Raw genomic sequence first — 288358 nt, forward strand, 5'->3', positions numbered from 1 at the left:
GTAGTTTCTTCAGTATTCAGTAGTGAGTGGGACATACGTAGGTACTTGCGTCAGTGATTCACCGGAGCTAGCCTTTCGTGTTAAACCTTCTTTGAAATGTACGTAATTGGGTAAATCGATATGTTTGGATTTTTTACTAATTCTAAATTCGAGCAATGTTTAAAATGGGTTTTGTAGGTTTTATAATTTGTATTGTTCAGTCTTTGATATTTATATAAAAGGGTACACAAGAGTAGCTATCATATAAAGCTTTTTAATGCTTTAAAATTGTGATCATAATGAATTTTCTCCAGACGCCTACTTGATAACCCTGTCACCAAAGAAGTATTAGTACAAGTAGAAACGTCTGAAGATCTGTCTATAGCTTACTTGTCGAGCGACCTGATTTAAAACTCGGTTGATTTTTTTCCAACCGTTTTTTTTCTTATAGCGATCGTTCTCAGGCAATGCGTCGCAGAAATCAATACAATATTCTATTCTGTTTTATCTTTTTGTTTAAAGTACGCCTGTAGGATGTCTAGATTGATATCTGTTATGGGTTTAAATCGAAACGATAGACGTCGTCAAGATTAGTATTAGGGACGTTCATTCGCACCTACGCACTATACTAGATAATAGCATTAAGTTTTTTGTTCAAATTGAAATCACAGGGGTTCTTGAAAATGCTTTATCATAAAAAACCTTTGTGGTCAATAGCTCCCATTGTTGCAGATTTATTTAGTGACTTATGTTATTTATGATTTATTTCTGTACAGGGGGGTACATGCATCTACTTCCACCCCCCCCCCCCCCCTCCTGGCGCCGATGATCGAAACACATAGGTTTTTATAGTAGACTAGGAAACCAATTCGTGAAAATTATCACCATGATAAATTTACTTGACAAGCCGCGAATACCATAGGAATTGGAATTATGAACCTTAATGTAAAGGTATAAGGATTATAGGGAGAAAGAGGGGTTATACGTTAGATTTATAAAACATTATTATCTATTAATCTTCCGTAAAGGGACTGGAGGGTGTAAGGCCCGTCGTAAAAACTAAGCAAGATCGTCTCTTCAACTTGCTTGATAAAATGTTGTGCCGTCCCCACGTCGGAGAGGGGTTAAGCCATGTGCAAAAAGAATTGTCCGTTCATTTAAGAATATGCAGTTGTCCGATATCTGATACAGTATTTGGTTATTGAAGTGGTACTGTAGACTGTTTACGGCTTAAACAGCCCGGCTTGACTGAGGAAGTGCCACTGTCTTGCAAAAAGACATAAAGTGACTTCATTGTATCATTTCATATGGTTAGAAACCCAAATAACCTCCTACAATTTGCTGATCTCTTTTCCGTTCCTATAATACCTGAATCGTTATCATTTTACGTGGTAGGTATCCTTAATTTGTTTTAGCAAAACACCTTCAGACATTATTCTATTAATAACTTGAATTAGATCAATACTTCTCTACGTTCAAGTGTCTTTAAGCTGATTTCTCTCAATTCAAACGACCTGACATAAACAGAGGCCAAGAGTACTCAGACTACGGTCGGTGACTCAAAATTATTCGCTAAACACCAAACTTTTCGTAACAATGTGTTTTACTCTAACAAGGCGGTACAACCTGCGGAAAATTCATCTTCATATCGACTACCGTTTACATTGGGTGAAACAACCCGCATTTAAAACTGATAGTTACTAATTTAATACAAATTTGAACTTGAAATGTTCGCTCGTGATATCTAACTATCTTACTTCGTACTTATATTACAAATACGAAAGTTTGTGAATATGTTTTGACTTTTGGATGTTTTGATGTTTGTTACAACAAAAACACAGAAATAGCCCAACGGACTTGGATGAAATTTGGCATACGGATAGACCATGTCCTGGATTACATAGGCTACTTAATACCTTGCTCCCATAGAAAATTATGGGAGTTTTTAAAATAGATGGCGCTGGTGTCTTACAAATAACGCTATAAATTGCTACAATCTTTAGAAACGTTTGTAGCCGTAAAGGCTTTTCGCGAAAGTGAATCCGCGAGCAACACCAAGTTTTTAATGAGTTCAAGGTGCTTTTATGCCGGTCTCAACTGAATAACTATGCCATATAGCAAGTGATATTTGTTTTTTTTTTGCTCAGTATCAGCCCCGGAATCTGGAATTTGTGCTTGATATGGCGATAGGCTCGAACTCTATCATATAATGGGACGGAACACACTTGGCGAAAAGTGGGTGCCCTGGTTGCACCTCTGCATACCCCTTCGCGGATAAATGCGTGATGTTGTGTGTGTATAGCGACATACGGCCTGAATATACAATATCGCTATAATAATAATCTAATCTCTTTCCACGTACGTCTGCACAGTTTCGTCGAAAACGGGGCAAAGCGAAAATTTTAATTGGCAAGCCGGCTTAACATCTATTTTAATGATCTCGTTAATTGATATTAAAGCACATACATTCGACTTCAATATTACATTTCGTCTGTATTACGTTTCAGAAAATATTAATTATATGTTTTAATGTTATGTCAGTGTATCAAAACGTAAAAATTATTGATTATTATGTAGCTATGGCCGCTCACTAAATATTATATCGCGACATGTGATGGACTATTTTGACATTATTTTCTTTACAATACAGTTTGCCATCCTTTCAGCCCATGTCAATGCCTGTATCTTCTTCATATTTTCGTATCTATCCCGAGGAACTGTCAAAACGGCTGCTCTCGACATATTTACCAAGGCATTTGCTACTTTTTATTGTCCACTAGTGACGTCATCTCTTCTAAGATTACTTTATGTCTCTTGGTTTGTTCATGTTTTAGATAACTAGACCTATATTTTTATAATAAAGGTTTATAAAGCATCAAGCAGGACTTAAAATTTTGTAATATTATGCTTACGCTACTAATAATTGAATTTGTTAGTTATTGAAAAGATATCCTGCAATCAATTAAATAGGTTAGAAAGATAACAAATCAAATATATATATATTTTTTAATTTCTCGCTTTAGTCTAAAAAGTTCCATTTCTATTTGCATTTATATATCCGGACGGCTGAAGGGCCAAATTTTAGTATCGGAACGATTTAAAAAAAACAAAAAAATTTTGAGTGACCTTCATATTCATTTGGAAAAAATAATAGAAGATTGTCAGATTTAAACCCAATAATACATTTTTCCCACACAGAATTCCAAACAAAATAAATGATACTTTTGGAAGAATTATGAGCTTATATAATATTACAATAATAGTTATCAACACTAATTTATTTCAATTTATTTGTCACTGCTGCGGAGCTATTTCTCATGTCCGAGGTCGATACAGTTTTGGCGTCAAACAAACGTCCTTGGCATGATTTAACAATGGATGGACTATAAAGGTAATGTGGATGCGAAATAAAATAGATTATTTAGATAATAGAGTGATGATTCATTTTGCAACTAACCTTTACCCGCAGACCCGCCCATGTTTGCCGTAATCATCGATATATATGTACTACATACTAGATTTGGCGATCCGAACATTCACTGTGTTCAACTGAATTGAACTGCAACCCATTCAAACTGACTTGGTTAATATTGACAGCTTGTGGTTGAGTACGGAGCGGCGCTCATAATGTAATAATTACTTAGTCTAGTCTAACCCCCTTATTCATAAACGTTTTTTATCTAAGGACGGAGTGAAGCTGTGATAACAAGCCTGTTTCTCAGTGCCCAACGGCACTGAGAAATAGACATAGGGCCGTTGTGATTGGTTATTATTGTTGTATTTCAATATTAGCCAATCACCACGGCCCTACGTCTACGCACTGCGAAGACTGCCATGCCGTCAGCACTGAGAAACAGACTTGTTATCACAGCCTTACTCGGTCGTTAGATAAAAAACGTCTATGAATAAGGGGGTAAGTGTAAACCTGGACTATAATAAAAAATATTAGTCAAATAAGTTAAATTATTTGTTATAACAGTGACGTTTTAGTTGCTATTTTAGTTCAGATTTTGAACAAATAGTGTATATGGATGTTCGTGTCTGTAGAATATACTTCAATGGCCGTAATACATCTATAGGTCATATTCATATAATCGTTTCTCATCAAATACGTACTTAGTATAAAACACCTAAAAATATGTAAGTTTAATAGTTATTGAGTATACTTATTCAGTAATAGTTCATTGTGAGGTAAAAACGATTTCTATACAGTCTTAGTAGTTTTATCTGATTATCTGATTTAAGTCACTGGGAAGGTTATAGGCTTTCTAGCCTGGGAAAATATGTTGGTACTTTTATCCCTTAAAACTCCTTCAAGAGGGCGAAGAAGCGAGCAAAAGCTATTATAATTAAACATATGACAACATCAATACACTTTAGCACACAGTAATCAGTTAATAACATATCAAAATATCCCCCAGCGGCACCTGAAATCCGTGTACACCAATTAATATTTCAAATTTAATGTATATTTGCACCTCTAACATGCCAAAATGTCCTCAGGGGCCTGTCATAACAATTTCCGTAATTAATTTGTGCCCGAAATCTACACCGCTTGGGATGCCCACCCGAGAGTCCATGGAGGGCAAAGGACGTCAAATCAATGGACATAATCTCAAATATTTCCGTCTATTGTTGTGGAACATTCTGGATTTTTATAAATAATTTTTAATGCTAGCTAAATTAACTAGTCTGGTGATATTTAATTAGAATTACCAACTTCTTATGAAATTATTGGTTTGGTCTATACGTGTGTTACAGTTTAGAGAGACGTAAAAAAACATTAAAACATTTTAGTTTTTTTGTGTTATGAATAAATAAACTAACAAAATCTGCCGCTTTGTTACACATATGTTAAAAGTAGGTTAGGAAAATTCTATCAAAATCTGGTAATAATAGAGAGGTCAGCATATTTTTCTCTCCGTCTGCTTTTATTTAAATTTTTGTCTATTTTATACAGAACAAAAAGCACAGAGCAAAGACCTAAAGCACTGAACATTACACAAAATAACAATTAACTGCTTTCATCCGCAAAATTTTGCGTGTTTTTCACATTTTATAACAAAAAATTAGTAGGAACTTAGACTTTACTCCATTCAAATAACTAAACTGTCTTTATGCTATTATATAAACTTAATAAAACGAGGACAATCCGACAAAGACGTAATATACGAACTAAACCAAAACATTCAACATTAACCAACCACAAGGCAAAACTACTAAATCCACATAATTAATTTAGTCTAAACACATGTACTAAGAGTGCTTTGAGAGCTGCTGGATAATAGAGTGTTCTCACAACGGTCTTCGGGTTCGTTATCTAGGCATTAAGCCGAACAGCTTGCCTACCATTGCACGCGAGAATTCACTTCAGTGTGATCGAGTGTTTAATAGCCTGATATACCTCCGTAGATTGAAATACCTCGTGTTACTGTTCGAGTGCTAACGATTATTTGTAGTTTCAGTTAGTTTTGTTTATTGAAGTTGTAAATTGGGTACGTTGTTTGCTTTTGTAGGTTATGGTTTGGCAATCAGATTTATTATACCTGAATCCAATAATCATAGTGGTAAACCTATCTCACGCAAAACTGACGATAAATTTGCCATTGTATACTTAATTTTTCTTTGAACTTCCATAGTAATTGAGTCGAAAATCCTCTTGAATTTCGGAACGAAATTTTCGTACTTAGAGTGGAATCATAATTACATTATGTTAGTCCTTTTTAAATATTTTATTACTTATTTACTCGTAGCTCTGTCCGCATCCTTCCCCGAAATAAAACGACTAATGTACACTATAGCCTTCAAAAACTAAAACTTTCTACTAAAGAATCGTTTCAATTAATTATCGAACAATCATTTAAACAAAAAACTACATTAACTTGACTATACTAGATCATATATCACAATATACCATTGACAGGAATCTATGGCTAGAAAGAAAGGCAATAACTTGAAATAACAAAAAATAAAGTCCTCTGGCGTGAAATGTCAGAATTGCCTTATTTATTCATTCGCTCTGCGACAGGTTGATTAATTACACTCAAAATATACGCGAGAGAGCAAGTATTTACGGTGTAAGGGTAATGTATGCTTTGGTTACAAGAATAGAGTATATTTATGCTTTAAAAAAAACTCATATTGCTTTACAGACCTAACGTATTCTATAGCTAAGATACTACATTTTAAATTTTATTTATATTATGTAAGAAGTTATATGTTGATGTCTGGTTAAATCTTCATTCTTAGAGTATCATTTATTTACTATTGACTTTAAAAAGCTAAGTAAAAAATACTCTGCGAAATTGTTTGACAGAAAACGCCTTAGACCGACCCTTCCTAAGTATTATATTTATAGATGTTATTAGAATATCGGGAAGATTATATTTAATTAACTAGTTCATTGCAAACATGCTTATGCGCTGCAGTATAACTTAGGTAGTATTGCAGTATATAACCGAATGGGAGGCTCATTGTTAGTGCAGTTTTTTGTTTCAACAATAAACGTCCTTTTTTCCTTATAAAATACTCATATATATCCGGCCTCAAAAACAAATAGAGATGCAATACAATCAACATTCATAAACTGCACAAGTAGGCATAAAAGCAAACATTTTGGCAGACACAAGAGGCGCCGGATCCCACTATGATTGCCTTAATATTGGTCACGCAGTCGCCCAACTCTGATGTAATACGTCGGGGTGCATTCTACGTCAAACTATAAAAAGTTTCATACATATAAGCCAGTTTAGAAATGTAAAGCCGAACTTCAAATGAAACTGCACTTGAAGAATTGAGGTTTGTAAAAAACTACCTCTCTTCTATGACACGTCATTTATTACAGTCGATATAACATTCGTAGAGACGCATTGTAGTTGTCATACGAACATAGTTTGAGATAGAACATTTATCTCATAGAAAACTGAAATGGTAACGTTGCTATTAGGTAAGAATGCCGTCTTAAATTAATCCTTATTCTTGCCTTTAAAGTTAGTAATGAACCCACGGATTGTCAGCCATTTTGAATGATCAATGCGTTAGTGATCATTCAAGTGTTTCGTGATACAGTTTCTAATGTTTGCCTTTTACTAGAAAAAGTCGTGATATATCGCTTTAATTTTGAAGCTATACCGTACTCACTAAAATCTTACAAAACCAATCATAAAATAGGTTCAGTTAAGAAAGTAATAAACATTAATGATGCTACATTTTTCGTGCTTACTTCTACAATATTATAAATTTAATTATTTAGACAAATTGAATTATATATATCACATGATACTATGTCTTATTTATTTAAAATTTCCAATAATCCCGAAAGATAAAAAGGGGAACATTGAATTATTGTTTTTACAAATTATTTTTAGTCCTCATTTTTCCAACAAATAAGAACTAACATCGAACTTTATACGAGCTAGCGATTTGTAAATGCACAGGAATCCATTTTGGGAGCTGTCGCTATATCCCGGTTATGATTGGCCGAATATTGATCACGCTGCCCTGCCGTGTGATGTAATGCATTTCATAACATTTTTATCTCATTTGCCCTGCGGTTTCAACTGAAATGCGTATTAGTTTTGTGGATTTAAATATAAGACCTGTTTACAGAGTTGTTTTATTGTTTAATTAATTGTGATTTATATTTTAATTAGTAATGTCTTCAATGGTTTTTCCTTTGCGTTTAAAATGTAAGCCCTTGAGATCATGAATTTCAAGAACCTCTTCTCAGTTCTCATCTGCAGTATATAAAGAACTCGTGTGTAAATTTTCATTTTCGGCCAGCAAGTTAGTGCACCAGTGATAAAATTTAACAAGGAAGAAGATAGTTTTTTTTATATAATAAAAGAGCTCGAACAAATGCTTAATACTGTTCAGTTCAAAAACCATATAAAAGATATGTCATAGTTAACAGTAACGTTAAGGAACAACAGTTCAACAACAATAGTTAACAGAACGTAAGTTAACGCAATGAATATTATGACATTCATTGCATTAACTTCAAACTTCAATAATATTGAGAAAATCGTTACCAGTTTCTGAATCCCAATTTCGTTGACAATGTACGCCATTACTTATGCAATCAAGGCTTCATAATCCAGCGCTTCTAAGTCGACGTTCAATTTACATTGAAGGCACCCTAGATCTCAAAATAGTGTTTATAGCTCGACCTTCCGAACCCTCTTGTAAGTCACGCGATGGAAGTTATCGACCAGGTTACAACTTTCCCACTACAAATTGTATTTCAGGACAATGTTTTTTACCATGGCTTATACAAAATAAAAATATACCTGTTATATTCTTTAAAAATTATTGCGTTTCAAAAACTTAATAAGAATTTCTGTATAAATATTTTATTTTATTTTATTGTTAATTCGTTTAATTAGAAAATTATAAATTAAGGTTACGGGTCTTTAATACACATTTATTTTCATTTCAATAGTTCTAGGTATTAGTAATGAACCTCAAGTAATACACTCAGTAAACACACTCAAGAAAATGTCCATGAGAATATGTCCATGTCCATACAATGAGAACAGAACTTGTCTTGGCAACTTCGCTCTGTAATTCGTAACTACCATTGACGTATATTCTACCATTTCGATGGTGACTACTAGTTTCTGATAATTTTCCCTACGATTCAGCCTTACCTAGTGTGGGGACCGTTGTCAATACATTGATTAATTTCGTACATTACTGTAAAATTCATACTTTGTATATTCGTTACGTATAGATCCTTTGTGTCAAATAAAATAAAAATAAATAAAATGCAAAATGTTTAAAGCATTATTTTATTTACCATAAATTATAAGTACATTAAATCTTTCATCTTAATTCTAGTTCACCCTATTTCTAGATGTTGAGGGAAAATCCTGAACGAGCTCTCCCATTTAATTGAATTACTGAGTTGAGAAATTCTTTGAAGAGTTTCTTTGAAAGCGAGATACTTCGCTCCATTACCGTGAAAATATATACCATCGGTGATAATAAGAACTTTTAATGACGCATTTGATGTTAACAAAATAAATATCATATAATATGTGTACTCATATTGAAATATACGACATTTGCCATATCTCTTACTAGGCTACGAATTGAGAACGTGGTATTTCAACAACTATTAATTTTAAATAAGGCTACTAGAGGCGTACAGAACACGTGCGACTACCGAAAAACTACAAATTAATAACATTGTAACTTATCAGTCTACCAGTCGCCTATCATTTAACATCACAAAAATTGAGATAAAAAGATGATCTTTACTCACACAGGACAATAGAATAGACGATAGAAAGAAGGCAAGGTGCTCTTGCCCAACTAATTATATCAATTAACCAGAAGATTTGTGGTAGGAGCTGTGCATTTCCCACAGACGAATTTGAGCAGATTTGAGGTAATCTCAGGCTGTTCGCATCTTTAAACGCAGCTGTTTGTCGGCTAAATAAGATGCAAACGTCCCGGCGTAATTACACGACCCATCTCAAGCTTTATTTCCTTAATTTTTTAGTTTCTTTATATTTTATCTCTTTATTGTGAGGTTTTGAAAAGAGCAGCGATGGAATTTTTGAACGAACCCCTGGGGTTGGAACTTCCAAACTTGCTGAAACATTTTAATTAATATTTTAGAGGTTGAATAAAGCATTTCCGTTTCCAAATCTTCTTAAACAATTGTTAAACTTAAAAAAACCTTACAAGTTAGCAACATATACTTCGACTAATGCAATAGACTTTGATTAAAAAATGTTCTTATCTCTTGGAAACGACACAAACTATAATTTATCATTAGTCGTCTTCTATTACATCATCTCCGAAGCGAACATAATGAGGATGTTGCCAGAGAATTATCCAATCGTTCCCCAAACGACAATATATGAATAATTACATTAATATCCAGCCACGAATAAATTTCACCTAACCATAAAATATTATTACAAGCCAGGGCTGTAGGGCTGCCAATGTTCTGTGTCTAACTTCAAGTTAAATTGACATTGCATTGATAGTTGTTCAATATATTATTATCTGATATAAGAAAGTCCTTGTTTTGTTGTATCGCCTTCTCTATCTTGGACTGAAGTTACAAGTATTATAGGCACATTAATGATGTATCATTAAATACAAATGATTAATATAATTTAATCATTATTCTGCTTTAAATATCTATATAATGTATCTGTATATTTATCAATTAATATAACCTCTACCTACATCATATTGCTTAATATCCTTTTCAACTCTCGCCGCGTTGCCCACAAAGGAAGAAATTTATAATTCCAAAAATTATATAAAAAAAAACAATAGCACACCAGCATCCCTATTCAACCAAATATTATTAAGCACGAAACGCGGGTAAACAAGCTTGTACTTAGTATACCTAGTTAGGAATTTCATAGTAAACGTAAAAGATACCAAATCGCATTTTGAAGTGAGCCAAGCCGAGCCATTAAGGCATCTGCAGATAGAACGCTCGACGCAGCGCTGAGAATATTCTAGATATTTGCATGTAGAGCCATCGGGAATGGAAAAGAACGAAACGAACCGGGTCTTTGAATAGATTTGACTCAATAGTACTAGGACAACTTATGTATACATTTTAGATAGATATTTAGGTATTATATAAACATCATGTAACAATAGTTCATAGTAATAAATAAAACAGGTAAAATACAACACCACTGACTCATATATTTGGTTGATTTTTCTAAATGAAAATTTTGTTCTTTTTATCGAAACAGCTTCACTTATTACTTATTTAAAATGGTGGCCAATTTTGATCTACACTAGGCTCTAATATCAGTCCAAAGCAGTACATGGCAGCAGCCCAATAAGGCATTATATAATATGAGGTCATTCATGCAATAATATTTCCTTTGGCAAAACATCAAACTTTATAAACTTACATGAATCCAGTGAACTGTAAATAAATGAGGTTTTGTTGAAAGGACCGGTTTAAAACCTTCATTCATTCTATGTTCATAATATTTTCCAGCGTGCTATAATACTTATTTATTTACTGTATGTTGTATGAATAAAGCACTCTTTACTCTAAGTTCAATACATTACCTCTTTAATGCTTGTTTTATCCATATTTCCAAAAATTCTAAAAACATCGATTAACTAACTGAATCATTCAATTCATTCATTCCTTTTCTGATTCGATTCAGTATCGAGCGAGACATGTCTATTTGCATGTGCCAGATGACGTCACGCGGCGTCGCGACGCACAGACGGTCCGGTATTCATGAGAGCCTTACACTAAACCCATGAATGCACCGGAAGACAAATGTCCCGGATATTATTGCATTTTATGTGAGAATAGTTGTTCAATGTTGTGAAAAGGGTCATAAATGTATGCTTACAATGTATGTGAATTGATGGAATTAATTTCCAGGCTATGATTATGACTAGGGTTCCGTAGGTACCTTTCAGGTGGATGGGACCATTATAATTTTTTTGTTACAGATATTTATAACTAAATTTTCGCCCGTTATTAGAGCTTATTGACGTTGAGACATATGTGAGGTTGTGGAGCCACTAGTTTAGGCCGTGCGCTTAGACGTTTTGACTTTACAAAATAAATAATATGCATATAGGGGCACCTTAAAGTATGCGTTGTCTATCAGTCATTTAATGTCCAAGATTTTATTGGGCATAAGGTAAATAAGCCTTCACGAGTGTCTACAAGCGTACATATTAAGCTTCTTATAGCCATTCAGAGTAATGAGGATTTGTAAAAAGATGTCAAACTTATCATACCTCTCTAACTTTATACAGGGTCATTTCTATATTATGTTTATTAATGAAGCCATATATTCATTTTGACTTCTGCTAACATTGTAGCAAAGTTCTTGCATGAATAACGAATATTTTCACTAAAAATCTCACTTACATTTTTGATTTTTTGATCTTTCTGTAGTTTAGTACGAATATAGCGTATAGATGAGTTGTTGAGTATATTTGTGACTGAAACTGTGATGTTGCCGCTGCGACGAATTCTCTTAGAGTGGTATTAGTGGCACTAAGGCGAGTAAGATTTAAATAACTCTTTAATCACATTTGTTTTGTTTGAAGCTAAAAATTGATATTTTTAAGATCATAAGAATGTGGTTTTATTTTTTATCGCAATTTCATAATTACCCTATATAATGGTACAGCTACACCACCACGACTGCAGGCTTACTTTTAAATATATATATTTGGCAATGGGCAGGCCACATAGCTCGCAGAACTGATGGCCGATTGGGCACGAAGGTTCTAGATTGGAGGCTACGAACTGGCAAGCGTAGCGTCAGACGTCTATCCACGAGGTGTACAGATCACCTAATAAAAATCGCAGGAGGTCGCTTAATGCGGGTCACTTCCGATAGGTCGATCTGGCCATTGGGGGAGGCTCTTATTGAGCAATGGACATCCGATGATGATGATACCTTCTTCTCTTATGAACCCGAGCTGACTTTTTGTTACATGATGCTTTGCTTTTTTTAATATTCCTTCTAGCACTAAACGTCCGTAAGTAATTATAAAATTACTCTAATTATAATTATCATTATCGTATATCTTGACCTGTCATAAGTACAACTATCTTCGCCTACGATTAACAGGTCATTTTGTTTATTTATTTTAAGACTATGGTGCTACCTATAAAGCCATTTTGGCTAGACAAAACTATTTACCACGTGACTTTTGCCTTTCAATAGCTATTACCTTTGAATAGAGGGTGAAATTTCAATTATTGAAAAGTTACCTTTATGGCTTCTTTGATATAAGTAATTGAAGAAATATTTTGTAAATATATTAATACTCAGTAAGTTCTCAACCTTACCAAATACGTTGAATAAAATCGGATATAGTGTATACCTCGGTGCCACCTATTGATATCTTGTAGTATACTAATGGAACTAGAGTCTATGCCACTCTTTAAAAAATAATAGTAATAAGCTGTTATTTATTACTCAAATCATTACCTTATTACTTAAAAAGAAACTGAGATAATGTTTATACGGTTAATGTAGGTCCTCTGGTTCAATTTTTTTTTATAAATCTCCGTAAGATTATTTAGTCTCGTATCGATTATTCGAAAGATAATCGCGTTCACACAAACTCATTATATTTATGTAATAGTGAATATATATTGCATTATACTTACATATTATTAAACAAAGTCCCCCACCGCATCTGCCTGTCCGAACGCGATAAACTCAAACTACCGAACGGATTTCGGTGAATATTGGAAATAGTTTGGAACCCTGAGAAGGAAATATGGTACTTTCTTATTCCAGAGAAATTTCTTGATATTTCTAACGAGTCTTTTATCCCGAAAAATCTCACCCACGTGGCCGAAGCCGTGAGAATAAGCTAGTGAAGTTTAAATAACTAAATATGTCTACTTATGGAAATAGTTTACTTTTTATAATAATACCAGAGGCATAAAAAATGTACTACGATGGTCAGTGGTTATTCCTGATTATATTCTAGTCATTTGCGAACCTATTATAACAACGTTATGTTATATTTTTTTTAATAAAACTATTTTTCGTATCCGAAAAATAGTTTTATACTGATGTCTAATATATTGAAAAGATTCCAATAATCCGAAAAGATAAGTAACGGGGAAATACGTACTTATTTATTGTCGTTCCTAATTTTTAAAAAGTAACATAGGACTTTATAATAACCATCTAACGATGGAGCTAACAAATTTTGTTACGCAAGAGAAAGTTACAAATTGTATTGCTATAAAACTAAAACTGTTTTTAAAAATATATACATTTTTTTTTATTATCTTGTTTACTATTTGTGCCAGCGCTCATGTGGAATTTACTTAAGAGATACATTACTTACACCATTCTAATCACATTGCGCATCGTAATATATAAGTGGATCACTTTACATTTCAAGTTGAATATGCAAATATTGTAGTTTGTGAAAATCCTTTTACTTCTATATAAGGGTAGCGACATTATCTCAGAAAGGATACTAACACAAGCGGAGACACGAGTAAACTTGGTATAGGGTAGTGTGACCGAAAAAAACCCGCTTCTTAATAACCTACAATCAATTTTCTTGATATTTTTGTGTTGTAAAAATATATTACAACTTTTCGTTAGTTCCTTCATTTATTACATTTTATAATATATGTTGCAATTTAATCATAAGATTGTATATTTTCAGTACTATTTTTTTTTATTTCTTTGAATGATGAGACGAGCTTGCTGTTCGCCTGGTGGTAAGCGATACTACGGCCCGTAAACAGTAGAAACACTATCCAACACCTTGAATTACAAAGTACTACATTGCGCTCGTCATAGTGAGATATGAGATGTTAAGTCTTATTATATCCAGTAGTTACATTGGCTACAATGTCCTTCAAACAGGAACACAACAGTGACTACACACTGCTGCTTGACGGCAGAAATACACATTGCAGTGGTACCTACCCAGGCGCATTCTCACATATGAGAGACCTACCACCAGTAAGATGTGAATAAAACGTGTCCAGCTTAGTTCAATACAAACGGACTACGCAGGGGCGAAACACCTACTTTGTATTCCGTTTGTCGGTACGTGCGTCATATTCTCACATATTGAGATCTGCATACATATGCAGGCGGAGTCGCGTGCTAATGATGCTATAACTGCATTGTGAAAGTATAATATATTTTCGTTTATAAGAAGAAGTTATTAGAAATTTATTCTTGGTTGTATAGTTATGTTTTTGGGCGTGTAGAGCCATTTTGTAAACATATTAGTCACTACAAACGAGTATGGTAATTTTTTTTTCAAATGATTCGAATTGGTTACATAAGTACCTATATTACGTAATAATTTTGTTACAGTGTCACAACTGTTTGTGTGTGCAAGTAAAATCGAGGGCGAGTTTTCACTATTTGATACATCCCCTTCTGGTGTTGTTACAAATTATGAGTCTAATTATTTATTACAACAAATATGTGTTTTTATCAATATAACATAGTAATTTTGCAAGTAGGATAATAGAGGTGCGTTTGTATCCGCTATCAGATACGTAGCTCCGATAATGTAACGATGCAGGTACAGAGAAAGTAAGAAGAGAAGTATAGTGCTGACTACGAACGAGTGGGTTTGACTGAAGCACATGCCGGCCTATATTATAAAATATACGGCACCATTCCAGTTTGTTTATTATCATCATATTCAATGGTTAAAACTTTAAAATCCCTCTGCATGTACACGAAACGAACAACTTGAGAATTGCACTTCAACTTAAAGGCAGAAACATTCGTGCAAACTTATACGCTGCTAACTTCGATGCGCTGAGAATCCAAGCCCGCATAGAATATTACATAATACTACAGTTATCTGTCAGGGAATAACTTGAAATGAACGAATCCCTCCTAGCCTAACATCAACGGAGATCAACCAGGTACGCAGACGATATTATAGGGCACAACTGTGTGCGCAATACACAGGTGCACTCTCCGTTCTTTCACTCTCATAGTCAGGTGAGACGACAGTCCGACATGACCGAAAAGAGCTGGGTAAAGTTCAACTTTCTAGCTCCGAGCTGCAACTGAGTATTTTTTAAGATGGAAAAACCCAGTTAGAATTATTTTTGCCCGACCTCAGCGCGATAGTCGTACTCCTACCGCGTACGCATTACTTTGCCACAGAGGCAGTTAACTTGGTAACTTGAAATATAATAAATAAATAAATTAACAATAGATACATCCTTTTCAGTCATAGGAAGGAAATATCTTAAGTAGGGAAGAGCTTCCTGTGGCCAATTATAATCGACAAACGTAGGTATAAGTCCAATGTGTCCCTCGATATTGCGATTTTATATTAAGAGCAGCGTTAAACAGATGTTTCTTTGACAAAAGAATAAGTAAACAACCGTTATGTCTTTAAAACATATTTTATAGGCAATAGCATTTCATTTTATTTAACTAAAATAAATGTAACTTTTATTTCCACTCCAACATATCTGAAATACAAAAAATAAAATAATGGCGCAATTATACGACTCTAAACATAAACTACAACCATTATCATTCTGAACGCGAGTTAGAAATAATTGCAGCCACAAATGAAAGTTTCATGCATGCGAATATATTACTAAAAATGGTGTACTATGTAACAATTGACCCCGACATTTGGGTCAAAGAAAAGCGGTCACGTGATGCACCTAGAAACTTACAAGATTACTGCAGATTCAAGGAGTTGCAATTTTATGTTGTAGATATCGCATTATATTTGGCATCGGATCAAATAATGCTATATTTATACTTTGACAAAAATGTACACTGAAATAATGATAATTTTGTGTTTATCCTCAATACCTCATGAATAGGTATAATAATGTTAGTTTCAACGAATTATAAGATGTAATTTTATAAAAACTAATTAATAAATGATAATGAATGACTAATTAATAAATGTAAACACTTAAGTAAGTACTTGTCTTTACTTTTGCTAACATTATGCCGAACATCATCCATTAATAACGAATATATTCACTAAAAATGACCACTTTGTAGTTGAGGACGAATTCGCGGGTGCTTGGGGGTACTTATTTCTGATAGAAAGTATGATGTTGCCGCTGCGACAAATGCTGTCAGAGTAATGGTAGTGGCATTTAATTGCGTAAAAATAAAATAACTTATCATTTATATATATTTCGTTTACACTTTAAGATAAAATTTACCAAAGGTTCACTTCATTATTTACAATAACTGATATTGATAACGCGGGGTGTAGTGGGTTTTCAGCGTCCAATCCACCCAGTCGGCCTGTTGGCGGGGGATTACCTGGTTAAAATCGTTGATGCCCACAACTCTCACCAGTGGCTCCTAGCAGCTGTGTGCACGCAGCGGCCACACCCCGGGCAACCACGTCGACTCGTGGGCCAAACCTGGTAGAGGGGGGCTTGTATGTCTCAGTATACAAGCCTGCGGCTACTCCCCCGCATAGTGTGCAATGTCTACCTCGGCTGTAATAGCAATCCATCGTCGGTGGCGAGGTAACTAGGTAATGTTTGATGGCCTTAAGGGTAGCGATAGGAGTCTTGTTATCGTGTCCCAGACACTGCAGCCCTGCCCATTCCTGATCGTAGCGGCCATCCGTTCCATTAGGCTAAAGGGGTAGGGAGGAGAGGGTGCGTCTGTGAATGCGCGAACACTTACGCACCATAATATATCCTGCGCAACGGACTGTTTCTGGATATCGGTATTCTTGAGACTTAAGGATCTGTGGCGATGGACTGAGATAGAGAGGCTAGGCTTTGCAAGCCTGGCTTTGTTTGAGGTCTACACACAGGCGGCATGGAGAGATGGGTCGTTTTTTGTGCTGCAATGGAACAACAGCGTAAATTGGGCAGCACTCCATGTGACAAAGCAGCCCTATTTAGGGAGACACTGCTTTCCTCGCTCAGCCGAGGAGGGAGCTAGAAAAGGTGCTCCAAAAATTGTTTGTTCTACCTTTACTGGGAGACAGTAACCACGGCTGCCCATGCATCCCGTTAACGTGGTCGAAATACAAAGTATATAAAACAATCCAAACTAATTTTTGCTACATGGAACGTTCGCACGCTACTAGACCGTGATGGTAGCTCCTGCCCTGAGCGTAAGACAGCAGTTGTAGCTAGAGAATTACGTCGCTATGATATAGACATAGCTGCTCTCAGCGAAACACACCTTGCTGAAGAAGGAGAACTCACGGAACATGGCGGCGGTTACACTTTCTTTTGGAAGGGTACTGCTGCACATGAACCTAGACGATCGGGAGTTGGGATCGTAGTTAAAACAGAAATTGTAAAACGATTCGAAGAATACCCAATCTATTCATCGGATCGTATTATAACACTGAGGTTACATCTTGCCAATAACAACTTTTTAAATATATTAAGCGTATATGCACCTACTTTAGATAAAGCAGATGAAGTCAAAGACCAATTTTATGATGAGCTAACCCAGGCTATAACCAGAATTCGTCCACAGGAACGAATCTTATTGCTTGGCGATTTAAATGCGAGAGTGGGACGCGATTTCGAAGCGTGGCCCAACGTTCTCGGCAGGCACGGGATAGGTAACATGAATAGCAACGGACAGCAATTACTAAGCTTCTGCGCTCAGTTCGATCTATGTATTACTAACACCTTCTTCCGACTTCCAGCTAAACACAAAGCTACTTGGATGCATCCACGGTCTAAGCATTGGCATCTTATAGATTATGCAATTGTGCGACGCAGAGACTTAGCTCAAGTAATGGTGACACGTGTTATGCGTGGTGCTAATTGCTGGACCGATCATCAGCTTGTTATTACTAAGTTGAAACTGCGTCTCAGCCATCCACGCCGGAGGAATATAGTTAAGCCCATGCGTACAAATGTGGATGATCTCCAACATAGGTCTAAGAGGGAAGCGTATGCACGAGCTCTCGATGGTGTTCTTAGCTCATTAGATATGAAGGATGGTGACCTTGAAACTACATGGCATACACTGTCTTCTGGGCTCATTGAAGCTGGTTCCCAAGTTTTGGGAAGTAAGACCCACAGATACGAGGACTGGTTCGACGAAAACGACGAACTATTTGTTGATGCCTTTAGGAAACACCGAGAATTATTAATGAGAAGATCGACCGACAACACCCTTGCAGATCAAATCAAGAACAGCAATGCTCACCTAAGAAAACTGACTAGAGACGCCAAGGACGGGTGGTGGCAAGATAAGTTACGTTATCTTCAGTGGCTTTCTGATACTCACCAACTGGGTGCTTTCTATGATGAAGTTCGGAAGATAACACGCACAGCAAGTCACAGCTCAGTGCCTATTAAATCAGCAAATGGCATCCCACTTACTGAGAAGGATGAAGTCCTAAACCGATGGGCAGAACATTATAACCATTTACTCAACGTAGATCGCTCAGCAGATCTGCAGTATATAAGTTCACTTCCTGCATTGCCATTAAAAACCGAGTTTGCAGATCCACTTATGTTGGATGAGGTTAAAAGAGCTGTTGAACAACAGCGGAACAAAAAAGCAGTTGGGGTTGACCGTGTTTGCGGGGAGGTTTTAAAGTATGGAGGAGATAATTTGCATAGTTCCTTATGGAAGCTATTCGCGCGCATGTGGGATGAAGAGCGGGTTCCTAAATGCTTTAAGATTTCGCGTATATGTTCATTATATAAGAACAAGGGTGAGCGATCTGACTGCAACTCCTATAGGGGCATATCGCTTCTCTCAGTACCCGGCAAAGTATTCGCAAGAATACTGCTAAATCGTCTCACGCCTATCTCTGAGAGCATATTACCTGAAACTCAGTTCGGATTTCGGCCCGGAAGAGGGACATGTGAAGCCATCTTCTCAGTGCGTCAACTTGTAGAGAAGAGCAGAGAACAATATCGGCCAATGTACTTGTGCTTTGTGGATCTTGAAAAGGCTTTCGATAGCGTTCCTCGTGAAGCATTGTGGATCATTATGACCAAGTTGGGCTGTCCCGATAAGTTTGTGAGACTGTTACGGCTACTGCATGATGATATGGCTTGCTGCGTGACAGTTAATGATGAGCAGTCGGAGTTTTTCTCTGTCACCTGCGGTGTAAAACAGGGCTGCGTTTTGGCGCCTACCTTGTTTTCACTATACTTCGCCGTTGTGGTTCGTGAAGCCATTCAGCAGCTGTCTGAAGGAATCCGCATTCGCTTCCGTATGGATGGTGGCCTTTTTAACTTGTCCAGACTTAGATCTAGGACCAAAGTCTCTGTTGCCACTATAGCAGAAATTATGTACGCTGATGACCTGTGTTTCGTGACTGAAACGCCCATGGGCCTTCAAAGACTTATGGATAGCCTGGATAGTGCATGTACTAGGTTCGGTCTTAAAATAAGCATTAAGAAAACCGAAGTCATGGTCGTTAATGCCTCAGGTAACCCGCAACCTGGTATATGTATCGGTGGAAATAGTTTGGATTGTGTTGAAAAATTCAAATACCTTGGTAGCACTATAACATCCAAATGCGACCTAGATGCTGAAATAAACAGTAGGATAGGAGCTGCTGCTGCGGCTTACGGTAGATTACGCGCAAAAGTTTTTCGTTCGCACGATCTGAAACTTTCTACCAAAATTAATGTCTATAGGCTGATAGTGCTGCCTAATCTCCTGTACTCTTCAGAGACATGGATCCTCTATCGCAAACACATTCGCACACTTGACAGATTTCACCTTAAATGTCTCCGAGATATTATGAACATCCGGTGGTCTGACCGTGTCAGGAATACAAGTATCCTAAGACGTGCGAACATCGGGGCATTGAGGAGTATCTAATGAAGCGGCAGCTGCGCTGGTGTGGGCATGTGTCGCGGATGTCTGAGGGGAGAGTGGCGAAGCGCATCTTCTTTCAGAACTCCAGAAAGGAAAGCGTAAAAGCGGTGGTCAGTATTTGAGATATAAGGATGTTCTGAAAAGACATATGAAGAGATGCAATATAGAGCCCTCTGAATGGGAGGCGCTAGCAGGGCGACGTACCGAATGGAGACGCCTCATACAACTACAGGTGGACGCCTTCGAAACTGAGCGTCGTAAGGAAATTGATAAGAAGCGTGACCAGCTAAAGATCCGTCCATCGGTGTCCATTAATTATAATTACGTCGGCGGGTTTTGACGTGCCCAAATTGCGCTCGTACTTTCGTTAATAAAATTGGCTATACAAGTCACGTAAGAGCACATCGAAGGGCCGAAGCGCGACTAGAAGATGCCCAGTCTTAGCTCAAGTTAAATATACCTGTCCAGTTTCTACAGTCGCCGTGGCCGAAACCGGCTAGGAAGACATCATCATTGATAACGCGATGCGAATCATTTCGTACAGATAAAAAAACTATAACCATAAAGCATGCCTAGAATCATGTAGGCACGTTAACATATTTTCACAGGCAAAACATGAATTCAAATTCACTCTATATGAAAATGAGCAGTGCACGTAACAATTCTTAATGCCATGCACATGCTTTTCCACTACAGGAAAACTTTAGTCAGATAAAACAGAACAAACTGCGCGCTCTCAAACTTGCTGTTTGCTACCCGCGTGTAATGGCAGCTCGAAAACATGTTATAGCTATAAAGTGATGCGTAACGTGTTATGTTAGACAAACAAAGGAATATACTAGGTACAGAGGCAAACTGACGTTCAAGTTCAATAAGCTATCCTAACCTAATCATGAAACAATGGTGAAAATAAAACAATCAATATAATTAGTTTGTAATCACTTCGTTCTGGTTGGTATATTTTTGCTATTGGTCTAATTGGAGCGATAAGGATCGTTTATCAAAATCATTTGCTAAGAGTTTAATATCAAGCAGTGGAGCCTATGGCTGCTAACCTAATCTCTTTTAATTTTTTTTTTCTTTCCCCATACAACTATTTTACAGGTAATACCCAATACAATAGTGACTATAATATTTTATTATTATTTATAATTTCATAAGCGGCCGTTGTGTATTCCGTCAGAGCATGAATATATATCAATCTCGTTGACCAAGAATGGAGCACACGCAGCGCACGCTGTCTGATGACACCCCGATACTACATACCTAATTAAAAATTGTGTATCTTTCACAATTTTAAATTATTCCTTTTGACCAGTTGTGTCCTCCAGTTTACACGACTAACAGAATAACAGCAATAAACATTTCATAAGTGGACACATTTTACATTTTAGTGCAAAACCAATAAAATATCTTTACGCACACCAAGTATTTCCGTCCAAGACCATCGTATAGTTCAGAGCACCAAATATTCTCAAGGGTACGAATCCGGTCATTACCATCCCCCGTGTCGACATTCTGTTAATGCCAGGCCGGCGCCCCACGAGGGGTCCGTCCGCGGGTTATAATGCCACGATAAGTTATGGTGCCGTGTGCCGGCAATCAATATTTAGTAAAAGTAATCCGGGCCACGTGGTCTCCCCTGGCGTGAATTAGAAATGTGTTTTGTATGCTCGGTAAATTAATTGCTATTTAATGGTAATCTAATTGGGTCTCTACCTATCCCTGGAAGAGTAAATGAACTTATATGTATACGTTCAGAGGTATATATCGAATTATGCACATTTTTTTATGACAATTTCGCATTCGGTATTTCTAGGCCATCACAATTTAGAGAATCCCAAATGTTCTTAAATGCCCCTCGAACTCTTCTTCAAGATGGATGTCAAGACTTAGGAAACTCTCAAGATTAGTCTACGTCTGGCTATTTTGAAGCCAGAAAAAGTGCCAACTCCTACATTATTGTGAAACTTGAATGGCTGGCACATATTTATTAGTAATCGATATTATTCTATGAAAAATATACTAACAGTAACTGAATCGTGACTAATCGGTTGCAATGGTCATGTCCCCTCGCATTCGTCCTTTAAGGTTATATGAATCATAACATTACGCGCATGCCACTAGGGGTAGGTTGGGTGCAATGACGCATGGATCGCCGAGCTTCAGACACTATATTATAGGGGAGACTCTACCGCCATTTCAAACAGGCCGGCATAACTATGTCGACTGGCAAGGGGCAACGCTCTTTTGTGAATTGACTCTATTTGGACCCAAACCCGCTTACCATCACGTGCAGTTGGCTTTGCTGTGCTTCTGTAACGAAAATATATTTGACACAAATTCCATTTCCGACTTCCAGTACTTATTTTTAAAACAATTACAATGAAACATGCTTTATTTCTACTCTTTAATATGCTAGTTACTAGAAATTAATTCGATAAATTCCATAAATGACAATAGACCTCAATCAATAAGCACCCAAATTCACAGTAAAAATTACAACAACAAAACAATTTATGCTACTTTACAAGTTGCCAATAAATACCATTAGGTTTATTCTATATCTTCAGTCTTTTTAAATCCACTGCTAAACAGGTCTCCCCCACCCTTTTACTATTGTGAAACCTTTTTCTAGAAATTCGTATTTGTTTTGTATCTATTATGTTGAAATTTGCGAAACCACCGATAAAAATACCATGGAAGCCATAAGACGAATAAATGCCAGTAGGATTTTTATCACACTTAGATTTCGACACTTTACCAAGTCAAACAGATGACCAATCGAATCACCCTATTTACGAACCCCAGTCCCTTGGGAAAGGGGGAACACATTGCTATTCTTAGATCGTCACTGGTCAAAGCATTCGACAGCAAAGAACATTTTTCAAACGCCGCGACAGGAAAAAAACTATAAAAATTAAATTAAAAAAAATTATAATTCAACAAATTGTATTTTAATATCCAATTATATACAAAAATATTATTTTATTTTGGTAATTTTTTACATCACAGACATACAATAAGTAATTATTAAAATGGTAACAATATTGATTTTAATTAAAAATACTGCACCTGTTTGCCTTAGGTATTCTTACTTAAACAATTTTGTGCACAGAAATGATAATTACAAAGTTATTTCTCTTTTACTAATTGGTTTTAACATCCATTGCAAAACATTTAGTAGCAATAATATCTTAATAAAAATGTGTAGATACGCCACCTGTACTGCACTGGGTTTTAAATCGACGCATTGTCGCACACGTAGATTAATTATTATTATAACTAAAATATGACATGTGAAGGTAGAGCATCATAACATTTTCATTAGTATCATATAGGACATTTTACGGAACATTTGTTAGATGACAAACTTTAATACAATTCTAAGGCTAATTGTACTAATTAGCTCATTTTTAGTTTGCTTCTAAAGCATCAACAGCGTTTTGATTAAAAAATCTTTTATTATTAGACTCTGGTTACCTCTCTGTATAATAATTACAGCATATTTTTACAAAATTATTTATTTATTTAGAGTTTAACTCTTCTTTTAGTTTATTGATTATAAATAATAAATGTCATTAAGAATTGGCTTTTGACTAGTCAAGATATAATTTTCACAAATTTAATTACATTAAAATACATAATTGTCAAATCTTATATAATAATAAATTAATTAAATTCCACATTTACAACATTTATAAGCTATATAATATATATAAATTGTTACTTACTTTAAAAAAAACTTCTACCATCTTTGCTTATAAAGAAAGTAAGAGTTACAAAAATGATACAAAAATATAAAATCTGTTAATACATAATATTGAAAAATGTCTCTATGAGAATTGTTCATAAGCCAAAAATTAATATGTTCCATAATAACTTCAAGTAAGTTTTATTATCGAAATGTAGTCTTAACCAATAATGTCTTACAAACATAATTATCCAATTCTAATTTGTTGTAATTGGCCGTATTGTGTTTACGAAATATAATCATTCCAGTTTATTTTTACTTATAAGTCATCACTAATAATGTCATCTTAGTAAATACCGCATACTTTGTTAGCGGGGACGGCTTGGTCTGAAACAAAAATGAAATATTTAATAAATGCGTTTAGCGCCATCTATTGACAACCATGGCATATGTGGGTACAAAAATGTATCCCACTGTCGGAGTTTACTAAAAACTGAGTCAAATATATTTAATCTACTAGATTTCGCATGTGGTAGATTGGATGTCCCATGTTCCGCTTTAGAATGTTCCAAACATCGATATATATGCACTATGTACTAGATTTGGCGTTACGAACATTCACTGTGTTCAATTGAATTGAACTGCAATCCATTCAAACTGACTTTATGGTCAATATTGACAGTTTATGGTTGTGTACGAAGCGGCGCTCATAATGTAATGTGTAAACCTGGACTATAAATACTATAATAAAGAATATTAGTCAAATAAGTAAAATTATTTGTTGTTCAAGTGAATAAATAGGTTATAACAGTGACGTTTTGGTCGCTCAGTTCAGATTTTAAACAAATAGTTTATATGGATGTTCGTGTCTATAGAATATACGCCATGGTTCCAATATAAGACGACTCCTATGTCGATGTCGTTCTTGATAATTGTGATTGAGAGATCACTGAGTGAGTCACGTGTTAGTCTCTCAACCAATCCCAACAAAACGACAAGGAGTCGAGTCGTGTTTTTTTTGCCACAATTAGTTGATTCATGAGCAAATCTTAAATATAAATATAACTCAAGAAACGAAGCTACAGAAGAAAATGTAGCACTCAATTCATCCAAATTATTGTAAAGCTGGTGTAGTGGCAAATATGCTGAAACTAAGCCCCATCTTTAGGGGTTCTTGACCCATATCTACATTAAACTAAACGGGCAGCCAATAGCTCGTACTGCCCTGAAGGCCCCCTACAAATTTTGATATAGGTCCCATGATAAGTTACACCACTCATTGGAACAAACTTATAATTTTACGTAGCTTTTAAACCCATCTGTAAAATTTTCAGACTTAATTCCTAATCCCAATTCCTTTTTATCGTGGGTTACACTCAAATTAATGGCGATTATTTACCATTTAAAAGTGACTTGATAATTGATTTATAATAAAATTAACTCACTTATCATCTTAGGATACGGCAGGTTCAAATTCTCCATAATATTTATAAACTCCTCCAAAGACTTAGTCAATCTTGGATTATATTTCTTCTCCTCTCCAACTGTTGTAGCCGTCAATCCTTTGTAATCGTGCGCAGGGTAGAGTACAAAGTGGTCCGGCAGCGTGAATATCCTCTCGTGGACCGACTTGTATAGACTTTCTGAACTACCCTCCTGGAAGTCCGTACGACCACATCCACGTATCAGTACAGTGTCGCCTGTGAAGGCTAGAGCCTGTAATGGGAAATAGAGTTGATAGTTTTGCAGTGACGTAGCTTGTTACGGGGGGGGGGGGGCTTACTTATGTTGGGTATACCAGTGGATAGAGGAAGCGCGTGTCTCTTATTTGTTGAAATTACTTTTTGTTCTTACCCAGTGCCTTAGGCGAATTTTGGGCAATTTTGACGGCATGAAACCACGCTACCCCACTAATCTCTCTCGTTTCACTAATCATCGTCTCTGGGTCTCAGTTAATTGACTGGGGTTACAAGTTACAACTGACTGAAATACGGTGCTAAAGCCATGTTGTATTTTTCTGTAGCATGAATGGGTTACAAGTTATGTCCTCTAAAGAGGCGGCCGAGGAAGGGAGCAGTCTATAGGACTTCCATTTCGCAGCAGACGTCAGAGAGACGACCTCCGACCTCCCTAAATGGGCCTTTAGGTGGCGGGCGGGCAAATAATGCCTAAGAAACTGCCATACAGCATTACGTACACGCCTGTTATTTTTTACCAAGATCTTTCGGGTGAACGCTTTAAGCGCGCAACCCTTGGAAATAAGCGAACATGCTGAGGGCCTTGGGCCTTATGTTACTATACATTCTACTGACCTGCTCTCGACACACGTAAGTAAGACATCCGTTGGTGTGTCCTGGCGTAGCGCTGGCCAGCAGCTGATGTTCCCCGAACTTCACTATATCACCGTCCAGCAGATACACGTCAGCCTGCGCGCCTGATGCCTTGCCAATTACGCTCTTAGTGCCCGGGATTAAAGACTTCAATTTACCAGTTCCCGTTATGTGGTCTGCGTGCATGTGTGTGTTCACTGTGAATAAAATAATCTATTTTAACCGACTTCAAAAAAAGGAGGAGTTTCTCAATTCGATTGTAAGTTTTTTTTTACCTTTACTGCATTCGGTTCTCAAGTCGGGTAATATTTTGTGTGCTATCTCTGAGATTTGTTAGATATTGGATTCCACGTGGGGGAGGGATTGACGTCAAACAGTCGACTGGTGATATATACTAAGCCAAATCGTGACATGCTTGTAATGTTCCGTATCCAATTTGGCCATTGGCGCATAATTCATAATGTATATGGTCTCAATTTAGTTGAGAAGAAATATCCAGGGCTCCGATATCCACTCATACCCACGACACATCTAGATGCCTGTGGAGGCACCAGGAGGATCCTGCCCTTTTCGCCCGAGTTCAACTGGCCAAACGTATAACCAGTAATCACGGTACGCATAAAGCCTTGATATTATATGGGCAAGTGCAGAAAAGTGAAGCCCGCAACCATAACCAACAAATCTATCAACAAGTGTTTTCTTTTTATCACCATTCTAAACACAATATGCATTATTTAGTTGTACTCACTAGCATAAATCAAATTGAACCCTAGCTCCTTGACTAGGTTGGCGTCTCGTTCGGCATGTTCCAGCACGGGGTCGATCAGCACCGCCTCGCGGGACTTGTTGTCTCCCAAGAGATACGTGTACGTGCAGCTCACGGAGTCGAAGAGCTGGAATACAAAAATATTTATGAAAATGTGTGGGCTAGGAATTACTATCTGCCGATTTCAATAAACGATCCCGATCGATTGTTTCGATTGATCACGAAATTGGATCAATCAGAACAAAGTTTTTTTTGACATGCTTACAAATTACTTTTTGATTTAGTTTTGGGATCGGATGGAAGATTAAAGTTGGAATATTGAAATCAGTCGTATATGATATAAGTGGTAATTAATGAATATCGGATGTTAATACCAGATATCCAACGCAGTATCAAGTGGCGTAGTTGTATTACGGCACGACTGCAGTGCTAAGGTCTTGGATTCGATCCTCGGGTCTGGCAAAGTGATATTGGATTTTCATACTCAGTGTCAGCCAGAGATCTGGAATTTGTGCCAAATATGGCGATAGGCTCGTCCCCACATCATGGGACGAAATAAGATAGTCGTTCGGAGATCAAAAAATACGTGTGTATGCTTATTTACTGAAATACCCTCCCGTTAGTAACTCTTGTTAAGGAATAACAATCCGTTCAACATTGAAATGAAATGAAATGATTTATTTGTATCTGTAAAATGTTGAACATTATTTAGATTCCGTCAATATTAACTCTACCACCAGTTCGGAAAGCCGGTCACACCAGAGAAGAACGGGCAAGGAACTCTGGTTTTGCTCTTTTCAATCAGTTTAGGGTAAAGACTACAGTACACGATAAAGAGAGAATAGGTACCTAATCCAATACCATTACAATAGGTACCAAAGAATCAATCCGAACGCATAAGTATTAGTGTTAATGATTGATGTAACGAAATGATTAATATTATCATGTTTATTACGACAAATGCACAAAATGTTTTCGTTGTATCAGGCATTTTTTGTTGTAACAAAAAATAATCGCGGAAAAATATTACTTTTATTTCTTTAGTATGTTTAAAAAAAAAATTAGCAATATGTTATATAGAGGGCTAATACTTATTTCTTACCTGCGGTGAACATAAATAGTAATAACTTGAATCACGCAAAGTCAATGAACTTAGTTTGTCCTAAAAAAGTTCCTATTTTTTTATGTTAATCTAGATCATATTATATTGAGTCAGATTTCGACTGCCTCGTTGCTCTAATAGTTACTAACGTCAGCTCTAAACCAAGCGGTTCCGGTTCGAATCCTCGGTGCAACAAAAAAATAATTCGGTTTGTCTTTCATAAAATTACTTGATCACAGCTCAACATTAAAACCCTATAGGACAAATAAACAGATAAGGTATTGTATTGGATACCATTACTTTAGAAAAGGCCTGTGTTCAGCCTGGGACTTCCAAAGCCTGATGATGATATTATTATTACAGTTAAGTAATATATTTTATAATACTTAAATAATTTCGTCTTAATACGACATTGAAAACTTAACAATGGTGTGAAAATGACAACATAATGTTAAAATAAATTAATTCATGCAAGGCCAGTTGTGAATATCAAAAGTAATTATAATCAGACAAAATTACACCTTCACAATTTAAAATAATTTCATTATAAATTGCCATTTAATTACATAAAAATCGTTGTCAAGCAAAATACGACCACTTCCTTGTTCCGTGAAGCCAACTAAAGTTCCTTACAGCCTCCAAAAAATATAGAATAAGTATTCCTTAACTAACGATCTTTAATTCAAGTTATTAATAAACACCCACAAAAAGACAACTAACCTGTCGGAAGAAGAAGTTGGATCCACTAGCCTGGGACGACATCATGCGCACGCGCACTCCGAGTTTCGACACAGTGAGCACTGCGCCAGCTGCTCGCGCACCGCTAAACGTCAACTTCCGAATCATTCTGTAAACACAGGTTTCACAATCGTCATTGTATGTTGCGTTTGGTCTTGACGGGGGCAATTATATTTTTTTGCTTTGACGTATTATGTAGAAAATTTATTAAACAAAAAAAAATCGATTTCAACAAGTCGGTATCTATGGAAATCTTTGGGGGAGACCTTTATTCAGCAGTTGATGTAACCTGTGGCTGATGATCATGATGATGGAAAAATCAAACTTAAGGAAAAATAATAGTGCCTCTTTCCACAAAATGTCCCTGGGTCAATCGGTGTGCATCTAGGAGGTCCAAAATTTTGGCGACAGAGGATGCTATTTTATTAAAAAGTGCTTTGAAAAAACACTATGTAAACATAATTTTTACTTGACTGACTTAGAAGCAAAGTTTTCAGTGACCATAGGGAAACCCTTTCAAACATTTTATTCCAAATACGACTCCATGCATCCTTAAAGTATATTATTATGTTCCATCTTATGTACGTGATATCGCGTACAAAATAAAACTGCATTTTCACCAGTAACCAGCCCATCAAGCTATTATCGTATTGATATGATAAAGATACTTTTAGACATGAAATATCATCGACTCATGATTGCAAATCATCGAATCATGATTGCAAAATAACCTTTACTTGTTATAATCAGTAAACGACTGCAAGAAGCACTTGGTAAAACAGAACACTGTACCTCAATTCTGATCGAAGTTTACAACTAGCTGATCTGAAGAGATTCTCCCATTAAATATAATCGTCACAGACACGAACGTCGAGACATAACTATCTAATAGAGAAGTTGGCGTCCTAAGCTAGTTCTACACAAGTGTTTCTCGCACGACGTATTACAAAAAATTACATTTTCGCATTATGAACACTTGTCTTGCTTTCGTTTACAGCTCAAAGTCAAAGCAGATGGTTCTTTTGATGGAAAATGATTTTTGATCGGCTATACACATCGCTTGTCATCTAGAGACATTAGATCAAAATTATCATAATGTCCTGTATTGTATACAATGTCGTTCAAACAGAGACTCAAAAACGAATGCATCTGTCGCTAACGATAGAACTAATCAGATTATTGCTGGTATTTGGATATATTTTATATCCGCCCGGATAGCGAGCACCGTACACAAGTTGTTAAAACCCGCCATAGTGGTCCACGTAAGCGTGTTGCGTTCCGGGACCACCTTGTGTATATCCAATTCCAACAAGCCGGTATAATTGTGTCAACTGCCGAGAGGCAATCATCTCTCCTCAGTCCACATTCTATTGGACCCCACTCCACTTACCACACGTGCAGTAGGGTCACGTTGCCGAAGACATATAAAAAAAAACACATTCAGTCAAACGTTTCTAAAAGAACTTTGAGACCTGTTGAATGAAATATGACTTTACCTATTATATTTGTGCCTTCGCAAACAAAAATTTCCTATAGCATCCATGCCTCTATTATGCAACATTTTTTTTTTACTCAGCATACTCTTCTGTACTCCTTGTTAAATTTACTGCAATATGTATTGTATTAATGCAGTTCGGTATGCATGTGTATACCAAGCCTTATGTAACAAAACATTTCAAGATCACTGCTAGACCTAACATAAACCAACCGTATTGTTCTTAAATAGCAACAGTGGTGGAGACTAGGGACATAATATCAGAAACAATGATAATACTTTGAAAACTAACACTATTTATTTTTAATCATAGTCAAACTTAAGACCTGTTGAATTGAAAGTAGTTGAAAAACTGACCTTGGTACTAGGTTATAAAGTATTGTTTCTATTGCAGTTGATTGACGGAAGAATATGCCGCAAGCCTGTTGGGAATCTAAGTGATAATCCAGGATATGGCCTACCCGTGTGCAAATTTTATATAAATCCGCTGTTATTTCATTTTATTTATACATGCCCGGCAAAGTTACCCCGATGGTAAGTGGACTGGGGTCCAATAGAATGTCGACTGACAAGAGATGATTAATTCGACTGTCGACACAATTATGCCGGCCATGTTTTAACACCATGTTTTTGCGTTTACTTTTAAGGTCTAAAAAACATATAAAAAATCATACATTTTCACAAAATTTAAAAAAGCGTATAATATAGTAGGATCACATAATCTAAAAATATACGGTCCTATCCCAATAGTTAGTAGCTGTCACAGTAACTATATCGACATAACAATAAAGGTAATATTTGCGTAACAAGAAACATCTTGGAGCTTATCAGGAATGATATCACTATATATATTGTTCACTTCACCATGACGAGCAGATGGAAATATACTACTTTAATGATGCAACTTAAAGAGTTAATTTCAAACGCCATTTTGTGATTTCGTTTCAGATGAATAAGTGTCGCAACAAATAAAAAAAAGTGCGCGAAAACATTATTTGCGAAGTTAGATGCGAATATAATGACGTATTCTTTCGGTAACATAATATGCAGTATAGAACAAATTACCAGAATAAACATTTACAAACAGACGCCACGCCTTTATCCCCGAAGGGGTGGGCACAATTGTAACCAGGACTCCCACTTTTCGCCATATATTCCGTCCCATGATGTGATAGGGGCGAGCCTATCGGCATTCCGGACACATATTCCAGACTGATGATACAGAGTAGAACCCAACATCACTTTTGCCCGACCCGAGACTCGAACCCAGGACCTCAAAGACGTGTCGTAATGCGCAATATAACGACGCCACTGAGACCTTCGCATTTTTTGTAGTAACATTACTGTTTACTTATATATTGTTAATGCTTACTAATATACCTATACTATTGTATAAACCTTTTTTAAAGTTATATTATGACCCATTCATTGTCTGATACCTAACCAAATATATTTGTACTTCAATGCCTGGATATTTTAAAAAGTACAATCATTGTGTCAATACTTAATCACTATCCAAGATAATGACATCATTTTGGAGATAAACAGAACTTATTACATAAAATTGACTAAATTAAAGTGTTATTTATGACATTTATGATAATAACACTTTATCAGATAACAATCAAGGATTTATTAATGCATTTTAAACATATATTGTGATACATTTAGAAACATTAAAGTAAGGCTAAAATATAAAATTCTTAATACAATCAGATTTAAAGGAAATTGAAAATAACTATATTATATAAATCATCTCATTTTTTATATCTAGCACTCACTCAAATATGTAGATCTATAGAATCCATAAATAAAATATATGTACACTTACATAACAGTCAAAATCTATCCAAAACTCAACAAAAAGTTAAAAATCACAAAACAAGGTATGACTTGTAGTAATTCTACACATGGACTAACAAAACATCAATACATCCTTGGTTATTTACTCTGAGCATATGTGCAATAACCATTGATTTACACTTCAAGTGTTTATTTTTAGTTTATAGTACTTTGCTACTAATAGTGTATTGTATGTAAGAATTCAATGTGCCTTTCAATTGTGGAAATCTGTTGTGTTAACTTTGACTTATGATTAAGATAATTCCCTAACATCTTTTATATTGCCAGAAGAGTGATTATTTCGGAATTGTGATTTTTATTCTGTATTTAAAGAAATTTGGATTCTTCAAGGATTCAAAAGAAGCAATGACTATAACTGTGTTTCTACTGCTTTTGAGTGGTCATATCGCTTACCATCAGGCGAACAGAAAGCTAGTCTTGTAGCAATAAAAATAAAAAATACTTCAGGCACCTATTCTACCATACATACTACTGATTGGATTTCCCGCTGTGTAAAAAAATTATGTTATATATATGATTCTTACTATATTTTCCTCAAATAAGAAGCATACAGCAATACCACAAATACCTTTTTTAATTCAATAATCAATACTCTCCCAACCCCTTGCTGTTTACGATCAGGTGTAGTGAAGTCTCTTAGCCACAGCTTTAAAAATGTAGGTGGTGTATCAACAGTTTATGAACCATTAAGGTACAACCCTCATACCTAGTTTCTTCTACTTATTGTTTTAAAAATGGCTTCACAATTTTATCAGGGATTTTGCCAATATTGAGTAGTTGGTGGTGAAAAATTATTATGATTTATTAATTATTTTGGAAAAATAAATTAACATACTGTTCTCTTATATGCAAAGGTCTAGCTGGATAAATGGCATGAAATGCCTATTTGCGCTGTTAAATACAATTGTGTGATCACCGTTGAGGTTCAATTTGAGGCACATTGTAGCTAGAGTAATTATTGCGTTGCAACTCTGTATGGATGTTCATGTTGCTTTTCATCAAATGGGGAACTGGCCCATTTTGACATTCTTATATTATTATAAAACCTGAATTGTTTGCGATTTTAGTACATTTTTAGTGACTATCCCATATTATAGTAGAATAAATAGCAATCTATAAAAAAAAATTAATAGCAAGTTTAAGAAGAACTACTTGTATATTTTAATATATATTCTAATCTTTGTTGCTAGTAAGGCATCTTTTACAAAAAATATAAATAAAGTCAATAATACGCTTAATGTCTGCAAATAAAAAAATATTACTAAGAAATGCATGTATTTGTTATTATGCATTTCATTTTAAACGGGTTCATAGTGCAATCTATTCTTGATTCATAATGAGGAAAAATAAAAATACACTTACTTGTACAGTTTTTAAGCACTAAAAACAAATTAAATTCTTCAGCAAATATTTGCTTCTACGAACACTTAAAACAAATTCTTATAAACCCTCAAGCACATAAATTTTGTGCTTTATCTTATCGTGTATTATTTATATAACCTGCTGATTAAATTGTATCCAACTCGATTTTTGTTTGGTTAAATTTAGTAAATAATAAAAAAAATATTTTAAACCATTGTCTAAAAGCAAACTGAATTGGCAATATGCCTTCTTTGTGAGCTAAAGCAGGTAAAAACAATTCATGCATGCTAAAAATACTAGCTTCCTCTGCCTGCATCAATAGATGTCAATTTGACAGATGTGACAGTTATAGGGATGTTATAGAAAAAACCATATCATCGCCTAAATCGGGAAAAAATATTTAAGTAAAAAGTATCTACTTACAAATTATGTGTACTGTTTCAACTTACTAGTAGATCGGGCTTGTTCTGGGATAGAGACGAGTCATGTAGGCTAGCACTTTTAAATACTAAGTGTTGGCCGAAAACAAATAATCTTTTTTGTTACTTACCATGTTTTGTTGGCGGCTGCACCGGCGTTAATTAGCTCTTCCGGAAAAGAAACCTTTTATTGTTCTGAACCTAGTCCATGGATAGTTGTAACAATAATACATTATTCAAATTTCAAACCTATTCAACAGCTTTTGTATTTTTAACAAACATCGACACTTGTACAATTTTTTGTATTTAGAATATCTTTTGTCAGTGGAAATTACTATACTCTTTGGATCTAGTACAGCGTGAATAAAAGCACCTAAATAGGTCATAGTATTTTGTATGTCAAAATTGACACAAAATTTATCAGTAAAATATAAAAATGCCTAAATAATAGGAAAATTTCGATTAAAATTTGAAGTGTATTTCTAAGGTAAAAATTTAAACGTAATCTGTAAAAGACACGCATGTAATTCCATTCTTCAGCACAAAGATAGATAGTTAGATAACTCAAAATGTAAAGAAATCGTTGCTTCTCCTAGAAATTCATTGTTGCGTACTGATTTAGTTATAATACCCACTTCACGGCAACAATTTCCATATTAATTCAGTACGATAACGGAAAACATCGACTAAGAATTAGTTCAATTTACTAAATTCACACATAAATTCTTTGTTTATATTGCTCAGGTGTTCTTGGTTTGTTGTATTGTTATCTCACAGTTCTCCAATGACTTGTATATAACCGTCTCTCTCTCTCACGCCAGGTCGTGGTAACGTCATTGACCTGCTTCATCCCCACCACCGCAAGTCAATAATTTCCACTTGTACACATACAAATGTTTGTGTGTGTGAGTGGAAACAGTCATTGCGTCTGTGCAGCGTATTGATGTAAACATTCTAGTGTCATTTTGTTTCAGTGCGTTTGCGAGATCGTGTGAGGATCTTTGCGAGGCGCATTAAAATGTGATCAGCTGATTATATAAAAATATTGTGAACATACATGTGCAAGTGAACGTTGAGGAAGAATATTTATCCAGTTAAAGTGCTATAAAAGAACATTGTTTACTGTGCATCTCCTTCAAAGGTCAGTTTTTCGAGAAAATCTGTTTTCTTCAGTACCTAGAGCTCATGAAGGGATTCATCCTTGCAATCTAAGTTATGTTGCAGTATCAAATATTTTTAAGATCATAAAACTGGACGGAAGTAATAAATTTAAAGAAAAAACAAGTAAGAAATGAAACTAGTTTCTTTGTAGAAGTGTACTCTGAGCTAGGCAGGTACTTGACTAAGTTAGTTTTGCTTAAACTCAGACTTCCTTGTTTCACATACCTTATATTTACAAAATAATTAATGATAGAGACGTGATTTATGTGATTTTGTGCACATAGTAATTATGTAACTGGCTGTTTAGAACATAGGTAAACAAAGAAAATATTAAGTTTTATAACAATATTCATTTTATGATTACCGCGTAACTTTAATATAAAAAAAACTGTCGATAGATTCAAAACTCCTTTGTTTAGTGTCTACTGCAAACATCGCAATGTTTTGTGAAATAAAAAAGTCCATACCCTAATAGTTAATTTTGGAGATTCGTTAGTTAGGAATCATTTTTAGTCATATTTGCAAAGATTGTATAGATATTATGCTCAACAATGTATTAAACAGGAGCGTAACAGAATTTGCTATTATCGATTCTAACCGTGACCTACATAATCTATTTTACACACATGCACAATGCTTCCGCGTACTAAAAACTGGTGTTGTAATCAGAACAAATTGGAATTACGACTTTTGTTATTATGGAATACTTTTTAATGAAATCGTACTCTGAAACATCGCAATATTTTTTTTTTTCTTATTCTGACATACATTTTTAAGAATGTGGTTTCGTTTTTCAAACTAAAAAAACATATTCTTCAATATTATTCTAGTCACTCGTAGTCATAATAAAGCATACCAAACAAGTTTAAGGTGGTAGCTCAAGGTCCATTTTCATACATTTTGTTTCGGCTTTAATCTGGGTAACTAAACAAGTATTGGCAAGTAAAGAATTTAAATTCACGTCTAGTTAGTGATTAGTTCTCGCAGTTGAAAGAAAAAATGTAAAAATAATTAATAATCATGGATATTTCGGCCTTTAAAATTTAATATGACGAAATTTTAAAGGCAGAAATATCCATGATTATTAATTATTTTTACATTTTTCTTCAACTGCGAGAACTAATCACTAACTAGACGTGAATTTAAATTCTTTACTTGCCAATACTTGTTTAGTTACCCAGATTAAAGCCGAAACAAAATGTATGAAAATGGACCTTGAGCTACCACCTTAAATACTCAATGTTATTAAATTTCTTATACGTATTAATGAGGATAGCTAAAAAGGAGTTTCATAATTCAAGCAGGTCACTCTTCCACATTTAAAAAATAAAAATTATGATCTTTTAAACCCGTGGTAGTTTTACAATACGTGGTAGGTATTCCCACGTTGCAACATATGGTTCAGAAATAGAGGCCGCTGTCCTTGCCACCGCGTCGCAAAATTAACGCACGCTCTTCTAATAAACTAACATTTACGCAATGAATAACAATTAGTGCAATATCGATTGTAATTAGAAATCAAATTAAATACGTGCATAAAAGTGATCTAACAATTTACAAGCATAGAAGCACGTTTAATAAGTTTACACAACACCGCACTGGGAAACGGTAAACATAGAAGGAATACGACAGTTACTACGTAAACCTGTTGTAAATATGGTATATGTTCTTAGTATTTAAATAAAGTTAGTAAAAAGATGTTATTGACATGGGTGTTTATTTCGGACTAAAAGGGAAGTTACTATGGCAAACAAAATACAATTAGTTCTAAAAATAGAACATATAAAAAATAATAAGTCACGACGAAGGTTACAATCTCCAACAGCCGCCCTTAATCGCAGTTGTGACAAAAACAAAACAAATAAAATAATTAAGTTTCTAAACCTAAGTTAACTACACATCGTTTGTGTGCTAGAGGTCCGAGGGCCTTCGTTAGTACATCAGCAGGCATATCGTTACTTTTTATATATTCTAACTTAACAATATTATTAGATACCTTTTCCCTAATAAAGTGAAACCTAGTATCTATATGCTTCGTCCTGCTGTGGTGTACAGGATTTCGAACAAGATTAATGGCACTTTGGCTGTCAGAAGCTAAGTTAACTGAACAAAGTATACCTGTTATCTCGTGTATAAACCGACGTAAGTAACAAGCTTCCTTCGTGGCAGACGCTAATGCCATATATTCTGACTCGGCCGAACTTAACGCAACAGTAGGTTGCTTCTTGGACTCCCATGATACTGGACCTCCACTTAACTTGTAAACATAACCGGTGTATGACCTTCTGTCGATTGGACAGTTTGCCCAGTCTGCGTCACAAAAACCCTTTAAAGGTTCTCTATTCTTCCTGTAAACCAATGAATAGTTTAGGGTACCTTTTAGGTATTGCAGAATCCTTTTAGTAGCATTCCAGTGTTCTTTAGTAAAACACGTATTAAATTGACTTAAATAGCTCGTGGCGTAAGCGATGTCTGGTCGTGTGTTTACCGCTAGATACATGAGGCATCCTATTAAGTTTTGATAAGGATAAGACTCACCGACTTGACCATCCATTCTTTTTTCCATATTCTTTTTAATTAATGGAGTATCCACGGCCTTACAATCCTTCATATTAAACTTTTCTAATATAGAAAGAATATAATTCAGAGATCTTTTAATGAAAAATATCTCGACAAATCTTCTCAAAAATTCAAATTCTTGACAGTGTCAAATGTCAAATTAGATTTAAAGAAGACTATTATGTCATCAAAAAAGATTCCCAATATCATAAGTTCTTTACCATAGAGTTTGGTAGTTTAATTTTGTAAATCCATTTACATGGTATAACCTTTTGTTAGGTCTATCTACTAAATTCCATGTATGGAGTTTCCTTAAGGAACTATACTCATCAACCATAGCATGTTGCCACTTATCAGCATCATCGGCATGAGTAGCTTCGTAATATGTCGTAGGTTCATTAGAATCTACCATTGACGTATTGTAAGCTTTATAAAAATTTGTTGTTTTTCTGTCTTTGGAAGGGTATCTGCGCTCAGGGTGCGATTCCTGTTCCAAATTCGCTGTCTCTTCTTCCACACTAGGCAGTCTTAAGCCACTGAGAGACTCTCGTTCTTCCAGAGTCACTGACTCTTTTGTACTTTCTAGATTTACTGGTAAAGTTGCTTCAGCCGCCGGGCTGATACTCTCCTCACAGTCATAGAATTGACAGTCATGATCAAACTCAGACTCAATCTCTTTTTGCTCATCAAATAACAATATAGATTCTGACTGTGCGACAGATTGCTTCTGCTTTAGCGCTGTAAAGCAATTTTCAAAAAAGGTTGCATCTCTGGATATATTAACTTTTCGTGGGTTAGCAGGATCCCTAAAAATATAAGTGCCTGGATTTTCAGAATAACCGACGAAAATTGCTTCCTGTGCCTTGACATCTAATTTCTTCCTGTGACACGAAGGTATATGGACTAGAGCTCTACAACCAAACACTTTTAGATGGCTAAGATCACCTTTTCGTCCATACCATTTGTCATAAGGAATTTGTCCACCTAAGGCTCGATGAGGAGACCTATTCTTAAGGTAAATGGCAACTTGGAATGCATCTTCCCGCAATTCCGCAGCACTTAATCTGTTCTCCATTTGCGACAGTAACAGTACCTTGATTCTGTATCGAGATATTCTGAAACCAGTCCCGTCTAGAAGTCATGTGTCTAGTACAACCTGAATCTACATAAATTATGTCCTTTCTTGGGTTTCCAGAAGTATTAAGACTTGTAAATATCGTATCATTGGTATTTACCGCATTACCTTTCTCCTTCTTATTTCTCAGTGGACAGTCTGGTCTCTTATGTCCAGGTGTCTTGCACTCACAACAAACTCTTTATTCACGAACTCCTTACCTCCATCAGTCCTAATTGCTTTAATTGTTTTGTCTAACTGATTTTCAACAAAACATTGAAACAAACAAAATACAATTAGTTCTAAAAATAGAACATATAAAAAATAATAAGTCACGACGATAGACGATTCTTAGTAATTAAATAAAGTTAGTAAAAAGATGTTATTGACATGAGTGTTTATTTCGGACTAAAAGGGAAGTTACTATGGCAAACAAAATACAATTAGTTCTAAAAATAGAACATATAAAAAATAATAAGTCACGACGAAGGTTACAATCTCCAACAAAACCAAACATAATAGACGCAAAAAGGTCAGCTAACAAGTAATACCGGTCCTTCGAGCCGGATCATTAGCAACAACAAAAACGCACTTATGTTAAATAGTTTTTTCCATTGTATGTCAACATAGACTGATCGTCGCGTCATATTTATTTATATTGACTCGATACTCGTCTTTAATATACCCTTTGTCAAATGATTTCTATTTTATAAGTAGTTGTCTTTTCCGAACTATTCATGAGCATTTTAACTTATACTATTTATAGCTAAAAACTGTTTAAAATTGTCTGTTTTGTTAGAAGTTATCTATCCAGTTGATTCACGTCTATTGTTCTGTTCTACATTACATTTGCGCCTTATATGATTTTATCTTATCTCTATTGTTGTCTACCGCTACGGTGCAATGAGTGAGTAGACCAATTGCAAGAAACAGTTGGGATCGATTGTCGTCCACTTGTGATTTAATTTTTTGTTGTTGACCTTTAAAACTTATAATAGTTTTACAATAAACTTTACATGCATTGAATCCGAAGTCTTTCATTAAAAATCTCAAGTACCAGGTGTTTATTACCCCCCCCCCCCCCCCTCTAAAATTTGCTAAATGAAAAGAGTGCTAAGATTATATAGAGCAAACATTGGAAAGATTGGCATACAATTTTGCGCTCATTCGATGGTTACTCAATCTACTGTGAAATAGCAAAACTTCAATGTAAAATATTTCATACTTTTTTTCTTATCATGATTTACTTGTTTAATTCGTATATTAGTATATTTTCTGTAAATATATTATTTTTGTATTCATATTTAAGTACGCTGTAACATCTTGTTACGGACATTAATTCAAATAAGACAGCGACTTATTACCAATTAGTAATAACTTGGAGCAAAAATATGGCCATGATGTACGGTCTACAACGAATTATATAGTTTAATGTCTTTGATTAAATGTCAATTCTGTGTTAATTGTAAATTTTAGAGCCAATTTAGTTAAGGATTATTACTGTTTGGAAGTTGTTTATTTACGACGTATAATTCGCAATCAAAAGTCATGCCCAACCACGTGTATCCGTCCCACGTTTGTCATAGTTTATCTCGACCGACCTTCGAGATCCACGTTAGAATATATACAGTTAACTCACAGCCGTGTGACGAAGATAAATAAGTCGTAAATCTATTGTGTACTTGTTAATGATTTGTTTAACGGGCTAAATGTTAGACGATTAGTAGGGGTATTGTAGAGAAAGAAATGCGATATCAGAACGAATCTGGAATGTAGAAACAATTTGTTATGTTTACGCGAATGTTAGATATTGAAATAAAACTATTTTTCGGATTTTATAACGTTTATTTATATCATAATTTTTCTCGTTGTTTTTATTATATAGCAGACTTCTTCAGCACTCCCGTGACCAATAAGAACTTTACATGAGCCAATTTTGACAAGTTTATAGCAAATATAAAACAATTTCTAATAGTGCTAATTTTCATCAAATAATATAAAAATGTTTTATTGTTAAGTTAAATCGACAAATAAAACCACACAGTAAATGCAAGAAATAATAATTAGCAAGACTCTACAGAATACTAAAATATTGTACATAAAAATCAATGTAAAGTCGTATGCATACTGCACATTTATCTTACAGAATAAGTGGTTTACGCTTGCTAATGCTTGTGGTAAACAAACTTTGTTCAAACATCTTATATCTCGTGTTTACTCGTCAAAATCAATATTTTATGACATTGTCTATCAACGTGAGTTCACGGTTAAGTACTAGGCACTCTATTTTTGAGCCAACACCTAACATTTTAACTTTAGATCAATTAAGTTCCTCTTTCGATAATCTATTGACTCTTGTCGAGTTCTAGTAAATATCGGTGTTTGGTACAGTAACCTAATAATCCATAATACAACCAAATTACCTTGATTTAAATAAACATGACCTAAACAATTAATGGAGTTTAACTAACTGATTAAGAGTTTATCTATAACCCCAAATACTAATTGAATTTGCAATTTCGAAAAGGGCACATCTCATAAATACAATATCTAGATCTAAATCGAGAAATGTAAACAGAAATAACAACAAAACTTTTGTAATTTTATATTGCTAATTAAACCCAAATTTGAAACCATAATTTTTTTTTTTTCACTACTTTAGACAATTTCCATTTCCTAAACTTTTTACATTTTCGGAAATGTGCCATTTTCGAAATTGCATATTCAATTACACATTGCATTAAATTCCTGTTGTATATTGATGTTCATAAATGGTATTTTTTGTAATAATTGTGCTAAAGCTAATTGAATTTAAAGCTAATTCGATAAAATATTTAAACAGAAAATAAAGAATTGCGTATCTTTTTTAGTTAAGTAAAATAGTTTGCGTAGTTTGAATCCGAAGAACGAAGCTAAAAGCTTTGTAATATTAATTTAGTCAATAAATACCGCAGATGATTGTTCAATTATTGTCTAAGAAATTTAGACTACTGTTGAAGTATTACTGTCATCTATCGTTGGTAGGATGAGTACATTGTTGTGGTAATAGAGAGAGTAGTAATGTCAAAGGCGGCCAATTTTTTTATTACCTATTTAGAATGAATGTTAAAAGAACTTTCTTCCTAGCTAGGTTTCATACATTTGCGTAAATTAGAAATGCACTTTCTTGTATGGTAAACAACATTAAGAACGATAAGATAATCTACTTAACCATGTAATAGAACAGAACCGCCCTTTCTGACTTACTGCTATATTGATTACCAGGACAGAATGTAACAATGTTTCAAATCAGCAGATACAAATGGCGTAGGACGCTAAAACATTTTCCAGAATATAAATTACAATGTGTAGAATAATTTTTCAATAAAACGAAACACGGAATGCGCACGTACAAAACTGCGCAGTTTAGTTATATCACTGTTGGATTTGTAAACAGTTTTTTGCAGCGGCTTTGTCGGTGCTCGCGAAGGACGGACGAGCAATTTGGACGTTGTGTCACTAAATGCGACATCATTGTATAGGTTTTTGTGTTCATTGTAAACGGTATCATTAACTGAAATTATGGATGGCATTGGCCTTGATTCATTTTAGTCTAGTGCTAATACTATTTTTATTAGACTACTAGAATAGTTTGATTTGTATTAATTATTCCAACTTATTTAAATACGTGAAACATTTTCTGATAAAATATAACAGGTGTTTGATATCGTTCTTCCTAGGATCTATAATTGTTACTATCATTACTATCATAACCAGCTTAAACATTAAGTTATCGCTTATCAACTAAACCACAATACAATTACCTAAAGATCTTATCGACTTAATGATGTCACGCAAGTCAAATAATAAAATAAATGAAATGAACGGCAGTTTAAAAAATACTAATTACTACGAATGAGCCCCATTACTAAATATAAACGTACTAATCAATATTTGATAAAGAACGTTGTGAAAGGTTTAAAATGAAATTGTAAAGTAAACTGTTTGTTTTCAATTCCTTTGCAACATAAAACGGAAGAAAAGATTCTATCAAAAGAAAGTTTCGAGCCACTTTGTTCTGGAAAAATGTTTGCACATTCATCCAACTTTACTGGAATATAAATTCACATTTTTAAAGCTGAGTTTGTGACATCGCGTTCTTTAATATTATTTTTATGCATTTTGTCAATGTTAGCTTGAAAATTGTGTTATATTACGCAGCGCGGTTTCATTTCCTATTGTTTAAGTTTAAATTTTATTTCAATTGAAAGAAAAGCAAATAGTGTACATAAGTCGCCCACAACAGACCATCGAGTCCCTAGCATTGTTGTGGGAACTCAATGTGGTAAAATATAATTTTAACTTTGGAACACATAAATAAAAAAAGAATTCAACCATAAAATATCAAGTTCTAAAATGCTTTTAAAAAGGATAAAGGACGAGTTCAATGTTCTGGAATAAGATGTTTTCTGGACAGTTCTGCAAACCGCCAGATATATAGTAGACAAATTGCAGTAGAAGCAGTCTGGTTCAAGACTCAGGTTCGCCGCCCCCGTCCGTCGCGACTCAAGGCGTCTACAGACGTTTTTAATAAATATCCACTCACGCGATCGAGCTAATTTCTTTTAGTGGGTATTTTTAAGATAGATGAATTAGTAATAGAATCAAATTAGTAATACTATTAGAAAATTTCGACGATGGTCAGATTTCCTTGGATTTCAAATATTAATTTCTTCACTGTTTTACTTGTAGCCGGTTAGCCTTCTATTTATACCACAAAGATGTGTTTTTAATAATAAATACTTGTTCAATAGTCTAATATTTTGCGTAAATGCGATTTTGCCCTATTAATGGATTACATAATTCACCAATTTCCTGCTCTTTACTTTTGTATTTCGATATCTAAATTCCAAATCCCTCGGAGAAATCCTTTGTCCCGGTTAGACACTCGTTAATCTCAATATGGCCGCCCTTTGCTGTTATTTCTCAATCGGCCCTACCTTTCTTTGCCTCATAGAAATCTGTCAGACCTTTGCGTCTTGTAATGGTACTTACTTGCAGCAAATAACTGCTTCCTTTCAACATAAATTGATTATTAGGCCATCTGAATAAAGTTTATATTGATTTGTTGAGACAAAAAATGCACATGAAGTTTTATTTTTGAACTGTTTTGACTTTACACGGGGTTATGGATTTTGTATAATAATATTAAAACTTGCGAGACGTAATAAATCAGTTCTATTCGATAGTAAACATATTCATAGTGGGTCGTTTCTCTTCTCGTAGCCAGCTCGGAACAAAGGGTTCATCAAGTCATTCAATTAATGACAACAACTAACCGTAAAATTTAATGAATCCCATTGTTTTGTTAACGATGCAGACTTGATAAGCTGTACCTATGCTTCTCCGTATCGAGCAGTTGAGACAGATTTTTATTTTCTCTACGTTCTGTATCAATCAAATCGATTTAGTATCAATCTTACATTTTTATAAACTTTATTTAGATGCCGCCTTAATATTGTATTTCCGTTGAAAGGGAGTTTTTATTTGCACATGACTAAAGGATACTTTCTATAGTCATTACACGATGCTCTGATACAATTTATTGATTAGTTGTTTCACAGAAAACTAACGAAGTACACTGGGCAAGTCGCATGAAAGATATTTTTCCCCATAGGTACTTTTTTGGAAGAAAATTTCATAAAACTATTTAGTTGCTTTCTTCATGCTTTCGTTTTGATACGTCATGACTCAATAGCCACCACTTTATTTGTGTTATTTGTCAATAATTCATTTAGTATTCAGAATTTTATTATTTAAATTTTATGAACAAGAATAAAAGGTCCCTATCCCAATGTAAGATTAAAGTCACATTACTGTCGTGAGGCGATTATGCTGTATATCATATTGTATATAAATGCTGGTAGTTATAATTAAACCGGCACGTTGCTTTAAACCTTGGATCTGTCTAGCTTTAACCGGCGCGGCCTCCACTCTCAAACAATATACGAATATAATGAATTTGTTTGTACACGTTATTTTGACATGTTCTTATTTGTCCGTGCGTAATTCTTTTTATTATTTTAACTACTTTATACAATATATTGTTATTTGTTTACTACAAATAATTAATTTGCAATACTAACTCGAGTACTTTGTTTTTGTTTTCGCCTCGGGCTTCGCGTCTTTTAGGGCCGCCACTGAATATAAGTAATCACATATCGGAGTTCGTAATTGAACTAGTATTTTTTTATACATTAATCTTAGTTAGAAGCAATTCAAAGTCATTGCAAACATATAACAAAATATCGCTAGTAAAATAACTACCAATTTAAGGTTATAGCTTAAGGTCCATTTTTCATACATTTTGTTTCACCTTTAATCTGGGTAACTAAACAAGTATTGACAAGTAAAGACCTTAAGCTATAACCTAAAGGCACCCGTAAGGACTCGTGTTAAACTGTGATAAAGTTTACAAAATAAAGGTAAATTACAATTATTATATTGTCCTAATTTATCGGTGATTAAGTATTTTTATGAATCCTATTTAATGAAGTCCCCTAAGTCTAACGGCAATATTAATCGGAAATAATGGTTTTTGAGGGCGACCGCAAGTACGATAATATTGTAACAATGAATTATATTTTCCGTAAAAATTTAAATTATATAAAAGAAGTGATTTATTTTTAATTTAAGAAATGTTTTTGTACGCCGTTTTGACCTAATAATTACAAAAGTCGTGCAGTCGAATGCCGAAATATACTTTGTTGCGAAAACCGTAATATATCAGCCATAAATAACTAGAACAATTTATATATATTATGGTATACTATATCATTAATGATTTATGGAATCTAAGTATTCCATCTCATGCGATAAATTTTCCACAATCCAAGGCCCAATATTCCACTATCGTTATTCTCCAAGCAACCATTCACGCGTGAAATAATAGTATGCATGTGCACGTAATTTTAATCAGCCCATATTAAATATAATTTTCTCTAGAATTTAAGGTCGAATCGAATTTTATTTACGAAGGAAAGGTTATGGGAATAGCTTAAAGTTCTGAATGGCTATTTGTAGTTATTATTAGTAAATTATTGATAGGTTTTAATATTCGTGATTTTTAAGATTAAGATTTATCGAAGGTAATTAGCTTTTAAAGTAAACCAGTTGGTAAAACTAAACATGCTAATGAATAACCGAATTAACGTAACGAATAAACGTTATTAACGTTCGAAATAACAAATGATTTAAAATCCTATTGCCGACCTTCAAGGAAGTGATGATCATTTTGGGAGTAGTGACTTTATGGCTACAGCAGTCTCATTGATAATCAAAATCGAAACTGTTACTTTACATTCATATTCCTTGCAACGGTCAGTCCAGACCATTCACGCTTTAAAATCTGGACAAAACCAACTCCAGCGTCACTTTATCATTTAACATAACCTTCTTCGATAAATGAGCGATGTAATATATACATATAACACTAGAAGAATTTTTCAATTCGAACCAGTAGTTCCTGAGATTGGCGCGTTCAAACAAACGAACGAGCTTCAACTTTATATCATAGTATAGATGATAAATGCATATCTACAGTAATTATTTCAAAACAATAAAAATGCAAAATAAATTCCGCATATTTCTTCATTGTATGTGCGCAAAACGGCACCTCGTCCCAGCCAGCGTTGTTGAATTAAGTTCCGAACCATATTAAATAACGACAGCCTTGAGACTAACTGACAAGTATAATAGCTCGGTTATAATGTCACGTGTAGGCTTTACAAAGAGTTCTGAGATTATATAGAGCGGACATTGGGAAGATTGTTATACAAAAATTTTGCGCTTATATGATGCGTACTCAAGCTACAAATAGCAAAACAATATAATGTAATGATGTAAAATACTTTATATTTTTATATATCATGATTTGCACGTTTTTAATGCGAATATTAGCATATTTTCTGTACTTTTTTGTATTAATATCCTAGGACGGTGTGACATCTTGACCGTGGAATAAACATCACTTGTTAAGTGTTAATTACCATGGCGATAAGCACTTCGATCCTTATTGTCTTAAATAAATGCAGTTCATTTTAATAACGACCATTTAAATATCGACAGTACCTACGCAAAGTATTGAAGTAATATCTTTTGGAGCAAAAATTTGGCCCTGATGTCCGGCCTATAACTATATAGTTTAATGTATTTGAGGCTTTATGACCATCCTATAGGGAAGATTGAGTAAACTTAACGATCCGTTTCATACTGGATATCGGTTAACATAATCTGTTTGCCCCACGTTTAGATTACAGAGCTGCGAACTAGCAATAACTTTACGGGCTATTAATAACATAATTCAGTTTCATATGTCGTTGATTTGCAGTATTGCGTTTTGCAAGTATGTCTGTAAAAAAGACGACTCAAAATATTGAACGATCCGACTTGTTGGAGCAATTTTAAAAATGTTCTTAACCGGTCAGACAGTCGACAGTCGATATAATTTTGCCGGCTTGTTAGGGCCCGATATACATAAGCTGATCCCCGAACACGACACACTTTTAATTTCATCTAAACAGTAGTCATTTATAAAAAAAAACATGACAGTGAGTCGCACTAATTGTACTCTATTCTAACGTTTCTTTATTTTAAGTATGAGTGTATCTACTGCAGTATCAATGATACGAGGCCCCCAAGCTTTAGGAGTCCCTCTTAACATACCTACGTTAAACGTAAACGGGGGCACAAAAGTGCGCACTGGCCTGAAGGACCCCTAACAAATTTTATATAGGGTTCTTATATGGCACACTACCCCACTGATTTCGAACTATCATAAATCCAGTAGTAGGAATGAAAATGCATTATTTTTTATCCCACACCTAGTACCCCGTGTGCTTTAATGTAAGCTATCGTTGTTTTGATAACCGCTTTGCTGAAACATAAGATGTTCAGTGATAAAATAAACCTCCATATAATAATGCTCTATCTAGTGTCATATAAACTAAGTTAAAGTCAAACCAGAATAATAAAAACCTATTTTGATTGCGCTACTTTCGCTTTTGCGTTTTAAAGTTACCGTTGTTGTGTACCGTCGTTTTTTTTCACCACAACATTGCGAGGGTTTTTTATTTTCCTGCTCTGGCTATTAATCGTTTCTGCGAACGGCTTGAAAAAATATTGGCGACCCTACATAGACTTCGTATTTCGTATTAGGGCAGGTGGAAGTAGTAATGATTTCACCCTTATGTTCTTTTTCCAACACTTTTTTCATGTCACGGTTATTAACATTATTTATCGATATAATTTGAAGTAAAGTCACCAAAGTAAATTTAATTAGTACCTTATTATTACAAATATTATTTTATCAACTTCCCGCATTACCACATCACCGAAATTACCTTGACTTAACAATTTACATTCGATTTCACCATCACGCGTTCAAGTTCACACGATAAAGTTAATTATTATTTAATTAATTAGATAACTGACCCATTTATTCAATGTAAGGATATTTCCTCATCAGATAAAATTATGATACATCAGGAAATATTTTTTTTACTTGGATGCTGTTCTACTTATGTCTCAGGTAATCGCTCATTAATTGGCAATTATGGTCAATAAATCTTAAATCTGAGATTAGCTTGATAAATCAGTGGCTTATCTCTTTTTATCGATTAAATAACAATTATAATTTGACATAAGGATGAAAGCGTTTTAAATGTGATTAGTTAAAAAAGAGACCACAGTAATTGCATTATGCCTTATTTAAAAGATATTTTTAAACAATTATTATCGGCTTTAATATCGTAATATAATGTTCAAATTGTCATGGCCTTGCCTTTCTTCAACAAATGTACTGCGTTCAGACTTGCAGATAACAATCAGCCAGCTACTGCACATCCTGAACTGTCTCAATCATTTTTAACCTTTCAAGAATTCCAGTACTGGATTTTACGTTCAGAGTAAAGATTATGCTGGCTTTGCAGCGAATATTTCAGTTAGTGAATGTAAAGGCCGCTCTTGCTTTTGAGTAGCAATTGTTTTAATAAATACAAAGACACAGGTTCTTATATATTATACTGCTGTATACTTTTATTGTTCAACTTTTTATAAACAAATAAGAATGTAATCAAAGGCCGTTAATAAACTATTCCAAATAACAAAACATCGTTTTATCGAACACTTTCAATTAGAGCTAACAAAAATATCGTGACAGCATTTGAAATAAAACCTCAATTAAACGTATTGGTAATTTAATATTGCAGTCCAAATGAATCAATCTGTATTGTCATTCTAAATCACTTAGGCGTAGTCGATTGTGAGTAAAACAAGCGAGCAATTACAATCGAGTGCACACCCCGGCCTTGCACAGTCACGAGCGAAATGCGAAGCAATCCGATGTTGGGAAACTCCCCTTCTAATATTGTTCCTTGCGATGAACAATCCTCCGTTGCAACAGTTAATGCTGAAGTTTTCGTTAATTAACAATGATTAATCGTAATAGCACAAGGAAATGATAAAAAGCATAATCGATTAGAATCTTACAAGTTATGAATTCGTTTCTGTAGACATCTTGAAGACTTAATATGATATGTAACTATTCGATTTTATTAATCGAGCATTATCGATACAGTTATTTAAAATGTACAATCGATTTTGAATGCTGTGTAATTTAGATTGATTGTGTATAATTACTTTTCGAAATGTTAATAAGCTGCCGCAATTGTGATATTTCGACATTGCAAGGAAATCATTATTTCGCAGTTTCTGCGCCCTTGCAACTGCCACAAGGTTTTGTCGCAATTTGTTTATGGTTCGCGAAGTTCAATGGTCATTGCGGTTTCATTTTTGACTAGCCATATAAAACTTAATACTTTCCATACTTTATAATGTCTAAACCTTCCAGCCGCCTTAAATATTAATAAAAGTCATAGATTTGTTATGTTCTTTTGTTGTCAGTAAACTAAATAAGCAATTAGGTGATGTTGGAATTCACAGATGGAAATAATTTTGACTGCTGCTTATATCACCAAATAATTTACGAAAAGGCAATCGCTTATTCAAACGCTTTAGAATGGATCGCATGCAGTTTAAAAATTTGCATTTAAAGCACTTTAACAGGTTTTACAATTGCAGTTTCCATTGCTTTTTACGATTTATACTTAAAATGTACGTGGTATTTTGTAGATTAGAGAAAACAAAACTTAAACAAATACAAAAGTAGTGTCATAGACGGTGAATAACAATGCCTTTGAGATCGGAGCGTCAACGAGTAAACTGAAAGCTATTTAGATACTTTATAGCGAAGAGTTCTCCAACTCTTTGCTATTTAGTTACGTTTATTTTAACACCAGATTTTTTTTCTGGTATATTAAGTACCTAAAGTAAACATGTTGCGTAATATTTAGCCCAAACTTGACGCGTAGGTAATGCAATAATGCAGTACTCGGCTTTAAGGCGATACCTCAAGGTCCATTTTCATACATTTTGTTTCACCTTTAATCTGGATATTTCGGCCTTTAAAATTTCGTCATATTAAATTTTAAAGGCCGAAATATCTATGATTATTAATTATTTTTACGTTTTTCTTTCAACTGCGAGAACTAATCACTAACTAGACGTGAATTTAAATTCTTTACTTGCCAATACTTGTTTAGTTACCCAGATTAAAGGTGAAACAAAATGTATGAAAATGGACCTTGAGGTATCGCCTTAAGTTGTTTTTGTTTATGAGCATTCTCGTTTATACTCAGACGAGCGCCGTGCTAGTCACATTCATATGCAAATATAATAAAAACACTCCCTTGAATTTTATTAATTGCGTTTTTATTACCCATAACTGTGACCCGTCGATTTTTTCCGTGGAAACCCTTGGAAATGAAGTGCGTACGATAAATCCCGCTCGATTGAACATTTACACGCTGATTGATTATTGGTTAGACGTGTACTGTGCCGGTTGAACGCGTGCACCGCTGAGGAAGTTAATATTCACTCGCAATTAGACCTTCGATGTCTGAATTTGATTGCCCAAGTGATAAAGTCTTGTTTAAACGGTAATTGGTTCATTTGGTTATAGAAACACGTGGCCTTTCGACATTCGGGTTGTTAATTGTTAATTTATTATACTTTCATAAACTATTGCTGTAATGTAATGAATTTTATGTCTCCCAAAGGACGGTAACTGTAACTACTCTACATTATTTAGTAGAAGCGAAACATTTTCAAACTTTTGCTACTTAAAAGATGCCATAACATAAATTAAAATAAAGTTTTATGGAAGAGTATTATGTACCTACTTTGGGACGCAACAATGTCGTTGTTATTAATAATATTCTGAGAAAAGTTTTTTTTTGCGAAACTGTTTACACTTACAATGAAGATGTACCTACTTAATACTTGTTGTAAATACTCTACGATAGGTATCAGTATAATTATACAATGACTACTCTCGGTATTTTCTTATCGCGTTACAGACTCTTTCGATTAAATAATTCAAATCCAAATAATATTTTTTTAACCAGCTTTTATGTGCCCGATGTGTATCTTTTATCTTTCATTGATTGTCGAATGAGTTTTGAAGTTCCAAAGATAACCGCCACCAAACAAGTAAGTACCAATTTTACATCCATCATTCATTATCTAATTTCAACAGGTACAAATATGCCTTCGCTGCTAGAAGCCCTGGAGCGCAAGTACGGCGCCAAGGGCGAGGTGAATCCGCCGATTGACGACATGCCGGTCGCGATATTCGTGCCGAAGCGGTCGCCGCGGCTGAGCGTGCCAACGCTGCTGGTGCTGAACGATTGCGACATCGACTGCGCTGGCGACGCGTGCGCGCTCGCAGACAAATGCGCCGATGTCGTTGAGCTGGACCTGGCTAATAATAAGCTCACCGAGTGGGAGGAGGTAATTTGGGAGACAGATTATAATAGTTAATCTTGATTGTCAAATGTGATATAGAGATGGTAGAGGTGAATATCTCTTATAGGTGAATCCGTCTGAGTAGTTACAAAAGTATCGTTTATTAATGTGCAGGCATTGTTATGTTTCACGGTTAGTAATACTGTAGCCAATATTACTAATCAACAAGTTGCTATTAGTAATTCCAAAAACGTCAAGATAATCCTTAGACAATTCAACTTGCAATCTCAAAGGCAGTATAGAAAACGAACAGAGAAAGTGACGGCAATAAAGAATATTCGAATTTACGTCACACAGGCATTACTGGTTAGGAAGAACGTAAAACGTGGATGTTTTATGTGCAACCTTCTTCAAAAAGTAGGTTAATTGATCAGCTTTATATATCTCCGATTCTGACGCATTGTTTGCGAGATAACCGTAAAACTGCAATAAACCGACAAGTATTAGGAATTGTGGATCTCCTTTATAATGTCTAGTGTCTACTGGAAATATTAATTCATTTGCACAAACTTAATATAGATTAGATTCTCTTACGTAATTAAAATGCAAAAGACACACTTCTTTAAATTACGTATGCAAAACAAGAATTGTTCAATGTCATCATACTACATTAAGTGCAAAAGCGAAAGAATCAAAGTGAAAATAATAATCGTAAAAACTAAATTACCGAAGGTAGTGAAGTAGTTGAAATCCAATTACTAAAGAAAATTGCCGATGCGCCAGAGCACTTGGCGAATAATTAGTGTCAGCTGTATTGTCAACGATTGCAACAATTCTTTCGCAAGAGTCCCCGTGTTCCCATGATTATGACGAGAACCAATTATTGCTTATCAGTGTTACTTTCCGCAGCGTTACGTGGCACCTCTGTAATGACACACAATTATTCTTGCACCCGCGTTTTGTACACGCAAACGTATCGCGTGCGGTGTTTCGGAGGTAATTTATCACCAGAGTGTAGGCTACTGCAATATTGCACCCGTTAAATATATTAGGACTTTATAATTTTAACAAGTTACATACATACAAACATAACATCACGCATTTATCCCCGAGAGGTATGCAGAGGCGCAACTAGGGCACCCACTTTTCGCCAAGTGTGTTCCGTCCCGTGATGTGATAGGAGGCGAGCCTATCGCCATATCGGGCACAAATTCCAGACTCCGGGCTGATACTGAGCAGAAAAACCCAAATATCACTTTGCCCGACCCGGGATTCGAACCCAGAACCTCAGAACACTATTGTACCGGACATGCAATACAACTACGCCACCGAGGCAGTCAACAAGTTTCTGTGCCTAATCTAGGAACATTTATAAGAATCAATAAACTTCAATCACGGTTTTGAATATTTTTCCTATTTGAAATAATTAAGTTTCGTACTGTAAATACTGATCACCAGAGAATAGGATAAATCTAATATTCTCGATCTGTTATAGGTATTTGCAATACTGGAACAGACACCGCGAGTCCGCTTCCTGAATTTGAGCTTCAACCGTCTATCGGCGCAAATCCAAGCAGCCCAGTCGCTCCGGCCACGCTGGGACAGTCTCAGCTACCTGGTCCTCAACTCCACGTACGTAGGCTGGCCCAACGTCCACGCGCTACTCAAAGCTCTACCAGCTCTAGAAGAGCTGCATTTGAGCCTCAACGAGTACTCGTATGTAGATCTTAGTGGTCAGGAAGTGGATGAGAAAGATCGATGCGAGGCGTGCTCCCGGCTCAATGTCGCTGATCTGTCGGAACCAGTGCACGACCAGTTGAAGAAGTTGCATTTTTCTGGAAACCCTATTAGCAGCTGGAGAGAAATTTCCAAGCTAGGCTATGCGTTCCCCAATCTGGAGACGCTACTGGTGAACGAATGTCCCATAACGTCGCTAGAGCCGGACCCGTGCGAGAAATGCGAAGACACCAACGCCAATAAGAGGAGTCATGATGCTTTTAAGTAAGTATTATATTTAAACCCAGTATTTGCTTTATAATAATTTTACTTTTAAATATAATCAATAAAATGACCCGGACGAATTCTGTTTATGCCGATATTGTATTTCTCGAAAACTGCTACAAAAAAATCCCACCCTCATTCTTTGCTCAAATATTGACCGCAACAAGGGAATCCCCACTAATTAAACTCAATTCCTCATACGTCGAAAATAAACATCATGTTAACATCGCAATATCCTGCAGATATGATTCAATTAAGTTTATCGCCGCAGACATCTTCGCTTCCTAAACCTGAACAACACCGGGCTGGCCACGTGGGACGAAGTGGATCGGCTCGCACGGTTTCCTGCTCTCAAGAGTCTTAGAGTTCAGGTAAGTGTTTCAACAGACAGGCTGGATATTAACCAGAAAATCTCAGAGCATACTGTTATCGTGGTAGCTTTTAGTGATCCCAGTTTGAACGTTAACCAGCAAATTGCGGAGTACATTTTATCGTGCTTGCTTTTAATGATCAGTATGCTTGGCCTCGAATATTTCATGCACGTTGCCCGGAACTGAGTTGTATTAAATAGCCTGATATTATCCGATCGTCTATAGTTACGCATCTTGAAACAATTCGAAGGTTGTATGTGAATGTTGATACGTTATTCATGAGTAAATCATTATAATTATTTTAGTTTATTAGATGCGGTATTACGTAGAGTTCGCGAATGAAACTTTTTTTTATTTGGTAACTGGGTGTCCGATTACGATTTTATTTTTAGTCTATATTTAAGGAGCTTGGTCCTTGAAATTAAACTAATTTTCGGATTCTATCGCGGTAATTAGTGTTTTATTTTCTCCCGACGTTTGGTTGGTCTTTATTTGACGATTATGTCGCTCCGTACGTCCGTTTATACCGGTGCCTCACTCACTTTTCATGATCACAAAATATTTTATTAATAAAACATTGCGTTTTACTCGTTCCGATGTGGAATTTTTTACAAAGTAACTGTCTGAGTAATGGTAACCTTAGTCCTTAAGACGCAGATATATTTACGATATAGTGCTATCACCTTGACGTCAAGGCGTCAGGGCGGCGGGAGGCAAACGACGTTTACGCCAATAACGTTTTAATTTGCCCCGTCTCCTTCGGGATCTGCGTGATGCGGGTGAAGGTCTTCCCGATTTAGTGGCGTCCCACTTGACGCCGGCCGTTGTGCAATGCTCCGGGCACGCGGGATTTCGTCACGCGTCGCGACGAGAGCTGCCAACCCTGTACATTTTATACGATTAAAAGTCCGATAGTTCCGATCGATGCTATAATCATTGGCTATTTTGAATTTTTTTAGCAATAAAATCCATGTATAATTGGCACTTGATTACATTACTATTTTTTCTAAATGTAAATAATGTTTTTTTTTTTACTTGATTTGTTCAGATTACCACAGATTTTTTTAAAATAAATTATTTTTCCTAATCTACTTATTCTCAATATAATGGCTTACCAGATAAGGGCCAGGAAATGAGTTCAAGTCAATAAAATGTCTAATTTTTTTACATAAAAAAAATGATTAAATCTGAAATCAATAAAAAAGATTAAAGCATGTAAGCAACATTGGGCGGAAAAAACCAAACCCTATTTCGCAAAATATTGTTGTTTCTTTTCAACGGCTGGGGTCAAGTTCAAGGTGAGACGTGTGAGTCGAATCGTCGCCATTAATCCTTTGTCCAGCTGACTTACTGCAGTGTCCTATATTGTCATTCATAGATTATTCAGCTCGTAAACCCAAACGCAATATGAAACGTATCTTGCTAGATTTTAAACTCAATTTGGTTTGAAACATCTAAGCTGTCAAACTGACGGTCACGCAACGCAGAATGTGAAAGTGTGCGCCTGCGCTGACGTGACGGTTTGTTTTAATTTACACACAAAATGAACACATATGAACGACGGTAAGGCAATATGTGATGACGAGTGACGTAATATGAAAAAATGTTGCACTACATTCAAGGTTTACATAGAATACAGATGTGTTAAACTGTAACGACTTTGTTTTTAAGTCATCAATGTAATAGCATGTTGCATAGGATGTAAACCGTGAGATTTTACGCTGGCTGTTAAGTCTTAAGGAACTGTGGATGTAGCCATTATACTACTAACTATTGGTTTTAGTAATAGCCATCAAAATGTTGTTTTGATTTAGGTATTTTAACATCTTTTGGAAAATATGGCAATACTCAGTGAAATCTTTAAATAATCTAAAAAAAATATTTAAACTGCAGTAAATCTTTTATTTCCTGCATTTGGTACATTATCAAATGCCTGGAAGTTCTCCTTTTTAGTTCACATTAACTAGTACTTAACATTTACTTGAAACCTTAGGCTTTACGTGGCATTTACCATCACGATAGCCCATTACACACGACCTTTTGCCTTATTTCTCATGAAAGTCGATTGTTAACAACCAAAAGTGTAGTATTTGGCTGCCCTCCAGGAATATTAAATAATATGTTGTACCATTCAACGCAGTAATGAATGTAATAGCAATTTTATTATACAATAATGCAACATCCACGAGCGATAAAAACAAATGTGAATGTGGACGGTACGTCTCTTTATAAGTTAGGTATTAAAATCTCTGTTAAAGAAAAGAATATATTTCTTCATGTTTCTATGTAGAGTAGAACAAACTTAGAAATCTGTATGTTGGTTAAGTACTTATTGTCAAAATTATATAATTATTCTCTAATATTGTTATAGAAAAAAGGCTTCGAGGGAAATTACCAAAATTTTTAACTAATGTTCTTCCGTTGTATCTTTCTACTTATAACTGAGCTTAGGTATCATCTCTGAAACTCCGTCACATTCGATTAACGACATCATATAATTACAAATCATTAAAATCCTTATTTACGATCGTTAAGAAGGTGCAGTCAAAAAGGAAGGAATCGGAGCGCATGAATCATTTCGAAAATGCAGATTCGTGTCGGGTCATTCACTGCGACGTCTGAATTACTTGACGTCCTTGTTCGTGTCAACAGTCTTAGTAGCGACATCTCGATCAACATTCGATTAATGAACCTCCCGAGTATATGAATGATTTGATAATCGATTAAGCAAATCAGGTTGATTAGAAAAACAATTGGGCTATCGTATCGATATGTAGATTGTAAAGTAATTAAATTTGTATTAACTTATTGATAGTTATGTAAATCAATTATAGAGGGTATTATTGCGTGTAGACATAAACAGGATTTTGTGACGCTAAACTTCAATCTTTGTTTTTGAAGTAGGTATAAAATGAGAAATTGAAGAATAACTATTGGGTTATAATAATAACACATTTGTGCGTTGTATTAAAATATTAAACAAAACAACTAAAGGTTAGTGATAAATTAAGGTTCACGGACATAAAATATATGTATTCCACGCGAGGACAATACATTCACACAGAGTTAGTATGTAAAAGTCGAAAGCCTTTTTGTGTTGTTTTATAATGTACCATTCAACACGTTAAATGGTTTCGTTGCTTTTCGTAGTAAAATGTAAATTCTCTGTTGTCATATGATCAAGCAAATATCGAACTAACATTTTTTGTCATTCTCAAATCATTATTGGTATTGCGAACTACCTTTAATAGTTTTCAAGCGAAATAAAAAAAATTAGACAAGAATACGGTAGTTTAAATATACATATATTAGATCTTTTAAAATTCATTTCACATGTGTTCTTAAAACTTCAATTAATGTACCTAAGTGACATTAATTAAAGTTCCAATGTTGAAATTGTCAAAGTTTCTAACTTTATAATGTTATAATTATAACATGTATTACAATTGCCATAAAAAATCGTCAAAGCTATGATGATACGAATACAGGCCAAGGTTTTAGACAAATGTGCTATCTGAATCAGACTGGTTTGTCAATACCTTTTTTGCCATATCTGAAATATTGTTTATGAAAGATTAATAAAATCTTCCCAACACCTTTCAAATCAAGTACTGACTCCAATTCCTAAGGAACAAAGAGTGCAAACCTCAAACAGATTGCTAGACAAAACGAAGCTAATTTTAAAGTTTCGAAATATTTAGAAACACTAATGTGCAAATGCATCATCAGATGATATGTTGCGTTTAATGCAATTCTCTTTGGAAGCGTGCTGGTGCCGTTGCCGCTGCCCGTCCTGCGGTTGTGCAAACCGTCTGCCAGACACGCGCCGCAATCTGCGATCATTTCAAACGTCCGACCTTCGCCGGCTTTACGTTAATTGCTATAGTCCATTACTGGGGATTGGAGTGATTGTTTTAAATCGAAACATGGTATAACCCACCGCGTGCAGTTTTTGTTTCTTCTGTTTTGAAAATTTCTTTAGTATTTTTTTTATCCATAAACCCTTAGCAACCATTAAGGAGTAAAAAATTGGGATGGAGATCTTTTAGGCCTAAGTAGCCTCTTCATTATTTGATTATACACAAATCAATGTGTTTAAATTAGGAAATCCAAGTGAATCATCTAGTTTTTTAAATTTTATCAACGGATTTATAATCACATTATCACATACGATGGTATATCAACTTTCCAACGGCTAAGTCGATGTGGCGCGTGGGCTGGGATGCGTCCTCTCAAGATTGTCGGAACGTTCAACTTATATGAATCACGTGTTATGTGAACTGGTTTGGATGCAGGTATTTTTCCAATGCATGATGGATGTTATCGATCTTCAATCTTCATGTTACTTTTTACGGAAACTGCAATTTTAGTTAGTTTGATAGGTATGATATACAACTACGTTTCCGTTAGTTATTTATATAAATCATTATTTTAATATGAATCAAACACTTAAGTAGTAGATTCTCTATGCATCGACAATTACAATGAAATAAATGCGCTTTAAGCTGATAATAAACGCGAGCCTCGTCGTATCAATAATTATGACGATTAAAGATATACCAATATAATTATTAGAAGCTTAAGTGGTCTCTTTCAATTGCCCACTCCATGCTTTAAGTGTTCATATTGGTATAACAGTTAATATTCTGAGAATATCAAAATCCAGTTCTAATCGCCCACGATAACTTTTAGTAGCAAGAAGCACCAATTCCACTTATATAAAATGTTCATATTACTTTTTAGAGTGGTTCGTATACTTTAATAAGTTTCGTAAAACTTTGTTCAACTTTTACATTATGCTCTGGTTAGGAAGTGTTTATATGTTTAGCTTCGTAAATGTAGTATGTCTAGTTACTTTGTAGACTCGTTAGTGGCATGAAGTTTGCGATTGATGAGAACTACTCTTCTGGTAGTAGCCAGCTACTCCCACAGCTGGGCATGGGCCTCATTTACTACTGAGAAGTTTTAGGCCTTAGTCTACCACGCTGGCCTCATGCGGGTTGGCAGACTTCACATACCTTCGAAATTCTTATAAAGAACATCTCAGGTGTTCTCCGCTTTCCTCACGATGTTTTCCTTCACTCTAAAAGCAAGCGATAATTCACAAATAATACATAAGTACATAAATTTATAAAATTAAGTAGTGTGCCCTTGGATTTTGAACCTTCTGACATTCCGCCCTGCGCGGCGCGGCAGTCCGTTCAACTCCCAAAGAGGCTATCCTGCTTTCAACTACTCTTTATGAATCTTTATTTTGTTTGCATAACCGAAAACCTCGAGCTCATTTTTAAGATTTTATATATAATATATTCCTATTTTACAGTAGAGGTTATAAAACAGACGAAATATTCTGCTAAATAAAAAAATGTAATTCGCCTTTTTCTACTCATTACGATTACGTATCTCACTCTATTTTGAAAAAAGAATTATACGTCCCTTTTCCATTATTTATTTTTATTCTATTTATTATCATCATTTGAACAAAATGATTATGACGTTATGACGGTAGTATTGCATGAGTAAGTACTAACATTAGTGGGTACCAAAGTATGACCCTTTTGTATTTTTCCATTACGAAAAGGCTTGTTGTTTCAGAAATAAGGACGCGATTTCAGTACCATACTAAGTCGTAAATATTAATTAGTTCCTTATGACTTATTATGAGCGAAGATCCGTCTGAGAAATGAGAGGTCGCGGGTGTATGTTTGTTTGTTTTACAAATATTTGTTCCGGACAAGCAAGATGTAGGATTTACATAATCCGAAGCCCACACGGCGACATACAAATCGTAGAAGGGGATTCGACGTCTACATGTACCAAATCTGTGTAACTTTTTTGTTTTTCTGTTGCTATTATTATTTCACGTCAGTATTTCATCGCAACTACATATTGAAACGCAATTTCTGAAGTACACTTGTATTTATTGTTTTACATATTAATATAATATCGTGTTAATCATAACCTTATCGGTGCAATCTTCTATATGTTTCTAAATGAATGTGTAAAGCATTTTTAACGTTAATACAGCAATAATAAAGTGCATTTACCTATGAACATAATTTTGTTTTGTTCTTTTCGATAACAATCGCTGCTTGAATCGAAACGCACTACGTCTGTACGACGAGCCTGTGTGAATTATGACTCACCAGGATTTTGTCTAATACGCAGTAGAGTAAACAAAAATGTCGGATAACGGATAAACACGACCTGAGAAAGTTTGTTTATTTATATTCATTCATATAATGTTATCGAATATAAAAAATATTTCGCCTGGCAATACATACATACATACATAGTATCACGCCTTTATCCCATAGGGGTAGGCAGAGACTATAGATTGCCACTTTGCACGGTCCTGGCATACTTCTCGCGCTTCCTCAACCTTCATTAATCCTTTCATGCATTTCCTCCGGTTCCGGGTACTTTTGAATTTGAATACATTTTATGCCATATTCCGATTTGTGACATTTATCGTCTGTGTATTTCATTAAGTATAAACTAAACCTGCATATAAAAGTTTTACATTTCAATACTTAGAATTTCTGACTATTTGCTATTAGTAAGTTTAATAAGTTCACAATATGACTATTAAATACAATACAATTAAAAAGATTAATCAGATACACAATGCTTTATCACAATTTAGAGCCATTTAGCCTTTTGCTCTACCAAAGTTAATTCGTATAACAAGCCGTGTTCATTATATTATTGAAAACCCAATACCCGTAGTGCACGGTGCAACAGCGCCGTGGTAATAAGAAATTTATGATATTGACGCCGAAGCGCTGCGGGGCTTGCGGTGGACTCGCTGACCCAGAAATATTCATGCTCTATGGTATATGGTAATTTCGACATCGATTCATTGGTTAACTGGTACAAAATTGATAAAATAATGTAACATACACAGGGCTTTTATTCCCGGAAGGGGTAGGGAGAGACGTAACTGGTGCACCGACTTTTTGCGTGTATTCCGACCTATGATGTGATAGGGGGCGAGCTTATCGCTGTATCGGGCACAAATTCCAGACTTCGGGCTTATACTGAGTAGAAAAACTCGAACCTGAGACCTCAGCAGTGCAGTAGTACACAACACAACTACGTCACCGAGGCAGTGTTAATAATATGTTGTGTATAAATAACATTAGTGGTAATAAAAAAAAATATTTTTAAAGATACAAAATATACATGTATATAACTTTCATTTTGTGTCGCAGTTCATAGATTAACTGATATAAAATTTATTGATTAATTTATCGAATTAAAAATTTCAATTTTCCGTCTCAAATAACATAGTGTTAATGTCACATTAAGTTACCAGCTCCCTTAAAATTTACCAAAACATGCGACTCGTAAATCGATATTTAATTTTGATGTTTGTGATTGGTCGAGAGATCAATGCATCAGTCACGTGTTAGTTCCTCAACCAATCAAAATAAATCGACACGGAGTCGTCTCGAGTTTTTTTGCCACACTTTAAGCACAGCAACACGTTTATGTATAAACAAATTAAAATACTACTCACACATACAAAGGAAAAAAAGCGAGTATTTAAATAAATGAAAAGCGCTGCAAAAAGGTTTCTATTCAGCGTACAGTCGTATACAAATGTGAAGTTACCGTAGTTGACCTAATTGCGGAATACGGTTTTGTGCGCCAGTGTTCAGGCTTGCATGCAAGGATCAACTTCCATACATCATGCTCAGTACTTTGATAAGGAAAATGTATTGTGATTTAGCAAACCTATTGTATTTAGCTGTAGTCATTTTTTAAAATGTAATAACTCGTGTTTTGTCTGAATTAATTATATGTGTTGTGTAGGATGGTTTGCAAATAGGTTTGTATTTAATTCGGGATTTTTATATTATTATTGTGCTGAAAGGCTTAAAAAAGTTTGACATAAAAGTGTTATCAATATAATTTCATTTAACAAAATTTCCGCTTTCTCTCGAATATTTGAGCGTATTTTATATCTTGGTGACAAACTTTATACAAGTTGCATTTATTGTTATTTAAAATTAGAAGTACTTCGAAAAGTAAACAGGTTCCAACAGGCCGGCATAATTATGTCGACTGCCGAGGGGTAAACGTCTCTCGTCAGTCGATATTCTGTTTGGACCCCAAGCCGCTTACGATCAGCTGCAGTGGGGTCACTTTGCCGTTCTCTTAAAACAACACACAAAGCTCTACACTTTATTTTAAATAGTTGTAATAAAATAAAAAAGAGCTTCTAGCACAAAATAACATTTTGTACTAATATTCCATAATGCACTGTGATTACTCAAGTGTAATAAACAATATCAACTATCAAGAGTCTAGACTCAAGTATCTGCAACCATAGACGCGAGGGTACATACTATATTTATGTAAACACAACCGTAACATCGATTGCACGCTCTATCATAACGAATAAAATGGACGCTTACGTCATAAAAGCATTCATCACACATGGAGTCAATAAGGATTAGTGATGTTACCATACATTCGCAATACGAATAAATCTTTTTTAATACCCTAACAACCGATACAGAGTGTGCACAATGTTCAAGGATGTCGAGTTTATTTTGAAATCGATCGCATTAGGTAATGTAGGCAGTGTTTTAAACTGTTTGATTGTTTGCGTCACAATTTTCCATATTCGATCGATATTAGCAACACTCCTTGCTAAAGACTAGTTGAAAGCCGCGCGAATGTTTTTAAGCCGTTTAAGAACTTTTTTATTTATTTGCTACGTCTAAAATCAATCATATACTGTTACATACTAAAATATCCAAAAATACTAGAGAAACTAAGTCGTAATTTATAAAACTAAACTTCGTTATAAAATATGGCCCTATTTCAGTTTAAACAAAAATCATAAAGAACTAAAACAGTCATCTTATTAAAGTCCTTTGTTGGGTTGTTCGTAATCCCCCAATGGACTTATATCGCACTCATTCGCATAACTTATTCACGCCACTAGTTGATACGCAACAAGCGACCTTACATTACCTACACAGGACTCTTTTGTCTAGCCACGGAGACTAGCCGTCGTCGACTCGACCTATGAATACATTAGTTCACTCTGTTTTTGGGTCAAATGCCCCCCACTATCTAGTTGCATACTGGTATGTCGCATGGCAATGAAAGTGGACCGCTGGTGGAAACTTACTCGACAGGCAAACCTTTGTTTCAAGTTCGTGATCAGTCGACGCGGAAACATTGGTCATAAGATATGCATATAGGTATTAGGTACTAGAGGTGATATGATTTCCTGAACAAATCATGTTTTTAGATCTGATTGATTTTGTGAGTGCCGATTTGTTCCGCTCGTGGGGATTGTGCTTCCGTTTGAGGTGCAGACGCCTACTTTAATTAAAAATGCATTAAATAGGATTGAGGACAGCTGCACGCTTCGTAACCCGCAGACGTGGTAGCGTAAAAAACGCAACTATAGTTGAGGAAAATGTCAGATAATGTGTAAGACTAGTTTTTTAAATAATTATAATTGCAGATGAAAATAACTAAATGTAAATAATTCCATCATTCCAATTATTACGTTACTACGCGCGACAGTGACATGAAATATATTATTTTACACTACTTTTTTGCTTCTTTGAAAATTGTATATTTATTTCTTCCGGATTAGAGACAAAGAAACTAAACCTAACCGCAAGTAGTTTTTGACGTTTGTGTTTACTTGTGTTGGATATCATATCCTTGTTGGATAAAAAAACAAATTAGCGTATAGTTTGTTGCGTACTAAATTTCTCGAGTTTAATAAATAACAAACCACGTATTTTATGCGCACTTATATTTTTTTTATAATTAGATAAAATGTAGATAATCGATATCTTATACGCATAATGTACACATAAGTATATTTAATTCAAGATCAACGAGTCTAATGAATAGAATTAGTTTTTATAAATCAATAAATAATTATAATGGTTCTTTGTTTCAAACTTACTACGTAATATACACGCTATGTTACAATTTATGTAGGTATTTACTTGTAACCTAAATGGGTGACTAATATAAAATTATTGTGGTCGGTAATCGTTATTCTTATTTTTTTGGAAAATGGCCTCTTTGTTTTCATGTTGCGGTTATACTATTTAGATACAAAACACTATCTTACAAAATTTTGACACCGAAGTAGATTTTTTTGTGTTTTTTATTTTTCTAAATTAGTGACTTAGCCACCTCTGCAACTACGCCGACGAATGTTCTGTTATATCGACATTTCTCACGGACTATGTGTTACACATACCTTGATATGTCCGTCAGGTTCATTGATCCGTATTAGCTTGCGTGTTCCCCAATATAAACAGTGGGTGTATAATATATTGAAGAAATTAATGACTCACATCGGTGCTGTTACCGATTGGAACGGAACATGTAATTATTTTTCGTATGCATTTTGTGCATAGACCGTTGAAGGCGGCTGACGTGGTCTGACTCAGCCCTTTCTGATCACCTGATGGGGTTGGCGGCCGTTAAAAATCGAGCGGCCGTGTCGCTGGACCTGTTTTTTGTTTTTTTTTTTAGGTGTGGACTGCATTATTATAAATGAGGTCTGGGTACCTATTTCGTTTACGGCGGCATTTATTAGAACGCCAGTAATTGCAAAAAGACGGATTCGCTCACGTTGACGGATTATGGGCCACTAATCTGATACGTAAAATGACAATTGGATTAATATATTTTAAAAGTGCCTATTCAAAAGATATGTTAAATTTAATTAAATGGCATTCATAAATGGGATTATAAAGCGATTTATCCTTAAATTTTACGATTTCTTATAATCGTTAATTTTAAACCTACCCATCGCTAAGGTATGAAAACAAAACTTACAAACTTTACATGAGAGATCGCTGCAACTTGGAAGAGGACGCAATGTTGTTATGCAAAATCACGCCTCAGCATTATATCTCGCGCGAAATATTTAAACAAGATAAATGTCTTTAATAAAAGCAATCCTATCGAACACACATTGCGTACACTCACCCATTCACTTAGTCATATCAAAACGAAAACATTCAAACTACTGACAAGTAAAAATAGTTAAATCCCCGTCGCATTCCAAAAATACTCACTGAATCAGCATAATATGACGGTTACAATTAAAACAACTTTAAATATGCGGCAAAATAAACACTGCAATGCATGCAAAACGATTCCGCTTTCCATATTTAGTCAAAACGGGTCAGCCAGGTTTAACGTACGCGCAGAAGTGCCTCTCAGAACAAAGAGTTCGCGTGATAATAGATGCCGAAAACAATAGTGTGAAAGGGGAGTTATGTTCTTTGATGTGCCAGTCTGCTTCGTTGGTGGAACCTTGGAGACCTTTTTTCGAATGGAAATGGAAAGTAGTAGACTCCTTATGGCGATGTGTGAGAGAAATGGTAGTGTTTGTAATCTTGAATGCAGAAGTCATATCAAAATGGAAAACATGGTTCGAGAAAATGGACGGGGCGGATTGCTTTCGCAGTAATAAATGACATATTTTATTCAATTCGACAAAGTGACTATGCAAAGTGAAAATGTAATATAGTTTTGTTAATACGATTAATTATCTAACAATAGCCGAGATTATGCCAAACTCTACGTTTAATCCTAAATTATTTATTTATTATAATCGGACATATTATAGTCTTTATAGAGTTATGTTAATTAACAATAATTGCAAAAACCTGGCAATTGTTTAAAAACTTTACAATAAATCTACATTAAATTTTACGACCTACCCATGCACTTGCGATGATTCTGCACCAACCTAAAGTTGACTGCAAGAGAATACGTACGACATTAAATCCGCCTATACAGTATGAAGTGCTAAATTATAATAAACAAATCTCATTCTTACTCTGCCACTACTAGAGAAACTTAAACAAGTATAATTTTCGTATCGTCTCTAAGTAAATATACTCTGTAGCCAAACTTGCAACTTATGAACTTTACAATCATTTCAAGTCTCCCCGCTCGTTCAGATTGTTGGGAAGGGGTCGGGAAAGTTAAACGCACCGCACACGTCTGGTACAAGAACAAAGAGCTAGCAGAATAATAGAAACTAAACATAATAAAGATTCATCACTTTGTATTCAGCTCATTTTTGCCTAATAGCTTTGTTGGAGTACGCGTTTGCATCCAAATAAGACGAGGAAAATTGTTTCCGCGATTTCTGAGCGCTTAGTTCTACCGTTTGTCTTGTTATGTTCACTTGTAACTTCATTCTAACAGCTTATTTAGTCTTTATTTTACAGAATTATTGTTGAAGTAAGCACTTACCTAAACAAATAGAATTATTCACACTTCTTAAGTTATTTAGTATTTTTTTTATGAATAAGTAAATGAATCTCTCCTAGCCGATTTTCTGCCTAGGCGGCCAATAGATGGTGATCAGGCAGATATGCAGGAACATAGTGCACAAGTGTGTGCGCAATACACAGGCGCACTCTCTGTTTCTTCACTCTCATAGTTCGCTGAAACATGACCGGAGAGAGATGAGGCGCAGGATCAATGACTTTATATGCTTTCCAAGGCACAGGAATATCACACCGCCAACTTCCTAACACCGAGCTGAGCCTGAGTAATTTTTAAAATGGAAAAAGTCAGCCACAATTATTTTTGGCTCGCCCCGAAATTCGAACCCAGCACGTCAGGGTAGTCGTATTCGTACCACGTAGACACTACAACTACGCCACCGAGACGGTCAAAACAGTTTTTAATAAAAGAAAACAGAGCAGTTTTTCTCTGCAGTATCATTAGCAGGTTGAGCCGCTCGTTTTGATTTAAGTTTATGTTCTCACTGCGCCTCGTTAAGCGCTAACTTTCAAGAAACGGCTGTAGATCGCGCGAAAGTGACGTAAAGTTTTCCTTATTAAGTTTAATAAACCACCTCCGCTCAGTAATTCAGAAACTCAGTCGGGATTTGTCTATGACGGGCGAACCCAGCTGACCTATTTCCATATTAAATTAAAAATGCAGGCATTATAACTAGATCGCTATACATATTTTTCGCTTGTACAAATGGAATTTACCTTCCAGTTTGTAGCAACTGCATTCATTAATTTAGGGCTTGGGCAAGTAATGTCTCTAAGTTTTAAGCAATACATTGTGATGCTCGAATATTTTTTTATATTTTAGTACCATAATAGAAAAATCCACACTCGGCCGCACATCCAGCATCACTCAACGTGATTGCAAATACATTCGTGCACTCTATACAAGGAAACCTGATCCCCAGGCCTTGATACGAACAAGAACCAATTCAATTTAAATTCGCTAGTTTTTGTTTTGTTCCTACAATCATCCTTCACGCAGCGGAGTCATGACTTCGTGACATTTAATTCTATTATGTTTAATTGCGTACTTGTTTCGTCGATTCCCGTGTAATATCTTCAAGTAGATAACGTTTATATTTTGATACAATAGTGGCTTCGGCTCGCGGCATCGTTTGCGCGAAAAATTATTTCCGCAATTAAAGTCCCGCTACATTTTTTCTGGGAAAGCCCAGGAACTCAGACTATCCATACCAAATTTGATCGAAATCGGTTCAATGGCTTAGCGTAACAGACAGAGTTACTTTCTCATTAATAAGTATAAATGTGTATTATAAAGTATGTACCTAGATGTCACCATATTTATATAGTGCTATTAGCTATACAGATTTTAACATACGATTCAAATGGATGCACATATTTATACAGATTTTTCCAATTCGCTAAAAATGTATACAGATATTGCCAATATAGATGCGTACTTTGGTTTTGTACTTATAAGGTAGCCTTTGCAAACGTAAACAGTAGTGCTGGAACCTAAAACGTAAAAAGATCGCCGGAAAAAATTGATACAGATTTTCAATACAAATGTGTCATATTAGATAGACATAGACAAATAATACGTACTGGCAAACTGACAGCACTATTTACAAACAAAAATTATAGTAATGGGACATAAAAAAAGGTTGCTGGGACTATACATACAGATAATCCGTCTCGGCAACTGGAAGCACTTTATTTAATACTAGCTTTTGCTCGCGGCTCCGCCCGCGTTATAAAGCTTTCAGGCTAAAGTTTTCCATTATAAAAGTAGTAGTTTCCCGGGAGCCTATGTTCTTCCCAGGGTTTCAAACTGTCTCCATACCAAAGTTCATCTTAATACGTTGGGTAGTTTTTGAGTTTAAGAAGTTCAGGCAGACGGATGCAGCGGGGGACTTTGTTATATAATATATTTTTTTAGAACTTTTTAAGAGGAACAATCCCGTCATACATCATTGTTGCATAACTTTAACCGTTTACGCAGCGCACGCAACGGAAGCTCTCAAAACTAATAAATTGTCCCCGTATTTGCAACATGTTTCATTACTGCTCCGCTCCTATTAGTCATAGCGTGATGATATATAACTTAGGGCACTCCACAAACAAAGGGCTATTTAACACAAAAATAATTTTTCAGTTCGAATCGGTAGTTCCTGAGATTAGCCATTACTGCTCCGCTCCTATTGGGTATAGCGTGATGATATATAGCCTATAGCAATCCACGAACAAAGGGCTATCCAACGCAAAAATATTTTTTTTAGTTTGGACCGGTAGTTCCTGAGATTAGCCATTACTGCTCCGCTCCTATTGGGTATAGCGTGATGATATATAGCCTATAGCACTCCACGGACAAAAGGCTATCCAACGCAAAAAGAATTTTTCATTTTAGACAGGTAGTTCCTGAGATTAGTGCGTTCAAACAAACAAACAAACAAACTCTTCAGCTTTATATAATAGTATAGATATAAATACGCACCTACTTTTCGGGCAACCTACGCTATATTATTAGTGTCAAGCTGTCTCGAGTTTGTGTTTTGCTCTTATACACTTTTGAAACCTACAGTATAACATTTTTAACATTGTATAGATATAAGACTCAAACTTTCATGTTTATATATATCTACCTAAATAATACTATTCACACGTATGCGAAACGTGTCTGAACATGATACGAAATTTTTGTTTACGATCTTAGCAAACTGTTTACTTTTTACGGCAAATATAATTTTGAGGTAATAGAAGCTAACCGGTTTTGGCAGGTCCGTCTGAAAATCTTTAAGGGAGGCCTATGATCAGCATTCATGTGCCTTATGATGATGTTGATGAAAGTTTCGAAAAACCTTTAATAAATTCTTCCATTTTCCAGGGTTGGCCCTTATGGGATCGTTTTGAGTCGACGGAGCACGAGAGGCGGCTGCTGCTGGTGGCGAGGCTGCCGCGTGTGAGGACCCTGAATGGCGGCGGTGCCGTGCCTGTGGAGGAGAGGGACTCCGCTGAAAGGGCCTTCATCAGATACTACATGGAGAAACCGGAGTCTGACAGACCTGACAGGCAAGTGACATATTTACTGTGCAGTATGTGGAGGATGCTTAAGTTTTAAATGATAAGATATAGTGAAAAACGTGAAGTGAATAATATAAAGTTTTTTTTTAGTAAATATTTAAAACCTAATAAATGATCTTTACTGAAAAAACTAAGAAGCAATCATTTGTCTGTTAACAAATTAATAAACGATGCGATTTGTTCAATAAATTGCCGACGATTTTCTAATTAGGCTCAGAAGGATTTAACGAGCTAAATCGCAATGCATTATAGATTTGACCGCGGTTTAAGAGCGCCGTGACCTGCAAGTAAATAAGTTTTCCTCTTAAAACAATGTTTGAGATATAATATGTCGCGTGCAAGAGGTCGGCCGAAGGTCCTATCAATAAGGAGGTGCGTGGGCGTATAATTCGCATTAATATTGACTCGACCTAAATTAACACGTATGGAAATACGATAGTAGTAAATTTAGATAAAAATAATTATATTAAATGCTTAAAAAATGGGTTGTCATGCTTGATAGAAAATAGTACCGTAAAGCCCAAATACAGTACGATGCAGTGTTCTAATTTGATGTCTTGGAGAGTGGGCGGAAATGGTTCTCTTTATCTCTAGATGAAGAACTATCCGACGAGCAAACTTCTTAATTTACAGTTATACCTACATTAAAATTACTCAGAGGGTAGAATAAAAAAATATTGAAATAATGCTTCATTAGTTTGTCGATTAACAATCAATTTAGCAAATCACTGTCATCAGTTGGTTATACGCGTTTATAGAACAAACCTGAAACTATTCTTTGGGCTGAACCAAAACCGCTGATCCGCTACTGTCTGGACTGAGGACTCTTCATGATTCTCTCTCCCTAAGCTTTAACGATGGATTAATTACTAGGCATTATAAGACTTAACAACTCATGTCTCAGCGTGACTAGCACAGTAGAGTGACAGTATGTTGCTATTCAAAGTTCAGCTGTATGGTCTTGTTACTGTTTATGGGCGGTCGTATCGCTTACTGCCAGTCATTCAGGTGCAATAAAGAAAAGAATTCTAGACAGACGTGTTTGTATTGCAGGTACTGGGAGCTGGTGAACGTGCACGGCAAGCTGGACCCGCTGGTGTCGGTGGACCTGCGGCCCGAGAAGCGCGTGCAGATCACCTTCACCTGCGGCGACACCAGCGAGGTGCGCACCGTCGATGTTTACAGGTGAGATGCTTGTTTATTTATATAACACTAACTTTGTTTCACACCTCCAGAGATTTTCCGGGATAAAAGTCCAGCTGTATATTTTCCTGGAATAAAAAGTAACCTATATCCTTCCCTAGGGCCTGAAACTAAATCTGCACCAAATTTCATTGAAATCGATTCAGTGATTCATCCATAAAAACGAATCAGACAAACAGAGTTACTTTCGCATTGACCTATGTAATATAAGTATAATATATGGTGCGTTTCGATTCCTTGCGAGGATTCAAGTTAAGGAGCTAGTTTCGTTCCTTATTAGATAATACGCGCTCGGCCCAACGGTCGGCAGATGTCTCCCTAGTTATTTCTCCAGACTGCTCAACATTCGTAAGACCGGCGACCCGATAAACAACCAGTAGCGCCCGAGAGTGGGCGATAGTGATAATTGCAATTTCCCCGTGAAAACAAACAAAACTTTATGTCTCGGTGATATAACATAAGAATGCTATGTCAATAAATACACTACGATTATTTCTTTTTAAAATCCCGGACAACGAATAAAAGTGCCTTTATAATTTTTATTGTACATTCCCCATTTTACGAAATTGATGTGCAAATGATGCTGAACTCGGACGAAAAGGATTATTAATGGAAAATTCAATTTTATTAGCAAAGTAATCCCACTGCTTTGATGTCTGGAGTGAGGTTGAGATAGAGTGTTAACACACGACAAATGGATATCCTTCCCAAGTCAATTATGTTGGCCTGTTTGGAACCAGAAGAAAAACGATTAATAAAATGACTTATACGAGTTTGTTTGTTTTCAGGACTGTCTCAGACTTGAAACAACGGCTAGAGAGACTAGCGGGCTTCCCTGCAGCTAAAATGAGACTGTTCTACGTTGATCAAGAACTGAGGGATACCCAGGTAAACAAAACAAAATTACGTCACACTACAGTAATTCACACAGAAATAATGCGCAATGTGTTTAGTGGGTGTATTACCACACGATCTTAAATCAAATGCCGACATTTGAGTTAAGTAATGCTGCCAATCATCTAATAAATGTAATTCCAGAGGGGATTGCGGTCGCTCGTTGGATTGAACAAACCACGAGTATACTGTATCATGAATGCGCTTTATATCAGCTTGCGGTTTATCGATTCGGAAAGAATTTGCATATCGCTTTCCTTATCGTATATATAGGTAACTACTGTCCGTGTCTTTGTCTGCATGAAAAAGTTTTTCTCTCTCTCTGTCTTTCTCTCTTTGACAATATGTGGTTTAATAATGAACGTTAATAAATAAGAATGCTTTTCCAGGGCCCAGAAGAGATGAGGTATCCAACCAAACAGCTGTACTCGTACAACATAAGGTCCGGAGACGAGATCATCATAGAATCGAAGCTGAAGCACACCATATCTGCAAACTCCACCGCGTGAGACGCGCCGCGGTCGCGACGTCCCGGCGGGTCGCATTACTCGATACAGATTTATAGACATTCAAATATTTTTCCAAATTGAGGTAGTTGCTTATGTGTTGCCAACATAATGGTGTCATAACTTTTTGGTAATACCATATCCAATTTGAGTTGAATTTAGTAGATCTGTGTTTTTGTAACGTAGCCTGACTTTTTATTATGCTACATACCTTTATGTAGCTATCTACTGTAGAATAGATATTCAAACTAAACAAAATGGATAGTTTGGCACATGTATCATATAATGCGGCCTGTCGGAGATGCAGTTTTTTAAAAAGCCTGTACTATAATGCCATTAAAATATTTTTTTACGCTACATACGTCGTACTAACACGGGATTAGTTAATATATCTAAGAAGTAATAACATATTGTTTCTTGAGGGAGTCTTTTTGTCGTAGTTTAGATAAACAAATGTCACAAAGCATTTAGTTTTAAGAGTCGCCATGAGCTCTGAGCTTACGAGCAAAGTTTTTTATTTACTATATTTTTTTATACTACAGCGCAAATACAAATGTACTAGAATCGTGTTTAAATATTAGATATCGAAATTATAGTTTGAAAATGTATTTTCATTTAGATGTTAATTATTCCTTCTGTAGGTACCTATGCAATAGTCGGAATATTTCTTTTTATTTGCAATAAGCAACTGTGATAATAAATTGTAGATTATGAAATGCTAAATTCGAGATCGATTACTATCACAACACAGTTTATATCATGAATCTGTGTGAAAGTACATTGTATTGAATTAAGGAGAAATGACATTGTGTGACGATTTTCGACAACAAATCGCATGATTCGGCATCTTTAGATAAATCTTCATATTGTATCTAATGAAGACTTTATTGCATTGTTTTAAGGTTATATAAAGCTCTATAACATGTCGGTTTGTCATTTCGGCTTACTTCGAAAATACTTTCGCATTAGTGTCTACCCTATGCATATTATTAGGTGTTGTAAAGTGCTTATTAACAAAACGTAAAGTGATACTAACTGCCATTTTGCGAATTTTAAGTATACCCAAATGTGTCTTCAAAGTCTATGTGTAATAAAATTGTCATGTCTGTGTAAATGTAAAATTTTACAATATTCGGTAAAATACAATTGAACTGAGGCATGTGTGCCAAAATATTTGGAATTTTCAACGATTACAAAATTTACTTACTAAGCCAATAATTGATGCATCTAATATGTCCGGTATCAAGTACTCTTAACGAGTTCTAATTAATTTAGTGTACCATTAGTACCTCTAAACTGGCAGTATTACGAGGAATATGTTTTATTTTACACAATTAAAAATGTGATGTTATAAAATTCTATTTTCTTTTGTAGTCCTAGAAAATAATATTCAAAATGAAAATAAATTAATTGCATCAAAATTATGTTTTATTATTATCACAGTTTTATTAAAATAACAATTAATAATAAACATTCAATCACCTATAAACATTTTTTTACCATAAACAAAGATCATAACCTTTTGCACTTCTTGAATAACATGATTATATACTTCCGACCATTCCGAGCTACCAATTTCAGAAGTCCTTCTTCTAAGAAAATTTATTAAAATATTTACTTTCTCTATATCTTTTTTTATAACCATTTCTCGCATATATGCACTAATCAACTCTGTATCACACGAAAGTGGTACTTGTCCACTATCTAGCCATGCTCTCAATAACTCTCTGACTTTTTCCCATGGGAGCCCTAAAAAACCTTTAGGCTTTTCTTCCTTAATTTTTGTTTCTTGCTTAACATTAATTTCTTCTATCGGTTTTTTAACAGGAATCTCATTTTTTACCATTGGATCTTTATAAGGCATATCCCTAACAGAGTTATGGCCAGTAAGAAACTTATTTATAAGATTTTTAGAAGTGGACCTTAATTTAGAGCCTTTTGGGGGTCTTCCTCTTCTTTTACTTAATGGTGATTTAGTGGTAACACCCAAAATAGGTGATTTTTTTGGTGAAGATAAACTTATTTTCTCTTTTTTTGGAGTTGTTTGTTTATATTCACTTGTCCCTGTTCTTGGTTGTTTTAAAATAGTATTTTTAGAGTTTGATGTTTCATAATTTTCATTTTTTATATCTGTTTTAGTGAGTTTGTTACTTAAAAACTTACTAATGGCACCCTTTGTTGTTTTGCTGTTAAGTGGTTCTAATTTAGTAACTTGAATACCAATACCTCTCATTTCTTTTGGATCTATATTTTGTTTTTGACAAATAGATATAACTTCCCTAGTAATTACTTCAATATCATTTGTGGCTGTGTTTAAAGAAATGGATTTATTAATAACATTACAAAACCCATGCCCCATAAACTTAGCAGTTTCAACAGGTGCTTCTTCAGCTCTGACCATTAATTTTAAGGTTATACATTTTCCAAGAACTTTAAACTGTTGCAATCTTGAATGGACTTCTGCTGATAATTGTTTTAAAAATTCATAACATTGTTCATTGTTTTCAAATCTGATACCGTAATTTACCTCTGCTGAAACAGATTTTCTTACAGTATAAAAATGTAATGTATTAAGGTCTCGCCCACGACACTGATCAAATAACTGAGCTCCAGTTTTGTTCCCTAGGTGAGTTTTCAATGTATTTAGAGTTAGGCTTTGCAATGAACCACATGACTTGTGACCTAATGATTCTAATTTTTGAGCAGTCTGTCTACCCACTCCTGGCAAATCTCTCAGTTCAATGCCAAACATGAAATCTTCAACTAGGTCTTCAGTAAGGAAGAACTGACCATCTGGCTTAGCACGCTTAGTAGCTAGTCTTGCTTGGAGACGGTTACCTCCAAACCCTGTTGAGCATGGACACCCTGTTTTACTCTTAATTTCTTCTCTTAGAACCATGGCAAAATTTTGAGCACTAACATCCATGTCTTTTAGAAGTTCTGTGCAATCAACATACATTTCATCACAAGATACAGCTTCTATATCCAATGTATACTGTGCAATGGTATTGTATAATGTATATGCTACTTCTTTGTATCCTTCAAAATCATAGGGTATAGTTTGTAATTCTGGACAAAGTTTTAATGCTGCACCCATAAACATACCATTTCCTATCCCTTTAGCTCTTGCTTCATATGAACAAGAAGCTATTTCACTCATTGATCCATATTTGTCATCCTCATCTGCAATATTATCGACTCTGCTTTCAAATTCAATTTCATCTTCATGTGTGCCAGTTGCTTTACTTAACTTTTTGGCTTGCTTTTGTTTATACAAATTAAACTCTGTACTTCTGTCAACTCCTGGTCTTTTGGATCTAGGTTGGCCTCCTTTTGAATGTGTAACAGCAACAGGTTTCCCTCTAAGCTCTGGTCTATTTCTTAAACCAACTGATACAAAAAAACAATCCATATCAATGTGCATTATAACTTTTCCTTTTTCAAAAGTTAATTGTGAAAAATTACTATTTAAGGCTTGAATTCTATCTTTTAGCTCTAAGCGTGCTGGAAATTTAAAATTGCTGTTTTCCCTTAAGTCATTAATATGTTGCTTGAAAGATGCTCCAAGTTGTGAAATGTGGTGTAGCCTTGAGTTATTGTAGAACTCGGATATAAAGTTTGGGTCTACAGCAGTTTTAACAGCTGGTTTCTGGTTAGCTTTTAAAGGTTCATTTGAATCATTTTTTATATTCATGTGTGAGTTATGATCATTACTAGAAGTTGTTGCTATTGGTGATTTTTCAGTACTAAGATTTTGCTTCATATCCTCAAAGATTGCATTAGATATAGAATTATTTACATCACCATTCTTTTTAATGTCAACCTTTGTTTTAAAATTAAGCTGCTGTTGTGTTCTTGAGTTCTTGTACAATAAATATTCTCTATAGTCTAGTAATTTGTTTGCCATTATACTATCTGTAATCCATTCTGGTTTGACTATTTTAGATAGGTTCATATTTTTCACTTTGGTATCTGGTAAGTTGGAAGCGATAACGAAGTCTTCACTCCTTTGATAGGTGTGGTAAATTCCCCCATGATTCGACATCAGAACTTTCAACTCGTCTGCAGATGGCACAGTGTATCCGTTAACATAAATACTTACACCGTTAAAGATGTGAGACAATGATTCTGCTTTTCCCGCGCTTTTTGTAAACTGTTCTTCCAGTTTCGCGATTTTCGCTTGCATATAACCGCCCCAAGCTTCAAATCCATTGTCTGGAAATTTATCATCTCGTCTTCTCATTTATTATAAAATTACATTTACTGGTTAATTAATATGTAAGTATTTTACAAAAAGTGTCACCGTCTCACTGCACAGTTCATACATGACTCAAACTTTTCGATATATATTATAATTCTCTTTGCTCAAACTTCAAAGAGAATTTATCATGATTATCACTACGCTTTAATAGGGCTGTCCGCTGTTGACATTTGACAAACAATTAAACAAATTGACAAATGCGAAGATTTTTTTTATTCGTTTCACAGGGAACCGGCTAGGGTTAAAGACCATGCCGCCATGTCATACGTAAATTTGCTGTAAATTACGTCCAAATAATATCTTCAAATGCGAAAGATATGACAATATGTATCAATATTTTCTTTGATTCGTTCCATAGAGATTAGGCTAAAAGCACAAACCATGCTGCCATTTCATTAGTAAGAAGATAACAGTTGATATTTCAACATAAACCAAATCAACACTGCCATAATCGACGTTTTAAATTTTTGCTATTGAACTTGCGAAGAACTTTCATTGGCTGCTTTCCAAATCCTATTGCTTTCCAAATATATACAATAGCCGACTGCTACATGACTGAGAGTCTTTGCCTTCTCCTTTTAAAAACAATGACAAATAAAACAAAAAAGAATCAACAAATGTCAACATACGTAACAATACGTAAGACTAGGCAGTATGGTCGTAAGACTATAGCCTGTCCTCTAAGAACGAATAAAAAAAAATCAACAAATGTCAAAATTCAAATTCAAAACAAACGAACTAAAGTAAAGTGAACTTCATAATATAGTAACTTTCATAAATTTTGTAAATAAAACAAAGTAATAACTAATAATACAATTAGTACAGCATGTCTACTACTGATGAAGAGATGATTATAACACCATGGATCGGACCTCTCAGTTGCAAAAATACTTTAACAGTTATTGTTTTGTCTTTAAACGTAGAAATCATCGAAAGAATATCTGAAGCCCTCACTCAAGTGCACAAAAAGGGAAATTATGCATGGAAACTTATTGTTCTACGATCACTTCATCTAGAAGATGTAGTTATTCAGTCAGACGTAACTGGAAGAATTGCCATTGATTTTGTTATCTTGGCTATGGACACAAGCAGACTTTTTTGTATAGAGTGGGCGATGAAACAGTTGAGTCGAGTACATCCTGACTTGAGGCGTCGCCGTGTTGTTCTTGTTAATGCTAGTAGCCTACCAGCACATGCTATGGCAGTAAGTGCTGAAGCATTAATCACATTTCACACAGAAAATAATCTTGATTTGTTAAATTCAGATGTGTTCAAATCTGAAGATGCTGGGTTTTTGGCGCGTAGGTTACTTAAATACTTAGAAGTGTCAGTAGGTGTTAAGACAGGTATTCCTAATTTAAATGTATGATATAAGCATAATATTATTGTAATTTATGGACTTGGATGATATTCTTGTTTTTTTTTTTTTTAATAAAAATCATACAAATTTCTAAGTTTTATCATGCATTACACATTAATAGTTTTGATTGACACAAAACACATTGAATATTATAGTATAGGGCATTTCAGATAATATCTGGTGCTTACTAATTTTATAGTTATAAGATTTGTTTACAATAAGTGAGTTACACATTGATAAGATATTAAATTAATTATTGAAAAAAAATGTCTCAGAAAATAAATAGTAATACCACTGAACTCTCATATTTCAAGACCATAACATTGTTTTTTAAATGCATTACTTCCAATAAAGTAGAATTGCTATGTTAATGTAAAGTTATTAATTTACATAAATATTATTTATGTACAGCATAATAAAAAACTATACCAGCCCTGTATTATATACTATCCCACTGCTGTACGGGCCTTAACTGTTGAGAGGGATTAGCCTATAGTCCACCACGCTGGCCTAGTGAGTAATGGTAGACTTAACTCACCCTCAATATTCCTATAGAGAACTTTTCAGGTATGCAAAAAATACACACATTTGTTTGATAAGTCAGAGATGTGTGCCTTTGAGATTTGAACCTATGGACATTTTTATTGGGAATCTGATCCACACCCAACTAGGCAATTACTGTTTACTGTACAGCATGTTCTGTAAGAATCAATAGCTCATGCTAATAGTGTTATAAATTTACTTCTAAAATGTACACAGGACTATAAATTACATTATAAACCGGTTATGACACATTATTATAAGATGAAATGTCAAGGTTGTGGCAAATGTATAAGAAAAGTAACATTTATAATGACTATCTGTTATAGTGAACAAATTAGGTGGTCCACATATTAACAAGACAAACTATACTCAAACTGCAGCTTACTGAGCATATGCAAGTGGTCAATGACTTCAAAATTTTTACTAAAACCAAAGAGATTTTTCCCAACATGAGCTGTATGTTAACCCTATAAGAATTAAAATCATTCAATGATTTTGCATATTTTATATTAAAATAACTCTTTGTAAGTTAATGAATTATTGTGTAGCCTATGAGCCCAAGACGCCGTAACAGACGTCTTTGTGGCTTGTATGAGCAAAAGGTAATGTAATGATAAACTAAACCTTATAGGTTTTTTTTATGTGTAAATGTTCTAAAATACTTGCAATTGGGTACTTCTTTATTTCTATTATTCCATGTCACTTTACATTTTATGTTTTAACTTCAATTTGGCTTTTTTTGTTACTTACAGGGTATTTACTAGTTCTAGTTATGCTGTATTGCAGTATCCCTGATGATTGAAAGTGAAATGCTGTTTGAAAACTAATTATCTGATGTCAATTATTTTGAGTAAAAATAATATATAATCAGCCCCAAAAGTATGTATGTGCTGACAGGCAAACATTCACATTTATAATATGATCTTTCTCTGCATATACATTTCATTAAGACAAACTGTCCAAAGTTTTTAATGAAATACAGTATTTAATATTATGTTGAACCTAAGTGAATGAAGGTCTGCTCGTGTGTTTTAATTTTTATCATTATGTTCTTTCTATACAATGAATATTGTAATACTTTTAAGATAACTAATCCTTGTATACAATACTTATTGTGTAATAAAAACGAACAAACACATTTCTGAATTATTTATTATACTTTGATTGTACTACAAAATAATAGGAAGTTCTCTACAGTTACAATTATATATTACATAAATAATGAAACAATTACACTGTCATCACTTGTTGACACTGTGTAGCCACCTCACAATATCCATGTAGCGATCATTGCTAATATAAAAATAAAAAACACATAAATAAACTTTCTAAACCAATGTGCGACGTAATGAATAACATATAATCTTAAAACTAAGCGAAATACTGTTCATTTATTAAATGTAAAAAAACATTATAAATAATTATATATCTTATAAATTTGTGAAAATTGTGAATTATGTCAATAAAAAAATGTCCAACACTGATTATTAATTTATTCCAACTGTAAAACATTGCGGAAATCATTTCCACAAGTCAATTGATAGTCTAATTTATAATTACAAATTCAAACTAATCAAAATGCATTTACCACATCACACTGGTATATTGTTTACACTAAAATATAATTATAAAAAGTCTGCATCTAAGATTAAAGTCACATAAATGACTCTTTAAAAATAAACGTATACAAAAATTTAAGATTAGGCAATATCACAACTAAACCGCCTGAGCGCGCCGTAGGCTAAATAAATACTCATATAACCATTGATAGCTATAAAAAAACAAATAGTCTCCTAGCCGTGCGCCAGTGTTAGGAATAGATATATAGATATCAGTATAAGTTAAATATGCTCTCATAGCTATGTTACACATCAGATTGCCAAAATCGCACAATTATCTTAGTGACCAAATATCAATACACACAACAGTATATGACGATTATATTTGTAGATTCAAATATATCCTTATTCATTATGCAGTATTCAATTGAATGTCATGTTTTTATCTTTACTTTTATATGTAAATAATAAAAAGAGACGAGACTTATTAAAATGTCATTGCCAGTAGTCTTTAAATAATATGATGCATTAAAAATCTTTTACTGTGTGTATTTGGCCATCTTTGATAATCACATTTAGTAGCAATATGGAGCATATTTAAACTTTAATAATGTGTAATTTAAAATATTGCAGTGACCGAATGTGTGGGAATGCTACAACCAGTCAGGTTTACACATACTATACATAATTGAAATTTTTCTTCATAAAAAATATTACAATAATCAAAAACGACTAATAAATATTTAATGGCATAAAAAGTAATTACCTTCAATATTTTTCACCATAAAAATGCCAAGAATATGTTTCATCAAAAACAAGATGATATTTATATTTTATAACGTGTATTTCTATTTATCTAACTTTTCTAAGTAACAATTATACTTCCGTACATGTCCTATTGCATTTTAGTTGTGGCGTTCCAACACATCTCTTATTATTGTCCATATTCTGGCAAGACAAGAATAATTTCTATTAAATTATTAAATTAAAACAATGATTGGAAACTTCGTAATATGACAGAATTAAATTTGTTCTCTATTTATTACAAATTTACTATCATGTTAATTAATGCCACCACCAGAATAAGGATTAGCATGACTGAATGCCTCTGTACACATCCTTTCATTCATAAACAAGAACATAAATCAATAATGGTCCCCCTTACCCATCATCCTTATTCTGTCAAAGTTTTAATATTATGTATTTAATTTAGAAGCATTAAAATGGAAATCATACATTTTATATTGCACAGGCAAATTTTGATATAAAAATGAATGAGGTTTTACTACCTTTAGATTATAAAGTTAAAAAATATTGCGATCTATTTCAGAGAGACTTATGGTACATCCAGACAATCGTCCAACCTTCCTGTTTTAATTAAAATCTATGCAAAACACCCCTCCATACATCACAGGGTACACCTTCAAATACCTAAAATGTACTATAACACACTAACGTATTCCAATAGCTAACTTCAGATCAATGTCAAGAATAAACCACTCAAAATACTTCATGCGTATCTTTATTGTGTTTGATCCATTTTAGCGAGCAATCTGAAGGCTGCGACAGTTAATAAAACCTTCCTTGAAGCGTTCCACCCACTAACATGAACACAGCTAAGATAAATCGCACGATTCGCCCTATTCTATTACAGTCGGAAAGTTGGACGATTGTGTGAAGCCACCATGACAGTTGGCATTTTTTTTTCTATAAATAGCATAATATAACTATATTATGGGTGCGTATCGTGCAGAGATATACAAGTCATTCATAAATCCATACTCTCCTTGCCGACAGTACGATGTTTAGACACACAAATGTTACCTAACTACTGACATGTAACTTACATACTAATTTCCTGTACTGAGAGATATAGTAAAAATTTTGACATCCAAGCATTCCACAGGCCATTATGTGGACTCATAAGTTGTGTTACACCGATTCAGATCTATATCGGAAATGAAATGTATATTGGAATGCAGATTTGAGGCCCCTCATCTGTCTACAATGACAGCGATAGTCCAGCATCGCCTCTTCTCAAGCGAACTACTTAATTATAGGGAAATTATGATTAATTTCTTGAGAATCTGATGATTTTCTTGAGATTACGTATTTCGAGCGTCGCTCATAGGGTTTTTTGATGGATGATTAAGGCTCTATCGGACATAATTGTGAACAAACGACGAACCTTGGCATCTGTGGAATGCTTCAACTCTAGTTCGGCAGGCATATTCGAGTGTTGGGGCGCCACCTGTCGCCCGCCCGCGCGCCAGTGTCATAAGTCAGCCGCCACCAAACTAAACGCACGCGTGTAGTTTCAAATGTGACATATCGCGCGCCGTGTCGTTTGGCGTACGCCTAAGGTCCTCACGTTATTAACCCGACAAATAAAATCGGAGTTTGATATGCGGCCGCGCATTCGCCCCCGAACATTATTTGGAGATTGATCTCAAGAACACAGGACGTGGAGGAAATGAGATTCATGATATGTAGCGTCGGAGCGCAAGCCTCGAGGCGACAAGCTATGTAGTAACACTTTCATATCACTGTTTTGGCCAATTTTTGAGTAAGGCGAGCCGGGCCGTGACGTCACTCCCGCGTCCCCCACCACCCGGCCCGCCTCGCTTCCAACCCGAGGGTAGCACCTATAAACATTCACTGTACACATCTGTTCACTTCGCGTTGCGCGTACCTGGAAAAGAGAATATAATATATGTGGTGTGAGTTTTGAGTGATGGTTATATGTTAACACAGTACTTATGGCAACCTGTTGGAACCCTGGTGTATACAGGCTAATCTCCAAACTTGTATACCTTCGCGAACGAGTGGTAGGTTTTATATGTTGAATACGACGGTCGTATCCGGATGGATAGAGTTGGTACGGTTTTCATGCGAGTAAGTACCTGGCGTGCCTAGTCGGAGTCGAGGTTGACGATGTCCTGGTGCGCGGCGGGCGGCGCGCGCGGCTGCAGCGGCGGCCGGCCGCGCGGCCGCCCCGCCCCCGCGCCCGCGCCCGCCGCCGCGCCCGCGCCCGCGCCGCCCAGCATGATCTCCCGCGCGCGCTGCTGCTGCAGCGCCATGGCGACGGGGTCGCGGCTGCCCAGCCCGCCCGCGTAGTACTTCGCGCCCATGTGCTAGGGATGCAATAAGTATTTATTCGAACCATACAATGCTACTAATCAATATTATGTATATCCTCAAATTTGGATAGCAATTGGCAATCCATTCAACCATTTTTAAAATAATCAAATTTTTTTTTTATTGGCTTAGTAGACAAACAAGCAAAAGATCCGCCAAATTATAGGCTACTCCCACAGCAATGGTAGAGACAGAGCCAAACCTACGGCTATCGAATCAAACTATCCCTAGATATTAAAGATGCATGTCTCACGTTCTGTTGCTGCATGAGTTGCTGCAGTCGCATCTGCTGTTGCTGATGGTGTTGCCGCTGCCACGGCGGCTCGTACTGGAGGCCGCTCGTGCCGCCCATGCCGCTGCCCGCCGCTAAATAACAAGTACAATTTAACCGATTAGAAATTGACAGATGTCAATTTTAACAATCATGTTCTGATTCTTTTGAATGATAATAAAATATAACATTATTGATACTTATCAACATTACAAAATTGTTATTCGAAATAAAACTTTGTTGTTACAAAATGTTACAGTAAAAAAAATCTATTAGTAATTCATTACGTGTATAATTTTGAATGCCTCGGTGGCGTAGTTGTATTGCACGTCCGGTACAATAGCGCTCTGAGGTCCTGGGTTCGAATCCCGGGTCGGGCAAAGTGATATTTGGGTTTTTCTGCTCAGTATCAGCCCGGAGTCTGGAATTTGTGCCCGATATGGCGATAGGCTCGCCCCCTATCACATCATGGGACGGAACATACTTGGCGAAAAGTGGGTGCCCTAGTTGCGCCTCTGCATACCCCTTCGGGGATAAATGCGTGATGTTATGTATGTATGTATGTATAATTTTGAATTACAAAGTATTGTTCGGTATTCCACCGCGCTCGCCATCCTGAGACATGAGATGTTGAGTCTCACTGTGTCCAGCAGTTACACTGGCTACAATGTTTTTTAAACTGGAACACAGCAGTGACTACACTGTTGCTTGACGGCAGAAATAGACATTGCGGTGGTACCTACTCAGGCGGACTCTCACATATGTGAAGACCTACCGCCAGTAGAAAAACAATTATTAATCTGTCAATCTCCTTTGCCAAACTAATAAAGGTATCTACATAAAGATGCTCCATGGCCACTCACCATTCATGACTGGGTTCATCATCCCGGGATTCATCATGCTCGGCTGCGCATACTTGTATATCTCACTCATCTTCTGCATCAACTGCGTGAGAATCACAAAGTTATATCAGAAACTTGACACAATAAATGGAATAATACATGAAAAGCGATCATCTGCCAAATGAAATAACTTATTTTACCTACTTTTAATATTTCGTATTGTCTAATTATATAGGGGGTACTAATTAAATATATTAATGGTCTATCAGGACTAATGGTTCATAAAACTATCCATAAAGAGAAAAAAATCATCACCATATTTGATTTAGTGATGCTTAGCTATCAGTAATACGATCATAACTTTTTTTGGGAGTAAAACACCTTATTTCGTTTGGTGCAAGTATAAAAATTATAATTATTAAATCCTTTTTTTCGTTATATTTCATTTTTCCATATAAATAAAACGGAAATACATACACATTCACATGAAAAATGAAACCTGTGAGAAGCATGTTAAAAACTTTCTGAATAATTTTACGAACCTTGTTTGGCTATTCATTAAAATATTATACCTCATTAACAGAACACGCTGTATACGGGGGTACCATGCTATTCAATGTAAATTGAATACATTTGAACTACATTATACATATTTTTACCGCGGGTTTATTCTGAACTGTTATTTCCAAGCAAGTAAAGAAGTTTTTGCATTTTGTATAGCAAATTCTTAACATATTACAATTTTATCATAATAAAAATATACAAAAATTGCAATTGGAAATAAGAGTTTGTAATAAGGTCGAGTTTTAAGTGTTGAACTTAAAAGAAGTTTCATGCTTTTAACTAAGTTGTGCAGCGGCTTGAAGTGTAACAAAATACTACGCAGACACGTTACACGAGGAAATATCGTAAACTTACACCATAGTCATATCCACCGAACATCTAAACAAATAAATACCATATCATTATTATGGTATGGACTATTATACTTTAAATTATATGTGTGTATACATTTTAGAGTACAATTTTGGTATTGAAGACTGTCATTAATCTATTCAATAAGTCAACATTGATATTGAATCTTATTTTTTTTGGATAATATACCACTGATATAAAACCATTTTGAACTAACTGAATTTTTTGGACTTTAAAATTTTCTCAGCAACATTTTTCATTTACTATTGCGCAAATATACGACGTAAAAATCTACACAGTCTTACACACTTTGAACTTTGATTGAAAACATGCATCACTCACCCCTGGGTTAGAGTTGTATATGAGCGGCAACATGTCTCGTATTTGGTTCTCGTTGATGTTAGGTATGTCCTTGCGCAACATGGCCGCCACTGTCGCGTACGCTAGCTGATGTTGCTGCTGCGCGAGTAGACTCGGCACTGAGAGAAGGACAATTCAACGTTAGATAATTCTGATACCGCATTTGTCTTTCGACTATATATATATATTTTTTGAGCACGGAAAAGTTCCCTTGATGGTGATTGGAGTTGGATCCTGATAAAGTGTATACTGATGAAAAAAAAATCTCATTAATAATAATAATAATAAATGATAATTTTACTTGTATAGAGTTTATAACAATATGATTAATAAAGTACTTTATGCAAATATCTTATGTTGCCCGCCTAAATGTAGGTAACTTGTGAGTATGAAACCTATTTTTGTAACAGGCTCCAGTCCTGTTTTTCCTGAGAATTCCGAGAGTCCAGCCCAGATTTCTTCCAGTGACTTAATGACGATACTGAAAGTCGTAGTCTTCATGTTTAAACAACACTCACCCATGCCGTTGTGCATCGGCCACGCGGTTGGGAATGGCGCGGGAGGCGGTTTGTTCTTCTCGTTCTCGAAGTCCTCCCACGCAGCCTTGCGCTCTTCCTCTGTGAGCGTCTCCTCTTCTTTGTTCTCCAACAGCGAGTCGTGTTCGTGGTACTTGTAGATCTACAGGCATAATGAGATTAATTAAAGTTCACTGTTGGGATCATTGGTCCATATTATCACTATGAATATATTCAGAATTAGTTGCCCAATTTTAGGAATAGTCACAGCAATTTTTAACATTACGTTCACGTAACATGAACACGTAGAATGTCAGTGGAATCTAGAATTGTGGTGGCACAATTCACAAGTCATTTTGTATACATCAGGGGAATTCATTTAAACATTTCGGTCGGAGTCATCGATCGAAGCCGTCCTAACTAACGAAAACTCCGCAATGCTGCACTGTCTCCTTTGTATCTCCGGTCGAGAGTGGACAGCCGCCGAGCTTTGCGCCATTACCTGTGCCTCATGTTCGCGCAGCATCTCGGCGAACAGGCGGTCCTTGGGCAGCGCGGGCAGCTGGCGCGGCTGCGGCGCGCTGGGCTCGAACTTGTATAACTCGGCGAGGTCGTTCTCCGCGTAGTGCCGGTCGATCTGTTGCTCATCGATCACGCGCTTCGATATCGCCTGCTTCGTTACTTGCCGCTCGTAGATCTTCTCTTCCATTGTGCCCTGGACAAACAAATTACTAGCTAAATTGAGAAAATTAAATCCTTTTTTTTTCTACATCGAAATCAATTAACAAGCTTGTAAGTAGCACAATCGCCGATAACAAGCAATACGATCCAGATCTTAAGAATTGAATACTCATTTTTTTTATTGCTACCGAAGACATATGAGCTAATGGCCCACCTGATGATCAGTGGTTACTATTGCCCATGGAGGTCAGCAGTGCCAAGAACATAGCCAAGCCGCTACCTACCATGGAAAACATTTTAAAATTCATAGCCACAGTACAAAATGCCTATATTGTGGCTCTACCCCCAAATTTCAAATACAAAAACCGAAACGTACCATAGCTAGAAATCTGTAGATGTAGCAGGGTTTCTTCTGCCCGAATCGATAGACCCTGAATATACTCTGCACGTCATGCGAAGGGTTCCACGACACGTCGAATATCACTACGCGGTTCGCGGCTACGAGATTGATGCCGAGTCCGCCCGCCCGCGTCGAAATCAGGAACAATCTACAAATAACAATTAAAAATAATTTTTGGCCATAAAAATAATATCTATAGATATTGGTTGGGGTGCAAAAATATCGACAATTAAAGTATCTTTTTTATAAGTCACGGCCCTATACATATTTTCACCTAGAAAGGGAAAAATACAAAAATTTATTTATTAATTTTCGTAGACATCATATCTCAGTTAATAAATCCATGAAATTATCACCGTTTATCTATTTCAGAAAGTATTTTGGTTTCCTAGTCATTAAACCGAATCTTTTATGAATTATAAAAACGTACGTAATATATGAAAGATACCTTGCTCTGGGATTATCTTCTTTGTTAAAATTCTTACACCATGTTGACCTATTTTCACACGACGTCGATCCGTCCAATCTAAAATAATCTAAGCCCGGAGACCATGAACCTGCGGAAAAATCACACAACGTAAACTTCTCTCTTCTTGTATCTATGCTCGTCGATTATAAACCTTCTTGTGTTTGTTATAAAAATTAATTTTAAAATTATCGATATAACGTTGTACGTACCAACATGACCACCTAATTTTTCATCAATTCTTCCTTCTTGCGTGGCCTCGTCTACTTTCCCTAGAAAATGTTCTATCAGATCCAATGAATATAGAGATTGGGAAAACACCAATCTGCAAAGATACAATAATATTTAATGTGTAGTCTTGTACCCCAAGAACAATATTAACATGAAGTTATGACGGAAAAATGATATGCCTTTATTTTTTGCAATTAGTTTTACTAAACACTTTAATGGTTGAATTTAAATAAGTAACAATAACAAGAGAAGCAGCAGTTTTTTTTATAGGAATTACTGTATCCTATTTTTTTTTTCATACAAGCAACTTCACTGAACTTGATAAATATTAAAGATGTAATGACCTTCCCATCTCTAAATGAAACACTCACAGCTTATCCCCGATGGTCTCGCACTGTCGAAGTATGTCGAACAATAACACTAGTTTGTGCGAGTTTCGCATGTCCTCCAGTTCGTCGTCGGTCACGAGCTTGATCCACCACTCCGTCGGGTTCTCGTTCTTAGCTTCCACCACCTCCAGCTCGGGGATCTCCTCTTCTTGTTCCACTATAAGATAATTGTATTTGCATTTTTTGGCAGAATGGGTAGCATTTTTGAGTGTAATATTTTAGATTATATAAATTTTTGCATGAATAACGTTATTCTCTAGTGAAACGAATTGAAATCGTGCGCAGCATGTTCCTAGTAAAAAGACGTTCCTGAGTAAAAAGACGTTCAGAACTAAAGAAATAAATTATCTTCCGACTCCCTACATATTATTTACACTACAGTTACAATTGATCTTTATAATACACTCTAAAGCAAAGTAATGTATGGACGCAAGCTGCTTAAGACGGGACAGTCGACGCTTATTTGGAGAGGCCGACGATCAGCAGTGGATGGCAATAGGTTGTTTGAGATAGACTAGACACTACCTTACAGCTGAAAACCCCGTAATAGCCTTTGTCACTGCTTTATGGCCTAAATAAATACCTGGATTAGCCCTGGTCCCCCGCCGTGGCGCCACCCTGGTGTCCTTCGCCTTGCTTTTCTTGGTAGTCTTCTTTTTCTTGTTTCTTTTGCGGCTGTCGTCGCTCATATCTGACAACTCGTCTGTTGATTCCTCTGTTGATGTTGCCTACGAAATTCATTGATTTTACTACGCTATAAGATTTGTTATAAATATAGGAGTTTGTGAGTTTGTATATTTAGAAATTTAGAATATAGATCATTCTTGGCTTACGCAACACATCGAAAAGATAGGCTGTAGTTATTTTTTTTTTATTGGTGCTTTAAGTTTATACTAACCTCTGGCGTAGAATCATCATCAATAAAATCGACTAACGAACCCTCCGACTCGTCCTCTTCTCTTTCTCTCTGTAACACAAATCATTGTTTTAACAACCAATACATTTACAATAAAATAAAGTTACAATATTCGTTTGAATATTTAATTAATTAAGTTAATTTATTAATTTGAATTTTTATACATAAAATTAATAAGAACCTTTTTCTGTTGCATGATTTCGTATCTTTCGGAATTATATTTGAGTACGAGTGGATGCGTCCATATCCTCTGCAACGACTGGAAATCAGGGAACAGGAAGCCTGAAGACTTGCCGGCAAGCGGTCTGCAGGATAACAAAATATGTTTAATAACTTCTATCTTGTACTTCTTTGCTATAGAATGAAAAAATTTCGAGTCTAATGCAAAAATATAAGTTCCATTTTTTAGAAACTAAATACTATTTAATAATTTCCCTTAACTGGGAGATAAACATGGCCTTCCACTTGTATGGTTTACATTTAGGGACTAAATTGTGAACACCCTGTATATTAAAAATTATTCTCACGCAAATTTGTACAATGCGACATAGAGGTGAATATTAAATATACAATAATATCTAGTATTTTTCTAATCCATGTGAGTTAGTAATCGCCAACCAACGAAAACAATAGCATCCCACCGGACCACGATAGGATTACGATCTTCCATTTGAATTTCGAAACACAGAAATATAAAAAGAATTAGTATATGCACCTTCTTGAATAGTTATCCAAATAATACTGGTAGAGTTTAACTTGCACTTCGCTCAGTGTGATGAACAAGACATATTCGTGCTTCGGAGGGAGGAAGGGCGCCAGCACCCCGTAATCTCTTCTCTGTAAATAAAAAGAAAAGTGTTATAGCTATATATTGTTGTCTCACACATTATACAACTTTCATTCGTTCTATGCAAACATATTCTATGAAAAATTTAAATCGGCAAATAAAATTACGGTTAGCATATTGAAGTAATAGCGATGTTACAGCCATCTTACGACTTTCTTTCCATTTTACTTATATTAGTGAATTATAGCCCTGCATCAAATCCATTCCCCAGAATTTTTTTTACCTTTAAAGTCTCTCTTTGATCACCACGGGAATACCACAACACAGGAGTGCGTCTCCTCTAAATATTTCTAACTTAATACCGTCATAGCTAAAATCAATATAATAAGCTAACCTGTACAGCCCCGTCTAACATCTTGTGCAACACATGCGAGCGTCGCTTCATGACGCGAATGTCGTGCTCCGTGGAGTCCGTGTACTGCCCGTTGGTGATCGGGTTCACGAAGCGGTTGAGGTACTCGTTGTACTTGCCCAACAGGTTCGGCTTCACAAACTGCACCATGCAGTAATCTGTCAACAAATACATTTTCAAATCACTATGGGTTCAAATTATTGAGTTCTGAATGTTCATTGTAATGTTCCACTTGACTCAAAAGGTTGCAAATAAAAATTCTGGTGTGATTCATTCGTAAATTTACATTGGTCCTTAAATATCAAAACACTTAATACTATAATTTGTACGGTTTTGTCAGCAGTTACATGCGCTAATTAAGCGCGTGACGAGGCGACTAACGAACGCTGGCGCGCGCTCCTGCGCACCTAAATAATGTAAATTCAGTAAAATACAAATTCTATGAAATTCATACTGTGTGTCCCTACATTTATTTAAAAAATCTCTTGATTTATTGTCTGACCTTTTTTGCGACTAGGCCAGCCAAACCGTCCCTGTAAAATGATTTTAAGCAGTGTTTAACTTACATTAAGGCCATAATTTGCAAGCCTGTATTATGATGTACTATATTTGGGGAAAATGTGAACAAATATAATACCTTCTAGTCAAATTAATCTTTTGTTCAGTTCTATCAATTTAATTAATTGATTTTTTTTGATGTACTAACATTCTTTAAGATTATTCTGCAGCGGCGTGCCGGTGAGGACAATCCTGCGCCGCGTCTTCACCCTGTTCATCGACTGCGAGAGGCTCGTCTTCTCGTTCTTCAGCAAGTGACCCTCGTCGCACACCACTAAATCCGGACCTGCAAATACGCAATCTAATGGTAGGCAGTGATATCAAATGTCGACTGTTAAGGCTATTCATATATTGTATATTGTGTTACAAAAAAATTTTGTTTTGCACCACATTCCCCAGTAGTAATTCCAAGATAATCCATGTTTTTACTCAGTAATAAGATAAAAAATATTTTTTTTTAGATTGTCTAGTACACATAGCATGAATTTATGCCTTATAGTACGGTTAACGTAATGGTTTTGTTTGAGTAAATTTTGATACGGAAATTATAATAGAGCCCGTCAGCCCATTTGGAATTAAAATACAATATAACATTTCGCGCGTGTTAACTTCAAAATAATCGTAGACAAGCGTGACTAAATGTATGAAAAACGGCAACACGAGTCTTTTTTTTAATAATAATAATCTTAGAAATCCTGCTCCGGATACTGCTACTTGATTCTTCAAACACAACAGTACTCACAAAAATCTGAAATACACAAGCAAGTCTCCGCCCCTCACACTTCCCACCCTAAATTCGAAGCCGCAAATCGCATAATCACGTAAGATCTAGCCGCACTGACCTGGATCCACTAGACTCTCCTGGAATATCTTCAGCATCTTCTTCCTGAACTTCTTGACGTTATCGGCGGAGAGGTTGCGGAACATCTCGTACCCGAGCACGCACACGCCGCCGCACTCGAACCATTGCCCCAACTGGGACGCTCGGTCCGTGTTCTGTTTGTGTCTGTGAATATTCATTTTTTGTCAATGTTAAATTGGTACATTTATATTTGTACATTATCGTTTGTCTATGTTTGATAATTGTGTCAATCGTTTGTTTTGTGGCAACACCCTCCTTCTTCCTGTCACAGGCTGTCAATGAGCACATACAATTATGTAACTCATTATTATAATTAAATATCCAAATAAATAAGGCTGATCCGTCATAGTGGTTTTAACAGTCAATAATGGAATGTTTCAATAATTTGATCTTGTGGATGGTTAAAATAACAAAAGAGATTTGTGTTGGTGAACAATACCTTGAGTACGTAACGTATGTAATCTCCCGCTCCGACACTCTTACACAGACAAATTAAGATGATTATACTTGTTGATACCAAGCTATTTAAGTCGAACCAAGACAATGGAACATTAATTAAAAAAGTAATGTTAATAATAATAATAATAAGACCGGCTGCCAGACCTCAAGACACTGTGAGCTCATTCTGCGTAGATCGGACCGTCAACAGCTAAAATTTAAAAAAGTTGTATATTTGAAAAATGTAGGTAAATATTGTAATTTTGACTTTACGGATGAACAACGCCTCAGTCCCCCCCGTGACCATGAAGGCTGCAAAGTCTTCGAAACGTCGGGAGAAAATAATAACATAAAAAACCGCGATAAAGTCCGTAAAATAGTTTTATTTCGTGTATATAGCGTTGTAGTGTACCTGGACAGCTCGTACACGTCGACGTGGAAGTCGTTCTCGGCGTGCTTGAGCCACAAGCGGAACTCGTTGACCCAGTTGAGCACGGTGGACAGCGGGCACACCACCAGCACGCGCCGCACGCCCGTCAGCGCGCCGTGCGTCAGCAGCGTGTGCGCCAGCGAGATCACCTGCCACACAAACATGCACCTTATACCACATCCACATACGGAAGGAACAGTCACCTCGTGGCGTGTTGCAGCTGTGTCACGCTGGCGAATTGCGTGCGATTTGGCTGCATGCGACATCATTGTGTACTCTTGTGCATAATACTACCTTGTAGTTATTTTGAGCTACTCTCAGTGAAACTGGAGATTTTTAACGCATGTCTTAATATCTTAAATTTTTTTATGGTACAGCTAAAATTAAACTTTGATATTCGCAAACAATTACGATATTTCTTAACGTCAGTTTTATTCGTTTGTAAGGACATAGTAGTCGCGCTCTTTCAGTCGCTTAGGTAATAACGGATTCTCCTAAATTCATAGTTGTATATACTTTCGTAAACAAACAGCATTACAACAATGTTTATCCTAGCTGGATTCCATTTTGTCAAGAACACGATTTGCGCTCGCGTCGCTCTCCCTCACTATGAACTCGTCCGAAAATCACTAGTGTAATCTCAGCCTTATACGGATACTTGATACAAATAACTGATTGTAACACATATTTACATGTGAAATGCAGATATATTAAAAGACGTATTACTGTAATTCTTACAGTAAATCACACAAGCCTGTCAACCATATTTCAATATACTAATAAATATCATTACTACGGTAATCTTTATGGAAACAATGTAAAAACAAAAACAATATTGAAATAACTATAATTAATTTGCTTCCTGCATTAATTCAGTTCCCTCTATTTAACTACGATTAATAAACAAAATAAACTTTACCTGCAGAGTTTTGCCAAGACCCATGCAGTGCGCCAGAATGCATCCCGAGCCTTTGTCCTTCTTGATGCGTTTAACGCTTTCGAAACACGCGTCCCACATGAATTTTATACCGTTCGCCTGAAAATAAAACACCACGTCACTGATAGAACATAACATACAAAGAGTAGGCTATACAAGTCGTAAAATTGTTTTATTTATCTGTATGTTCAAAACATAAAAAGCGGCGATAGCCTAGTTGGGTGTGGAACGGACTGCCAAGACGAATGTCCGCAGGTTCAAATCCCAAGGGCACACACCTCTGACTTTTCTAAAAAAAATCATGTGTGTATTCTTTGTGAATTTATCGTTCGCTTTAACGGTGAAGGAAAACATCGTGAGGAAACCTGCACATCTGAGAAGTTCTCTATAGGAATTTCGAAGGTGTGTGAAGTCTACCAATCCGCACTAGGCCAGCGTGGTGGACTAAGGCCTAATCTCTCTCAGTAGTAGAGGAGGCCCGTGCTCAGCAGTGGGCAAAGTATATAATACAGGGCTGATATTATTATTATTATTATTATGTTCAAAACAGCAGTTCTGATAAAATTAAATAGTACTTTTATCCCAGAAAAATCGACGCGAAGCAAAATCTTGTCTATAAAATTTTGTGCTATCAGCGGAGTTTGTCAGAGGTCCATCCCTTTGAATCCTTTCTCTTTAAATTATAATCTTATATACTTAAATTAATAACCCATCCCAAATTCCTTTGACTGCGTTGATTAGGATATCAACAATAATTAAGAACAAGCTTGTTTGCTTAACAAAACGAGAACTCCATTACCTGATGAGGCTTCAGCTTCTTGACGAGCCCCCTGTCGACCTCGATCAGCGGCTCCTTGGTGTCAGGATCGAAGTCCAGCACCACCTTCTCCAAGACAACCTCGTCGGGCTTGCCGGACTCGTCGAATTCCAAGTTGTTATACTGTGTACACAATATGATAACATTGCATACAAGGTGCTAGGTGGTTGTGTTGTGAGCGCTGGGGAGATCCCCAGCCAGATGGCTGGGAAGGGTCTAACCGTGGACTCGAATCAGCATCGACAACCGTTTATATGACACAGATTCTTGTGTAACCCATTGTACAAGGAAACTTGGTTAAATAGCCCCTGGATATGTTACAAATCTACTACGGATAATTACTGTTGGTTATTGTGGGTAATTAAAAATATTATTTTTATGTTCCACCGCCGTTAGTTGCTTCGTAATAATTTGTGAACCACATTGTGTTTTAATACCAAAATCTTACTATAACAATGAGCTGAGGTCCCAGAACTTCTGTATTGAAATATCTGTTACTGGCAATTTTAAATCTTGTCAATTGAGGTTGGATTTCTTAGATTTTTTCTATGTTTAATTCTATAATGGGGAGTTGGTAGACTCAATAGCCTATATGTGCAAGACAATTTACCAGGTTTAAACAGGTTGAGACACATTTATATACATATATCTAATTTATTACGCAACTTTTAACCAGTCGAGTCGCAGATAATAATTGGAACTTTCTTCGAAGTATTTAGCAACTTTAGACTTCGTAGAGCGCGTTCTTTTGCGCGGGATCCCACATTCTTTTTTGCTTGGCTAATTTTAATTGGGCAAAGCATAAATCCTTGTCAAAAAATACCGATTCCTACCTAAAATGATTCGCGAGGCTATTGGAATTAAGAAACATCCGAATTTCAATAGAGAATATCCTCTTCTACATTTAATTGAATCAAAACCCAAAAGACCGGCTGCTGAACTTCAAGACATGTGAGCTCATGCCCTGTCCAGATCGCACCGTCAAAAGCAAAAATACTTGTATACTTGTAAAATCAAGGCAGATATTGTAACTTTGACTTTTCGGATAACCAACAATCCAGTCCCCCCGTGACCACGAAGGCTGCAAAGTCATCGAGACGTCTAGAGAAAAGTATGGGATAAAAAAACCGCGATAAAATGTGAAAAATTGTTTTAAGTCAATGTATAAAATTCGCGACAACATAAGAAATCGTTATAAATATTTTGTGATGCAATCCAATCTAAAAAATAAATAAATAATTTAATATATAAATTTGCATGCTGTGGTCTCCTATAATTGAAGAGGCACGTCACATTGTTAATTGTACCAATATTACGACATTGTATTTATTATATGCCGTGTATCCTTTGTTGGAGGTTCTTAAATAAATAAATAAAAAACCCATCCTGTATAAAGTATTTTTCAAATATTTTTATAACACAATAATATGCTGTTACTTACCAATTTCTGTCTTTCCGCAATACGTGCAATCCTTTCCTTCTCTTCTCTGGCTGCTTTCTTCGTCGCTTCTTCCAATTGATTTTTGCCCATGACCTGTCAAAGAAAAAATCAAGATGATCAAAATGTTTATATTTGGTATTATTAATGTGTTATTATAGGGAAAGACGTATTTCAAGCTATCTATTAGAAATTTATTATAAATACTATTGACATTATATTTCTATCTCCTGGAAGAAAATAGTCATCACTACTATTGTGTTAGTTATTGTTGTGTAATGAAGTGCAGATAAAGTATAATATAAATTAATATTTATTATTGTACATAATTACTCATAATTGTAAAAAAATACAAAGAGGTTTATCAAAATACACAAATATAATATATATATATATTTTTTTTGTATTGTATTGGGAAATCCGGCAACAGTTGATACTGAATCGGCTGAAGGAAATCAGACCCTGTACTGTTAGAGTTTAGATATAATTTTATTGTTTAAATTAAAATGGAGTTTGTACAAGTATTTTTAAATAACAGTCGCCATATCAGTTGTTTACATCCTCTTTAACGGCTAACCTATTGGTTGTTCCAAATATAATTTTATAATTAAGTTATGATAGGTTTAATGCCTCGAGTTTTTTATTGTATATTCTTAAAATCACTGCTAAAACACTCACCTTACGTATATTCTTTCGTCCATGTTTATTCCTGCCTTCGGTTTCGCCATCAGAGTCTGAGAGGTCGCTGTCATTCATTTGCTTTATGCGACGTCGTTTTTTCTTACTGGAATATTAATTATAATTTTAATGTAGAAAACAGTTCTCTAATCATAACAAAGTAAAACAATGTCCCCCACCGGGACTGTTTGAACGCGACATACTCCAAAATCACTGAACGGATTTTGACGAAAATTGATAGGAGATAGTTGGAGACCCTGGAAAAGACGCAAGTTTTTATTCCTGGAAACTGCTTCACGCGGGCGAAGCCGCGACCTAACGATACAAAATTATTTTAATACATTTTTGGTATCCGAATATATATCCTCGCCTACTCTTATAAACACTTTTTAGTTTTCCTCTTTCTCCACAGAAATTAAAGTGGTTTATAGCTGAGCCCAGTAAGTACACGGAGTGTACCTAATGTCTATAGCCTGCTAACGCCATGATAATCTTTATCTAGAGAAATCTTTAAAACTTTATGAACATCACACCAAATTGAATGCTTATATAGGATGTTTACATTTATAGTGCAAGGGATGTGATTACATGATTTAGGATTTAATTCATAACTACTTTCAAATGGAGGTTGTTTTGAGATTTTTAGAATGTTGCAATTAAGAATATATAGCCTGGAAACTAAAACCTGGAACAAGGAAATTAAACCTCGCCATGTTGTGGTAAAATATGGAACTAATTTATTGTAATGACGTCAGCTTTAAAACGAAAAAGGTGCGTCCACTAACAAGTTTTATATTTTCCTTATCAGGCAATTGTATTTGTCTCTCTATAATTTGTATTACAATTTGCAATAAAGTGTAACATCTTACGATCCGTCGTCGCTGGAGGCGGAAGCGTCACTCTCACTGCCTCTCTTCTTTCTCTTACTCTTCTTGCCCGGCTCCGAGTTCTCATCTTCAGAGTCCTCGAAGTCGCTCAGTCTCTCGCCGGCCTGGTTCTTTTTACGCGACGAACCCGCCTCCGAGTCGGACGATATTGCGTTCGCTTTACGGCGCTTCAGTTTTACACTGTGGATATAAACATGTTTCTTATACGGTCACAGCTAATTGCCCTTTCTACATCTAATAGCAAATGGATCGTCCAGATAATGTTGACTGGCGAAAGATGTGTATTCCTCGTCAGTCGATATAATTATGTCGGCCTATTTGAAATTGGAAATGGAATGGAACAAAAGCATTCTATTTTGGTATCCCAGAAATGCAAAACGTAAACCGGTCAGGCAGTTACGAAGATGGGAAGACGATGTTAAGATAACAGCGGGGAAAACATGGACCAGAACAGCGCTCGACAGGATAAAATGGCAAGAATTGGAGGAGGCCTTTGCCAAAGTGGGGCAAACAGACCGAGATGTCGATGTCTAGTAACTAACACCTAGACTTACAACTACTAACATGCTTTGTAAATTATGTGTCTGAATAAAGGCTATTATTATTATTATTTGAAATTGGGTTTATGTAGGCTGATCCTGTAAACCGAAACATGTGGGCCACTGTGGCGGTTTCTACACCTCGTATACGGTGGTTGCTATTCGGAAAGATACAAATATCCTACCACCCAACACTATAAATAGGTTATTTACCTATGTTCGATTTTGTGCATTCTTGCATATATGTAACATAATACGTACAACTATTCTGTGAAAACAGCACTATAATTAGTTAAGTAATGAAGCTGTTATGTATATTTCAAATATTGCTATGTACAGGAGTTGGCGCGTAGTGGGGTATTTCGTTTCATCTCTTTCTTTCGCATATATCATAATCCCTGATGACGTCACATGCCTATATCTAGACTCTTTCCTGTTTCTTGACCACTTACCCCCCCCCCCCCCCCCCCCCCATGTAGAATTTCAAAAGCAGCGCTTATGTACCTACAACGCATAAACCAATATTACTCATCAAAATAATAACCTAAAAATATGAATCACACACACTACACACTATACATTTTTTTCACGTTTTAATACCTACTACATAATACAAATTGGACTTGCACAGTTTTCCCACGGTATAGAAAGGTAATTCATACCTTATAGCCTAAATGGACTAACAAAAAAAAATTGCAATGTTATTGAGTAATAATAACTATTCTTATAGCTTGTTTTGACGTAGCGTAAGTGCAACTTTATTCGCCAATATGATAAATAAAATATGTTATTTCATTTATAAAATACTTACTTTTCTTCTTCTGATTCGAGAGAATTCTGAAACCAAACAAAAGCTATGAGATTTGAGAATTAATTGAGACCGCCCAATTGGGACGAACTTGAACTTGAATTGCTTTTACCATATGAGAAAATAAGTCATTCAGTTACTAACAAATTCATTTTGCTCTAAATATAGTAACATTAGATTGTTAGAACAGGCAATCGGGCGACAACGCTGGATGTCAAATTCGAATTTCTTTGAAACTAAGACCTCGTTCAGATGACAAAAGATAGACGCGCGATATAAAAGCGCGTTCACAACATACATGTACTAGCGTATGTTATCTAGTGTATGATACATCAAAATATATAAAAAATACGTGTTGTCTAAGCGTATGATGTACAAAAACATGGCGCATATATCTCACGTCATAACAATTAAAAACTGCATGAATCAAATGATAATAAACTGCATTAAATCAAGGACAAAAACGGGGAACTAATCTCTTTTAAGAGTTGTTATGGGGATTAAATATAAATGAAAAAAAAAGCAAATACCTCAGAGTGTTTGTTTTCATTGGAGACGGACGAGTCGCTCTCGCCAAGCAGGTCGTCTTTGGACATGTGGCCGATGCCGTTGTTCAGGTCCATGGGTATCTGCGGCGGGTACTCTGTAGAACACGACATTTTACATTGAAGTACCTACATTTAATAAAACGAGAGATAAATAAATGTTAGTTTAGATTTATTTCAATTTAATAAAAAAATATTTTGATCTAATAATAGTTTTTTAATGGAATATCAATAATATATACAATCATATGCTGACTTGTTTCGTTTATTCAACACGCAATGTATTAAAGTCTTATTATTTCATTTACAAATTTAAAATACCACAAAACGCTGCTGTGGATACGAGCAACATTCCTTATCTTGTTTCCTTGTATAAGCATATGAAATATCCACAAAGCCCAAGGCAACTACAATTAATTGTTTACTTATATCGTAAAAAGAAATAAATATAAGTATAATTGAAAATACCGCTATTCTGTTTATGTAGGGGTCTGGTTTTCTATGTAACATGTTATTTTATCAGCGCGCAACAAGCACGTAATGCAACGCGTCGCGTTTAAGACAATAGTAATGTTGAGTAGGACATAAAGGGGCGATACATTTGTTACATGACGTCAAAATGTAAGAGTGGCTACAAATTATATATTGTACTACTTTAAACTTTATGTCGCGGCAGTCGCGTTACTCATTCTCCGTGGTTAACTATAGGACGAGGGCAGAGAGGTAGAGAACCGCATGCTACAAATTACAATAGGACGTTATTTTACAATGAACATTATGGTACTGCGTTCCGAGTCGCGAGCGAGAGGGAAGTATTTTGAGTGTTAACATTACCAAATACTGTAAGGCGCGCATTGAAACGCCTCGCCTCATTTGAAGTAGGACATTGTACCGGCTCAATGTTAAAATGGGGCTATTCTTACAAACTCTTTTTCATGTCATGTCCTATCCATCTCTAGGTAATAGCAATTGGCAACCAGAATACCATTCCACGCTAATTTCACGAAGATATAACACGGCCACACATTCTGCGCAATATCAATATACCTTCCTCAGCGCCTATACTGTCGTTCTCGTCAGCGGAGGGCACCTCGGAGCTATTCTCCGCTTTCAGAATGTGTTCACCCATCGTGGTTGTGGTGGAATTCTTCCTGGTCGTATTACTCCTACTCAATCCGTCACCATTGTCCGACGCCGTGCTGTGCCGTCGACGCGGCTTGTCCAAACTGTCTAAATTCGCCAACCTGTACAAGTAATTAGATATGGCTTAATATGGCGGTACAAATTGAAAATCTTATAAGTGTAGTATATTGTAAATGTAGCTACACTTACGTATAAAAATAGATCCCACTACGCGATGGTGTGCTCAAGTTGTTTGCCCGTTAATAAGTGCACAAAGATTTTAAAATTGCAACTATAGTTTGTTCACTAGTTACATCTTCCGTAAGATAGGACCGTATTAATAACTCAACCTCATCTTTGAGACAGATCTCAAGTTGACATTTATTATATTGAACTATTTAATAAACAAAGCCTAAGTTGACATTTAAGAGCTTGTTCTCAGCTGAGTCAGCGTTGTTTAATAAACTCAACTAGCAAAATCCGTTTTATACTGTCACTTAAGATCTTGTATGAGATAAAGTTGATAAATAGGCAATAACTTAAGATACTGATTTTAATTAGACAGGGTCGCCGGTATTTCTCTTTAGAGTGAAATTGAGTAGTATCTCTTAAAACAACCCTAAGAATTCTCATGGATAAGTACTACCACAATGTACTAACAATTATTTTTTTTAACTTGCTGCGATAGAGAATTGTGCAAGGATAATTGTGTTCTGATTTGAAGGAAATTATAAGACTAGTCATAAGTATTTTGTCGACATTGGCAAAATCACCGATAGATAATCGATATAAGTATAATATAAAAGAAGAAATAATCGGTCTTTTGTCACTCAGGGTAATGAACTTAGTGTGGTCCAGTGCAATGCTTTCTAAGTCGAAGTTCTGAATGGTGTTGCTCTAGTCTCTATTCACATGGACCCCATGACCCATACCGTCAGGCAAGCGGCTTGCGCGTCATTTACTTGTACAAAACAATATATATATATAGGGAGCGACAGTCAGCAAAGTAAATAACAGATATGTTATACCTAATAAGATATTTAATAACATAATATAGGCCAGTAGGAGTTAGTTCCACACTGGCATAGTAATTTTTGATATACAACTGAATAACGAGAAGAGCCGGTAGCTCTCCCGATGGTCAGCGATACTACCCCATAAACAGCAGCCACAATACTCAAACTCACACAAAATAAAACTCTCAAAAATTTAATACGACGAAATTTTAAAGGCCGAAATATCCATGCATATTAATTATTTTTACGTTTTTCTTTCAACTGCGAGAACTAATCACTAACTAGACGTGAATTTAAATTCTTTACTTGTCAATACTTGTTTAGTTACCCAGATTAAAGGTGAAACAAAATGTATGAAAAATGGACCTTAACCTTAAATAGAAACTATCGTAAGATACCGACCCAATTTGATATGGCTCTAAGTAAAGCCATGTAAATTTGTTGGCTACAATTTTCTTCCAACTGGGGAACAGTATTTGCACATTATTGTTTGACGACAGAGGTAGAAATTAGCGGTTGGTTAGAGGTCTTACGTTGAATTTAAAATAGAAGAAAGGAGAAGCAAAATGAAAGGGGTATTTTGGGCCTCCTAGATTTTTTTAGGGAATTATGGATGGAAATTGGTATTTATTTGGGTAACCTATAAATACTAACGACTGGAACTTGTTTGATTGCAAAAATTGTTATGTCGATAAAACTTGTTAAAATGTAAACGCATCTCCAATGAATATTTTATTAGGATCCTGTATAAAACATTGTTTTGTATTTAGGTATTTAACTACACAATACGTAAATATCTAGAAAATTGGACAAAACTGTGATTTGTGAATATAATAAAGCAGTTTACATTTTATACAAGTTTTATTGTAATACATTGTAATGACTCACACATTGATCTAGATTTTCTACAAGCGGGTTACATTTTAATGTAATCTTTGTGTTAAATAAGTACATTTAATTAGATGTTTCAGTCACTTATTTAGATTTTGGTTCTATTTTGGTAAATTCATAATTTTTTATATCTAAGATTTATTTTACTTGTTAACAGAGAAAAAGAGTAAAGTAAACAGAAAAAATGTAAATTTAAGGAGTAATTATTTGTGGTAATGACATTGGGTTCAACAGGGCATAATTTGCACTACAAATATTTTTAAAATTTAAATGTTATCACTGAAAAATGTTTATTGTTACCACAAAATTTTGCTATAAACTCTCGGATAATTGTAATGGTTAAATTATGTTTATGATTTTACACATTTAAATTTATATTTGGTCCACAGACCATATGATCGAAATATCTGTGACTTTTTTAGTTATCTTTTTTATGTTAACATATGCCTATACTAATTTACTATTAGAATTTTACGTTTTCATTAACTATACCCATGCAATGTGTCCCACAAACCCTCATATGAAATATTTACCGATCAATATCTTTGTCATTTATATCCTGTGTGTCCGAGTTATGACTGATGCTGCTTCCGGGTTTCGCCTTAGAACGGACCATCTGCAATTAATGGGGTTTGTGTTTACTTTCACTTTCTCAGCATGTTTGCCCTTTCTTTTTTTTTATATAAATCATTATTTACGCATAATTTAAACTGAAGCTGTATGTTTTGTGTTCACAAAATGTAATTTAAAAAATATTTATTTTCTAAATTGTTTTTGTAGTAAAACAAACACAAATCATTCAATGATGTATTTCATGAATACCAATCATAAAATTATACATTACAACATATTACTTATATCTATACTTGTATCCTTAAGGACATAACAGATCAATTGAACAAATTATAGCTTTTGTATACCAACAGATGAAAGGCTAATTGACATAACAAGATATTTTTGACCATTGTTGGAATTAACACATTTGTCTTGAGTATTTTGGACTAATTTAATTTTTTTCAAAAAGTTAGCCCTTTCACCTATCGGTATGGTTACTTTAAAATACAAAATGCACTTTTTTATTACTTTATCTACTTTTCCTAACCTTGTCACTACTGATGGCTGATTGTCCTTTGTCTTCAGCTCTTTTTGCACAATTCTCCGCATCATTGTTATCCGCAATTTCTCTTGTAGAAACCTTTTTGGAGTTAGAATTCTGGTCACTATCATGTTTAGTGCTCTCCGATGATGATATCAGAGACTTTTTTCGCTTCCGTTTATGTGTTTTTGCATCTAAATCAGATTTTTTTTTATTTTCTTCATCATCAGAGCTAGAAGAATATGTGAGAAGCATTTTCTTGGCTTTCATACTCTGCATTACACGCTTTTTGTGTAGTTGCAGCCTATTTTTGATTTTTTGTTTGAATTTATCAATTTCTGACTTATCACTGTCCTCAGACGAGATCAATAATGCTTGTTTTATTTTAGTAGGACTGTGTTCCTTGTCTTGTTCTTTTTGACTTCCATCAGATTGATTGATTCCATTTTCCGGATTTTTTGGTAATTCACTTACTATATTGGTTTTTTTATTTTGGTCTGAATCAGAATCATTTAAAAGGGCACTTTTTATATTTTCATTTTCTTTAGATATCTTGTCTTCATTGGTTGTATTGTTGTCGAGTGCTAGAGACGACGCCTTATCCTTTCTGTTTTGTGTCTTATCAGGTTTACTTGGATTATTTACTGAATCCTCTGAATCAGAATCATTCAATAGAGCCTTTTTTACATTCTTGATGTTATCTTCTTTTGTACTGTCACTATCATTACGTAATGCAACAACAGAGCCATGCTGAGTAATTACTTTTATTTTATGTAAATTTAATAAGTCATCGGTTAATTTTGGTAGCTGGCATAAACTAATTTTTAATTCTTTTGGTTTAAAATTTCTAACTTCATTTCGTTTTCTATCCCAGTAATCGTCCTCCATACTTTTTCTATTTAAGACATTATCTTTATTATCAATAGATGGTTTTTGAACTATTAATTTTGATTTGTTATTTTTTTCTTTTAACAGAAAGTTTGAATCATGTTTGTTTGATAGTTTTTCACTAACAGGTATATCAGACAGTAAATTCACACTGGGTTTGAGTAATTTTGATATATTGACACATTTAATGTAGGGTTTTGTGGGTCCTTCATTTGATTTAGATTCACAAATATCTTTTGTGGTTGTGTCATCCAAGTCTATCATATTTGGCTTTTTTGCATCCTCTGAATTTAATTCAGGTGTTATATCTTGTCCGTCACATTTTGATTCGGAAGTGTCTTTGTTACGCTTTTCATTATCTGAATCTAGTGTCTTTGTAGGAGAGGTATCACAATCTGATTCAGACTCAAACACAAATGGTAATTTTCTTTTCTTATGTGGTGGTGATTTATCCACTATATCTATACTTTTGTCACTTGGAATCAAATCTGCTATATTATTTTCAGTTGCTTCTTGAGATTTATCATCCTGTACATTTTCAGTGTGACTGTCACCATTCTCTACAATGTCTGTACGTTTTTGATTGGATTCAGGTCTTTTTTTCTTCTTGTGTCGCAGTATGGATTGGTTTATAATTTCATCATGTATATCTTTTATATGACATTTTTGCTGGTCACTTTTGATGGCACTGTCCTTTTCAATATCCGCTGAATTAGCTTGATCATTTAAACTATCTTTTTCTGTTAAAATACTATCATCTTCCAGCAATTTATTGGGAACCCCTTCAACTTCCACAGCATCAGATATATGTAACTGATTTGTTTCATTTTTATTACCATTTTGCTCATCATAATTATCACAATTAACATTATCACTGACATTTGACTTATGTATAGTTTCTTCATCTTCTGTCTTGTCCTTATCATATTCATTGTTATGTTCGATACGTTTTTTAGATGTAATTTCATGTGGTTTTCTTTCATTTTCAGACTTTTTCTTTTCCATCTTTCGCCGCTGTCTATATAATTTGCAATCATAATAAACGGGATATTTATCTTGCATAGCTATAGACATTTTTCTGGCATGTACTTTTGGTGAGAAATAATGCTTTATTGGTATTTTAGTAGCTATTTTTAATGTTTGCGAACGGTATTGAAAACTATATTTCTTTTCATCACTGCTAACACTTTTCCCGCCATTAACCGGTGCTTGCGAATAGTCTACACGTTTTTGTATCTTTTTTACTTCTTTTTCGACATTCTCGAGAGATTTTTTTGACAATTCACAGATTAGAAGTACTTTGCTTACCGCTTTTTGAACAGCGTGAGCATTTTTCAACTTATCTTTGTTTATCTTCCGTTCTTTTAAGTTTTCCGTGCGGGTTCTAAGATTTGCTCCCAGTTTAGATAAATATTCCATTGCCTCGCTTAACACATCGCAGATGGGCGCTTCAGCCGCCATTTCACAGTATACTCGTAATTTTAATAAGGTCGATCGTACATTTAACACACAAATAATGTAATCCCAGGGTCTAAGATAAAAACTTAATCACATAACAAAATTGAACTTTATTATATATTTCGTAATTAACAACAAAAAAACTTAACACCGCAACGATAATCAAATTGCAAATAAATATAAAAAACCATAGACTAAAACGTTCCAATTTCAAGAAACTTTCTTTCATAATATAAACTCACTTGTTAAAAGAATAGCTTTTATTTATTTAAAATTCAAATAATGAGTTAGCTTAATAATGACATATAATTTAACAAACGTACATAGTTCGTTCACGTTCTACACATTTAATTTTCCAGTAAAACTAAGAAAATCAATGGGATGTTGTGAGTTCAACGTAAAAAGGAACGTAGCATATTCTCGTGAGCATGACCTATTCAACTTGGTCGGGTTATCGCTCTATATACATAAGTTTATAGAACGAAATAGCGGCAAATAAGTATATATATGAACTATAACATATACAGCGTTGTATGCATAAAATATTATTCGTCAAGTAAAACAAACTAACTAATTATGAAACACAGGTTCGTTAATAATTTGATGATTTATCATCAACATAACGGAGGAACCTAGGTTTCAGAAAAAATGTAGAGGTGCCAATTTTTTGTACTCACCTTTCATGTAAATGGCTGAACCTTGTGTTTTACGGGATTTTATTAGGTAAACAGTCCTAAATATAGTTGTAACACATTATTATACGTTGTAATATAGATTACACGTAAAAACCATACACATATTCCACTTTTAGACCGAAAAATCGGCAATATAAGCAAGGTAGGTAAACTATCCAAAACAGTCGTGAAAAAGAACCATAGACATAATAGAAGCAACATACCACGAAAGTCAAGTATGGCTGTTTAACGATCGGTGATTTTTTTTTTTTATTTTAGAATATCATCACTGGTTTCTTAATTTAAATGTAATTTAACACAAGCTTTATTTTATAAATATTTTACATTTATGTTTTTGATTTAAATACATAATTCGGTCTTTTAAATTTTTATCTGTTTTTATTATTTGACATTTTGTAAAAATAGATTAAAAAATATGACATTCCTTCATGTCAAGTCTTAAATGAGTATTGTGGTTGTGTAATAACAAAGATTATGATGAATTATTCTCGATTAGCAATAAGGAACAATACGTTCCGTCTTTTGGTAAGATATTATAGTGAAACTTCAGGAAGTAGCCAAGGGACATCTGCACCTGCACAGCCACCACCACCAGCATCGAGTGCTCCAGGAATTCCCGATGTTCCTGGGCTTAGTAGTGCCGTGGTACATCCAGCTTCCCAACCAGTCGGCCCTGGCGTGGATCCCAGTAAATCAGGAGCTTATAAAGTTCCTGAGTACTTCTGTTATGATAATACTAGCTTCTTCGAGGCTGAAATTGAGATGGCAAAGTACAGATTACCCCAACCTTCTGCACTGAAGAAGTAAATTATTGAATAATAAATACGGAATTGTTTAGTTGCCTATTAAATTATTATTGCGTAAAAACTTCTTTTATTTTCCCCGGAATAAAGATTTATTGATAATTTATTGTAGGTACATTCTTGTTTGCTTGCACAAATCTTTAGTTTGTATATTTCTGCCATCAAGCAGTAATCTACAAACACTTTAGCGTCCAGGATTTAAGTCCATTTTAGGTAAACCCATGTAATTACTGATCATTATGAAACTCACCATCTAAAGTGTCTGGAGTGCTGTGTAATGTTTCAGTGTTTATAGTCAGCTACGGTAGCTATAATTTTGCAGTCACTGAAAAATACATTAGAATGGGATCATTTATATTTGTACTGCTTTGTATTCTAATAAGAACACATTTTCTAGAATTTATTCTATATAAATAGAAATTATTGATACCTAAAATTTATTGACCAGCTATAGATACTGGAACAATAATAGGCTGAATTCAATTATCAATACATACTTAAGCTGTCAAGGCTTTTTTAGTATCTTACACACTACACAAGTTAACAATGTCTCAATTTAAATAAAATAATGTCTTCCGAGATATAGCTGGATTATTTAATAAAATTTGTCTTATCAAATATCTATTTGTCATATATAATATACTTAATTTTTCTGTGACTTCCTAAATATATTTTATATATAAATTATACTTCCATAGATACATCTCCTAATTTAGATTTCTTTTTTAAACTTAAGCTTCATATCCTTCTCTATACCTAATACATATAAGGGAATTAATTAAATACCTACACCAAACAACATTACTAGCCAGCATATACCAGATTATGTAATAACTCTGTTCCACTTAACCTAGTTATTATCAATCCTCAATAACTTAAAAAAGTATTATGGAATTTTGTCCTTTATACAATGATCAAAATGAATATGTGAAAAATGTAAAAGTTTGCAATAAAAGTCATAATATTTTTAAGGTTTTTATTTTGCCATCATCTGACCATACATACACACTAAGTTACCTACATAACTAAATAACGTAAAATGCAACATATATAAGTGGAACATCATAATTTTGTTTGTTTTGTGAAATGCTTCCTATATTAATGCAACATTCAAACTGCGACTGAAGTAGCACCACTGATTATAACAGCGGCTTCATCTGTAAGAGTGGTCGCTGGCTTCAGCCCTTCAGCGCACACACTCTCATCCTCATGTTACTTCTTCTTGGTGAGTTTCTCCGACAAGTCGTCAAAGGTGGGGTCCTGCAGGTTGATCATCAAACTGTTGCCAGGGAGGAATACTCTATTTTGAGATTGTGCAATCATTCTTGAAATGCTTTGAGCTGCACGGATTTTCCTTAATTTCAAGTATCCAGGGTTCATTCCCATAGCTTTACCCAACATCTCTGCAGCTTCAGCTTCTCCCTCGGCTTGCACAATCTTCTGTTGGCGCTCCTGCTTAGCCCTTTCAACCACGAAAGCGGCACGCTGAGCCTCCTGCTGTGCTACTTGTTTAGCTTCAACAGCAGCAGTGTACTCTTTGCCAAAACTTAGCTCGGTGAGAGATACATCATCAAGAATTATGTTGAAATCAGCTGCGCGTTCCACCAGTTCTCGCCTAATGAGCAGGGATACTTGCTGACGTTGCGTGATAAGCTGGGAAGCATTGAATTTAGCAACTACTGATTTAAGAACTTCGTTGCAAATAGAGGGTAACACTTTTTCATCATAGTCAGTACCAAGTTGTCTGTACATGGTAGGCAGCGTGCTGGAGTTAGGGCGTGAGAGAACTCTCAATGATATATTCACCATTTGCAAGTCTTTGGAGCCGGTAGGAGAGGAAATTTTGCGGGGTCTTGATCTAATGTCGTAGATGATGGGATACTGGAACCACGGAACGCGAAAGTGCATACCTTCACTCATGACATGTTGCTGCACTCCGCCTATCCTGTTAAACATGATGGCACGATGACCACCTTCAACGGTATACAATGATTGAGAGATGCCATAGGCCGCCGCACCGACGACAGCCACTACTTTTAGACCTATACCCAATCCAGGTGGGCCGCCTTTGGCAAACTTTCCTGCCATATCATTTATTTTACTTTGTGCCATATTTGAAAATAATTATTACTTCTATTTTAGATTTCAAAGCACAAAACCCCAAAATAAAATCTAACCTATTCGTACTACTCCCAAAAAGAAGAAATTGTGCAATTACCAAAGACAAAAAAGAAGGCAAACAGATAAAAAGTCATAGACAACAATTGATAACTTCTTGCAGTCTTTCCGTTTTAGTCGATTATCATCAATGAAATGCCATGAGGCATAGATGCCGTAAACAAAAACAAAAACTCCACCATGACGTTTCATTTTTCTTATCTGTAGTTTCGTAAATATCGAAGGAAAAATGTCTGTTTTCATAATTTTCTTCTAAAAATATTTATCCATACTATAGAGAGTCGTCTTTGTTCTTTTGCGATACTTTCTAGATAGAACGAATATTTGAATAAAAGTTAAACTCAGTAATAAAATAGGCTTGCATAACCATGGATTCGTGTGTTGGAGTAGAACAAGATTTAGATAAAGCAATAACAAAATTTACGAATTTGAATGACCATACGAATAAAATCCTACAGGAAATCATCGACCAGGTCGAAGGATTAAGAAAAGAAATCGCCAAACGTAAGATTTATTGTATATTTCATTGGTTTTCAATGACCTCCTTTTTCGTGAAAGACATTGTACATTCATATTTCCACCCGCATTCCCGCGACTTACAAGTCATGTTCTTCGCATTTAAAACAGAATATGTAAAAGCTTTGTTTTTTGTCTATTGATTATTGATTGTTGTAATGTTCAACAATATAAGTACCTTTCACTTCTCTACAATATGTGTAAAAATAATGCATTATCAGTCATGAATGTGACTTGTTTTTATCTTGTATTTCTGCATATTTAATGTTACTTTAAATGGTAAACAAGAATGCCGTAGCAGGGTTGTGCAGGTCACATTTTTATTATTCTTTGTTTCGAGCTTTAGGATTATGATGTGATTAGATACATAGATGGATACTTTTATCTAACAGATATTATTCATACCCTATTGGATAACATAATGAAAAAAATTGTCCGCAAACTAAAAAATAAGCTACTGAAATAGGTGTGTTCAGAAGTGAACCGCAGATTCCTAATGAATATTTTATACTTTAAACCATTTCATATATAAATATCACCTGCTGATTAAATACTATTTGTATAGCTTAATATTTGATATTGATATTAAATTTAAAAACAAATTAAAAAATATTTTGTGCTTATAAAAGTTGTTTTATTGCATTATTTTTATTGTTTAAAAAAGTGATCACAATCTGAGGCTCTAATGGTTCTCAACTGAAATAACCAGTTGTAAACTAATACTTTGGCTATTTTTGCGTGTTTCCCCTTATTTTTTATGATTTATGAAAAGAAGTGTGAAGTTTTATATTGTTTCACAACTAGATTATCTTTATAACCAAGTTGAATGATTGCCATATATTTTACATGTAAAATGTAACACAATTGACATTAAAAAAATTAAATTCATTGTTAACTGTTGCAACAACCCTAGTAAATATCACACAGAAAACTGACCATAAAAGAATATATTATTTGTTTACTGAATGAGGATATGTTTAAAAATAACTAAAACGTAAATATCTTCCTGTCTCAGATGAGTCTCATAAATGATATAAGTCAAAACAATAATGGTGAATTTGTTTTCCTTAATGTTATAGAGCCTCCCAACACACCTCTGTCCCAGACACAGACAATGCTTGTCAGCGAACTAGCTGCCAGCGTGAAGCAGAGTGCGTTCCAGCTCTCTACAGGTAAATTGTACTTTCTAATATCAATGTCATTTATATTATCACCAAAACTGGCAATGGATAAGCAAAGGAATTGATAGTGATTGGTACTGCATCGCCATTAGCATACTCATGACTAGAGAAAGTATGAGTAACTATTGTTTAGTTTTAAACAACACTAGTGACTGGTACAATATTTAATTAAATATACACTAGTTGTCTTTCTTAATGTTACAGATCATAGAGAGTTGCACGCAACAGTGTCCAGGGTGGGCAAGTCAATTGACAGACATTTCATAGCTGACTACACTTCAGTGGCACCCAAGGCAGAGTCCTTCTGCTCTGACAAAAACAGACCCATAATGGAACAAGCTATTGCACAGCATCTGTACAGACAGGTATGAATTATCTTTGTTTAAAAATGCATAAAAATTATTAGGTACATTGTGCATAGTTATAATAAATGTGGAGTCAAAAATATTATGTAAGTTTTTTATTGCTATTGATAACTGTATAATTATAATATCCAGGGACTGGAAGAAATAGGAGACACATTCGTCTCAGAGGCGAACATTACTGGCGTGGAGCGCACGTGTTCGTTCGCGACGGTACAGCGCTGCGCGTCTGCGCTGGCCGAGGGCGACCCCGCGCCCGCGCTTCACTGGGCTGAGCGACGCATGCACGAACTGCAGCACTCGCCGCTTCCGTTCGCGCTGCACCGCATGTATGCTCTCAAGCTGGCGCGTTGGCAGGTAATGACGTTAGGCTATCCTTATGATGTTGCAATTGTTGGTTGTAAGATATTTGTATTTTCCTGGATAGAGACTACTGTACACAAGGTGTAAATCCCGCTGCAGTGATCCACGTAAGTGTATCGCACTTCGTAGTCAGCCTATGTATACTTGTTTTTTTTTGGGTATCAGACCCTGCAGTGAGCACCGGGGGAAACTCGTGAATGGGATACGGGAATCCTCCGGCTTAGCGATTGCAGGGTCCTGGAGGAAAATTGGGAGGGGATAACTGGAAAAGAAGTGTGGGGGAAGGATAAGGAAACCTCTTGGGATGGAAGGAGGGGAGAAGGATAGGAACTGTTTGCGAGCTCTTATATGCCTCGATGTGAATTGGTAACCATGAGGTATACACACTTGTCTATGTGCCTAGGCCTGCAACAAATGTCCCCGTGTATGGGCGTGCATTCGATGTGGAGACCGAGCGCACAAGAGGTGGAATGCGACTGCGGCGACCACCAGGTGCGGCGTATGAGTGAGTAGTGTGCGTGGTGTGCAGGGCGTGGGCGCGGCGATCGAGTACGCGCGGCGCTGGTTCCCGATGCACGCGGCGCGGCACGAGCGCGCGCTGCAGGCGGCGGTGTGCGCGCTGGCGTGGTGCACGCCGGGCGCGCCGGCCGCGCCGCCCGCCTACCGCCACCTGCTGGAGCCGCGCGCGCTGGGCGCGGAGGCGGCCGAGCTGTTCGTGAAGGAGGCGTGCGCGCTGCTGCGCCTGGCGCCGCTGTCGCCGCTGGCGGGCGCCGTGCTGGCGGGCGGCCGCGTGCTGCCCGCGCTGCACGACATCCGCGCCAAGATGACGCACCCGCACGTCATCGCCGCCTGGTCCGACGACGAACTGCCCTTCGAGGTATACACGCAGTACCACTCACTACTCCACTACTCCTCGCTTTACATATACAGACAAGTTGTTTATATTATATAAAAAAGAGAAAATTATCGATCATAAATTGCTTAATTGCCCAGCCCTTTTGTAACAATATTTATATGTGTTATGCTCCATCCCCCAGGTGGATCTTGGCGAGGAAGGCGGCGGCTATCACAGCGTGTTCGCGTGTCCCATCCTGCGACAACAGGCGTCGGACCAGAACCCGCCGATGCGCTTGCTGTGCGGACACGTGATCTCTCGCGACGCGCTTAACAAACTCGCCATGGGCGCCAAGTCAGTACAACAAACATATTGTATTACTAACTTTTGTCTGTGAGGTTTTAAAAAACACACGTCACGCCCTTATCGCCGAAAGGGAAAGCAGAGTTGCAATTGTAGCACTCTTGCCGCGTGTTTTCTGTCCTATGCAATAAGTAAGGTGCAAGGCTATCGCTGTATCTGGCACAAGTTTCAGACTTTAATACTTTTGAGACTTCAGAGCAAAGTTGTACCACGCACGCAATACAACTACGCTACCGAAGCAATTACGTTCTCAAAGTATATAAACCGTAAGTGTGTATACAAAAATTTATCTATCAACGCAAACAAATGCCCAAACCACTGGACGGATCGGGCTGAAATTTGGCATGCAAGTAGATGTTATGACGTAGGCATCCGCTAAGAAAGGATTTTGATAAATTCTACTCCCAAGGGGGATAAAATAGGGGATGAAAGTTTGTATGAAACTTTGTCAATTTTAAACCGATCGGGCTGAGACTTTGCATGCATAAAGCTAATATGACGTAGGCATCCCCTAAAAAAGGATTTTGATAAATTCCACCCTTAAGGGGATAAAATTAGTTTGAACCTATCAGTACCGGGAAAATATGTAGCAAGACTTTTATCATACAGTGGACTTTTATCCCGGAAAACTCCTTCACGCGGGCGAAGCCGCGAGTACAATCTAGTAGTTTATATGGACGTTCGTGTCTATAGAATATACGTCAATGATTCTACCCAAATAATTTTGTAATGATTTCTATGTTTACGCTAATATAAACTATTTTTCGGATGATTGATTTTTATCAGAAAAATAGTTTTATTTTAATATTAAACAATTTTGTCCCGTCGAATTAATAGTATTTCTTTTTTCAGGTTGAAATGCCCCTACTGTCCCATGGAACAGTCGCCGGCTGAAGCAAGACAAATATATTTCTCGTGAAGTGTTTAACTTCACTACAACATAACATTACCGGCGGCGCAAAAGCCTGGCCAAAGTATTCGTCTTCGAGTTACATAATGTCTATTCACCATGTTAACTTTTGTACACAGCATTTGGATGGATAGGTAATCAGTTACGTGACTTCATAAATAATGAAAATATGTTAAACTATACAATAAATAATTATGATACGGATCTTTGATAATGTTTTGACTATATTGTTAGACTATCGCGCACAACAGTATACTGACGCGTGATATTTTTGGTTGTGTGCGTTTTAGATACACGAGAATCGATGCGAAAAATAGCCGCCATCTTTAATGTATAAAATCGTAAATTTCGCGCGTTTTATTGTTGCATTGTGCTCTTTATCTTAGTGACGTGGTCGAGTCGAGGATGTGCTTAAATTAGAATTTGTAAGCAAATTTTAATGTAGAAGTGACGAAGTGTAATTGTTTTAGAATAGTAGAGATATTTTTGTTATAATTTAACGTGCGGTAGGCGAATGAACCAAAATTATTTTTTGTTGATCGTTGATAATGCACTGGTTATTTTTGAAGAGATTAATGTCAATAGCAGTTATAACGATTTTGAAGCGAAGGTTTATGTGTTGAGACAATGTTAGAATTTAATTTGACTTACTAATAAGTATAGTTATTTTACATGAAACTTAATAAATCTTGCAGCTACTGAAACATCAATGTTATTTATTTGTTACATTTCACCCATTTTTACTTTAGTAACAAACTGTCGGAAGGATAAATCCTTTCCCGACTAAATCCTTTCACCTATTTACTTATTGCCCATTGCTCCTCTCTAGCATTCCATTCAATGACGTTTATTAGGGCTGTATTAATTTATATTTTTATTTATAAATTTATTTACATTGAGAGTTAAAATGTCAGCTACACAATAACTTATCAATATAAGTTTACAAACAATAACAAACAAGTTCCAAGTAAATGCTAACCAACGCTATGAATTCAGATTCGCTATGATGGATATCAGCGATATCCCGTATATGGCATTTAAATATATAAGAGCTCTGTAAAGAAGTGTATTGGGGTTAGATGGCGGTAAGTAAAATGCAACTCGGATTCCTCTCTTAACTAAGATATCAAATGATACGCTATTAAACTAAGATTGGCATCCTATTTATTAAATCCATTTTAACATCAACTCAAATGAAATTTTAAGTCCCAATATGCGATGGATTTTGAGTGTTTATGGAAATACGCCGACTCAGCTTAGCCCAAGCTCAACCTTTTTTCAAATAGTTATATAATTTTACGTTTACTTACAATTTTACTCAAAGGTAACGATGGATTTATTTAATAAATCAGTTTAATATTTTTTATTAATACGGCTCTTACTCTCTTCCTATATGCTGGTTAGATACGGGATATTTTTTCACTAATCTGTAGCTGTATCTGAGTGTTACAGGCTGCTTTTATCCCAGGAAAAAACTTTTCACACGGGCGGAGCCGCAGGCAAAAGCTAGTTTATAATATGTGCAAAATATTTTTGCTTTATGTCAAATAAGGATAAAATAAAATATTGCATGAAAAATAAATAAAACGCACATGTATTCTCGGTACATAATTTATTAATGGATATGTACAAAGACAAAAGATTTTAGGACAAATAAAAATTTGGCAATAACTTTCAACAATAGCAATAATAAAAGAGTGGTATCGTTCAGAAGCCGGCAAAATATCAACAACAACAATATTTTCACTTAAAATACTTAAATAAATATACGAGTTCGGACACACCGATGTACTGTTATTTTATGTACTGTGACGTCACTGATACATACACCGAAATAATATTATTATTATAATAATAATTACATCTACTCGATCAAAAATCAATATTATTAGAATCTATGCATAAGTCCACTTTTTAGAAATCACTGCGAGGCAATAAATAAAATATTACAATAAATAAAACTTGCAACATTTTTACTGATGACAATATTTTTTGCAAAGGAAAAAAAAAATCATGCTTTCTGTCTTCAGGTTCTACTGGTTATGATTTCTATTCACATTTTTATAAACTTGTGCATATTTTGATACGATTCAAATACACATTAAATCACCAACAGTAACGTCACATTACAGTTTGTAAAACGCCATCTCCAAATAAAAATCACGCATATTCCTTTTTAAAATTCCGTTTTACAAACAAACATCTTAAAAAATAATAACATCGTTATTTAACCTAAAAATAAATTAATCGATAAAAATGATATTCATTTCACGACAAGAGAACGTAACCGCAACAATTTTAATATCATGTCGATATAACTTTTCTTTTTAAGCCATTTTATATATAACTAAACGAGGTTCGACAAGTCGTGAAAATCATATACCGTACTGTTTATTTTAACCGTATTATTAATAGGTCGATTTTAAACGTTGTTTACAATTATAAAATTTTAAACACAGCACTTATTAACACGTTGACGTTCTTTGACGGCGTAACTTCACCTTAGATTGTTTGATATTTAGTTCAATATTCGTAGTTTTATCGCGTCATGGAATATATAAAATTTATTCAAACTATAAAAAATAATGAATTGAATAAATTTAAAATACACGGATTCTGCGTTGATACGTGATACCAATGTCCGATTAAATAAATTCAATGATAAACGGAATATAAAAAAATCGGTTTAAAATTAATCCAATTTTGTAGCTTGACTGCCTTACCGCCATTTTCTTTAAAAAATCCTAATCGCGTTTTTCTATCTATCGCAAAAATTGACCAATAAGAAGAAAGTGTTGTTTATACTAACTTATTTTGATTGGTTTATTCTCGAAATCGGATTGAAGATTGAGATTGGGATTGGATCGTTTCTTGAAAACAGCCGTTAGCAGACAGTATTATATTTTAAACCAGTTACATACGATTCACCTCACAATAACAATCATTAATAAACACTCCGTGTCCGATATTACGCTTTACATCGTCTGTCAACGTGTTTAATAAATAGCAATTTATCACACAATCATATACGTAGCATCTACCAGCAAAGTATTTCTATTAGGTACTAATTATTGCTGTAAATTGTTATCTACATATAATTTATAACACCGAAAGAAAGGCTAGCCCGTACGGCCGGGGAGAATATGAACGGACGATGCAAATGAATTAGAATGTATGTCCGCGCTTGGCTAGTGTCATACACCGCTCAAGCTGTGCGCAAGCGTCAGTGAACACTTGATCACGTCAAATCTTCTCCCCGTTCGTACGCGTGTATTCTACGAGAAAACAATACAAGTTGGAAGACGCTCCTAAATACAGCAAAAATGTATGTATTCTTTAATTATATAGCAATTAAATTATTATAATATCACTTATGTCCTAATCTAACTATGTGTTTATTATAAATACATTCATAAATGGTATTTTAATTTGCTTGATAAAATGGTAATGCATTTAACATTTGGCACACATACACACCTTCCTTTTGCCTACGTTTAACTGATAGCAAATTAAAACATGTCTGCCTCACACGTCTGCAAGATAATGAAAACGAAATATTTTACTCTTTGATTGCAAAGCCTTACAGTTTTTTTTCGTCTGTCAATCTGAACATTAAACATACAGGTGCTCATTAAAGAAAAAATATCCATTTTACTAATAAATAATATTGCTCACAAATCAGTCATTGCATCAGTCTAGTTAATCCTACGCGTAATTTTTTTTTTCATTTTTCAACATTTACCATTTCGTAATATTAATCAAATTGTACTAAATAAAGCTGTCGGTTTTGTCGAACTACTATTTATATATGCATTTTATTACAACACCCAAAAATGTATAGAGTATAGATAGACATTTATTTGACGTACACGGGTCCTATTCTCGCAGTAACTTATGTCACCATCGACATATATAACGTTTACTGGTTGCACCAAAGATTGTCAATAGAGAAATTTGAAAAATATACTACACTGAGTGATCAGCGAAGGTAGTCAAATAAAAACATGACGATGGAAACGAAGACCTATGTCGTAAACACTAGTTGGTGTTCTCTTTCAAGGCTTTGCTGTAAGTGCCGGAAACGCATTTCGGGGATAAATTCTAATTACAACACGATTATAGTACTCAGACACACATTTACTTCCGAATGGTAGATTGCCTCAATACCGCACACAAAGAAGGCACAACTTTCATACAAACGTAATGTTTTTCACACATTCCGACACTTACCCCTCACAAATATAACTCCATACTCCAGTCACATTAGCTAACGATAGACAGAAGCATTTAGTAGGCACTTGAGAGAATGTTTCGTTCGCAAAGACACGTCGCAGTTCAGTATCCAACAACGCGAGCATTGTCTTACAAGTAAATTATATTTTAGAATTTTTGGTAACAGCTATCGGGTAGCTAGAAGGAAGGCTATTTGTAAACGTCGAAAATTATAATCTACATTAAATATATTTCGCTAAATAAAAGCGCATCACTTTCGCGACATCACTCGTTTGTATTTATTAAAATTAGTCCGTACATAGCGGTAGAAATAATATTCTCTAAAACTCCCCGATCGGCAGTTAGTATCTAGTAAATAATATCTGTTATACCAGCTGGCAATAGTACAGTGGATCACTTGGTTCATGAACACAAAATACAGTTTGCTTATGGCTAAGTTATTCTCTAAGAAAATATAAAATACATAAATATACGTAGTATCACGTTGAAAGTAATGAAAATTCCAATATTTAAATATACACTTTGATCGCCCTGTATGTAGTATTATTTTGTATAAATAATGGTAGTGTTCAGATCACATTTGTTAAGCTATTAAGCGATATATTGCTCATGTACAATCATGTAGAATTACTTGAAATTATACTTAAATTTAATTGCGCTTTAAAATCTGATTGATATCAAGATGCGAAATAAATATTATTTAAATATAGTTACAACTTAGACCTTACTATGTATGTGCCACATTTCTGACATAGTCTTGCGCAACGGAACACTATTTGAAACAAGTGAACTACTCTGGCAATATACGGCATGAATCCAATGTAAACAAGAAACGTGGCAACACTATAATTACTTTAAACTGTAGAATAGTTATTTCTTATATATTATATTATGAACGTTTGACTATTTAATTGGGGAAAACCTAAATGCATATAGGGAGAATTATTAAATTACTTTCCATTCTTTTTTAAATAATATCTCGTACTAAGTAGTATCACATCTATCACTATTAGTAACTACTATTTATGTAAACGTTTAATTATTCTAGGCTTACAGATTTTCATGTAACTAATCTTGTGATCGGAGTTTCGCGCTGTAGACAAATGTCGACAGAGCCAAAATCGGACCACCGCCTTGATAAATGTGATGTTTCAATATATCGGAGACCGAGTCGAATGGAAATTATGATCTAAATAAAAAGCGAATGAGCTTTTTATCTAAGCACAGTATTTTCATATTAATTGAATAAATTTATTTAATTTATTACAAATAATATTGTGTACACGACTGCTTTTATTATTGGATTGTCTTTATTGGACTAGAGAATGGTAAACTTTTTTTTTGTCTACTTTTTATTGCGACAATTCATAGACATAATAAGTTCCGCGTATTTGATTCCTACGTTCTAAGAACTTGCGTTATCAATGAATCACTTTGTTTTTATTAGAGCTTTGCTCTAACGTAATGTCAAATATTCTTTGAGAAAATTCTTCGAAGGATTATAATGTAAGGATATATTTTTTTATAACTTATCGATAAGTTTTGATGCGATAATATTTAACATTATTGTTTTCTATAGTATTATTTATTAATCATAAAATTTTAATTATTATGATTTAAATTGTTCATTAATATTTTGCCAATAATGGGAACTTGGAAAATAATCGAAACTGTTCATATCATTGTCGCATATTATGTTAAATTTATTACTGATGGAACACAACGCCCCTACCGTTCGGCAGATCCTGTTATTATCATTATTACTACCCCAGAGATAAGTCAATAATATATTTCCTTTGCACAATAGCCGTCAGTCACCTGATGTTTTTACTTTAACACCTAAATCACGTATAAGACATTACAATCGTCTTTGAATTCTTAAATTCATTACACTCGTCAATAGATTAGCTACTACGCTTGAAACATTTCATCATAAGAATAAAGATTTTTACTTACATTTATCGACATCGATGTTTGTCGAGTGTCGACGCATCGAGAATCGGAGGTGTTTTTACTGGCATTACTTCTGGACTCGAACAACTGGCTATGAAAATATACTTGAAGTGTTAGTGATATTTCGGTATTTCTTCATGACCAGTTATACGATCAATCCACCAACATTTATAGTGACGCGAATCGATAACGTCACTTCTGGTTTGCGGAAGAGCGACAGGGCATGACGTCAGAGCGTGCCGTCGAGTAGGGTTGGGTGGCGGGTTGTGGCCGGGGCGCGTGGGCGGTGCGAGGGGCGGTGCGGGGGGAGGTGCGGGGGTGGTGCGGCGGGCGGTGGCGGGAGGCGCGCTAGCTGGGCGCGGGCTCGGAGGGCACGCCGGCGAGGTTGAGCAGCGCCTCGGCCGTGCGGCGCTCCTCGCAGCCGCCCGCCGCGCCGCCGCCGCCGCCGCCGCTGTAGGAGTGCTCGTCGCGGGCGCAGCGCGAGATCACCAGGTGCGCCGCCGGCGGCAACTGCACACGAAATTATGTATTCTATGTCAACCTATGCCCAATACATCATGAATATTTCAAGTTTTGTATTTTAATCACTTTCGGTAGATTACGTCGGAGTCATCAATTTAAAGGTCTGATTTCCAGAATAAAAACAAGCTCTACATTAATTTTTGAAAAGCAAAACATTTATATGTGTCAAAACTGGCATAATTTTAATCCGTAGTTGGAAATATCTGCCAATGTCACTTCATAAATGTCCATGTTCTACAGTTATAGTATACACGAAGAGCGAACACTTATTATTTATTTTTCATTAGATCCCATATCACTCAACAGCAGTACTAGAGCTAGTGACCGACCTGGTCCAGCACGGCGGGCCCGTACTTCATGGCGAGCACGGTGGCGGCGGCGAGGTACTCGTCGGCGCCGGGCTCGGGCTCGCCGGCGAGGCGGCGCGCCAGGAACGGGAACAGCTGCGGGTCCGGCGCGTTCTTGCCGGGCGGCGGCGTGTCGGGCGGCGCGGTCGGGATCGGCTGACGACCGAACGCCTGCGAATTGTATAGTTTAAATGTTTACTTATTGGATTTTTAAGGGAAACATACGAGCAATAATGAATAACATAAAAATAAAGCAAATTAAGTAGTACATGGCTCAATTAAATTTCCACTATTAATGTTAATTAAGAAATTAAAATATAAATAATCTCTCTTGTCCTGGATAGTGTTCGAGAGTGCGGTACAACGCTTCACAAATAAAAAATGTCAGTACAGTAAATTATATTGTAAGGTGTAAGATTGACTTAAGGACATTGAGTTTCATACATACTGTACTCAGCATTTTCTGTGTGTTTTTGTTTTGTGAACAACTTTAGATTATATTTATTATGACAGAAAAGACAAACAAATAATGGTAAATAATGACTGTTGCTTGTAAAAACCCACAATCGCAGAGGACTAGTAAGTGCTTTGTCAACATTGGAGTGGGAATTTTGGCCTATATAATTTAAATCTCTAAGTTTAATTTTAAGAGTACAACGTACCTGTAAGAGCGAGGCGCGATGCTGTGGGTCGACGGTCCATAATGATCCTTTGCCAAGCCCCGGTGCGGCTGCCACCTTAAATATTACACGCATTAATAATACCAGATTCAAATAACCATTGACGTATATTTTACAGACACAAACGTCCATATAAAGTATTTCTTCAGAATCTGAACTAAAATGGCAACCGAAACGTCACTGTTATAACCTATGTATTTACTAGAACAATAAATAATTTTACTTATTTGACTAAAATTTTTATTCACATCCAGGTTTACACTTGACTCGAGTTTTTATATTATGAGCGCCACTCCGTACATAACCACACGCTGTCAATGTTGAAATCATATTAAAGTGAAGTGTACGGATTGCAGTGCAGTTGAGTCGAACACAGTGAGTGTACGGAACGTCAGATGAAGTACGTATATCGATGTAAATAATGATATTATTTACTTATTTAAAAATACGTGATACAACTGTTAGAATAGAATGATGAGAACATCAAAAGCTTATGAACACGCCAAAATTTTATAGCCTGAGTGGGCAGACGCTCTGACGGCCAGCATGACAAGCTCGTGAACAAATTTCAACAGATTTGAGAAGATCATTAAATGTAATTCAATTAATTAGTGGCAAATATCGTACAATGTGATTGTATTTTGTGTTTAGATTTAATTATCTTTGGGATAACGATTAAAACGCGTGTCGGCTTCAGTTGACAATCAGCCAAGTGTGTTAATAGTTAACATAATTATTAAAGTCGACGACTCGTATGATTATGTCATCATTTGTGTCTGTGCATAAAAAACTAGAATTTTATAAAGTGCGCTTAGATAGAAGGTCTCTTGTACGCGAGGCCAGTTGCGAAGATATCACTACAATGTCCATTTCTAAGTACCATATATATTTTAGTGTAATTTATTGGCATTGTTGATCTTAGAGTAACGAGCGCTTCCTAATGTAAAGATGCTATTACTACTGTATACGAGTGGCCATGATACGAAAGGCTGTCTCAATAATTAGTTGCATAAATACCATACCTTATGGAAGCATTTGTTGAGCGACAAGTTATGCCTGACGCTGTTCTTCCACCCTTGCGGCGCGTGCTTGAAGTACGGGAAGTGTCGCACGATCCACGCGTAGATCTCCTTGACGGGCAGCGCGCGCGCCGGCGCCGCCTCGATCGCCATGAAGATCAGGCACGAGAACGAGTACGGCGGCTTGGTGTGCGTGGTCACCGTCGGCGGGGAGGGGGGCGCCTTGCACGGGGTACGGGGGGGTGAGGGGACCCGCGCCATCGGCGGTGGCGTCTTCGACTCTGTCTGTTGGCGAAATATAAATTATATTGTAACAGGTACAATGGTTGGTTGCCGCTGATTTTCAGGCGCCAATTATCTCTAAATTGGCGAAATATAAGTTATATTTTAATAGGTTGGTCTCTCGTTGATATTCAGGCGCCAATTATCTTTAAGCTAATCAATAAATTTTGCTATTTCGTAATTATCCTAATGTTTTGTCTTTTTTCTCTGATTTCCAAAATGTAAAGAAGACAGTGACTAAGCAGAAAAGTGCGCCATTTGGTCCTTCAAGCCGGATTTATAAGGAAAAACTAAGAAAGTAATTATACTGATCATAAAATATCCTGTAACCAGTAAAAATAATAGCGAGGAAATTCATTTCATTACACAAATGCCGAAAAATGTATGTAATTACGACTATTTGTTCACTTTGAATTGCTTCTAAACCTATTCTTTGACACAACTATATCGTACCATACTTATATATCCTTTATATATTCCTGTGAAAACGTAAAGCATAAAAAGATAAGTCATCTTTACTAATATAATTTTTAATGATACACGCTTAAACGTTACACAATTAGGCTAATAGAGGTCTCCCAAAAAAACAAGGTCATGCAAATTGCTGTTTCCACATCGAATTAACATACGCTAAGTGACATTGCACGGAATGATCGTTACTACTATATACTATCTAAATATACGTAATAGTAACATTATTACAGCATTACAGGACTTTTAAATACTATTTATATATAATTGTTTATTTGCACTTATGTCTGTCTTTTAAAATTAAAACGCTGAAATGTTCTGATTTTAGTGCGACTTTACAATGTGATAGGTAATGATGATATATATACAGGGTCATTTTGTAACCCTAGACTTAAATTTAACTGCGAGAAAGTCATCTTGAAAGAAGCAGTTTACTATAAGTTACTCTAACCTAAGGTCAAAAACAAAAAAGTAAAATTTTCAAACAAAATAAATATTCAAATAGTCATTTTATTTTTACACACCTTTTGCCACTACTACTATACCAGAATTCGTCGGAGCGGCAACATCGCACACAGTCATTGATAATATTATGTTCACGCACACGAACGAGTGATGCACACTCGGAGGGCAAGGGTAGTTCGTCGCACCGCGCGCCGCGCCGCAACCGAACAGCTGATGTCGGCGCTTTAACTACCTAGGATTTTGTGTCGTGCCACATCACTCAATCAACAATTAGACCAGCAGCGACGACGCTACGCCGACGTTACAAAAAGACACATAACTAAACATCATTATCATCATCAGCCACATAAAGTCCACTGTTGAACATAGGCCTCTCCTGAAGATTTCCAGACGGACCTGTCGAAAGCTGCCTGCATCCAATGCGTTCCCGCGACGTTTATCAAGTCGTCTGTCCACCTTGCAGGTGGACATCCAACGCCAACATAAACATCACGCACTAATCATCACATTTCATTAGAACCATATTTTCTATGCTCAAACTATCATCATAAGCAAATGACACTAATCAAACAACCACAACTGCATAAGTTAGGTACACATAACACATGATTTCCGTAATTTTAAAGTGGTTTCATTCTTTTAAATCAAAACACACACATTCTAATGTAGGTAGTTCATCCATTTTAGTAGATAAATAAGTATAATAAATACGTTCAACGGTTAGATTTATAACACTCATAACAATAAAATATCATTCTGCAAGTCTGGCAATTCACACGAACAATTAATAATGAAGTTACAATTTTGATAATAATTAGGTAATGTCATAGTTTGAAGTAAAAATGTCGAGCGACGGGATACGTCACGGCGCGGCGCGGCGTCCCAATAGGTATCTTATCATGTTTTCAAAATAGTAAATGCGTTTACTAATACCTAATGATGTTTAGGAGATTGCTTGTTTCTTTAAAAGTTGTTTCATACTTCAAAGTATTTTTAATACAGTCAATTTGTGACTACCTCGGTGCCGCAGTTGTATTATAGTACGGATGCTTTGCTAAGGTCACGGGATCGAATCCCGGATCGGACAAAATGATATTGGATTTTTTCATTCCGTACCTATCGCAAATTCATAAATCCACATTAAAATCGTAATGACAGCCTCCGATAGAAACATAATCAATAGATTGTGATTAATTAAGTTTCGCGTACGCGTCAACGATGCAACTTCGCGATCGTAAAATATTCAAAATGACAAAAAATATTTTTAAAAATTGACTCTATTTTATACACGTTAAGGTCGCATTTAGGGGACTACTTTAAATTTCTTTGTGCCTGACCGACCAACACGCGACACACGAGTTTAGCGAATTCCACAAAGTAGCGGCAAGGATCTGGAGTTGCCTGATGTCCCGATTTGCGCGGGATGTCCCGATTTTCAGAATTCTGGGGACGTGACCCGTTTTGCACCAATAAAATTATTAAAACCATTAAGTATTATGAAAAATAAACTACGCTTCATCACTGTGTTGAGTGCGACAATGCAATCAAAATAGCACGTATCATCTCACTAGCGCTGAAGGTACAGTTTTGTTTTATTCTCTTGCTTAGAGATGCGACTACCCGGCGATCTGTGCTATGATGTTAAAACAGACATCCAAATTAAAATACAACTTTAGCATGACTTGGCAGTGATATTGTTTGTAAAACGCAATACATAAAACTTAAATTAAAAAAATAATACTTGGTTTTTTTTATGTCCCGATCTACAACACTAAATCTCGATTTGTTTTACCTTCTTGATTTAAACAAATTGATCCTGGCAACACTAGTCTGGAGGTACACGATATTTGACGAGCCAGAGTTTTACAACTAACACGTGCCCTCGCAGTGTTACCAAACTTTTTATTATTACCTTATTGTGCAATATCTTGTTTATTTTATACCCTGTATGCCTATTGAAAATGAGTGATTGAATCCAAAATCTCTATTATACTTTATTACTTAAAATAATGTTTCAAAAATACTAAAATATTGCTGTGTATTATTTTAATTAAGTAGACTTTTCATTAATAATTTCATCATAAATCAGTACTTATTTTATTTCGTAATACATTGTGTGTTAAATCTGTTAGAACATCATGTAATTAAAAAAAATCTAATAGAATTTTTGAAATGCTGTGTCGTTTTAGCAAGCTTTTTGGTAAAAATGTTTATACTGACAACACTGCGAGTTTAGGCGAGAAAGAGTACGACTATTGTATTGAATAATCGCGCGCTCTTCGGACTCGGTCAAAGACTCGGACGCGTTGCCATAGTGTCTATCTAGCAAAGAAATGGTACAGAAAGCATAATATGACGTTCGGTAATGTCTACGTAGTCTTCTTTTAGATATTATGACAAACCGAAATATTAATGTTGGAATTAAAATAAATGTCGGAATATCATGTAGAATCTACAAAAGATACGATACCAATAGATTTAAATCTTGTAACTTTAATAATTATGTAGGTAATTTTTTGGTAAGAAAACTATTTTATTAACGAAAATAACGTTTATAATTGACGAAATATTTTTTGTAGTAATTAATTATTGACTCAATGAACTGCTGCAACCAAGTCAGTGAACGTATTGGGAGTTCATTTGTGAGCTGACCTTCTGAACCCTATAGGTTCGGTAATAATATCATCAGCTGTGACGTAGTTCATTCACTTTAGTTAAGCGCGCTAAGAGACAGCGTGATCAAAAAACCATAAATCTAAAATCGGGATTATTGACGTAAATATTCGTTACTTATTAATAATATTTTGCACGGTGTTAGCAGAGGTCACCACGAACCTGTGGTTTCATTTAGTAACGCAATGTCGAAATGACCCTGTATAAGTATATAAACGTATTGGATATTTTTAACAGGTTCGTACAGGAACAATGTTTTTTGATTCCTCATTTCAATTTTGTGTAAATCTTTGTCAATAGAAATATGTAGTACTTATTCTTTAGTATTAAAATAATATAAAATGTAACAAAACAATGTAATTATTGAAATTTTTAACCATGTTTATTGTGTACACTAAAGCTTTGATACCTAATATAATTTTCTACGTTACACCTTGCAAGTGTGGCCTTAACTTGATATACACGGGCGATGTCACAAAAAACATAGTATTTAATGCGTATATTAATACTCAAAGAAATCGTGATAATAATACACGTGTTAAGCGATTGTCGTTTACCTTAGTAATATGTGTATTTTTATTACTATTTGATAACATTTACTTAGTAACTAAATGCCACATGCGACAATCACATTTAATCTATACATATTATAAAACAAAGTCCCCGTTTCTGTCTGTCTGTATGTTATCGATTTTCCCAAAGTCTAGGGAACGGATTTTTATGAAATGTTGTGTAGAGATAGTTTAAGAACCTGGGAAGGTTAGAGGCTATTTTCTATCCTGGGAAAATATATAGCGGGTCTTTTTTTTATCCCAGAAAACTCCTTCACGCGGGCGAAGCCGCGAGCAAAAGCTTGTAACTTATAAAATCATTATTGCGCATTATAATCCATTGCATTGACTTCATCTATCAGTGTACTTATTAAAACTCATTAAAGTCTAAGCTGTTTCGTCATTCACTTGTAAACAAAACAAATATCTTTAAACACTTGAAATTATATGTGTAAAATCCTAATATATTATTTTTTAATTACAATACAATTTTAGTTTATAAAACTCAATAACGATCAATCATGAACAAAGTGTACATAATTGACATAGATACAATACTGCGTAGTACTACAGAACGAAACAAACATAAACAAAGAAAATTCCTTTCGTAACAGGAAAACATGAAGATTAAGAGCGCGATGCACTCGCGTCTAGTTTTTGATTTGTTTTTGTTAACTGTAGAGGATTCGTTACACGCGGGTTTTTTTCTCATCCGTATTTACATGAGATGACAAACAATATGGATATTAAAATAGTCTACAAACCAATATTTTGTATCAATAAAATCGTTTTCACTTAAGGAAGTCTGTCGCCATTGCTCAATTTAGTATAGCATTAATCTATATTAAGTCCCTCCTATTTTATCCAACGTAAAATCACCCTTGCATGCATGATGTTTATTAGCAAACACTCCACAAACTCCCAATGAATATTATCAAATTGTGACAGCTGCGTAGAATTCAACGAAGCTTCGCGAATTTGTAAACATACGTTTTAAGTATTTTACTCACAACTAGTACACTTAATGTCACACACAATATGAATAAGGAGGTTAGATTTATTGTCTTATAAAATAAATCTCACGTGCAATATAAAATATTTATTTATCATATTAAAATAACTGTATTCAGACCCGTATTATATTTTCTTAAAATCGATTTCCAAAAATGCTATGTTAAGACCTAGACATGGAATGAAAAAAAATTTAAAGAATTACAATTTAAAAATTAATCATATTTTTTTTTAAATTGAAGTTGATCTTCTACCCCACATTAATTTAGTAGCTTTTAAATACACAAAACCGGCAACCCTGCCGCAATAACGCGATACCACATTTGGGACGTGGCATAGTTAACTTTCACTGTTTGTAATCGTGCATTTTTCATTAAACGATAAACAAGCGGTCACGAGCGACGCGCCGCCCTCCGCTTCTGTTAATAAATACGCCATTATTTTATTCATATTGTAATAAGAAGTGTGTCATTCATAGGGCTCTGTACTCAATTGACAGCGGAACATTCAATTTCGGTTCTTCCGCCTGTTAGTTGCAACATTGTTTGATGGTAAGTCTATCGTTCACAAAAGTTCGCCTGGGAAGGTTTTTTTATACGTGCACAACAAATTGACTCCACTGATGGTAAGTAGAATGGGGTTCAATAGAACGCTGACTGACGAGAAATGATTACCTCTCAGCAGTCGACACAATTATGCCGGCCTGTTGTAATCGGATATACACAGGCTGATCCCGGAACGCGACACACTTACGTGGGCCATCATGGCGGGTTTTAACACATTATGTACGGTGATAGCTACCCGGGCGGATATAAAATATATCCTACCATCAGAAAGTTACGTCACTGTCTATATCTGACATCTAGTAGTAATCCATCCATGCTGTGTTGTCTGTTGGAGGGCACTGAAAACAGTGCTATTACTGGGGATTGAGAGAATAGAACTATGAAATGCTTTTTAATTTAACATTCGAGTGACGTTGCTATTTTACGGAATGCTGGTCTCTTTATTTATACATAAATATACGTAAACAACCAAAGTAAAGATAACAAACATTGCAGAAATACGATCTTTAATTTTTTTGTCTATTTGTATTATTAAGCGAGCCATTTCACTAAGGGTACTACTGCTTTAACAAATATTTTCATTCAGCAATGGTGATGTTACACCTTCACTTTTCACAGCAAAAAAAGTAAAATAAAATTATCAATCACTTGCCATGTGAAGTCTTATTTTCGTAAAAACCTGTGAATCTGTAGGTATTTACGCAGTGCAATCATTTTGAGCTATCAATCTTCTACAAGCTGTCGCTTTGACATACAAAACCATAATTACTTTAAATTCATAATTTATGTGAGAATCTACAACAAATTACCAACACAGCGCTAAAGACCAGAAATATTGCTTTAAATTTCCAAGAATGTGAAATTGTCATGAACTTGAATGAATAGTTATTGTTTGCCAACAGTTACTGGTGTCACGATTTTTAGGTCTATATCGAGAAACAACACGGATTCCTCGACATTTCGAAATAATAAAGTATAAGATCGCTAAGCATTATAACCCTGTATCTAATTCATTATGAATGCGTAATTCTCGTTGCTGTTTACAATAACTGACGTTATATTGTATACATTGTCAAACTATATTATTTACCCATTGTAAAATTGTAGTGTTAGCAAAATTTTCTAACAGATTGGCTTAGAAATTGTTTTTGTGGTTAATGCCATTTCTAAGATCTTCCTTCTGTCTATATTTTTTTACGCGGATTGGATCTTTATCCCGATATTATATTTGGCCAATTGGCGCGACTTCGTAGAAGCCTCGATTGCCGGGCAGCAAGATGTAATGAGCTCTCAGGAAGCCAGCTTGTATTAGAAAAATGAATGGCATGATTATAATCATTCCATTAAGATAATGATCTAATAATAAATTTTATTTAATTGTAATTAATATTGGTATAATTAGGTTAACTAAAGTTGGCATGTTCACAATACTCACTCCAACGCAATCTCACACAGCATGTTATTTTTTTTGTAGTATTATTATAATTGAAGGGATAGATACATAGATGCAAAAAAACATCACGGTATATTTTTTTGATTTCGTAGTCGCGTAAACATTGCGTGGTCATGCGCTTTACGTATATTTATTTAGAAACTTTACACACGCACCATGTGAATGTGTTGCATCAGCTTTAGATAATAGCCCTATAGTTATTAGACTTACCTTTATAATAACTTGACTGCCAATACTTTTCGTGTCCTCCAAGTCGCTTTTCGTCAGATTAATACCTGAAACGATAACAACGCTCATTGTGTTTAATGTCTTTGTATTTGCTCGTTAAAGGACAAAGGGATATGTGACACCGTGTAATCGCACTTTGTTCCTTAACCGAGGAGAATGAGGTGAGTTATGATAATGGCAGAATGACTGCATCTATGTGATTTTTTAACACGTTCTATTTTTAAACTTGTATTACTGGCCACTTGACCCATTGAACACTTTAAAAGCGGGAAATTCAAAATTGGAATGTTTTTTTTTATTCCGACTTTTCTCCGTAATAACCAAGCTGCACACCTTGTAGTCAGAATGTTGACCGGCCATGTTGTCTGCAATCTGCATCAGCCTCACAAATGTCTGTAAAGTTGTAAACCCAGTTTGTATTGTATACCTCTGAGTAAGTTTCTGTCTTGCAACCAGCTGAGGCTGGTGAGGTCGTCGTCGTGATCTGCTGGCGGGAGGTTGCCGGCGTTTCCTCCGCACGCCACCCTGAATCGTCACAGATAATGGTTAGCATTATAAGATCATAGTATTTTTTGTATGTTCAATAAAATAGGAAAAAAAGTGAAGTAAAATAATATTATAAAATAGTTAATGAATAATGAATTTCATGTACTTCATATACATTTCTATTTCATTTCAACATAGTCGCAGGTTTAAATAGATAAAAAAATTGAAAGTTGATCGATCTAACCACCAAACCCAAAATATTTCCAACTCCCCCAAAAAATGAAAACTAGAATGCGACGTTAATTCTTATTATTGGATTTTCATTAATTCGGCCTCCATGTGATTTGCTGTGCAGGAAGCGATCGATGATGATGGCTAATATTTATCGGGGCCTTGAGAAGGGCCGCGGAGTGTAGTCGCCGCGCTGCGATTGCGTTCGTAGTTCGTAAATGAAGTTGGGCAACGTTTGGCGCACTCGCTGCGTGATTATCTTTAGATATGAAGTTTTAAATGGTCTACAGTTCTGATGACTTTATAATTTAGGTTCGCTATGTAATTTAGGTTACCTAGGAATCCTTATAAGTCGTAATCTAGAACAAATAGAGCTTACAATTCAGTTCATCGACGGTTAGTCTATTTTAATCCGGCAAAAGTGATATTGATATCGAATTTCAACGGTTTAAGAATGTCAAAAGGTGACAAATAGATGAAACAAAATTGCGGAAAGACGCTTAACAATAGCCAGTACCTGACGAGGTCACAAACATTCGGCAACCTTGAAAAGGTTGTTTATTTGTTTTGTAATCTCATCATTGCGTAACATGGCGCCTTATGAACATCATTTCGAAATTTCGTAATCTCGTTTTTATTGTCATTATCGCGTAGGCAACACATGCGACGTATTATCGGGTTATTCGCTTGTCTTACCCACTAACCTAGGTAAACGATAACGTGTTTTATCACGTTACCATAATGACTTGGCATTGATTGATGTATGAAGTATCAACCAAAATTCACCAGATTCCGAGATAACTCCCATAATCCATTTTAATTTTTTTTTGGCCTGAATTCTAACGCCTTGAGTTGTCGAGTTTCGGATGTGGAAAAATGTGTTATCGGTTTTTATATCCTGGGTTTTTATTATCTTTTATTTATCCATGCGCCAAATTTGAATTACTTTTCAACTCGCTATAGATGTATAGATATGTCAAGAAAAGATTTGAATATCGGAAAACTGTGATTAAAAATAATACTAAAACAATTATTATGTAAAGATAGGACACTTACTTTACAAATCTAAAAATATCCTAGACTTTATCATCGCTCAAGAGCATATTATATTGTTTTAAACGATTCAACTTGTACAGCTAAATCATTATCATTGTTATTAGTTTGTAAACAAAAACAAATTGTGTAACACAAACAACCGAACAGCATTTAGCTTGTGTTGATCGGATATCGTTTACAGGTGTGTTCATTAATGGCAACGTTACTGATAAGAGCACCACCTGTCAAGGAAGTTTATTCAATTTATCCGTTAGGAGGCCCATTAGTTCATGCTGCTGTGTATTCAAATTGATATGTAAATTCAATACGATTTAATTTAATATTATGTTCATTAGAAGAGACATCACATAGTCACCTGTTATGAACAATACTTACGCTGGTTGCGGTGTTTCCAAATCCGAATCATCGGAGGCGTCGTCGATGTCATCGAAGTTGTCGATGACCCTTCCCGAGACCTCGAGGCGGCGCAGCGACCGCCCGCTGGAGGCGACGTGTCGTGCGATCTGTCGGATCAACCGTCGGGGCAGGGGCAGCGACGCACGCGCTCCTCTCGCTGGCGAACCGCCGCGTTCGCCACGCATTGGCGCCATCTGAACAATTACATATATTTGACATGTAAATAATATGGTATATAGTAGCAATTGTATACAAAAGTATTAAGAATATGAAGTGCGAAAGATGGATGTAGCACCGTCAATAAAACACCAGGACAGAGGTGTAGATAATTATTTTATCATCCTCCAAATCCAGATCCACAAAGTGCATTACCAATGTAATCTACAGTTCCTTTTAAATAGATATTATTATTTAGATATGTATTTATTATAATGTTAATAACCGAACTGTGGGAAAGCCAAAACCTTTCGTTGAACTTTACTATCGTCATTACTTACAAAAAATATGTGTCACTGGAAAAAACGTACCTACGAACGATTTAGTCGAACGAACATTCTACGAACCCGTAGTTTTAGTACCATCTTTGCAATTATGTTAAATTGCAATCATTGTTTTAATTAAAGCGCGCATTGTTTTCGTTGTTGATTTACATCGAGATGACGCAATATGACGCGACGCTTTATTGAAGCGTCTGTGCGTGCGTAGAACGGAACGTATTTATCGAAAACACGTGTAACTCGCCGATGGATTTTCAAATAATAGAAAAAAGGTATCTGGAACCACAGGGAAGTTAATTCGCATTTATAAACTAAAAATGTTAGATTCCATTCTTGAGTCGATTTATCACTGTATTTGGATTGTAATAATTCATCCGTCACCAGGATGAGTTCGGTAATACATACGACGAAATAGGTCCACCCACGCGGAATGGAATCATGAATAGATTATGTAAATAGCAAAATTATAGAATATTCCATACTTCTGCATTCATTAAAGTATATTGTGGTAGAATATCTAAGACGTAAACTAAATGTTAAACAATCTAAGGTTCCAGGAAATGGCACAACGTAGAGAACTCGGATATAACTCGCTATAGGATCGATCCCTTCATTCATTGCAAGCATGAATCTTGCGGACGTCTTTAGTTAAACTTGACACAGATGCAAATGTTGACCGCAATTCTTCACTTTACCTATTATACGTAGGAATATTCATGAATGAAAGTGGTTGTAACGAGTTCTGAGTTAATCTCATGAGCGTTTCCGTATGTAGAGATATGATGCAAACATTCATAGAAATAAAAAAATACTCATGCGATTAAGGAACCATCGTAGTAGTCAAAGTGCAGAAGATAATTTAAGACAACGATTCAAGGTAACTGGAAAATTCTGTCAATACAGAAATTGTTAGTTTAATAAATTTCAAAGTGTTCTTAATATTCAACGAAACGGGTCACTTAATAAATACTGTAATAATAAATTACATTTAAATATACAAATTGAAACAAAAGACACAAGCTCTGTAAATAAAGAACATTGATGCTACAGTTACGTGTCTTTCTTATTCAAGACAATGATAAAAGCTTCTTTTCCATATTGAATATTTGCAAAGACGATTAAAATGTGTCAGAACAGAAATTAGCAGAATTATTTAGACATCGCCATCACAGCTTATAATTAGACAGGACGTTGTGAACAGCACCACAAATCCAAAAGCTTACAGACGCCACAATTACGTCCTATGATATAATATCTGACATACGACACGCGCGCCAAGCGCTAAAGCTGGAACGTCAATGAGCTTACGTATCGATTCATTCGAGTCTGCGGTTCATTAGTATCGCAGTTGCAATTCAGAGAGCTGGGTTTAGAATATAGTTTCAATAGCACTGGAACGGGCGACGTGTCTGGAAACAGTCGATCTAGACCGAGACCCATCCGTATTTAGAACGCGTCATAACCTTTGACCTTTTACTTCATTCTCGTATGGGCCACGTTTTGTTAATAGATACCGATTTAAAACGTATTGATTGTGATTTTTTTCGAATTATAAAAATAAAGTGGATATTAATTTTTACCAGATCGGGCCTAACTTAATTTTTCTGGGAGTAGATTTGTTCCAATTTAGCTGTGGGCTCGTTTGTTACATCACTAAACGGATTACACCGATTCTTTTACCGTTTTGGAGTAGCCGTCACTCTATATTACAATCGTACACGTCTATATTTGTTCAAGTTAATACCACAAAGTCTGATATGTAATTATTTGATATCTGTTCTGACGTACAATGTTTTTATCTTAAACATATCTAAAACGTACTTTGTAACGTTTTTTACGGTGTTTTATAGATTTCACTTCTAACATGACTGCGAAAGAATCATTTCAGTCGAGGTTAATAATCGAATTCTATATACAATTATGTAAAATATGCTTTAAGGTCTTTCAAGATAGATGGTTTCAATAAGTGAATAATGATTAAACAATTTCATTTTACCGCTAACATTTAGCATAAACATACATAACGGTGACGTGTCAATTGTGATATAAAAATAAATAAAGATACAACAATAAATATAGACAAACACGTTTCTCATCCGCATACAAAACTACGTAACACTACGGCTTTGACAATAAAATAGAGAAACCGGAGTGCAAAAAGAAAATACTTATATATTTTTTTATCTTCACTGTAATTTATCGCTAAGTCGCTGTGACACGATCACATAATATTGCGCGGCCTTGGCATAGTAACAAATATCCGAACTGCGTACCGCGCGGCGTCGCGTGGCGTCTTCGTATCAGCGGGTTGAACGCTCAACGAAATGACACGACCCACGACACGGGACGAAACACGAAACGACACAAGCTTGGACGCCACCGATTATCTAACCCGTGATTTTCGTAGTATTGGTTACACACACCTATTATGGTACCGTAAAATACCGTTTACAAGACAACACTGCGCTTTCGCTCCGTGGTGCAATCGTCTTTTGGTGATGATGCTTCACAAATTTATAATGTCATCGCTTGTTAGCTTCGCAACTAATTTATTATAAATGGTGATACAAAATATGCTAAGTAATTCAATCTCATTTGAATGCCAGATGAATGTAAGTTGGAATAGGTATAGGTGTTTTAAACGTTTTAGTTGATGAATTTGTTATGGATTTACCACATAAGTATGACTTCTGAATCATTCTTCTGACAACTAAGTAGTAAGTACGTATAAGTTTATTGACACATTTTGCAAATTCGATGCAATATCATTTTCCTGGTGAAAACACTCAGCCATATTGCGTACAAATTTATTGTGTTATATATTTCAACAGATAAATTACATAACAGAAAATATCAAGCACTGCCACGTTCAAAATGAGAATTCCAAACGCTAAATAAATCTAATTGTTTCTACCGATACAAACCCGCATAGGTCACCTTTACCAATTAAATTACAAAAGGGGAGTAAAAAACATGCATACAGTGAGCGCCGGCAAGAGGAAAACGTGGATTCAGTAATGACAAGCGACTCTAGGAAAAAAACCTTTTATGGCGCACGCAACTGTTAAAATTTGTTTTGATGTCTCTTACGTTTACATATAATATATTGTTTTTTTTTTTGAGGCTCATACGACGATGGGAAGGAAATACACAGAATGTTTTATTTGGTTTCTTGTTAATACCATTTCAAGTCATACATTCAGTTGTTATAAACAAAATCAGATAGTTTACTCTAGAATATTTTCCTTCCCAAAAAAGTCTCATTTTTATTTTAGTCTAAACAAAAACCGATTTCTCTTTACGCATTGCTGTGTCGAGGAAGTCGTGCGTGTTGTCGTCTTACGTAGAGATGAGCAAAATTGGAATACTCAAACTTCATTTGGCATTTAGAGTCCAGACGTTTTATTTATCTTTCGGCATCTTTCATTTTGACTGATACGGACTGCCTCGGTGGCGTAGTTGTATTGCACGTCCGGTACAATAGCGCTCTGAGGTCCTGCGTTCGAATCCCGGGTCGGGCAAAGTGATATTTGGGTTTTTCTGCTCAGTATCAGCCCGGAGTCTGGAATTTGTGCCCGATATGGCGATAGGCTCGCCCCCTATCACATCATGGGACGGAACATACTTGGCGAAAAGTGGGTGCCCTAGTTGCGCCTCTGCATACCCCTTCGGGGATAAAATGCGTGATGTTATGTATGTATGTATGTATCTTTCATTTTGAGTGCAGTGGAAGATGTGTAATGACTAAAAAGAAATCAGCTCTCTAATAATTTATTCGATATTATTCTTCCATTACGTATTTGGAAGTATAAGTAAAAGAATAACGTATAAAACACGTTTCGTTTCCGCCAAAAGCAACCTTAAGATTCTATTGATTACCATTAAAATCGAACTGATGAGCGTAGCATTATTCATACGGATCCGTGTTACACTGTAGGTCAATTCGCGTGCTGTATTATAAGCCATTGGCTGAACGAGTCATTATCTTCAGTCAGTAATAGGATTATTGGACATTGTCTAGATGCATTTTATAGGTTAATGCTTTAAACACGAAAGTATTAAAAATTTAATTAAATCTAATGAGGAATATAACAATTTTTGAAATAAAATATATTGTTTACTTATAGCCGGACTTTATGTTTCCCGTTATTGTCGATATCGCCGACAATATGTGGTTTTAGGAGTAGGTATCTCCTTGGGCTGCCATGAAACAACCGAATGATACATTGTTACCGAACATTATACGAATGGTTTAAAATTCATGTACGTGAATCAACTATTTCTGCTGTTACTCAATTTTTATATATCTTTTAATAGTTGCATCTAAATTACGTGTTGAAACTCTAAAGGAAAATAAGTAACAAAACTGTTCAAAGTAATTCTAATCAAATAGCAACGTTAGAAGAGCATGCGCCGAAAACGTAATAGATAACATTTTTATCACAATACATCTTGTAGAATCAAAAACTACCAAATGTAGTTTCAGTTTTACCAGATAACGTTTCTCGTCGCTCGTGCGGGTAAGGTTATAAATGAATTTATAACTTATCGTGCTTGATACTGAATGTCAGCGGTGATAAATTGAATTCCATACAACTTGCAGTTGAAAGCATGACAAGTCATGTGAATAGAGCTACTATATTTACACAACAACCGTATTTTATAGGCTGGGCTATATATATAATAGTACTATATATAGCCCAGGGGGTAACTAACTGGAAGAAGTTTATACTCATTTCCTGCCCTTTAATGTATAGCTAACAGGGATGGGTAGATACGCATTGGGGATATGTTAGCTTAGCACATGGTGAAAGATAGCCTCTTAGTAGCAAAGTAATCCAAAATGACTGAACTTTCGTCAACAAATTTTAAATGATTGCCTATCATCTTATACATCGTACTTAAATTTAATTAACTATTTGCTTACATATTCATGACGTCAAAGAACCGCAAAGGGTTTTAAGACCTTAAGCTATCCTTTGAGAGGTTTACATTCCAATCGAAAAATTACAACGAATTTAGACTTTATACGATTAGAATGGATCTTTATAAAGTATGGAGATATTTTTGTAGAATGTGATCGCGTTGCAATTATATTTCAACATTAGAAGTATTGCTAGCATCCAGTATGTAATAAAAATTATGGTCCAAATTAAAAAGATCAAATAGATTTCTTAGTTGTTTACGGTATCTGATAAATCATTAAATGATATGATATGAATTGACGTAGTTTGTGCGTTACCAGAACCCGAATGAAATTTAAGATTATTAGTATTAGATACGCGCATAAATAAAAGATCCTCTAATCTTCTCTTATCATAAGACGTCTGTTTAGAAACTAATAAAGACGATATTGCAAAAATATTGACATCGCATTTCCGGAACCGTAAGGTCAAGAATGGCACAAGCAGGAAGACAGACCCTGACCGCTGTCTGAAAAAGCCAGGTCCAAGATCTTACATAAATATAAATTAATTACTAAAGTGCATATTACTCTGATTATAGTGTTTATAATTAATTTATCGCTGCGTAAAATGGGTGACATAAACGACTCCACTCGCTACCACATGCGGGTGACGGGCGAACATACCGATCGAGTTCAAAAGTAATATACTTTCGTTTAAAATGTTTTGAATGCATTGAAATGATGTAATCAAAATTGTAGCTTAAAATTCCGAGTATTGTATTTCAGGCAACAGAATTACGAAACGGACAGAGAAATTACGATATTTTTATCCAATTAGAAACTTATTAGATTAGTGCAATGGAATTTATAAATACGAATAATCGTTAATACAATGGGTTCTGAAATTAATCATAATTATTTAAGAGCTAATGTGCTATTATTAGGATTAAATTTAATTAAAGCTGTTACATTTTTTTTCAATTATAGCAGTCACACCCTTAATAAGAACTCTTACAACATGCAATAAAACTGCAATTCACACCTAACATACCAATGAGGAAACCATGATGTCATAATTACACAATATAAAATTGTTTATTTTTACCTTACACTTAAGTATTGTATTTATAGGGCAAGAAATTAACAATTTACTCACAAAGATAAATACATAACAATACAATATTGTAGCAACACTTCCATTATAAGTAAGAGTCCTTCCTTGAATTCATTTATCATTTTATTTCTTGAAACGCATACAGCTAATCATGTTCACATGGAATTACCTTGTCGCTAATGCATGACATATGAGACTGTCACACATCAGTGTTTGTTGGCTATTTGGGACAAAATGTGACAGTCAACACTGAACATCCACCATTGAATTTATAAATAGCAACAATGTTCCAACATAGTTACTGACATAGTTTGTAGAATGTATTTTTAAAGTAGTGAAAAATAACAGATCATTTGAACATTAATGTAGATTTGGTAGATCTTCAACCCGTAGATTAAAATTGATAACAGTGTAAGATTGTTTACAAAAATGTCAGTTGTAGTTAATGTGTGAATATTATACACTTAGCAGATTTTAGTATCAACATAAAAATGCCACAATTAGAATTTTTATAGTATATTATCACTGTTTCAAATTGATTGAGTATCAAACATGCTTGTCACTTTAGCTTCTCCATATCACAGGCTTGTTGCTATTTTATCATTTGGACAGATTATATTGTAGCCTTGGAACCTACTTACAACAGTTATATCTGGTAACTACTGTTTGGTATGCTGTTTATATTGAGAGTAATTAGCAATGTGTAGGTTAATTTAGAATGCTATGATAATATGATATGCAAAAAATTGTTATGAAATTAAACTGAATAATACAAGGAAATATCCAAATTATTAATGTTTATATTCAAAATATAAAACGATGAATAAAATAATGGCATATTAAACAGATGTCAACATTGTTGGTCAACCTTGATTTATCTTTGTAATAAACCCCATTAAAAATCTTATAAACAAATGGAGTCACATTGTTGAATGGTTGAAACTAAACCTGTACATTTGATACTTTAGAAAGTGGAACATTGTCTTACAGTGACAAATAAATATAGAAATCCTACAGGAAGTGTGAACTGAATCTAGGTCATGCAAAGGTCTGCATTCTATTTATAGAGCACAGCATTTCAGGGTTCAGTGAATGTCAAAGCATATCAGTGCAACATTTCTAGATTTTCTTAACATATCTTACATGATATCAAGGTCATTGTGTAGGATGCACGGAAGTAATATATACTCACAATGACTGGGACAGCAGCTGTGCAGTTGAAACAACAAACAAATGTCCAGCAATCAGTACATTTAATTGTGTTATGGGCAGTTTACACCTAGCAACGTAAGCAGCGCAAATCGGCGACAGTGCAACAGAACGTGTGATGTAACACTTAGTAACCATGTGTTTTTGTGTTCATTAGGTCACCAGCGGCGTCAACAACGTGTTGCTAGGAAACTGGTGTTCCGGCCCGCGGCAGCGGCCAGCGCGACTGAGTGCGGACCGCGTGCGCGTCGCCGGCGCCGCCTGCCCGTGCGACGTGCACCGATCTCCGACGTGGAACCGCGTGCACTGCGTCGCCACTCGCTATCCGGAGGATGCACGTGGCCCTTCCGAAGGGTCGTTACATAACCAGAGGGACCATCGCCGGGACCACGCCGAGGACACCACCGATGTTCACTAACACCCGTTCCATATTTAGAAGGAGCGCCGCAGATATGCGCCCCGACGTTATTCATGCGTCTAGTCACATTTTTAGAACCGCTTGTAAACGATACCTGTATACTTCACGCTACACATCGATTGGGCTCGTGACAATATCCTAGAGTCACGTTGTGCGAAGTGCAAAATCCAAAATGCGTAATATAACACAAAAACAGATGTAGTAATGCTACTTTACTGCACTGTCTTGTTTGGGTTGGATAATAAATTGAGCTACACTATTAAAGAAATGCACTTACCTTATAAAGGTATTGTTTGTTGAACGCACTAATTGTGAATTAATAACAATAAATAAACAGCATTCCGCGACCTCCGTACTTGCGATCAACACTCAACAAACACCTTCCGCAACACCCAATCAAATCATAAACTATAGAGGAAGCTACATAAATAAACATATGATTTGTGTAAATCTATGACATTTTCCGTTTCCGTCTTGTAGGGTTTGCAATGAAATTCATAACTGTAATAGTCGATTATTCTTTGATAACTAGAATATTTTTATTATAAAAGTAATTTGAACTGAATAAAATGTTTTTTCCTTTGGTTCTATTTATTGGTAATTATTTTTATATTTTGAAATATTCATGAATAAAGTGTGAATAAAACCATTATTTAGCTTGAATAGTGTGGCAACTATTGCGTTAACCAAAAAGAAGAAAACACGTTAAACTTGACGTGGATTAAAGTAGCTGGCTCACTTGGCAGAAATAAAATACAAAAGAGTCGTAATTATTCCACTTTTACTTTAAGTGCAAAGATAGAATTAAATAGTTGTCTAGATGTTAATAAATTGAAAGAAGATGGCCCTAAATCCAGTAAGTATATAAACCAATAGCAAATGCAAACTTATTCCGTCAACCTACATTACAATCACTGATGTGTTCTTCGGCTTTCGATATTTTATCAGTTTTTCGTATTTTATTTACAGAAAATGTATGGAATGTTGTGCTTGGTATTGTTACCATTATTTTTAAGTCATCACACTGACGCCGCGGCAGTAATTTCTATTGATTTGGGGTCTGAATGGATGAAGATCGGTATCGTGTCGCCTGGTGTTCCTATGGAAATTGTGCTGAATAAGGAGTCCAAAAGGAAGACTCCAGCTGTGGTCGCGTTCAGGGACGACGTGCGGACATTCGGCGAAGATGCCGTGACTGTCGGCGTTAGGTTCCCTAAGAATTCATATAAATATTTGTTAGATCTACTTGGAAAACCGTACGATCATCCTCTAGTAGAGGCTTACAGGTGAGAGAGGTGTTCCATATTGTTCTTTCAATTTCCATTACATGTATAAATAAATGTTGCCATTCACATTCAAGTATACTTGTAATAGGAAATTGATTTGATCATTTTTGATGGATAGACTAACCTATTTGATATTCAATTACATTATCTTTACAAAGCTTTTATATCTAATGCATGTTCATAATATACATGTCATGGTTATGGTTATGTCCTACTTTTTGAATATGTTCTTCGTGGAACCATATGGTTTGGTTCTTACTAGTATTTTACTACTTTAAATATTAAGAATATAAGGCAAGTGAATGGAATATTAACATTATACTTCCATATATCTTAAGAAACCTACATATAATATCTTAAGAAATAAATAATATTCACAACAACTTTGTGTCAGTTTCTATATCTTGGTTAGAATTAATCTGTTTATATCACAATGTAATAGAATGTATTCAACCATCCTCATGTTAATAGTGCAACTATAAAAGAGTTCCACAAATAGTGTAATATCTATGAAACAATCAGGTATATATGTATTTTCAACTTGTACAATGTTTGACATATTGAAAGTTTAACCTTATTGGTATTGTCTGCTTTATCAAATCATCTTGCAGCTTGCCATTTGTTTACATTTAAGATAACATTTTCACTTTTTTTTCAATTGATTAGAACATGATCCAGTATGAATGTTTGCACTATTGTGAAATGAAAATGTGATACCATATATTTTATGTAGTTATTATTTACTATTTTACTGTAGTTACATTTTATTATTATTATTGTTTGTTATCAGGCAGGCACTATATTTAACTGGTATGCCTGTATCCTGTAATTCTCAATTCCAGTTTCACTTCCCAGCAAAATATTTGTCAAGTTTATTCTTAAACATGTTCACATTTTCTGCTGCAACCACATCCTGTGGAAGGTTGTTCCACGCTCTTACTACTCTGTTTGTCAAGAAAGTTATTTTTTATTAATTAGTGTAATTGGTTTATCTGTTTTAATTGAAATAAATATATTTTTTTACAGTTATAGACTACTGTAACCAACCATGACTTTGTTTCAGGCAACGGTACCCATACTATGATATAGTTAAATCAGAGCGCGGCACAATTGAATTTGTGCATGATGAAAAAACCAGATTCACTCCTGAGGAGTTGGTAGCGCAACTCCTGGCCAAAGCCAAGGACTTTGCGGAGATCAATCATGGTGAGTGATGTGGTTGCTTTTTCTTTAGTTACCTGTGTTAGTTGTGTTAGCAAATACCTATTTATTATTTTTCAATTAGTATATCTATCATAAGTTGGTTGTCTATTTATGGTAATTTCTTGGTTTGGAGTACTCTCAGACTAAATGAGGGAGTTTTTGTCTAGTTGGTTTAAAACAAATACTACAGTTTTAGTAATCTCAATCTTTTGGCTAGTGCCTAACTTCAGGTAAGACAATATAGATATAGTTTTAAATTTTGATCCAATAAGTCCAACATTTGATGAAATGTTGGTGTAAATCTGAAAGCTCAATCAAATAATTTGTCTGCAGGTCAACAGATTAGTGAGTGCGTGATCACAGTACCCGGTTACTTCAACCAAGCAGAGCGCCGCGCGCTCAAAGAAGCGGCCGCTCTCGCCGGACTCAATGTACTTCAACTGATCAATGACTACACTGCTATCGCTATCAACTATGGAATATTTAGGAGAAAGGTGCGTATATTAATAACTAGGCAATAGTCATTATAAGATTTAGCATCTTATGTTTCAAGTTGACAAGTTGACAAGCAATTCCACATAGTTCATCATAATTCAAAAAAACCGAGCAGGATGCTTGTCAAAAAAAACATGTTTGGATTTTTTTTTAATTTGATGTTGGAGGAGTACCTGTACTTTCATCTAGTTCACTATAGTTTTATGTGTGTTGCTTGTTGTTTGTGTGTTTGCTGTGCAACAATCTTAAATTATTAGTTGTCATAAGTTGGTGTTATTTACACTTTATTGAAACTAACACAATACGGCACTTAATATTAAAGATAAGAGACTTAGTTGGGAGCACACAGTCATTCCAAAGATTTTAAACTATTAAGTATAAATATATAAAACAGATTTCTTCACGGCCGTCGTGTCACACATCCTTTCGTGTCGCGTCGTTCCTCCTCGCTGAACTCACAGTGAAAGTGACACAATTAATTTTATAACTTACGTTAGAGATATCTAATTGCATTTGATATTGAATCAAAGTATCATTTTCAATGTATTATTTATTTATTTCACCGAATAGCGGTTCTTGAATGAAGCATATCATATTTAATATTGTAGTGCAAGTTACGACTTTTATCTATATGAACTTGGGTCCAGGTAGTAACATTGTCTCACAGAGTTTAATGTCAATAAGGGGTTGTTAAGTGACTGCTTTGGTACTGGAAACCCAAAAGTGGGTCCCTATCCTTCACAAATTTGCCATGAAGGTCGACATTTCACGATTCATCAATTATTGTGCGTAATTATGGGGAATGTTGTGATATATATTAAATCGAATCTTGTTTGTATAATTTTTGGCACAGTAGTTGATAAAATTACAATTACAAAATAAAATGAATCATTTGTTGTTTTTGCCGGGTTACCGACCATTTGTTGTATTTAAAATATTTTTACTAAATCGTAAATTAAAATAAAGTGTTTTACACAACATTGGCGTTCCAGAAAAATCCAGCAAGACTTTTGTTTTGAAAACAATCTGCGTCACTCAAAACTCACACACAAAAATGTAAACCCATTGTTTTGTCAACAGGAGATCAACGAGACAGCATGGCACGCATTGTTCTTCGACATGGGCGCTGGCTCCACCAAGGCTGCCCTGGTTGAATACAAAACTGTTAAAATAAAGGAGAAGGGCTACGTTGAGACAGTGCCTCAGCTGCAAGTGCTTGGTGTTGGATTTGACAGGTAATTGTTTATAGCTATTAACAATATTGCTGTAAATGCAAGTATGACCAACATTCCCTGGTCCTGATCAGTGGTCATGTGCCATCTGGTTTAGAGAGCTATAGGGTCCAGGAATAAACCCTTCTTCCTGGACTGAGAAGTTATTAATAAACGAAATTTTATGCCTCCATAATTTTAAAATATATTATTTATTTATTAATATTTTAACCCTTCATAAATTATCCTCATGTAAGGAAATAAAAATTGGTTGCCTTAGCGATGTGGAAGTATTAGTATTGTCTATTTATAAATTTACGCAAATCATTCTCATGTCTATTGCTAATTTGCTTTTAGCATTATTCTTACTGGCCAAGGATTGGTCAAATTTGTTCTATTTTGTGCAATATTTCTAGTAATCTATTAAATTCTTCACTAGGACCCTCGGAGGTCACGAGATGACCCTCCGTCTCCGCGAACATCTGATTAAGGCGTGGGAGGCGAACGGCGGCGGCGACGTGCGCGCCTCCCCGCGGGCCATGGAGAAACTGCTCAAAGAAGCGGAGAGACTCAAGATCGTGCTCTCAGCCAACACTGAGTTCTACGCGCAGATTGAGAGCTTATTGGACGACAAAGACTTCAAGCAGTTGGTATGTGAAAGTTGGTGAAATGATTTTTGGTTTGTTTATTAACAAACATTCCATGGTTTAACTGAAAATCGACTTTTCAACCTGGAAGGTATAGACTGAGACTTTACTTCGAGAAAGTCGTCCACAGAAGTTAGTTGATAAAAAAATTATAAATTTGTTTCTAGCTAAATTATCAAATAATAGTATGAATAAAACAAACTAAAATTAACATTTATTTACAGATTTGCAGTTTTCAATAAAAAGATTTTTATTTGAAAGTGAACTTAACTTTCATACATCCATGCTTCTGAGTGCTGACATAAATGTATTTTGTTATAGCAACCATGATAGATTCATTGTGACAGTTTAGGTTGATTAATTATGGTAGTAATAGTACTAATAGTTGTAATTTTTCATTTAATCACATTGCTATAATCTCGTCATTCGATAAGTAATGCTTAAAGATTAAGATAATTATTGAATTTTTTTATGGCTCCAAATCCTAACAGTTTTGAAATAATTATAAATTAATTGATACTAGCTTGACTGTATGTTTATTGTTTGCGCTTTTGCAAGATTTGAAAGCTGTCATGATGTTGGCAATTTAAGAGTTAGTACACGCTTTATTCGTCCTTGTTTTAACCCGATTTTATTGAACTTATGGACCTTATTCACATTTTTTCATGGAGCATATATACAAATCCTATAATGTTTTATTGTTTCGTAGGCAAGGCTTGGTTCAAATTGGTACCGATTTATTTATTATTTGTTTTCAAACGGCGACTGCGCTTGAAGTTTGGTTTTCAATGATTCGGAATATCGGATCCATTCCATAGTTGCACTTTGCATTGAAAGCTCTATATTGTTTTGCCAATGAACAAGCATGGTGGGTAGAAAGAAGCGACCTGATCCTTTCGTTCTTCTTCTTAGCGTTATGTCGGTGATTTTGTCAATGTTTAACATATTGTGTGTCTACACAAAGTAATGTTATTCAAAAAGCACAACTTCAAATTTGAACATTTTTCTCTATGGTTTCGTAATTTCCAGTCTAAAATGTTGTAAGAAAGTGAATATTTTTACCTACAGAAGATGTTGTTCTAAGTTGTTTAGTTATTCAATGGCTAAATCGAATATGGTACATGGTAGGTGACCCGTGCGGAGCTAGAGGAGCTGTGCGCGGACCTGTGGCCGCGCGTGTCGGGCGTGGTGCAGCGCGCCATCGCGGCGGCGGGCGGCGCGGGCGCGGGCGCGCGCGTGGTGGTGGCGGGCGGCGCGGCGCGCGTGCCCAACGTGCTGGCGGCGCTGCGCGACGCGGCCGGACACGAGCCCTCCAAGTCCATCAACGCTGACGAGGCCGCTGCACTCGGCGCTGTGTACAGGTCAGCATATCTTACCTGAACTTACTAGGGGGAGAAGTCGATTCATATTTACTACTCCTTGTATCACTTTCTTTTTAGATCATTGTGTGGCTTAAGACAGATTAATGTCTGAGACTCGCAGTCTCGCTCTCCGATGTCATGTAATACGTGGCACTGTGGATGTTGGCTTACAGAAGTCGTGGGGGGGGGGGATAGTCCCGTAATGCTGAGCTTAAACCATTAAAAAACTATTTTGATATATTTATGCCAATTCACTCATCTTTTGATGTTAAAACTATGATTTTTTTTACAGAGCGGCATCTCTGGCTACGGGATACAAAGTGGCAGCGTTGAATGTTCGAGATGCTGTATTATTGCCCATTCAAGTCGTATTCAACAGGCATGTCGATGGCAATGACAAACTGGTTAGTAAATTAAATATTAAAGTTTAGTAAGATGTACATTTTTGTATAGAAAATTGTTCTAATAACCATTTGTATCGCTTTCAGGAGTTGGTAATGTATCCATATTAAAATTTCGGATCATTTGCTCATTTCGTCTCTCTTGTATGTTCATACCAACCCATAATGTGTGTGCTGTGTCTGTCTTTCTGTAACCTCTGAGAGCATCTCTGCTTTTTGAGTTTGTTCCTATCTTTATTTTTCTGTTTTAAGTTGTTATAATGTTATATTGACGCCATATCAAACATTAAATTAAATCCATTTTATTACAGATCAAAAGAACTCTCTTCGGGCCCATGAACCCTTACCCACAAAAGAAAGTTATTACCTTCAACAAACACACAGATGACTTCACATTCAATGTAAACTATGCTGAGTTGGAGCACATTCCTTCTAACGAGCTTAAATATGTTGGTGCTTTGAACCTCACACAAGTGTCTTTAAGTGGTGTCGCCGCTGCACTGAACAAACATACAGCTGAGAACATTGAGCACAAAGGAATTAAGGCGCATTTCAACATGGACGACTCTGGCATACTAAACCTAGTTAACGTAGAATTTGTGGCCGAAAAAACTGTCACTGAAGATGATGACAAAGATAGCACTCTATCCAAGATTGGAAGCACTATTAGCAAGTTATTCGGGTCGGATTCAGAGGCGCCAGAGAAAGCTGAAGAAAAGAAAGAAGAAGCTCCACAAGACGCTGCCAAGAACGACACACAAAAAGCCAATGAAACTACAACTGAAAAGGTTAATGCAACTGAAACGGAAAGCAAGCCTAAACCTAAAGTTGTCATTCTTAAAGAACCCGTTACTTCTGATGAACAAGTACTCAACGTGTTACCACTTACTCAAGAACAATTCAAGGCTTCTAAGACTAAAATAAATGAGTTGAATGCCATCGATAAAAAACGCATTGAAAGAGAAACGGCACTCAATAATTTAGAAGCCTTTGTTGTCGATGCTCAAATGAAGGTAGACATGGAGGAGTATGCAGAATGTGGAACGGCAGAGCAGATTGAAGAAATAAAGAAATTGTGCAGTGAGACTTCTGACTGGCTTTACGACGATGGTTACGAAGCACCCACAGAAATGTTTGAAGAGAAACTAGGCGTTATCAAAGAAAAGACTAACCCTATATTCTACAAACATTGGGAGCACAGAGAAAGGCCTGACGCCGTCGCAGCCATGAACAACATGCTCAACCACTCAAGGGAATTCTTAAAAATGGCAAAGAACTTCACTAAAGAAACAAATGAGGAGAAAGATATATTCACTGAAGTAGAAATTGGTGTCTTGGAGAAAAAGATTGAAGAATCCCAGGCCTGGTTATCCAAATCCACCAAAGAGCAAGACGAATTGAAGAAAAATGATGATATCAAACTAACAGTTGAAAGTATTAGGGAGAAAATGGCCAATTTGGACAGGGAAGTGAAGTATCTCTTAAACAAAATGAAGATATGGCGGCCGAAGAAACCAGTTAAGAAGGAAACTGAAAACAAAACTGAAGAAGTTGTTATAGAATCGACTTCGGAAGAGCCGGCGAAGGCCGAGGACCAACAAGAAACCCCGGAGGCAGAATCGGCGCCGGAATCGGAACCAGTTAAAGATTCTGGTGTTGAGACCACCGAGTCTACCGAGCCGCCGCTGCAACTCTCCGATGGGAAAGAAGAGGACGAACATTCCGAATTATAATAGTTGCGAGGTGTAATTTATTAGTTTAATAATTTATTTCTTAACTTGAAAGTCGGTGTGGCTTGTTCGCATTTTGTATTATTATTTGAGCTGATGGTAGAATTTAGTACAAATAAAACGGCTATACTGATGAATGTGTGTTGCATTACATGACATCTATTATGTAATTGTTTTCATGGTGTGTTTAATGTTCCTTTGCATATGTTCCACGTGGTTTTATAGTTTGTGTGTATGTTTCACATAGCCAACTGTGACTGGTAACTGTATTATTATTATTTGCGGTCGAAATCAATAAATTTATCCCAAACGCTATCGGAAATGTAGCTATCAGAATAATGCTTGTTTTCAAATATCTTATTTCGATAGATTTGAACTTGAGAGTCCGATCCGTAGATAGCGACTGGGGTTTATTGATTTCCGCCATTAATATACAATACTCGACTTTACTTATACCGATTTTCAATTGCACAAAGACACCAAAAGCGAACAAGCCAAGTGAATTTAAATCTCAAATCTTACCGGCCGCCTTTCCTCGATTCCACAATGAATTTAAAATTTATTTATTGTTGTATAATTTGGTTATTTTTATATGATTTACAAAGCGCGGTCTCTTGTTTAATTGTAATGCAATGGCCCCAGGTATACAGTAGAGGTGTGTTTCTGTATTTGTTGTATTGTGATATGTGACATGGCTATAATAAGTTTGTTAGGGTTGGCGCACACTACGAACTATTGCCAAGCGATATTTTGATTTTATTTTACATTTGGCATATGCTTGCAACTTTTCAAAATATGGCAGCAGTGAGCGACAAAGATATGTGGCTGCTGTAAATAAGCTTGTAAACATAAGTTCGTGCCTGTTTTTCTTCGAGGATAGGCAATAGTGCGACGAGATCAACTTCATTGGAGCTTACATCTGATCTAATGAAAGATGGCGAATCTTGCCATTTCGGATACAAATCCCAAGCTACAAATGTAACTGATTAAAATCTATATTTTTTCGTTTCGATGTTTTGTGCTATAAGATTAAGATATTTGTCCTCGGAGTGTGCGCTAACCTTAAAGTATTATGCTGTTTTTCTACTACACGCATAGTTCTGTCCATTATTTATTTTCCCATTTTTATAAGAGTTTGTTGGGTATGTAGTTAATTCGAGATTTTTTGTGGAGTACCAATCTTAATTTATGTTGAATAAGTTTGTCTATATTTGTGTCACAGGTCACTTTATAGTAAATTTGATAATCTATTTCTCTGATAGTATGTTAATGGGCGGTGATAACAACTAACCATTATTTGACCCAAATTTTGATACTCCTTTACTATTCTTAAAAAATTATCATTGAAGTGACTTAAGTAAGAAATGATTAGAGGACGTTATCTGAAAAGGCTCTAAGATCACAAATTTTATCACTAAATATGGGCAAACTTATTATTGATTTGTCAGATGATTTTACATCTTCAGTGTAGCACACTAGGTTGGTATTAGCGAAACAGCGTGAGATTTAGAAATGTAACGTAAGTGAGACTCGTTTAATAAAAATAAATACCCAGTCGCAAAATGAAAATAAATTATATAATTGAACGTATTTTTGTTTCATTTTATCTATTTTATTATAACAATATTAAATATAGAGGAATTTAACTTAAATGCACTGATGTGAGTCAATCGACGCAACCGAAACCCCAATCTTACGAGTCCTAATTCATAACGCAAGTATTGATTATGAGATCTATGTAGAGGATTATACCTAAGAAGTATTTTTAGGATCCATGTACTGGGCCCTTATTCTCTATCGCACACGTTATTTTGACAGTGCGTAACAAGCACGCAACACAACGCGTCATGTTTAGGACTATAGAGATTTGCCTTACAGAATACCATTCCACGCACATTTCTCGAGGATAACATGACACGGCCGCGTTAGGCGTTTACACTATCATACAGAATAAGGGCCCAGAATACAGAAAAGTTCGTTTATTACTGTACACGTACAAAAGTATTTGAAAACTTGAATTTAAAATTTAAAATTGTCTATAATTTTTCGTGTCGTCCATAATTGTTTGTTCTTCACCAATATAAGAAAAAAGAATATCGCGATTGATGCCAGGTTTAAAGTTTTGTATTTGTTCAACTACTTTTATGGCTGATTGCTATCAATGTATAATGTTTATATTTATAAGAGCTTCCTAACATAGTTTTCAGGGGAAAAAGTGTTTATATTCATTGTCGCTAGATGTCGTTACGCATAATAAATTAGTCAAAATGCGATTTAGGACCGCCACGAGCCATTAGCCAACATTCTTGTTCGGTATGCCTTTGTCAATTAAAATATATACACATGCATGCGTAAAATAATAAAATGATCATTGCAGTAATAAATCAATGAAGCAATAAATTTTCTTTAACATTTTAAATACATATATCTACTTACGTTGATATGAATAAAATTGACCAGATTTTTCAGGTAAGTATATGAATATCCAGGGGAGTAGCTAGTGTAGGGCTTGGCGTTGTAGCACATCGAGGCCCCCAAGACCACAGGCCTCTCTCTGACACAGATCAAGGACTTTTTTTCCCTCTCCGGGTTTTCGTATTGTTTATAGCCGCTACTGGTCTTGTTTCATAATGGGGATATTTTTTTTCATCTGACCACAAATAAGGCAATTTTTCTTACAAAATTATGCAGTACACACAGATGTCCGTACATATTAAGTCATAAAAATCGGACAAGTGGGAGTTGGATAAATAATAAGTTCGGAGAAATAGTAAGACAAGCAATGGTAAAATTGTTTTTTATTTTTATATTAAAGAATTTATTTACGGTTATCAGATTGTTTCTGTAACATTTGCTTTAGGAAATTGATTTTCGCGAAATATCATGATTCTAGGTCAACGAAAATATTTTATAGGTTTTAATTCCCTTGTGAATATGCAAAATATACGACATAAACGGACATATCTTTTGATCGCGTTAACTTACAAGTTTGATTTTTTCACAGTTAAAATAGACCGTAGACCCAAGTATTTGATTTAAGAGCTGTACACTGCCGTGCTAAGTTCAAAAGCGGTATTTAGGAAAAAACTAAACATTGATTTTTATGTCGACAGATAGTTTAAAGAAATACCCATCAAATGAACTTATATAAATAACGGTATCTTGTTTAGAACTTGTTAAAAAAAAAACATTAAAAGAGTTTCTCCATCTCAGTATACAAAACTATATTTACAAAACTTAAACTTAAAATAAATAATAATTTCTTATGTTTACGCGAATGTTAGACATTAAAATTAAACTATTTTTCGGATTTTATCGCAATTTTATATTTTACTTTTATTTTACTTCAATACACTGTGAGATCATTCCGCTTAGATTGGACTATTAACAGCTAAAAAATATTAAAAAGTTGTATAATTGTAAAATGTAGGTAGATATTGTAACTTTGACTTTGCAGATGACACCTCAGTCCTCTTTGTGATCACAAAGGCTAGAAAGCCTTCGAAACGACGGGAGAAAATTACAATATAAAAACCGCGATAAAATACGAAAAATAGTTTAATTTTAATGTCATCTTATAAAAGTTCGTTTTGAGGTACGAAACCTCAAAAAGTTTTATTTTTTTTTTCGCGCTTCTATTTGGTATATGGAAAGAGATATAAATCTTAGCGAATTAAACAGTTAATATTATGCACTTTCTTCCTTTTAGGGCGAAGTAGATAAACCTAATAAAATGTTACTTTGCTATTCGCGACAAAGAAATTCAGGGCTTTTAGTTACCAGAACTTTGAAAATAAAGCGAGCGTAAACAAAATTACATTAATTAATTGTCTTTATCTTTGAAGTTAATAAGAATTTTAAGTATTTCCTTAATAATTAAAGTATAGAGAGTTTGTATTGCCCATATAATGTTTAATTATTTCATCATTGTTATTACCTATCTCTGTTTATTTTTAAAAACAATCAAATTTTAAAATCAGTCGCACGTGTGTTAACCGTACTAGGAATGTCACTCAACAATATTATGTCCACAATCACAATCGACTACCATGTGTGCGACGCGAGCAAGGTAGCAAGGTGACAGTAGTCTTAGAAGCTCAATAAAAGCTCAAGCTAACTTGGTAATAAACACCGCGTACCTACCAAACTTACGACCGTATTGCTTCATTTTATCGTTGAAATAACGTTCACGTATTTTGTTCAGTCATTCTAAATAATACAATATATTGGTAGGCACCTAAAGCTCCATTACCAGCAACTTGTTTCAAAAGCTTTTGTTTTTTTAAGTCCCTAAGGAAGAAGTCGGCGCCCGCGCCGTATACTGGCGCCTTTCTCCGTAAGAAAGAGATAGCACATACCGTCCGGTTAATGCTGAAGAAGGACAAAACAACATCATACCGCGTCACACCAGACAAGCCAAATGAATCCAGTTTGGTTGTTATTGGCCGGGCATTCGGTTGTGTTACCCACTGTGTTATTTTTTCGATAGTGATGTAAACAAAAAAAACTTGAATACTGTACACTTCAAACCGTATTTCTGACAGAGTGACGAGTAAAGAATGTGTTTGTGCTTGTTCTGATGAAATAAAGAAGGATTTTTTGGACATTTTGTGAGTGAAAAGGTAAGAATAACTAAGAATGCAACCCGTTCCCTCTCGCGTCCCTCTTTATGGAATGCACCTCGCGCTGCCCCGGCGCACCTTGCTATACTATCAAATTTACTGTTCTAATCGATACAATTGCGTGCCATGCTCGTGAAAAAATATTTGTTTGTGTACGGAGCGTTGGTATGGTAACTTGGTCTTGGAAGTTGACACTCGATTAGTTCCGAGAAAAACAACAATAGGGATCTATGGGTTGTCTCTTGTTTAGCATTTTACGGATAAAAACAACATATAACCAAAACAATAGACTTTGGGTAAGGGTAGACATTCGATAATATATTAAGTATGCTAAAAATATTTAAAGTTATATGTTTTATAAATGTGGGTTTTTCTCACTTATTTAATGTTTGTAAATATAAAAACTATATTTCATTTTTGTGCATAAATAATATTTTAATAGTTATGCACAGTGCAGCGTGATGCGGTGCCTTTAAGACCATGGCGATCCCTAAGGCTTTTAGAAAATTTATGAAGCGTAAACTATTAAGATAGTTATCATTACGGTGTCAGTTCGTTGATTTTGAGAATGTTTTTAATGATTTTTAACTAATTCATGTAGGTGTGTACCTGTATTCTCAGCTAGGTATATTATTAAATATTATAAGTACTGTTGTCTATGAAGTGTATTCGAATATTAAGTCAATTATAGGACAAACAGCTTCGCAGCAGCGTTATTTAATATAGACATACCTACAAATCGTATTTTTTTAAGTTACCGGAATCAAACCGGTAGACCCTAGCGTCTCAGCCAACGTTGGAGATAATTCCTTTATTTTAAAGTAAACACCTTTTTTGTGTTATCAGTACAAAAATGTATTAACTATTACTTACACATTTTCATTATAAACGAAGTATGTAGGTATCTATGCAGTTCAATAAATTAATATAGATTAGATGAGATTGTTTTCTTCTACTCTATTGTACCAATAATTAAATACATATTGCACATTCAAGTTTATTCGAGCGAAATAATAAAACTCAAAGAATAAAGATAATAAAGGCATGGACTCATTGCTGTAGGCGATTTCTTCCAGTCGATTCCATATAAACGATAGGCAAGAAATGGTTCATTAATCATTTTAATATCTTGAATTATTACCTACAACTTTTATTATGAGTACACATTTGGGATGTTTAATTTTTGTAATAATATTTGTCGGTATTTTGTGCTATAAATTATTTAAAATTATTTTAGATGTTAACTCTTTAGGAATAGTCAAAGGGGACAAATGTCACGAACTCACTATTTTAGTATACCGATTATAATTTACATTTTAAAATTGGAAACATTATGTACTTATTTACAAGATGTAAACATATTGGAAATACATAATACGTATGTATGTACCAAAGTACATTTTCTTTTAATGCCTAGACCGGCACACGATCAATTGAACCATTCGATATAAAGTCATCTCCACCGGTCATAAAACCTATATCAGAAAAATCATGAATGCAGTGATCGTTAGAAAGTATCGGAATCGCATAAAGGTATTTGGTGTTTGGGCCCACTGAGCTGAGGTTTTTCTGTGAGTCAGTTTATATCCCGAATGACCTGGCTCATTCATGCTCTAGACCATAGATGGTAAACCAATGGTACTAATTCTTGTACGCTCAGGCTCCACACTGAATGCATGCCCATGCATGAGTGGACATTTGTCGCGGCCCTGGGCACAAAGTCAAATGTGTAAACCTCATAGTTGTAAGTACACATTAAGGCCTTTGAAGGACTCGCGAACATTTCCCTTCCTTTCCCGCTCTATCCATTCTAAGATGGTTCCTTCTCCTTCTTCAACTTTTCCTTCTTGCTCTCCCTGCAGCCGCAGAGCTGGGGGATTTTTAATATCCAATTCGCTTTTTCCCCCGGTGTTGACTGCGGGGTTTAAATCTATAAAAAAAAAACAAACAATGGTAAGTACTCATTGTTCGCAAGTGGTGGCATGCAAGCAGATAATTTGGCTCAGTAATAAAAATTGAGAAAATTATACGCAAAGAAATAGGGTCAAACAAAAGGTCGCCAGAAGTGTGTATGCCTGAATAACTAAGACCGGCCTTGGATACGTAAAAGTCAATTGTTTTTTTTCAATAAAGTTTCTTCATTCCTGCTTTAGACAAATATGCCTACAGCGTGGGTTTATTACTATCACTTGAACACATTATTATCAATTTAAATAATATAAATCTCAACATAGGTTACCTATATGATCGCAATAAACGAATTTTGAATTTTGATGGAGGTGAAACTATATGGTAGTTTTTGCGTATGCGTATAGAAAACTATAATCTTGTGTTCATAATTAACGACAAATTATATTCCAATTGATGCCTATTGCCCAGTAGCTAGTACCTATAATGTACGCAACTATCGCCGTGTATAATTTGATACTAGCTTATGCATGCAAATGGTGTCTAGGCCTAAGAATAACTTATCATAAATTAATTAATTTATGTAATTGAGCTGAAAATTTTGTATTTATTATTCAAATTTCAATTACTGTTGCGGTAGATTAGATTCTATACCACACTTATTCAGCTAACGAAAAATTCTGTAAACACTCATTTTAATCTCAGGTAATTGTACCTACATATTTTTTTGTATAGTACATTTCAGTGGCGAAGGGTGAAATTTTTTAGAAGGTAACCCGAGGTGAAAAAATTTCCTTAGTTAACATATCGCGACCAATTTAACGGAAAACAAAAACTAAGACAAACGTAAATAAACCTAAAAGGGAAGCCGGTAGGAATCGGATAGGACGCTTCGCCACTGGTTCTTTTACAGATTTGAACATAAAATGAATTTGAAAAGGAGTTATTTGTTCATATTTTGTTTTACCTCTCTTGATTGATATGGTATAAGTAATTAAAATGGACTTCACTTGAACTAACATGGTGGCCGTCCAGGTTTCAATATTTGCTTTAAACGGTTCCCGAAATTAATATTCACGGATATTACTTGTGTATGTATAGGAAATGCGATTAAATATAGCTTTTAGTCTGATAACTTAGTCGTAAAGTAAACCGGGCATTCATTTACATCTATAGATAGTAACCGCGAATTATTGAGAAATTATAAATAAGAACTCGTCGAAAACTAAAGTACATAACGATAGGTCATGTGGCATTGAAGCGTACGATTTTAATAGTGTTCGTATTATTTTAATCTAATTGGAAATCCACGCTCTACCGTCCGCGATAGTTAAAGCGGCACGATCAGCTGTAAGCAATAAATAGCCACTCTGAACTATATATTACTTAACGTCATAGTCAACGTGAAAGTCATCTTGTGATCATTGTATAAACTTATGAACGATAAAGTAATGAAAACACGATTGATAACAAGATGCCTACGTGATTTGGCCGGCATAGCGTCAAGAATAAAATTAGTTCAATCGAGTTATGCAGTTCAGCTTTAACACTTATCAAAAATTTGTGGCCGATTGCCAAAAACCGTGGCCGTACGTAAAAATGCATCGGTTTGTTGATGGCATACCTCAGATGCCATTAATGGGGAATGAAATAAACAAGTATCAAACCGATGGTTCAATCGGTGTCATTGATGCGGTGAGGGATTTTGCTGATTAACGACAGCTCCTGAATTTGATGATCGTAGTGGGACCACCGTGTGAAATATTGCGTGATTCACGATTAAGGCGGTAAATCTCTATGAAAAGTTTTGTGCATTTAACATGTTTTGTACTAGGCTATTCTCAATAGCGGCGATGGCTTCGTTGGGTGTGGAACGGACTGCCGAGACGAATGTAAGCAGGTTCGAAAACCAAGGGCACAGGTCTGACTTTTCTAAAAAATATTAAGAGTTAGAGTGATTAATGAAATGACTAAAATACTATTGTTTCATTAGGACGTGCACAACGAAGTAAACTATCATTTTGTTTAAAGGTTTTGTTGCAAAACCGAATTGTTAGCTCAAAAGTTTAATTAACCGCCTGCGCGATGTAAAACGGTGACATTTGACACTTACCCTCCTGGCATTTAGCTAACTTAGTTAGGTTAGCTAATCGTGTTTGCGTTAAAACGATTAGCCTAAACGTCCCGGCGTTTCTGCGTGATAATATATGATTTTACAAGCGGTTAATTATATTAATCACGTTATTTGGTATTGCTATAAGTTAACACGTGATTTTCTGCAATAAAGGCAAATCATTTCAACTACAAGTTTGGAGTAGACGTTTTTGATCGTGGACTAAGGTTTGCAGGGTTTTTATTTTGTGCTTAATCTTTACTTTTTTTTAAATCTTAGGCAATAAAATCTTTTCTCATAAACATTAAGCGAACGCCCAAACCATTACGGTACTCTGTTCTTTTAAGAAAGTATAAGTTCAAATTTCTAAACTTTATGTTATAGCTTCGCGTTGGAGTTATCTTTTGTGAAATCTTAAAGTTACTGCTTTTGAAATCTCTTGCCGTTCCCAGTTCAAAAGTTGTCTAGGACACTACTTTAAAAAAGATACTTGGTTGTATTTGAGACATTATTTGTACCAATTGTAGCGGATATTTCAAGGAAGGAAGGTTTAACTTTTTATCGTGAAAACTTTGTTGCAAAGGAATTCAGTGTTGTGCCAATAATAAACTTTCCAGTTTTTTTTAATATTACAAATATTCTTATCATAAATTCGAATTCTAATTTTGAATAAAACAATGCGTACAATATTGTTTTGGGCCTGGGCGTGAGTTTACAAACGCATCACGATTTTTCCTTGCTGTCCCTTGTAATAGAATAAATGTCTCCTAAAAATACACTGTAATTTTTGGAATGGGCAAACAAAGCTCTTCGTGATATCATTTCCGACCTATTTGCTTCGCTTTTAAATTTTAATCTTCCATTACGTACTCACTTACGAATGAAAATAAAATTGTTTTCACACAGTCGTATTTTATTGTAAATGGTTGCGGTTAAACAACAATGGGTATGAATAATAATGTCTGACTTTATAAATAAACACTGAATTCATACTGTACGCGTATCCATTTAGTAAAATCAAAATTTTAAATTTAGTAAAATTTATCCATTTAGAAAACAATTAAAGCCGGCATTGCGATGATTATCTAAATCCTGAAGCCATTAACGAAATCGTTGTTAAACAACGGTTAATTATCTCTGCATTTTACTTCCTTAATAACCTATATAAGTCAAAGCTCTTTTCCTTAATAATTAATATTTTAAATTGCTAATAAATACCATATAAAATCTAGAAATACGTGTTTCCCTTAGCCATAGAAATCATATAACATAAAGTGACTAATATGCTCATTTACGAGTTTGAATTCTGTACGAACTTCTAAATCAAATAGACAAAATACGGATTAAGTTAAAGACTAATAAAAAAAATATTGGCAAATTTCCACTGCAATGAATCTGTGTCACAATAGATACGCGGAACCGGCTATTTTGCAAGCAAAGATAGGAGTGCAAGCGAGTGAAGAATCTACATAAACTAAGACATTTGACTCGGGCTCTGCACGAGCGGATTGATAAACGTGCGAAAGGGAGCCGTGTGAAACCGTGGACAGAATATCCTATTCATTCCCAGACACTCGGGTTCCACTTGGTTCGTTTAAGTTAACTTGATTTTCTCATCACTTTTATAGTCAGCTCAATACGGAGAAATGTTATCTACTCCTTTATAAATTTTAAATAGTAGTTTTGTACATTGTTAGAATAATCTAGATTTTGTATAGGGTAAAGCGGTGATAGCCTGGTTGGGTGTGGAACGGACTGCCGAGACGTTTGTTCGCAGGTTCGTATCACTAGGGCACACAACTATGACTTTTCAAAAAAAAAATATGTGTGTATTCTTTGTGAATTACCGCTTGCTTTAACGGTGAAAGAAAACATCGTGAGGAAACCTACATACTTGACAAATTCTCTATAGGAATTTTGAGGGTGTCTGAAGTCTACCAATCCGCATTAGGCCAGCGTGGTGGACTAAGGCTTAATTACTCTCAGTAGTAGAGGAGGCCCGTGCCCAGCAGCGGGACAGTATACAAATACAGGGGTTATATTATTATTTATTATTATATTAACAAAAAAAATTTAAAACGTTTTGCTATTTTTCCTCGACCCATTACGTAACACCTGTTTCTAAAAATAGTTACAATGTAAAATTAGGCATAACAGTTTGAGTAAAGATATAGGAACAAATAAATAAACCCACGTGGCCTATCTTCCACTGACATCGCAATGTGTAATAATTTAGATTGATAAAAGTTTCACAAGAAAACTATAAATTACAAAAATAGGTAAATATTTTGTATAAAGCTCACAAATGTATGTATTTCAAGAGGAGCTGCACCGAGCAAGTTTTATACCCATTTATTTGGTATTTAAATGAAAAATGTTCACTTTGAAGAGAAAAGTACTGAGATCTTGAACTTTACTGTTCTAAAGAAATTCAAAGCCGTTTTATACAATACTAGAAATATTTTACTAATAATAAAATGTAAAAGTTTGTGAAGATGTTTTTATTATTAAAGTAAAGCAATACTGAATGGATTTAAGAAAAGTCATAGATCGGGATTACATGTAATATATTATATAATATCATCATATTGGTCATGATCATCAGCCACATGAAGTGCACTGCTGAACATAGGCCTCCCCTAAAAATCACATATTTTGTTATGTATTTGTACCTTTTGTTAACCTTGAAAAATCATATCATATGAGTATGTATATTTTAAATATAACTTTCCTCGTATTTTGCCCGCGTGTTGAAGTTTTTGAGGATAAAATCCCAATATATATTAAAATCGGGATAAAATCAGCCTTTCCAGGGTCTTAAACTATCTTCATAACAAATTCCGTCTAAATCCGTTCGGTAGTTTTTTAGTCAATCAAGTTGAAACAGACGCTGACCTTGTAATATACAAGAATAATGACGTATAATCCACAAAAATAGAAAATAGCAATCGAGTTCAACACAGCCTAATGAAGATAGCCTAAACTAGCACAGAAGATTCTCTTAATTGCTGCAATGCGTATCAGGGTTAAAGTGGAGCGCCATCTCGCGAGGATTAAATTAATCCGAACAAGAGCGCATTGTAAAGGTTTCCGAACGTGGTTCAAATAAAATAGTAATAAACGAAACCTGTTCACGAACGTTTTATGTTTCCTTTATTAAAATCACATTTTGACCATCTGATTCTCGATTGAATTGTCTTATGTCATGAAAATGTATCGTTTGCGTTGGTAATGTTTGTCGCTTAGGTAAATTTGAAGCTGAATGATAGATTGGCATTGATTATAATAAGTATGATGAAAATTGCTTGGAAAAAGGTTTACCGTCAATTATTTAAGGAGATTCGAAGTTGGCTGAATCAATAAAATAAATTATATATTTTGCAGATTATTGACAAAGGAATCAAAACTATAATATTATAGCGTTACCAGTGAGATATCTGCAACCTTTGGTAAACAGAGAATCAAAGGTGCACCTTTGATTCGAAAAACACGGATGAACTGAAAAGGATTTGAATTTGTGTCTCATAATATGGCATCATGGAAACAAACTTATACTTACATGACTTTTTCCTATATTCTCTACCTTCACTTTTAGAGACACAAGCGTGAGCTTATGTATACATGGCTATGATCTAACTAAAGATTTTTTTACTACAGTCGAAGTTTCAGCAAATGCCAATACAATTTTATACTGAATATTATTGAAATGAAAAGAAACCCTATTCCTACGGAATGTAAATTGGATCTCCGCTTTCGTTTATTACTTTTCCTTGGCATTTCGTTGAAGTATATGAAACTGGGTATTATGATTTATTTTATCTGGCCTTATCATTGAACCTTGTAGATTTAGTTGCAACTTAGGTTGAGATTAAGTTTCCAAGCTGGGAATCGGACCTTTAATGAGGGTTAGTGGGGGGACAGTTAGAGAAAAAACACCATAGAAGGTCTGCTGAGGTACTCCTTTTTCGTAAAGATTCAGAGGAAAAATAATAATCTGTCAAACATTGTAAATGGTTAAAAGCCCACATTTAAATACCGCCATTAATCAAGCATTAAAACTGCATATTTAATCTTATAAAGTACCAGAGACATGAAACGTTTAAATAACCACCATTTATAAAGCTTAAGAATAATCAATTCCATTCGAAATGTAGTAATGAGCACCTCAAAGAATTTAATCCGAGAAAAGCGAAATCAAAGCATTTTTGTTTGAGATTCGTATAAAAACAGTTGTAAAATGTGGTGTGATGAATGGGCGCTCGGCGTCGCCGCCTCGTCGACGTCAGCACTCGATCCGCATGAATTTCTTGCGCATTTCACGTTGAATCCCTGTGATGTCATATTATGGACCGGGTTTTACAATTGCGATGCTGTAATATATTATAAGGTTGTGAGTATGCATCATCAAATAGCAAGTAAACAATTATATCTTAGATAAAATACTGCCGACGATGACGCGGTGTCGAGTTAGAATAGTTTCATTTGCTGTATTCATTTTGATGAAGGAACACATAATAAACATCTTGTTTATCCGAGTTCTGAATATCATTTCGAGGATGTGTGGAACCTACTGTAAATTGGCATAGTGGACTAAATACCTCGGGCTTTTCAATCACGCAGTTGAGTGCCCACCCGTAGATCTCATTAATAATTGTTTTATATTTTTATCATCTAAACTAATTCAGAATTTGCATAATGTTTCTTTGTAAATGTTATATTTATAAGTAACAGCACTTTACCTTTTACATTCAGGCTTCATTTGCTCTTTATAAGATCTCAAAGGGCCTCGATGTTACCATAATTGTATTACAAAGAAATAAAGTCATTTTGAAGTGCACATCTTACTAATTGCAAAGAGTTTCTTTAAGACTTATCTTTATTGCTGGCCGAAGACTAGTTTTTTATTAGATTATGCGACGTTTCGTTCATTGCTCGTATATTGATGAGGCTTTTTATTAAAAGTAGCTAACATTAAAATTAAGTTACTGTAAAAAGTTTAGGCCAAAGATATCGTAAATTTATACAATGTTCGCTATTCTATTACTAAAATTATTATTACAATTATTTTTGATACTTATAACAGCCTTTTTGTGTTTTAGTTGTATATTTATAAATAAAATCAAAAATATATTGATTACGACTCGACTAAAGCCTAATATAACACGTGCAGCGTCCAACAATTGTTCTGTAATATGGGTATATTTATTGTTGTAGTAGCATTAGAATTAGTGATGCCTTCACAGCCCTAAATAGCCAATAATTACACGTACAGATTGGATGAGTAGTTGAATTAGATTGATATCCAAACCGAATGGTATGTACGCGATGTTATTAAATCACAAACGTAATAAAAACCAGAACTAATTGGAAAATTCATAATACGACGTGGGAACATGGTTTCTACAAGACGTCACTATCAATGTTAGATAAATAAAAAACAGCTGCACACAAATTTGAGTCGCTTAGGGCTGTCCGAACTTCGTGGAGGAAAAATGGGACATTTTAAACAATTTGTACGGGCTCTATACGGCCTTTTGTAAAAGCAATTATCAAGTAACTATGGTAATCCCGTATATCCACATATTATTGTAATACACATACAACAGTATATATTGTAATAATCTACCAATTATAATTTTTCATACCAGGATATCTGAATTATTGGAAAGGACATAACGCTATAAAATAATTCATGTCCCGGTATTCTAGGATGTATGACAGCCCTGACTGACCCCACGAAGAAGTTGAGTCATGGGTATCATTATCAAGTACGACTTTCTATTCCAACTTGTAACATATACGGATTATGGGAAATTTTATTTAGTGCGCGATTGATATTCCCGTTTTAAAGACGTTTTTCCCCTACAGGATCTGTGGGATAATCGAAGTAATTACAAGAACAATCAACAATAACTTACACTATTACGTACAGTTTGCAAGTTGGTTTCTATGGTCTAATCTCTTAAAACTGTAAGTATGTGCCTTTGAAAATGATTTACCAATTTAGAAGTTCGAATGCTACAATATTAGTTATATAGAATTAAATTATTCCTAGAGAAAATTTCTACATGGGAATAGCTAAGGTATGTAATCTACTCGAACAAGCTTGATTTCTTTGAAACAAGTTGGTGCGTACATGGTGTACGGTTGACTAGTTGTTCGGAATTGTATAGAAAGTATTGTGTTGGAAGCTGTTGGTAAATGACGAACTGCACGGTCTAAATAAATAATAATTTTATCATATATCAAGTTTCATTTGATAGCGTGGTATTGCGTATGCGGTAAGACTGTGTTGCTGCAGTGTCATGATATCCTCCCGGATAGCGACCACCGTACACAAGGTGTTAAAACCCACTATAGTGGCCCACGTAAGTACGTCGCATTCCGCGATCAGCCTGTGTATATCCGGTTTCAACAGGCCGGCATAATTGTGTCTACTGTCAAGAGGTAAACTCTTTCCAGTCGACATTCCAGTCCACTTTACTTACCATCAGGTGTAGTGGAGTAACTATATCGTGCCTGCATAAAATAAAGTTGACAACATATATAGTGTCAGCCCGTATTTGTACCTGGTGAATAGTAGAAGACCTAACTTAGCGGTATGTAAGTGGCATCCTATCATTGAAAAGGGAAAACAACGTAAATGTATGCGTAAAAGTAAACCTAACCAGTACGATTTCTATGCAGTTATGTCTATTAAAATGACTGTGGAAAGGAACCAGTGAGATTTGTACCATAATTAGTGTTGAAATCAAAGGAAACTAGCTCGTTTTAAAAGTTTTATAGTACTCTTCAATGTCAATAACTCTACAGAATCGCCGTTTTAACAGGATATGTGAAGTACCATCGATGTCCTTGATACGACCACCATCGTTGATCAGGGGCAGTAGTTTCCCTCAACGTCGCAATTGTGGCTCGTGTTCAAGTGACGCCACGTGCCTAACAACTGCGCAGGACGTTAATCCTTTCGTACGGAAGTTCGCTTAATCGCTGATATATATTTTTAATACTTATTTAAGCAGCTTTGTCGTAAATATAAAAGTGTGTCGCTCCGTACGTCCATGTTAATTAGTCTTTGATGTCATTGTATGAAGTTTGAATTTAAAAGAAACCTTTTAGTTCTGTCACTGTCTAACAGTTTTTGCTTTAAGATTTTGAATTATAGCTTTTGGTGATCTCATCGACTTTTTGTTTTATAGTTGAGTCACTTTTTGTATATTTTTTTACGAAGATGTGGTTCCTTTAGTTGTAGCTAAGGGGTAATTCTTATTGCAACTTCTATAACGATATGCATAAAGACGAAGTTAGAATGCTAATTTACTTGTGGAAAAATATAAATCTTATATATTATATGAGTCTTATCTATTAGTCAACCGAAAACCATTAGGTTTCGCGATTTTACAAATATACGTAAGTCTGACAGGATACATTTATCTTGATTAGTCACAAAGTTGCTGAGAAATTAGCATAAATTTCGTACAGAGTATGCACGACTAGTCTTAACAACATGGTAACATATTTGTAAAGGTATTTAGACATTTGGAGTAGTTTGATTTTGTATCAGTCCATTCCCGTTTCAGTATCAAAGAGTATTCAGATTTCTAAACATGCTTACTTCAGTTATCTAATCTGCATCACTATTTAGAATGTTTATTACAATGTAACAAACCTCTATGGTGGTCTAAATCACACACATTTTACAAATCAATATTTCCAAAAGCGTGTTTGTTTTGTAACTGGATCGTCGTGTCATCGATATCTGCCCTCCTCTGTCTCATTCCCCTGACTCCCCCCTCCCTTCGTGGAGACCACACACCGTCGAGTTCCGGGTGTAGTTGCACTCCGAGTAACATGCACAACACCATTGATCGGTGTACAAAGCTCTCACATAGTTATGAGTGCATTAGTACTTCAATATTAAAGTTTACGAGGGATTCGAATACTGTTGTTCATAGCCGCTTTTCCTTTGTTTCTAAACTGATTTGCGATACTAAAACCTGTTTGTTGAAACCTGTTTTATAAGATTCAATTGTTGGTTTCGATCTGATTTACATTGGATACTTTAAATGTTTTTATATCATTTTTAGAGAAATCCTAGTCTATAAAAACCTGTTTGCTGTAGTTGACTCAGTTGAACTTCCTTTGAATATATATTTTTTTGATTCACTGAATTAAGTATTTAGAACATTCATTCATGACAAAAAACTATGTTTGCTATATAAATTCTTCTGCACTACTGTGTAGCATGTTGGTTCATCTATGTTTACTTAAATTGTCGGGTGAGTGACAAAATGAGGAAGCTATTACTGGAAACGGTACAAGTTGCAATTCGCACTCCGGTGCTACATTCAACACGAAGACAAACACGTAGGAATATTTTAATGGGTTATCACGAATGGATATATTTCCGATGTTTATTGTACTATATTTAGATGTTAGGTAGTTAGTATCGACCGGTATCTTTATTTCTGGCACTAAATAACATTCTGCGTGTTTTTGAGACCATTGAAGGAAATGTAGGTTTGTAATGTTAACGGGGCAATGAAGTGGCATGTAATTTTAAGTTGTGCTGCTATACTTTGCGAAACATGGTAACTTTCATACACTTAATTTGTATTTAAGTACCTTTTGCATCTCAGTAGTTAGTTGCAACTGTTTTGGCACTTTCGGTTCGGTTTAGGTTTACGCGTTTTTTATATTTCATTTATTCAGATTTTACTTTCTTATTCATTTAGGTCTTCTGGGGTGGAGTTTAACACTTTATTTCGAATTTTAATGCATTAAAAGGTCATGCATCACCTCCCAACATTAAATCTTTTCGAACATTTATCGTAGTTCTGATCCTTTTAGTTCTCTTTATGCTACTTTATGTGGTTCAAGTTTAATATTACTCAAACGCATGTAACCCGCTAGTAACAATCATATGCAGTTTGTATTGAATCTGGCTTCTCGGAATTCGTCATATGCAGTCCCTTACAATTTATTATGATGCAAAACTTTTTACGATGTAAACTTAGTACTGTGTAATGTGTATCACCAGACTATTGTGTCACAGATTGCTGTTTATAATTCAGGTTTAATGCTACCCAAAGAACCAATTATACGAGTAAAGCAATTACCCAGTCTGCTTCCTCTTAGACTTACGTAACCAAAAGTGCTGCATAGTTCTATAGATATGCAAATCTTTATACTTGCAGTCAGGACTGTATATTTATACTTTCACTTTCCTTCGTGTATATTCCGTCCCATGATAGGAAGCGAGACTATCGCCATATCGGGCACAAATTCCGGGCTCCGGGCTGATACTGAGTATAAAAATTCATTCATGACATCATCACTGTCTAACCCGGAGATCGAACCCGAGACTTATACTGAAGTTGTATCGTAATACAACTACGCCACCGAGCTATTGATTATTATGTTTAATTATAATTATTAGTTACTAGCTTTTGCCCGCGGCTCCGCCCGCGTTATAAAGTTTTTCGGGCTAAAGTTTTCCGTTATAAAAATAGTAGTTTCCCGGGAGCCTATGTTCTTCCCAGGGTCTCAAACTGTCTCCATACCAAATTTCATCTTAATACGTTAGGTAGTTTTTGAGTTTAACACGTTAAGGCAGACAGATGCAGCGGGGGACTTTTGTTATATTATTTAGAACTTTTTAAGTGAAACAATCCCGTCATACATCATTGTTGCATAACTTTAACCGTTTACGTAGCGCAGGCAACGGAAGCTCTCAAAACTCATAATTTTCCCCGTTTTTGCAACATGTTTCATTACTGCTCCGCTCCTATTGGTCATAGCATGATGCTATATAGCCTATAGCACTCCAGGAACAAAGGGCTATCCAACACAAAAATATTTTTTCAGTTCAAACCGGTAGTTCCTGAGATTAGCCATTACTGCTCCGCTCCTATTGGTCATAGCGTGATGATATATAGCCTATAGCTCTCCACGAACAAAGGGCTATCCAACGCAAAAAGAATTTTTCAGTTTGGACCGGTAGTTCCTGAGATTAACCATTACTGCCCCGCTCCTATTGGGTATAGCGTGACGATATATAGCCTATAGCACTCCACGAATAAAGGGCTATCCAACGCAAAAATAATTTTTCAGTTTGGACCGGTAGTTCCTGAGATTAGCCATTACTGCCCCGCTCCTATTGGGTATAGCGTGATGATATATAGCCTATAGCACTCCACGAACAAAGGGCTATCCAACGCAAAAAGAATTTTTCAGTTTGGACCGGTAGTTCCTGAGATTAACCATTACTGCCCCGCTCCTATTGGGTATAGCGTGATGATATATAGCCTATAGCACTCCACGAATAAAGGGCTATCCAACGCAAAAAGAATTTTTCAGTTTGGACCGGTAGTTCCTGAGATTAGCCATTACTGCCCCGCTCCTATTGGGTATAGCGTGATGATATATAGCCTATAGCACTCCACGAACAAAGGGCTATCCAACGCAAAAAGAATTTTTCAGTTTGGACCGGTAGTTCCTGAGATTAACCATTACTGCCCCGCTCCTATTGGGTATAGCGTGATGATATATAGCCTATAGCACTCCACGAACAAAGGGCTATCCAAAGCAAAAGAATTTTTCAGTTTGGACCGGTAGTTCCTGAGATTAGCGCGTTCAAACAAACAAACAAACAAACAAACAAACAAACAAACAAACAAACAAACAAACAAACTCTTCAGCTTTATATAATAGTATAGATAACCAAGGAAATAAGTATAGTGGTATTTGTTCCACACAGTTGGTGTGAATTCGGTAATGACGTAAGGGGCCAAGTGGTCATCTCGCACGACCATTGTGCTGCCATTAAGATAACGTCTTCCGCAAGTCGCATCGCACTGGTCAAAAAAAGGACGTTGCTGGGCGATATCAATATAAGTACTCATAGTAATATGTAGAGCAAATGGCACGTATTCTGGCTGTATAGAGAGTTTCAAGGATCGCTTTCCAGGTTAGGAAATGGTGTAATTAAAATAAAACTATTTTGCTGATTTTATCTCGGGTTTTATATAATTAGGACGAAAATAGTTTCATTTTAATGTCTAACATTCGCGTAAACATAAGTAATCATTATGAATTGGCGTAAAATTTTGGATTTGGACAAAACTGAGGTGCATATAATTTGTATCCAATCTACTCGACTCTATCATGTTTTGCGGCAGATATAACCACGACGAATTGTGTGTGTAACCAAAATACAGTTATTGAACTGATCTGTGGGTGTACTTAAAGGTGTAGTGTTATGTGTAAAATACAGAAAAATAATGTCATCTAAAAATGTACCTTCTGCGTCCCCGCACACGAAATACCTATACCTAGTTCGTTAACTGAGTATGTGCTATTGAATTGATTGTATCTATTAACAAACATAACGTGTATTTTATTAATAAATATGTTACAATGTTCGTAATAAATACCGAGATAACATTTTGCCTTTGACGCTTATAAAATGTTTGCGAGTTATTTATGAATGAAAATGCATCAAATATAAGATATTACAGAGGGATTAAGACATAAACAATATCAAGATTATAAGAATACAGAAAATAAAATGTTGATACGTTTCGACTTATTTCTTATTATTAATTATCTCACTATTATTATAAATGTGAAAGTTTGTCAGAATGTTTGGATGTTTGTATATTTGTTAGAAGTAAACGTAGAAATGTAGATTTGGATGAATTTTGGCACAAGGGTAGATCATGCCCTATATTAACATAGACATTTTGTCCCAGTATTTTGCTTCTAAAAGAAATAATAGAATTATTTAATCAGATTTTTAAATAGATGGCGCTATTGTGTTTTAAGGAATTGGAGCGGGAAATACTATTCACGCGGATGATGCCGAACAACACCTAGTATGTTATAAAGTAAGTGAAATGTAGCATAATATTGGTACTATTATGAAGTCATACTTAAGTCTATACGTGTAGGCGCCATACATTCCCTAACAGATATCTAATATGCTAAGTCAATTAGGAACAGTTTAATAGAATCAAGTCGGCTAGTTTGAACTGGTAATTAGGGTAATAGATTATATACCTACGTTCGGTGGAATATCTTCGTAGATTGAGTGATGGAATTGTTATTGTATTACGTTGGCCAACGTATGTGTACTCTATAGCTCTGATGTGTTCTATATATAAAGTATATTAGACCTCTCTTATACATTATGTGTGGTTTAACAACAGTACGAATGTTTTGAAAAAGACACGTTTGGATATTTAAATACTTTCAGCTATGAATGTTTTCTTAAGATGCAATTATCATCAGCCGCAGGATGTCCACTGCTGAACATGGGCCTCCAAAGATGTCCATATCAACCTATTGTAAGCGGTCCACATCCAGCGACCTCCTGCGATTTTTATGAGGCCATCTGTCCACTTCGTGGGTGCCTATGACATCTTACTTAAATGACATCTTATCTACGAGGAAAGATGCAATATTGTCTGATAATACTGAACTATGTGAACTGGTGGAATAATAGTTAACAATAAAAGATCGCATATTTTCAATTTCATTGTAATCTTACCCATGACAAAAAATGGACAAAAACAAATGTGTAATCTCAATGTCTTTGAGGTGTAATTAATAGTGAAGCAGATAACAAATTAGATTCAAAGTAAACATTTCTCGTTAATGGAGGACAAGAATAGCAGTCGACGTCAAATGACACATGTCACGTTTGTAAACGTTTGTTCTTTGATAATAAGGTTAAGAAACCTATATCGTTTTGTGTTTTTAATTAAGAGAATGTCTGGATAATGCTGGAGATAAATAAAGGAAAACATTATTGGTTACAGACATTAAATTATTGATTAATGTGTATATATTTTATTGCTTTGAATGATGAGACGAGCTTGTCGTTCGCCTGATGGGAAGCGATACGACCGCCTAACAGTAGAAACTAGGGGTCGCAATACCGGACCATTTTTCAAAACCGGTATTTTCGGTATTGATCTAAAATAAATTCCGGTATTCCGGTATTTTCGGTATTTCCGGTATTTGAAGAAATATTAGAAAAATAGGAAATATACATTTAAGTTAGTAATTAAATGTCAATTTTTTATGATTGCTTAGTGGTTAGTTAAAGGCTGAATGAAAAGAGATTATTTTCATTGTTAATGCCCTTCTGATTTCTGAGAGCTAGCTCAAACCTTCCTTCTACCCTTTACCCTCTCTCTGGTTTCATTTTGATTAAGAATGATCGAGTTGACAGGAGAGGGGGCGGAGTCGCTATACATTTACGTAGCGACCTGAAATATAAAACTGTAATATCTTCCTCTGCTTCTTATTCTGCTTATGCGAATTTTCTGTTACTTGAGGTTTGGGTCAAGAGAGTGAAAACCTTACTAAGTGTTATTTACTGTCTCTCATCTCTTGATTACTTCTCCAGTCTGGAAACAGTTCTGGAATCTATAAGATCAGAATATGCTCATCACATCATCATGGGTGATTTAAATACTGATCTCCTTGCCAGCCACTCTTCCCGATCTCGTAAACTCCTTACTGTCCTTGACTCTGCTAAACTGCATGTCCTACCACTGCAAGCCACCCACCATAATATGGATGGTAACGACACTTGGCTTGACATTATCCTCACCTCTGGTCCTTCCCCTGTTTTCTCTCCCGGTCAATTTCCCGCTCCTGGCTTCTCTCACCATGATCTCATCTACGTGTCTTACGCCCCAAAACCTCCCAAGGTCCCCTCTAAGATATTGCACTTGCGTAGTTTTGGTCGCAATGATGCGGATAAGCTGAAAGTAGACGCTGCTAACTTTAACTGGGATCACCTATTGGCAGCCAACTCTGTTGATGATGAAGTCGCAATTTTTAACCGCGCTGTCACTTCACTCTTTGATACCCATGCCCCTTTAAAGAAAATTAAATTAAACGTCATCCTGCACCATGGATTACACATGGGGTTAGGATGGCGATGAGACGAAGGGATCGGGCATTTCACCAGTACAGAAGGGATCGTTCGGAGGAAAACTGGTGCCTTCTTGAGGCTGCAAGGAATCGGTGTAACCAGATGGTACGTAATGCTAAACGCCGATACATTCTCAATAATATTTCTTCTTCCTCACCACCCAGTCAGAATCTGGAGATTCCTCGGAAATCTGGGTAATGGCAAAGTTAAAAACATAGATCTCCACGGTGCGACTATTGGTTTGGATGACATTAATAAACATTTCACATATGTTACCATAATTGATCACCAAACTAGGCGTCGTACTATGGATTTCTTAGCGGGTCTATCCAGGCCTAACATTAATACTTTTCATTTTTCTTCTGTGTCGTTGGGTGAAATTAGAAAAGGCATCCTGTCCATTAAATCCAGTGCCACTGGCTGTGACAACATCAGTCATCGCATGATAATCTCTATCCTGGACCAACCTCTACCAATCATGTGTCATATCATTAACGCCTCCCTCAGCACTGGTATCTTTCCGTCTTTGTGGCGGAGAGCTATTGCTATCCCTCTTCCTAAAATCCCTAACCCATCACTTGCTAAGCATTTCCGTCCCATATCTATTCTTCCTTTTCTCCCCAAAGTGCTCAAGGCCTGTGCTCACAAGCAACTGTCTGAGCATGTGCACCGAAACAACCTACTGTGCCCACTCCAGTCTGGTTTCAGGCCTGGCCATAGCACTATTACTGCACTCCTCAAAGTGACTGGCAATATTAGGGCGGGCATGGAAGATTCCAAAGTCACTGTTTTGGCTTTGGTTGATTTTTCCAACGTCTTCAATACAGTCAGTCACGACATTCTTCTTGCAAACCTCTCCTACCTTATGATCTCGCCCAAGGCACTGAATTGGTTCTCGTCATATCTTCAGGGACGCCAAGAGTTGGTGTGCCTAGACGATTCTTCGTCTAGCTGGCGTGATATAGACTGTGGCGTCCCTCAAGGCGGCATAGTCTCCCCATTATTGTTCTCTATCTTCATAAACCTCTTAACACAAAATCTTCAATGTGTGTACCATCTGTATGCTGATGACTTGCAAATTTATTCTCAGAAGCAAGTAGATTGTGTGTCCGCAGCTGTAGATAGGGTAAATAAGGACAATTTCGGCCTTTCGGTAAACGCCGTTAAATTGCCATAAAATACCAGGCCATTATTGTAGGCAGCTCAAGGCTTTTAAACAGGTTGTATTTTACATCTATTCTCCCTGTTATGTTTCTCAGCTTTGTTTATCTGACAGCTTGCTGTTTGTTCAGCTTTGTTAATCTGACAGCCAACTAGATTCAAGTTGTATCACAATATTAGCTAATCACAACGGCCCTACGTGTAGACGTAGGCATGGCAGTCTTCGCACTGCTCAGGCTGCCATGCTCTCAGCGCTGAGAAACAGACTTGTCATCACAGCAATGTTCCGTCCTTAGATAAATAACATCTATGAATAATGAGGATAGACTTTAAAGAACAAAAAATATTTCTAATAAGTTCTAATAAAAATAACAATTAACAGTTAACACCGCTATGCTTAGAACAAAACAAAAGTAGCAATATAGCTATAAGCCATGTATTCTGCTCGCTCTTTATAGAATATACGCCTATACGAATGAATGAAATTGCAAGCAGCTTAAATTTTTGCGATTTAAAACTGGAGAAGTTAATAATTATACACACACATTTTGTACTGAATTTTATTTTTATAAAATACCGAAAATACCGAAAATCCCGGTTTTTGTAAAATCAATACCGGTATTTTGAAGTTCTTAATTTGGTCCGGTATTCCGGTATTTTCGAAATCCGGGATACCGGTTTGCGACCCCTAGTAGAAACACGATCCAATACCTTGAATTTCAAAGTATTGTTTGGCATTCCACTGAGCTCGCCATCTTGAGACATGAGATGTTAAGTCTTATTATGTCCAGTAGTTACACTAGCTACAATGTCCTTCAAACCGGAACACAACAGTGTCTACACACTGCTGCTTAGCGGCAGATATAGAAATTGCTGTGGTACCTACCTAGGCGAACTCTCACACATGAGAGACCTACCACCAATATCATTAATTAATTGTATTACAATTATAGGTGTTCATATTGGCAAAAGCTATAGACGTAACCTTACTGATTTATTATGTAAGGTGTTACTAACCAGAGGTGCATCTGCTGTTAACGGACCCTTCATCATAACATGATTAAGTACTCTTACTTGTCAGGGAGTGATAAGGTCTCTACCTTATCACTCCCTGACAAGTAAGTGGGTCATCCAATATTGAGTTTACAGTACCTAACCACCTGTAATACTTAAAATTCATTGTCCCAGTTTTAAAGCAAAAAGGGAATTAAAAGGAGGATTTTGCCTTTCTAAATTTCAAAGAACATATGAATCACAACAGCAGGCTGTTATTTTACGTTGGGTTTCTTTCAAGCTAGCCCAACTAACATTGTAGATATCCGATATGACCATGTCTTTAAAGGTTTGCATTACCCCTAGAATTATTTTGACGATGAAGGTACTCCTAAATGGAGATAATAAACACTTGCCATCAGGTAACCTAACTGCTTGATAATCTTCCTTTAGAAATATAAAAGTCTTATTGACACAGTATAAAATGCGTAAGCATATTTATATCACCTCTATAGTGGCTATACAGGCCTTCCCACTGATAACCATTTTTGAACAAAAACGTTTTCAAGAACTAATGAGTTCTTTGACACGTCTCATGATACTAAAAGTCTTACAAAGGTTGCTCTTTTCTTCCCACACTATTTCGAGATGCTAAGTTCAAATAATAAACATTTTATCAGGTTTCTACTTTGACTGTCACATTCTGGTTGTCATGCTACGTCTCGATTCCATTAATTTCTATTTCTGTATTTTTATAAGAAAAGTATAATTCCTACTAACGTTTTTTCAATGGCTCGCCTGCGTGAAGCCTTTTCCCGAAATAATACTTCTACAGGAACTTTTATTTTTGCTAAAAAAGTAGTTTAATCTATTCTTCGATTTTAAAACTATCTCTATTCCATGTATTTCTATTTTGCTAAAATATGTTAATTTGTTGCGCTGTTGCTGTGTTTCATACGGACAAATCGACAACTGGATTTTCGTTTTCACAACCTATCCTCATATCATAAAGAATTCTAGTTTAGATGTATGAAGTAATTCCAGGAACCAGGTATTTGATTCTTTATATTTAGTAAATAGAATATCGTGAGTGATATTTTTTCCCGAGACTTTTGCGTCGACAAAACAAGCAAAACTACTATAGGACAAGGCATTAAATACTAAGAAATAAGGTCTCTATTCCATTGAGGTTTTATTCGCTTTTGTTATTAACACAAACGCTGCAATAAAATTAAGAATCTGAAGTTGATGGTTATATAATGGAGTGAAATAGAGGAATCATTTTTATGTGCGTCGCGTGTGGCATGCGGGCGGCGCAATTGTTTTACGACAGATTTTATTGAAAATGCCCTTATAAAATGCCTTTCTCTTCGTACAAGACGGTGTTGTTTATTTTTTGGGTTATGCGATTGTATACAATGTACGCTATTAACGTTGATATCTTTATGGAGCTCACAACGAGGTTATGTATTCTGTTTCAGTATTCAAATTATGATTTATAAACATTTATATGTTTTATTAACACTATTAGATTATAATGAAACTGATAGTTCAACGAGACGCTTTACTAATTGTGGATCTTTCTTGAAATTGAAATCTTGTACAAGTCACTTCTTCCCTAATTGTTCGTAGATTTTGTGATCGCCTGATCCATCTGCTGGTTTTGCTAATATATGCATTTGATGTTCATTTTTGATTAATTAAATTCATTCACCGTACATAACAGGTAGTCCGCGAAACAACATTCTGAGCGTCATCTATCACAAAGTGTTTGTATAGGATTTTAAAATGGAAGCAGCGTCTGAGTTTCCGCTAGTGAGCCTTCATTATATTCCTTCATTATTCGTATCCTTCGTCCTTTGTGACCAACTAGAGCAGAAGAAATAGTCACTTCATAAATCAAATCGCATTTTAAGTTTAACGTTATAAGGTTTCGATTATTCCCTTAAACAATATATATTTCGACAAGGTTTTGTATCTTTCATGTTTAAATAAGAAATATCTGAAACAAGTTTGAGCTACGGCGCTTAGTTATTTTGCAGTTTGCAAACAGTAACAATTTTAACGACGTGAAATTGTCATTCTAGAGTTTCTGGTTCTAGTAAAGTTTGATCTATTTTTTTGTGTCAATTATATATTTGTAAAAAGTTTATGAAACTCACCTTGTTAATAAGTTGTTATCTATTGTAGACATGGAAATATTTTCAAGTAATGTAAAACCTTTATCCACTTTTAAGGAGTGTTGCTAGTTATTGCTAGGAAATATGTTTTAAATACATTGTTTAATTTTCTCGATCAGGTTCTATTAAACAAAATAATTGTAAAATCCATGATAATAGAAAAATTTATTTACGTACCAACCAACGATCTTAGTTGGTATGAATAACTTTAAACCAACTCCAAAAGTGTGGCAAACACCGGATACCCGCGCAAACCCAATGCTAATACCGACTACCTTTTCGTTAATCCGACCGTTAACTGTCAATTAAGCGGCCATAAATTCGCGTTCCCCTAATCCTGAATGCGTGACACACGCTTGTCAAGGAAGCATTATGCGATTTCGAATGCGGCGGGGATACGTCAATAAAGTGCTGGTGATAATGCGACGAGTGACGTAACGCGAGCGGCCATGTTGGATGACGTCGGGTTGTCAGAACTTGGAACTTGGACGTGCGTTTTGATTTTGTAGGAAAGACAAATTAAGAAGGTTAATAGCAATGTTTATAAAAAGAGCAAGTGATCACAAACAGGATACACATTACGCCTTTATCCTCGAAAGAGTAGGCAGGGGAGCAACTAGGACAATTATTTTCCGCCTATTTTTTCTGCCCCATGACGTACTTGTGGTCGAGCCTGATTTGATTTAACTCCGGGCTGATATTGGGGAAAAAATCCCAATATTACTTTGCCCGACCCTCAGGATACCAGAGCCGTGTCGTACTGTGCACGCAATACAACTACGCCACCGAGGTAGTCAACTAATACAATTTTAATGATAAATTAAAGACATCTCTCTTCAATATACGTAATAATAGTAAATTAATGTAGTATAGAAGTTTTTGCTTGCGGTTCCACCCGCGAAAAACAGAATATCTGGGAAAACAGTCTCGTTATATATTTAACCGGGATAAAATAGAGCCTCTATTGTAAGTTAGATTTCTAGCAATACAACTACAATTCCATGCAGTACTTTTCGCGTAAAGTAAGGGACGGATATCGGCCCGTTACTCTTTATTATTTATAAAGGCGAGCCTTTTTATAGCGAATAACTGATTACGATTGAACACCGGTATAGTTCACCGCTGAGAGATTTGTAATTTGATTATCTGCGTGACTAACCGCCTTTTCAATAAGCGATCCGAATCGCTATTTTCAATCTATCTGAAAAATGGACCAATCAGAACATAGTTCTTTTACACGCTTACAAATGAGTTATTTTGATTGGTTCATTTACGGAATCGGATTGAATATTGAGATTGGGATGGACTTGAAAACTCCTGTAAGTCATACTCAGAATCTGTTTAGGTGTGTTAATAAGTAGGTATACAAGGTTTTGCTCGGGGCTTGACCACTAGAGACACTTTTTCCGGATTAAAGTAAACTATAAAGTATTTTTTTATACAGGCACAGCAAAGTGATCCCATTGTACTTGATAATAAGTAGAGTGAGGTCCAATAGAATGTCGACTGACTGATTATGCCTGTTGGAACCGGATATGCACAGACTGATCCCGGATCGCGACACACCTCCGTGGGCCACTATGGCTGGTTTTAACGTTTTGTGTACGGTGTTCGCTATCTGGGATATAAAATATTTTCCACCAGCCGTATATTGTTTTAAAAAAAATTATCGACAAATTGCTGCTCACTGTACTTTAACGTCAGAATAAAAATAATCCTGCCTAATTTACAAGAATGCTTTCACGGTAAATTATAATTCAAAAGACCGGTGTCACATTTACCAAGCGAGTGACAACTCGTCCTCTTTGGCACGTTGACAAGATGCGTGTCATATTAGTTTCCAAACTGACATACTATGTAACCACGCGTTCTTGTAAGTTATTAAATGCGGGTGACAATCAAGATTCTCCAGAGAATTTTTGTGTCAAACTATTGCAAATATTTTTAATTTATTTTAAAAAAAAAAATTGTTTAATTTACTGCTGTTTTCAATAAACGATACTAATTGTTGTTGTTCGATCCATCGTGAAAATGGACCAATCACAACAAAGTTATTTTGACATGCTTACTGTAAAAAAAACCTTTGTTGACTTTGTTGACTGATCTTGATCGGTATTTTTTTTTATCATTTATCACAAGTTTGGATTTTGTTGCTAGTGTAAATAGACAGCCTTGACGCTCACAATGGGAAGAGCGAAATTTCTCATTCATTGTAGAAAAAATAAAGCGATAGATATGTGAGTTTCTTAATTCATTTGACCAAAAAAATGTGTCAAATGTGGATTTGATTTCAATACCACATTATAAACCTCCTCTCATAATGGAGTCTGGAAACATGCACAGATTTCTATTCTACTTCCCTCAGTCTTGAGATAATTGCACAAAACAATTGACTCCAAGCTGAACGCATTATTCTCTAGCGTTTGTTTAGCGCAGTGTACCACGCCTCATTATGTATTCTTCCAAATCCTAAATAGACTCCCATAAATACCCTGGCATTTTAGATTCTTTGTTGCGTATTTAGGTAGCTTAATATGTCTGTATTTGAAGAATTTGTGCCCATTCGTCTGTAATTTCAGAATGATTTGAATTTCAGGTCATAACTCACAACCAAAGATATTAAATTATACAGTTAGATAAACAACTTTGGTCACAATACCATGATCTTTTTGTCTCCTCGGTTAATTTTGCTTCGTATGCTCTCTCTCTCACTAATGTCCAAAATGTTCCTATGATCATTTTACTGTTTAAAAATTATGGTATGATGTTCTCGATATAAACAGGACTCAACATTGTCCAAGTTTTATCTAAAGCGATGAAGATAATACAACCGGTACTATCTCATGAAGGGACGTCAGAGCTGATGCGTAGACAATAACCTCGCCTGGCCGCGCTTCGTAGAATATCAATGCGCTCGATCCTAAACAGTCGCCTGTAATTGCATGTTAATTAACAGCTAGAGGGCATTTGTAAACGCATGTCACAGTTGATATGGTTTGCCCAAACGGCTCAAGAGAGCAGGTGTTAATTTGGTTGGATTAGAAATGCTTTTTATGCTGGGTTATCTGTCATTGTTTACAAAAAGACAATGTTAAGATCTACCTACTTTGACAACGGTTTTAGGCATTCGATATTTGAAATTCGGTTTGACATATAATTTTAATTTAACGAAGTTATTCCATGCCTTATTTATTTCGGTAAAGGACGTTGACATTAAACAAGTGGACCTCGCATCGCAGGTATTTTTTGATTATTTATATCATACATGTAATACGATCTTTTAAGGGGACGATGTTTATAAACGTAATTTACGACTTTGATCTTTGTGTTCCTAGAAATAGTAATGTTTTTTTTACGGCAAAGTGATTCTTTGGTCCTCATTATATCAGTGTAGTTTAAATACTTCGACCAGAACGACGTTATATTCATTGTTATGTAATAGATTTTCAAATGCCTAAATGTGTGCTCGCCACTTTTCGTGTATAGTTGGGCTATACTTGCAGTGCGTGCCTTTCATCACTGTGACGGGGTAATATTGAAAACAAAATAATAATTTCTTCTAAAAGCCAGATAAATTGAGGTTCGATATCTTAAATCTTTTTGCAACTAGCAAATTTTTCTTTGAACATTCTTTGTAGTTAAATTTATACTACTTAAGTAATATAACTCTTTGGGATCGCTGGATGTAGGTTTTTCTGCGAGCACCGTATTGAGGCTGACAATAATAAAAATTCGGTCTTCTTATAACGGCCTTTTATTTTATCGTTTAATTGTACAGAGCCGCGCACTCCACTGCGTGTGTTCGGTGTGTGTGAGTTCCCTTGTCGTAGACAATACTCCGTTTTAGTTTTTGTCCATAGACATACCGAGTGGCGTTCGGATACGCCACACCACCCCCCCACGGAGAAGGATAAAAGGTTAACAAAAATCGGGAAAATCCTTAAATTTAACGCGCCTACCAGATCTAGTAGTGTAGGGCAAGTTAGTTGTGGTTGCGGTCTTATCTGGTGATACAGAAGGGGAGAGTTAGGAAAAATGGATTGTGGGAGGACAGACTTTCCAGGAACATTCGGTAGTTTCATCGGCGGCTCAGACAAGCTAGAATCGCTAGAGCTAAGGTTAGTGTGGTCAATGAAGGCCGGTTTGAGCCGATCCACGCTGACAACGACGCACTTTCCCTTGATGTCCAGTGTCATAGTCTTGCCGTCTTCGGCACGGTCTACGACCCGGAAAGGACCGGTGTACGGTGGTTGTAGGGGGCGTCTAACGGTATCGTCACGGAGAAATACGTGTGTCGCCGATGCAAGTTCCTTGAAGATGAAGGTTGAGGGTTTAGAATGACTGGAAGCAGGAATTGGGCGTACAGTCGACATTTTGCGTCGCAATTGTACGACAAAATCTGCTGAGTCCTCGATGCCAACAGGTCCAGGATTTGAAATTAACATTTCTCCAGGTAGGCGGAGAGTTTCTCCATAGAGCATTTCAGCAGTTGTGCACTTAATATCTTCCTTGAAGGCGGACCGCATGCCAAGGAGGACGAAAGGGAGCGCACGAACCCAAGAATCCTGGTGGCACATAAGTGCAGCTTTAAGTTGGCGATGAACGCGTTCTATCATCCCGTTAGCACAGGGGTGGTAAGAAGTTGTTCTAATGCGCTTGGTGGCGAAGTGTATCATCAGTCGGCGGAAAAGGTCCGACTCAAACTGAGTACCTTGATCAGTGGTTATGACTAAAGGAACGCCGAAGCGGGGAATCCATTCTCTGGTGAAAGTCTCGGCCACTTCCTCTGCGGTTATGGAACGCATTGGCCACACCTCGGGCCATCTGGTACCTCTGTCAATAGCTGTTAAACAATAGCGGAAATCATTGCAAACCGGCAAGGGACCGACGATGTCGAGGTGGACGTGTCGGAAACGACCGGATGGAAGGTCGAATTTGCCGGGCGGAGCAGAGTTGTGGCGCGACACTTTAGCACGTTGACACGCCTCACAAGTGCGAGCCCACTCCTTGCAATCCTTTTTGACCGAAGGCCAGACGAAACGTTTGGTCACGAGATGGGTTGTAGCACGAGCGCCTGGGTGACTTAAGTTATGCAGTTTGTTGAAGGCTGCTCTGCGAAAAGTAGGGGTTAAATAGGGACGAGGCTTACCGGTAGACATATCACAGGTGACCAGGATGTCAGTGCCAGGAATGACGACTTTAGTCAACTGAAGGCTAGAGTTATGGAGAAGAAGCTCAGCTAACTCCTGATCAGTCTCCTGTGATTTAGCAAGGTCTTCATAGTCTTGCTCGAGAGCGATAGCGTCGACGCGTGACATTGCGTCAGCGACGACATTGTCCTCTCCCTTAATATATTTAATGTCAGTGGTGAACTGACTAATAAAAGATAGTTGGTTCAACTGTGAGGGTGGGAGTTTTTCCCTACGCTGCACAAAAGCGTATAGGAGTGGTTTATGATCTGTGAATATGGTCACGTGCTGAACCTCGAGAACGTGGCGGAAGTGTTGTACGCTTTCGTACACCGCCAGCAGCTCGCGGTAATAAGTTGGCCACTGCGCTTGTTGTGTGGTAAGTTTCCTGCTAAAGAAAGCAAGGGAAACCACTGCCCATCAATTTTCTGCTGAAGGCAGGATCCGACATGGGCACTTGAAGCGTCCGTAAACAATCCAAGGGGCGCGTCGTTAATCGGATGCTGTAGCAAAGTGGCATTGGATAGACTCCTTTTACAGGCCCTCAAACTGCGTCAGTAGCTCAGGCGACCATGTAAATGGTTTAGCGCCTTTGCCATTGGTAGCGACCACAGCGTCGATAAGTGGGGCCTGGAACTGCGCGGCGTGAGGCACGAAACGGCGGTAATAGTTTAACATGCCGAGAAAACGACGCACACCTTGTATAGTCTTCGGAGGGGGAAAACTCAAAATAGCTTGCACTCGTTCTTGTGGGGGTCTGGTGCCTTCTGGGCTGATATGGTAACCCAGAAATGCCACTTCACGAGCACCAAGGATACACTTCGAAGGGTTGATTACTACCCCGTAATTTTGGAGGCGCCCGAAAAGAATCCGAAGATGCTCCCGGTGGAGAGCCTCATCTGCAGAGTAGACGAGGATGTCATCCACGTAGGGAAAACAAAAGTCGAGACCCCGTGTGACCTCATCGACAAACCTTTGAAAGGTTTGACCGGCGTTACGGAGACCGAAGGTCATGAAGGGAAATTCGAAGAGGCCAAACGGAGTAACGATGGCGGTCTTCGGGACGTCCTCTTCTGCCACGGGGATCTGGTGGTAGGCCTTGACCAGGTCGAGGGTGCTAAAGATATTGGCACCTGCAAGATTGTGGGCAAAGTCGTTGATGTGTCGGACCGGGTAACGGTCTGGTATTGTTCTGGCGTTCAGTGACCTGTAATCGCCACAGGGACGCCAAGTGTTGTCTTTTGATGGCCATGTGCAAGGGGACGACCAGGCACTTTTAGATGGTCGTGCGATGCCTGATTGAATCATGTCATCAAATTCCTTTTTGGCTGAGATTAATTTCTGCGGAGCCAAACGCCGAGGCTGACAGGAAATGGGTGGCCCGTCCGTTGTTTTTATAAAGTGGACAGTGTTGTGTTTGACCGTCCTGGGAAGGCCTGGTGGACGGGTTATATCAGGAAACTCTGCCAGCACCTGTGCGAAAGCAGAATTGGCTGAAGCAACGGCTTTGATACTGGGTTGCTCCGATGTTGCAGAAGAGGCGGAAGCTGAAAGGCTAGTGGTTCCGTCAACCAATTTTTATTGCGACAATCTGGCAAAAGATGGTAATAAGACAGGAAATCTGAGCCCAGAATAGCGGTGGTAACGTCGGCAACGACGAACTGCCAAATAAATTTCCGGCGGAGACCAAGGTTCAGTGTCAAGTTAATAGTGCCGTAGGTCTTAATACTGCTCCCATTAGCGGCGCTGAGCTCGTAGTCAGTGGGTTTCCTCTGACCTGCAAGCCAGCGGCGTGGGTAGCAGCATAGATCAGACCCAGTGTCAATAAGGAATTGTCGCTTAGTGACATGGTCAGTGACAAATAGACGGCGGCCGTTGGGTTGAGTGGAGTCGCAATCAGTCGCCGCCGCTACTGATTGCTCGGAGGGTTTTCCGACTCCCAGTTGCAAGGAGTAACACACTTGTTGGCCTTTGTACCATACTTCTTGTGATACCAACAACTCGAGCGGGCATTGTAAGTGGTATTGCGGGAAGATTGCCTTCTTCTAGATGAGGAGCGATCCCGAGACCTAAAGCGACCAGTGCGGGTGGAGGATAGAGCAGCAACTTGCTTTCTTAGCTCCTCAATCTGCTCCATCAAGGTGGTCAGAGAAGGCGCGGCGGCAGTGGCGCAAACATTTGCAGTAGCTGGTTGCGCCTCAACAATCTTGTCAGCTATGTCGGCGATCCTCTCCAAACCGAGATCGGCCTGGGCGGCGAGGATGCCTTGAACATGCTGAGGTAAGCGTCGTAGCCATAACTGACGAAGGATGTTGTCGTCGGTAAATGTGGGCCCTGCAAGAGATTTCAGGTGACGGAGGAATTGTGATGGTTTCCTATCACCAAGTTCCTCCTCACTGAGAAGTTTCCTCAACCTTTGTTCTTCAGATGAAGAAAACCGTTTGACAAGTGTGTTTTTTAAGTTTTTATATTTGTCCTGAGCCGGGGGATTGGCCACTATGTCCTCGATTTCCCCAGCAATTTGATGATCAATTTTGCTGAGAATGTGACTGTATTTGGTCTCATCCGTGGTAATCCCTGCAAGCAAAAACTGTGCCTCTGCTTGAGCAAACCAAACGTTTGCCCTATCAGGCCAAAATGGTGGCAGTTTTATAGCAACCCTGCATATGGACGTAGCATTAGGCTGCACTTGCGAGGCGCGCAGATTAGCGTTTTCAGCCTCCAAAGCGGAGAGGCGAGCTAGCAATTCCTCAGACATGGTTAATGAAAGGGAATGAATAAGCAGGTGTTGGAAAGGAACCACAACCAACCGTCACCACACACAATAATAAAATTTAGGTTTTTAGATATTTGCACTTGTGATAAACATAAAATAGCAGATAAACATAAATGAACACAAAATGGTAAAATACTTAATTAGTTGTGTGGTTTGATATAAGCAAATACAAAATATATACTTAATCTAAATGGACAATAACCATTGAGCGAATTTCTACAATGAGTATTAACGTTACGGTTAGTCCGGCTGATTGCCATCACTTATTTTATACAAAGGTATGAACAAATTTAAGTTAATGTAAACAAAGTTGGATTAAATGTAAACAATATTAACAAATGCTATATGGCACTTTAAATTTAAATAGCAGTCACACCGAATGTCACTGGATGTTATCGTTAAGATTGAACTTCACTGAGGTTAAAATGTCTGTAATGGACTTGTAATTTCCAAGTCTCCGGCAAAAACGTAGATAAGCAGTACTTGCGTGAACCAGAACGAAGCACGTTGACAGGTGACAGCTAAGTTGACAGGTGACAGCTAAGTTGACAGGTGACAGCTAAGTTGACAGGTGACAGCTAAGTTGACAGTTGACAGCTAAGTTGACAGTTGACAGCTAAGTTGACAGTTGACAGGAGCAGTCATTTGCTAGTACGGCCGATGCCGATGTTGCCGATGGCGAACCCGGTGGCGCGGCATAGCACCCACGCCGATGACGTCACTCAAGTGGTTGTTGAAATACAATTTCGGCGAACTTCCTCTTGAGATTTTTTGATGCACAAACTTCCAATTGCGTTGACTCTCGACAATCCGGGTGTATTGTACCGATCTAGCCGTGGCGGCGACCGATGTATCTCGCTCAGCGTCGTAGTTGCTGGACCGGGTAAGCGGTGAGCTTGCGGGGGGCCCTGATGAGGCCGATGCTGGGCGAAAGTTGTTGCCACGGCGTTTTTCAGTCGTCAATGCTCATCAATACGGCTGTTGCAGGTTGCGACTTACGTGTTCACATCACGTCGGGGTCACCAATTTGGGATCGCTGGATGTAGGTTTTTCTGCGAGCACCGTATTGAGGCTGACAATAATAAAAATTCGGTCTTCTTATAACGGCCTTTTATTTTATCGTTTAATTGTACAGAGCCGCGCACTCCACTGCGTGTGTTCGGTGTGTGTGAGTTCCCTTGTCGTAGACAATACTCCGTTTTAGTTTTTGTCCATAGACATACCGAGTGGCGTTCGGATACGCCACAACTCTTTGAGGTTATATACCCTCTTACTTTCGCCCAACAAGTTAACGTTATTTTGAAGATCTAATTTTGGGTAAATAGTGTTAAAATCCACACAGTTAGCCAACCAACCTAATCCGTAGGGGCTATTTTGACTAAACCAGACAATAGAAAACGCGATTTTAACGGTCAATTATTTAATTATCAATCATAGAATTCTTGGAGTATGTATAATAAGCTTGCAGATCAAAATCACGTCTATGATTTGAAATAGCATTGGTATAACTTACCTTCATGTAACCTCGTTTGCCAGTAACAGAATAGTTCATCGAATTCCCCGCAGGAAACTCGTATTTTTGCGGGATAAAAAGGATTCAATGTTGTGAACGACATCGAAATGGATGGGAAATTTTAATGAAAATTGGCCGAGCAATTTATGAAATTAGTTTGGTCAGCGCGTGGGCTAGTTCTGTTTTAGGTTAGTAATTGAATTATATCAATACTGCAGGAAATTTCGCAGTATTAATACACCAACTGTGGATGTGTTCGCGGATATTTATTTGACTAAATACTAAAAGTAAATTGACATTGTATTTTAAAAATTTAAAGTGTTGTAACTTCACCAGCGCTTTTTCAAAAATTAATTGTACATCTTTGTTAATTACGTTGAGGTTGAAGTATTACGACTCAGTAAGTAAACTACTGTTCATATTTATGCCCACTTCACGTACAACTAACTAAGGTTTATTAAACCTTCCACATCTAACGTCTTCATACAAAGACCTCACGTATTACTGAAATGTAACACCCAGCATTTCTCATTCAAAACAAACATTGCAGTTCGTCCGTGACTCGACTCGTCCACTTTACACTTTTCATTTCACTGAGACGTGTACTTTAAATATTCCCATACAATACTCGGAATGCGTATACGATACTAAATAAATGTAGACGCGGTTAGAATGATGGACTTTCCGGCGAGCAAGGAATGCTTGTAAATGGCGCACGAGATTGTTTATTTAATGTTGGAATATTTCTTAACGAACTTGATTTCATGTTCTTGAATGAATGCAATTTTTGTTGCAAGACTTTTGATGGCAGTTAATATTATAACTACTATTAATTATACTAAACATACAATAAATTATGTGTTTTAATGCTTAGAAACTTTTAGAATAAAAAAAACAAAATATCTCTACGAATTATTATATATTGCGAGTGTACAAATGCAGAATGTTTCGTTTCGATTATGTTAATAAACTTTCCTGATGTCTCCATATTGTGTCAATCAAACTTATACAAAATCCAATGTAAGTTCAAAATTGAGTTACCAAACCACAATAATTCAATCAACTTAATTCGGGGAAATACAACACTACATTTTTTACCAACAAGCCATATGCAAGATCTAATATGGCGAACATTAAATCGAACGTAATGACTTGCCGCAAGAAATTAATACATACAAACGAATGTTGATTACAACTAATGAACCGGCGATGCGCAAGCGTTCCTGCTTAACATCCAATGCGTCACTTCAAATAAAAAAAGAACTTAACAACATATCAGTTAATAAACAGAGTAGGGAATTGAGTGTATCAACATTTCGTCGCGTTGTTTTTTTGATGCGGTACAAATTAATTATTTAACTTATAGCCTTGGTATTATAATCGCATATAAAGGAAATGTAGGCAACTTAAAAAATCTCGAGAAGTATAAAACTACGAACCCATCTAGAAGACTGAATTGAGTGTACGTACTTAAATTTTGGCACCGGTTTTCATGATACAAAGGTCTATCGCTGTATCGTACAAATTATAAACACAAAAATGATTTATACGGCTTTAAAAGGTCCAGATAGCTAAAGAACCCACAGGAATGACAAAACAATAATTTAACCGGACAGCAAAGGAATCTGGGTTCTAAATTAACATAATATAAAAACGAATTTCGCAGCCACAACTACGAGTAATAAACGTTTCATATAACATTCATACTTGAATGGTATGGGATGGTATCCTGCGGTTATGGGCCAGTAAAAACAGTAATGTAATGCGGCCCCGTCGCAGGAAATCGTCGCGGAATCAAATGAATGAGCGCTGAGAACGAGATCGGTATGCGATAAAAAATCTGCGGATGTTGAATTAGTTACTCTGATTTTTGTTTAAGTGTGAGAAGGAATATCGTTCTGAGTATGACTAGGTGTGAGTTGTTTATATCTTTCATCGTGTTTAGTATTGGAATGAGTTTGTACCGAGTATAATTTGTTATGTGGATAAATAAAGAAATATGTACTTAATTAATAATTGTGTCGCCTCTTTGATTTATTAAGAACACGTTTTTGCATTGCCATTGAATTTTCCTAGACAGAATAGCGTTAATCAATTGTTTTATATTTTAATTTATTTCAAGCTTATAAGTTGTCTGTAAATAATTCTTTCACCTATCTTGTCATGGTTGATTAACTATTCTTTTTATTAGAGATTGTATACAATTTTGTCTTTATTGAACCAGTCTTGAGTTATATTGTTTGTTGGAGTCTTTCTTGCTGGTTGTTTGTATTGGTTTACTGAATTTACTATTAAGCATCATTTATCAAGTGGATTCAATTTGTCAACATTGAATTTGATAACAAGATTCATTTATCATCTTTCAATAATATAGTGAAGTATATAGACAAGCATGAAAATAAAATAGATTTATGTTAATGTCTAACATTCGCGTAAACAGAAGAAATGATTATTGACAAGTATTGCTAATTCATTAAGTATTATCCTTACTTTATTTACATGCTCTTAGTATTTTGCAAAAAAAACTTCAAATCAATTTATTAATACTTTCAATTCTTTTACTAGTATTAAGATCGCGTCTTTACCACAACAGCGTTTTAAAAGATATTCATCGGCGTGTTCTGTCAATGCCTTATTATTTGTTTATTTCTCCGCGGAATGCTGGATTAATGGAATTTTGCAAACAACATTGTGATCGACGCACAAAGTGGAAATAAAATGAGAAACCACCCTCAATACCTAAGAACTTGTTCATGCAAGACAATTCTTTGAGTTAAAATTTAAAGGCTGATTTCAAACATCTTATAAAATATTTCAATCAATAAGTTAGAACCACGGAAGAGGCAAAACAGAATCTGGCTAAATATAAATGTCAAACAATGAAACTATTCCCACGGCTATATTTTTCTTTGTGTTACTATGATTAATGTAACATAATGATGCTTACATCAGCCCTAAGATTGACAGAGGTTAAGGTTGCTAATTTAGTATCTTCATACCGCACGTTATAAGAGAGCCTTATCTTCTGCAAAAAAATCTTAAACAAATTTCAAGCAGATGCAAGTCACATCTCGTTTCTTAAACAAATTACATACATACATACATAACATCATGCATTTATCCCCGAAGGGGTATGCAGAGGCGCAACTAGGGCACCCGATTTTCGCCAATTATGTTCCGTCCCATGATGTGATAGGGGGCGAGCCTATCGCCATATCGGGCACAAATTCCAGACTCCGGGCTGATACTGAGCAGAATAAACCCAAATATCACTTTGCCCGACCCGGGATTCGAACCCAGGACCTCAGAGCGCTATTGTACCGGACATGCAAGACAACTACGCCACCGAGGCAGTTTACAAATTAGCACCCTCAAAATAATTTCCAGCGCAGCGCAGAGTAAAATTAATTGTCGTTAAACAGTACCGTAGTCCTTGTTCCTTTTATAGGTGATTAGTCATTCATATATTCATGTTATTTACTGCTCGAGCGTGTACCGGTGGCACCTATAGCGTGCACCGAATAATAATTTAACGTCTACGCAACCGTATTACAATAATTTTGAATATTAAAATCGCGAGGCGTGCTTCTATGTCGGGTATTTTAGAATTCGTTGGAAACGCATTCGGGCCTGCATTGAATGGTAATTGATTAGATTGATGTGCGTTTGATTGGAGAATGTTAGTGGAAACGATTAATTGTTTTTTTTTATGCCTAGGGAATGACAATGATGCCGTTATACAAGTGTCGTATTTTATTTCTTTGTTTTTTATTGACTTCCACTGTTTATTACCGGATTCAACAGTGTAAAGTATTAAAGGAGATATAACAAACAATGCAAGTTTGTTTTCGTTATTTTTTTTATGGATCAGGACAGGTCATTATTAATATCATTTTATTTTAGAAGGTGATATGGTGAATGCCCTGACAGTTAAGAACTTGAATGTATTTATATTGATTCGTCGATTTTCAAATCAAGCAATTATTTGCTTAAACATATCAATTTAATTTACTTAAAAGCGATAACAAATGTTAACTGTAAATGCTCGGCAAATAGTTTAGACGTAACTGTAACTATGACAATTATTATCGTAGCGTGAGATCTGTTCCTTGAGAAACATAATTGCAAACCACAACAGCCGACATAAACCAGTTGGAATAACACATGTTATCCGATAACGGTTATTAATCTGCTACAACGTGAATAACGTTATTAGCTGTAGTAATAACGGCTTGCAATCAACCGGTGGTTTCACCATTACTCGTCGTTAGTATATAAAATTAATAGTATGCAGTTAAGTGTTATTTAAGTATATACTAAAAGTTGTTTATCTTATCGTAAGATATTATAGTGAGAATATTAAATGTATGAGAGGTAACGTATTTGTTGCCGCGCTTTTTACGATGTACCTCTACATTCCAATTGAAATATTTTAATGAATTCATGATAAAAGAACATAATGTTATAGCGACGTTTTCATATTCTGAAAGGTTTTGTTGAATGATAAGATTATTTGTTGCATTTAAATATAACTCTTATGAGATCTTGTAATAGGAATTAGGTGTTATAGCATGTATAGGCATGGAATGATAAATATAGCAAATGATATAATCGTGTTGCGTGTGGTCGACCATTAATGAAACGATGTTGAAATATTACTGTTGATAGATCTTACTTTTTAACCGACTTCAAAAAAAGAAGGCGGTTATCAATTCGGCGTGATTTTTTTTTTTAATTGTTACCACAGATCTCGCTCATCTATGGACCGATTTGGATTTCTTTTTATTCGAAAGAATGTACCTCCAGATTTCCATAGATTCTTTTTGTCTACAAGTATGACAAAAATAATGGAAATTCACCGAGTGATCTTGGGTAAACCTTTACCTAACGTCTCATATAAACATATGGAATATACCAACAATGAACATTGATTTGATTGCGTTGGATACACGTTGCTATTTTGGCTTATGGTTCAGTCTAGCTGCCTGTCGGATACCTACTAGAGAATGCTATTGTCGATTATTTGACCTGCAAGCGACTCGAGCACGATCGTGTGGCATCGTGATTCCTGACCAGAATATTCTTTTAATCCTATTAATTATCTGCTATGGACGACAATACTAGTTTTTTGACACACTACATACATATTCATGTTCTATTTGTTTCGCAGAGTTAAAACCACGTTGAAAACAATAACTGTATTGAACTGTCAGAGTTCTATATCCGCCAAAAATATTTTATAAAAAGTGTTTCCATTTTCACGAGGTGCCATGAATAGGTTGTTTAAAATTCAATCAGGGGTGTTTTTGGAGAAAAATCTAATAACCCTATGGAAGAATTGATGCGCAATATTTAATTTTGTGGAAACTATTGATTTTGATATGCAATATTTTACTACGATTAAGTACATGTGCTATTTATGACGGGTGGTAAGTCTCATATATGAGATTCCGCCTGGGTAGGTACCACCGCAATGTCTATTTCGGTCGCCAAGCAGCAGTGTGTAGTCACTGTTGTTTTCCGGTTTGAAGGACATTGAAGCCAGTGTAACTCCTGGGACTTAACATCTCATGTCTCAGGATGGCGAGCACAGTGGAATACCAAACAATACTTTGTAATTCAAAGTTTTGGATGGTGTTTCTACTTTTTTTGGGCGGTTGTATCGCTTACAATCAGGCGAACGGCAAGCTCGTCTCGTCATTCAAAGTAATAAAAAAAACATGTTGTATTCGGCGATGTCTATCAAAAATTATTTTAAATCAATCCGAATGGCCACTAATTACATATTAGGGTGAGGTTGGCAGGGGCCTCCTTTAAACAGGTGAAGAATTGCAAAATATAATTGATTACGTAGGTACTTACCTATTTCGTTAGTTATTATGATCATGATAAGGTATTATAATTTATTACGTTGTGTCTAATCAATTTATTTTATATAATAAATTCTTATAAAGTTCAATGAACCTAGCTCGTCAGTTAATAAATAATTTTGGTTTATAGGCACGCATGAGTTCTCGATTTCAACAACGTTCTAATTTTAAAATTGTGTTTTGCTTTTTCCCGTGCTTGTGACAAAAATAGGCTGAGTGGCGATGTGGCTTTTGCTTTTTTCGTTTTGCAACCAGCACTTTCCAAATGTCTTATTTCTTTTGTTATATAATTGTTTTATCGTCACTTATATAACGGTTTTAATTAGCTATTGCAGAATTTACTATTTGTGTTTGAGGTATCTACTAATATCAATTTGAAATTTGGTATTAAGACTTAAGAGACGTTGTTATTCCATACTAGTTATTCATTACTTATATTACAGTTGTTTTTTTTATAAATTAGTGCTTTAATTAAAATTTAATTTAATAAAAACTTAAGGGGGTTGTTATAAAATAAAATTGGCAACACTAGCTTCTACTAAATCAGACATATTGTGTTGTAATATAGCGGTCAGGAAAACTTATTTTTATTTTAAAATAATATTTAGACGTCTATACGCAATACTGTTTAATATTATATTATTCGTAGCTACATAGGGAGTAAAAAATGACAAACAACAAAAATAGATTCTTATAAATGACAAAACTTATTAAAATTTTTAATTCATTCAATTGTACCAACGTAAACGTATTGACTTTGCGCTATTTAGAAGTTTCTCTATTTGTTTATGATTTAAAATAATTAGCTTTACAATTTTAACATTAATCACATATTGGCTCTAGTCTTTGCTTGCTTTTAAATCATTGTTTAAGTGAAAACAACAACTATAGAAAAAGCCCTAATAAGAATAAATTAACAACCATGAGTACGATCGCTGGGAAGGAAGCACAATGATTATCAGCTATCGGTAGATATTTTTATATTTATATTCGTTTTTTTTATTGCAGGTTTAAAAATGGCGATGTCGAGGAACATTCCCTTCTTGCTCATAGCGATCTTGCCTATAACGGCAGGTAAGTCTTTCTACATCTATTTACACGATATTCAAGGAAAGATCAAAGCGGAGACTAATGACTACTTTTTATTATGGCTTGAGTATTTGTTGTAATTAACACGTGGCGTTAAACTGTAATACTATTTGTTTATATTTACTTTTGTATTTCTTTGACCAAGGTATAACTTTAATAATTATCAAATTGTATTTTAATTTAATTATAATGATTTCTTATGTTTACATGAATGTAAGACTTCGAAATATTTTTTTTTTTTTTGGTTTGATTTACTCCTTAAGGAGAAGGCAAAGGCTCTCAGCCGTACAGCCTCTTCGAAATAAAACTATATTGCAGATTTAATGCGGTTTTCTAAACTATTTTATTTTGGACGGCTCCAGTACCTCCTGGCCATGAAGGCTGCAGTCTTCGAAATGTCGGGAGAAATAATAACATAAATAACTGCGATAAATGCGCACTGCGCACAAATGTACTGAAGTCGTCGAAACTTTCGGTTGGGACAAAAAATGTGAAGTGAGGTAAAATATTAAGGCGGTGGCAACTAACATCTGTCGTGGATAGTAGGGAAACGAGTTACGAACTCGAAGCGTCTGCACCGAATGCACGGAATACTTCTTGTTACATTATTGAATTCCTAATATTGTAATCTATACTAATGTATGAAGCTAAAGAGTTTGTTTCTTTGAACGCGCTGATCTCAGGAATTAAAACATTTTTTGAATTTTTCCGCCAATAAAAAGCTACATTACTCTTGAGTGCTATAAGGTAATTTTTATCCCGGGAAAATATAAAGCGGGAATCCCGGAAAAATTTCACGCGGGTGGAGTCGCCAGCAAAAGCTAGTCAAGCATATTGCTAGTGACAGTTCTTTTAAACTTTAAAATTTAAGGTGACTACACACTGAGATTTGATTTTCATGTTGGTCAATACTTTGTACTGGTTTTATGAGTATATGATTTATTCTTAAGGGAGGTATTCGTTATGATCCTTCGTGTATACACTTTCTATTACTTCCACAATTAAAAAAATAATCTTAAAATAAACCTTATAACTACGCAATAACTACTATAGAGTCATTTTGACATTGCGTTACTAAATGAAACCACATACTCGTCTTCATCTTTGCCGACATTGTGTCAAAAATCATCCATTAATAGCGAATATTTTCACCAAAAGTCCTGGTTTTAGTTGTTTTATTTTTTGATAATTTTATAGTTTAATGCGAATATAGCGTATGCATGAATGTATTTTTGTCTGAAAGTATGATGTTGCCACTTAGACGAATTCTCTTAGAGTAGTAGTAGTGGCATTAGGGCGCGTAAAATTAAAATTACTTTTTATTAATATTTATTTTGTTTGCAACTAACATTTTTTTATCTCACATCTACGGCTCAAACTTATTCTAAAGTGTTAATTCCAAGAAGATAAGTATGTGGTTTCATTAGTAACACAATATCAAAAGGAACTTGTATATACGAATAGTAGTCTCTGCCTATGGAATAGGGGTCTATGGAACAGAGGCGTGACACTATGTATGTATGTATACAAATAGTAAACATCCAACGATAAAATCACAGGCATTGATGTATTTATTGAAATATAGACACGATTACGTAATCCCGACCTCCTTGCTTCGGTATGTTTTCAGTTGAAAACTTTTTACGCAAATAACGTCCCTTAAATTCGTGCGGTAATGGCCCCGAGAGGATTTTTCGTGGTTCGCTATCACCGGTTAACGTTAACGATTATGTACAAAGCATAATGCGGTAAATCGGGAGCCGTTTAGCCCGCTTATACGATATCAAATCTATCGGATAATACGAAAACGCCGTGTCAGGTAATTATAGCAAACGTTACTGTTTGTAGGAAACTATTCGGGAGATTTAGGGCAATTAGTTGGTAACAAGGCAATTGGTATACATATGTATTATAGACATAGATTTACGTGCTCAGATATCTTTTCTTTAATGTTAGGTCGCTTAGGTGTACTACGCATAACAATTATATAGATGGTAATTCATGCGAGTGTTCGGATTTTTTTTTTATAGCATAGGCCAGCTAATGATGTAAGAATAAATTGGTCGCCTAGGTTACCTATGTGATCCCTCAAAAATTAACACGCATACAGGAGAGTTATGATGCCAACCAGTGGGTGGAGGGTGAAATTTTTCAAAAGGTAGGCCGATAATGAAAAAACTGTCTTAGTTAACATGTCACGGCCAATTTAACAGAAAACCAAAACTAAGACAAACGTAAATAAACCTAAAAGAGAAGCCGGTAGGAATCGGATTGTATGGACGCTTCGCCACTGATGCTAACATTAAAGAGAAGGATTTGGGAATTTAAAAGAGGCGATGATTAAGTTTCTGTATACTTTCTGAACAGCGACGATAGCCTAGTTGGGTGTGGAACGGTCTGCCGAGACGAATGTCCGCAGGTTCAAATCCCAAGGGCACACACCTCTGACTTTTCTAAAAAAATCATGTGTGTATTCTTTGTGAATTTATCGTTCGCTTAAACGGTGAAGGAAAACATCGTGAGGAAACCTGCACATCTGAAAAGTCCCCCTAAAGGAATTTCGAAGGTGTGTGAAGTCTACCAATCCGCACTAGGCCAGCGTGGTGGACTAAGGCCTTAATCCCTCTCAGTAGTAGAGGAGGCCCGTGCTCAGTAGTGGGCAAGTATATAATACAGGGCTGATATTATTATTATTATACTTTCTGATATTTTGTACTACTCATTAGTGCTCTGTTTTATAATTCGAAGTTCAGAAAGGTGATATTACTACCTATAGTTATGAGCGGCTGGATCGTCTTATCATCTTGTGAAAAAAGAATCATCAAAATCAGTTCACCCAGTCAAAAGTTCTGAGGTAACAAACATAAAAAAAATAGAGAACTTCCTTCTTTTTTTAAGTCGGTTAACAAAAGCAACAGCTGACAAATGCCTCGGAGAGATAATTTGTTTTTAATTGCAATGGTCTATCGTCAGGTGCAACATAACTACTTTGGGTAGTCATAAAAACCTTATGACACTGTACCCATAAATATAGGCAATTGATGCGTTCTTATTAATAATATAATAATATCAGCCCTGTATTATATACTTGCCCACTGCTGAGCACGGGCCTCCTCTACCACTGAGAGGGATTAGGCCTTAGTCCACCACGCTGGCCTAGTGCGGATTGGTAGACTTCACACACCTTCGAAATTCCTATAGAGAACTTCTCAGATGTGCAGGTTTCCTCACGATGTTTTCCTTCACCGTTAAAGCGAACGATAAATTCACAAAGAATACACACATGATTTTAGAAAAGTCAGAGGTGTGTGCCCTTGGGATTTGAACCTGCGGACATTCGCTCGGCAGTCCGTACCACATCCAACTAGGCTATCGCCGCTATAACCGCGTTCTTATTACCAACTCCTTAAATGGATGTTAAGGAAGTAATCAGGTATTCGTCAGGTCCAGCTGTGAAATGGAATTCAAATAGTTTCGGCAGCTGCGCATTGCGATCGCCGTTAGCACCCACAATCTTTTAAAGCATCCCATTGGTCACAATTTAAAATTCCTAATTCGAAAGCGTAATTTGAAATTCGAATTCACTTTAATCATTCAAATTAATTGCCTCTACACTCTTAAAATGTGTCTAATTTTTTAATCCTAAAACAAATTACCGGTCTCCTGTTCCGAGCGTCGCCCAATTCTAAAACACCTCTACTGTTACTTAACGTTCCGGTTCTCTATACGTTTTTATATCCATCGCCGTTTGATTGAGATCTTTTGAGAGATACTGTTAAAGGATAAGAGCAATGGATGAAGAATGAATGGTTCCGAACGATTTTTTGTGTATGTTTTGAAATTGTAACAAGCGTGACCGGTAAGCTCCCGGATACCGCAGGTAGCTACACACACATTGACACGGGATTATAGTGTTAGTAAATAAAAAAGTTTAACTTTAATGGGTTCCGGAGATGTTACAAAAAGATACGTCAATATGAATACGTACCGAAGGGTGCGGTTAAAGGAAGGTTCCATACATTTAAAATAGGACGTCAAGATATAAATGATCAAATAAAGAACAAAAGAACGCCTTGTAAGACTTGAGAGAAATCTTCTTACGCTGATAATGCTTTAAACATCGATGCACTCGGTGAAACAAAGGTCGATCAAAGTGATTTCTTTGAATTTTGAAACGCATTGAAAAAACCTTAATATACTAAACATTCCTAATAATGTTGATGAAGTGTACAAAATATGAACGACAAAAACAATTTGTCTAACCCATTGGGAAGCTCTCGGGTCTGATTTTAATTATTTTTTGTTTCGCCTATCCCGAATAATACGGTTAGTCCGCAACGCCTACGCGGTCCGATCTAACACATCCTTTGTTATGAATGGTCGGCCCTTGTGCTTCTTCTCTCGTGTTTCCAAAACAGACCTTGTCGAGCTCTCGACCGAATTAAAGGGCGTCGCGCGTATCTTGAGATGTGGCGCGTATTTTCTGCATTTCAAAGGACCTTATTTTAAATTTCGTAATTGGATGTAGGTCGGATTTTAGGGATATATTAGGATTGTTATTGACATTCCTTTTAGAAAGTGTAAGAACAAAATACCGTTTTATTAAGTTTTTATAAGCATGATGATATAAGGAAATAAGTAAGAAATACTTGACAAATAATTTACAGATAAAGAAAAAAAATCTTTTTAGTATAATTGCGTAGATTTTCTTGTGTTGCCTTATTAATAGTAACTTATAGTTATATACAAAACTTATCTACTTAAGTTTGTTCAATTTACTAAACTGAAAACAAAATAGTAAGTGATAAGTTACTTATACTCTACCTAAGATTGTCCAATTTACTAAACTGAGAAATAGCAGATTGAATAGTCTTCCCAAAGATTCTTGTTTAACTCGACGGAACTCTAAAACCTAATTCGGCTGTGTTGTCCCTACTCGCATGTGTGCGTACTGAACAAATTTTACGCTAACTCGTCATTATGTTGTCCAAGTATTTGTGTGAAGTCATTAGTGACTACCTAGTCGGGAGGGATTTATTTTTTTTCCTCGTATCCGTCCTGCCCCTTTTGATTACAATAGGACTCGGGAAATAGTTGGACGAGTAAGTAAAAAGTTGCCGCCGGAGTGTACCGGTTTTGGAAAGTTTGAACAAATATTGGACTAAATATATGTTACTTAAACAAATTCTTGAAATTTTGATTAGCACTCTTTTATTAGAATGTGATACTATGTATCTTGGTTATATCTTACGCACGCATATAACTGCGGTATAGAAACGCTGTCAATATTTCTTTAATAATGCTTAGTGTGTCCAGAGCCATTGTAAAATGTATGAAAATTGTTATAAACTAATTGTTTTTAAGTAAATTAATATCCGCCATATGTTTTGTACTCATTATTCCTGTTTTTGATTCCTTCCTAATCGTATTTCGGCCACGGCGGCCAATCTGAACGGCGATCAGCCAAGTATGCAGCAATATTATAATGCATAAGTGTGTGCACAATACACAGGCGCACTCTCATAGTCCGGTGAGATGGCAATCCGACATGACCGGAGAGAGATCAGGCGCAGGAACAACGGCTTAACGTGCTTTCCCAAGCACGGGGGTATATCATACTACCAACATCCTGACTCCGAGCTTTAAATGAGTATTTTTTTTAAGATGGAAAATTTATTAAAAATTATACGCCTGTATTCGAACCACAAGCGTTTAAATATAATTGACGACACATATAGACAGCAAATTCTGACTGAGGTAATATGGTACTGTATTATGGAACGACTGCACTGGTCTCGTGTTCCCCAGGTCGGGCAAAATTATATTGGTTTTTTTACTTAGCATCAGCCCTGGAATTTGAGCCCGATATGGCGACAAGGTCGTCCCCTATCACGTCATGGAACGGAATACATACACCAGTTGCACCGGTTGTGCCTCTGCATACCCCTTCAAAGATAGAGGGCGTGAGAGTGCAGGTGTAATGTTTTGTCCCATTGTAAATACCTCACAATAAAGAAAATGTAAAGGTGAAACCTACTTATCGCGGAGTACGCAGCCCATCGCCGCTGTAAATAGATAATAATGCAGGGCTCAAGGTGCACTCTAAAATCTTTTAAACTATCTGGAAGGATTCAGAAGGAGGTATTGTGGCATTAAGGGTACATCTCTATTAATTTTTATTTACGCAATGTTGCTTGAAATAGACTATTTATTTTATTGAAATGTTAATTTTTTGTAGTTTTCTTTTCTTTTTTTATTGCTTTGAATGAAGAATCGAGCTTGACGTTCGCCTGATAGCAAGCTATACGACCGCCCATAAACAGTAAAAAACACCATCCAACACCTTGAATTAGGTACAAAGTATTGTTTGGTATACCACTGTACTCGCTATCCTGAGGCATGAGATGTTAAGTCTTATTATGTTCAGTAGTTACACTGTCCGTCAAACTGGAACACAACAGTGACTACACACACTGTTGCTTGGCGGCAGGAATAGACATTGCGGTGGTATGGTATGATGCAGGTGGACTCTCACATATAAGAGACCTCCACCAGTAGTTGCTTTTGAAATGGTAGAGCATTAACTTTTTTCGCCCGAGATTAATGAACAGTTTTGTTATTTTTGAAAATACTAGCAGAGATTCTGATTTATACGATGTGGTCGTCACAGTTTACACAACGCTTTTGAAAAATTCTTCACAAAAAATATATTTCAATGAATAAATTTTTAACATTTCAAGATAAAACAAACAATTTACATATGTTAAAATAAAATATACTGGTCATATACATATCAACGTGTTTTATAGAATACATAAATATCACATTTAACGGCCCAAAATCACAAATTAGAATATATTTAGCTAGTGTGCGTTGATGTTTATTATATTTTGAGTTGAAAATGGTTGAGTTTATAGCGACTTGCCGTGTGCGGTAGATTATACGTAATATCCTTTATTCCCACTTTTTAGGAATTTATATTTACTCGCAAGATGAGGTTTTCAATTTAATTTATAGTCATAATTCTGGAAACCATAGAGTTGCAACGTTTTCGAATTATTATAATATTATTTATTATTTTCACTTCTATAAGAGAGTTTTTCAAAGTCGTGAAGAAATTCATATCGATTAAAGAATGAGATATTGATTATTATTAATATTTCGTATTGGTATTGCTGTGGAAAAATTCAAACGTTGCACAAATGGTACAATTAATTAACGATTTATAAAATTGTGTTCCTTTTTCTATACCAGTTAAAACATACTTTAAGTATAATACATAGTTCATTATAGTGCAGAGGTAATAAGCATGTACAAAATGCTGAAATGGTATAAGTTTAAAAAATTGATAATTGTTTTATTTAAATACAAGTTTCGTAGAAGCAAAGTTTCTCTTGAGTATTTTCGTTGCTAAAAGCTTCACGCTATCATTTTCGATGTTTGTAATTCCTTTTATGTCGATGGAAATATGCAAGTTATTTTCATCGATGTGTCTGTTGCAATTCAATAGTGTGAAAAAGAGATATATTGATACATAGTTATTTTCTAATGTGTTTACCAAATTTTGCTCGTTGTGCCGCCGCGCAAAATTCCACTTTATAGATATAAGGATATAGGCTTTAAATAAATTATAATACTGGTATAATGTAGCTTTGTAATAGACACACATACTCGCCTTTTATATCCGAAGGGTTAGACAGAGACGCAACTAGTTTAAATAGCTAATATTTTCGCTATTACCTATTGTTTGATATGTTTATGAACCTAGATAAAATTTTCTGAGATATATGACTTCTAACATGACGGACAGGCGCTGGAGTGATTTGTTATTTTATTTCAGTGAATATCTCACATCACACTTTATTCTCCAAAAGGGTAGGCAGAGATGTAACCAGGGCGCCCAGTTTTCGCCAAGTGTGTTCCGTCCCATATTGTGATAGGAGGCGAACCTATCACTATATCGGCCACATATTTCAGGCTCCGGGCTGACAGTGAGCAGAAGAACCCAAATAATACTTTGTCTGATCCGGGTTTTGAATCCAGGACTTCAAATCAGTAGTCATATCCCCAATACAACTAGTCTGTTGAGCGAGTCAGTGAATACTATTGCCACCTGATATTGTTAGATCTGTGAGCACAAAATTCGACTTACCTGTCCATAAATCTAGTTTAGGTAGACATCGGACTAAGCTAGTCCCAGGTATCTAACATTTCCAGTGCGACCTTCAACAGTTTTTGTTCGTCTGGATTTAGGACTGCGATTACAGAATAAAACCTCCGCCTCTTTTTGTCAATCGTCTGTGTAACAAAAAGGACAATTTGGGTTTTGTTTGGTACATTTGTTTGATGAAACTATGTTACAAATATTTTTATCATAATGAAATATTCTCGGAATATTTATCGAACGCCAAGAATATCTGGTTTATTGAAATATACATACATAACATCACGAATTTATCCCCGAAGGGGTATGCAGAGGCGCAACTAGGGCACCCACTTTTCGCCAAGTATGTTCCGTCCCAGGATGTGATAGGGGGCGAGCCTATCGCCATATCGGGCACAAATTCCTGACTCCGGGCTGATACTGAATATCACTTTGCCCGACCCGGGATTCGAACCTAGGACCTCACAGCGCTATTGTACCGGGCATGCAATACAACTACGCCACCGAGGCAGGCAGAAACATACCATTATTGTGTCAAGGTGTATGTATCACAAAGAAAAATTTTATATAGTAGAGATTAACTACCGTATTTGCCATAAATATCCCACCGTGGGGACGTATTCCCGAATCAAGAGTTCGCTGGGGTGGATCCAGTCAAACAGGCCGACATATTTAGTGACCGACGAGATGTGTTTCTCGTTGAGCCATAATTGGACTACAATATCATCAAGTTTTATGTAGTCTCTTTGCCTCGTTAGAATATAGGAAACGATAATGAACCTAAAAATAAAACAGATAAAATCAATTTTCAAATAACATAATGTTAGTTGTCAAGGTGACCGTCACCCAATATCATTGGACCTATTATCGGTTCATATTATGAAAGGCATAAAGCGAGCCCAGTCTTTAAAACATATGATTTATGAGCCATAAGGCTGAAGCCAACAACGGCAAACCAGTCTGATGATAAAAAAACTTACAGATTATACAAAAAAGTTATTTTAAGTATTCGCATGCAATTTTGTAGAGATCAAAATCTATGTTGAAGACAGCATCCTTGAAATTCAAACAATATAACTGAAGTATACTAAGTATTTAATTGTACCGGTTCTTACCAGCGCGCAGTCTACCAATTATTAATTATATGGGAATTTTAATACGTTCCTGTTTTTACTTTCCAATAAATTTAAGCGTCTGCCCGTTTTGTAATAAAGGCTTATGACTCGTAGTTATTTGGACGTTATCAAAATTTAAACATGAATGAAACAGGAAAATTGATTTTAAACGGACTTTCGTAGCAAATGTCTTGCAAAAAATTATGCGGATCGAGCAACGAGTAAGAATTAATCGTGTTTTAAGACGTAAATGTAGATTTCTAAAACGAGCCATAGCTTCCATCTACAAATTGGACTGTTTTAATCAAATAATAATATCGAAGGGTTAAAGACTAATTGACTTAAACGATTTTTTTGCGACACTAAATTCTTACATATTTAAAATCAGCACTTCATTCTGTTTTTTTAAACTAGTAAATTTTTTTCGAAAAAAATGACGCTTACCTCAATTAGCCTTTAACAGTAGATATTTAATGAAATAGAATTGACTTTAATGAAATATGGAAATAGGACCATTGGCACTTAAATTTATGATAGATACTTGTTCCTGGTACCTGTGACTTATACCGGGCACAGTAAAGTGACCTTTGCATTTGAAAGTAAAATGCAGGCCAAAAAAAATGTTGACGCAACTGCGTGATCGGCTACCTCGTGCCCTGCTATAAAATACTTTTTAAAACATTTACACAAACCTTGCAATTATAAAATCTACGGAGCCAGTCGAATGTTAAATAACTTAGCCGTTGATTAATGCGTTTTAAAGCTGCAGAAATAATGCTTGGAATTTACACAATTTTTATTCTTCTTTGTTCATTATTTTGCGAGCGGAAAATTTCAACAAGCTTTTACATTTACACTAGGTGTTGCTCGCGGCTTTGCCTGGGTGCATGAGCTTTCTTTTAATAGAATTCCTAAAACGTGTCCATTCGGTTTGGTGCTATTATTTGTTGGTCGACTGTAGTACTGAGGTCTTGGACTCTATGCCAGTTCGAGCAAGTGATATTGAATTTTTTGAATCAGTATCAACCTGCCGTCTGGAATTTGTGCCCGATATGGCGATAGGCCTCACCCCTATTCCATTATAGAATATACATGGCGGATAGTGGGTACATCAGTTTCGCCTCTGCCTAACCCTTCAGGGATGTAAGGCGTGGTTGTGTGTTGTTGGTCGAAGTTAGCCATCAGGTAAGAACTTAATCGTATCGTCATTATGTTGTATAAATTGCTTCTACACGAGCGCCTACGAATTACAATATATGCTATAAAGTAATAATACTTTTCCTGGATAAAATTCCCACAACAAGTTATATTATGCCTTCAAGGAATCCTTATTCCACAATATTAGATCTTTGAAAATACTTAAGTAGCAATTAGCGAGGCTTTCATAATTATAGCTATCGTCGAGCGACGCTGACGTCACAGGTCGACATTTTCTTTGTCCTGTGTTGTAAAGTTCAGTGAAGTGGATACTCTGCTGTGCTAGTAAAAAGCGGCCATATTGCGTCATTTGGTTTCATGGAAGCTAACGATACTGGCAATTCGATTTCCAAGTCAAGGAAACAAAAACTTGCTTGGATTTTCCGAAATTTTATTGAATAAAGACAATCTATTATAACCATTGATTGCCATTATACTGGCGGTTGTTAGGGCTAGGCAATTAAGTGTAGCCCTTCTCTAGATCCCAGTCTAGTACAAGTTTCCATTGTACTTGCATCTGTGCTTATTTTGTCTAGAATCTGTATTCCATAACGCTCCGGCTCGATCTTTTATCTTTAAAAACCGGATCTAAGTGCGCTTAAAATCAAAAAACAGTCCAAACTCAAAAATTCGTTGAAAGATTTATATGGTCACCAATTCCAATAAATAACAATAATGTAAGCATCATGACTCAGTTATTGCACGTCGAGACCTGAAATCACATGAAATATTTGACTCTTTTTTATTTCCATTGAGGAATGAGAATAAAACGAGGAGAAACATCTCAATTATCTTCAATAACGCGAAATTTAACTTTCTCGGGACGGCACAAGGTGCATAGTCGTGGATCAGGGTTAATAACAGCCTCAAAGATGCGTCATGCAAGATCGAAACGTGTGGGTAACAAGGTATCAAGGACGTCGGGATCGCTTTTTTGTTTCGTGCCTGCGTGTTGGTATGCAAATAAAAATATTCAATGCTTCTTTCGGTGCCCTCTGAATTATGTTTATGAATTAGCTTCGTACCTACTTATTTTAAGCGGATTTCAAGAGGAGGCAACTGTAGAAATAAGAATTGTTTTTTATGAATATTTTCAGACTCTGTGTCTATTTTAATTTAATTAATCGGATATTGTTCGTGTTGCTACATTTTGAGTGTAATATATTATTATTTATATTGATTCTTAAAAAGTGGAAAGGAAATTCCAAGCAGATCGTGATAACGTTGGCCTTCGTGAAATGCGAGGACTGGTTGGTTGTAAACCCTTGGTCCCCAATCTTACCATATAGTGCTTCTTATACATGCAATTAAAATCAATACCAAAAAATTTCTTTAATCTGCTTTTCTTCTACTACAATGTGAGATCATCGCAACACCTATTTTAAAGATGTTCCAAAACGGTTTTGGCTCAGTTTTAAAAGTCGTCTCGTATTTTGTGTTTGGCTGGCAGTTCCCTCACTTCTATAAATACAAAATTATCTTAGCTAGAAGTAGGTACATTGGTTACGCCTTTGTCTACCACCTAACGGATCAAGTTTGATCAAGTTTTTATTTTCTTTTACAGAGATCTATATGAATTTCACAAAGAATCCAGAATCGGTAACAGCGCCTGTCGGTGATTCCGTGACCTTCGAATGTGAGGTTAACGTGCCGCCAGAAAAGCTAGTGTGGCGTTCAAGGCTAGTGGACAACCCTGAGGGATCGTGGGTCCAGGTCGGCACGAGTAAAGAACTCGAGACCGGGTCTGCCGCAAAGCTCGTCGTAGAAGTCACTAAGGACACAGTTACATCATTCTACCAGGTTCGTATAGAGAAAAATATTCAAAGGGAGTATTTAATTCGGATTGAACGTTAAGGATCGTTTTGTATAATCAAAAGTGTTGAGAACTTGTTAATAATTATTAATGTTCTTAGGTTTTGAGAGTTGCAAGATGATAATATAAAGTGTACAGTTAGTTCTTATACCACATTTTATTATTTTCCCCAAATAAACCTCGATGCAATTGAAAATTATTTTTCTGAAGCTAATGTCTCGTTGGAATCCGCTTTTGCATCACGGTGGTCTTTTAAGCTGACTTCTTTTAAAAAAATCGCTGAGAACCTAATTATACCTCGGCATATGACGTGCCTTACGCATTCGCAGCAAAAACGTTTCCAAGTGAACGTCATCAAAATTAAGACATAAAATGATAATTGTTCGCATTATCCAGCATAGATATGATGTTGCGAGATTGCATGGATAACTTTAATAAAAACATGCAAGTCAAGTAATTTTAAACATTGGCAGCATTCGGCACGATGCACCATTCAGTATAGTTGGCAAAAAGTCAAGAATTTCGCTGTTTAAATAAGGATGGGATCTTTCAGTGAACGAAGAGCAAAAACGTCCCTTCCTTTAAAGATATTTGAATAATAATAAGTCTGGCCACCCAGTTAACCAGCGTAAGATTTGATGAGTCTTTAAATGTTATAAATTGTGGCCACTTTTATTGATACAGAAATATTGCCATCATGTTATTGGAACGACTTATAAAGATAAACAAGATCCTTATAAGTTTTAGATGTTTGCGCAAGTTTTACTTAATGTGGATGCTTTCCATAAACTATAATTCAATATTACAGAGGGTAGAGAGCAAAAGGAAGACCTTTGCCAAGAAGTGGGGTATTTAATGGGTTAGAGAAGAAGGATCATGCAATAGAAGAAAGAGTTAACCGGAGTTGTATCCGAGTCAAATGACTATAAAGTTCAAATACCAGGAATGTTAATAAACAAAAACATGTAATTCTTTTTCAACTTGAGTACCCACGTTCATTGATATGTAACATATAGATCTCTATCGAAACTTCGTGATCCAAACTCTGGGTGGTGTAGTCTTTGTTGCGGCTTTACCACCAGTATTATAAAAACATAAATAATGAAAGTTTGATTTGCATAAAATTATTTTATGATTTCGAATACCATCATAGTTCTTTATTAAGATATCCATATATGAGGGTATTTTGAATGATGTATGTACTTAAGAACTGTTTCCCGAAAAAGTTCTTTCTCAGTAGACAAAGTTTAAAAAAAAATCTGATAAGTGATAATAATTTATTATTCCAGTGCGTAGTATTCTACGGTTCGGTTATATTGGTGTCAATACCGGCCCGGCTGAGTGTGGCTCGAGTGGACCTCAGTGAGAACAGCGGCGAGACAAGGGTCATCACCGCACCACTGCACAATACCATCGTGTTGCATTGCAAGGAGCCTAAATCTGACCCCCCTGCTATACTAAATTGGTGGAAGGAAGAAGGGGTGAGTAAAGCAGTATTATTTCGTTTAAGGATTTTACCGTGTTCGCAAAAAAATCACGATGGAGTCAGACGTAAAAACTGAACAAATTTTAAATTTTAAATATGTACGTTAAGTATAATTAAAACGTTTTTCTTTATCTTGTATAAAGTAAACCCTTTGCAGTTTGCTTCAGTGAGGAATAAAGGATGTTGGCAAAGATGCGATGGTATAGACATTATAATTTTAAATTTGTTCAGCTATTTTAGTAGCTACGTGTAGACTCAGTAATAAAGGCCAGTAAGATTCGCAGCCTTAACAGTTCTTACCCTTAGGCCTAGTGTAGTCTCTGCTATCTCTGAATAAAACGGGGGCTAGTATTTTCATGTAAAAGATAACCTAGAAATATTTAAAAATTTCGTAGTATTAAGTACCTATTACTAACGAACTGGTTTCAAATTATGCGAATATTGGCGTATATTTCAGTATGTTGCTTACTGTCCGGTCTTAGATAGACATGTTATTAATTTAAAGCTTTGACGTGAAATTCCTTCAAGAGTAAGGAGCAGTTCATCTTGTGCATGATGGCGCGAGAATCTTCAATATACGCTGCTTTGAGTTACTGTTATATTAAATATTACCTTACCTATTATTATTTAGTTTAACTTTTTGTTTCCAAAACACTGAAAGAAAGGAAACATAAAGGCGAAATGGTGTCTAAACATGTGATTAATTGCTAAAGCGTTACCATAGAATCAACTTTGAAGAATGTATGTATTGATGTATCGTTTTCCAACTTCCAAAAGTAATTCTAATTTAGTTTCACTGTAAATCTCTACGTCGTAGAAAACTAAACGGAAATCTTAATATACATTGTATAAGTTATGTCGAGTTTTCACATCTCATAATACAAGATTATTCAACATTATATTCAGAATGTAGTAAAGTTTGAGCGCGGTGTTATGTTCCAGTATAGTTTCAGTTTATTCTTGTTAGTGTTGGTGTTTGACGGCCATTGTTTAATATAATTACATTACTAGTAGTAAGAGAGTAAGTTAGTAGTTAGTGAATAATTTAAAATAAATTTATATATTTTTGCATTAATTTCATAATGACAATGTCACCAAAATTGTTGATTCTATTTATCTCCTCCTAAAATACACATTTTAATTTTTATTTTACAACTAACACTATAAGATATGCACCTTAATAACGAACATTTTAATACGTAAATTTAAAAAAAATATATTTTTGAACAAATTATTTGAAAAACTTTTGATATTTCCGCTCGCAACCCGTGCACCGAAAATATATGAAACGAATGCTCAAGGCCGTTTACTCGGGCCTTAACGTGCTTAACTTATTTGCGGTCGGCAAAGAGAATAAAGAGATTGAGTCTTATTTGTCTGAATGCGGTAATCCAGTATTATTGTGGATTCTATTTTGATAATTATTTTATTAATGTGAAGCCACATTATTCCTAAGTGATACAAGAGAATTTTTGTCTGAAAAACTGACCACTATAGAAACGCTTAGAGCGTATAATAAAGGGTTGTCACTTTCAGAATGACTCAAAATTGTATAAAATGGCGTTATTAATATTTTTAATTTAAATAAATGTGATCGATTTAATTTCTATCACAATACAAAGAGGCTTTACGCAAAATCCAAATCATTTCAACAAAATATTCAAAAGTAATTTATTGCTTAAATTTATATTCTCACGGCAGATAAAGTTACCGTCTGTATGAAGATTGATCATACATTGTATAAAGTATTTTGTTGGTTTCAACGCCTTTACTTCCAAACTGGACATTAAACTCCGCCATGTTGTAAAATATTTACATTTAAATATAATTGCTTTATTACAGCGATATGAACTTTATTTTAATGTCATGAGGCGATCTTGTGAAGATTTAAACAAAAATTCACGAGGCAATACACTATTGAATTTTTGGTGGAAACGATAATTGATATTGGATTCCGGTTGGACGATAGGCTTTCTCTGTAACTGCGGGACAGGTGACAAATGCAATTGCCGATATCCGTGTTTTATATGTAATTCTTCTACGAGTGCCAAGTTTTTTATTTTCTGTTATCTCTCTTTATTAATTTACTATCAGACATCAGATTCTGTTGTTTATTAGTATCTAACTTGTTTATAAAATATAAGGCAATAAGCTCCCTCCTCTCCTACTACTTGGGACCAAACATAACTGTCGAAATGTAGGTGTCATAACACTTATCACTTTTCGAAAGGAAACAAGGGTGATTGTATATATGCATTTCTATTGCAGGGTGTTAAAAAGCAGCTAGATACACCTCACGGGGTGTTGGTGATCCACAACGCGACTGCAGGGGACAGCGGCACATATGGATGCAGGGCAACCAATGAGATCAGCAGCCAAGTGCTAGACCTCCCAGAGAGGACGCATTTGAAGGTGCAACATGGTGGAAATAGGGATGTTAGGTAATTAAAAGAAAAAAAATATGATGTTGTTTCAACCAGTACTTTTCTAGACTGGAAAAAATTGTTGCAGATTAAAAATAAAGTAATTGTTTCTTTAATCAAAAAGGGGATAATAAAATATTTCCGCAGATATTTTATTTTTCAGTCTATTTTAATATGTAAAATGATTGCTCCTTGGGTAAATTTTATTTCATAAGAGACAATCTTGAACAAGGTACACCGAACTATAGTCGATATCCAATATATTACTTGACTGAAGATCGGTGATGTATTTGTGATGCAGCAAGATCCGTTCCTCTTCTAGATTCCTGGAGTCAGAAGAGTATGTAGGAGTAAAAGACAGCGAGGGTATACTTACAATGCCAGTTCATCCGAACGGGACGTTGCGGTTGTGGTGCGGGGCGGTGGGCTCCCCTCCCCCGCGCATTACTTGGTCCCGGGAGCAGAGATCCCCACTACCACAACCGCACGATGACCCGCTCAATGTATCTTCCTTCACTGCTGATCATGAGGTATGTTTATTTATGTAACTATATATTACGAAGTGGCTATAGCGTAATTGGGAGTGGAACAGACTGCCGAGATGCATGTCCGCAGGTTCAAAACCCACGTGCACGCATGTTCCTCTGACTTTCTAAAGTTATGTGTATATTCTTTGTGAATTGTCGCTATCTTACCGGTGAAGGAAAACATCGTGATAAAACTAGTATATCTGAGAAGATTTCCATTGGAGTTTTGGAGGAATGCGAAGTCTACCAATCAGCACTAGCAAACGTGCTGGACTTAGGCCTAAACCCCCTCAGTAGTAGAGAAGGCCCGTTGCCAGCAGTGGAACTGAAGTAGAGATCTGATGAAACGACAGTGGTTCGTTTTGGCCTCTTTATTAGTTAGTTCCTTTTATGACTATTTATATATAGGAAGTCTGTACTATAATAAGTATGGGGGGATATGATTTAGAACTTAATACCTACTAGAATATTTTAGGTCAGAAGCTGTGTCAGGCGTGGGTCACGCGGGCCACCATACATTATGGATGATATTCAACCGAATTAAAAGATAATGTTATACTTAAAAGGAAACTTATCATAAAAAGTTAATTGAATTTTTTGAACTGGAATGGAACAAATTCTTTTTGGTTTATAGGGCATCTATTCTTGCTCAGCCAACGGCATTCGTCGAGCATGGAAGGTAGTACAACTCCAACCTCCTCGCTGGGAGGGGTCTGTGGAGGACCTCAGCGCTACGGAGGGAGGGAACGCTGACATCAACTGTGGCTCTGCTGTGGGCTACCCTCATCCAACTGTCCATTGGGTGCTCAATGGTGAAGTATTGAAGAGTGAGAAAGGAATTCAGGCAACAGGTTAGTAATATTTTAAGTGTGTTGTGTGAAAGGCCTTTTGACTTCTGAGATCGCCTTCCAGATGTTTCTACGTGCCTTTGTTACATTTCTCGTCAAAATCACCAGGGATTATTGACTGATACTATTACTTTAGTTTTATTATATTAAGTCTTTTTAGAATATTGCGGATGCATAAATGTTTTTACAAATAATCTCCTACTTAGAAGTATTTTCATATAAAAATTCCATCTTTCGAGTTCATGCCACGATTAAATTCCTCACGAAAGTCACGTACTTCTATCAGTGTATGAAGATGCAGTCTACAATATTGCTTTGACGTATAAATTCGATTCGTTAACTTCGAGAGAATAAAGTATCGTACGCGATATAATCGGTTCTAAGGAAACTTATACAGGGTGTATGCTTTTGTAGGGTTTAATTACTTGATGGATTTTTAATGATTTCTTATATTTACGCTAATGTTGGATATGGAGATAAAATTATTTTTCGAATTTTATCGCAGTTTTTATATGATAATTTTCTCTGGACGTTTTGAAGACTTTCTGACATTGAGGTGTTGGTTGTGCGTAAAGTCAAAGTTACAATATCTACCTAGATTTTACCGTGATAAAATCCGAAATATAGTTTTATTTCGATGATTTATATTAAATATTAGTTACGATTTATTTAATATGTAGTATTACGTCTTAATATTTTTTTATTCCATTATAATGCAATTTTCATACTTCAAAGAAGTTCAAAAGTCCTTGTTATTGTTTATAGACAAGCGTTGACTATTGGCCGAGAGATCTGCTCCTCTTATTATTCAGTTGTATTGTTTTCAAATTGAATCTGAAGTAGTCTTTATTTCTGTAACAAAACTATCTATTATTGCTTCATTTAAATATTTGATATTGACGCACGAAAAGTAATTGATAGAGGTTTCATTATACCGGAGAAGTCACTCATCCTGTATAATCGTCTTACTAAGGAAACCAATTTATATAGTTTCGTTAGCAGCCGGAAAATCTCTCTTGGCCGTCGGACACGCTTGTATCCAGTTTGTTTGTAATAAATTTCAATTTCTCGTTTATCTGTACATGCAGTGAAACATTACGCCAAGTTGAGGCGTTTGCCTTTTGTTTTTATATTTGTTTATTCTGTTGCATTTGTTCATTTATGCTACAATTTTAATTAAATTAGTACTTTGATGTAGACTTAGTTGTTTTTATTCCTGCTTCAGTTTTATATATAAAAATTAAATGCGTCATAATTAGAGACATTTTTACGCCAATTACAAAGCGTATTTCAGTGATTCATAAAAATGAATGTACATTGTACAATATATTGCTTATAAGTGTCTCGTAAAACCTTCACCGATTTTTTTAAACACATTGTTAAACATTTAATTTATCTTGACATAGCTCTATGACAAAGCTTGTTCTGATAGTAAACGGAGACTCAATAGAATATTCGGTAGCATATGGTTGAGGCTTCCAATATCTTGTCTCGCAGCCTTTGTCACTTCATATACAATAGCTGACTAATTAAAGCGACTCGTATTAACAAGCCTCTACGTTTGGTCTAGATTCTGACCTGCACATTGACCACCTGGAGAAGCGTCACGCTGGTATCGTGCAGTGCTTCGCGTGTAACAAGCTCGGCTGCACGTACCTCGCCGCCATGCTCACCGTAGTGCCGCTGCAGATCTCCGACCAAGTAGGATCTGATTTACTAATAGTTTATGAACTGTACAAGTCAGACACACCTTAATCTTCGAAGGAGAGGTAAGGGTGCAACTGGCGCACTCAATTTCTGCCTCCTGTCTTCCGTCTCATCATGTGATGGGGGGAGGGAGCCTATATCGGGCCCAAAATCCAAACTTCGAGCTGATATTGAGTAGAAAAACCTAATATTACTTTTCTCGACTCGGGGATTGAACCCGAGATCCCAAGACTGCAGTCGTACCGTAATACAACTACGCCACCGAGGCAATCACCTTAAACATACCATCAGGTGAACCGTTATTTGCCCATGATAAAAAACATTACCTATAACAAAGCAAATTTCCATTCGCAGGATTATTCCGCGGAAATGCCGAAAGCATCACAATCGTCATCACAACCGCCTAAGAAACATTACAAAAAGAATTCCAAGAAGAATAAAAGTAAGTAATGGAAACACTTTCAACGATCCCAACGAGTGTTTACGTCTAGATTGTTACTCTATTTGTTATGTCTGGGACTGCTGTAGGTCGCTTTAATACATAAATATCGATTACGGCTTACGACATACGCTAATGTAAGTATTCGTCGTCGAAGAATGTATTGTTTTTGTTTATTGTATTTTTTCTGCCCATTCGAACGCTATGCTATTTAAAATATTGTTTTAGATTACTGAATAACAGATGGCGCTGTGTTTATAACAAATAAATGGCAGTTAATGTTTTTGTATTTCTTAGATTTAGTACGATTGTCTCCGTCCTTATACGTTTCCCTTAGGTCAACAGCAGGGTAAAGAATTATTTTATTTTATTTTATTTTATTTAAGGAAAGCTTACAGACTAATCTATATATATAAAAATGAATTGCTGTTCGTTAGTCTCGCTAAAACTCGAGAACGGCTGAACGGATTTATCTTATCTTGGTCTTGAATTATTCGTGGAGGTCTAGGGAAGGTTTAAAAGGTGAGAAAAATTCGAATAATTGCCGGGAAAATCCTCAAAACAGCATTTTTCTATTTCCCATACAAACGTTTTCTAAATAAAATGGAGAGTCAATTTGTAATTTATTACCGCTGCATAAAGTTCAAATTCGAGTGCGCGTTGGAGAATCTAATATCCCGTTCTGAAACTCAACAAAAGTGAAAGTGAATCGCGAACGCGACAAAATTGCATAGTCTCAAAATACATAGTACATAAATAGGGGTCGGCTTCGAGAAACTCAATTTTAGCTAACTTCAGTTGTTAATATAATATATAACTCAAAGGTGACTGACAGTGATATATCAAGGAACAGCCCAAACCATTGGACGGATCGGGCTAAGACTTTACATGCATAAAGCTACTATGACGTAGGCATCCCCTAAGAAAGGATTTTGATAAATTCTACCCTTAAGGGGATAACATAGGGGATGAAAGTTTGTATAAATGTTCTTAGATTTTCGACTGATTGAACTGAAATTATAAATTGGGGATAAAATTAGTTTGAACCTATAAGTACCGGGAAAATATGTAGCAAGACTTTTATCAAACAGTGGAATTTTATCCTGGAAAACACCTTCACGCGGGCGAAGCCGCGAGCAAAAGCTAGTAACAAATAAAGTAAATGACATTTGTAGGTAAAATTAAGTTGCTAATTACAAGCTTCCACCAATAAATTAACAGTATAAATATGCGATACAATAATTGAGGGAAATCACAGCCAGGGTGTACACAAACCCTCTATAATGATGATGCCACTTACATATTACTCAATGAGTAAGAATAATAAAGGCAAAGTCACGAAAAAATCTAGCGCAGTGTTATTAAAGTATTCCTCATTTAGATTTTTTTTAATGTCCTTTGTAGACGTACAGAACAAGTCAATGTGCAAGTCTGGAGATAGATTGTTAAACATAATGGCACTGCGTAAAGAAAATGAATTACGCCTATAATTTGTGGAAGAAAAAGGTATATGTAATAATGGTCGCTTCCGTAAACTGTTCTGATTAGCGTAAAGATTTATGTTTGTAAGTAATTCAGGAGAGTCAATAGAGCCATTCGCGACACTCACGAGATAACAAATATCGTTAACTTTTCGCCTGTTTTCCAAAAGGTAAAAAGTGATATCTATTGCAGCGGTGGTCATAATCAACTGAGAATTGCCGAGCCCTAAAATCTAAGTATCGTAAAAACTTTGCCTGTACTGACTCAATACGATGTATGTAAACATCGTATTGAGGGTTCCAAACCTGAGACGCATACTCCAGATGACTACGTATGATGTAGTCAACGTGAGAATCAAATGTAAACTTACTATCAAATATCACACCAAGGTCTTTGATTTTGGTATGCCGTAAATTTTTTTAATGTTTTACCTGTGAGACATGAAAAAAAAATATCAAAGCAAGTCACACTCGTCAGCACGATTCCCCTAATATTAGTGTTTAAGGATTATGATAATTTTTACCATCAATTGATTTAACTGTAACGCAAAGATATTGCTTACAGATATAATGATTCCACCGTCCCGGCCCAACGTGACGCGACTATCCGACCAGAGCGTGATGGTTTCTTGGTCGCACGCCAAGGAGGGCTTGCCGATACGATTCTTTAAGGTAAGTCCTAAAAAAAATTAAAAGTAAAAGCATTCGCTACTTTGAAAAGAATTTTTTTTTTATTACTTGTATTTGTTAAAATTAATCCAGGGTATTTTTAATAATATCAATAAAAAAAATTAATTACGATGTATAAATATTTTTATATCCCGTGGAAAAACTATTTATTTTATTCTATAGGATGTGTAGATATTGAAAATATTTTTATAGGTGCAATATAAGGAAGCTACGAATGCCAGTAATGCTCAGTGGAATACCGCGACGCTCGACATACCGCCTCACATACATTCATACGAAATAGAGGGACTGTCGCCTGATAAATATTACAAGTAAGTTTTACTGAGTTTACGTATAGGGTGTTACAAAAAGGCGGGTTCAAAGGACATCCAAAAACGGTTTTTTGAGCGACAAATATTCTAATAAAGATAATTGATATTTATTTGGACAGAGCTCTTAGAAACAAGCCTGTTTAATATAGCCTATTATGTACATCATTTAATTTTAAAGACCTATTTTGAGATTTTTGTAATTTTATTTTACTTAAATATTACACATCAAACCAACGCTTTCCAAATATAAATGTTGCTATGTTATGATTTGAAACGCACCCTAAAAAAAGTTTAGTTGTCAAATATCTAGTTTATTTGTCTCAGAGAATAATTGCATAATTGCAATTGTAGTTACCTATTCCACCGCTTGTGATGAATCAATAAAGTAATTTTTATGAGTTACTCGGCCACGCCATTTCATACTTATTTTTGTTATAAAAGGTCTTAAATTACTATTTATTATGAATGATTCCAACCTCCACAATTTTTGCCACTTTACTATCCAGTAAGTTTGAGGTTGGGTAACCTTTTTTTTCGAAATAAAGAACCAGCGCCCATACAAAAAGTGGACATCTCCTTTACGCCTTGTAGATACAGAGAGGTTTATTGGTTCTTACAATACAACTTTTATGTGTTTTTATTATTATTTTGGAGAGCCTGAAGTTCATCAACGTATTGTCTTCTCTTGTATGAACGCTTTCTATGGGGATGACAACAGATCGTTGATTGCGCAGTCCGGTAGTGACTCCTAAATTTCCTGAGATGGATAGATCCTAAAGGTGCACTTCCAATTGGGGTACTTTGCAGAATCCATCTTTAATGAACATAGGATTTTTAGTATACAGAGTGTACTCAACAGATTGATCGCAATCTGAGTCAACAATCGGTAGATTTCAGCATATCCTCAGTTCTCGTACATGTATTAACAATAGCTATAATATTTAAGGTTCCGCATCGCAGCAGTGTACTCGAACCAGGACAACAAGCAGGGCCGCAGCTCGGCGCGGTTCCTGCTGCAGCGCGGCGCCGCGAGCCGACCCGCCGCGCCCGCCGCGCCCGCGCTGCTCCGCGCGCTCGCCACCTCGCCGCACACCATACAGCTCAACTGGACGGTAATGCACGACACTCCTGCACCACTAGCAGCGCCGCAGCTCGGCGCGGTTCCTGCTGCAGCGCGGCGCCGCGAGCCGAACCGCCGCGCCTGCCGCGCCCGCGCTGCTCCGCGCGCTCGCCACCTCGCCGCACACCATACAGCTCAACTGGACGGTAATGCACGACACTCCTGCACCACTAGCAGCGCCGCAGCTCGGCGCGGTTCCTGCTGCAGCGCGGCGCCGCGAGCCGACCCGCCGCGCCTGCCGCGCCTGCGCTGCTCCGCGCGCTCGCCACCTCGCCGCACACCATACAGCTCAACTGGACGGTAATGCACGACACTCCTGCACCACTAGCAGCGCCGCAGCTCGGCGCGGTTCCTGCTGCAGCGCGGCGCCGCGAGCCGACCCGCCGCGCCCGCCGCGCCCGCGCGCTGCTCCGCGCGCTCGCCACCTCGCCGCACACCATACAGCTCAACTGGACGGTAATGCACGACACTCCTGCACCACTAGCAGCGCCGCAGCTCGGCGCGGTTCCTGCTGCAGCGCGGCGCCGCGAGCCGACCCGCCGCGCCCGCCGCGCCCGCGCTGCTCCGCGCGCTCGCCACCTCGCCGCACACCATACAGCTCAACTGGACGGTAATGCACGACACTCCTGCACCACTAGCAGCGCCGCAGCTCGGCGCGGTTCCTGCTGCAGCGCGGCGCCGCGAGCCGACCCGCCGCGCCCGCCGCGCCCGCGCTGCTCCGCGCGCTCGCCACCTCGCCGCACACCATACAGCTCAACTGGACGGTAATGCACGACACTCCTGCACCACTAGCAGCGCCGCAGCTCGGCGCGGTTCCTGCTGCAGCGCGGCGCCGCGAGCCGACCCGCCGCGCCCGCCGCGCCCGCGCTGCTCCGCGCGCTCGCCACCTCGCCGCACACCATACAGCTCAACTGGACGGTAATGCACGACACTCCTGCACCACTAGCAGCGCCGCAGCTCGGCGCGGTTCCTGCTGCAGCGCGGCGCCGCGAGCCGACCCGCCGCGCCCGCCGCGCCCGCGCTGCTCCGCGCGCTCGCCACCTCGCCGCACACCATACAGCTCAACTGGACGGTAATGCACGACACTCCTGCACCACTAGCAGCGCCGCAGCTCGGCGCGGTTCCTGCTGCAGCGCGGCGCCGCGAGCCGACCCGCCGCGCCTGCCGCGCCTGCGCTGCTCCGCGCGCTCGCCACCTCGCCGCACACCATACAGCTCAACTGGACGGTAATGCACGACACTCCTGCACCACTAGCAGCGCCGCAGCTCGGCGCGGTTCCTGCTGCAGCGCGGCGCCGCGAGCCGACCCGCCGCGCCCGCCGCGCCCGCGCTGCTCCGCGCGCTCGCCACCCTCGCCGCACACCATACAGCTCAACTGGACGGTAATGCACGACACTCCTGCACCACTAGCAGCGCCGCAGCTCGGCGCGGTTCCTGCTGCAGCGCGGCGCCGCGAGCCGACCCGCCGCGCCCGCCGCGCCCGCGCTGCTCCGCGCGCTCGCCACCTCGCCGCACACCATACAGCTCAACTGGACGGTAATGCACGACACTCCTGCACCACTAGCAGCGCCGCAGCTCGGCGCGGTTCCTGCTGCAGCGCGGCGCCGCGAGCCGACCCGCCGCGCCTGCCGCGCCTGCGTTGCTCCGCGCGCTCGCCACCTCGCCGCACACCATACAGCTCAACTGGACGGTAATGCACGACACTCCTGCACCACTAGCAGCGCCGCAGCTCGGCGCGGTTCCTGCTGCAGCGCGGCGCCGCGAGCCGACCCGCCGCGCCCGCCGCGCCCGCGCTGCTCCGCGCGCTCGCCACCTCGCCGCACACCATACAGCTCAACTGGACGGTAATGCACGACACTCCTGCACCACTAGCAGCGCCGCAGCTCGGCGCGGTTCCTGCTGCAGCGCGGCGCCGCGAGCCGACCCGCCGCGCCTGCCGCGCCTGCGCGCTGCTCCGCGCGCTCGCCACCTCGCCGCACACCATACAGCTCAACTGGACGGTAATGCACGACACTCCTGCACCACTAGCAGCGCCGCAGCTCGGCGCGGTTCCTGCTGCAGCGCGGCGCCGCGAGCCGACCCGCCGCGCCTGCCGCGCCTGCGCTGCTCCGCGCGCTCGCCACCTCGCCGCACACCATACAGCTCAACTGGACGGTAATGCACGACACTCCTGCACCACTAGCAGCGCCGCAGCTCGGCGCGGTTCCTGCTGCAGCGCGGCGCCGCGAGCCGACCCGCCGCGCCCGCCGCGCCCGCGCTGCTCCGCGCGCTCGCCACCTCGCCGCACACCATACAGCTCAATTGGACGGTAATGCACGACACTCCTGCACCACTAGCAGCGCCGCGACTGTGCCTCCACAACAGTCGAATACATCACACAACTATCTACAACTCGTCTCTATAAATTTAAACGACAGATAGTCTATTATAATTTATTTCGATAAAATCTTATCCCAATTTTGTTCGCAGTGGTCCCGTGGCTCTGGTGTCGAAGCAGAAGGTTTCTACGTGTACTACCGCGTGCAATCAACAGCCGGGCCTTACACTAAGGTTTCCGCTCCTGAATCCGCTCGCTCGCTCTCACTACACCACCTTGCCCCAGACACCAGATACGAGGTCAAAATCCAAGCGTATACAGCGCAGGCGCCTTCTGAATTCAGTTCAATCGTAATGGCTATAACGCATAAAGGGGCGGAATCAACGAATATTGGAACTGGAGGTGGGAGTGCGTTTAGTGATAGTGCTGGAGGTGGGACTGAGGAGCCACGGCGTGGTACTGCGCTTGTGCCAGCAGCTGCTGCGTTGGGAGCAGCGCTGTTGTTGGCGGCGGCCGTGGCGGTGCTGCTCTGCTGGCGGGCGAAACGACATCCACCAAACAGTATGTATTTACACCTTCATAACTACACACACTTTCTCAATCGTCATTATATCTTATAGCAGTCATTTACTTACTGGATATTGGCGATTTAGTAAACTAGTCTATTTCAGACGTCTCATGGTATTAACCTTAGTTAGTCAACGATATTTATCAGCTAAGAAAGAATGTGAGGGTCATATAGTTTGTCGTTGTTGTTGTCAGTCACACTGCAGCAGTAAAACAGTACTGATGTAGAAACATAATCCAGCAGAACGGCTTACACTTTTCATACTTTCTTTCTTCTCTACTGTAGACGAAACTTATTTCAGTTAGGTGTGTCTGCAAAAAGACTTCCATTAACACGTGTACTTTACCAAACATCTTTTAAATTCCCTTTATTAACATTTCGACTATTCGGAAAGACATTACCGTGTTGCCAATATTAACAAGCGTCGAATCAATTCAGTTTTCACAGCATAATAACTTGCAACGAACGTTTCTCGGAACGCAGCTGACCTGAATCAAAAGCTACATATAAATAAACATCGCCAGTTGAACTCGACTTAACGCTTCAGAAATTATACGAAATGTTCTGTATTTCTGAACGTTCATATTGATGTTGCGCTAAGTTTTGAAATTAGAAAGTATTTTGCGAGATATGTTTTCGTATAAATGTTTATCGATAAAAGTCGATTAATAAAAAAAAATAAGTTTGTTAAATTTTGCGTTATACATGGTGTTTAAAATAAAGGGGATTATGTCAAATAATATTTTGGGATTATGTTTTTTAATATTATATTCCTATAAATATTATGGTAAATAAAAATAACCGTGAAGTGAGATGTATACATATTAAATAATATTTTAATTGTGAAGTTGGTGATTATGGTGCCTTGAAAACCCTCCTAGTGATAAATTTAATTGTTGTATCAATATGAACTTTAATTATAACTGTTAAGTATTGTTCGGAATTAATTTTATTTACTTTATTTTGTAAGTATTGTGTTGTTTTACTCATCAGAATGTTAATGTTCTGCTATCAGATTTCATTTTAGAATAAAATTTTACAGTAAATAAATAAATAATAAAGATATTTTATAAATACTATAGTTCTCTAGTATATACTTGGTCCTGTTTATTGAATATTTATGAACGTCTATTAAATATTCATAAGATCTTGTGAATTTTGAAGATATTAATATTTTAACCTTTTCTAAATAGAGGGTACACAGTACACACTAATAACAGTAAACTTCGATGTTCGATGTCAATTATAAACTTAAAAACATTTTCTGAAACCACTTAGAGAAAATTACTGTAATCTTATGGTAACTAATCTCCCTCATGAACACTCACTATAACCCAGGGTGGAGGAATCTTCGAGAAAAGGAAAGTAGGTCGATCACAGGGGTATGTTGAGCCTCAATCTGCCCAAACATTGTAATCATTTCATTAAAACCGTATATCTTTTCATTTATTCGAAATTCGAACGTAACAAGCCCGGATATTGGCGCGAAATGATCATTGTAAAATATTTTTTAAATTACCTTTGCCTACTGCCACGCCGGTGGAATTGGTCATCCTTGGGGAACTGTTTGCACCTTTTTCCGAATGTAAACCTTATGTTCTTCAGATACGTAGAGTCTAGTCTGACGATTTCTAAAATACTTCGAACTGTTTTTTATAAAAAAGAAACGAATGTTTAGATTACAAAATTCAAGCTCATCAAACATTCTTATTATCAATAAACCTATACTAAAAGAGACGCCCAAAAAACTGCTTATTTTCTATTCACGTAACTATGAAATTTTCAGAAGAAAACGGGTCAGCAATGGAATCTCCAGGCAGCAATGGTTACATTCCGGCTAAGGTCCCGATCACCATTACTGCAAACCCTATGCACTCAGAGGTGAGATTTCAAATTACGCTTTATATTTTGAACAGATTGGCACTAGCGCTGTCTACCTTAGTGTCTTCAAAATTTACTCAACATGAAAAAAATCTTACTAATATTATAAATAAGAAGATTTGTATGTTTGTTAAAAGTAAAAGCAGATACAGAGGACTGGATTTGGATTGAATGTGGAGGAACTTGTAGCGGGAAAGGCTTTGAAAGCGAGCGAAACCACGTGCTACACCTAGTGTTAACATAATTCAAATATTGTATGCAGTGTCCAGGTCGATACCGAAACGTGTAATTACTATCATCTCTTTTGGACAACTTTACTTTATATTATGTTTAGTTGTAGGTTTCATTTCTTTTGGATTGTATTATAACTTATTTTCTATGTGTAAGTGTCAAAAAAATTAAATAGCTGTCTAATCCAAGCAAGTTTAAAAAATCTATGAAATGTTTGTGTCAAGTTAGTCCGCCTTAGCTGTTTCTTGATTCGTTAACTTCGAAACACAATAGGGAACACAAGACCAGTTTACAAGAGCAAGCTCCATTTCACGAGTGTGGTTTAACACAACACATGTTCCAAATGAAAATTCTTGGCCATATGTTAGTTTGTTGCTAACGGCTTGAATGCGGAACGAGGGCCGCAGTGTCAGTACGGTATACAAAATCTTTAGTGTGGTTTCGGAAAATTTGATGGTAGTTTTTAGTGGTAGTAATTTTTGGCAAGGTTTTTGCAGATGTAGATTTGCTATTTTGTGATAAAAGTTTGATAAAACAAAGTTGAGAGCTAAAAATTTTAATCGAGGAAAAGGAAAACGCGGTATCTATTACATAAATGTATAATGAAATTAATAAAAAAAAATTGTACTTAAGTATATGGGTCAAATTGAATGAAAGCATACATTTTGTGCAGGGAAGCGAACCAGGCGTGGAAATGTCATTCCTGCACAACAACAATACAGGCAACAACGACGACACTCTGCCGCATTCGAGAAAAAACGGACCCGCGCCGCGCCAGTACGTATAGAAACAAAAAAACTACCATTTTGGTAGAAAATTATTTGTTTGGAATATGTGATAATGACAATCGCCATATTCAAGGACAGCGGACTTGAGAGTACAAAGCTATATTTATTATGTATATTTAGTATATTTGTAATTTATAGAAAAGTAAGTACGCGAAAGGGTCCGGATGAGTGGATACGCTTTTTGAATCTCAATGTTGATAATCATTTTATGTGTGAAGAGTTTGTAAGGTAAAGACCGCTTGATATTGAAGTGGGGTCAACTCTAAATGATTTATTTATGTAGATATTAAGGTTTGAAAGTCGATAAAATTTGGCGACGTATTTAATGTATCCGATTTTCTGTATTCCGACTGGCAAATATAATTTTATCAGTGAATGTTTCACAATCAGTGTTAAATGCTAATCGCGTAATTGTGGTATCATTGAATTTGAACCGTTCATAGATAAATTAAATTTGGTTGTTGGATCTGGTTTACACTATCTGATGTTAGATTGATTAATTTCCAGAATGTCCTACTCGTGTTTGAAACAACTATAAAAGGCAATGTACTTATATTTTGTTATTTTATTTAACGTAAAATTGTATAATACTTGAAAATCACTTAACTTTATGTACATTTTTGTTTTTTTTTTAATCTAACAATATTTTTATTTCTAAGGTTGTGAGGACGAAATGATTATACTGATTTTAATTATTTTGTAATTTTCATAGGTTAGCTATATAAATGTTTAAATACAAATAAGAATTAAAAAAGAATACTCAATTTATATCGTGGTGAAAGTTTTAAGGGTATTTGGTATATACTTTTGCATTTAGGAAGGTAATAATAGAAAAAAAACCTTGTATTTACAAATTTGCATTTCATGACATTTACTTAGTACCTATGACTGATAGTATTATTTAAAGATAACGATTGATAGACATTAAGTATATACTTGTTTTGCCACTGATTTTAAATAAAGTTTTAATTTGAAACAAACAATTTGGTAGCAAAAATACTGGCAACACTAAAAATTTAAAGACAAACAAATCTCAGGTAAGTTTATAAACAGAACACAAACATAAACGATACGGAAAAAGCAAATAATAATAAAAACTAACTATCTCATGTTATAACTTTGCCTGACATTATGGATGTGAGAACAATATGTCTGTTTAATAACGATATAGCAGTCGAGTGTTGTCGAGTGTCAATATACGTAATTGCTACCAATCGAGTTGAGTAGCGTCACAATAGTCGCTGAAGTATGGAAAATAATTGCACACCTTTGTTTCAAATTAAAACATTCCCGATCAATGCATTCGACTATTTATTTACTTTTGAACAAGACTGAAAATTTTATTATATTGTACACGTATTAGGCTTAAATTTCGATGATGAACCGTTTTGTATTTCTATTCAAAATAGAATGTAAACTGTTATGTTACTCGATTTGTGACGAAGTGATTTGCTGACGTGATAGGACGATCGACGTGTTCTCACGTCAATATGAAAAATGATGTATATGATTTGTGTGGACAATTTATGTTATGTTTAGTGTAAAATTGGATATTAACAAATTTATTTAATGATTACTAATATTTTTCAGAATTTTATGATTAATACAAATTGAATGTAATTTTAGCGTGAGATTGGACATAGAATTTTAAGTCGCGATAATAAATTGTAAAATATTTAAAAATATTAAATTTGATTTCAACAATTTGAATTTATTATTAAAATATTAAATCATATTATGTGCACTCATTCCCTGGGTTTAAAATGTATTGCTTTATTCGTTAAGAATTTTATTAAAATAACCTCATCAATTGAAAGGCCAAACAGCAAGAGAATAATCTGAACTTTTATTACATTCTAGAAGAAACAACAGTCGATTTTGTGTACAGCTAAGTATATCGTTTTGTAAATACCATTGGGTTCATAATGTTCACGTTCTGATTGAATGGCTTAAAAACAATTTAAGTCAGACATTTTGATCTTTTTCTATTAAGGTACTTATCTCCCAAAATTCCGTCTTAATTAGAAAAATATAATCATGTTATAGAAATAAAATTTAAAGAGAGGCATTAAAAAAGAAAAATTAAGTTCATTGACGTAGTCAATTTTTTTAATTAGCTGTAATACATTATTAACATTTTTATTGCTATTCGGTTGAAATGCTTATTGCTATTTGTTTGAATTTATTTCGTTTAACATCTAATGGTACGGATTATTCTTTGAAGCGTTGCGTTAGCCTAAGCATGACATTGCTATTGGCTATTAAGCTGACCCAATTAAGTTTAATTAAGCCAGTTGAATGCACTATTATTATTTTGATCTGTAATTTATTTTTTCTAACCTGGAGTAAGAACAGGTCATTAACTAAGTAAATTAACATGTAATTAAATGAAAAACACACATAACAATGCATCTGGGCCAAATTAATTTGAATTTTATGTTGTAATGCAATGCAGAAAATGTTTGTTCAAATTTTAATTCAGTTTAGAAATTAGAACTATGAAAGTGTTTACGGTCAGCGTAGGCAGACGAAGTGACAAAATCCCGCATGACTTAGATTAGCTTGTTGTATTGCTCGTAGCTGAGGTTCGTACTAAGTTTCGTCGCACTAATATCAATCTATCCGAAATGAAATAAGGTTGATATTGTTACAGCATTATTATCTACATCTCTGTCCGTCTGCTGACTTATGGCGATAAAATATTCGAGTTTTCAAGACTTCCTAACAGTGGTGGAGGCTAAAAATTTCAAAAGGTAACCCGAGGCAAAAAAAATGCCTTAGGCAACATATCGCGGTCGATTTTAGAAAACAAAAACTTAGACAAACGTAAATAAACCTAAATGGGCAGCCGGTAGGAATCGGGTTGTATGGACGCTTCGTCACTGGTTCTTAACGGCTTAACGCGCATTTCGACGAATAAGCGGAACTACTCTGAATATTTAACATCTACGAATACGATTAACCGTAAATTTTAGTCTTAAGTTTCCAGTTTCAATGATTCTGCTCTTCTGTTCTGTTCTGTTTTTTTTTCTTCGAGCATGGCAAATTTACCCCACTGTACATGATGGTAAGCGGAGGGGATCCAGATAGTGTCCAGGGACGAAAGATGATTATCTTTCGTCAATCGTTCAAATCGTCATAATTATGGCGGCCTCTCTGAAACCGGATATACACAAAATCATCTTGGAACGCCACACAGTATGCTACTATGGTAGGTTTAATAAGTACATTCTGTGTATACTTATTCATGAATTAACTGAGAAGTATAAGGTATACAAGTTAATAGGCATACAGGGATTTTGCACACTGTTTACATATAATGCCTTGATTTAAAAAAAATCATTTGTTTTTTTTTTTATACGCATAGCATTTGTTTTATAATTGATGTTGTCAGTACATGAAACTAATATTGTACCACGCCATATTGTACCACGTGGCGATATTTTTTATTTTCCTTCTCAGGGTATAGTTGGTATTTAATTTGAAATTTATAATTGAATAATCAGGTATTGTATGTCTCACAATACGTATGATAATAATTTACTTAATTAAATATGGCGATTTGAAGGGCTCTTAACACTCCATTAACCTTATTTTGATATCGTTTGACTAAATATGCCAATACGCGATAACAACAAACAATATTTTTTATATTAATCACCCAAATGCGAAGACATCACCCAAAAATCACGCTAAAATATGAATTTAAACATGAATACAAATGTAAAATAATTGGTGCAAAGTTAATTAAAATTGATATTTATGACATGTGTTGTTTCATTTAACTCCGTTGCGATTCAGTGCCCCGATAACTGTTATTAATGATTAAATCTATTGTATATTGTTTACAGAATGGTTTGAGAAATGAGTTTATTGGATTCTGTCTGGGCTAATTGCAACTATAAATTTTTGATCAATGGTTATAAAGGTAAATGCTATTAAATAGTTGTCGAAGGTAAAGCCTGTGATTTTTCGCGTAACATTTTGTTACGTCACGAAGGATATGAATAACTTTTATATGTAGTGGGATAAAGCATAAAGATGGCAGTTTTTTAATACCACAACATATCTCAATTTAAGCAGAAAATAATTTTAATCTCAGAAAAAGGTCATCAAAATGTTGCCAAAAAATATATAAATAGCCCATTCATATTCTAAAATTATCCAACTACTTTCGGAAACAAAGCCCCATCGCGTATAAAAAATGCGATACCATTATGTGACAATTTCACTTTCACGCACGTCATGTTTTTTAAAACGTTCTCGATTTATGCTAAGCGTATTCATAGCAATTAGTCCGGAAAGCTAATTTCCATTAGCTAAGCTCTTGTTTCGTAAAAGGTATTTTTTAGCGCACTTTGGCCGAGAACGGCGGTGGCATTCATTCAGTCACCACTTCGCATTAGAAAAGCAATTAATGTGTGATTATTCCATTCCCCGCTGGGATATCGTCGGTGTTTCGCCGATTGAAAATCCTGGTTATGCGTAGATTGAAAAATCAGTTATTGTTCTGTCGAATAGTATTAATAGAATAACAAGGTTTTGAATGTCATTTTATATTAAAAAAAATTGATAGTTAATTCTGTCGAATTAAATTACTAATACCACAAAAATCATTTAATAATAATCACTATTAGAACCCGTTGGTTCCCGACTTTCTGGTTCAGACTTAGTTGTGCACCTTCAATTGTATTTAAGCTTGGATACCTCTCGCCCTCTTGGCCAGCCGATTTCCCGCCAAAAAAAGGTAAACGGAAAAGGAGCAACCAAAATTGTTATCCGACCCAAGTAAAAGAAACCAACGTAAGTTACTTTTTTTGTTGGCAAGGAGGGCGTACTCTGGTCTTCGCATCCCGGCGTTTAATATGTTAAGACGGCCTTACTAAAAGCTGTTTTACTATACTTTTCTTTACATCTAATGACAAATCATTTAGTTTCAATTAAACTTAATGTTAAAGTGTTTTACCTCTTTTTTACTGTAATACAAAGCGTGTTGCATTACTAATACATAGTGCCTAATGCCTATATACCACTTCAATAATACAGAAGAAGAAGAAGAAACAGAGGTCAACTAAAGTATACGATGTGTAATTAATTTCGCTAGGAAAATAATAGCTGTTTCCGTAGTTTTTTCCGTCGTTTTGCACAAAGGAATGGTCGGATGAAATTAATTAACATGTGCGATAAACACACTCCGAGCCCGTTGTGCTCTCTATTAATTGGATATCATATTCAAATCGACTTGTTTGTAATGAGTTTTTTAGCTTCGATTTTGTTAAACTTCGAGGAACAGTTTGTTTACAATTTATAAAGGTATATTAGCATTAATTAATTTGGAATATTTTACCACATTTGTGTTTAAAGCTAGATGTTTGATCTTTCATATTGTAAGATAGCTTAGTTGGGTGTGGAACGGACTATCGAGATGAATGTCCGCAAGTTAGAATCTCAAAGGGAATCTTGACTTTTTTTTAATTATGTGTGTATGTTTTGTGTATTATTGCTTACTTTAACGGTGGAAAACATCGTGAGACAACAGAAATTCTCTATAAGAATTTTGAAGGTGTATGAATCTATCAACAACTCCGCATTAGGCAAGCGTGGCGGAACCCTAGTAGTGCACAGTATGTAATACAAGGCTGATATTGAAATTTGCGACACACTCAATATGAGAATTGTTACCAGATTTCTTTGGTTTTGAAGAATTCCATAACGGGGAATAGGGTCCCTGCCCGTCCTTAGTCGGGGTTGGATGTTTAAATTAGCTATAAAACGTACATAAATTAACTCCTGATGGTATTGTTGGTTGAAGCTCCTGCAAGCGATTTTCACCTTGTAAATAATCACGGCGAATTGACTTGTGCAAATTTGCGAATCTAGAAGTTCGCAATTTATTGCTGCGAGAACTTGATACTCTAAATTAAGTTTAACGATTGCGCAACTAATAGAGGCTATTGTGAGGTTGGAAGTTTTGGTAGCCAACGAGTACATTTACCTAACTCTATATTATATAGGGATTCGTATTCCTAATTCAATGAAGAAGTACTTATATCGCTGTATTTTGGTACTTTCTAAATAATGTCAGTATTCATAATATGATGCGCAATTCGAGTAAAAAAGGCTGAAATTGTTAGAGTATTAAATAAGTTCCATTCCCAACAGCGGCTTGGTCCTTCCATACTAAATTACTTATTTATTTTTACAAAGAAATGGACACTTTAGTCAATGTTAGTTGCCACTAGTTTCAAACATTTGAATCGGAGTAAGGATTGAGAATACGGAGAATACCAAAGGACGGCCCACGTTATTTGCTAATTCATTTGAACATTATTATTTACGCGCGAAGAAAGTTTCGCGTCATAAATTAAGTGTGGACTAAGTTAGCGGTCGTAAATCTAAGTGGTACGCCCCTCGGCGCTCTCGTCTCTTGTGACAAACCCGCACCCAGTGTTTCGGATGATTAGTGTGACCAAGATTTGGTGGAAATCTTCAGGACTTTTACATACGAGTTAACTACCAATAGTTTGTTACGCGCCGCTATCCTAGCCGATGACATCGGGCGTTTCCGGAAGTATTCGTCTCGCGGGCATGTTGGCAGAAGAGAAGATATGTCACGCGGCGATTATTCTATTATTCTCTCTGGTTGGACGTTGTCAAAAAATGTCTAAAATTGTATTCTGTAATTATTTTGCTAATATAATGTTTACTGTAAAAAGAGCGTTTAACAAGTTTTTTATTCCATAAGTCGGCAAATGTCGCCTGATAAGTGGTCGCTATTGCCCATACCTACAATTCCAAGAGAATCGTGGAGTGTTTTAATAGTTGCATAAAACTTTATTCTGATAATGGTCGAGGTACGGAGGTAGAACTAAATTTGTATTTTGATGTATTTATATGTGTCTCTACCTACAATGCTATTTTACATATACACAAAGATACACACACTCACACCTTTCATACCTGAAGGGGCAATCAAGTTGTGAATCTGTCGTCAAGTGTCTTCCGTCCCACGACCAGGCGAATCAAATTATTACAGTAATTAGAATATTTTTTTACCATATACCGTTATATTGTTCCACATTATAATTTTCCAATTGCCTCCCTTATTTGGTCAGGAAGCGGTTTTGGACATATTAATTTGGTATTAGATTTAATTATGCTAAATTAGCTGCCATAGTAATAACATTTATTAGTTTTGATTGTCAATGTTGGTTGAGACGTTTGTACAGCTCAATGAATTTTGGTCAGCATCTCGATTGTTTATTGGTAATTTAATAATGTTCAATCTAATGTTTAATAATATTATTACATAATACACTTTACAAAAATATCATAAACGTAAGAGTTTGCGTAGAATTTTGAATGTTCGTTAGAAGTTAGTTAACCAATATCGCTTGATAGATTTTTGTCATTTTACTTTGAATACGTTTTCCAAAACTAGCGTCTCATATAAAATTGCATTACAAATGGTTTTAACGGGAGAAAATTGCGAATATTAAATATATTGTATTTATCCTAAAAATACTACCAGAATGAAGTACACCAGCACACCGCAACTCAAGCCTCGGCAAACTATACAAAATAGCATGGCTTTTAAAGTCAAGAACTGTTGGGCTGTTTCTTATGGTAACTATACAGTTATATATTGGTTTGTTCATGTGTTACGAATTTCGTCTGATTCCTTCGTGTAAGTTTGAAGCTGCCTCTACTTTCAGGAATAGGACGTCCATTTTCAAATGGATAACTTTAATCAATGGAATTATATTAGCTTATTGTACTATATTAAGATCGTGTTTCACCGGACGCCAAGAGAATTTGACGTGCAACATGTTTAGAAATGTTATTTCATAGTGCTTCAGAACCACAGCGGGGCTTAGTTAGTTGCTTTAAGATATCGAAGCCACGAGCGCTGTCCAGTCATTTGACATCTTGACTTGACTTGAAATCTGAAATAGAAAAATGGATGGAACTCTACATAATTGCCCGAAGAAAATCATCATGCAAAACGAAATTTAACCAAAGGAGACGCTATATTACCTAATTTAAAATTACCTTTACAATTTATGTCCTTATAAATAAATAAATTCGTTATATCGTTTAGTAATACGACAGGAATTTTATACATGGTTTGTTAGAATAAAATATGGATGCACAAATAGCTTTCCATCCGCCATTAATGTTTTATGTGTTATAAAACTGAGCTGGAATAATGTAAACATCAAAGCAGCGCGAATAAGTTGGATTAATGCTTAAGGCCATTATGCATTTGTCGTCTAACCAGATTCGTAGCTTATCGTTGCATTGTTTGTTTTTGTTGAATTGCTAAATGGCGGAAGAATAGCATTATTTTTATCTTTTAGCATTGACAGTTAATATAAGATTAGATTGTGTTTTAAGACTGTAAAGTCGTTATTACAACAATAAATGTTTGTATTCTGAACTTTACAATGCCGTTCAATGTAGACCGCTTTGGTCTAATAGATATTCATTGTTTGCTTAAATAATTTCTAGCGCAGTATTTGATGTAGGCGAGCCTATAGCAATTATGCCACAAATTCCAGCAGAACGTACTGAAATTAATAATTCATCCATTTGCAATATATTGTTTTGTTATGTTCACAATTACTTACAGCCTAAACATGCTGTTGTTAGGCAAAGTAGTGGTGTAAATTTTTATTCGGTTGATCAAAAATATACGTCAACCCAGTTTAGCATAAAAAGGGTTAGAAATATTTGCATAAAAGTAAATCATTATTATCGTTTAATATCTAGTAAGGGTAACTGTCAAATAATAAAAAGGGACGCAAGCACTAAGGCGTGACGTCATCGGATAATCCCGGCAGCGTTAGAAAGAGATAGCGAGATAACCCTACTCCGAGACAACAATAGATCTGTAATAATTAAATTTTAATCTTAATTTTATAATAACTAATAACCATACAAGCGTTTGTAAAATCATGTTAGTGCGAAAAAATGTATAAGCGTTACAAATTAACTATGTGTGCGGTCATATTGACGTATTACGGATTGAAAATGCTTATTGTACTGTCATGTGGGGAAACTAAAGGTGACGGATTGATTTTCGTTAGTAGTATATCGCACATCCTTTCAAGGTGGGCTATGTATCGAGTCCACCATCATTTCACAAAAACCACTGTGATTTTCATAAAAATCTGTCGCAACCACACAAATTCCTGCAATCGCACACTTCGTCCCTGTCTAGATTAAAAAGATAATAAGAAACATCATCGCCGGGCGTCGTAAACTGCGCAGTTTTATCTTTATGTTTACTGTTATAACGCTTGCATTTATAATAAACTGCATTCATTTTTCATAAAAAACTTAATTAAGTATCTTTCTGTTATTTTTATCGGTAGTCGGAACCTTGTTGATAGCTTTTGTTTTTTACTGGAATTATTTTGCGTCATAATTATCTTGAGGGTTAATTAAATCATCCCTTTTAGAAGTTGCCTTAGTTATAATATCATCTTTGCATGAGATATTTATATAATTAGACATTACAAGCCACTTGAATCAGTTCAAATATCAATACACTGCAAGTTCCAACTAATAATGACTGCAGTTTTATCACTCGAAGCTGATAAACATTTTCTCCCGTAGAGCAGAATGGTAATAAGGTATAAATTATTCAATTCAATGGTCCCGGAACTTCATTAAACACCTAAGACCTCAATAGCATCCTTAGTTTATAAACCACAAACTTACCCCATAAAAATGTAGCCCACGATTTAATTTAAACTTAACCGGAGTTCAGTGGGCCGTGTAAATCCACGGCTATATGAAACTCAAGACGTGAACTGAAGACATGTAAGAGAACACAAGCAGTAATGTGCCTTGTAGGCAACAGCTGGTTGCTTGATTAAGTCATAAATATGCAGCCCGGTTGCCATACATGTTTACCGCAGGAACGGACCCATTCCGGTATAGTTTCCTTACCATTTTGAATTTTATTATTTTTTGCGAACACAAAGAGTCGGTGGTAATAAGGCCCTTTTTCGTATTGATGCTTTTGTAAGCGAGATCTTTAAAGGGAGGTTCTATTGGGATAGGATATGCTTTACGTAACTGGCTAAAGGAAAATGTAATATTGTGTGAATGCTGAGTTATGTCCGGCGTTTATTCGCGTCTAGATTGAGAATAATGGCTTTAATATGCCAGATTTTGTGGGTAGTACACAAGTAACAATTAAGTGTTTAAGAAATAGCCGACGTAGCCGCTAGTGCAATTAAAAATATTAAACCTAACGGTTTGAGCGAGCTATTTTAATTTGTAGTAACTATATTAACTCCGGAGGGGATCACTTCGCCCACGCACACAGCTGCCTTTTTGCCCTCTTTTATTCCGGAAAACGTAACATTTACTTGAGTTATTTAACTTTGAACTTCTTGCATATTCTCAAATTATATACACAAAATGGCAGCACGTGTTGTGAATATTCCCTTTTCATACAGTCCAACTAAATTGATTGGTTAAGCTATTTTTTATTTAGAGTGTCACGAATAATAAGCTATTGATACGCGGTGCCTTTGTCTCTTACCCCACGGGGCTACTGACAAGCACACGTCGCGACGGGTCAACAACGCGATTAGCATCTGAACATAGCGAAGTTGTTAGGCGTCTACATACGAGCGACTTGGATACGCGTACAAAACTTACTTGTCAGTATCCCCGCGGGCGAAGGACCTTAGAGTATTTTATACAGCTGATTGACGAGTCATGTCACTTGTCTGATAGTGCTGTATTTACTCATAAATGAACACTATTCAGAATGAATAATTACAAAGTACATAATGCCATGCTGGTTACCACGTCATGCTAAGGCCCTTTTCCAGTCATTTAATTATATTACACAGTTAAGTTTTTAATTAAGCAATGTATGCAGTTTGTTTTTTATTTTGCCGCGGCAAAGACTGCACCGCACTTGATCGTAAGCCAATGCCGTCCAAATAAAGTATCGAATGGCACCAGATGGCTATCACATGCCATTCGACACAATCATTCCGGTCTGGTGTTTCTTCACGCTACGGCAGAAGGACTCAGGATTACAAGAAGGAGGGAACACGCGCCCAGGCTATCTGGTAATGCGGTAATCTTGATAATGCGGCAAATAAAAGATTTGGCGAACCTATGGGTTCAGGCCGTGATAGTTTTAACCATTTATTTGAGAATATACTAGTACCCAGCGCGACATTTGTATTTTGTACGGTAATAATGACAAGTAGCATTTACTAAGAAGACGTAAAACGTTGTAATTACTATTCATACATTGTCAAGTTAGATATAACAAACTTACAATGTGGTGCTTGAATTAGACAAAGGCGTGAAAATTATTTAAAGACTCTTGCATAAGGCGGTGCGGAAACTGCGTCATATATTTTTTATTAGATTAGTAGACAAACGAGCAAGGTGTCCGCCTAATGGTTTAAATGGTTTTAGTTGATGAGACATTACCCTAATATGAAACTGACAGTAGCTTCAACGAAAAGCAGCAAGTTGACAGCACCTACACCTAACAGCCGTTTTCAATAAACGATCCCAATTTCAATGTTTAATCTGATTCCGAGATCGAAATAATTATAAGACCTTTGTGATCATGTTATGTTATGTTCTGATTGGTCGATTTTAGCGATGGATCAAAACAAGCGATTGAGATCGTTTATTGAAAATAGCGGTAAGAGGTATAACTTAAAATACGTAAGTAAAGAATAATATACATTGTTATGTTAACGTTGCTTTTTTTCATTTCGTGATCCATCATCTATCTAAAATTATAAATACACGTTTGAAGTAAATTCCTTTGCGAAATTCTAACACATTTTAAGAATATCGTATTACTGAATATGCTAACGTTTTCGGAGAATGTGAAAAATGACGAAAAACTCTTTATTTGCAATCTCAAAATACCAAATAAAAAATTCTCAGCGGAATTTAATAATCATAAACATTTGAATATTCAACAAAACGTCGACATTTTCGGCAAATATTATATTTAATCTGTTCCTTGGAGAAATTGCTTTGCGAATTTTGTTTAGCTTTATGTATTCAATTGTTAATTTACATTTTGAAATAATCCTCGCCTGGAATGACCTGACCTGGTATTACTAAATAATTAATTAATGCTAATGACATATTTATATTGCTTTAAAACTACTGATTTGATTATTCTTTTGTTACTTCTTAGACAAAGGTCATCAGGCGTTATTTGTTACTTATTACTTGATGTTTTTTTAATACTAGTTAGCATCCGTCTGTTATTAGTTCCATCACGGGCAGGCATGTCTGAAGTGGCATAGCTTTCAATAGATGTATATGGAACATCTGTATTGTTCCATGCTTGCGCCTAAGGTATTTAGTATTGGTATTCTGAAACTATATGCGTGCACTAGTAAATTGCCTTAGAGACGTTACAACTCCGTACTTTGAGCTATTACTCTTAGTTTTTCTCAACAAGTTAGGACATTAAAAGAATTTGTCAGACATTTCCAGGAACTACTGTAAGTCTTTTCACACGGTAATTATAAACCAAATGTGACTAAGATACGCCGTCGTCCAAGCGGCAAAACATTTACAAAATTTAGCTTCCCTCAAAACTACGTCACAAATGAAAGCAAATAAATTCACCATAAAGTTAAGGTAAACTTGTCTTTGAACAGAATCATACATGATCCATATGTAATGTTCAAGTTTGAGTTTTACGTTATTGTGATATGATCTAGAGTAGTTTGCCGAGGATGCTGGAGGCAATGGTGAGCTGTGTACTTGATGTAAACACTCTCCCGGTCTCCTGTTACGGCTCCCGGTAAACACTCTGGATTCTTCACGATGCCAATTTGTCTCGCGATATGTTTGACTAGCAACCTTTATAAACTGTTATTTTATGGTATTTTTATATATTTTTCGTATCACATTCAATATGACAAAACATAGTTTTGCTCGCTTCTCCGCCCCGGTTTTGTTTTCTTTTAACTTTTTATTTCCCTCTCGTATAGTAAGTAGGTAGATTAAGCATTTGTGAAATAAACTTTGGTGCAGTAACAGTACAAACAATAAGAACCTGTTTAAAGGTGCAAATATCGAGATGAGCTACATAGCACCGCCACAAGCTAAATTATATTCCAATATTTATAGTTTTCAATTATGATATCTCAATAGTAGCAAATGAGATTACAGCTACGTTTATATAAAAGAAGCTTGACGTCAAGTACTTCAAAATATTACATTTCAAGCATCAAAAGCTCTAGCGAACTCTGTACCACGAACTTAAGGGTCCATTTCCAGAAATCAATTCCTTTTGAGTGCATGACCGTATTTCCTAAACGTGCTTTTATTGAAATAAAAGAGCGCTGTTATTTGCAATGAAGCCCAAAGTGATCGTTTCAAGGAAAAATGTTTTTAAATTTAAAGTTTAAACTTTACTTATCATTGCTGTAGAGTTTTGTTGTAATTTATTTATATCCATTTTGTCTATGGTGCATTAGTTGATAGCATCTTCATAGCGTCTAATAAAATACCGTTTAAATGTAAAGAAAATTACTTAAATACTTGCATTTAAACAAATCGTAGTATCATCGGCAATGTTTCTTTTGTGTCGGTATATTTAATATGAGTTGTGAATAATGTCTTTGTACTTATCACGGTTACTTGAAGGATAAGTCCTTCAAGTAACCGTGATAAGTACAAAGACATTTCAGACAAGTTATTCGTGGCTACTACATAGAATTCTTCTTCCGGGACGAGAGTTCCACTCTGATCTTTTCCAGATGTGATGCCTTTGAGCTTTATATTGAATCGATTTGCAATATCAATGCGAGAAATTTCATCAAATTTTGTGTTAATGACATTCTTCTAAACATTTAAATACCGTTTCGAACCTTTACATTCCGAGAAGAGGATTAACAAGGATTCTTCGAAAACCTTTCAGTAGTTCAAGAAGTAGTCCCTTGGAGCCCGAAGCGCATCTATAAAAAGTTATTTGGACGTTTGGGATTAGTCCGTGCTACTGACAAGCAGAACATTGTTAATTAAACGCTCGGTAAAACAAAAAGTAGTTTGTTAAACTGTTGCGGCCACTTGTTTTTTATTTTAAAACTCAGAACTATCCAGGGCTCTTCAATTTAGCAACAGCTGTCTAATTATGCTCTTCTCTTATCCCAGTGCAGCAAATAGTATGCAGTACAAATAAAAAAATAATTAGGGCAGATTTATAGATAGAAGTTCTGTATTAACGATGAAGTCAGGCGTCAAGCGTGTCCAGTTCGGAGTATGTCGCACGCAATAGTCTCTGCCTACCACTACCCGATAAGTGTGAGTGTATTTGTTATATACGATAAAATATAACTTAAAATATTAAAATGACAGTTCCATCATAAATAACTTATTTTTTTACTTCTATGTTGAGTCAGAAGGCCACTACGGGTTTTAGTTGCTATGCCGTTGTAGGGTATACCGTATACCTAGTGTTAGACGTTCGGGCCAATACTTGCATGGATGATGCTATACTCCCGAGTGTCGATATTGCGGCGTAAGACCTGTGAAAGCAATATAAACGTTCCGAGTGGAATGGGCAGTACCTTAAGTGGTGTTAGTGGTAACGCGTTTTATTTCACGAAAAATAAGGATTTTATTTGATGAAAAAATTTAACTGCTTATTCATAAATAGGCCATTTAAGACAATTTGCTTTTCAACGGTGATCAGAAATATACAGGCCTCTTAGAACAGGATGTATAGTGGTTCATACTTGAAGAACGAGCTTCTATGATCCGTTTTCACAATATGTAGGTACAAACTACAATGTTATCGAGCCGGGCACGAAATATGACTGTCCGTCGGTATCCTATCTTCTTTATTTGATCCATGTTCTACAATAGCTGTTGACAAAATAAAATTTCATATTTGTTATTTGAAAATGTTGTGAACAATATAATAGTGTGAAGAGACTCTTCCGCTCTCACAACTACCACTACAACTCCTGTAAGCCAGCATCAGCAGTGGCACGCATTTTATGACACCGAGCGGCGAAATCTCAGGGAACACTAAAATGTCTTTATTTAAACGAAATTAATTAAATAGAAAGATACAAAGGAGTGGGTAATATTAATAATAGTGTGTATTATACTACATACATAAAACTAGTATTTGGATAGTTGAGAGACTGATTAGCACAAAGTACGTATTAACTTTGGAAGGTAGCATATCCAACCTGTAACTTAACATGCTGACACAGATTTCTGACATACCGGCTAAAATTGGGGTGAGCCAATATCAATTGGCAGATAGACGGAGTTAGGGTAGACTAATTAATTTATTTTTAAACTAGCTGACCCGACAAACGTTGTCCTGTCTTAACCATACATATTAAAGTATCAACCGATCTGTGTTCATAGATATTTGCATTCTCAATCGCTGACAGTTATTTCACACAAATGATAGTTATGTAAAATTAATATTGTCGTTAAGTTTTATTAAGTTTTCTAATGTTCCGCTCAACTTCCTTAATTTTTTAACCCAAATATAAACACAAAAAAAAGAATTAGCGAAATTATTCCATCCGTTCACGCATGAGGTGATGACCAAGGGATATAGAGATTATACATATATTTATATTTTTTTATACCAAACCAATTTAAAAAAAATAATTAGTTGATAAATAAACTATCGTATTTTACCGACAGTCCCTGATAGCAGTATACGTTCCCAATCACGGGTCACCACGAATTTAAGATTCTATTTATAAATCTTTCAATGCAAATTCCTGATATTTTTAGATGCTTTAAAACATCACTTACCCAATTTGCGTCTCAAAAAGCGTTAACGTATAAAACTCAACCGAAAACCTCTGTATAAAATATCCGGTATTTGTTCGGGAGAAAGTCCTTGGTCCAAGAGTTCTGTTGTCAAAGTATTAAAGAACTCGTTATCTGGATGGAGTGGGCCGGTAGTTAGGTAAATTCGGAGAAGTCACGGCACTGTAGGCGCACGATAAGAAACTTTTTCCGTTAAACCTTGCAATTTATAACTTCTGCCTATCTCTCGAGTGTTCAGGTGACAAAATTAGGATTAGATTTTGTATATTTTAGTTTATGTAAACAGGGTTGAAAAGAATTTTTTTAGATGCTATACTAATATACATGAAGAGTTTGTTTGATTGAACACGTTGATTAGAGGTACCACTGAGGCGATTTTGATTTCTTTTTCACTTATAGGAAACTTTATCCCGGAAACCTTTAAAACGCGGTCGACTGGCGAGAGAAGATTATCCCTCGGCAGACGACACAAATATGCAGGCCTGTTGCAATCGGATATACACAGGTTCATCCCGGAACGCGACACACTAACGTGGACCACTATGGCGAGTTTTAACACCTTGGTTACGGTGATCGCTATCCGGGTGGATATAAAATGTCCACCATCAAAACTGACTACAAAGATACAATTTGTAATAAGTTACATATGTTTCAAATTTCTATTTATCCAAATGCCATATAGCTTTTGTAAAACGAGTAATGAAGACCTAACTACAATGCGCTAGTATAAAAAACAATGCTAGAACAAATTACAATAACAAAACCCAATACAAATAAACACAATGAAATCGTTAGCCAATGAACAATAAAGCCCTTTTCATGTTTAAATTCAACATGGATTTGACTATAAAATATAGCGCTAGCCGTATATTGTCTAAGGGTAGGCAGATGTCCCGTATAGTAGTGTGCACGACTTTGAGATTTGCGGACCCCGTCAGCTTTTATATGGAGGTAGCAGTCGCGAAACGTGAATATTTTCAAGTAACCCGGTGCAAAAAAAATCCCTAGTTATCATATCGCGGCTAATTTAACAGAAAACAAAAATTAAGACAAACGTAAATAAACCTAAAAGGAAAGACGCTAGGAATTAGTTTGTATGGACGCTTCGGCACTCGGAGGTAGCAATGTTTCAAAAACCCATTCTCATTCATTTGAAATGAGACATACAGTTGATCCAAGATTACGAACGAGTGAATCTAATACTCTCTCTATGGGAAGGAGTAACACAGCGCTCTTTTGGAGAACCATTTCTCGAATGGGTCAGCTATATATAACAAACTTAGTCCAGATATTAAAGGTATAATGTTAATTGATTCTAGTACACTTTACTTATACTTTTTTCATTGATTATTGGAGTCATGAAGTACCTAGAAGTACTAGAACTAGGTTAAGATTATTTTTTAATGATCTTTAATTTAAAACACCTACCTACACTTACAAAATGTTTTGATGGACCTGTATTTGTGTAGGAAACAACATCTAATATTTGTTATCTTTACCTATTACAGTATGATAATTATATTAGGCAGTGTCTCCATGTACACAGTAATTACAGTAGATGCATCGTAATCTGGCCCTAATCGACCGTTACGGTAAGAAGATATTACCTTGCATGTGTCATATTTCACCGTATTACCAATGTATTAATTGCTAGCTTCCGTTCCATTACGGGTTGGTTTTTTCTCTACAGAAAAAAACACGGTATTTTTGTACTTAATTATATCAGCCCTGTATTATATACTTGCCCACTGCTGAGCACGAGCCTCCTCTACTACTGAGAGAGATTAGGCCTTAGTCCACCACGCTGGCCTAGTGCGGATTGGTAGACTTCACACACCTTCGAAATTCCTATAGAGAACTTCTCAGATGTGCAGGTTTCCTTCACCGTTAAAGCGAACGATAAATTCACAAAGAATACACACATGATTTTTTAGAAAAGTCAGAGGTGTGTGCCCTTGGGATTTGAACCTGCGGACATTCGTCTCGGCAGTCCGTTCCACACCCAACTAGGCTATCGCCGCTTCTTTTTATACTTGCATCACGGTAATTCTCGATATATATACACGGAGACACTGATATCACATATTATTAAAGTAACAAAGTATAATTTACATCGAGATGTATTTTTTTTTCAGATTTTATCGCGGTTTTTTTGTGGATCACATAAATACGTTTTCAGTTTGCTGTCAAATAATTTTATATGGGGTGTTTACCTTTAATAGTGAATCATACTTACTATGCTATTAACTTTATGTTGGTACGTAATGGCGTGGTAAACGCTGGTAAGCCTAATAAAAAAAGGATAGTAGTAGTCGTAAAAGTAAAATACCATGATAATTTGGTCGCCTAATGATGTATTGTTACGATACGGGCCTGGAGCCTAGTGCGGTGGCCCGTCGTGAACTGATGTAATAATTTAATTGTTGTATCTATGAATAAATGACTGCCTCGGTGGCGTAGTTGTACTGCATGCGCGGTACGACAGCGCTCTGAGGTCCTGGGTTCGAATCGTGGGTCGGGCAAAGTGATATTTGGGTTTTTGGGTTGGGATATGACGATAGGCTCGTCCCCTATCACATCATGGGACGGAACACACTTGGCAAAAAGTGGGTGCCATGATTGCGCCTCTGCATACCCCTTCGGGCAGAATAAATAAAATAAAAAAGTTCTACGTGTTCTCACAACAATGAAGCTGTTTGAATTTTAATTATGATACTCCTACTCAGGCATCGAACTAACACCAGTTTGATAACCACTGAACCAAACCTGCAATTTAACGTTTATGTCCGTTCAGACTCCAATCTACCTTTGATAGAGATCATACAATTTTCGACGTGATTTTACGTCCCAATTTATAGCTTTACTCAAATTTTATAGACCGAAGACGATCGACATTGTATTGGGTTTGCAATAATGTTCTAAAACGGGAGACGGTGGAAGGTATATTTTAAATAGCAATGATTTAGATTCCTGCAAGAATAGAGCTTATTTCTACTTCAAATGCCAGTCTTAATTATTTTTCTGGTATTGTAGGTGATTATTGGTGTAGGTAGCTTACATACTGTTTTACTCTCCTATAAAAACAGACTAGTATTAGTCGGACTCGTGCACCGAGAGTTGTACAGAGCTAGGCCTATGTGTTGTGAAAATACATATTTATGGTTTTTTGATTTGTCCTTTATATCTGCTGTAAGACATTTCTTCTTGCCGAATTTCATTATGTAGATCAAAGAAGTACTCTTTAGGCTTCGATTCTTTTGTGAAATTGCAAAATATGCGACATAAAGTGTTATATCTATTCATTGCGTTGACTTAAATTTAGATTTTCTCACACCTAAAAGAAACCACAGACTGGAGAATTTGATATAAACCACTTGATGTTTCTGACTTCCTAAGAAAAAGAGACGTGACAGATGGACGGACAATAAAGTGATCCTATACGGGTTCTTTTTGATGTACGGAATGCCAAATATCTAATAGGGTAACAACTATATACCCTGATCAGGAAAATAAAAAACCTCGCTATCTTGTGGTAAAATATGGAACGAATTTCTTCCCGAAAACATTAAAATGTAAAAACAAAAGTGGCACCCTCAAAGATTTTTTACTTTCATACTCAAGCTATACACGCTAAAGGCAACAAAAACATGAACAAGCAGTATGAAGTTATCGTTTCAAAGAGATCCCTAACTCTCGTTGTGTCTTGATGTGGTCACATAAAACAGAATTGTAACCGTCTGTGTTGCCGCAGTGATATTAAAATGCAATGACTTGCCGCAACACGTTTCAAATTTTACATTCAACATGTAGGTTACGAGTGACGCTTGAATAGCTTCTAATATGAGTGTTTTTATAAGTCCAAGAGTTTCATCTCGACTGTATAGCTAAGGGATATGCAGAATAGTATATTTTAAACCATTATACGTAATGTTATAAGGATATTAATTTTTGATTAATAATTGAAGAAAAAAACATAATTGTAGACTAAAATCTAATTTACAACTTTCACATATTTCTCGATGTCGCAACCACGAAATTCTCAATTTAAAATTAAACGTTTATGAAAAATATTCAAATTGCAACGTGAAATACAACGTTCAGAATTTAAAATGAAGGGGGTGGGGGTTCATAACGTCTAATTAATCTTTGGCGATGTCGGTTGGTAATGAACGGGGCTTGACTGACGTCTTGCCGAATTCCATGCCAACATCCACCATTAATAAATCTTCCCGGAATGCAAATAAACTTGAAAGCAGTTAAGTGGTTTACATTGATGACGGGGTACATGTTGTATGAAGTGTTATTTTATGATTAAGTAAACCGATAAAACAGTTAAATTTAGGCTTAAAAGGTGTATTCAGAGTTTTGTTTAAAGTTAATCAGTTTAGTATTGCCACGTGTGGACAGTCGTATTGCTTCATCATCATCATTTCAGTCGGGAATCGTCCACTGCTGGATATGTCCTATGGGCCTCTCTCATTGAGCGCCACAGAGACCGGTTCTGGGCCGCCCTCATCCATCGGTATTGCTTACTATGGTTTTAATTTTCTCGCTTCGCCGTGAGTTTCTTGAAAGGTGATTAAAGCAATTGCCCCGTCGAAGGCGATAAAATTTTTGCCAGCGTTGACGGGCTAAATTGGCCCTAGGAATCTAATCGTGGTTTTAGGCATCGCAGGGAAACTCTAATGTAGTGTTTCTTGGTTTCTTGAACAAGTTTACGCGGCGCTTTAAGCAGATTACAGCCAAAGCTTAAGAGCACGGTTTATGTCCAGGGGAAATAAAGTTCTTTACAATACAGTGTTTGAGGAAGGATGACTATACTTAATACTAACAAATTAACTTGATTATCTATAAAGTCGATATTAAAGAGCGTTAGAATGTTCTAGTTAAAAACTGATCAACAACTTTTATTGGTAAGGAGTATACTACGTGAAGTAAACCTATTTCAAGCGAAGAACGGTCCCCTGGCACCAATAATTTATCGGAGTAGCAAATTCCTGTACTTTTAATACGTGTTCCACAAAGACTCGTTCGGCAAGCGCTGTAAAATGTATAGAAGTTGAATGACAAAGGCGCTGTGGCTTTGGAGTGACTTTTGTTCCCCTGTTTTCAATTTGCGACAAGAAATGTAATTGAATTTGCAATTAATGCAACTCGAACGTCTGGAATTGAGTTCGGATTTACGTGTCTGTTGAACGTATAACATGCCTTATTGAATATTTCATCTAAGATGAAATTCATTTAAAGGATTTCCAGTTTAGAGTATTCTAACTTTAAAATCTACAGCTAATTTTAATATAATACTAAGCTATCACTCATTACGTCATAAACTATGGGTGTTGCTAGCATTGAATTAGGTGGCTATAAAATTTTGGGCGAGATGGGGCGAAGGATTTCTATATAGGTGGTCCTAGTCATTGAACACAAGTAGGTACAAATGTATTTACCTGTGTTAATTAAAGGGGGGATGCTCCCCTGCCCCTCCCAGGCGACGCTCATATCATAAACTACAATAAGCAACCACAATTTTAAACAAACTGAACAGACAAAAATGAACTCCAACTCTAATACGAATACACCAACTTTCGCAATTAGCGAATTAGTATTACGTGTTTGTTGCGAAACTTCCTGGGACAGCGTTGCTAGTCGGACTCGCGTTGACGTTGCGACTTAGTTTTATTTTTCTTCCTATTACATCGCCCGCTAAAAGGATTGGCTCACATATATATTCTGTTCTCGGTCCATTGAGACCAGCAACTTATGCTGACAGATTCTTTTAAACCAGTCTTTTAGGTTGTGTAAGTTTGTTTCTCCTGTTTACGATGAGAATGGATCGAGTGGTACCGAGAGTTTTCAGTCGATTTATAAGTATAACAGTACTTACTTTCAGTAATTTACTTATAAAGGGATGTATATGTGAATAACGTATGACTTATATTTCGTTCAATCTAAGTTAGATTTTCTAATTTTAATTTTCTTATCCTCCTCTTATTAATACTCATATTATATATGCGAAAGTTTGTGAAAATGTTTGTATGTTTGTTAGAAGTACAAGCAGAAATAGCTGAACAGAATTCGATGAAACTTAGATAAACCATGGCCTGGATTAGCACATAAGCTACTTTTATCCCGATAATTTGCTTCCATGGAAAATAATTGAAATAAAAAATGGATGGGCGCTGGTGTCGCACAGATGACGCTATGAATCTCTAGTGTTTTAGGGACTATTATAGCGGGTATGGCTTTTCACCCGGGCAACGCCAGGAGCAACTCCGAGTTAACCATATGATTATTATATTGTTTGTATGAGTTAATAAATTCAAAAAACTGTTCGACTATGACTAGAATTTTGAATCTGGTACATCAGTAAATTTGAAAGAAAGAATAATATTTGTAATAAACAAACTAAAACAGTTTGATTTTACGGAAATCAAAAGTAAATTTCATTATTTTGTAATCTATGCATATTATATAACAAAGTCTCTAAAAGCTGTTTGTATGTATGTGATTGATTTTCCCAAAATCTATTGAACGGAGTTTTGTACGATTTTTACTAAAAGATAGTGCAATTCTTTAGGAAGGTTTAGGTTTTAATAGTACATTGCGGTTTTATGTAATTTGATTGAAATATAACGATTACTATTGAAGAGGTAGCGTGGTTGTAAACAATCTCGTGGGTTGGGATTAACGCGAGAATAACTTTGTGACACTGATCTCCACGTGGGCGAAGCCGCGCACACAGCTAGTTAATTTATATACCTAACTTTAATGCTGTACATTGTAGTACAATTATTAGGGGATAATTCCTGTTGTATACGTTAAAGTACAAAATACTATCGCATCTGCTACCTTCAAGGATCACGGCCCGCTTTTATTAATTAAATTCAAACAAACATAGTTAGAGCGAAGAGTATCAAGGTGTCGACCCCTGTCAAGTATTAAGATTACGTGTTCGGAGTTTAATTGAAAACTATTGCCGATAACATGTTCGGGGCCCTTCAAGATAAACTGAACGTTCGTTGGCTTAGGTGGTTGGGCCATCAATCTGGCGGAAGCAATCATAGACAATATGTATTAATTACAATATTTTTACAACTCCTTCGACTGCCTCGCTGGAGTAGTTGTAATTGTACATAGTACGAGTACAACTACCGCGCTGATGTCTTGGCCTCGAATCCCGGGTCGGGCCAAAATAATTGAGACTGTGTTTTTTCATATTAAAAATTACTCAGTCGTAGCTTGGAGGAAGTTGGCGGTGTGATACCCCCGTACCTCGGAAAGCACGTAAAGCGGTTGGTCCTGCCCCTGGTCTCTCTGGCCATGAAAGAACAAAGAGTGCACCTGTTTATTGTGCACAAACTTGTGCACTATAATATATCCTGCGTACTTAGCTGATTTCCTTGGTTGAGATTGTCCTCTCACCACTGTGGCCGAAATTCGATTAAGAAAGAATAAATTTTATAGAAGCTTTAAAGGATATTTTATGCATGTCATAAATAAGGAATATAGAATACTATACAAATATATAAAGCTGAAGAGATTGTTTGTATAAATGCGCTAATCTTGGGAACTACTAAACCGATTTTGAATATTTTTTCACTAATAGGAAACTACTATACACCTGAGTTATAAAATATTTAGCCCGGAAAATTTTTTTCATGCGGCCATAGCCGCAGACAAATAATTGATAAAACTTTAATATTAAATGGGTAAAGTTCTAAATGAATGAAAAACATTAAAATAAAATTATATTATTAAGGATTTAGAAAATCATAAGGTTTTATCAACTGTTATTTTTTTTTGTTTGTGGTTTTATAATTATTGACAGACGATTATTTTGCCAATGTTAAAGTAGGAAAAAATGTTGATAAATTATAGGTCTTATATTGTTTGAAACTGTTGAGCGATGAACTGTTAATTTCACAAAAAATATTAACATTTCGTTACCGCCATTTCGTGGCATGTCTGGTGCAACAAATTGCCAGTTTAGGCGACAGCTTAACTAATTCTAAACGTTTGTTTATAATTTTAATCCGCCTATTCAATTCTAAATCTTATATTCTATTAAGTGCCGCGCATTCATTGAAATACAAGTGAACTATTTGGATTTTGGCTTTCACTAATCTGTTTCTAATTAGTAATGTTGCTTGTCATTTTAGTTCAATAAATAAGTAATGTTTATTTGTGAATTAAGTTTGCAAATATAGATCATAGAATTCATTATAGACAATAATAATATTGAATGAACTTATTTACGTTGCTATTTTATTGTCTTCCAATTAAATTTAAATTATTTCTAATAAAGTTCACTACAAAAAACACGACAATAATACTAGTTACTTTTACAATTATTTAGCATTATTTTAAATGTTAAGGCATGTCAATAAAATAAATGTATTTAGAATTATTACAATGATAATTATTATAATCGTTATATTTTGCATGTAATTAACCCAACCCAAGAGTTAATACAGCTATTTTATGGAAAACGGTTTTATTAACTCGTGGGTCCTCCTGACAGCTACATTGACATTTACGTGTGTCACGGGATTATAACCTTATATACTACACAATAAGGTTATTTTTTCCGTAACACGCGTAATGTCATGTAGCTGTCAGGTTTGCCGGCAAGCCAAGAGAGGACCCATGAGTGTTGTAGATTGACAGACGTCTAAGATGATATACAAAAACTATCATAGAGTAATTATACATTAAATTCTAATGTATATAACAATAATTAATCATGCTAACTCCCACACAAGACCATAGGGAGATAGGGGAGACTGAAAACTAGCGCTGATCTATACTCTGGTTTCGGTCACATGCCGAGTCATTTCCTTTTGTCTTTCACTAATATTATGTTTGCTTAAAATTGATGTTTTATTTGTTAACTAGCTTCCGCTCGCAGCTTCGCCCGCGTGGATTTCGGACTTCAAAAATGGAGGAGGTGCTCAATTTGTCGGGATGTTTTTTTAATGTATGGTGGTATGCAGGTGGTCCGATTGTCCGGTCAGGGTCTGATGATGTGATCCTGGTGAAATCGAAGGCAGCTTATAGCATGATTCAGTATTCACGCGTCATGGCTTATTATTAGTGTATTTCATGTATAACTTTGGTGTTTCTATACCGATTTCTATGATTCTTTTTTATGGAATATTTAATAATGTTAACTATTTTAATTAGGGATGACTGAGAGTGTTATAAACGTAAGAGTAGACAAATATAATGAGAAAGCTTCGAACTGCTAAGCTATCGGGAGTTACACGTGTTATTATGAGTCAACCATAAAAGATAGACATATGCTGTCGTGGGATATTTTTACATAATTTTAAGGAGAACATTTCCGTCATACATGATTTCTGTGTAGCTTTAACCATTAAGGTTGCACACGCGACGGAAGCTTAAAAAATGGAGTAAGTTCTCCCGTTTTCCCAACATTTCCCTTCACTGCTCTGCTCCTATTAATTGTAGCGTGATGAAAAGTATACTATAACCAGCACAGGAGTATGACAAATAATTGTACCAAGTTTCGTTAAAATCCGTCGAGTAGTTTTTGTTTCTATAACGGTTATACAGACAGACAGACAGACAGACAGACAAAAATTTTACTAATTGCATTTTTGGCATCAGTATCGATCCCTAATCACCCCCTGATAGTTATTTTGGAAATATATTTCATGTACAGAATTGACCTCTCTACAGATTTATTATAAGTATAGATTTAAAGGCAATAAATTACTTTATTTATTTATGTAACCGTACTGTCTATGTTTCCATAATATGTCTACAATATAGTACAGTGCAGCAGTAACCCAGTTAATACATAATGCTTGTAAGTGTCGTGTAGGCTATGAAGACGATCGGGGGCCTTATTCGCTATGACAATATAAACTGGTAACACGGCCGTGTAACGTTAACTAAGTAAAATTAGCGTGGAATCACTAACGTATATTCTATAGACACGAACGTCTATATAAACTATTTGTTCAAAATCTGAAGTTAGAACTAAAGTTCGCTGCAGCGCTAAAACATCAATCGTGGTCTAACTAATCTTTTAAAACATGCATCGTTAAAGCGCTTTAAATAGCTGTCAATTTTGACACCATATTAAAGTCAGTTTGAATGGATTGCAGTTCAATTCCGTTGAACATAGTGAATGTTCGGAACGCCACATCTAGGACGTAGTACATATATATCGATGGCGTGGAATGGTATTCTATATGCCAATTACTATTGTCTTAAACGCGACGCGGCGCGTTACGTGCTTGTTACACTATCGAATTAATGTGGCGTAGAGAATAAGGGCTCTAATGCGATTAAGTAAGACCTTGTAACATGTCATCTAGTTAAGGTTTAAGTCACTGTTTTCAATATTCATCTCCTTGTTATACTACGTAAAATCTATTTTCTGTATTTTTTATTGCTTTGAATGACGCTTACCATTCCTCTGATGGTAAGCGATACGCCTATAAATAGTAAAAACACCATCCAACACCTTGAATTATAGAGTATTGTTTGGTATTCCACTGTGCTCGCCATCCTGAGACATGAAATGTTAAGTCTTATTATGTCCAGTAGTTACAGTGGCTACAATGTCCTTCAAACCGGAATACAACAGTGACTACACATTGCTGCTTAGCGGCAGAAATAGAAATTGCAGTGGTACCTACCCAGGCGGAGTCCCATATAAGAGAGACCTACCACCAGTCTAAGTTGAAAATTAATGCTTCTACTATCTCGTTGCGCGTGTGTGGTACGACTTCTGCTTTGATGTCTCGGGTCGAAATCCCGGGTTGGCAAAAGTATTAGGTTTTTCTGCTCAGGCGCCGTAGCCAAGGTACCTTTCTAAAATCCCTAAAGTTAACGTTATGTATAAGAATGATATATTGACATATTTATCGATAGCATATTTCGTTCTCTTTCTTTATATTTGTTTTAATTTCCAACCAGCCAAAGATATTTTTTTTTATATATATTCAGTACGTGGGCCTTCTACTTTTTACACTTGACATTAAAAGTATTGTCGTAAAAAAGATACGGCTAAACTGAGCGGCTAAACACAACAAATTGGACACTCTTATTATTGCTTTATGTGTATTTACTTCCGATCACTATACACAACTGTAATACACCGAGTCTACGGTGCAACCGAACATTTTCTCAGGTCAGCGTTTATTAGGTGCGCGTGCGTTCCAATTACGTCAATTACATTTAGCTTTAGATTACCTTTAACGTTGTTATTGTAATGAATTATGTGATGATGTACGTTACGTTGGCGTTACTAAATTAATTAATAAATAAAAAGCAAATTAATTTCTTGTCACAACACAGTACATACTTAGCCATCAAGGGCCGAGTTAACATGCAGCCAACAAGGGGCTCGCGCGCTTTCTTATCATATCATCAAACTATCAAGTGTATCATAAAGTTCATTTCATCAAGGTTTAAAACAATACAAGTTTTATTTGTATTTACTGCATTTCAATTATGACAAGAGTAGTATACGATTTACCAAGGAACCGTACACCGAGTACCTCTGATTACCATCAAGTACTCCTAGTTTTCTATCCCTACATCGGCGAAGGATGTTTGTGGGTTAAAATCTCCAAAAATAAAAGAATATTCTTAGGTTATCGTACAAAACTATGTTACCAGAATAATACAAGCTTTACAACGTTTTGGCAATACGCCAGTGTGTGGGATTAAGGACAGCACCTCCGTGTAATATAATACAGTATTATAACACTTATTTTCATACAATTTAAGAGTGTATATGGCGTGCAATAAATAAATTAAATTTAGAGAAAAATTACTAACAAGATACTCACCGTGTATAGAAAATACTTTTATGGTTTTGTGTTTAACTTATTAGGATTTTGTTATAAACATTAATTAATAGCATTTATATTTTAGTTTATTGTGATTTTGTACTAACCTGTCTGCACAATAAGGTATATTTTCCATTACATTCTTAAAACCCGATAAAAAATTCCGTAAATTCCCAATTCATAACGAGCCCTAAGAGATTTTAATACAAACGAAACTCGACTCTAAAAATATCCTAAACAAACGTCAATAGCAGTTCAAACAATGTCCTTCCGTAAACAAAATATAAATTAATAAAGCCGAATTACATGGCATTGTGAGTGAGAACGCTCAGTAATGGCGGACGGCGAAATTTCTCTGTATTCAGCACCGGGCCCGGACAAATAAATTGTAACGATTTTTCTTTGACGCCTCAGACTACGCTTTGGTCCAAATTACAAACGTAAAAACGGAACACGATACTTTTAATAATTGATTTGGAATTTTCTTTGTTACTTTCGAATTGATTTTTTAATCTGACAGTCTTTCTTATTCGTGTATCCGTGGCGAGTATATTGATAATGTTAATAGCAATTTGAAAAAACAAAATGATTGTTATATGTAGGTAGATATTGTAACGTCGAGTTTTCGGAAGACCAACACCTCAGTCCGCCCCGTAACCATGAAGGCTGTAAAGTCTATAAAATCCGAAAACTCGTTTTGTTTCGATATTTAACATTCGCGTAAACATAAATCATAATGCTAATAACAGTTCAGCATTAACCACAGTAATCAATGGGAGGAGGGAAATAAGGAATGGACCTACATCAAAAATACTTAAAATTAAAATCAGCGTTTAGAAGACGTATGATTTGCAACTGACCTGATACTGCATATCCCTATTCATTATTTTAAATTATCATATCACGCCTTTTATTTCGAAGGGGTAGGCAGAAGTGAAACAAGGACACCGACGATTCACCTCGACTGTTCTGTCCCATTATGTGTTTGGAAGAGGTTGCAAACCCAAGACCTGAGAACGTTGGTCGTACTGCACATATAATACAACTACGCTAATGAGATAGCATTGTTTTCTCTACCTTATATTGGATTCCAAGCAAAATGTGAAGATTAATTAAGCAGGAAACACTTTAATGATTTCTTTGATGATGTTCGAGAGCCACGTTGATCAATTAACACGTGACTTAATGAGTTGTTTGCCATTTCTAGAAAAAATAACCATCGGAGCAACGCCTCTTGCTGGTCTATATTTTCCTTAGAAGTCACCATATTCACCATGAATTGCAGTGCATTTTGCCGGACCAGAATAAACCCTAAGGTGGATTGTAAGAGAACGTCTCAGGGATTAAATCCTCCTTTAAATTCAGTGTATAATATAAAGTTAAAAAAATGAAAAAAAAATTAGTTATAATTGAAGAAATGATAAAAATGATATATGGTAAATGAATCAATACAAGGAATGAATCTTAACTATAGCTTGTTTAAGCAATATAATTAATAATGAGTATCATATAAGGGTAGCAGTTGGTCTGAAACGGCTAACTAAATTTAATACACACAATTAAGTACAACAATCATCAATATTTGGTTACACTGAAGCGTTTATGCTTCTACCAAATGTGAGTTTTTATGAGTTCCACGAAAAGTTAATTTTGTAACAACGATATTTATCAAAAGAACATATCGGCCTTATTAATCTTTGAAACATTGTATTTATAGATTTCATGAATTACATTGAATACCCATGAATATACTTCCATACATCTTTCGCAGGATACATAGCAGGCATTGACAAAGAGCCGTTTGCGGATTAAAAGCCTGAAATATAGTCTGAAAATAAACGAATATTTGAAAATGTGGTTTTCCTGGAAACTGTTGTATACGGTCCTCCACTCTTTATTCATTCGACGGGCTTTTGTCATCGTTATACCTTGTAAATATCTTTATAAAGTTCAATAGGACTTAAATGGGAATCAAATATATCATACTACATTTTGTTTCAGCTGTCTTGAGTTTTGCCGATATGAAGGTAATCTATTTAAAAAACAAAAATAAATCAAAAACCACATACAACCACTACATTCCAAATAAATATTTTTACTTTATATTATATGGGCTCCTTAGTTTAATTAAGTATTGGAAATAGTTTGTTATTTTATTTGTTTGAATTTTATTTAATTGTTATTGTTGTTTTAATAATGTTAAATTTAGAGTAGATTATATTGTTAGATGTGTCTTGGCCAAGTGTTGTACACTTTTATAAAATTTATAAATAAATAAATAAGATATTAAAACTAGCACTTTAATCTTTAAAAGTGTTTTGAATTTTTACAACACATTAAATATTTTTTGAAAGCGATGCCTAGTTTAAATCCAATGTTTACTTAGCTTAGTTAAGAAGTTTAAATTATTATAAAGGATTTTTTTAAATTTATTTATTTAATTAACTACTTATATGATATGTTTTACAAAAAAAAGTAACTTAAGTTGGGAAATTCCACTCATTTTATTTATGGTATATATCAGACACACGGGCACAAATTCCAGACACCAGACTGATATTAAATAGACCCAATATTACTTGTCCGACCCAGGATCGAACCTGAGACAGGACAGCAGTCATACCGTAATGCTACGTCACCGAGGATAATTATCCATAACTATAATTAGAATAATATCACTATAATTTCGCTACTGTATCATTTGAGTACCGCAACTTGAGACCGGTTTGAAACAAAAACTTTGTTCATACACGGCTCTCTCAAACCCGAGTAAAATTAGTACATACAGCTTCTCTTGTTTTAGAATTAAAACTGTTCATAGTTATTTTAATTATAAAGTTTCGAATTTGAACTTTATTGAATGTTGTTTCTATACAGTCTGGACTGAAAATGTTATGATTTCCTGATATGATGATAAATAAAAGATGTGATTTACGTTTGAAATTGAGGTTTAACGATGTTGGCAGAGATTTTTTTATAATGATGAAGATCGTAGGTCTCTCATATGTGAGAGTCCGCCTGGGTAGATACCACTGCAATGTCTATTTATGTCGCCAAGTAGCAGTGTGTAGAAACTGTTGTGTTCCGGTTTGAAGGACATTGTAGCCAGTGTAACTACTGGACATAATAAGTCTTAACATCCAATGTCTGAGGGTGGCGAGCGTGGTGGAATACTAAACGATACTTTGTCGATTCAAGATATTGGATGATGTTTCTACTGTTTATGGGCGGTAGTATCGCTTATCATCAGGCGAACGGCAAGCTAGTCTCGTCATCAAAGCAATAAAAAAAATTAAGACAAATATTCGTCAGAGAAAAGGCCATTAACGGAGCTCAAGTTGCGCAGTAAGTTTAACTTTCAATAAATGTACCTAATTTAATCCAAATCCATTAAGCAGTTTCTGCATTTACTTCTAACAACCAAACTACAAACTTGCGCATGAATTACCAATATAAAATTCCCAACAAAATTTGAACTAAAAATACAAAATCTCGTACAGCGTGGCTCGGATCGCTTATACATTGTACCATTTAGCTAGATTTATTTTCATACTAGTTTTAGCTAGCGTCTTTACACTCCGTGAATGTTAAGGGAAACAATTTTGACTTCGCGATACGATGTGAGTGCGGCTGAGGGATTTTTGTTTCAATGTTCATGCCAATTGTGTTACTAGATAGGGTTTTATAGGCGTCCAGGATTTTTTTTACGATGTTTGCTTGTTTATGAGCTAGAATAAAAAAGTTTATATTCATAGTCCTTATTCAAGTCCATGAACGAGAGTTATTCGTCTAGTACAAGTGGTTAGATGATCTTTTACCACAAATACGTGTTAGATTCTGGTTATTAATCTTATTACAAAGGCTTAGGTTTTATGAATCTTACACCATCTCTTCTTACATGACGGGTTTTCATCTACACTTATTATTTTAAGGGATGATGTATGGCATATTTAATTGTCAATATATTTTCTTAATAATATATAGTTTTGAGTGTTATATGTTATAAGTTAAGCTTTTTTTACATGGTTTTTGCGTATTCCATTGAGTTTTTCTCATGTATAACAATGGTAGTTGATTTTTAATGAGATAGAAAATAACACGCCATTTAACCGAGACAGAACTCTTAAATCAATTAGCTTAGTTCTTAAATATATGCGACTGCCTCGACGACGTAGTTGTATCATAATACAACTGCAGTGCTGAGGTCTCGGGTTCGATTCTTGGATTGGGAACGTCATATTAGGTTTTTCTACTTAGTATCAGCCTGGAGTCAGGAATTCGTACTCTATAATGGCAATAGTCTCGCCCTTTATAATATCATGGGACGGAATATATAGGGCAAAAAGTAGGTGCACCACTTGCGTCTTTGCCTACTTCTTCAGTAATGGCGTGTGTGTATGTGTGTTAAAAATATGTACAACTACCATGGGCGCCGCTAAGATTAGTTTTAGAGAGGTGCTTCTGCACCTACGCTCTATACTATATAATACCATTAACTTTTTCTTCAAATTCAAATCGCGCGGGTTTTTGAAAATGCTCTATGATAATAAAACCTGTGTGGTCGGTAGTTCCTATTGTTGCAAATCTATTCAGTGTCATATTTTTTGTGATTTATTTCTGGGGTGCACGTGCACCTACTTGCACCCCTCTCCCGGTGCCCATGACAACAACTATAATTACCTCTACTAAACTCTATAATTACTCTCCGAAAATCACGTAGCATTTCCCAAAAACCGAATCACATAAGAACGAAACAAGACATGACCTAATTCCGTTCTATAACAACCGGATTGTCCGGCAAACAAAAACTGGATCTATCCGGATTTGTCTCCAATAAACCGCGTCGGGTGGGGCAATTAGTGCGCACCTGCGTATTTATAGCGCCTGTTAATTGGGTGTTATCTAATGTACTTGAACTTAGTTACGATCGATTTGATGTGTTTTGGTGCGTTAATGCATGGAACGGGTTATTGGTTGAGAGGTTTTACAATATATGTTTAATTTAAAGAAAGAAATACGTGTATTGTGGTGACTCACACTAAACATAAATTATAAGTGTAAACAAAAATTATACCTAATTAAACTCATTTCAAATAAATAAATAATAAAACAATAAGATAATTTGACGGTGTACATAGTAATATACGGATTTAGACCGACTTGCTGCTGAGCTTAAGTACTCTGTTCCAAGATGTAATAGGGGAATAACGGCAAAACTAACACGAGCATTTTTTTTATTTAAAAAATCTTATCGGTATTTGGTCACTCGTTCTGTAAATCGATATCAGAATCTTATGGTTCACTTATATTTATTCTCCTTAAGGGATTACATAATTTTTATTACAATTATCTTATATCAAAATGCCGAATTGTACCAACATAAGTGATCTAAAGACGTCTTTACAGATAAATTAATGCAGTACCAAGCCACGTAAAATCGTCAGTTAGTGTTGTCAACAGCGGCAGATAAGTTATCTCAGCGCCATTCAGCCTGCTCTAGGCTAGCCATTAAATGCAGCGCAGACAACCAACAAAAATTGGCCCTGAGAAGTCGGCTGCACTAGAATAAATGAGTTTACGTGATTATACAGACGACCTAAGTAAATTATTTGTAAAATCGTATTGCTTAATGATTTATGTTTACGCAAATTTTAGATATTGAAATAAAACAATTTTACGTATTTTATCGTGTTTTTTTTATCTTGTTCCGTACGTTGTAAAGACTTTGTAACCTTCGTGGTCATTTAAGCTGGGACCATATAAACAGCCGTGATAAATTCCGTAAAATAGTTTTATTTAATGATATTGTTTGTTTTTCTGATATAAGAACACATTCAAATTAGGCTCTTTAACTTATCGGCAGATTGAAGGCGCTCTTAGAGCCGTATTAATAAATCAATCTCACGTTTGAGTAGGGTCTCAAATAGACATTTAATGTACCGACAATTGAATAAACAAGGCTTAAGCCGTCATTTAAGAACTCGTTCGTAGTTGAGACTGCATTGTTTAATAAGCAAAATTCAGTTGTTACAATCCAATGTATTCTGTGACTTAAGATATCACGTGAGATGTTGTTAGATGTTTATTAGATAGCGACGACCTTAAGATGCTGACTTTAATTTGACAGCTTCTCAGCTGTTATCGCACTTCAGACCAAAACTGAGTTACATCTATTGATAGGATTTTTAGTATTTTTTACTTTAAAGTCATTAGTGTTGTGACCATTCTTGTGGGTTTACAATACAATAATAATGCTGTGGAGTCCACAGCACAGCAGTTCATTTGAAAGCATCTTAATGATCTTTCATTATAATTTGACACACTAAAACGCTCATGTCAGATATGGAACGGTCGGCAGCGAAAATTAGTAGAATGTTTTTGCCTTATTTTTGAAAAAGTATTGATCAAACATAGGCAGAGGAAAGCGGAAGTGGTTGGAAGCTTACACTTTATTATTCCCCTTTTATTGGGATACAAAAATAAAAAGAATGAACAAGATAAGCCGTGAGGAGACGTAACACCGCAATTAGCAGGCCGCCATAATTGTGCCGACCGTCAAGAATACTTTCGTTGGTTGGCATTTTTCTTAAGCTTCACTTAACTCAACACCTGCATTTAAGTAATTTTGTCGAGCCTTCAATAAAAGAAACAAAACTGCTTCTTACTGCGGAAAACCAGTCTCCGACAAACATCGGTCGTCTGTTTTGTACTTTACTGTAGTAATGTCCGCAAATACGCATTAGCCAGGCCGGTAATAGCGTAAAGTCCTCTCAATGTGCGTTAAGCCGCGAGCTCTCAAATGGCACGAAAATAAATCTCTTTATTATTTCACCAATTCTTTTGATAATTTCGGAGATTGGGGTTGGGTTAGTGTGTTCAAGACGTGACTTAGGTCTCATTTCATATTATTTCGGGTATAATCATTCGGAGCATTTGTTGTTTGCGCAAAAAGGGACGTTAGGGGTCATGAGAGTAAAGTTTCTAATTTAAATTAGAACACAATTAGAATATTGAGCCTGAATAAATGAATATTCAATTTAAAGAAATAATTTCATATTATAATTTCTCCATTATTAAGTTTGGTTTCTAGGATATTATATATTTCTTAATAATAATATCAGCCCTGTATTATATACTTGTCCACTGCTGAGTACGGGCCTCCTCTACTACTGAGAGGGATTAGGCCTTAGTCCACCACGCTGGCCTAGTGCAGATTGGTAGACTTCACGCACCTTCAAAATTCCTATAGAGAACTTCTCAGATGTGCAGCTTTCCTGACGAGGTTTTCCTTCACCGTTAAAGCGAACGATAAATTCACAAAGAATACACACATGATTTTAAAAAAGTCAGAGGTGTGCGCCCTTGGGATTTGAACCTGCGGACATTCGTCTTGGCAGTCCGTTCCATACCCAACTAGGCTATCGCCGCTTTTTATTATAATTTGGATATTATATGCTTTGTTTTGATAGTGATTTTGTGATTTACGCTATTTACGATACGATTTCAAGTTTAAGACTTCAAAACCTTTTTATATTATACGCCATCTTTGTTTTACTATATAATTATTTTTTGCGGTATAAAATGTGTTGCGTAAGCCATAAGAGATCTTCTTGTTATATTTTCTTCTGTCGTCACTAGTTACTGAGATTAACATATGATACGGAAATTTTACCAGAAGTTAAAATATATCTCATATATACTCAATACACACATTACGCCTTATTCCCTTAAAGGTAGGCAGAGGTGCAAAGAAGGGAACCACTTTTCGCAAAAGGGCGAGTCTATCGCCAGAAAAGACACAAATTCTAGACTCCTTGCTGATACTGAGCAGAAAAGTCTAATTTCACTCTCCAATATTTGTTATTTAATACAGCCTCGTAGAAATATTACCCATAAAATTGTCTCACCATGTCGCTCTATGTCTGAGAAGGCGAGTAATGGCTATGTAACGAATACATTAGATGTATATCGCAAGCCAAGGTAACTGTTTACAGCTGACACCGTGTCGTGTGGTGTGGGGTTTGAATAAATAAACGCTATTACAACAGCGACAAGGAAACACCATTAATATACAATGAATAGACGACCCCTAATTACTTTCTATGTATTTTTTACATAATTTCGGTAGTAGGTGAAATAGGTCTAATGGTGTTCGAGTCGATATGTGTTTTATGTGACTATGGTTGCTCCTGACTCTGCCCGCCTCAGTTCTGGTATAAACTAGTTTCATACTTTTCGCGCTGACTTCGACAGCCCGATAGAAGTATTCGTGTACTTCTATCGCGCTATCGAAATCAGAAGGTTTTTCATTTAGATATGTCTAACAATTTCACCACAATCCAGACATTTACCAAATTACCTTAGGTATTAGTAAGATAGGATTTCGTTTTATAATAAAGACCGCGTTAAGCGATCACCATCAATACCAAAATGGATTCAATTAATTGATTCAAAATTATTAGCAATGAAACCAACTTTGATGCGCTAATATTACATTTTTTTTATTGCTTTGAATGACGAGACGAGCTTGCAGTTCGACTGTGGTAAGCGATACGATCGCCCGTAAATAGTAGAACTACCATTCAACACCTTTAATTACGAAGTATTGTTTGGTATTCCACTGCGCTCGCCATCCTGAGACATGAAATGTTTAGTCTTATTATGTCCAGTAGTTACACTGGCTACAATGTCCTTCAAACCGGAACACAACAGCGACTACACACTGCTGCTTGGCGGCAGAAATAGACACTGCGGTGGTATCCACCCAGGCGGAGTCTTACATATGAGAGACCTACCAGGAAAGTAATCTATTTAGCCATTACTAACTAACTTGTGTGCACAATGAATTTTCATCATATGGTTGTAGGGAGTATTCGGTTTGACGAGCGTGACACGAACACTGTTCAAATGTCACGCGAGTGCTGCACGCGCGTGACACGTCGTCAGTTCTTCACTTTAGAATGTACACACGATGTTTTTTTGACAACGCTGCTCAAAAGACTTATGGTTATACACTGACGTACAGAGCGCGCCTAACTTTTTGGTAGCGCCGGTGCATTTTCTAAAGATTGTATAAAACCTCTTATAATGCAAACATGCGAAATGGAAATGCTAGTGTGAACACACCCTTGCCCTCATTCGAATTTGGTGACAATTGAATTAGACCTCTCAAAATTGTAATCGGAATTAGTGGTGCGCGATTTCAAGGAACATTTATTAGTCATTTTGGAATTGTATTTAAAGTAGTGTGATAGACAGCCCTGTATTATATACTTGCCCGCTGCTTAGCACGGGCCTCCTCTACTACTGAGAGGGAATAGGCCTTAGTCCACCACGCTGACCTAGTACGGATTGGTAGACTTCAAACACCTTCGAAATTCGTATAGAGAACTTCTCAGATGTGCAGGTTTCCTCACGATGTTTTCCTTCACCGTTAAAGCGAACGATAAATTCACAAAGGATACACACATGATTTTAGAAAAGTCAGAGGTGTGTGCCCTTGGGGTTTGAACCTGCCGACATTCGTCTTAGCAGTCCGTTCCACACCCAACTATGCTATCGCCGCTTTTATGTGTTGTTGTGTATAAATATACAACGTTTTTTTGTAAATTTATATGATTATTAAATTGTATAATACTAAAGGATATGTTACAATTCAATCAAAGGTTTTTCTTTATATATTTACACGAAACCATTTTACAAAGAATTTCAAAATAGGTGGGCATTCATGGGTGCCGTTACCTTAGCTTTAGAACATTCAGATCTTGCCCCATCTTTAGAACATATTTCCAACACTCATAATCATTAACAATTAGGGTAATTATGGCATTAATCTCATTCCCTAAGTGACCTTATTAAACGAGCTGTCCTGAAATGATCCAGACGAATACAACCTGATGTTAGACGCTTTAATTAATTAAACTTCACGGCACACTGCGGATAACTTAGCTGTTAAGGGGGAGTTTTGGAATGTTCCTTAATTGCGTTCATAGTTAGTGCGTTTGGAAACTGAAGCAATTTTTGTAATGAGCTGTGTAGGAATAGATTTATTGTAGTTTTTTCTGAGTGTTCTATGGTGCATTTTTTAATATCTAATAAGTGTAACGCAGCAACTCGTGTCATGAGGTGTGTAGGAATAGGTTCTTTTGTAGCTTTTTCTAAGTGTTCTATAGTGTATTTTTAAGGCAGATATCAAATTGGTGCAACGTAATGCATAAAATACGGTATCACATTGTGATAAATGCTAGCTAATGTTCACTTCTGTGCGGTGTTTCATAGCTTGAGAGCATGCATAATACAGAATAAAATTAGAAAAGTCTAACGAAGAACGCATTCTAGACATTCGCGACCAGCGACGGGTATACGGAATTAGGTATCAAGTAATTTTTCCCCAAAATATCTCTATACAAAATGTCAGCGAGTTTATTCACGTCACGACACCAATTATTCCGCTGAAGCAACGTGAAGTTAGTTGAAAGGGCAAAAACCTGACGCGGCTCGCATCTCATTTCCGGCCTGATTTAATAACTTCGCCTTAACAAAACGCTTTGTTGCTCGTACTTTATTTAAATTTCCTGCAAATACTTGCACTGGAAATGTTCATCAAAGTGTATAATGATATTTCTTAACCTTTTTGAAATTATTGGATTTCCGTAGAATTTGTGCTTTAAATAATAATTATCTTTATTTCATTAATATAATTGAACAAACAACTAAAGCACAAAAATTTTAAAGTTAAATAATTTGATAATTATAAAAAATATTGGTAAACACCCTTTAGCAAAAAAGATTTAACTTGAGTTATGGACAGCTATGTAGTTTCATTATATTTCAAACTTCAAATTAAAGTATTAATAGTATTCAATATCTGTTCAATTTTGTGTCTGGTTCCATTCGTAGATCCAATATTTTTTTATACTAAGTAGACAATTCACCAGTAACAAAACCTTTAAAAAAATGGAAATGAACATTTAAAAAAGGGATATAATAATATCAGCCGTGTATTACATACTGTCCCACTGCTGGACACGGGCCTCCTCTATTACTGAGAGGGATTAGACCTTAGTTCACCACGTTGGCCTAGTGCGGATTGGCAGACTTCACACAACCTCAAAATTCCTATACAGAAGTTTTCAGGTATGCAGCGATAGTTCACAAAGAATACACACATAATTTTTTAAAAAGTCAGAGGTGCGTTTGGGATTTGAACCTGCGGACATTCGTCTCGGCAGTCCGTGCCATACCCAACTAGGCTATCGCCGTGTAAAAAAGCGGTACAAAATCAAAATTTACTTACTATCACTATTTTCGTACAGTATTTTTCTATTAAGGTGAAATATTAAAATATTTTTTTAAGTACTCCGAGCCGTAAAACTGGAATTACACCTGAGAGACATAAAGGGTAGAGCGGGGTCAAGTGGAAACTACGAATTACGCATATAACGCACTTCATTTCACTTAAAAGTTTACACCACCGTTCTTTTTTAGCAGCTGTAATTAAATTAGTTATTCCGCATTCCACCCAGGCTTAAAAGACTTAGCGACGGAGACGTAATATGAAAGAAGTAAAACGGCCTTGGGAAAGTGCTAGAGATATTTAGGTCAGTCCTAAGGACGATAGATTTCTTCTTCTTCAAGTACCTCTTCATTGTTGAAGGTCAGCCGTCAGCTTCTTGTATTTCTCCTCGTCATTTGTCTTGTAATTTGACGATAGACTAACGCGCATGTTCACAAACTTTACTTACTCAAGTCATGCTTCTGCCGTGTGAATTCCGTCCCATTATGTGATAGGGGACGAGCCTATCGCCAAATCGGGCACAAATTCCAGACTCCGGGCTAATACTGAGCAGAAAAACCCAAAATATCACTTTTCCCGACCTAGGATTCGAACCCAGAATCTCAGAGCGCTACCGTACCGCGCATGCAGTACAACGTCACCAAGGCAGTCACTTGTAACTTAACTATAACACAAAATAAACCGAACAGCGTCGTAACAATAGTTAATGCGATTCACAACACGTCACTAGCGCGATGAACAATATTACAAGTTAAACACATTCTAAGCTTCCAGCGGAACAGTTGACTTATATTAGAAATTGCAACTCCGCCCGCGGGACAAAGTTTTTCCGGGATACAAGTCCCTATTTCGTGTTTTCCCGGGATTAAAGTAGCCTATAGCACTCAAAAGTAATGAATTTTCCTATTAGTGAAAAAAATTGCAATCGGTTTAGTAGCTCCTGAGATAAGTGCATTCAAACAAGCAAATAAACTCTTTAACTTACAATATATCTATACATTAGAATAGATATGTTACTATAGTCTATTTCTCTACTTACAGTGTTGGGCTGTATGAATTCTGTAGGGGTCGGCAGAAATGTAGGTGAATTTATATTCTATTATTAGCGGAGATTTATTTGGCAGTTACTTATTTTTTTATAAACTATTTATGAAACCAATCTTAAGCTGATATTTAAGACCTTGCTCTCAGCTGAGTCACCGCTGTTAAATAAAAGATATTTGGCTGTCAAAACCTTCACATATTGTGACTTAAGATATATAAGCTGATATTACTATCTTATATATATATATATATATATATATATATATATATATATATATAAATAGAGATCTTAAGATGCTGATCTCAATTTGACAGCGTCTCAGCTAATATCGCCCTTGAGAGCAAAACTGAGTTGACCTATTAATATGGTCTTAAGGCTTCATGGCCTTAATATTAGCAAATTAATAAAGCGATGTACTAATTTTTTTTTTACATATTCTTGTTTAAGCGGCGATAGCCTAGTTGATTGTGGAACGGACTGCCGAGACGAATGTCTGCAGGTTCAAATCCCAAGGGCACACACCTCTGACTTTTCTAAAAAATGATGTGTGTATTCTTTGTGAATTATCGCTTGCTTTAACGGTGAAGGAAAACATCGTGAGGAAACCTGCATACCTGAGAAGTTCTCTATAGGAATTTCGAGGGTGTGTGTAGTCTACCAATCCGCACTAGGCCAGCGTGGTGGACTAAGGCCTAATCCCTCTCAGTAGTAGAGTAGGCCCGTGCTCAGCAGTGGGCAAGTATATAATGCAGGGCTGATATTATTATTCTTGTTTATATGTCTTTTCACACCATATAATATCCGAACATAATAAAAACACCGGTGTATGTGCCAACAGCTTTAAATTGCAAATAGCACATTGCCGAACTTGGCGGGGCGTTTAATGCCAATTCTCACGTTGTTGGTCGATGCTAATTCTCCTCATAAATTACTTTCGTATTTGCTTAGCGTAATTATAGATAATTTTATGGCTCCACCTATCTGCTTTCGCTCGGTGTCGGCATGTTGCCAATTGCAGTACTGATTTTAGGTGTTAGATTTGAGTTAGGGTAGTTATACTATGGTTTGCTGATCAATATCAGTTCTGATCCTGGAATTATGCTCTGTATATGGCGATAGATTGATAAGGAGATACACAGCTTGCAGAACGTGGGCGTGATAGCATCTCTGTCTACCTTGAAGAACGAAAAAGGCGTGATGTTATGTGTCAAAGTGGCCTTTTATACGTTGGCTGTTGGTAGGGTATATTTTATACTCGTCCAGATAGCGACCCCCGCACACCAGGTGTTAAAACCCGCCGTAGTCGCCCGCTATATGTGTCGCGTTCCGGGATCAGTATGTATATATTCGGATCTAATAGGCCGGCATAATAGTGTCAACTTCCGAGGGGTAATCATCTCTCGTCAGTCGACATTCTATTGGACCCCACTTCACTTACCATCAGATACTGTGGGGTCAATTTGTCGTGCACATAAAAAAAACAATAATCTTCAATAATAAATAAATCGGAAATTAGTTATTGTCTTCTCAAATTTTTACCAACTTGAATATAAATCTTGTCCAACATAAACAAAAATAATATAGGACCTTCCGTGACCGTCTCACTATAAAGTGAGTCAGCGAAATATCGATTCACTAACCCTTGAAAATACAGATTTAATTAAAGTATAATAAGTAAGTCGTAGGTGGTCTAGGTTATCATTTAACTCTGCCCGCCCAGTTAACCACAGGTTACAGGACAATTCGCACGGTAGATTATATATAGCACGGTAGTTATCTTGTAACTGTTAACGCCTTCACGAACCAATTGTTTTTCGTAGAATCTCAGTGTTATATAAAGATTGTGCGAGATTTTTTTAATTTGTGTGGAAAATTTTGTATTTGTTAATTGTAGCTTTTGCTCGCAGCTTCGCCCGCGTGAAGAAGAATTCCGGGATAAAAGTCCCGTTAAAAAAAATACCCGATTTAATTATATTTATGGCTCACTATTTTGGTCATAGTGGCCTCCACATAAAAGGTAGATATATGCTGTCGCGGACTTTTTTTTAGAACTATTTAAGACAAACAATCCTACGGTAGCTTTTTTCTTATTGCTTTGTATAACGAGACGAGCTTGCCGTTCGCTTGATGGTAAGCGATACGACCGCCCATAAACAGTAGAAACACCATCCAACACCTTGAATTACAAAGTATTGTTTGGTATTCCACTGCGCTCGATATCCTGAGACATAAGATGTTAAGTTTCATTATGTCCATTAGTTACACGGGCTACAATGTTCTTCACATCGGAACACAACAGTGACTACACGCTGCTGCTTGGCGGCAGAAATAGGCATTGCGGTGGTACCTACCCAGGCGGATACAGATGAGAGACCTAACACCAGTAAGAATATTCATATAATTTTAGAAAAGTAAGAGGTGCGAGCATTTGTCTTTTAAACCTGTAACAATCCTCTCAGCAGTTCGTTTTTCCAACTAGGCTATCGCATCTCATAACAAATGCAAATCTGTCTTAAGAATTGCAAAAATATTTTCTACGTTTCCCTTCCCAAGACGCTTAGCAGTTAAATTAGAACGATATCAAAGCTTCTAGCAATCTAAAGTGACATTGTGTACAATTCTTTGATGCTTAATATCTGTACTTAAATTACATTTTTGCTGAACATTGCTATGTTTCCGAATAGGTTCAACCCGCAGTCTTACCATGAAAACGGTTATGGCTTCGAAGAAAATTTTTCAATTTTCTAAATCGATGGACGTTTAGTGTTCTCTGAACTGTCAGTATTGTGACATTGCTTTTTAGTAGTTAATGGGATGTGGTTTTTATATTTGAGTAATTTAAGTTTAAATATATGTTTTAGGTTGAATATTTGTGGTAGTGCAAAAATTCGATATAATCGGTATTAATACATAAGTTTATTATTATAACCCGTAAAGTGTAGATAGATATCATAAGGACGATTTTTGCATTATTTCCCTATGTATATCTGGTTCCGACAGGCCGGCATAATTGTGGCAACTGCCGAGGGGTAATTAAGTATTATCTCGTCAGTGGATATTATATTGGACCTTATTCCACTGACTATCAGGTGCAATGCGGTCACGTTGTTGTGCATCTATAAAAAAAATCATAACATGGTCATAACATAACTATGGATTTCCGGGGAAACTCAAAACCAGCGGTAGATTACGCCCGCGGGACCTGTAGCAAGTCCTATCGGGGAGCCCTAGAATTTGCTTGAAACATAGCTTGTTCATTTTTTTGGGGCATCAAATAAGTAAGATACCACGTCTTAAAGCAAACTTCTTTTAGTGAAAGTTATTTCCTTTAAAAAAAAATACGCTCAGAGGGAAACGGTGAGGATGTTCGATTCTAGATACGCGGAGGCCTTTTTCGCCGATCCCGTAGCAATTGCTACGATTGCTACGTGTTTAATACGGCACAAAACTATCACTTCAATTTCGCTGTAAGCCTGCCAAACAGGTACACAGTGAATGTGAAAAAACGCGGTGCGACCACCGAGCGCGGATTAAGCTAACGACCCCCTAAACCGCTAAACGTGTGTTACGTAACGAGTGTTGCGACGTTAAGTTAAATTTAAATACGTACATTTTTATAAATAAACTCGTGGCTGTAATCCCGAGGCATTGGTTTCGTTGCCACAGTTGAGTGAACAGTGAGGCAAATAGGATAATTAACAAAAATAATACATACTCCACTCTCGAGTGTTAGTATTTTAGCATCTTGTAATTTCTGTGAAGCTGTTTGCTAGATTTTTGTTTATTTCAGTTTAATGACGAGACGAGCACGCTGCTCTGTTGATGGTAAAGGAGATTAGACGGACTGGAAGGACGACTGCCCCTAAATAGTAGCAACACTATGAAAAATTTCGAATAACAAAGTATGTAGTATTATCCCAATATTAATGCACAAAATTGGCTACACTACTATTCTACCAATTACTGTTGTTTAAGCACGCCCGAAATGAAAAAATGATGATGCTCGAATCACGCAATATCTTTGCACTAATCGCATTACACTTGGGCTCAATTTTATATGCCTCATTGATCCTATCGAAATTAAGGCCTCCGCGTACACGTTGTTAATTATTGCCGAGAAACATTTCTACCTAACTAGGAGTTGCTTTAGCAACAATTTATTTATTTTATTATATGAAACACCAAACTTTAACCACATAAAAAGTAACAATGATATAGTTAAATGGGTAGTCATTGACAAGTCTTCACTTATAGTGTTTAGTTAAATGGAATAAGAAACGCTTTAACAAATATTTTAGAATAAATACATAGACAAATGATAAATAAACATTAAATGTATTAAACTATTAAAATCAAGCTTAAGCGTTCTCAGCGGACTCAGCGCTGTTACATACAAAAGTCAGCTGCCAAAATTTGTCACATATTGTGACTTAAAATGACATTTGAGGTGATATTAATATGGGTTTAGTAAAAAGCGACTATCTTAACATGTCAAACTATTAGTTTGCCTACGTCTCATCTGACGCACTTGAGAGCGAGACTGAGTTTCATTCAATAATATGGCCGTCATTTTCACAACTGTCAGTATCATGGTCGTATACAATAAGTGTTAGTCCGCACTACCTACCCTGGTACCTCAATACATGGGCGGCCAAGACTATCTTTAGAGAGGTGCATCTACATCTACTCACTATAGTAGGTACTCCATAACATCATTACATTTGTTTTTCAAATGAAAATCGCACGGGTGTTTGTATAGTATGCTAAACCGTAATAAAATCGGTCGATAGTTCCTATTGTCATTTAGTATTTTTTTTGTAATTTTTTCAGGTTAGGGAGGTGCATGTGCACCCCCTTGTACCCCCCTCCCGGCGCCAATGTCTCAATATGATACTAGTGGTGTCCCTACACGCATAGATAAGCGTGTCAGACTATAATGACCCATACGGTATTCTGCCACACAAACATAAAAATATGTTAATTATTCTAATCAAGTACGTTAGTTTCATTCATACATTTGGTATCGCGATTCATTAATTAAGTTGTATTTATTGTGACAGTTTATTAATAACAGCGGCGTTATCTGCACGTTTTGTTAATAACAATGTTTAGTTTGTGGATTTGAAATCTAATATTAGAAATGTGGTTAGGTTCCAATGTAGTTTCGAAGTAATGATTTAATAAATTTACGTACAATATTGTGATTACAAAGTTAATCAAAAGATCTAATCCTATGCGTGAAAGTTTGTTGAGGTTTAGGTCTTTAGATGGTTGTTGGAAATAAACGCCTGAACAACTCATTTTGATAAAATTTTGGTTCTGTGATAGATGAAGTACTTTACTAAGATATAAGGTTCAAATTACAGAAGTTAATTAAAAAGCGCTATTGTATGGTGGTAGGATATATTTTATATCCGTTCGGATAGTGACCACCTTACACAATTAAAACCTACCAATTTGGCCCACGTTAATGTGTCGCGTTCCAGGATCAGCCTGTGTATATCCGACTCCAACAGGCCGGCATAATTGTGTCGACTGTCGAGGAGTACTGAGTAGAGACATTCCATTGGACCCCGCTCCAATAGAATGTCTTAACATCAGGTAGGTGCGTAACTTTGCTGTGTTCAAAAAAAAAATAGCAAATACTTCCTACAGGTATAAAAGGTATAACATATTAATCCAGGACAAAGTCTATTCTAGAACCAAATCACATCTAACAAACAAACATTTTCACCAACTCGCATTAAATAAGTAAGAAAAGAAAGATTTTGTCCAGTGAGAACTTTAATTGTAAATTCACTTGTCCTGCTGCTGTGAACTCAACTCGTGCATAAATAATGGAAGCGAGAGATACGTGTTAACGTGAAGGATTAAAATGAGCCGATGGAACAGGGAACGGGACAATACTGACGGAACGACGGGATAACCAGACCTGTAATCGTTTGACAAAATTGAAAACATCTGGCGTCAACAATACAGTTCTGAATGTATATCAATATTGTTTGCCATTGAGTGTTTTATTTTATTTTTATTTATTTTTATAGTCTTATATGATTTATGTAGATATCGCTGGCTTGCTGTTACAAAGACCTATGTTAAATTATGCTTTTGTTGTAAAAATGAATTAAAAATAGACATGTTTTTAAACCATGATAATTATTTTTAAATTATTTTTTTTTGTCTTTTGGGATTGTTGGATTTTGGTTATTTTTTAGACGTAGAATCATGTGATATATATAATTCAATTTGCGCATTAAATATTATATAGAACCTTGTAATAGTGAACCAGCGGTATAATAACCCTTCTTCTATAATAATAATATAATATTATTATGTTTTATTTATTTATAAGAGTTCATTTTGACATTGCGTTGCTAAATGAAACAAACTTATCTTGTGAAAAATTACCGTTACAATAAGTTATTCGTATTGTAGATGTAAAATAAAAAAGTAAAGTTTCGAACAAAATAAATACCAATAAAAAGTAATTTTAATTTCACTTCCCTTAAAGCCACTACTACCCCTACAACGACTCTAAGAGGAATCGTCGCAACGGCAACATCATACTTTCAATCATAAAGATACGAGCATGCATATGCCATATTCGCACTAAACAACAAAATGATCAAAAAATCGGAAAGTTAAAAATGGATTTTTTGGTAACAATATTTTTTATTCATGGATTTTAGACACAAACGCAGAGGTAAATGTAGTTTTATTTATTAACTCAATATAAAAATTGACATGTATAACAATTTTATTTGTTGTATTTCTCCCGAATTTGAAATTTAAATACAACTTTATTTTCGAATGTTTTGTATTCCTACCATATTAATAAATATCAGCATTTCAGTTAACTGAGATAGGAGAAGTCTTCTGCATTAAATAGGCCACTTTTACTCATTTATACACTTCGGGTATAACCCGAAATAAGAAATTGAATCCCCTTTGGAACATAAATATCTTTGAATTAAAAGAGAATAATTATAACAAATCTTTCTTTAGTTATTTAAAAAGTTTAAGTTCGTCAAAACATAATTAAATCAAACGTTAATTATGTTTTGTACGCAACATTCGCGACATTGACGTGTCCTTCGAGAGACGACGTATTGGGGGCGTAGTTAAGACGCCTTTCTACTTATTTTACTAGTGTAGTGCTTTAATACTGTCTTGGGTGTTGTTCTTGGGTTGTCAATCAAAACACAGTCTTCGGGGCACAACCATATATACACATAAAACAACATAAAACGAGCTAATACAATTAAATGTTCATACGACATCGGCGCGCGCGCGTTCTCGAGTTCTGTCGCAGTACGTTAGCGGGGGGAGTGCGGCGACGGAGGGGCCGGGACGGGGGAGGCATGGTGCATACGCTCGGTTCGGACAGTTCTATAAGCCGGGTGTAGATGTATGAAACTTACGATTGCGTTATACTAGTAAAATTTCAAACGTGTGTATATCTGATATACACGTAATCACTACATAGTATAAAACAAAGTCGCTTTCTCTGTGCCTATGTCCCTTTGTATGCTTAAATCTTTAAAAATACGCAACGGATTTTGATGCAGTTTTTTTAATAGATAGAGTGATTCAAGAGGAAGTTTTATATGTATAATAACATCCATTAAATAGTGGAGAAATACTGTTATTTTGTTATGTTATATCCGCGCGAAGTTAGAGCGGGTCGCTATGTTTTTATATACGACGTTCACCGTTTTTACCTGTAGTGTATTTAGTATCAGCATTGCACCCGTCCGAAGCCGGTGCGGGTCGCTAGTATAATATAATAAGCTTCAAGCTCATTTGGAACATATTTCGAAAGTAGTATACATTAGCGATTCTAATCTCGATTCCCCGCTCCATATACGTTAAACTCTACTGAGCATCGTTCTTAATGGCACGGCAGAGATATAATATGGCTTAAGTCGAAAAAATCTTACCTTTTTTATTTATACGTCTATCATTTATTGCAAATATGGCGGCATTTACACGTCATTTTGATTTTGAGTTAATAAATGAAACTTGTATTCTTGAAAACACTTTATCATAAGTTATTTTAACCAGAGATGTACAATAAAAAACTATAAGTTTCGAATAAAATAAATATTAATAAAAAATAATTTTAATTTAGAATGCCCTAAGGCCACCTACATGAAAAGAATTTGTCGGAGCGCACACAACATATAGTCGATATAAACCCTTTTAAATTTATGGCTACTTTGTTTTTTGTAAGAACGGCACAATCTCTGCAACTACTGGTCCTATTCCGAAAATTATTCCAGGAAGCTACATTACCTTTGAGTGCTACGGGTTACTTTTTCCGTAAGCGAATTTTAACTTAACCCGTGAACAAAGGACAGTATAGCAAGGTATATGTGTGGGTGTCTTGGTAAAGAAACTACGGAACTTTGGGTACAAAGGGGACATTTTCTAGCCAGATGGATTTCATGCCTTGCCGACCGCAGACGCCCTATATTCGGTGTTCCAAACTTGTGTTAGAATTGTGCGCTATGTCTTGGTGACAACTATGAGGCTGTTCGTAGTTATTAGTTTTAGAAGTGTTATTGTGGGTTTGATTCCCAGGTCCGTGAGTTATGCGAATTGAAACTTGTGGCGAATAAGAATTTGTTTTGAATTTAAGAATCTAATTGTTATGTCTTAACACCGGATAAATTTTGGCGTACTGTAGGTTTGCACAACTAATTACGTTTTGTAGAAAAAAGCGTACTTGTTTTAAGTAAAGTTACCCTACCAGTAAACTGACAGACATTCTTACGTGAGGATGAACAGCTCTAATCATCGGCATATCTATCGTTCTATATGATTAGCTTCGTTACGGGTTAAAGATAGATTTGTTCCCAGAGATTCGTCAGCTTCGGTGCTTTGTATCGTAAAATGCGTGCTGTCGACATAGCTCCCAGGAGTTACAATTCTTAATTCGAATCCAGCAGCTGTCTACAACATTGTAAACATCTGTATTACCACTATCTAAGAGACAACCCAACCGTTCCATTCATTCACTTCATCATTCAACAAACAAGATGGACGACACGTGTTCGTCTTTTGCATCAGTCGTAATTTATTAGAGTTGGATGGTAGCGGAGTTGTTCGTTCATTCTATCGTTCATTCGATCGTTTAGCGTGCACGTCGACTCCCTGGGGCGCTGTCGTTCAGACGTTCTAGATTTATAACGTTTTAAGTAATCCTAATCGTAGGTGTTTCGTATGTGCCTATTCTAGGTTACCTGGGCACAGGGTTGATCTCCACAAAATATGTACAGCAGCGGGTGTCTGTTATTTTTTTTTTGACTGCTCGGTGGCGTAGTTGTAAATGTTCTCGGTACGAGTACAACTACCGCGCTGAGATCCTGGGTTCGAATCCCGGGTCTGTCCAAAATAATCCTGACTGGGTTTGATGATGTAATGTTGTTGTGTTAATTAATTTTGAATATTATTTCAATGGAGACAATGTCGATAATGATTCCACCGTAAAAAATATCTGCGTTGCGCTCCACAATAAGTGCCGATTCTTAAAGCATCTGCGTTTTACGACATTATAATCACCGTACAGAATCTTTTCCAAACATTCGGTAATGGCTAAACTTGTGCCATTGCCGGCGATCCCACTCGGCACTAAGTAATTATTCGAAACAAGTAATTAATTCTGTAATACAGCGTACATTCTACTAGTTCAGTGGTGAGTTCACTCAAGTTTGCCCATATTTGAACAAACTTCCGGCAAAACGAGCCTTCGGTAAACAAAACGGCTATATTTATACGAAATTGTTATTAAGAACATTATTAGATACGGTTTGTTTGCAACTAATTTTGTTTTTGTCAGTTTATTCTTTTTTATGAGCGTCCTGTTTGAAATCGGTAATATTTTTCGGAAAGTAAATTATGTAAGTCGATGTTGTTATTTTTCTAATAAAAGAATATGTGATTAAACATATGAATTTAATAGGTAATCTAGGTAAAAACCTAAATTAGTCTATAATAAAGAAAGTACTTATAGTTAGAACAGATATTGTTGTAAAATGTTTCGGACACATTTAGAAAGGAGCCCACAGTTGCATTTAGATTGGCTAGCTACGACCTACTTAGGTTCCAAATCTGATAGGCTGTGACCTAAATAATGTATAGGTAGTTATATATGAGTTTTGTGCAATAATGCTAATTTTTCAGTTTTATTTAGTAATAATCTAGTAGTTTTTAGTAGGTTATCATGATAGATTTTTTTTCTATAATAATAATAATATCAGCCCTGTATTATATACTTGCCCACTCTGAGCACGGGCCTCCTCTACTACTGAGAGGGATTAGGCCTTAGTCCACCACGCTGGCCTAGTGCGGATTGGTAGACTTCACACACCTTCGAAATTCCTATAGAGCACTTCTCAGATGTGCAGGTTTCCTCACGATGTTTTCCTTCCCCGTTAAAGCGAACGATAAATTCACAAAGAGTACACACATGATTTTTAGAAAAGTCAGAGGTGTGTGCCCTTGGGATTTGAACCTGCGGACATTCGTCTTGGCAGTCCGTTCCACACCCAACTAGGCTACCGCCGCTATTTTTTCTATATTGAACTTTTATTATTCTAAAAGTAATATCTAATAGTGCGAGCTGCCCTTTTGTGAAAACTGCATTATAATTCGTTAAGAAATCAGGCAGTCTTTCAAATTTCGAATAGTGCAATGAGCAGAAGTGGGCACATAGTGCTGATATCGCTTCATCTATTTCTTTTGCTCGCATAGTAATTCCGGATGACGTCACATGCGCGTATTGCGCCATTTTTCACGATTCTTGACACCTCTACCGAAATTCAAAGGCTTCTAACTCGTTGATTTTTCACCGGATTTTAATCAATCTTTCTGAGTTATAGTATAAAGTAAACATTTGGTTATCATAAGGAACAAACAATTTAAATACCCTATTTATGTCACCCGAAGTTTAGAATTAGTGCCAAAATTCGCAGTAGGTTCGCCCCCTATAACATCATGGAACGGAACACATAGCAAAAAGTGGGTGCTCTGGTTGTACCTCCGCCTATCTCTTCGGGAATAAAGACGTGTTGTGTTTTGTCTTTTTTTATTAAGTAATATAAACATAAAACACCTTTATTTCCTTGCATTAAAGTTTTACGCGCTATGTGAAACACTGTTAAAGAGCTAACGCTAACAATGCTCGCGCTACTGGCGTTTTCAGTAGATGACAGTAAAGGTGCGATTTCAGGGGATACGGCTGTCGGCAGCGACAGATAGTGGAGGCATATGTCGTGACGGCAGACAGCATTACTCTGCAGTATTCATTTGTATGAAACCGATTCCGAGATTGCCGCATGACAGTTGCAGTTTGCCGCGTCCCGCGAAATCCCATCTTTACGCGGGTATCCAACGCTTTACATAATCAGATAGAAATAGAAATAGAAATATATTTAGGTTCAGTCACATTAGTTAAAAAGATGACTGTCATTACGCCTTATTAATTGAACCATGACGCTTACATATCCCCTTATGATAAAAAACCGTCATAAATTTCGGCCAGCTCTGGTTTAACAACTAAATATACCAAAAACTTTTAGACTGTCAATCATTGTTATAAAAAAGTATTTTTTAAAATCCACGATTCTTATTAAATTTCACCTCTTCGTAACCTCTCAAAATATTTATTCACGAGCAATGTGAATGACAAATAGATAAATAGCGAAGATGACTTAATAGTCAGCCATGTTTGTGTCGCTGTCAGTTGTCAACGTGGAGTAGCAGCGGAGTCGATGTGTGGACTTTTACCCTTGTCACAGTGACGGCACGCGGTGTGTTTACCTTATAAAATGGAAAAAAATGATATATATTATTATAGTGAAAGTAAATTTACGGTTCGACATTCGTTTCGGATGATTATATGGATTTGTTTTTCTTTAATATACCATTGTTAGGTATTGAGAGCTATTGCCAGAGGATATTGACTATTAATTTTACCTCAAAATAAGGGTGATTTGGTAATAGTTGTTAAAATGGGCAATTCTAAAAAAACGGGCATTTGAAAACGGCTTCAGGTTTGCTTGATATAATATGTTAACCTGGTTCATGGACATACATATTTATTGCTTTGTAATTAGGTTATGTGGTATGTGATTAATTTTATAGGAAAAATATAATTATGTGTACGTTTTATAAAATAAATGCAAAAATATTTGTTCGTCAGTCAACACTCTATCTGGACGCCACTCCACTTACCATTACTTACTTATTACTTTAGCATGTCTATATAAAAGTAGGCAAAATGAATCCTTAAGGACGCCTGCCCTTCCCTGTCGCTCCTCTGAGTGTGCCCATTTCAAAGTAAATCGCGTAGACTTATTCTATCGTCCGTTAAACCTGTCCCCTAGTTATAGGAGGTATACGATATGCCACGTAATATTAAGAATTCCTAATAATTGCCAACAACCCCAGTACAAATATTACAAATTTGTAATACCGAGAAAACAAATTATAACATACTTATTAAATATCAAAACTTATAAAAAAGGAGTGATCACACAAAATAATTATTATCATGTTGAATTTGCTGTATCAATGCCTACTGCTTCATCACCATTTCTACACTTACCCACACACTCACTCGTGCATTTAATACCCAAAGAGATAGGCAGAGGCTCAACTTGTGCACCCACTTTTCGCCGTGTGTTTTACATCCCATGATATAATAGTGTGCGAGCCTATCGCCATATCGGGCACAAAATGCACACTCTGAACTGATACTTGCTGCCCGTACTGCAGTCGTACCATGATACAATTATGCCACCACGCATAATTTCTGTTGCCCGAGATTTCATTTTAAAACGCATACGGGCTATTAACATAAGTATAATTATTATTTAATAATTGAAGTCTAAATTACAACATTTTGTGGTAGAGTAGTGATTGAGAATGCTAATATTGCAGGATATGTGGTAGAAACTCCAAGGTTACTATTGTAAATATTTTGCGTAAAAGCATTAGGTTTATCACACCATTACGAGGAAATCCCATGAGCGTGGAAAGATCAAAGTATTCGTGGGCTACCGAGTTTTGAAACTAATCTTCTGCATTCGCGTGAAAATAATTAATATTAAACGTTGTTTATACATATTATATTTGCTTTATTGAAACAGTTTGATTTGAATGACGTTTTATATCTAGACCTAGTTCTGTCCAATTTTTTTTTGCCTTGAATGTCTGATGGTAAGCCGACCGCCCGTACATAGTAGAAACACCATCCACCACCTTCAATTATAAAGTATTGTTTGGTATTCCACTGCGTTCACCATCCTAAGACATGAGACGTTAAGTCTTATTATGTCCAGTAGCTACACTGGCTACAATGTTCTTCAAACCGGAACGCAATAGTGACTGCACACTGCTGCTTGGCGGCAGAAACAGACAAGCGGACACTCACATATGAGAGACCTACCACCAGTAAAGATTTTAGATGTTTAAGTGTATTCGTAATTAAAAAGAATATGCAGAAACCCAGTCTGTTACTAGGCATAACCTATTTTGATACGACCGTGACTAAATCCGGGTTGCATAGGCTATCAGCAGGCAAAGTAGACGGATACGTTTAATACCTTCAGTTAAACATTCGAAGTCACAAAGTTGCAAGAACTGAAACTTTCCACGTTTCCAGGTTTAATGTTCGAAGACAAATAATACTTGTTCTAAAGTTACGACAATTGCCAGTTACGAGGACAGTATCTGGGCCTCCTGCGAACTATGTTAGGGTTATTTGTAGACGGCCTTAACATTTGAAGTAGATAATATGTTTTCTAGTCTATTTATATATATATCTGGTGTTAGGTCTCTCATATGTGAGAATCTGCCTGGATAGGTACCATTGCAATGTCTATTCATACCGTCAATCAGCAATGTGTCGTATGTGTTCCAGTTTGAAGGGTATTGTAGCCAGTGTACCTACTGGACATAATGAGACTTAACATCTCACGTCTCAGGATGGCGAACGCAGTGGTTACCAAACAATACTTTGTATTTCAAGATGTGCGATGGTGTTTCCACTGTTTATTGGCGGTCGTATTGCTTACCATCAGGCGAACGGCAAGCTTATCTCGTCATTCACAGCAATAAAAAAAGAAGTCTATTTATATGATTGACATTACACTCAGGCTTTTAATCCATCATCTAGTCTAAAGTGTTGAAATACTCGATCTTTCTAGTGTATATTATGCTAGGGTGGTGGAATAAACCTTAAGTTTAGTAGGTTATTTTTGTATAATTGTAAAATGTAGGTAGATATTGAAATTTTGAATTTTCGGACGACTAACATCTTAATCCCGTGACCATGAAGGCTGCAAAGTTTTTGAAACGCCAGGAAAAAATGACAGTATAATAAACCGCGATAAAATCCGTAAAATTGTTTTATTTCAATCCGTAAGCTATTAGAAGAAAATCCGTAAATTGCAGCAGTTTTATGCTATATTTTTAAAGCATAATATCAGAAAAATCGTGAATACATTGCACATACAAGGTTATTAATATTAATATGAAAGTTTGTATGCGTTTTAGAAATAGATTACACTAGCTCCTTTATAAATTAAAATAGAATTAAAGTTTATGTACGCCGTGACCTTATTTTCAAGAGTACGGGGCTCTTGTAAGAATACATTTCAAGTTGTGGATTTCTCTTTACTCTTTCGTGTTTTATGATTACCAGCTCTTTCAAGTTTTGCAAGTTTGTAAATGTTGGATTTTATGAGTAAACATTTTTGAGGAGTGCACACTTTTTATTTTCCAAGTGGTACTGGAATGGTGTAAAGTAGATTAAATTCTGTCGCTCAGTTTTCGCATTGAAATTATTTTATTCATTAATTCACTAAAATTATTTCATATTATATTCAATTTCACATTAATTAACATTCACAAATGTCAGCATTTTTCACGTTTGACATCACGGTTCAAAACTTTTTTTTGCGCAAATGTTTATTGCTTTTCATATTTTTTACATTTCATTTTTTTTATATATTTATACACCTTAATAACGAGCCCGGTACATCACTTGATTATTAGACACCTATCACACTGGTGAAATATGATCAGAGTGGATTCAGCAAATTTGCTGCTATTTCGCAGTGAAACAAACAGCCGGCTCGCAGCACGGTTTAGACAGTCAGTAACAATGGATTTCGACGGAGCAACATAGCTGTTATCTTTGCTAATTCGAAGATATATAAAATGAATGCGAACCAACATTCTAAGTACTTCTACAATTCATCATTATCATCAACCACATAAAGTCCACTGCTAAATATAGGCCTCCCCCAAAGATTTTCATACGGACCTGTCGAAAGCGGCCTGCATCTATCGTGTTCCTGCGACCTTTATCAAGTCTGTCCACCTTGCAGGTGAACGTCCAACGCTGCGCTTATATTTCTACTACTAAGTATTACTCGTCGCTGTATCCAGAGTGAGACAATTGATTTTTATCGAATAGATTGGAAGAGCGCAACTAAGTATCAACGCTTCTGCTCCGACTTTTCACTGTGAATTTGCTAGCAAGTCACCAGTGTGATAAGAGCCTTAGCGTGCCACGCTAGTTTATAGAAAGTAGGTAGCGTCACAATTTAGATTTAATTAAAACTTAAACAAGACATTACACGGTGCTTTTCAAATTAATATTAGAAACTGGTTGAGAGGCTGTGCACTCATATCGGAATAAAAAAAAAATTATTACCTATTATGCTAATAAAATTAACTGCTCTAAATATTAATAAAAAAAGCTGTATTTTTTTTCTCTTTGAGTCATGTACTGTAGTTTATATCTTAATTTTGAAAAGAAAAACCCTAGAATTTCTTTTCCATCGGTCTCTGATGAGAAGCGATTTATGAACTGGTGGTAGAGTGAATATTGATGGATCTAAACAATGTACAACATTTTACAGGTTCAAAAAATCACTTAATTCCACGGTTTTTATTTAACTTGATATAGAAATGTTAATAACAAATGACAGTTAATAACAGTACAGCCGCCAACGACATACTCTAAATAAATAATTATATTGTGAAGTAGTTGATTATTTGAATAATTGTTAGAATATTTATTCATTAAATTATTACTTGTTATAATAAATAAAAAAAAAATCTTTAAATTATTTATTACATAATAATAATATCAGCCCTATATTATATATTGTCCCACTGTTGAGCACGGGCCTCCATTACTACTGAGAGGGATTAGGCTTTAGTCCACCACGCTGGCCTAGTGCGGATTGGTAGACTACAGACATCCTCAAAATTCTTATAAAACTTCTTAGGTATGCAGGTTTTCACACGATGTTTTGCTTCACAGTCAAAGCAAGCGATAAATCACAAAGAATACACAAATTATTGCGAAAAGTCAGAGGTTTGACTTTGGGATTTTAACCGAATTCGTCTCGGCAGTCCGTTCCATACGCAAAAAGACTATTGCCACTTCTATAATTTATAACATGCGACAGTTTCTACAGCTTTAAAAACATTATTTCATATCTAAATCCAAATAAACGCGTTTACGTCCTCACAATCTGCAACATACCATCGCATCTAGCAAATATCACAGAAAGTTAATAGTTTTCATATTTTTCCTCATACATCATGCACGAACGGAGATTATGGATGTTCAAACTGACTAAAGCTACAGCAGAAATATGTACAATTTAAAATGCATTTTAAAGTATGTGTTAGGGTTTTTCTGCTCAGTATCAGCCTGGTGTCTGGAATTTGTCCCTGATATGGCGATAGGCTCGTCCCCTATCATGGGACGGAACACACTTGGCGAAAAGTGGGTGCCCTGGTTGCGTCTCTGCTTACCCTTTCGGGGATAATTGCGTGATGTGTGTGTAGTTTGGAGTCGAGTGTCATTATATTGCGTTAGTTCCAATTATTCTGGGAAGTATTGGGTTCTAATAATATTTTTCCTATTCGTTTATGATATCCCTCGTTGGTCTTCAGAATTCTACTGGCTTGTTGAGGCCGTATTAACACTATATTAACATATATTATCGTATTTTTAACGTGTACGGCTAAATGGCTCCACTGTAAATGATCGTAAGTGAAGTGGGGGTTCCAACAGAATGTCGAGGTTATCACCTCTCGTTCATTCATTCATTCACTTCTCATTTAAATCGTTGTGTACAGAACGAGTAAGGTCATTAGTGTATATTCGAATTGCGATAAATACAAAATATTTCGGGTATATCTACACCATCATACATAAGCTTCAGTCGAAGCCGAGCACGAGGCTTATAACTTTAGTATAAAGAATGAGACTATTGAAATCATGAGTCTTAGTACGAAGCCTGCTGCAATATCCCTATTGATTATGTATGCTACCGAGTACAAGGTAAATTTACTTAGCTTAGTGCTGAGTGCAGTGCTGTGTTAAATATTAACGAGGATGCTTTAAATACTCTAGTAACTAGTTAAACCGAAATAGAGATTGTCTCAGAGCAGAATATTTGTATAATATTAGCGATAGAAAGCTGCGATAGTCTAATTGGCAGCCTTCAAATCCCAAGGGCACACACCTCCGACTTTTCTAAAGTTATCTGTGTATTCTTTGTGATTTATCGCTTGCTTTAACGGTAAGGAAAACATCGTATGGGAATCTGCATACTTGAGAAGTACTCGGGAAAGTACTTTCTTTGGGAACAAAAAGCAACAAAGGAGTTTTTATTTTAACAAATAATATAAGTAACTGATCTTATAAATCTTATAAAATACATTATATTTAATTAATATAGTATTTATCTGTCATCAGTATAATCTATAATGAGAAAGTTAAAGCGGTTAGACGTGCGAAAAAAAAAGAAAGAAAAAGGGGCGCGAAATTGAACCAGCTGGCCAGCGGACCATTGCGTCGGCGGAACACTTTTGCTTGCATTTTGCTTAGGATCGGACGGACGTTCACAATCGTTGCATTTCGCTAGCTATATTTTTATGTCCTTGCTCTTTTGCTTATTTGTTAACTAATTTGATTAAAATTGTTGTCTTTTAGTAAGTAAATATGTTAAGTTTTTGTTATAAGTAATAAATACTATTTTAGTTTTGAGTTAATTGTCAAACAAATAAATGTTAAAAACGCTAAATCTATTTTATCAACGAGTGTAAGTTCAAGACATACAGACTACACCAACCGAAGATAAAATAAATCCCTCTAAAATCCAATTACAGCTAATGAATTACAGATTCAAGTTTCCGTATTACCACCGGTCCCAACCCAATACAAAGCTATGAATAAAAAATGTTCCTGAGCCAGACGTGTATTGACCAGCGAGTAACGACGCTCTCACAAAGATTTATAGAGATAGTCCGGCAAAAACCTAATAGAGGCTTGTATGGCCTAAAAACAACGATTGCATGCAGTTTAGTACCGAATTGTTAGGATAATATGGCCTGTATTGGGGTTTTGTGCCGTCTTGCCTTGAGTGGGGCTATTAGGAGTAAACAGGTAAGTAAGGTAGGCGATTACAATACGTCATACAGTGTGAGTGCGCCTTTATAATCGTGGGCAAGGGAATGTTGAGGTCCGGTCATATTTACTATTTTTAATATTTCTTTTAGTTCAGGCTATTTTTTTAAAATTTGTGTTTTTTTTTTGTATTGTAAATCGTTTACATGCGTTCTTACTTTTATACAATTAAATGACTTGGTTCCAAATGTAAAAGATAATGTTAGTTCACACGTACGCGATATTTTCTATGGATAAGAGTATCTTCTCACTCGCGCGGTATTTTATGAAACCGAGCAAGCTCAGCGAGTCTCCGGGAACACTAAGCTGTCTTTAACAGTGATAATAGCGAAACAAATATCGCAAAGTTACGTGATATTCTCTTATGTTTTGTGTTCTTATTGATTTTCGAATATAAGCTGTTTATTCACCCACTGAGTAGATATTAATAACTACCATTATACTCTGAGAAGGAGAGATGGAAATATGAAGAGGAACGAATTTATTGGATTATCTTGTAGTTAATATTTAGAAGAATTTATTGCGTCCCGTTTCGCTATCAGTAGCGCAGAGAATACTGTGAAATATTAGTTATGGCTACGTGAAATCTGATTTATATCTTAATTATATCTTACTTGAAAAATATAATGTTCATAATTTTAATTAATATTTGTTTTAAACACTAAGTTATTTAAAATACCTTGTTAACGACTGTCGTGTTAAAGTATGCCGCTTTTTATTGTAAAAAATGTGTATCCAGAAATATATTTCTAAAGTTTATTTTCCAGAGAAAATATTTATATTTTTAAACACACGTAAAAGATTTATCAGGCATATAAATCCTTACAGCTACTCGCATAATACGAGTCTTCAACGCAAACTAACGGCAAATAAACACCGATCTTAAAACATGGGGGATAAAATTCAAAATAAAATACCTTTATAATAACTTAAACAGCCTCGATTTTTATTTCAGCTCTTCTGTTAATAATAAAATTCTTTGCATAATAAATATAAAAAGTTCAAATATTTAAAATAATTTGTTGGAAATGATATGGCATGAAATGCCGATTTGTATTTGAATGTTTGTTGAACTAAGTATTTATATTTCGCAGTGAATAAAAATATCGTAGAATACACAAAACTAGGTGTTACTCGCGGCTTCGCCCGCGTTATACAGTTTAAGGCTTGCAATATTTTTTCCCGTGAGAAAAAATAATCTATATCCTGCTTAGGATCGTTAACTATCTTGATACCAAATTTTATCAAAATCCGTTTGGTAGTTTTTAAGTTTATCGCGATCAGGGGCCTTATTCTCTATACCGCACGTTATTTTGACAGTGCGTAACAAGCACGTAACACAACGCATCATGTTTAGGACTATAGAAATTTGGCTTACAGAAAACCATTCCACGCACATTTCTCGAAGATAACATGACACGGCCGCGTTACGCGTTTACACTATCATACAGAATAAGGGCCCTGACAGCCGCGGCGGAGCACGTTGTTTTATAATAAGTAAAGAAGGATGAGAGTATTTATAAAATTTCAAAGCTCTCGTATGCGTAGGGGTAGGTACTATCGCATATCTATTTCTACCGCTGGGAAACAAAGCAGGTTCTATTATATTTTGGTTTGAAAGATATTGTAGTCTAGTTACTAAGGATTATGAGTTTTAAAATCTTATCTTTCAGGTCGACCGCAGTGTAGTGCCAAGCCGTGTTTTATAACAGTTCTTGATCGGGAAGGTTTTTTAAGAGGAGTCATTAATTATCAGGCGAGTTATCTCGTCTCGTCATTCTTCTGAATAAGATGTAAACTACCAATTAGATATGGTTGAAATACCAATTAAGTACAGTTGAAAATAGACTTAACCGCAATGTCCATCAATGTTCAAAGCGACATTACTTTCATTCCCTACGAAAAACAGATAGCTGTTACTGTCCACATAAATCCTCACATAATCAGTGAAATGCACAGCACATTTGACGGCGCACGGTCGTCCGTCGAACAATGCTATCCATGGTATCTCGTATCTGCTGTTGTGATTGATGGTCAGATAATTCAAGCACTACATAATAGGAATCAGTGGGATGACTGACGCCTGTGTTCTGATTTATACAGCTCTGTGTTAGGGTTGTGCGTCGTGGATTAGATTGGCGGTTTGGTTTCTGCCAACCCTATATGTGCATTGAATTGTGAAAGATTTTATTTATTGTTTTGTTCTTTGTTTTAGTTTTTAGTCTTTATTTTGAAGTTTCGTTATAAAAATAAGGGACTAGTACTTTGGTTTTTTGTTGCGCAAGGACCTTTGAATTTAGGTCATGTAAAATTCGATGATAGCGGAAATTATATTCAAAAAATTAAAAATAATGGTACTTCTACTGGCTACTTTGTTTAGCTGTTTTAACAACTTTATATACATGATCTTCCATCCTGACCCCACTCAAATATAGGGATAGCCCAACACATATTCAAGTATTTATTATAAAAAATGTGGCTTAGTTTTCAACACCGGCTGCTGGTTTCACTGCTCCTGGTGGTTTTGCTCAAACTTGTGTTTTTAAAATATATGGCTTAGTTCTCAACATTAGCCGTCGACTTCACATCAACCCGCGGAGGGGGGGGGGGGATTGGGAAGAAGGATTTAACAAACTCATAAACGACAATCACTCAGACAACACTTAATTGAAACTACTACAAACATGTCAGGAAATTTATAATCACATTATTATGTTTAATAAGCACGTAATGATAAGCTCGCAACGGCGTTTAGTACTGGAATAATGAGCCTTTGATAATGCATACTACTGTTACTACTGTTACTAGTGTAGTAACCGGTTAGTTGACTGGGCACTGATGATTTATTATAGGACCCTATATACAGTCGATTCTGCTTGACTTCATCATCAGCACCTGAACATAGGTCTTCTTCAAAGGATTCTAGACCGATATATCGTCTGTATTTGGGCTTTTTTTATCAGATTATTTAGTTTAACTTAGCCTTTATTTTGTTAAAACTATCTGATGTTATTTTTTTAACTATTTTCAACCAACAATGTTGAGGGTGTGTGAAGTTTGCCAACTCTCACGTGGTCAGTTAACTTGAGTCGTAAATTAGCTATTTATTTATTTATTGTACACAGGAAAAAAAGACAAAGTATACCAGTGGCAAAACGTCCATAAACCCTGATTCCTATCGGCTTCCCTTTTAAGTTTATTTACGTTTCTCGAAGATTTGTTTTCTGTTAAATTAGACGCAATATGTTAACTAAGGAAATATTTTTTGCCTCCAGTTACCTTTAGAAAAATTTCACCCTTCGTCACAGTTGTAAGGTGCGTTCAGCTAATTTCGAACGGTTTTTTGATGTGTTGTGTCGGACGTAGAATCAACTGTGGTATATAGGGCAGGGCAAAAAGAAACAGCGTCACCGCCTATGTAGCTTAAACTAAAAAAATAACCATAGTTTCGTGGTATTTTTTCGTTATACGATCTTACCCCGTATCCGATCTTACCCGAACGCACCTTATATCTTACAAATACAGTACAATTGGCTGTCTTATCACTTGAGGCAATATCTTACAGACATGGCATGGACATTGAAAAAGGCAAAAGAAAGAGTGTTTGTAGTGTACACTGTACGGATAGAATTAATGTGACAAATATTTTAGTATTAGAACAGGCCTGAGCAGTAGAATATAGAAAATATAACACAGGGCTGGTAAACAACGCACTGAAAATCTCCAACATTGAGAAATAAATACGTGAATATAAAATATGACAACCATAACAATGGGACATATGGTACGGTACACGATGAACAGCGAGTGTAATACGCTTAGTTGAGTGTAGCACGAGAGAGAATGTATTAATGAATAGAACTTACGCGGCACTCACCCAATCCGCATCGCTTCTGTATAGTAATAATATTTTTCATTTCATTAAATCATGCTTTATTGTTGTAAAGATATATGTATTTTCATAACCGGGAAATAAAGTTGTTTTTAGTTTTCTATCGTACGAAAAATACAAAGTATAAAACATTCCAAAAATGGCTGTATGCAAGTTTCCTTTACCAATCGTAACAAAGAAAAAAAACAAATATTTTAATACCCGAATACAGTAGGCATTATTATCGAACGTTGAACGTCGCAAAAAGCACAGCCTTCTACAAAGCTTTGTATGGATTACAGAGATTTTTATTGCTTTTACAGGCATCCCTGCGGTAGGATTTGTGAATGATACACGGATGTCGTCTAACGAGCTTTATCGGATGCGGTAATAAGATAAAGCTCTGTTAATGTTGCTGAAGCTATTTCGATTTTTTATTGTAAACTGGGTGATATTTGGGAGCTTTATTATTCGTTCGTTTACTGTTACAGTTGAATTACATTTATAATGGAAAACATCCCGAAAAATCTACAACCTAAGTATTAAAAAGGCTGTGAGAATTTTTGTATGGTTTTTGGATGATGTGATAGTCGGTGTATCACTTTTCGAGCTCAATTCCAATTACGAGCAAACAACACGTGCGTTTCTTGAAAAGCAAATTTTGATTTTTCTACCGGTAAGTAAATCCAAATCAGAAACGACAGTTTAACAATTCATACACAGAATCTAGAGTCTGAGTCATGAAATGATTTGAAATTAATAACTAAAACATGAAGGTATACAGTCATTTAGACATTGCCTTAATGAATGAAACCTCATACTCCTCTTTGTGTTTGTTAGCATTGTGCCAAAACTCATAACGAAAGAATAAGAATAACGATTATTTTTACCGAAATCCCGATTTTTTCTGTTTTTGTTTGTTTACTATTTTGTACTTTAATGTGAATATGGCGTGTGCGTAAGTGTATTTCGCACTGAAAGTGTGATGTGGGCACTGCGACGAATTTTCATAGGGTAAGTTTGGCATCAGGGCTTGTAAAATTAAAATTACATTTTATTGTTATTATTTTACATCTACAGTTCGAGTAACTTACTCTATACTGTTCTTTTCAAGAAGATAAATATGTATAAATAATATCAGCCCTGTATTATTTACTTGCCTACTATTGAGCACGGACCTCCTCTACTACTGAGAGGGATTAGGCCTTAGTCCACCACGCTGGCCTAGTGCGGATTGTTAGACATCAAACATCTTCGAAATTCTTATAGAGAACTTCTCAGATGTGCAGGCTTCCTCACGATGTTTTCCTTCACCGTTAAAGCGAACGGTAAAGTCACAAAGAATACACACATGATTTTTAGAAAAGTCAGAGGTGTGTGCCCTTGGGATTTGAACCTGCGGACACTCGTCTTGGCAGTCCGTTCCACAACCATCTGGGCTATCGCCGCTTAAGTATGTGGTCTCATTTTATAACGTAATAGCAAACTGACTGTATATGTTTACGTTTACATGACTACACAAAAACATCGTTTTGTAATCAAATAGCGTAACTAGAATCGCTGGACATTTCAAATAACATCATATAAGGCTTTGTAAATCCGCATTTCATTTAGTTTAGAATTTGAATTTCTGATTTACGTATTGTTTTCGGATATCACTCTTCAACAAGAGAACTTTGTGCGCTGTCATGATGTGATTTATACTAGCAGTTGCTCACGACTTTGCCTGCGTGAAAATCTTTTTCCAAAATAAAAGTTTAATTTTCCAGGATAAAAAATGTCTCATAAATTAAACCGGGACTTGACCTATTCGTTTGTAAGATTCCAGCATTGTGTCCTATCTCATTGTTTATGTTATATGTAGCTTAAGCGTTGCTTATCTATTTATGTGCATATCTGGATTAACACCTTTGGTTGTATTATGGAGCGACCTCTATTGTCTGTGTCTTATCATGCGGTGATATCTCTAATTATCTTAGTATATTGAATTACAATGTTTATTAATAGAAACTGTATATTCGCTGCTTCTACATTCATTCGATTTGAAGGCATTTTATTCATCATGTATGCGAACATACATAGTTGCACTTATGATGCGTCAAGGTACATGAGAATATTTAATTATTACTTAAAATAAGTCGCTTATACATATAACTAAAGACATTTTAAATTTGAAATAAATGAAATACATTAAAGAGATAAAGGCTAGAATGTAGACCTCCTTTTGAATCTCCTTGGGCTTTAGACAATGTCTAAGATACCGTTTTTTAATGGTTAGCGCTAACACTTTGGTCAAATACGAAGTGGGACGGCGATACGACGCTGGCGGGACTGCGACGAGACGCTAGCGGGACTGAGACGAGACGCAGGCGGGGCCATACATAAGGCGTCCTGCTCGGCGCTCGACTTCACATAGAGAATGTCAGCATCCCGTCGCCGTCCCGCCTCGTCCGCTGTTTGACGAAAGGTTTTTTTTTAATTATAGGGGGCGAACGACCATACGGTTCACCTGTTGGTAAGTGTTTACCGCTGTCCATGAACATTCGCAAAACCAGGAGACATAGAGATGCACTGCCGAAGGTGGGAATAACTTTTTATTTTCGTATTAAGATTTCTTTGTTGAAAACAGAAAAGCAATGTATGTGAGTGACATATCTTAGCGGTAAGTTACGTGGTCGAAGCGAACGAATAGAAATTATAGATAAGGAATTTTAGAAAGAGCATAAAATATATAAACACCAGCAGCTTATTTAAAGCTTGTTGGACGTGATGATCTTTAAGGGATAAATCTGAAAAAAATATTAAGACCGAGAAGTGTGTAAGAGCTAGTCTCAAAGGCAGCACATTTCTGATAATGATTCAGCAAAAATAAACCATTTAAACCCAAAGGTCGAAGAGCTTCTAGCGGTCAAACGTAATTATAGATCGGTGAGGTTACTTCCTGAATAGTGGAACTTGTTCCAAAATCCATCATAATGGCTCCGTCCTAAGTTATTTTGATACTATGTTCGCAAGTTTCTAGGTGCTAAACTTGTGCCATGGATAGTTATAATGTAAACTATGAAAGTTAATTAAAATTAAAAATGTTATGCTTGATCTCTTTGCATTGGCGTATGATTATTGAATAGGACAATACAATTTTTTTTTAATCACCAATCGAAATGTTTGATGTATTAATTCATTAAAATCCGTACAGGAGTATCTGGATTTACTTTAAACGTAACTTTCGTAATTAATTTAGAGACTAGCTTTTGCTTGCGGCTTTGGTCGAGGGAATGAGTTTTTTGAGATTAAAATCCCGGTACATATTTTCCCGAGATAGAAAGGAGCCTATAACTTTCGCAGGGTCTTAAACTATCTTCATACTAAATTTCATAAAAATCCGTTCAGTAGATTTTAAGAAAATCGATAACATACAGACAGACTGAAAAGGAGACCTCGTTTTATATGTATAGATAGATGATATTGATATACTTAAAATACTTTTAAAATATCTTTACCATATCCTATCTAATGTAATGTAATATGTAAGAGTCATAAAGTAAATTCTAAAAGAGTACATAGCCCGAAGCAAAAACTGCCGAGCTAAGGTCGCGAACAAAAAATATGACCTAACCAATCCAGGCCAGAAGCCGAATCCAGTCATTATTTCGAACAAACGCTGTTCCACTAGGACCGATAAAAACTGAAGGAAAGAAAATAATACGTTTTTCCCGCGGCTTTGGTCTTGTTTGGGTAACTTCAGTAAAATAAATTGACACTATAGTTACACTTATTAGGGATACTCGAATCTTCTAGAAAAAAATGATGTGATTATGGCGAGCGGGTCACCAGCATTATAAAAAAACGATTTATTTATACCAGATATGATTTATGTTTTATTTTATTTGTGCACGGCAGTGTCCCTACTGCACCTGATGGTAAATGGAGTGACGTCCAATGGTATATCGACTGATGGGATTACTCCTCTTCAGTCGATACAATTATGCCGGCCTGACGAAATCGTATATAAGGCTGATCTCGTAATGAGACACACTTACGTGGGCCATTGCGGCGGGTTTTAAAACCTTGTGTACAAATCGCTATCAGGGCGGATATAAAATATATTCTACCACCAACAAAAAAAAGTATGTCCTTTTCCAAATACATTCAGCTGATGCTACGTAGGTTAACATTCTTGTACATCTTTTAATTTAATATTTATTATTTGCCAAAAACTTCAACGGTGTCTGCAAACACCATGATCTTGATCCCTTTTCGACCTCTTTTTCCTCAGCGAGGAGATTATTGAGCCTTGGTTTTGATATTTTTCTCGAGCCAGATCTCGCAATCGGCGATAGGACTAGTATTAATACATGAGTGATTGTAATTGGCTTTCAGTTTGACTACACCATTGTTATATTTAATTACTTATATCTTAGTCTTCCACATAAATAAATAAACAATATTAATGTCATATCCATTTGGTTGTAATTCACAAGGTTTTTATGTGGGGATTTGCTTTTTTGCTTTATTACTTCTTCGTGAGTTTTAACTCGACCTACGAGGGGTGAGGGCTGGTGTGTTTAATTTTGCTGTGATTTGCTTGAGATTATAGCCCTGAGGTGAATTTGTCAGATATTATTGCAAAAAGTAATATTCGGTTTGTCTACATGTAATTTTAGTGTTATTTTGTAAAAGATATTATACATCGTTTCTTGCGGGGCTGGTACG

General features: G+C 36.0%; 11 protein-coding genes across 16 annotated transcripts; 5 read left to right on the forward strand and 6 right to left on the reverse strand.

Moving 5' to 3' along the window:
- Window positions 1-23373: 23373 nt before the first annotated feature.
- LOC115452929 (persulfide dioxygenase ETHE1, mitochondrial) lies at window positions 23374-33807 on the reverse strand. 2 transcript variants are annotated; one of them, XM_030181555.2, is made up of 6 exons: window positions 33618-33807; window positions 28880-29006; window positions 27040-27184; window positions 26274-26488; window positions 25407-25677; window positions 23374-24348 (listed from the first exon to the last, which is right to left on the reverse strand). In XM_030181555.2, exons 2-6 carry the CDS (start codon window positions 29003-29005, stop codon window positions 24308-24310), a joined length of 798 nt encoding a protein of 265 aa, XP_030037415.2. In that variant the 5' UTR covers window position 29006; window positions 33618-33807; the 3' UTR covers window positions 23374-24307. The 2 variants fall into 2 exon arrangements, with proteins under 2 accessions (XP_030037415.2, XP_037293455.1); XM_037437558.1 differs by lacking the exon at window positions 33618-33807 and adding an exon at window positions 32224-32285.
- Window positions 33808-34406: 599 nt separating this feature from the next.
- Window positions 34407-73005, forward strand: LOC115453045 (tubulin-specific chaperone cofactor E-like protein). The gene is made up of 9 exons (XM_030181685.2): window positions 34407-34523; window positions 35011-35177; window positions 51505-51758; window positions 53209-53714; window positions 53986-54085; window positions 69251-69435; window positions 70501-70632; window positions 71439-71538; window positions 71934-73005. The coding sequence occupies exons 3-9, from the start codon at window positions 51513-51515 to the stop codon at window positions 72051-72053; spliced, it is 1389 nt and encodes a 462-aa protein (XP_030037545.1). The 5' UTR covers window positions 34407-34523; window positions 35011-35177; window positions 51505-51512; the 3' UTR covers window positions 72054-73005.
- A 131-nt stretch (window positions 73006-73136) lies between these two features.
- LOC115453036 (DNA repair protein REV1) lies at window positions 73137-76639 on the reverse strand. Its single transcript, XM_030181673.2, has one exon. It carries the CDS (start codon window positions 76291-76293, stop codon window positions 73525-73527), a length of 2769 nt encoding a protein of 922 aa, XP_030037533.1. The 5' UTR covers window positions 76294-76639; the 3' UTR covers window positions 73137-73524.
- Window positions 76640-76952: 313 nt separating this feature from the next.
- LOC115453054 lies at window positions 76953-79352 on the forward strand. The gene has a single exon (XM_030181696.2). It carries the CDS (start codon window positions 77138-77140, stop codon window positions 77678-77680), a length of 543 nt encoding a protein of 180 aa, XP_030037556.1. The 5' UTR covers window positions 76953-77137; the 3' UTR covers window positions 77681-79352.
- Window positions 79349-106395, reverse strand: LOC115453025 (transcriptional regulator ATRX homolog). Of its 4 annotated transcripts, none has more exons than XM_037437379.1 (29): window positions 106182-106395; window positions 102596-102678; window positions 100081-100277; window positions 99019-99131; window positions 98492-98517; window positions 97124-97321; window positions 96255-96360; window positions 95580-95672; window positions 94121-94261; window positions 93304-93420; window positions 92367-92533; window positions 91497-91660; window positions 90803-90940; window positions 90079-90254; window positions 89613-89734; window positions 89079-89202; window positions 88880-88948; window positions 88565-88709; window positions 87964-88138; window positions 87574-87686; window positions 87344-87452; window positions 86872-87043; window positions 86317-86529; window positions 85818-85977; window positions 85282-85418; window positions 84046-84127; window positions 83165-83277; window positions 82677-82907; window positions 79349-82465 (listed from the first exon to the last, which is right to left on the reverse strand). In XM_037437379.1, the coding sequence occupies exons 2-28, from the start codon at window positions 102676-102678 to the stop codon at window positions 82686-82688; spliced, it is 3675 nt and encodes a 1224-aa protein (XP_037293276.1). In that variant the 5' UTR covers window positions 106182-106395; the 3' UTR covers window positions 79349-82465; window positions 82677-82685. The 4 variants fall into 4 exon arrangements, with proteins under 4 accessions (XP_037293276.1, XP_030037520.2, XP_037293275.1 ...); XM_030181660.2 differs by lacking the exon at window positions 106182-106395 and adding an exon at window positions 103165-106150; XM_037437378.1 differs by lacking the exon at window positions 106182-106395 and adding an exon at window positions 103165-106149 and having other exon boundaries at window positions 82677-82892.
- A 1569-nt stretch (window positions 106396-107964) lies between these two features.
- Window positions 107965-109225, reverse strand: LOC115453016 (prohibitin-2). Its single transcript, XM_030181649.2, has one exon. It carries the CDS (start codon window positions 109112-109114, stop codon window positions 108215-108217), a length of 900 nt encoding a protein of 299 aa, XP_030037509.1. The 5' UTR covers window positions 109115-109225; the 3' UTR covers window positions 107965-108214.
- Window positions 109226-109357: 132 nt separating this feature from the next.
- On the forward strand, window positions 109358-114420 carry LOC115453006 (E3 ubiquitin-protein transferase RMND5B). Its single transcript, XM_030181639.2, has 7 exons — window positions 109358-109684; window positions 110776-110868; window positions 111082-111242; window positions 111375-111596; window positions 112132-112479; window positions 112640-112791; window positions 113653-114420. The coding sequence occupies exons 1-7, from the start codon at window positions 109549-109551 to the stop codon at window positions 113717-113719; spliced, it is 1179 nt and encodes a 392-aa protein (XP_030037499.1). The 5' UTR covers window positions 109358-109548; the 3' UTR covers window positions 113720-114420.
- Window positions 114421-115305: 885 nt separating this feature from the next.
- Window positions 115306-140880, reverse strand: LOC115452766 (forkhead box protein N3). Of its 2 annotated transcripts, none has more exons than XM_030181369.2 (8): window positions 140755-140880; window positions 132313-132527; window positions 130592-130689; window positions 130147-130211; window positions 122468-122749; window positions 121428-121502; window positions 120748-120936; window positions 115306-120406 (listed from the first exon to the last, which is right to left on the reverse strand). In XM_030181369.2, the coding sequence occupies exons 2-8, from the start codon at window positions 132525-132527 to the stop codon at window positions 120245-120247; spliced, it is 1086 nt and encodes a 361-aa protein (XP_030037229.1). In that variant the 5' UTR covers window positions 140755-140880; the 3' UTR covers window positions 115306-120244. The 2 variants fall into 2 exon arrangements, with proteins under 2 accessions (XP_030037229.1, XP_030037235.1); XM_030181375.2 differs by lacking the exon at window positions 140755-140880 and adding an exon at window positions 140043-140702.
- Window positions 140881-141146: 266 nt separating this feature from the next.
- On the forward strand, window positions 141147-150397 carry LOC115452756 (hypoxia up-regulated protein 1). Its single transcript, XM_030181358.2, has 9 exons — window positions 141147-141333; window positions 141447-141763; window positions 142827-142969; window positions 143300-143460; window positions 144542-144696; window positions 145112-145322; window positions 146448-146680; window positions 146973-147084; window positions 147393-150397. Exons 1-9 carry the CDS (start codon window positions 141319-141321, stop codon window positions 148812-148814), a joined length of 2769 nt encoding a protein of 922 aa, XP_030037218.2. The 5' UTR covers window positions 141147-141318; the 3' UTR covers window positions 148815-150397.
- A 2716-nt stretch (window positions 150398-153113) lies between these two features.
- LOC115452670 (interference hedgehog) lies at window positions 153114-222982 on the forward strand. The gene is made up of 15 exons (XM_030181264.2): window positions 153114-153433; window positions 192093-192158; window positions 204214-204449; window positions 205752-205943; window positions 208217-208389; window positions 208694-208901; window positions 209533-209749; window positions 211317-211447; window positions 211808-211895; window positions 213939-214045; window positions 214256-214374; window positions 215321-215486; window positions 217963-218371; window positions 220165-220259; window positions 221164-222982. The coding sequence occupies exons 2-15, from the start codon at window positions 192101-192103 to the stop codon at window positions 221275-221277; spliced, it is 2313 nt and encodes a 770-aa protein (XP_030037124.1). The 5' UTR covers window positions 153114-153433; window positions 192093-192100; the 3' UTR covers window positions 221278-222982.
- On the reverse strand, window positions 182835-183683 carry LOC115454409. The gene has a single exon (XM_030183144.1). It carries the CDS (start codon window positions 183681-183683, stop codon window positions 182835-182837), a length of 849 nt encoding a protein of 282 aa, XP_030039004.1.
- Window positions 222983-288358: the final 65376 nt, after the last annotated feature.

Source organism: Manduca sexta, chromosome 11, assembly GCF_014839805.1.
Source record: "Manduca sexta isolate Smith_Timp_Sample1 chromosome 11, JHU_Msex_v1.0, whole genome shotgun sequence".
Taxonomy (NCBI): Eukaryota; Metazoa; Arthropoda; class Insecta; order Lepidoptera; family Sphingidae; genus Manduca; species Manduca sexta.

Bases quoted from the DNA above. Each gene is read 5' to 3' on its own strand.
- LOC115452929 (XM_030181555.2), bottom strand. From the start codon at position 29,005: ATGATTCGGAAGTTGACGTTTAGCGGTGCGCGAGCAGCTGGCGCAGTG. The intron at 27,185-28,879 runs GTTAGTTGTCTT...TTTGTATTCCAG, and splicing joins CCAACTTCTTCTTCCGACAG to CTCTTCGACTCCGTGAGCTG. The intron at 26,489-27,039 runs GTGAGTACAACT...TTTTATTCACAG, and splicing joins GTTCAATTTGATTTATGCTA to TGAACACACACATGCACGCA.
- LOC115453045 (XM_030181685.2), top strand. From the start codon at position 51,513: ATGCCTTCGCTGCTAGAAGCCCTGGAGCGCAAGTACGGCGCCAAGGGC. The intron at 53,715-53,985 runs GTAAGTATTATA...TTATCGCCGCAG, and splicing joins AGGAGTCATGATGCTTTTAA to ACATCTTCGCTTCCTAAACC. The intron at 54,086-69,250 runs GTAAGTGTTTCA...TCCATTTTCCAG, and splicing joins TCAAGAGTCTTAGAGTTCAG to GGTTGGCCCTTATGGGATCG.
- LOC115453036 (XM_030181673.2), bottom strand. From the start codon at position 76,293: ATGAGAAGACGAGATGATAAATTTCCAGACAATGGATTTGAAGCTTGG.
- LOC115453054 (XM_030181696.2), top strand. From the start codon at position 77,138: ATGTCTACTACTGATGAAGAGATGATTATAACACCATGGATCGGACCT.
- LOC115453025 (XM_030181660.2), bottom strand. From the start codon at position 105,507: ATGGCGGCTGAAGCGCCCATCTGCGATGTGTTAAGCGAGGCAATGGAA. The intron at 90,941-91,496 runs GTCAGTGCGGCT...GCGTATTTGCAG, and splicing joins GGAGAGTCTAGTGGATCCAG to GTCCGGATTTAGTGGTGTGC. The intron at 87,453-87,573 runs GTACGTACAACG...ATTTTTCCGCAG, and splicing joins AAAATTAGGTGGTCATGTTG to GTTCATGGTCTCCGGGCTTA.
- LOC115453016 (XM_030181649.2), bottom strand. From the start codon at position 109,114: ATGGCACAAAGTAAAATAAATGATATGGCAGGAAAGTTTGCCAAAGGC.
- LOC115453006 (XM_030181639.2), top strand. From the start codon at position 109,549: ATGGATTCGTGTGTTGGAGTAGAACAAGATTTAGATAAAGCAATAACA. The intron at 109,685-110,775 runs GTAAGATTTATT...TTAATGTTATAG, and splicing joins AAGAAAAGAAATCGCCAAAC to AGCCTCCCAACACACCTCTG. The intron at 110,869-111,081 runs GTAAATTGTACT...TTAATGTTACAG, and splicing joins TGCGTTCCAGCTCTCTACAG to ATCATAGAGAGTTGCACGCA.
- LOC115452766 (XM_030181369.2), bottom strand. From the start codon at position 132,527: ATGGCGCCAATGCGTGGCGAACGCGGCGGTTCGCCAGCGAGAGGAGCG. The intron at 130,212-130,591 runs GTATACAATACA...TTATCGTTTCAG, and splicing joins AGACAGAAACTTACTCAGAG to GTATTAATCTGACGAAAAGC. The intron at 120,407-120,747 runs GTCGGTCACTAG...TTTCGTGTGCAG, and splicing joins GGCCCGCCGTGCTGGACCAG to TTGCCGCCGGCGGCGCACCT.
- LOC115452756 (XM_030181358.2), top strand. The intron at 143,461-144,541 runs GTGCGTATATTA...TTTTGTCAACAG, and splicing joins ATGGAATATTTAGGAGAAAG to GAGATCAACGAGACAGCATG. The intron at 145,323-146,447 runs GTATGTGAAAGT...GGTACATGGTAG, and splicing joins ACAAAGACTTCAAGCAGTTG to GTGACCCGTGCGGAGCTAGA.
- LOC115454409 (XM_030183144.1), bottom strand. From the start codon at position 183,683: ATGTCTGAGGAATTGCTAGCTCGCCTCTCCGCTTTGGAGGCTGAAAAC.
- LOC115452670 (XM_030181264.2), top strand. From the start codon at position 192,101: ATGGCGATGTCGAGGAACATTCCCTTCTTGCTCATAGCGATCTTGCCT. The intron at 205,944-208,216 runs GTGAGTAAAGCA...TTTCTATTGCAG, and splicing joins ATTGGTGGAAGGAAGAAGGG to GGTGTTAAAAAGCAGCTAGA. The intron at 208,390-208,693 runs GTAATTAAAAGA...TTCCTCTTCTAG, and splicing joins GGTGGAAATAGGGATGTTAG to ATTCCTGGAGTCAGAAGAGT.